The sequence below is a fragment of the Anguilla anguilla genome, chromosome 12 (assembly GCF_013347855.1).
Source record: "Anguilla anguilla isolate fAngAng1 chromosome 12, fAngAng1.pri, whole genome shotgun sequence".
Taxonomy (NCBI): Eukaryota; Metazoa; Chordata; class Actinopteri; order Anguilliformes; family Anguillidae; genus Anguilla; species Anguilla anguilla.
This window is the reverse complement of record NC_049212.1, coordinates 649658-912500: the sequence shown is the minus strand read 5'-3', so window position 1 is coordinate 912500 and position 262843 is coordinate 649658. Positions and strand designations below refer to the sequence as shown.

At 44.2% G+C, this 262843-nt stretch overlaps 4 protein-coding genes across 15 annotated transcripts in view; 1 reads left to right on the top strand and 3 right to left on the bottom strand.

Annotated features, from left to right (window-relative positions):
* The window catches only part of LOC118210191 (RIMS-binding protein 2-like), a 43105-nt gene extending 1146 nt beyond the window's left edge, over positions 1 to 41959 (top strand). The window contains exons 2-26 of one of the 6 annotated variants that reach the window (XM_035386162.1): positions 2198 to 2280; positions 2795 to 2887; positions 3465 to 3584; positions 3970 to 4074; positions 4749 to 4799; positions 5509 to 5529; positions 8348 to 8489; positions 8798 to 8976; positions 13157 to 13221; positions 13324 to 13433; positions 13818 to 14627; positions 16056 to 16207; positions 16806 to 17162; positions 22632 to 22760; positions 25069 to 25203; positions 32359 to 33981; positions 34371 to 34449; positions 35537 to 35703; positions 37002 to 37170; positions 38188 to 38291; positions 38977 to 39048; positions 39144 to 39281; positions 40284 to 40324; positions 40426 to 40492; positions 40748 to 41959. In XM_035386162.1, the coding sequence (XP_035242053.1) occupies positions 3973 to 4074; positions 4749 to 4799; positions 5509 to 5529; positions 8348 to 8489; positions 8798 to 8976; positions 13157 to 13221; positions 13324 to 13433; positions 13818 to 14627; positions 16056 to 16207; positions 16806 to 17162; positions 22632 to 22760; positions 25069 to 25203; positions 32359 to 33981; positions 34371 to 34449; positions 35537 to 35703; positions 37002 to 37170; positions 38188 to 38291; positions 38977 to 39048; positions 39144 to 39281; positions 40284 to 40322 (4644 nt within the window). In that variant the 5' untranslated portion in view covers positions 2198 to 2280; positions 2795 to 2887; positions 3465 to 3584; positions 3970 to 3972 and the 3' untranslated portion in view covers positions 40323 to 40324; positions 40426 to 40492; positions 40748 to 41959. Of the gene's footprint in view, positions 1 to 2197; positions 2281 to 2794; positions 2888 to 3464; positions 3585 to 3969; positions 4075 to 4748; positions 4800 to 5508; positions 5530 to 8347; positions 8490 to 8797; positions 8977 to 13156; positions 13222 to 13323; positions 13434 to 13817; positions 14628 to 16055; positions 16208 to 16805; positions 17163 to 22403; positions 22761 to 25068; positions 25204 to 32358; positions 33982 to 34370; positions 34450 to 35536; positions 35704 to 37001; positions 37171 to 38187; positions 38292 to 38976; positions 39049 to 39143; positions 39282 to 40283; positions 40325 to 40425; positions 40493 to 40747 lie in introns of all 6 variants that reach the window. The other 5 variants (XM_035386161.1, XM_035386159.1, XM_035386160.1 and 2 more) reach the window with 5 other exon arrangements.
* Positions 41960 to 81841: 39882 nt separating this feature from the next.
* LOC118209594 (mediator of RNA polymerase II transcription subunit 13-like) lies at positions 81842 to 167666 on the bottom strand. 3 transcript variants are annotated; one of them, XM_035385044.1, is made up of 30 exons: positions 167008 to 167666; positions 157535 to 157769; positions 154696 to 154864; positions 137005 to 137150; positions 135854 to 136051; positions 132068 to 132262; positions 130771 to 130930; positions 129956 to 130066; positions 127068 to 127718; positions 125354 to 125576; positions 121375 to 121396; positions 120661 to 120782; positions 118225 to 118306; positions 116107 to 116315; positions 113533 to 113732; positions 111435 to 112306; positions 109501 to 109668; positions 107546 to 107769; positions 107031 to 107220; positions 106485 to 106806; positions 105721 to 105937; positions 103611 to 103802; positions 103117 to 103340; positions 99483 to 99625; positions 91627 to 91785; positions 91014 to 91199; positions 90591 to 90742; positions 86349 to 86513; positions 83858 to 83958; positions 81842 to 83638 (listed from the first exon to the last, which is right to left on the bottom strand). In XM_035385044.1, exons 1-30 carry the CDS (start codon positions 167071 to 167073, stop codon positions 83506 to 83508), a joined length of 6237 nt encoding a protein of 2078 aa, XP_035240935.1. In that variant the 5' UTR covers positions 167074 to 167666; the 3' UTR covers positions 81842 to 83505. The 3 variants fall into 3 exon arrangements, with proteins under 3 accessions (XP_035240935.1, XP_035240936.1, XP_035240937.1); XM_035385045.1 differs by having other exon boundaries at positions 109501 to 109665; XM_035385046.1 differs by lacking the exons at positions 81842 to 83638; positions 83858 to 83958; positions 86349 to 86513; ... (1 more) ...; positions 91014 to 91199; positions 91627 to 91785 and adding an exon at positions 91934 to 95626.
* Positions 167667 to 176576: 8910 nt separating this feature from the next.
* Positions 176577 to 225980, bottom strand: LOC118209631. 3 transcript variants are annotated; one of them, XM_035385152.1, is made up of 26 exons: positions 225713 to 225980; positions 224676 to 224810; positions 223066 to 223212; positions 222535 to 222634; positions 215884 to 215996; positions 215305 to 215431; positions 214186 to 214405; positions 213562 to 213685; positions 211337 to 211505; positions 210348 to 210526; positions 209226 to 209369; positions 208571 to 208732; positions 207571 to 207686; positions 207426 to 207466; positions 202377 to 202458; positions 201575 to 201728; positions 200998 to 201268; positions 200641 to 200819; positions 195756 to 195921; positions 195239 to 195400; positions 192969 to 193129; positions 186763 to 186929; positions 185187 to 185244; positions 183882 to 184034; positions 182592 to 182792; positions 176577 to 177187 (listed from the first exon to the last, which is right to left on the bottom strand). In XM_035385152.1, the coding sequence occupies exons 2-26, from the start codon at positions 224793 to 224795 to the stop codon at positions 177149 to 177151; spliced, it is 3555 nt and encodes a 1184-aa protein (XP_035241043.1). In that variant the 5' UTR covers positions 224796 to 224810; positions 225713 to 225980; the 3' UTR covers positions 176577 to 177148. The 3 variants fall into 3 exon arrangements, with proteins under 3 accessions (XP_035241043.1, XP_035241045.1, XP_035241044.1); XM_035385154.1 differs by having other exon boundaries at positions 201064 to 201268; XM_035385153.1 differs by having other exon boundaries at positions 224676 to 224803.
* A 1326-nt stretch (positions 225981 to 227306) lies between these two features.
* Positions 227307 to 247863, bottom strand: LOC118209632 (ribosomal protein S6 kinase beta-1). 3 transcript variants are annotated; one of them, XM_035385156.1, is made up of 16 exons: positions 247484 to 247863; positions 243762 to 243805; positions 243210 to 243330; positions 243040 to 243108; positions 240247 to 240394; positions 239586 to 239643; positions 238919 to 239019; positions 238385 to 238475; positions 238058 to 238148; positions 236801 to 236908; positions 235396 to 235458; positions 234844 to 234921; positions 233591 to 233698; positions 233224 to 233336; positions 230874 to 231152; positions 227307 to 230734 (listed from the first exon to the last, which is right to left on the bottom strand). In XM_035385156.1, the coding sequence occupies exons 1-15, from the start codon at positions 247550 to 247552 to the stop codon at positions 230912 to 230914; spliced, it is 1503 nt and encodes a 500-aa protein (XP_035241047.1). In that variant the 5' UTR covers positions 247553 to 247863; the 3' UTR covers positions 227307 to 230734; positions 230874 to 230911. The 3 variants fall into 3 exon arrangements, with proteins under 3 accessions (XP_035241047.1, XP_035241046.1, XP_035241048.1); XM_035385155.1 differs by having other exon boundaries at positions 227307 to 231152; XM_035385157.1 differs by lacking the exons at positions 227307 to 230734; positions 233224 to 233336 and having other exon boundaries at positions 231010 to 231152; positions 247484 to 247862.
* Positions 247864 to 262843: the final 14980 nt, after the last annotated feature.

Sequence of the window (262843 nt, the reverse complement as noted above, 5' to 3'; positions counted from 1 at the left end):
CATAGTTATTTATATTCACACTTCTTTAAACTCCTCTCCATTCGATGCGCAGTCCCCCATGAAGACTTTGCTGGCCAGAATCACTTTTCCTTCACACCCTCAATTTGTTTATCTTTTCAAGGCATTTACCTGGGCTTGTACAAATAGAACTTTTGTTACAGTTTTTGGATGTCAAACAAACAAATTCAAACACATGACACGTGCAGTCCTCATGCATGACGTGCCCATTGCCCTGGCCAATAGGGTACTATTTCATCTCTCACACACAGATTACTGTTTGCTGAGATTTGAGTATGAGTGTCTGGCTTTATGAAAATCCTCAGAAACACCCTTAGGCTGCCTTTGAGGACTTCCTGTTTCCTGTTTTCAGCTCAATTAGCACTGTCGTGAGAAGCATAGCGGCTCATTTTAACTGGTCACATGCTTGTAGTTTACTGTCATTTCAGTACTAAGTCTCACTCACCATAAAAAATGACTTCTCACAACTGGGCTTCAGGACTGGAGAAGCATGGAAGGTACACTGATGTTTCCCTTAGTCTCGGTGGAGAAGTAATGGCCAAAGCTAGCTGTGGTCCCCATACCGGGGCTTTCCTCCAGAGCAATCTCCAGTGATGACCAGTCATTTAGGGTCCTGTCTGTTAGCTGGCATCTGGCACTCTACAGGAACAGTAGAAACACAACATACCGAAGGAACCTGTCAGCAAAGGCCTCTCCCTGAGGAGACATCTTCAGATCTTTACTTTGCATCTCTGTCAGAGGTTTCATACGCAGTGCAAAATGAACTGGATTACATTTGGTTTCATATAAAAATCAAACAAACTTCAGTTTCAGTGTTCATTCAGTGTGTGCTGCAGTGTGTCAGTGTTCATTCAGTGTGCACTGCATTGTGGCAGTTTCAGTGTTCATTCAGTGTGTGCTGCATTGTGGCAGTTTCTGTGTTCATTCAGTGTGCACTGCATTGTGGCAGTTTCAGTGTTCATTCAGTGTGTGCTGCAGTGTGGCAGTTTCAGTGTTCATTCAGTGTGCGCTGCAGTGTGGCAGTTTCAGTGTTCATTCAGTGTGTGCTGCATTGTGGCAGTTTCAGTGTTTATTCAGTGTGTACAGCATTGTGTCAGTGTTCATTCAGTGTGTGCTGCATTGTGGCAGTTTCAGTGTTCATTCAGTGTGTGCTGCAGTGTGGCAGTTTCAGTGTTCATTCAGTGTGTGCTGCATTGTGGCAGTTTCAGTGTTCATTCGGTGTGTGCTGCAGTGTGTCAGTTTCAGTGTTCACTCAGTGTGTGCTGCATTGTGGCAGTATTCATTCAGTGTGTGCTGCATTGTGGCAGTTTCAGTGTTCATTCAGTATGTGCTGCATTGTGTGAGTTTCAGTGTTCATTCAGTGTGTGCTGCATTGTGGCAGTTTCAGTGTTCATTCAGTGTGTGCTGCATGGTGTCAGTGTTCATTCAGTGTGTGCTGCAGTGTGTCAGTTTCAATGTTCATTCAGCGTGTGCTGCATTGTGGCAGTTTCAGTGTTCATTCAGTGTGTGCTGCATTGTGTGAGTTTCAGTGTTCATTCAGTGTGTGCTGCTGTGTGGCAGTTTCATTCAGTGTGTGCTGCATTGTGTCAGTTTCAGTGTTCATGCAGTGTGTGCTGCATTGTGGCAGTTTCAGTGTTCATTCAGTGTGTGCTGCATTGTGGCAGTTTCAGTGTTTATTCAGTGTGTGCTGCATGGAGTCAGTTTCAGTGTTCATTCAGTATGTGCTGCATTGTGGCAGTTTCAGTGTTCATTCAGTGTGTACAGCATTGTGTCAGTGTTCATTCAGTGTGTGCTGCATGGAGTCAGTGTTCATTCAGTGTGTGCTGCAGTGTGGCAGTGGGCTGCATATAGCTGCTGAATGGTGCTGCATGGATGATTGGTTAAAATACAAAATCAGTAACATAATGTATGCTCTTCATTTAATGTATTAGCCTGTAAATAGGTTTACATTGCATTGATTTATTTTCTTTTTAATTTGTAGAGAAGGTGCAGCACAATAACTTTGGGCTGCTGTCTTTGAGAAATGAGAATACTCAATAAGCTATTCATGTTCCTGTTAGGGAAAGCATACTCACATTGCATGTAATAGATAGGTAAAGTCACAGTATTATATTCATAAAAAGTGAAAAGTGAAATTCTCATTGTGTACTGTTATGCTAACGCCAAATGTTTTTTCCAGGACAGTGAGCTGGCAAGAGGAAAGATAATGTTAAAGCCTGGAGACTGACATAAGGAAAGGACAGAAGGGATGTCTTGGGTTTGGTAATATGTCCCCTACTGCGCCATGAATTACCCAGCAGTCACAACCACTTACACAATTCACACACTCCGCTCACTGTCTTGGTGTGAAAGGTAGCAGTGCTGTTGTACATGGCGCAACACAAAGTATTCTGTGATAAATCAATACTGAAAGTGTGTAAAATAAAATTGACCTGTTTGAATGTCCATTGGTATCCCAGTATTCAGATCCCTCAAGCTGAGGGTTTATTTGAGACCTGGTGGCTGATTGAGGGTGAATGGCGAAGCTTGGTTTGTGACGGACAGGTGGGCCAGCTGGTGGCTGATTGAGGGTGAATGGCGAAGCTTGGTTTGTGACAGACAGGTGAGGCAGCTGGTGGCTGATTGAGGGTGAATGGCGAAGCTTGGTTTGTGACAGACAGGTGAGCCAGCTGGTGGCTGATTGAGGGTGAATGGCTAAGCTTGGTTTGTGACGGACAGATGAGCCAGCTGGTGGCTGATTGAGGGTGAATGGCTAAGCTTGGTTTGTGACGGACAGGTGAGCCAGCTGCAGGATGAGGCCGGAGAAGATGAGCGAATAGAAGAGGCGAAGGAGGACTACCTGGGGCAGGAGGAGCAGGGACTCCAGCAGGTGAATCTCTGATGGAGGTTTACAACAGTGAGAGTGTAGAGCTACTCATTCCCAACCCCTACAAGTTCCTCTCACTCCCTTATCCCTGAAAAAAGCAATAATAATAATAATAATAATTATAATAAATATAGCCGCAAGCAGCGATTCCTGGGTTCAAGCCAACTCGGACCGTTAGAAGGTGAAAGCTGCGATGTGCAATAAGAACTAGTCAGAATCAGAGTAATTGTAATAGTCAAGTCCATTCATACATACAAGGAATTTGACTTGACACTGTATGTTCATTCTCAATGAATGAATGTAAAGGTTTACTTGCACAACAAACTAACAGTAGCATAGGACCATCATCATCATGTCATGCAAGAACTATAAGAACTAGTCATCACATCATACAAGAACTAAATAAATAAATGACGGTTTGATTGTGTCTGCATGAACTATTTAATGATAGGTATTGGGTTTGGGAAAAGAAACACTGAAAGAAACCACGTAATGTGATGCCTGTAAGCCTGGTCTGAATGTGCGGACATGTCTCCATGTTTGCTTTGCTGTGGACTGAACACGCCCCTTTCTCCTCTAGGCCCAGGTTGACCATGTGGAGCTGAGAGTAGATCTACAGGCACTGACTCAGCACAATTCAGCTCTCAAAGAGGACCAGAGACTCCACGCCAAGCTGGAGAACTTAGAGCAGGTCCTCAAGGTAGGGAAGGACCTCCTGAAACCAGATTCGTCAAAATGCCTATATCCCTATAGTTCCTGTATAGTAAGCGATATATTTCCACATAAAATATGTTCTCTCATTCTTTTGATGCTCATCATATAGTTTACACTGGCATGGGCACACCCTGGTTCAGATTGCACCTTTTATTTGATGTGTCTTTCTAGAAGGGTCCTTTTAGAAAGAAAGTAGGGTCTATGTACTGAGCTTGTTAATCTGAGGCTGGCTGTGACGGCCAGTGCGCTGGGCGCTGAGCTCACGGACTCTGTGTCCTTGGCTTTGTCCTTGGCCCACAGCATATGCGAGAGGTCACAGAGAGAGATGAGCTCACAGACTCTGTGTCCTTGGCTTTGTCCTTGGCCCACAGCATATGCGAGAGGTCACAGAGAGAAGGCAGCAGCTGGAGCAGGAGCATGAGCAGGCGTTGGCTATCCTCACCTTCAAACAAAATGAGGTCAAACGATTACAGAGGGTGAGTGTCATGGCTACACCTGCTCCGCCGCAAACATAACGAAGCCGACACCCGCCAGCACCCCCCCCCCCCCACCCGTCGAGAATATCCAACACACCCCCCCCCACCCCCCGTCGAGAACATCCAACACCCCCCCCCCACCCCCCGTCGACAACATCGGGTGACACCAACGGTCGACCGCACTGGGTGTCACCAACCCTAGTGACGCCACTGATACTGTATCAGCAAAATTTACAGCTGAATCTAGTCCCATCCCCCAATTCCCATAGAGATCCATTCAAATGCAAAGAGTTTTTGTATCGCTTGTAGAACAACCTAAAAATAAGATATCAAGACGCTGATGATGTTGACAGGTCACACATCAGGAAGTCATGACATGCGAATGATATGCAACCAAATACAAAACATGACTCTTTTATTTGACATTATGTTAATTTATCCACTGTATAAGTGAATTTCCCTGTTTCTAGCTTTTCCTCAAACAGTTCACTGCAGCAAAAGTAAACGAGCAAATGGTGGCACAGGAGGTCTCAGGAGTGCATTTGTTTAATTCAAATTTTCTGACCAATGATTTGTTGTTAAGACCATTAACAACATTATTTTGCCATTTTGGGCTTGGCCCATTTTTTTTTTGCCCAGGAGTATAGTAGCTAATATACTTTTTTCAATAACAGGCTCAATTTGCTGCTAAGAAAGAACAAGAGGGGGTTGTTCAGATGCTGGAGGTGAGTATCATCAGTTTATCTTAGTTTGTCTTATGAAGAATGGCGGAAGTGTCCATATGATATGTAACTGGAGGTAACCATTGAGATTCTGGATATTCTCTTTTCGCTGGTGATGTATTTGCCATTTTGGCATACCTGCTGTTCAAATCTGTTGTTTCAATTCTTGACAAATCTTGCGACGACAGTAGTTTATTTATTTATTTATTTGTTTGTTTGTTCATTGTTTGCCGTAATGACTCCCACGGGAACACTATACATCATCATTCTCATTTGTTTTACAACCTGGTTTGCCTAAGTCTGGGGTGCACAACAACGGCCAACGTCTGCTCATAATTATTCAGTTAGCTCAATCATATCTTTATCTGACATTTGTGTAATCACCAGGTGTAGCCACAGACTGCAAGTACATCCTGAAGGTTTTACTGTGCTCCAGTACAGGATTGAACCTGCATAGTTTATAGAGCTGTCAGAAAACTAGAACTCGGGTAATTGGTTGGAACAAAGCCAGAACAAAGCCAGCACACAGACTTACCCTCCTGGACTGGATTCTGCACCCCTGGACTAAATGATCTGAGAGATCTTTCATGAGATTTTTCACGGTTCAGCTGTCATTAATCGGTCTGCACGTGTTTTTAAGCAAGCGTGTTTTTTTAGGTTAATAACCTTTGTTTTCCAATCTTATGTTTTTTTTTTTCTTCCTGCAAACCAGAGTACACTGGACTGCATGCAGGTATCATTAACACACAGCATCCACACATCATTTGTGCTCCTGATCCCTCCTTGTAGATGTTTAATCCTTTGCTTTAAAGTACCGCTGTATGCAGGCATGGCTGTACCAAAATAGCAAGGCTGCAGCTGAATGAAGGTGGAAAAACCTAAAAGTAAAGCGGTTTCACTGGAAATACACTGATCCTATAGCTTCAACTGCTTTAGCTGTCCACAGCAGAGTTTAAATAGGTTGCTTAGGTTGTTAGAGAGCAAGCCAAAATTGCCTTGTTGTGAACCTTTCCACTGAAAGCCTGGATGAGCTCCTGTAGGTTAATGGGATACACTGGCACTGTGACCTCGCGTGGAGAAGCAGCGAGAGCTCCCTCCCCGTGCACGTTGCATAACCGGTTTCATGATTATGGTATTTGTTTTTAGTAATCCTTTGTGTTGACACTGGAGCCCTTCATCTGCTGGTGCTTTCACCAGAGCAGGTGATTAAAGGAGGCCAGCAGCGAAGCAGTGTCCTGCTGCTTTAAGGACCTATAGGCTGGACCGTGCTCGTAGTGACGAGGGCTCAGAGCGATTGTTTCATGGCCATGCAATATGAGGGGGGGTTAGACGCCTGACGCAGGGGGCTTTCCTGGAAAGGGGGGCTGCTGGGCTGGCTCATGCTGTTTGGTGGGCTGGCCATTTCCTCCCTTAGTACAGGGGCGTGGTCACATTCAGTAAACACACTCGCGCTCATGGAACAGAGCATGGGCCTGATGCTGCATTTAGTTTTTTTCCCCAGAGGTGATTTTGTAGAGTGAGCCTCTCGCTGATGGAAGTGGATTAAGGCCTGCTGGCACATTACCCTCTGCCCTTACCCCTGATTACCCTCTGCCCCGCCCCTGATTACCCACTGCCCCCACCCCTGATTACCCACTTCCCCGCCCCTGATTACCCACTGCCCCGCCCCTGATTACCCACTGCCCCCGCCCCTGACTACCCACTACCCCGCCCCTGACTACCCACTGCCCCACCCCTGATAACCCTCTGCCCCCACCCCTGATTACCCACTGCTCCGCCCCTGATTACCCACTGCCCCCACCCCTGATTACCCACTGCCCCCACCCCTGATTACCCACTGCCCCGCCCCTGATTACCCACTACCCCGCCCCTGACTACCCACTGCCCCACCCCTGATAACCCTCTGCCCCCACCCCTGATTACCCACTGCTCCGCCCCTGATTACCCACTGCCCCCACCCCTGATTACCCACTGCCCCCGCCCCTGATTACCCACTGCCCCCGCCCCTGATTACCCACTACCCCGCCCCTGATTACCCACTGCCCCCGCCCCTGATTACCCACTGCCCCCGCCCCTGATTACCCACTGCCCCACCCCTGATTACCCACTACCCCGCCCCTGATTACCCACTGCCCCACCTCTGATTACCCACTGCCCCGCCCCTGATTACCCACCTGCCCTGCCCCTGATAACCCACTGCCCCCGCCCCGATTACCCACTGCCCCTCCCCTGATTACCCACTGCCCCGCCCCTGACTACTCACTCCCCCACCCCTGATTACCCACTGCCCCGCCCCTGATTACCCACCTGCCCCACCCCTGATTACCCACTGCCCCACCCCTGATTACCCACTGCCCCCACTCCTGATTACCCACTGCCCCGCCCCTGATTACCCACAGCCCCACCCCTGATTACCCACTGCCCCGCCCCTGATTGCCCACTGCCCCGACCCTGATTACCCACTGCCCCACCCCTGATTACCCACTGCCCCACCCCTGACGTAGTTAATGAGCACCTCTCCTTCCTCCCAGAGCGTCAAAGCCACCTCCCAGAGCAGCGGCTGTGACTGTCAGCCAGAGCTGTGATCAGCCTGAGAGAGCAGGGGATGGGGGGGGGGAGGGGGAGTCACCCACCTGAGAGAGCAGGGAACAGGCGGGGGGGCAGTCATCCACCTGAGAGGGCAGGGGACGGGTGGGGGAGTCACCCACCCCTAAGAGAGAGTGGACGGGTGGGGGGGGAGGGAGTCACCCACCCTTAAGAGAGAGGGGACGGGTGGGGGGGGAGGGAGTCACCCACCTCTAAGAGAGTAGGGGGGGAATCACCCGCACTAGCGCTAATCTGCTCTGCTCTGTTCAAACCTGCTGTACACAGAAGGGCAGGTTTGAGAATCAACGTCTGATTTTTGTTGATAGACAGAGCACCTTTACTCCTTTTGCTCTCTTTTTTTTGGACTGTCGAGGGGGTGGGTCGCGTAGCTGATTATGACCTAAAAGGAACATTTTGAGTTTATGAGCCTAAATCATGTAGATAATATATGTGGCCTGCATAAGCAGTTTACACTCCATCAGGACATAAAAAAGGAAGTGAAATTTGTGCATCGCTTGCAGATTGCAACTGAAGTTTATTTTATCTCAAATGTGAATTTTTAATTGAAATGAGTGTCATAACCCCACCATATTGATCTGAGGCAAGCATTCAATAATTAGACTTTACAATGCTGAGGGGGGTTTTACGTAACTGGCTCAAGCCAAGCCAAGCTTAGTGCTCCTGTAGTGCCTGTTACCCTTCTCTTTTCCCTTTCCCGTTACCTTTCCCTTTCTCCGCTAGTCCTTCCCCTACGCACAATGACTATGCATTTTCATCATTTTGTAGCGTGGGCTGAATTATATATTTAATACTCCTGCAGTCTTTTTTGCCTAACACTGCAGTGTACTGGGGACAAGAATTTAGGGATTGTTGTGTAAGGGAATGGGAAAGAGATGCATGTAAATTCACATTTACAGTAAGATCATTGAAGTCAGGCACTGAAGTTCCCAACCCCTTGTCTCCAGGCAACAGTCCTGGAGCTGGAGGAGAAGTGCAGGAGCCAGAGCCAGCAGTTTTCCCTGCTGTCCCACGAGCTGGAGCGCTTCCGTCTGCAGACGGGAGATGTACCCGATGCGGAATTCTATCAGTTGATCAACGGAGTCAGAGGTGGGCGGTACAGCCGTGTCTGACTGACCCCTGTGTCTGACTGACCCCTCTATCTGACTGACCCCTCTGTCTGACTGACCCCCGTGTCTGACTGACTCCTCTGTCTGACTGACCCCTCTGTCTGACTGACCCCTCTGTCTGACTGACCCCTCTATCTGACTGACCCCTGTGTCTGACCCCTCTGTCTGACTGACTCCTCTGTCTGACTGACCCCTCTGTCTGACTGACTCCTCTGTCTGACTGACCCCTCTGTCTGACTGACCTCTGTGTCTGACCCCAGTGTCTGACTGACTCCTGTCCTCCTGCAGAGCCAGAGTTCACTTCTCATGTATCAAGGCCAGTGAGGCCGTCATGGCCGCCAGCTCATCAGCGCCGGGTGCTGCCACCTATCAGCTCAAAACCAGGACCCACAGCCGCCTATAGGCACCTCCCCCCAACGCCGGGGCCCCTCCCACTCCACACGCACAAATCCCCAACATCCTGTCAGGTGAGTTCCTACTCCACACGCACAAATCCCCAACATCCTGTCAGGCGGGTTCCTACTCCACACACACAAATCCCCAACATCCTGTCAGGTGAGTTTCTACTCCACACGCACAAATCCTCAACATCCTGTCAGGTAAGTTCCTACTCCACACGCACAAATCCTCAACATCCTGTCAGGTAAGTTCCTACTCCACACACAAATCCTGTACATCCTATCAGGTGGCTTCCTACTCCACACGCACAAATCCCCATCATCCTATCAGGTGAGATCCTACACCACACACAAATCCCCAACATCCTGTTAGGTGGGTTCCTACTCCACACGCACAAATCCCCAACATCCTGTCAGGTAAGTTCCTACTCCACACACAAATCCCGTACATCCTATCAGGTGGCTTCCTACTCCACACGCACAAATCCCCATCATCCTATCAGGTGAGATCCTACACCACACACAAATCCCCAACATCCGGTCAGGTGGGTTCCTACTCCACACGCACAAATCCCCAACATCCGGTCAGGTGGGTTCCTACTCCACACGCACAAATCCCCAACATCCGGTCAGGTGGGTTCCTACTCCACACGCACAAATCCCCAACATCCTGTCAGGTGAGTTCCTATTCCACACACCCAAATCCCCAACATATCAGGTGAATTCCCCCTGTCCTCCTTCCTGGACAGTGTGGATTGTAGCGTCACTCAATTTTCGCACTATTTGTTTTTTCCCTTTCTACGTGTAAAAAATCAAAGTGTGAGTATCAGTTCAAAGTCCCAGTGAGCACAACAGCAAGTGAACCAACAGGGTGTGTATTGAACCAAACAATTGCAAACTAACTGTTATTTAGCCCCAAGAGTAGGTATGAGCACTTATTCATAAAAATGCAGAAACTGGATAACGTTTTTGCACTTCTATGGGTTTATTACTGTTAACACATTAGACAGACACATCTCATAACTGATAACCAATATTGTAACTAAATCTTTCTGTTGCTTAGATGCAGTTGCAAATTTTTTACATTTCTGGGTATGTGAAAAACTGGATGTTATTTTTTGCTCGTGGACTGTAAACCACAGTCAGACGTACATCTTTAAATTTTTTGTATTCAGCTGTATTTCTCACACTTGTGCATAAGGTACATTACAGAGTGCTGGAATTATGGGAGATTTTTGAAGGCACAGTTCTTCTGGTGTTATCTGGATTTTCTGCTGTCTCATTCTACAGATAAAGCAGAAATATGGGTTTTTCCCAGAATGCCATCTGTCTGGAGGTTTCCAATGGGAAAGGGCTGAGTTCCTCACCCCTGTGGAAGTTTGATAAAGCTCAGATTTACAGATTACCTACTGACTGCAGTGAATTATTTGGGGTGTCAAAGGTCTGAGTGATCCTTAAAAGGTTCCTCAGTCACCATAAACAGATACCTTGGGACTTCTTGCTTATTCATTTGTAAGGCCCGTCCTGGATCGTGGCCTTATTGTGGCAGAAGAGCTTGCAAGGTTTTACGATGCCCGGAGCTATGTCGTTGGGGGTTCTATATGTCCCCCAGTAGGGTCTCCCAAGGTGAACAGGTCTGGGGTGAGGACTCAGACGAACATGATCCAATCAACCACTACGTATGGTAAACAAATACAAAGCTAAGTTTACCCAGCCTGGGATAGGGTTAACGGGACCCATCCTTGGAGTCAGGCCTGGGGGTAGTGTCCGCAGGCGAGCACCTGGTGGGCGGGCAGCCCACGTATCTCAGCTTGGCCCAGCCCGAAAAGACTATGTGGGACAACCTTGTGGGCCCACCACATGCAAGGCTCAGGGTAGGGGTCGGGTGCAATGCCAATCAAGCAGAGGGCAAGAACAGGGTAGATCCGTGCGGCATCTGTCCAGACAACAGAAACTGATTCTTGGCATGTGGAACATTACCTCTCTGCTGAGGAAGGAGCCGAAGCTGGTGTGTGAGGTTGAGAAATACCAACGAGATATAGTTGGGCTCACCTCTACACAGTGTTAGCTCTCGAACCAAACTCCTGGATAGGGGGTGGTCTCTCTCCTACTCGGGAGTTGTTCAGAGTGAGAGGCGCCTGGCAGGAGTGGGGATACTCATAAGTACCTGGCTGGTGGCCGCTCAGTTGGAGTTTACGCAGTGACTGCGTGTGATAGAGAGTAAAAGTTTGACTGTTATTTGCACTTATGCACCTAATAGCAGTTCAGAGTATTCAGCCTTCTTGGAGAAGGTGGGTGGGGTGCTGGAAAAGGCCCCACTTACTGACTCTATTGTTCTACTGGGAGACTTCAATGCTCACGTTGGCAATGACTGGGAAACTTAGAGGGGCATGATTGGGAGGAACGGCCTCTTTGATCTGTGTTATTGGACTTCTGGGCTAGTCATAGTTTGTCCATAAAGAACACCATGTTCGAACACAAGGATGTTCATAAGTGTACATGGTACCAGAACACCTTGGATCAAAGGTCGATGATCAACTTTGTAGTTGTTTCATCAGACCTGCAACCAGTTCTGGACACTCGGATGAATAGAGGAGCAGAGCTGTCAACTGATCACCATCTGGTGGTGAGTTGGATCAGATGGCAGGGGAAGCTGCCAGACAGACCAGGTAGGCCCAAACATGTAGTGAGGGTCTGCTGGGAATGCCTGGCAGAAGAGTCCATCCAGAATGATTTCAACTGTCACCTCCGAGAGAGCTTTTCCCATATCCTGGAGGAGGTTGGGGACATGGAGTCTGAATGGACTCTGTTTAAAACCTCTATTGTGGAAGTGGCTGCTAGAGGTTGCGGTCACAAGCTGGTTGGTGTTATCCTGGCGGCAACCCAAGGATCCGTTGGTGGACTCCAGCGGTGAGGGAGGCAGTCAAGCTGAAGAAAGAGGCATTCTGGACCTGGCTAGCACTAGGAAACTCTGATTCAGCAGACAGGTACCAGCAGACGAAAACTCACTGTTCACTCACGGGTCACTGTTGCGTGCCATTCGGGCCCTGTATACTCCGAGTGAAAGCTGTGTTTGCATTCTCGGCATTAAGTCAAGCTCGTTCAAAGTGGGTGTCAGACTCCACCAAGGGTGCGCTTTGTCTCCCCTCCTGTTCATGATATTCATGGACAGGATTTCAAGGCGTAGCCGAGGTATGGAGTGTGTCCAGTTTGGGGACAATGGAATAGCATCTCTGCTTTTTGCAGATGATGTCGTTCTCTTAGCCTCATCATGCTGTGACCTTCGATGCCCACTAGAGCGGTTTGCAGCTGAGTGTGATGCGGTCGGGATGAAGCATCAGCACCTCCAAGTCCGTGGTCATGGTCCCCTCCTGGAAAAAGATGGTTTACCCTCTTCAAGTAAGGGAGGAGCAACTGCCCCAGGTGGAGGAGTTCTAGTATCTTGGGATTCGGAGATTGACGGCCGTCTAGGTGCAGCGGTTGCAGTAATGCAGGCATTGTATCGGACGTGAAGTGGTGAAGAAGGAACTGAGCCAAAAGGCAAAGCTCTCGATTTACTAGTCAATGTTCGTCCCTACTCTCACCTATGATCACATGCTATGGGTAGTGACTGAAAGAGTGAGATCGCGAATACAAGAAGCCGAAATGGGGTTTCTCTGTAGGGTGGCAGGGCTTACTCTCATTGATAGGGTGAGGAGCTCAGCTATCCGGGAGTAGAACTGCTGCTCCTCCACATTGAAAGGAGTCAGTTGATGTGGTTTGGGCATCTGGTGAGGATGCCTCCTGGGCGCCTTCCTCTGGAGGCATTCTGGGCTCGGCCACTGGGGAGGAGACCTAGGGGCAGACCTAGGACACACTGGAAGGATTATATCCAAAGGCTGGCCTGGGATCGCTTAGGTGTCCATCCGGATGAGTTGGCGGAAGTCGCTAGGGAGAGGGACGTCTGTGCTGCTCTGCTTGCCCCTTTACCCTGACTTGGACTAAGCAGTTAGAGAATGGATGGATGGTATATTTACAATACCATGGCATTAGCCCATTCTTATCTGTTCTAAGTCAGCTAATGACTGAGTAAGAAAGCATTTTATATCGTAAAAATGGAGCAAAGGCAACAGCTCACATCAAGGACGATGACATAACAGATTTTAGCCATTTTAATTAATCTATTCTGTTAGTCCTGTGTCATTTGCTCGGTGGAGGACTTGTTTGTGCATTTCTCTGGAACAATGTGCATTGTTCGGTTGTGTTCCAGGTTGTGGCTGCCAGAGAAGGTGGAACAGCAGCTGGAAAACCGAAAGTCTTCATTGTCAGACACAGGTAGCTGAGCCACCCGGCTCATTGTGACTGCTCTCTGGTGATCAGCCCGTCCGAACCTCCGGCTGGTCCCGCTGACCAGCCATTTTCCCTTGATTTCTGCAGCTATGATCCATACAACGGCCCCAACCACAGCCCAGAGGTAGAGCTTCCTCTCAGAGCTGGAGAGTACATCTGTGTCTATGGAGACATAGATGAGGATGGCTTCTATGAAGGTTATTATTATTATTATTATTATTATTATTATTATTATTATTATTATTAGTAGTAGTATTAGTGGTAGTAGTAGTAGTAGTAGTAGTAGTAGTAGTTGTAGTAATAGTAATAATAGTAGTAGTAATCGTAGTAATAGTAGTGGCAGTAATAGTAGTTGTTCTAATCCACATAGACTTACAGGGTTATCAAGGCGTAATAGATAAGGGTATAGTATATCATAAGATTCAGCAACGGCATAGGCACAGAATAAGTACCACACAGTTGTAGTGAAGCCTAAAATGGCAGTGGATGTGTATGTGTAAAGTCATATGTGGCATAGGAGACTCGGGCACCAGCCCAGCCCGTAATGTGATCTCCGCCATCTTGTCCTCTCCTTCCCGTAGGTGAGCTGATGGACGGAAGGCGGGGGCTGGTCCCGTCCAACTTTGTGGAGCTGGTTTCCATCGAGGACATAACAGGCCTTCCTCAGTCATCGGTCAGCGACTTCTCATACAACCGCCTGCAGCTCCACCCTGAAAGCCTGGAGAGGAGCGACCCTCCCCGCCCTGAGGAGGGCGTCCCGGGCAGGACCCAGGGCCTGATGACTAACGGCTTTGACACGGACGCGGAGGAGCTGGCCGTGGATTCAGTGCCTTACCCGCGGAGGCTGAGCCTGATCAAGCAGCTGGCCAAGAGCATCATCATCGGCTGGGACCCGCCGCTGGTGCCCGCCGGCTGGGGCAACGTGTGGAGCTACAACGTGTTCGTGGACGAGGAGCTGCGGCTGAACGTACCCTTCGGCGCACAGACCAAGGCCGTGCTGGAGCGCATGGACGTCAACCTGAAGGCCTACCGGGTGTCGCTGCAGAGCGTGACGGAGAGAGGCAGCTCGGACAGCCTGCGCTGCACCTTCCTGGTGGGGCGGGATGTCTGCATGGCCCCCACCCAGCTGCGGGCCGAGCACGTCGCTGCCACCTCCGCCCACCTCACCTGGTTGCCCAGCAACAGCAGCTACACGCACACGGTGTCTCTGAATGACGGAGAGCGCTGGCTGGTCAAGCCGGGGGGCTACTCCTTGTTGCTCAGCGACCTGAGGCCCCGGCAGCTCTACAGGGCCACGGTGGAAGCCAGGTCACACTGCACTCCCTGGGAACTCTCTCTGTACGGCCGACAGCACAGGAGTGCGGCTGTGACATTCAGCACCCTGGCATCAGGTGAGCGCCCCCCCCCCCCCCCCCCCCCCCCCCGGTTCGGAGTCCACACTACACCAGGAGTAAGCATGAGCACGATGCCACATTATTACATTTCCTTAATATCCCATGAACATATGCATTTTATTTCCAGAAAATTATATTCTTGTCCGTTCCCCCTCTGTCGAATCTTGTGACATGATGCTGTTTTCCTCCATGTTTTAAACAGATTGTTTTGTATTTAAAAATAGAAAATATAAATTTATATAAATATAAATGAAATGACTGCATGTACATAGAGATATTCAGCACAATGACAATGGATGCCTGGAGCTGTGAGGGACATTATGATCTTAGCTACGTTGACATAACGCCACTGCGTAGGGCTGTTTTGCTCAGTCTCAGATACCTATTTTGTCTTTGTGCAGAGGCATTCCCTGTGCCCCAGTGATAATACATAAACTGCACGGTGCACCCTATCCTGTAATGTTAACCAACCATGTAACCAGAAGCCCAGCTTGTGTGTGTGTTCATTTCTGCATACAGCTCACCAAACAGATTGTTCCATTCCTCTGAATAAAATAACCCTCATCTGCAGACTCTGGGGCACTCACAGACGGCCACGCTGACTCAGATATGCACTCACAGGGGGCCACTCTCACTCAGAGATGCACTCACAGGGGCCCACGCTCAGGGGGCCACGCTCACTCAGATATGCACTCACAGGGGCCCACACTCAGGGGGCCACTCTCACTCAGAGATGCACTCACAGGGGCCCACGCTCACTCAGATATGCACTCACAAGGGGCCACTCTCACTCAGAGATGCACTCACAGGGGCCCACGCTCAGGGGGCCACGCTCACTCAGATATGCACTCACAGGGGCCCATGCTCAGGGGGCCACTCTCACTCAGAGATGCACTCACAGGGGCCCACACTCACTCAGAGATGCACTCACAAGGGGCCACGCTGACTCAGAGATGCACTCACAGGGGCCCACGCTCAGGGGGCCACGCTCACTCAGATATGCACTCACAGGGGGCCACGCTGACTCAGATATGCACTCACAGGGGGCCACGCTCAGGGGGCCACTCTCACTCAGAGATGCATTCACAGGGGCCCACGCTCACTCAGAGGTGCACTCACAGGGGGCCACTCTCACTCAGAGATGCGCTCACAGGGGGCCACGCCTACTCAGAGATGCACTCACAGGGGCCCACGCTCAGGGGACCATGCTCACTCAGATATGCACTCACAGCGGGCCACTCTCACTCAGAGATGCACTCACAGGGGGCCACGCCGACTCAGATATGCACTCACAGGGGCCCACGCTCAGGGGACCATGCTCACTCAGATATGCACTCACAGGGGCCCACGCTCAGGGGACCATGCTCACTCAGAGATGTGTTCTTATAAAGGCTGAACTGAGGTCCTCTCCTCTTCTGTCCAAAGGGCTTCCTTCCCCCCCGCTGGAGGTGCAGCTGGAGGCGGGGCCAAGCCCTGGCATTGCCCTGGTCAGCTGGATGCCCGTCGCTGCGGATGCCGCTGGCACATCAAACGGCGTCCCCGTGACCGGCTACACCATCTACGCAGACAAGAAGAAAGTAAGGAACAGTCTCTGCTTCTCCTCTCACATTAAAAATATTATTAGATGGTTACTGTGGGGAAAATGTAATTATGTAAGTTACTTGATTAGACAAATAATATCCCTTTGAAACTTTAATGTACAAATAAGCTTTTCTTTTCACCAGTTTAAGAATAATGGGTTCTGTCCTAGTTCATCTATACTATTTATTCATTGTGCACTGTACTGTAGGATACAATGGATGGAATGTACTGTCAACTGATTTCTCCTCAGTGAATGTGCTGCCTCAGTGAATGCGCTCAGTGAATCTTTTGTATGACAGAGTACTTGCAATTGCAATAACACCGCCTTTCAAAATAACATCTTCATTACCACAGAGAAACTTGATATCTCTGTAACACACCTTGAATGGATGGATTCATTTCCATTTTTTTCAATGATGTGGTGCCCTTCTCTGGTTCAGCAATGGCAGGCCATGACTGTTGTGGTGATTTGTTTTTCCCAAGGTCAGGCTCTCACAGTGGTGGTCTGTTTTTCCCAAGGTCAGGCATTGACAGTGGTGGTCTGTTTTTACCAAGGTCAGGTTCTGACAGTGGTGGTGGTCTTTTTCCCCCAAGGTCCTGGAGGTGTCTTCACCCACAGCTGGCAGTGCGCTGATGGGCCCCGCTCAGATCCAAACGCTGCAGACTGCCCGAGAGCTGACAGTGCGGACCATGTCGCCTCAGGGGGAGTCCCCCGACTCAGTGCCTGTCCCAGTCCTGCCCAACCTCACGGCCATCACGGCGGGAGAGACTCTCGCTCGCCCGGGCAGAGCCACCGTCCCGGCCATAAGCCCGCCCCTGGATCTCTCTGCTGCCAAAATGTCCACACTGCTCCACAGCCCAGCAGCAGACGCCCAGGCCCCCCTCCGCGGGGTACCCAGCAGTGCTTACAAAGCTAGATCTACAGATCGTGCCAGTGCTCTGTCACCGCAGGTAAAGAGTCTTTGCTCTGCAAGTGCGAGTGTGTAAATATGGCTAATGTGGGAGTGTGAGTGTGTAAATATGTCTAATGTGGGAGTGTGAGTGTGTAAATATGTCTAATGTGGGAGTGTGAGTGTGTAAATGTGTCTCTTTGCTGTGGGAGTGTGAGCATATAAATGTGTCAGTTTGCTATGGGAGTGTGAGTGTGTAAATGTGGGAGTGTGAGTGTGTAAATGTGTCTCTTTGCTGTGGGAGTGTGAGTGTGTAAATGTGTATCTTTGTTGTGGGAGTGTGATTGTGTAATTATGGGAGTGTGAATGTGTAAATATGTCTCTTTGTTGTGGGAGTATGAGAGTGTAAATGTGTATGTTTGCTGTGGGAGTGTGAGTGTGTAAATGTGTCTCTTAGCTGTGGGAGAGTGAGTGTGTAAATGTGTCTAATGTGGGAGTGTGAGTGTATAAATGTGTCTCTTAGCTGTGGGAGAGTGAGTGTGTAAATGTGTCTAATGTGGGAGTGTGAGTGTATAAATGTGTCTCTTAGCTGTGGGAGAGTGAGTGTGTAAATGTGTCTAATGTGGGAGTGTGAGTGTATAAATGTGTCTCAGCTATGGGAGAGTGAGTGTGTAAATGTGTCTAATGTGGGAGTGTGAGTGTTTAAATGTGTCTAATGTGGGAGTGTGAGTGTGTAAATGTGTCTAATGCGAGAGTGTGAGTGTATAAATGTGTCTAATGTGGGAGTGTGAGTGTGTAAATGTGTGTAATGTGAGAGTGTGAGTGTGTAAATGTGTCTAATAGCTGTGGGAGAGTGAGTGTGTAAATGTGTCTAATGTGGGAGTGTGAGTGTTTAAATGTGTCTAATGTGGGAGTGTGAGTGTATAAATGTGTCTAATGTGGGAGTGTGAGTGTATAAATGTGTCTAATGTGAGAGTGTGTGTGTAAATGTGTCTCTTAGCTGTGGGGGTGTGAGTGTGTAAATATGTCTAACGTGGGAGTGTGAGTGTATAAACGTGTCTAATGTGGGAGTGTGAGTGTTTAAATGTGTCTCTTAGCTGTGGAAGTGTGAGTGTGTAAATGTGTCTCTTAGCTGTGTGAGTGTGTAAATGTGCCTCTTTGCTGTGGGAGTGTGGGTGTGTAAATTTGTCACTGTTGTGGGAGCGTGAGTGTGTAAATGTGTATCTTTGCTGTGGGAGTGTGGGTGTGTAAATTTGTCACTGTTGTGGTAGTGTAAGTGTGTAAATGTGTACACTTACGCATTCATACTGTACTCTCTGTGCAGCAAATTCTTAAAAAAACCATGTGCAGTGACTTGTTTATTTCTTGTAATAATAAGACTTCCTGTTTTCAACATGTGGGTTTGCCTTGCAGAGAAATGCTTGGGAAGGAAGCCCTTATTAGCAATTGGATTTAATCGTTGGTTTGATGGTTAGGTATTAAGAGACAACAGATTGTTGCTTGTTTTAAGTGAGAATACAGCACTTTTCAGAAAGGTAATGTGGACGCTTGTGGCAGTTTCCACTGGCAGAAGACACTGCTCAGCTATGAAAGTGTGGCTGAATAACAAGAGTGAAAGTACAGAATCTGAAATGAATACTGGGAGTACCCTGCTCGGATTTCAGCTGTTACCCCAGACCTAGTCTGACTGAGCTTGAGGTCTTATGGGAAGGCTGGCACAGTTTCATTGCAGTTTCCACTGCCACATGTAGGGTGCACGTAAGGCCAACGTTTCACTCTCTAAGCTGTTGAAAGCCACCACCTGACACAGTGCACAGCTGTCGACTCTAACTGGCAGCAGTCAATCACTGCTGCATATTCAAATTAATTGATTGATTGTCACACTTCCTTGAAAAACAAAGCTATTTTTCATACAATTCAACTGTTCGCAAATGCAATTTGACGAGTTCTTATACTAAGATGTAACAAACACATTTCCATAGCATTATAATGTTGGAGGAGATTCATGTTTTTTTTTAAATTTTTTTTATTTTTTTATTAAGTAAGCAAAAACAAACAAAACAAAAGGGCAAAGGAGGTCACAAAGTCATATAATAAAATTACATAATCAAACCAGAACAAAACAGTAGGGAGGACAAAAAAAAAAAAAAAAGCAAGAGGGAAGTGATAGATTAGAGAATGCTGGGAGGGGTCTGAATGAGTGTATGTTTGTTGGGTGAAGGTGTGTGATGCCTGTGTGTGTGCAAGTGTATGTCAGATTTTAAATTTGGTAGGGATTGTGGTGTAGGTATAATGGCGGATATGTGTATGTGAGTGACGGGGAGCATGTTTATTGTGGATGGTGGACAGTCAAAAAGGGGTGATGAGTGAAGTCAGTGCGGGAATTAAGAATGCAGGGTATTAATGAATGGATTCCAGATTATGTCACAGTCAGCGGTTTGTTTTTTTAATGGAGGCAGATAATTTTTCCATTGATATGTATTTGATTAGTAGATTTTTCCAAAGTGCAATATTGATTTTTTTCCTTGATTTCCAGTTCATGAGGATAGTTTTCTTGGCGATGATTAGGGTTATGGGGAGTATTCTACTGGATGTGTTGTTTAGGTTGATGTTGGATGTGTCTCCTAGTAAGCAGAGTGGAGGGGATAGTGGGATGTGGCAGCCTAAAAGAAGAGAGAGGTTGTCAGTGATGTCCCGCCAGAATTGTTTGATTGGTGTGCACTCCCATGTGACATGCATATAGCCGTCTGTGATGTTCTGTGTGCAGTGCGGACAAATTTCAGAATCTATAAAGCCCATTTTAAACATCCTTTTCCCTGTGTAATGTACTCTATGAATAATCTTGTATTGTATGAGTTGTATGTTTGTGTTGGTGGATATAGAGAAGATATTTTTGCAGATTTGAGTCCAGAAGTCGGCACCTGGGATGATCTGTAGGTCTTGTTCCCATTTATTTGAAGGGATGGATATTGTGGAGATCCACATGTTGAAAGTTCCCCAGTCATTCAGTGGTGAATGGCAGTTAAAATCTCCCTGGCGTTTTGGGACAATAGATGAAGAGTATTATGGGTAAACACAGTTTGCCTTCAACATATAGGTGCACTTTTACATTCATTTAAAATCAGTGTCTGGTTGTGGCACACAGTCGGCAAATCAAGGAATGGATTTGGGAGGAAAGCAACCTTCCAAATGCGCTTGTTTGTTGTGTAGTTCCTGACAAGTTCAGAACCGCTCTGAGTGTTCTGTGGGATATTGTGCCAGTTCTTTGGACTAAACCTGGCTGCCTACCTTCTACCTGTGCTATGCCTCTGCAGATCATTAAAATGTATGCACTACAGCTAAATTTACTTCACAAATAAACATGTCTCAGGACTGTCAGAACAACTTATAGAAGTGACTTCTTAGTTGTTTTTTATCTTCTTGATGTTTTTAAAGATATGTTTATTTTGTACATGGGAGCAACATTCTGACTGGGATCTTCTTCGGTTTCATGCATGATTGTGACAAAAGCATTTCTGAGCTGCAGCAGCACAAAGTCACTGTTAAAATGAAGAGCTATTAGGATTAGCACAAACTCAGCCAGTGCTAATTTTAAGCCTGGCTAAATGGGACATGTAAATACAAGACACTGGTGCTGTAAATGCCCTGCACTAATGCCTTCACAAAGAATATTACAGTTAGCTTGTCATGTGACAATAAAGTTATTATTTACCTACAGGTTCTAAAACAAGATTGTTTAGTCTTACACAAAACCAAACAGAAATTAAATTTGAAATTAAACATCTGCAATAATATTTTTAATGTGTCCACTGTAACTTAATGAATTATCATAGAAAAATGTGTTACTTATATAGCTTATGGTGATGCCCACAGTGACCGGTTGTCTGATGTGAATAGATTCTGTTTTGCAATAAGTCTAAAATGACTTGCTGAAGTCAGCGAAAGAACTGGCTACTGCAAATATGACTTGGGCTTGTTAAAATCCAGAGACGGAACAAAAGAAAAGTAGTCCAGAAAATAAATGGCAAAAAGCTCGTTTGAAAAGCAGTAGGGCACAGGGACTGCCGAGTGTAATTCTGTCTGTTTCACTGCCTGTGAATGGGGTGCGGTCCTCACTCCTGAGACTCTGGGGGTCTTTCTGACAAAAAATAACAATGAAATCTTCCTCGCAGAGGCGAAATGTACAGATCATTCAATCTCAACCAAGATGTACAGCTTTTCTGGGGAAATAACATGAGTGGATTGTCCTTGCCATGTACGCACATAAGTGGATATACCTTGCCATGTACGCACATGAGTGGACGTTCCTTGCCATGTACGCACATGAGTGGATGTACCTTGCCATGTATGCACATGAGTGGATGTACCTTGCCATGTACGCACATGAGTGGATGTACCTTGCCATGTACGCACATGAGTGGACGTTCCTTGCCATGTACGCACATGAGTGGATGTACCTTGCCATGTACGCACATGAGTGGATGTACCTTGCCATGTACGCACATGAGTGGACGTTCCTTGCCATGTACGCACATAAGTGGATATACCTTGCCATGTATGCACATGAGTGGACGTTCCTTGCCATGTACGCACATGAGTGGATGTACCTTGCCATGTATGCACATGAGTGGATGTACCTTGCCATGTACGCACATGAGTGGATGTACCTTGCCATGTACCCCCATGAGTTGACGTTCCTTGCCATGTACGCACATGAGTGGACGTTCCTTGCCATGTACGCACATGAGTGGATGTACCTTGCCATGTATGCACTTGAGTGGATGTACCTTGCCATGTACGCACATGAGTGGACATTCCTTGCCATGTACGCACATGAGTGGATGTACCTTGCCATGTACGCACATGAGTGGATGTACCTTGCCATGTACGCACATGAGTGGACGTTCCTTGCCATGTACGCACATAAGTGGATATACCTTGCCATGTACGCACATGAGCGGACGTTCCTTGCCATGTACGCACATGAGTGGATGTACCTTGCCATGTATGCACATGAGTGGATGTACCTTGCCATGTACGCACATGAGTGGACGTTCCTTGCCATGTACGCACATGAGTGGATGTACCTTGCCATGTACGCACATGAGTGGACATTCCTTTCCATGTACGCACATGAGTGGATGTACCTTGCCATGTACACACATGAGTGGACGCTCCTTGCCATGTACCCCCATGAGTTGACGTTCCTTGCCATGTACGCACATGAGTGGATGTACCTTGCCATGTGCCCCCGTGAGTGACCCACACTTCCAGCATTGCCTGCATTTCTCTGTTGCTGCAGGTCGGCTTGGCCTCCTCCTCCATCGCTGTTCAGACGTTAGAGGCAGCCACAGGGCTGGGGATGAGGGTTCCCACCATCTCTGTCTCCGAGTTTCTGGAACACATAGACTCTGGGGCTGAGCCCCACCCTCCCACAGGCCCCGCCCCCCTGTCTCCTCAGGAGGTGGGTCCTAAGTCAAACCCGCAGGACCCTGCAGACACCCACCCCCAAATTCCCATCTGTCCCCAGCTCTCACCCCTGGAGCCCGGGACAGAGGACGGGAGTTCCAGGCGGAGCACCTGGGCGAGGTCTGCGGACGAGTCTGCAGGCCAGCCCGAGCTCACTCCCCGGGAGCCCCGCCCCCTGAAGACACCGCAGGTTTGCTGCCTCTGATGTCATCACTTAACTGCCTGGTGCTAATCCCCACGGGATCCTAGGCAGCCTCAGCTCAATCAGGTCATCGCTGCTGGTGGGAAAACCCAGGCAGCTTTGCTAAGAGCAAAGAGCAAAAAGCTTTGCTTTAGCACACCGCTAAATGCTGAGTGATGAGCTTTTGCACATATGCTTCAGTCAGACTCAGACCCACTCCTTCTTATATGAGTCACATCCTGCCTCAAAATCGTGAGAGCAGACGTCCTGAAAATAAGGGGGCGGGGCAGGGGCCCCGCCCCCTTATGCGACACAAGCGAACTTGTGCGACACAAGCGAACTGAAGCGTAGTTTTCCGCTTCTATTCTATTTTTCTGCTTGCCGCGCGTCATGATGACCTGTTTATTCACAGAAATATGCTCTAAAATGCTAGGTATACATGCTCTGATTTATATTTCATCCTTATATTAGGCTATTGGGGGTGTGTCCCTAGTTCCCTACCATATATGTTATAAGCAGCTAAAAAATACAAGCCTTTTCGTTTTTGTATTGTCCTTGCAGGGAAAAAAAACAAACAAAAAAAGGAACTTTGGAAAATGCAAACTTAGTTTCGCTATGTTATTTTGCGGAGGGGGTGGGGTAAATTTGAAAATACACCATAGAAAGACGTAGCCTATTGAATGATGTAGAAGTGAATGCACCGAGCAGCGGTTTGTTAGCTCGAGTGTTGGAAGGTAGTTTTTAACCAACCATTGCTCAGCCTATTTGACTTCTCCAGTGTCTTCGTTCGCCGTGCTTTCAAAAAGGGCTTGTTAATAAAAATCAGATAATCCACAGAGCTTTAAAAAATCTGATTTAGTGGTCTTGCCGATGAAAGTGCACATATTTTACAAATGAAGTTGTAAGCAAGCCTTTATTGCACTTGTACTTCAAAGCGTCTAGTGTTCATGGCGTTGTGGTGTTCATATCCCTTAAAGTCTAAACTGTTACGCTATCTTTTTGATGATGAACTGATTTTACTAAATCTGATCATATAAATGTTTTGATGTGAATAACGACACGGGAATTCCCAATGGTTGATTATGGATTATTTATTATTATTATTATTATTATTATGATCATTACATATTCTTCATAAAGTTGGCACGCTTGTTAACCAAGCAAATAAATTAATATAGTTTGAGATTGATTATTTTGTAGGCTACGTTGCGATTTAAGCTTATGGTAATTCTTTAAAGCGTTTACTTTAATCACGTATTTACATGAGTTAACAAAATATTACCAAATTAACAAACTGAAAAAGGTCTCTCACCAAGTATTCACTTAACCCACTTAAAAGGGTGAGATTAGCAGGCCCAGGACGTCTTGCTTGGTAGCTAGCTTTCCTGGAATATTGGAACAATGTAAGCGAGTAGAGAACGTGTGTTCAGCTAAAAGCTTTTCTGTTTCATTTTCAGGTAAGACCGTATGAACCAAAAATGTTGTATAGTTTTAGTATGCGTACAAATTCCTGTTGACTTTTGCATGCTTGTATGCAAGAATGTTGTAAGATAATGTTGGCTAAAACGGTTAGAAATTGAACTACCTTGTGTGCTAGCCGCAGGCTAGGGTTCGTTACCTACGTTACAGTGGGTTTTTCACGAATCATCTTATAATGCTTATTTCTGCATTGAATTAACAGGGCTTAATTACTTTTAATGACATTAATTATTTCTGTCACAGAAAAACAGTGTGATACACAACAGTACTGTAACATGCTTGGTAGCAAGCTTCACTGGGGTGCTAGCAAGCTAAGTGAGCTGAAAACGAGTGTCTGCTTATGTGGTCAGCTAAAAGTTTTTGTTTTCTTTGCAGTGGAAAAAGAACTGCTTGTTTTCATTAAAATATGTGGCACCAGAAGACTTGTGTCGTCATTCTGCAAGATGCAACATATGCATGTCACCCATAGCCTACCTTTATATGAATTATTATTATTACTTACTCATTACAAACACAGTGCAAAAAGAAACGATATCTCATGGAAAACACGTTTTCAACATACAAAAATGCCAAGTTACTCACACATACAAAGCGCTGTCTATAAGTCATTCATTCAAACTGCCAAAATGCCAAAATCTAGGCCTGCCATTAAAATAATTGATATCAAAATTTCTAGGCTATCTTGCCGCACAGAAATTAAACAAGCTGTATTCCAAAGCAATGCTACCCAATGTTTCCCATGTTTTGCAGTAACAGATGATTTAAATGAGCACCACTTTGTTGGTTATCATTGATCTGATGTGATTTTTACAGCATATTTCTCAATTCATCTGGATAGGAGACCCAACATGGCCGCTGTCTGAGTAGGGCTGGGGTGAGCTCTGACATGTCCAACCTCCTGGAAAAGGATGAGGGCCTCTGCTCTGACATGCTAGGAGAGGAGTCTCATGAAAGTACCAGAGAAGATGACAAGGTAGGCACACTGGTAGATTGAAAGAAAATGCATATCCGCACACTGGATTACAGCTCCCAATACTTTATTGACTAAAAAAGCAAAGCAACATTTCAACCCAACACGGTCTTCATCAGGTAAATGACGACCCTGTTGGGTTGAAATGTTGCTTTGCTTTTTTAGTCAATAAAGTATTGGGAGCTGTAATCCAGTGTGCGGATATCCATTTATTTTCAATCTTCACATGTACTTTTATCCTGCACCTGGCCAAATACTGGTTGGACTGGTTGCACACAACTACTCTACTGTGGTAGGCACACTGTCCGGGTGAGCACACTGCCCTGGTGAGCATGCTCTGTCCTGGTGAGAACACTACCCTGGTGAGCACACTGGGCTGGTGAGAACACTGCCCTGGTGAGCATGCTCTGTCCTGGTGAACACGCTCTGCCCTGGTGAGCACACTGGGCTGGTGAGCACACTACCCTGGTGAGTACACTGGGCTGGTGGGCACGCTGCCCTGGTGAGCACACTGCTCTGGTGAGCACACTGGACAGGTGAGCACGCTGCTCTGGTGAGCACACTGAACTGGTGAGCACACTGGACTGGTGAGCATGCTGCCCTGATGAGCACACCTCTGGTGAGCACACTGCCCTGGTGAGCACACTGGGCTGGTGAGCACACTGCCCTGGTGAGCACACTGGGCTGGTGAGCACACTGCTCTGGTGAGCACACTGGACTGGTGAGCACACTGCTCTGGTGAGCACACTGGACTGGTGAGCACCCTGCTCTGGTGAGCACACTGGACTGGTGAGCATGCTGCCCTGATGAGCACACCTCTCTGGTGAGCACACTGCCCTGGTGAGCACACTGGGCTGGTGAGCACACTGCCCTGGTGAGCACGCTGCCCTGGTGAGCATGCTGGACTGGTGAGCACACTGCCCTGGTGAGCACACTGGGCTGGTGAGCACAATGCCCTGGTGAGCACACTGGGCTGGTGAGCACACTGCCCTGGTGAGCATGCTGGACTGGTGAGCACACTGCCCTGGTGAGCACACTGGGCTGGTGAGAACACTGCCCTGGTGAGCACGCTGCCCTGGTGAGCATGCTGGACTGGTGTGCAAAATATTTCTGTAGACTTCAGAATTCATTGTTCTACTTCTGTCTGCAGTCACATCATCGATGAAGACAAGTGAGCCCGTTCCACTGGTAGGCCATACAGGCCCAATCCATAACACCCCCTCCACCATGTTTCACGGATGAGGTGGTATGCTTTGGATTATGGGCCTTTTTTTCTCCATACTTTCCTCTTTCCATCACTCTGGTAAATGTTAATCTTCGTCTCATCTGTCCACAAGAGTTTGTTCCAGAACTCTTGGGGCTCTTTCAGGTGCTTTTTAGCAAACTGTAATCTTGCTTTTCTGTTCTTCAGTCTTATCAGTGGTTTGCATCTTGTAGTGTACCCTCTGTAGTCCTGCTGGTGAAGTCTTCTACGTATGGTAGACTTTGACATATCTACAGCTGCATCCAGGAGAGTGTTTTTGATCTGTTGGGCTGTTGTCAGGGGGGTTTTCTTCACCATAGAGGGTATTCTCCGGTCATCCACTACAGTGGTCTTCCTCGGTCTCCTGGGTCTTTTGACATAATTGAGTTCACCAGTTGTTTTTTCTTGTTAATGATGAACCAAACTGTTGACTTGGGCATGCCCAGGTTTTTTGCAATGTTCCTGATTGATTGATTTTCATTTCTGAGCTTTATGACGGCCAGCGTAATGTGCATCGACACTGCTGTCTTCCTCATATTGTCACACCCCAACAATAATCTCCAAAGGCAATTGCAAAGTCTAGAATCAAGACTAGACATCAACAGCTCTCTTCTCCATTCACTAATGACACAAATGAATACACCTGCCTAACGAAACACATCTGTGAAGCCAATTCGACAAATACTTGTAGTAGTTTAAAATGGGGGGACCATGTAAGGTGCTGTCATTTCTAAACGGTTCATCCGATATGGATGAAAATACCCTCTAATTAAAGCTGCCAGTCTGCACTTCAACCTCATTGTCATTGTATCCTTTCAGACTCAAAGTGCTAGAGTACAGAACCAAAATAACAAAAAAATTGTCACTGTCCAATGAATTATGGTGCTCACTGTAGTTGTTGTGGTGTCCTATGCCATCTGTGTATTATTTTCAGTTGAATGAACCTATTGCCCATTTCCTTGTACATTCTATTAATGTTATTCAAACATGACTTCCAATCCTCAGGAGATATGTCCATAGCCAGGTCTCCTGCCCAGTGTTTTTTGACCTTGAGCAAGGGGTCACATAATTGTTCCTGTAAGAGGGCTTTTCTAACCATTTAGACAAGACACTTTGATTTGGACATATTTCCAAAATTGATTACGTGGTAATTTATTTTTATCTACCATTTGGTTGAAGCTTAGGAAATGTTTAGTGTGGCTATCAAATAAATGCAAAATATAGGTAATCCCAGCTTTTCGCCATAGCGTCCAATTAACTGTTTTGTCTCCAATTAAAATTTGCTTATTATTCCATAAAGGTGCTTGAGGGGATTTGAAAAAGTCCCAACGTCCGGCTCTATGCAGTTTGTACCACATTGATTTAGTGTTAGTGATAATAGGATGATCCTTCTGTTGTAGCAACTTTGAGCCAAATAGCTCAAACCAGGGAGATAGCCCACCACTAACTTAAGTCTCTATCTGGAACTAGCTTGGTTTATCTCTTGCTTCGCTACTTGGTAACCATGTTATCAGATACTTTATATTAATAGCCCAGTAGTACCAGTATAAAATTGTTAAGAGAAAATCCCCCTTTCTTTGTCTGAGCTTGTAATTTCTTTATTCCTAAACGGTGCTGTGAGTTGCCCCAAAGAAAATCTAAAATAAGGGTATCAAGATGTCTGAAGTAGGAGTCGGGAATATTCAGAGGAAGGTGGGATAGTATGTGATAAATCACAGGTGCAGCCATCATTTTAACGGAGTGTATTTTCGCCCAAAGCGGAAGATGGATTTTGGTCCACGTGCCACAATCAGATTTCATTTTCTGAGGTAGTGGATTGATATTTTCTCAGGCCATATCTTTGTAATCAGGAGTTATTTGAATACCCAGGTATTTGATACCTTTCGAAGACCAACAAAATTTCCACCAATGAAACAGGGTAGATGGGCAATAGCCAGACATAGGCATAGGCTCTGATTTATCCCAGTTAATATGATATCCAGATAATAGTGTGAATTCCTCAATACAGTTTAGTAAGGTGGGTATAGATTTTTCTGGTTGCATTAGGAGTAGTAACATATCATCCACGTACAGTGAAAGTTTGTGATGACTGCTGCCCACTGTGATCCCATGTATATCTGTATTATTCCTCAGCCTCTGTGCTAAGGGCTCTAAGGCAAACCCAGGCTTAAGGGACAGCCTTGTCTTGTGGATCTGTGTAATTGGAATGGATCAGATATGAGACCATTTGTTGTAATATTAATATTATTGACCTAATATTGTCAGAGTTATAGTGATTTGCGATAAAGCCTGTTTGATCCACGTGGATTGTGCTTCCAATAACTTTTGACAAACGGTTTGCAAAGACCTTTGCTAGGATCTTTTGATCGCAGTTAAGTTGAGAAATAGGTCGATAGCCACCAGGATCTAAGGCACGTTCCCTTTTTTGTGAATGAACGATATAACTGAGGTGTGCATGGATTGTGGCAAAGTGCTAGCTTTAAATGCATCGTTATAAACCTCAAGCAACAAAGGACTTATAATATCTTCAAATGCTGTGTAAAAATCGGCAGGAAGTCCATCTAGCTCGGGGGATTTGTTTAGTGGCATGCTTTTGTAGGGGACATGCCGCTACTTCTCATAGTGGGGTACCAAACTGTAGAAGATATACATTAATATCCTTACAGGTGGCACCAGCATGTAATAATCAGTCTCATAATAATTATACAAACTATAAATTAGCAATTCAAATTAATAATTAAATTAATTATTATTAAAATTACACATTATAGTCAATCTTAACCAAATCATAATATCATTCAGCTAATACTAAATTAATATAAATGATTTAGCTAAGGGGTGAAGGTATTCATTAAGTTCTTTGGATTAGCAGCGGCTGACTCAATTCAACACAAGGGTAATATAAATACAGACAACCGTGTAAATATAATAAAGTTTATTAAACACAATGTACCGAAAAGGCAAAGTACAATTCTCTACGATGATGTATAACAAATTATGAGTGGGTGTGTGTGTAGGTGTTGCGTGTGTGTATGTGTGCATGAGTATGTGAGTGAGGAATGTTGGATGTTCTCCTAGCTGGGGGTTGGGTACAGTGGACACGTGTTCACAGAGAACAAAGGAACAAGATGGAGTATGAACGGAGGGGTTTTTGAATCTAGACAAAGCTAGAGAAAAGCAATGGCACACGAAGCATACCAAACAGACAAGTTATAAAGGATATATGAATATCGGTGTATGTTTATAGAGATCAACATGCCGTGTTATGACCGGTTAGTAATTAGAATAGATCACATGCAAGATATGTTCTGTGCGTGACATATATTAAAACTAACGCAGTGCAGTGGATGGCTTATTAGAGCCAACCGAACAAACAGTATGTTTATGTTAATCATTAAACACAACAACTGTCACAGTTACATGCATCCAATCATAAATGTGGCTAAATTCAGTCCATCACTAATTATACTAAGCCCAGAGTTACGGCCTTACTTGAGTGTCCTTTTCTTTGGGTTGGTTGTTAGAAAAATGTTTCCTGGTTTCCAGTGCGAAGTCTGAGGAGGTTGTGGTGGAAAGGGGAAGCTGGTCACCCTTTCTGTTCCAAAACACGCAACCGGATTCTCCGCTAGTCACTTGCTTCTTGGGACTCGCTCTGCAGGATGCGTCGGTCATGCGTGGCTCTCCTGGTTCTTCAACCCCCTCTAAAAATAGCGCTTCGTAGCGCTTCGTTCCGCCAGCAGCCACCGAGGATATTCGGGCCTGGCTCCATTGCAGGCCTTGCGAACTGTTCCTGGCCTGTGGACTCAGGCGGGAGGGAGACGGGAGAAGGGTGGCGAGTCCAGGGAGAGGACAATGGAAATGAGAGCGGAATGGGAAGGAGAAGAAAGGAGAGAAAAAGAGAAAAGAGAGAATAGAACAACGGCAACCTCCGTTTTCATAGAAGGCTGCGCGTTTTGAATTTACAGTGAGCCAATACTGTTGCAGAAGAGGTGCGGAAGGGGGCGTGGTTACGTGAGGCACTCTGAGGTAGACATATGGGCTTTGTAGTTTATGTCTTTTGTAGGCATGGTACCTACACTTTTCACACCTACGCCTGAGAGATCTCCTCTATTTTTAATGGTGCCCCTAAGAAGTCTCGGTCTCTGTCAGAAAGTTGTGGAAGATTAAGATCAGAAAAAAACTGTAAAACTTTTGTTTATCTAAGTCACCCTGTGATGAATAAAGAATGTTATAGAATGACCTAAATCTATCATTTAAAAACGAGTAGCCTAATCTCTTCTATCCGGGTGCATCAATCTCCAGATGTCTTTTAGACCCAAATCAGAGGCTAACTGTCTAATGGCAACAGCTGATCTACTCTCTGTATTGCATCTAGGCAGAGATCTATCAAGATCCTGATCTAATATTTGATTAAAATCGCCACCTAATATTATCTGAATATTCCCTAGTTCCAAGAGAAGTTGTGATAGGCCAAAAATTATAAATTACGTGCATAAATATTACAGAGAACCACTGGTGTGTCGAGTAATTCCCCATGTACTATTACATAGCAGCCGTCTGAGTCGGTTAACACTTCTGTTTCATTAAAGTTAATTGTCTTATTAATCAAAATGGAGTTCCTTTTGCCAGTTCCTGGGCTTGAAAAAACCTTCCCCATCCAAGAGCTCCTCAGCTTTAAGGATTCCTTCTTATTTAGATGTAAGGATATTATATAAATGTGTTTCCTGAACAAAGGCTATGTCGACTTTATATGACTTTAAATATGTCAAAATGTTCTTTTTTTCACAACATTGTTAAGTGCCTTAAGGTTCCAATTGGCCATTTTTAGGTCAGTTATATTGCCCATGGAATAGCAAAGTGGTTGTATATTGTGTATGTATTATGTATATATATATGATCCAGTGTGGTGGTGAACAGGTCTTACAAATAAAGAAACCTGAGACATAAGAGAACAAATTATGTACAGACCCAGCCAAGTTCCGAGGGCTGGGACATGAGAACAGACTCGTAGACTCACTAAAACTGGAGAACCTGGAATGGTCACCCAAACTCGACTTTCCATCATCCCACCATTTACATTTATAGTACCCCCAATCTGCTGTATTAGGTGGGGGGTAATAAAACTTAAATGTGGTTCTGTCGACCTCTACTGGATGGCAGCTATGATAGCGACAGGATTTATCTAAGAAAAATCTGACTATCTGCTTCGATCAGTAAGTAAAATAAACAAAATAAAATCAATCAATCAATCAAATTTTATTTGTATAGCATATTTTACAGCAGTTGTCACAATACGCTTTACAGACAACCCTGGCCTAAACCCCCACAGGAGCAAGCCTAAGGCAACAGTGGCAAGGAAAAACTTCCTGTGGCAGAAAAATCCAAGAAACCTTGGAAGGAACCAGGCTCGAAGGGAAAATGAGCTTAATGTACTCATTTTCCCTTCGATATCTTCCACAGTCACCCTGATTTCTTTTGTGTCATGTTCAATATTCTGCGTGGACACGCAAATTGATCTTATCTCTGAGGCAAGAAAACTGAGTGTGGGCTCTCCGGCGGTCTCACATGGTGCAGCTGGTGCATTTTCTAGTGGCCTATTATCGAAGCGTCCATTTTTCTGTTAGCTTTAGCCGGTTGCGTCGGTGGTGAATCTTTGAGGTGCTCAGATTTCCTGGTTTCTCGATTAGGCATTGGTATTTTGATTCCGAAGAGATAAGATATTATTGTTGTTTTCCATTGTATCTTGTGCAGAAAGACGGGTATTTATCGATGATTTTATTTTCTTGTGTCGGGTTTCACGGAGCAGCTTTGTACACCGCCATCTCCGTCGAGAGCCCACGTGACCTCCCACCCAATGTCTTAATTTCTTAATCATTGAACTGAAATCTATTCTCCTTCTTCCATTGTGCCCGCAGACAGAGCCATGGGAGACAGACAGTGATGAGGAGGTTCTGGCCAGGATACTGAGGGCTCAGGTGCCTGTCACCAAGGAGCTCTCCAGCATTCCCGAGGTGACAGAGGAGGAGGACAGCTGCCAGGAAACTGATGAGCGAGAGCGATGGAAATCTCCCCAAATCTCCCCCAGGCACCAAGTGCCTGAGCAGGACAAGCCTGCAGCCACAAGCAGCCCAGTGCCCTGCCCCACAATCCCAAAGAGTTATACATATTGCTCCACAATCTCGAACAGTCCAACACACTGCTCAACAGTCTCGAACAGTCCAACACACTGCTCAACAATCCCAAACAGTCCAGCACCCTGCTTTACAATCCTAAACAGTCCAGCACCCTGCTCCACAATCCTAAACAGTCCAGCACCCTGCTCCACAATCCTAAACAGTCCAGCACCCTGCTCCACAATCCTAAACAGTCCAGCACACTGCTCCACAATAGCGAACAGCCCTACTCATCGACCCAAGAGTCCCAATGACCCCATCTATCGCTTACCAATTCTGGATAGCACTGCACACTGCTCCACAATGGCAAGCAACCCTACTCATCAGTCCAAGACAAGTGATGACCCCATCTACCACTCATCAATTCCGGTTAAGTCCGCACACTGTTCCACAAAGGTGAACAGCCCCACCCATCAATCAAAGAGTCCGGATAGCCCTGTCTACCATTCCACAATTCTAGATGACCTTACCCACAGCCCCGCCCATCGCTCCAAAGTTTCATTTAGCTCCTCCTACTCCATAATTCCAGATGGCCCAACACAACATTCTGCCCCTATGACTCAAGAGATAAATATTTGTGCCCCTGCCAGCGACAGCCATTTTAACACCAAACACAAGTGCTCAGAGGATCCTAATCCCCACCAGCATGTCACCAGGGACCCGAGCAGAGGAAGCCCACATGAGGCCCATGATCTCAGCGGGTACATGACCATCCCTCAACCCAAGAGCAAGCCACGCCACAGGGTGCACTACTCCGACGTCGTGGACACCATCACCTATCAGAGAGAGGAGTATGACTCGGACAGCAGCGTCTACGTCTCCGGCAAGGAGGCCCGGAGGCCGCGGCAGAGGGGTCACAAGCCCCCGCACCAGAGGGGCCATCCCGAGAGCAGAGGGGACCCACTGAGGAGGGAGGCCCTTCTGCGCAGTCAGAGGGCCTCTGCTAAACTGCCGCTGGGCCACTACCTCGGCGGCAAGACAGTAGTGAGGACCAGGGCCCCGGTGACCTCGGGGCTCGAGATCGACGTGGAGTACGGGACAGAGGACGATGAGGGCCTCCCTTATGACCCCGCTGGCGTGGTGGTGGAGCAGATGAGCTCAGAGTGGTGGGTGGAAGGTGGGAGCCCCAATGTTTTTGAGGCTCTCCAGCCCAAAATACAACCCAGGGCCTTGCCTTTTAAGACAGAGGCAGCTAATCTCCCGCCTAGCCACAGCAGCAGAGGGGTTGGCCCTGGGACAGAGGGGAGGGGTCAAACTGGAGTGGGGGATTTAGGAGTTTGCAGACTGGACTACCTCACCCCTTCACCACGTGCCAAAATTTATTGGAAGGAGAGGAGCTACAGCACTGACCGTGGAAGCACAAGGGTGCGTTCTTTCAGTTTCAAGGATCCGTACAGTGCTAACTCTGTCAGTGACACGGCACACTGTTCTATATGCAAGATAATGTACAGGGCTCTGGGTCATTAAAAGGTACTTTAATGCTAAATGTACTCCTGACTGGGGGAAATGAAGCCTGTTGTCAATAGGCTGAATGGCCTGTATTCTACCACTTTTACAGCCATGCTTGGAGTCAGCCAGATTTAAGATTTGGTCTGTCTCATTCTCTCCTCTGCCAGTGCTCATGTTTGCATCAGAATTAGAAAGTATCCATTTTATAAAGATAATGTACTGTTATATCATACGTGATATAAATGTATATGAAGCCTATGTTCTAAGCCCCTCATCACTCTTCTAAACTACTTCTCCTTCTTCAGGAGATCCTCAGCCACCGAGGCCCACAACTGACCAGCAAACCAGGAAAGACAGCCCGAGCGGAAGCAAGGCAGCTCAAAGGTCAGGCTGTTAATTCCACCACTCTTCTCGCTGTTGTCTTAATCCCCTCTTGGCAGGTTACAGTAAGATTACCACCCTGTTGGCCTAGCTTCAGATGAGAGCAGGAAGTCTTTAATAATCCCAAATTAAACCCAATGTGGATTGACATGCGAGGTGGTAGAGTTGCCCAGATTAACCATGAATCCACGTTAAGCAGAGGGGAAAGTGTGTCTCTTCAGTCTATACACACTGCAAACAAGTATTTACAAGTGTTTTAGTCTTGTAATGAGACTTAAAAACTTATTTTTTCTCTGAAGTATAAAATATTAGCTTGTTTTAAGATGTTTGCTTGACAGTTGAAATTGTCTTACCACATCTGCAAATGTTGAAATGAGTCAAACTGTCTCACCTCATTGGCAATTATTTTGTCTTATTTAGCAAAACAGTAACAAATAAGATTTTAAGTCTAAATTTTAAGATTGTAAGGCTAAAATACTTGTTAAGATTGACTTACTTTGTAGTTTTTGCAGTGCATTGTATGGGCTCTGCTTTTGAGGCTTGTTCCTCATTAGGAACAAGCCTTAGTTTATCACTTTAGCTTACATAAGCCTCTCTCAAACAAAGATTAAGCAAGAAATTGGAAACTGTCAAATGGATGGAAAGTATAGCTCCCAGTTGGAAATAGTCCTCACCTTCTCCTTGATAGTAGCTTCTTATTTGTTTTTGTTTTTTTGAGAAGCATAACAAGCAGGATGTAATTACCTGACCTCCCCATGAATGTTTTAATGAAAGAAGTGTACATTGTTTTGCTTTGAATGATGCTTTGCGCACTACTGTGTCTGTCATGGCCATGGTTCTGCAGCCGTGGTAACAGGAGGCCATGTTTCAGATGCAGTATAAGCGCTTCCTCAGGCCGACGGGGGATTAGGCTTCGGGGAGCTTAGCCTAATTACCCCTCATGACGAAACCCCGTGGGGTAAGGCCACATGCTCCGTGATTGGCCCCTTTAAGGCGGGGGCAGGGGCAGGGGGCAGAGCAGCCCCGGAGCCTTCAGGTAGGGAGAGCACCATGGACTGGGTGTTTGAGCTGGACGTGTACCTGTATGCAGACGGAGTGAGGCTGGCCAGCCCCGAGCGTGTGGACCCCGAGGGCCCGGCGTGCGAGGGCCAGGCGCGCCTCTTCGTGGCGCTGTTCTCGTATGACCCCGCCCTCATGTCTCCCAATCCCGACACGGCTGAGGAGGAGCTGCCATTCAAGGAGGGGCAAATTATTAAGGTACTGAGGGCTTGATCCGCACAGGTATGGCAGGGGTTTGGTCTGCACAGGTATGGCAGGGGTTTGGTCTGCACAGGTATGGCAGGGACTTGATCTGCACAGGTATGGCAGGGGTTTGGTCTGCACAGGTATGGCAGGGGTTTGATCTGCACAGGTATGGCAGGGGTTTGGTCTGCACAGGTTTGGCAGGGGTTTGGTCTGCACAGGTATGGCAGGGACTTGATCTGCACAGGTATGGCAGGGGCTTGATCTGCACAGGTATGGCAGGGGCTTGATCTGCACAGGTATGGCAGGGGCTTGATCTGCACAGGTATGGCAGGGCTTTGGTCTGCACAGGTATGGCAGGGCTTTGGTCGGCACAGGTATGGCAGGGGGTGGGATGGTTACCTACAGTAAGACAATGTGCATTAATTATGGTTTAGTATTCAGTCTTCAGATATATAATAATATATATAATATATAAATACTTATAATATATCTTAAACTCTGGTGTAGTTCACATATGGCTGTGGTAAGAAATATTTTAAAATCTGATATTTAAAAATCATGAAAATAAAAAAGAAATCATGATAATCATGATATTGCAGAAAGGCTTTCTTCCCACAATTGAAAAGTTGTTTTCTAAAGAGGAACGATCAGATGTTATTTTTCAACAAGACAATGCTCCTGCCCACACTGTAAAGACCACCAAAAAGTGGCTTGAGAACAAGTCCATCAGGCTCATGTTTTGGCCTGGTCAGAGTCCAGATTTGAACCCTATAAGATAATATTTGGTCTCACATTAAACACAAACTAACCGAGAAACATTTTTCAACTACTCATCAACTGTTTGAAGCTATCAACATTGAATGGAACAGCATTGACTCTTCTTTTTGTAAAAAGCTGTCCGCAGGTTTACCCACAAGGCTTAAACATTTAAAGAAATCAAAGGGAAAAGCTATCCCATACTAACTTACTTTATCTGTTTGTTTAATTCTTGCTAATTTCCTGACCAATGATTTGTTGTTAAGACCATTAAAAGCTTAATATTTTGGCATTTTGGGCTTGGCCCATTTTTTGGCCCAGGAGTGTAATTAGAGGTGAATGGAAAAAAACGTCCCCGGTGTGTAAAGACATTAAGGGTGCGTTTTTTAATACACCATCAATTTCTAAAACAATTTCACACACATAATTGCTTTCTGCATTTTTATAGAACTGAGCAGAAGAGAGAAAAACAGTCTATTTGTGGATAAATATCAAAACCCCGGAATGAGAAACATGAGACTATGTTTCCGCTGTGTGCGTCCATGTGCGTCTAGGTGTATGGCGATAAAGACCAAGATGGCTTCTACAGCGGGGAGTCAGCTGGGTGCTTCGGCTACGTGCCGGGCAATATGGTGTCAGAGATCCAGGTGGAGGATGAGATGGCCAGGGCTCAGCTCCTTCAGAAGGGCTTCCTCTCTCCGGAACCTTCCGTCGATGATAAAGGTACAGTCCTGCCCATTTCCCAATTAATGTGCTGCACTGCAGACGGTCTAACAGCAGGAACGTGTGTCATTGGGAGAAAAGGTGTACATACTGGGGCTCTCTGGCTGGTTCCTGGTAGCATCAGTGTGGGTTTTATGACGTCTCACTCTATGATTTCTGCTCCAGTGCCGTCTATGGTAAGGCCGCATGTCAGATGTTAATAAGAGGAGCAATACCCACAGCCAGGCCAACTAAATCTGTGATAGTTATCTTCTTGATATACAATGAGCTCCATAATGTCTGGGACAAAGGCATATTTTTCCTTGATTCAGCGCTCCACAATTTTGGATTTGCAATCCAATGATGCACATGTGGTTAAAATGTAGATTTGGTGAGAATTCTTGGTCATCAACTATAGAGGTCTTCCTTGGCCTACCAGGCCCTCTGCAATTACTGATCTAACCAGTGCTCTGTTTCTGCTTTATGATGTTCCAAACAGTTTCTTTTGGAAAGCCTAAGGTTAGGCCTATGTCTCTGACAGTTTTTTAAAATCATATTTCTCAGCCTCATAATGGCTTCCTTGACTTTCATTGGCACAACTCCTTATGTGGAGAAATGCCAACAGACTCCAATTCCTTTGGCAACCAAACCCTAGAGTCAAGACTGAATACTGAAAGCTCTTTTACTCTTGCAGTAAAGAAGCAATGGAACACACCTGACTAATCAGAAACACCGATGAAGCCAGCTGTCCCAAACAGTATGGGGCCCTGAAATGGGGGAGGGGGGGCTGGGTATAAAAAGTGCTGTTATTTCTACATGGTGGAACCAAAATGTATTAAAATATCCCTCAATAAAAGCTGAGAATCTGCACTTTAATCACATTTTGTTTGATTACAAATCTAATATTATGGAGTACAGAATCAAGGGAAGGAAAAGCATGGCTTTGTCCCAAACATTACGGTGCTAATAGAAATTTTGAGGGCCGGTATGGCACATGGTCTCAGTTTGTGAAGGGCTTAATTACATGTTGCCTTTCAGATCCCAGCAAGCTAGCCAACCAGCCTCAGGAACCGCTCCCCCGCAGGATGGTGGCCATCTTTGATTATGACCCCCTAGAGAGTTCCCCCAATACAGACACTGAGGTGACTGACACACAGCCGCTCACACCATGTACAGCGCCTGCGTAAAATAAAAATGGACCCATTTTGTTTTGCTTTGAAATGTGCTGGAGGAAGTGCCAGTACTTGCAGTACATCGACCTAGCCTTCGGTCAAAGACCACTAGCTGACGTGAGCACAGTACCACCTTCTGTCAACTCTTCTCTAAAATATTTTTCATAAGTTCTATCTTATAGGTAGCGGTTCATTTCCTTTAATGCAATAATTCAGAAGACTAGGAAGCAACTAGGAAGCAATTGTTTGTTGTCACAGTGGCTAATGCTAAATGGTTTCTGCAACCAAGATTTTTGACTCAGTTTCTCAACTGAACTACACTAGCCAGCATGCAAATGCTCAGGCTCATAATTTCTATGAATTCATTTGTCTGACAATGAAAAAATCGAAGCGGAGCAATCACAAATAAATGTGCAGATGTTTTATATATGCAAATGTGAAGCTACTAAGTCATCATACCAGAATTGACGTAACATACAACAGCAGTGCTAAATACAAGTCAGCTTAATTGCAAATGTAACATCTCTTAAAACTTTGCTGTACGTAGCTCTGGATAAGAGCATCTGCCAAATGCCTGTAATGCAATGTAATGTAAATCTAAAAATAATACACAATGCTAATGCTAATATGCAGTCTCTTTGGTCTGTCCTCACAGGCTGAGCTGTGCTTCAGTGCTGGGGATGTGATAGACGTGTTCGGTGACATGGACGAGGATGGCTTCTTTCATGTGAGTGTCCAGCCATGTACCCCTGAAACGAAGCAAGGAACTAACAGATGTGAAAATTTGGGCCTGATGATGAATGTGTATATTTTTTAATCAAGGGACATCTTAATGGGCGTGAAGGCCTGGTGCCATCCAACTTCCTGCAAGCCCTTCCTTTGCCTGAAGCCCAGGCGATGGGGGGGCTGGAAAGGCCCCAACATCAACCAGAGATGCCCAAGCTCAAGCCACACCCCCAGGTCAGCTACCATAGAACTCTCTAACCACCTGAGCGGCTTTATGTAAAACAGCTTTTTATAAAACTCAGTTTATACCATTTAGTATATTTTAACTATGCCTTTAAATGCAATGCTTCCATGCTACAGGTGAAGCCTGTGGTGAAAGTGAAAGTAAACACTGATATTGTCAGGACTGGCGAGGGAATGGACCCAAATGCAGAGTAAAAACCCAAGAACTCCAAAAGGAAAATTCACACAGATTTCAATTACAAAAATTTGCAGGCAAAAAAAACAGAAAACAGAAAATCCAAAAATCACAAGAAGCCAAACAGGCAGGATAGAAACAGACGGACAAAAACAGCCATGGGGAAATACAGGCAAACTCTCAGGCAAAAAAACACAGAGGCAGGAACACAGGCAGACACTCAGTGAGAACCACACGCGGAAACACAAGGAACCAGCACCCAAATCAGGGAAACAGAGAACTTAAATAGACAGGACACTAATGAGACACAGGAGGGCACAATGCACAATCAGACCACAGAGCGGGAAGGGAAAACGAGACATAGCCAAAAAACAATAATTTAATAATTGAAAACAATAATACAATTAAACAGGGAAAAGGAACAGAACTACAAACTGAAGTGCCGCCATCTGGCGGCCCAAAAAAGGAAACGCAGGCAGACACAGAACCATGACAGATATGTCCTACATGCATACATGAACATGCAATCAGTTTTATGATAATAGCAGTTATTTTGAGCAATCCCAACTGGGTAGAATTTATTCAAAAACTCCCTTCATTGCTTCCTGTATCACAAAATGCAGCAGAAGTACGAGCATTATTTTAGTTTTGCATTGTACTGTATTGTATTGTATTGCACTGTATTACTCAGCTAGCTTTGGCTATATTTAGTCAGGCATCTTTATGCAGGTGGTTGGCAGATGCAGTGATGTCTCCTTTCTGTATTTAACACTGCTGTTTGTGGTTGCTCCCTTTTGTTTTTCCTGGATGTATTTCAGAGACAAAGAAGGAAAAGTGTATTTGCATTCAACCCATAAATGTAAGTATTTGTATGTGGATGCTGGAAAGAATAACATCTCCAGTTGTTTCCTATGCATTCCTATGCAACCACTTGACAGAAACATTGTCTTTGTCTCACAGAACATTTGAGGGAAGAAATTCATCAAAATTTTCAAATGACCCAATTCCCAATTCTTTTACCATCAAGGTAAAGTTTAGTATGGTAGATATCTTTCCATCATAAATTTTGCACATTTTCTCATCCCATTCAGTTCATGGTATATTTTCTTCTGTGCAGCTGCAAGATTTTAAATAGTCTTCTATGTTGCACATCCCATCTCAGCCTGGCACAGTAACTATCATAGCTGCATGACAGGAAGCATGCCGGTGCCACGCTGTAGCAGTGCGTTACTGTGCGCTAACGGCTGGCTTCAGATGCTCATTGCTTGCGTGTGTTTCGCAGATGACAGTGCCCGTGAAGGAGGAGCAGGCTGAGAGCCTGCAGGATAAGAGCAGAAGAGGCCTGTCTCTCAGATGAAGGCCCGTGCCCTCACCCCTCCCCGTCTCTGTCTCCATGGGCACTCTCACACCTCTAAAGCTTCTCCCCCCAGTGGATCCATGCTGAGATCCATGCTCCATTGCCCTGTCAGACAATGAGGATCTATGGGTTCTCTGCTGCAGGACACAGGCTTTAATGTATGCTAGCACTGATGCTAGTACCCCCTTTAGCTACACAGAACCACCGAGTGCTCAGAAATCTAAACACTTTCAACAAAAAGAGTGAGGTTACAATTTCACTGTGCTGTCACTGTGTGTGTGTGTGTGAGAGAGAGAGAGAGTGAGAAAGAGATTTTTTGTGTTGACTGGAGACAATGGGTGGCTGAAGACTGAGGTCAGGACGAGCATTCCTGATTGTTGATGTGGACAAACTTGCCCAGAATAGAAATATAGCCTCCGGGGATGAAGGAGCTGCTTCAGATCATTTCAGTTTGGATTTGGTCATGGCCTTCAGCGTGCACTACTACCCAAATCCTCTGTATTGTCCATAAACAGCATGGATATTTAAATTTTAATCAGAATGTACCTGTCAGATCTGGCCCTCATGTATGTCTTCTGCACTTCTGTTAAAGTCAGACAGTTTGTAGTTGTTCTAGTACTTATACTAGTACACAGTTCCATGCAGATTTTGTAATTAGCCTTACATGACCGCAGTTAGTCTTAAATGTTTTGCCATACACTTGTTTTAATTGCATGTATTAAGTTATCCAAATGCTGCCTTGTTTATTTTTTATTTTTAGCCATTCATTACAGTAACAGGCATGTTGTTTATTTTAGTTAGGTTGGGTAAGGAAATGTAGCCAATTCTCAAGCACTTGTGTTAACACAAACAATACATGTACACTATAGTATCTGTGGCTGTTTTTTATCATGGTCACATGTATTCAAATGTCGGGAAGCTGTGTTATTGTCAGCCATATTCTTTTAAAGTTGAATTTCTTCCATGCTGTACATATTTGGGCCTGTTTTGGAAACTCATTGTAATTATTCCTCTTTTCAAATGTATTATGTTGTTTGTTTTATTGAATAGGAACACGTGAATGAGAAATAGCTGGGGAATCTTAAGATCAGACATTTCAATAAGAAAATAACTTTTTACAGGAATAAAGTATATTTTCACATAAGATCTCAGTGCTGCTCTTTGTTTCTCACTGCAGACTCTTTTTACTCATGGCAGTCACTCAACACAGACACAACAATACCAATAGAATATTTATATTTAATTTTTATAGAATAATAAGTAATGAATTACATTATATTCTGTAAAAAAAAAAGGTATATACTGCACGTGTACATTTTTGCAACAGTATAGGTTATTTACTTTTTTCATTTTAAAAATATTTATTGTTGCTTCTCTTAAAATTATCTTGATAAATTGAGATTAACTGAAAGGAATCTTGCTAAATGAAGTACCTTGAGTTGATTTGATTCATTTGTTTTAGACATAAGGCCTGGCCCTTTCCCTCCTCATCATTTCATGGAAGAAATTAAAGTTGAATATATAATTTTATTGCAAAGCATTTCTCCCAGACTAAAGTTAATCAAATTTCAAAAGTTTCAATAAATTCATTTCTGCATGTTTATTATATTTCAGTCATGTTTACTGTACAGTATATAAACAAAACAGGAACCATTGACACCCAGAAAATGCACACATAAATGAAAGACATGAAGTTAAAAATGAAAATATCACACATGAAGACATAAAGGTGATGTACAGCCCCGCTTGTCCTTTTTGTTTGTCAGTAGCACACAGCTTGTGCGCTACAGAGCGAAACGTGCTCTACAGAGAGAAACCTGTCAGTCGCACACAGCTTGTGCACTACAGAGAGAAACCTGTCAGTCACACACAGCTTGTGCACTACAGAGAGAATCCTGTCAGTCACACACAGCTTGTGCGCTGCAGAGAGAAACGTGCACTACAGAGAGAAACCTGTCAGTCACACACAGCTTGTGCACTACAGAGAGAAACCTGTCAGTCACACACAGCTCGTGCACTACAGAGAGAAACCTGTCAGTCACACACAGCTTGTGCACTACAGAGAGAAACGTGCACTACAGAGAGAAACCTGTCAGTCACACACAGCTTGTGCACTACAGAGAGAAACCTGTCAGTCACACACAGCTTGTGCACTACAGAGAGAAATGTGTCAGTCACACACAGCTTGTGCACTTCAAGAGAAATGTGCACTACAAAGAGAAACCTATCAGTCACACACAGTTTGTTCACTATAGAGAGAAATGTGTCAGTCACACACAGCTTGTGCACTACAGTGAGAAATCTGTTAGTCACACACAGCTTGTGCACTACAGAGAGAAAGGTGCACTACAAAGAGAAACCTGTCAGTCACATACAGCTTGTGCACTACAGAGAGAAACCTGTCAGTCACACACCGCTCGTGCACTACAGAGAGAAATGTGCACTACAGAGAGAAACACAGTGAACTGTATGGAGAATGGGGTGCTCCTCCATCGTCTCATCGTGCCGCTGGGTTTTTTACTGTAGCCAACAGTACACTCATCCATAAAGTAGGAAACACTACACTGTGCAGTGGAGCTTAGCAGTGCTTGCTACTTTATGGATGACTGCACTGTACCTCTGACAACGGGTCATCTTTTCCCTGCTGGGGTCCATTTCTCCTGTCTTCTGTGCTGCTCCTCAACAGACAGTGTCTCCCCTCCCCCAACACAGCTGCATGCTTGCCCTGCCTCATGAGCTAAAACATCACAGGCCAAAATCTTACACTTATAAAATCTGTTATAAACATTTTAAAGGTTTCATTGCACACAAGTATGAACACCTTTCTTTGAACCTAAATCCAAACCTTTTCTTAAAAAGCAGGTTTTTCGGCATTACAAAACTTAAAAAAAAAATTCATATGAATATTCTGTGGCTTTATTATGGCCTATTTGCTCAATTGTTTTATTATTAAATGCAAAGGCCTTCTGTGGTTTATACCTGTGGTCTCATCTCCTCATAAACCAGATGAGACATCAGATAAACCACATAATTATAGCTCTCTTATGTTCATTTTCATACCTGTTTGAACAAATCTTATTATATACTTTCAGCAGGCTTTATTCAATGCAGGCTTAAATAAAACTGACCACTATACTGACCATCTACAAATAGCTTTAAAAATATACTCTCCATAATGACTTGATGAAAAAACAGCCAATATATTCCTTTCCACACAGCAAAGTGACTGAAAGCTAGGTAAATTATGATCATTTATATTCTAGGAGAAAAATAGAATAAAAATGTTGATTAAAACAGGCCTTTTAAAGGGTTACAAATAGATCTATGCATTTTTACCAGGTTTCAAAAGAAGTACATAAAACATTGAGTGCACTGAGAAATTGCATTTACCTTTAACATTATTTATGTTTTCAGTTGATAATAATTAATACATTAATTTTAATGATATCAGTTTAGTTGTTCTGCAGTGTCGAAGAAAACAGTATTACAACTAAACTGGATATCATTAAAATTAATAGCTGCTTATCTAATTAATTGCTTCCATTTTTGTAATAAATAGATAAACAGCTCTTACTTTCTAGCAATGTATTTCAAGCTCATTCAGTTTATATATTTTTTTATTAATGGGACCTTTGTCCAAGGGTCTTACCAGCATCCTCCCCTCACTTCCAGAAAAAATAGGTCACAGATAGAGAAGTGGCGCTTTTTAACGCCGACCTGCCCACGTGGTGCTTAACCACCGGAAGAGGTCTAACAGTCACAAGCTCGCTCTCTCTCTCTCTCTCTCTCTCTCTCTCTCGCTCTCAAATTCAAATTCAAATTGCTCTTTTGGCAGGAAATACATACGTACATATTGCCAAAGCATCACAAATCAATTCAAAATACATATTTACAGTGGAATACTAATAACAGTGAACATTATATAAAAAACAGAACAATAACAATATTAATGTTCAATAGGCACAAGCATTTAAAGAAAAAAATAAAAATAAAAAATAAAAAAACAACTAAATAATAACAATAAAATAAAGTAAAATATAATAAATAAATAAATAAATAAAATTATGTAGGATGGTCACTCAGTGTGCCTCAGGTTATGGCAAGCTGAGACATATTGAGCCGCAATTGGGGCTGTTGGTTGTTGGTCCTTGTCCTAAAAGGACTGCACATTTTTCATTCTTTGATAAAGAATGGAAGCTTTTTTTATAATTTCTGAAAATTTGTGGTAATATATGTTTCTTATATTTGCATATTCTGCTTTTGAGACCCTAGGCAACAGCTTCAGAGGCTCTGCAACTAACCAGTTCACATCGGTGCAATTTTGTCCGCAACATTCTAAAACCGTTTCGTCTTGTTGTGAATCGTTGATCTTAACTGGCCTTAACGTTACCGTTATTTACATTGCCATCAAGTTCATCAATATATAAGTCGGGGTATAGGTGGAGCAGAGCCGGGTCTGATTTCTGTGTAAAGATGTCAAGCCGGAGAAAACTAAATAAAATAATACGGCAGTATGGATTAGCATTGTTATTATTTTATTACGCTTCCTATTACTATGTTCCTTCAGCCTTGATGCCCTATTTTGATGAAATCTCCTTTGTTTTTGTTTTATTCTTCTTATTCTGATTGCTAATTTAACACCCAGCTCAGCTTTATTCTCGAACAGTTTAGCTAGCAAAACCAGAAACAAGGCAGCTGTTTCAAAAATATCACACAACAATCATTCACGATGATGATGCACGAAATACATAATTGCACGAGCCCCAGCGAATCCCGCAAATTCTTCTCTGCAGTGTAAAGACGTTCATACCGAGCAAAATGTGGATAAAGAACGTTTGTGGAAATTGATCATAACTAATTCTACCCCAGGTCTACTACAGCATTTTAACCTGGCTCGGCAGTGTAAAGACAGCTTAAGTTAGCCTAACATTAGACAATGAATGAGTATGTACATAACGTTACTTGTATAACAACCCTTTTTTATTCAGTAAATAATAAGTGTAATAGTTGGCGTGGTCCAGGTGCCAACTGACTGACGTCACACAGGCGACACTGGTTGGATCCGGTTGGATCTATGGGAAGTGAGGTCCAAAAACACACCTGCAATTACCGCTTCTCGCCATTGGTACCGCCAAAGGGAACGAAACTGAAATCTTCGAGATTGTAGCTTTAAAGATAAGATTTTGTCTCTGATCACCAAGTACAATACCGCAAAGATTAGTGGACTGGCGTCCTCCTCCGACTACTCGCACCCTTTTTACAAAACAAACAAAAAGCCCTTCCATCTGGCATTTCTGCCATCTTTAAAGTGCCGCTGCCACGACTCGCATGCTGATCGGTGGTTTACCGCCAATCACCTTCGTGGGAGCAGACACACCTCCGGCACACCTTCCACTCAGACTCCGGGAGAGGCTAAACGTAGTCAGCAGCTGCACCACTCCTCTTGTGGTACACTAACACCGCCTATTGAGATGTACGTTGCCCCATTTCTCACTCGTTACAGTAGTGCCAGAGTGTTCAGGTACGGCTGACGGCAGCTGTGTGTCAGTGTCAGGGGGAAGGACTGTTTTTGGGGGGGAGAGCAGTGTGTGTCTGTGTCTGTGGAGCAGGTGTGGGTTGGGCAGGGGGTTGCAGCGTGTCCCCGGAGCTGCTCCCTCAGGTCCTGCAGCTCTCTGGAGAAGGCCCTCTCCCTGTGCAGCGCGTCTTCCTTTACTTTGGCCAGCTGAGCTCTCAGGGCCTGGTTGTCTTGCCGCAGCTCAGCCATCTCTGCACTCAGCTCCTTAATGGCAAGGCGGCATTCACTCCGCATCTGGGTGACATCATCTCTCAGGAGCTGGACTGAGCTGGTTTCAGACAGCCTGGACAGGGTGTGCTCTCTGAATTCAACAAATTCCAACTCCAGCAAGGCTAGGCTTTCTGCGATGTGTTGAGAGTGGGGACTGAGTGTGGGGGGGGGGGGGGGGGGGGGGAGACAGAGACTGGCAGGCTGTCTGCGGGGTTTGAGGGCTCAGTGTCTTCCTCTTTATCTTCTTCCTCACTGTCAATTGCTGTGGCCTTCTCACTCTCTACCTTTCTTTTTAGCTCTAAAAATGTTTCCTCAAAGGAGTGGAAGCTGGCTTCACTCCCTTGGATGAGTACAGTGCCATTGTTATATATATTTACAGTCATTGTAGGGCTGTCAAGGTCTGCATCCTCGTGGATGGTGATTTGGCTGCCATGACAAATTCCTCTTCTTTTAATGAAGGGATAGGTCTTACATAGGACTGCTTTCCACACATGGTTACATTGTGTGTGGAAGATTCGGTTGGTTTTAACATTTATGTCTTTAAGTTTGGTCATGTCTGTGTACAGGCACTCAGGATTGTCACTCAGTAGAGTGAGTTTATAACTCTTCCTGGCCTGGGCACCCTTGAGTTCCGCTCGGTAAATAATCTCCATGGTAACCATACAAATGTAACAATGCTTATAATTCTAATCAAAACCAACAGTCAATTGTCAACTGAAAACTTAACTGTCAATCGTACTGTAAACTGTAATTTTTGATCAAAAATGTTGATCAAAACTTATTAATTAATTATAAATATTGCACTGCAATAAAATTATATAAAATTATCTTTTACATAAATGTACTGTCCCTACCTTTTGTCCTTGTGCGTCTTTATAGTGTTTTTATCCCTATTTGGCTTGCCTTTTTTCTCCTTCATATATTATTATTATTCTATTTATTATTTTTGGTTGTTTCCTTTTTGTTTTTATATATCTGTTTTCTTGTTTACAGTCCTTTTCTTTTTCCTATCTTTGCCTTTCTTTTCCTTGTCTTTTCCTTGTCCTCTTGTTGTTCTTTGCCTTTTTGTTTGGTTATTGTGATTTTGTTCCTTAAATCTGCTTTTTTTTTATTTTTAAAAGTTGTATTCCTTTCAAATAAGTTTTTATTTTTGGTTGAAATGCAGTTCAATTACAGTTTTTAACTTGTGTTATATTAGATTTGTGTTATATAAGCATTTTTCTTTACTTAGGATTAAAAAATGTTAAAAATGTTTTTGTTCAGCACGAGCACATAAATGCTGCTGCCATCATGCTGCTCTGCTCCGGAATCTCCCTCTCTCTCTCTGTCTCTCAAATTCAAATTCAAATTTCAAATTCAAATGATTTATTGGCATGACATATTTAAAAATACATATTGCCAAAGCGTAGTGATAACAAAAATCAACCACAGTAAGAATATATAATTAAAAAGATAAAAGAAAACAAGCAGCAACAACAATAACAGCATAAATGACAGTAACATAATATTTATTATCTATTAAATTAACTAAATTACATTTTTTTTTTTAAGTATTAAGTATTAAAAGTATTTTCTCAATAAGAGTATTTTATATATACTCATACATATGCATACACACATGTGCATATATATATATATATATATATATATATATATATATGCACACATACACACACACGCACACATATATATACATACACATATACACATATATATATATATATACACACATATACGTACATACATACATACACACAAACACACACATATATACATATACACACATATACACATACATATATATACACACACATATGCATATATACACACACACATACATATGTTTGTTTGATGCTCACCCACTGTCCCTCAGGCTGTGACAGCAAAAACGTATTTAGCTGTGAGTGAGGCTGTTAGTCCTTCTCCTAATAGGACTCGCAGCTTTTGATCATTTGTTAAGGAGGGAAATTTGTTTTGGAATTTTGAATTTTGGATCTTATTAAAATATGTTTCCCTTATCTGTGAATATTTTTCACAATATAGCAGGAAGTGCATCTCTGTCTCTACCTCTCCTACGTTCTTCTTTGGGTAGCCATGTTTTTTTGTGCCTTCCTTTTTCAATTGCTACGGTGTGGTCACTGAGCCTGTACTTGGTCAGGATTTGTCTCTGCTGGGCGAAAATGCCTTGTTGATGGCAGAGGTCAGAGGAGAATGGCCAGACTGGTTTGAACTGATAGAAAGGCAACAGTAACTCAAATAACCACTCGTTACAACCGAGGTATGCAGAAGAGCATCTCTGAACGCACAACATGTCGAACCTTGAAGCAGATGGGCTACAGCAGCAGAAGACCACACCGGGTGCCACTCCTGTCACCTCATGAAGTGGTGTGAGTATTTGGTCTGTGTAGGAATTCATTTATCTATGAATTTTTTATCAGTGTAAATATAAATATAGTTAAGATCAAAATGATCAGCTCCCTGTCTGAAATTGAACAAAACCATTAACTTTTCCAAGGCCATCAACAGTACCAAAAGAGTTGAGAGTAATCACTTATAAATGAATAAAGACAAAAACTCCAAGAAGTTTCTTGAAAATATTTCAAAAATATACTGAGTTGTAACAAGACATTACAGAAATGACAAGGTGAAAATTATTTGGCCCTCTGACAATTAATGGGCAGTATTGTTACCTTTGTCACGCACAACTGATAGAAAGCTCATACTGTAGTACCTAACTAGGTTGATACAAGTCTCTTGACGGATCTTAGTCCATTCATCCATGGCAAACTGCTCCAGCTCATCCAGATTTGAACCTTAACCTTGAGCTCCTGCCACAAATTCTCAATGGGATAGAGATCCAGGCTTTGAGATGGCTACTCCATCACCTTGATTTTGGTGTCCTTCAAACATTTCTGGACCAAATTGGATGTACGCTTAGGGTCATTACCTTGCCGAAAGACCCAGTGGCGACCTAAACCCAGGGTGGCAGCAGATTTACACACATTGTCCTTCAAAATCTGGACAGAATATTCATTCTTCATGATCCCTTTTGCCCAAAAAGGTTCCCTGTGCCAGAGGCAGCAAAACAGTCGCGAGCATAATGTTCCCTCTGCTGCGTTTAACTGTGGGAACCGCATTTTAGGGTTGAAGGCTTCTCCCGTCATTCACCAAACAAACCATGTCCCCAAAAATTGACTTCACGGGGACCCAGGGATTTATTGAGCAGAAGCTGATTGAGCCAATTAAGTCAACAAGATCAGGTGTGGCTTGAAAGCTAAAAATATTTTGACCATTTTTCTTGAAAAATTCAGATGGGATAATAATTTTGACAGCCCCAAATTTAAATGTTATATAGTAATCTACAAGATTCAAACAAATGACAAAATATACCAAATGTAGGCCTTCACATTGATTAAAGTGTCTCACTGTGAAGACACGAATGGTGTTAACATTGGACAGGATTTTCAGAAAATGTTCTGTTTCTGGGGAGGGGGAGAATTCTGACCTTAATTGTATTAAAGCACCAGTATCGTACTTGTTTTGGTGAAGCCCCAGACATCATCATCATCATCATCCTTCTTCTTCTTCTTCTTCTTCTCCTCCTCCCCCTCCTCCTCCAGAGCAGTTAGGGGTTAGGTGTCTTGCTCAGGGACACTTCGACACACCCAGGGTGGGGATCGAACCGGCAACCCTCCGACTGCCAGACAACCGCTCTTACCTCCTGAGCTATGCCCCCGCCCCCCCCCCGTTAGGGTTAGGCTTGTCTCTGGGTTAGGGTTAGGGTTAGGCTTGTCTTAGGGTTAGGGTTAGGCTTGTCCTAGGGTTAGGGTTAGGGTTAGGCTTGTCTTAGGGTTAGGGTTAGGGTTAGGCTTGTCTTAGGGTTAGGGTTAGGGTTAGGCTTGTCTTAGGGTTAGGGTTAGGGTTAGGCTTGTCTTAGGGTTAGGGTTAGGGTTAGGCTTGTCTTAGGGTTAGGGTTAGGGTTAGGGTTGTCTTAGGGTTAGGGTTAGGGTTAGGCTTGCCTTAGGGTTAGGGTTAGGCTTGTCTTAGGGTTAGCGTTAGGGTTAGGCTTGTCTTAGGGTTAGGGCTAGGGTAAGGGTTAGGGTTAGGCTTGCCTTAGGGTTAGGGTTAGGGTTAGGCTTGCCTTAGGGTTAGGGTTAGGGTTAGGCTTGTCTTAGGGTAAGGGTTAGGGTTAGGCTTGTCTTACACTGCTGTTTTAAACCTCCTCACAGCAGCACAAATGTCCTGTGTTACCCACAGCAGAAACTATGTGGCATCATGAAGTGAGATATGCCCCTCGTTGTCTAGACAACCCAAACCTCAGAGTCACGCTAAGCGAGAAGAGAAGGAAGTGGGGGGGACATAGGCAGAGTGTGAAACAGACAAGAACAAGAAGAACAAAATGTACTTTTCGGCTTGTTTTTTTTTTTTGCCAAATGCACGAGCTTCCTGAATCCCCCCAACCACCCCCCCCCCCCCCCCAAGAATGAATATATTTGCTATTGTGTTGTATTTATGTATTTCTGTCTTTAAAGTCTTAGTCCAAGTATTGATTTAGTGGTTCCACAGTCAGAAAAGGGTTTCACTCACTTTCATTTTCCCATCAAACAAAACAAACATCAACTTTCACAGACTTCAATAGTGACACGAGCAGTACAGTGAGACGTCCAGAGTTAATGAAGAAACCAAGTGTGTCTGCAGGCTCTTTGTCCTAATGAAATATGCCAGGACTTGAACATGTAACGTCTCAGTTATAGAGCTCAGCCAGTGCAGATATCAGTGCCCTTACTGACTGAGCCACTTAGTGAGCCTGAAACCGAATCTGAGACCAGAGGCTTGTTGGTTCAGTTCTCCATTTATAGGCGATGAATTGTTGTAGTAAGAAGCTTGCATGAGTAGTTGCTGTATGTGGGGGAGTTTGTGTGATCTCTGACACAGGGTCTATATTATGTGCATTTATCTCTCATAACTATATCTACACACATGCATTTTACACCCCAATCTCCCTTCTTACACACACATACAAAACTACAGCATTGGAAACAGACATCAAAATGTAACCTAAATTATACTTTATAAGTTCAATATATTCAGATGTCCATATTTTCATGTTCTTAAAATGGTTTTATATTAGCCAAATGCAATTTTTTAACATTGTATTTGTGGTTTTGTCAGTTTCACATTTCTTTACAGCATTTGTTAGACTTGTAATGATGCCTTGCATTGATATGGCACTTTTCTCGTTCTCAAAGCACAGTACAGTAATGAGAAAAAAAAACTCTCCTCAACCACCACCAATGTGTAGGACCCACCTAGGTGATGCACGGCAGCCATTTTGCACCAGAATGCCCACCACACATCAGCTGAGGTGGAGAGTGCGAGGATGGGATGATTCTTCTGACAGGTGGCACTACCCTGGCAGCAAACACGGATGGGTGTGGAACAGTGGCACAGTGAATCATGTCCAAAGTGAAGCCTGCCAGAAGATTTGAAATTACAAGAAAAAGGACGTTTTTGCAGCTCAAGCAGCCTTGGCAGTGAGTGTGTCTTTCACAGAAACATGATACTGGCGCTCTAAAAAGATGCTTTGCGTTTGCGGAGCCTTGGTACTGATAGATTAAGCCCTGGTTTACAACTGGCCCTAAAGTATGTCTCTGTGAATGTGTAAGCACCCTAAAGACTTTTTATTACCTGCTCTGATTGAAGCACAAAACTATTTCCTTAAGTAGACCGGGAAGCATTGTGTCCATTTTGCATCAACTGTAAACTTATCAAACCACCAAAACCATTTACAACAGTTTATATAGCCATGCAAGGTCATTCCTTTACCATAAAAGGGAAAAAATACTATTGTATTTCGCTTAGCTTGCTGTAGCCTTCATTTAGCTGCCAAGTATGCTAATATTCTGAATAAACTGCAATATATTTTGATAACTACTTTTTCTTAAGATGTAAAATATATGCAAAAGATTTATGGGAGGGTGCAAACTATTTATTCATGATTGATGTGAAGAAGAGTAGTCTAGAGATTCAGGAGTTTTTTGTTTTTTAAACAGTACAGCGTACAGTATAGTGCATGTAATCGTTCTCTGAATATACTTGCATAATGTAAAGCTATGCAAGATGTGAAGACAGGACATTTGGAGGTCTTCATGACTGCTTGGTCCTTGCGCATAAACGAGAATACTTGGGCAGACAATAAATAAATGTAAAACAACTTTGAGCGTGACAATGACTAAAGTTTATTTCTATTGCTTTGCACTGTTTTGGTTGACTGCAATTGACTGATTTATTTTAGCAGAGCCTTCAGAATGTTCAAGCAGTTAGTTTTGATTTTGCTTTTGCTTATTAACTGAGGATGTAATTAATGTTTTCAGTTTTAATAGATGTGGAAGTTCTGTACTGTGGAGATAATCATTGCCTTGAATGACACTTGATGAATTATCATTGGTTGATCAGGAGGGTGTGTCTATGGGTGTGGGTATTTAAACCTTGAATGAACACTTTGTAAATAAGCACACTGAAGAAGGCACTGTGCCGAAATGCGTCTGTGCTGAGACGTTCTGACAAAAATAAAATCAGATTATGCAAAGTGCGGCCCTTTTCTTTCAACTTCATTGATTTACACTTTTTGGTCCAGCACTCTGAAAGTTTCAAACAAATTTTGGGAGTGAAGCCCATTCTCTGTTTTTGCATTAATTGAACAAACTGACCTAACACAATGACAGGAGGGAACATATATAGCGGCTTGGCCAAACCAAATAACAAACAAGGGGTAAACAAGATGGACACCATCTACAACTAAATAAAAAGCAAAACTAACTAAACCCAAATCCTCCCCATGACATGGCAGCACATGGTTTGGCCCAATGAGCTGGCTCCAGTATTTAAGAGTCCACAGCCATCAGCCGCACCTTTTGCTCCACCAGGAAGGGACCACCCCCAACAACCACGGTAACTCAAAGACAAAGAAACAAATGATTAATATAACAGAAAATTGCCTGTGTAACCCTACAGTGTTAAAATGTGTGCACTTCATATAAAACAATGTAAGGTTAAAAGCAAATAAACAGATTCCAAATCAAACGAACTGTGTGATGTTAATTGTTTGGGTGCGGTTGACTGCAAATGAAATGAACCTGTGTTCTAATGAGGTGAGAGAGTGTGAATGGGAGTAATATTACCATGTGTGGCTGTGGCCATCACAGTGTGCATGAGGGTATGTGTGCGTGTGTGTGCATGTGTGCATGTGAGGGTGTGTGTGTGTGTGTGGGGGGGGGGGTTAAGCATGAGACAGAAGAGTCTTGCCTTGTTTTACTTCAGTTTGTGGTTGCCAGTTTGAAATGGTGACTCATTTTAGAGAATCACCTTAAACCCTCAACAAAACAAAGCCTCTTGCACTTTTCATAGTGGGGGAGAAAGAGCCTGGTAGTAAAGCCCAGCTATATCATGATCTGGAATGGCTTTTTAAAACATTCTGCCGGATTCTCAGAATAGCGCAATCAAACTAATCTGCTGTTTTCTTCTAATTTTTTCTACTTGCAAATTTAATTTGGATGAACACGTTCTTTATTGCTTTGAGTCAGAGAATGAGCGAAACACTGATATCACTTTGAGTCACTATTCGTGCTTCTGAGAAAAGAGCAGGAACTAAAAAATCTTTCAGCTGCTCTTCCTCATACTCCTCATCTCCACCCTATCACATTCTGACATGTGACCCAGGAAGTGAGACAGCTCTTCATGTAGAAAGAAACTGGGGTGTTTCAATGATTTTGTCTTGAGTCACAATTTGGTGGAGATGATTATGATAGACAGCATGTCTGCATCATATTCTGTACAAAAGCATTTTACAGACTCCTCTAACAGTGACTTCACTGCAGATGTCTACCCAACAAGAACTTAAGAATAGATTTACAGACTTGTGGCTCTTGGCTGCCTCTGTGTGGTCTTCAATGAGAACCTCCCTTCACTGTGGGGATACTATAAGCCTCGCGAGCCAGTCTCTTTTTTCACTTTGTTCAACAGAGCCTGGCCGATGCCTTGATGTTCTAGGCACAAACGAAGGATGCAACCTTCCCAGGAGAGGTTGCATTTTCCCAACCAATCAGAGTGCAGAGGGGCGGCGCTCCAAATGTGGTGATGATTTTGGCCAGGTGTGGTCTGAAACGTGCACCGATAAAACATTACCGGAGGCAAACTTTTCCACAGACCTGCATCAGTTCGCCACTATTTGGGGAAAATGGCTAACGTTAACGTCAGAGCACCGACCACACCATCAAAGTTTATCACCGAGATATACAGAGTCTGCGGTTCGAGTTTTGACAATAAAATAAACAAACACTATTTATCAGTGATAAATTTATTTAATTCCTTTTTGGTTCAACAATTCCACTTGCTCCTCCATTATTGATTGTAACGGGCAAACAATGAATTGCATCTTCTGGCCATTTTTCTGGGTATTTATTTGATAGCAGATTGCATACTGTACGCCACGCTTGAAAAATTAAACTCTTGCCAAATCCTGTAGGCAAGCAACTGAGGACATCTCTGTTCAATAACAGTGTATCCAAACATACGCGTTGAAGGTCCTTCAACAAAGTCACGCCATGTATTTGGCAAGTCTGTGATAGCTTTGTCCGTTTCACTGGTGTGTTTCAGTCAGGACTTAGATTGCAGCACACACAGAACAGAGGGAGTGTCGTGGGGGGGGAGGGGGAACCGGCACACTGAGACAGACAGTTCGATTAACCAATAGGGAAGCTGCCGCTGGCTCCCAGCAGCAGGGGTTTCTCCCTTTTGCCCCAGAAAGTACATGCGTTCGTCCAGACTAGGATATTATTGTCTCATAACAAACAAATAAATAATATGAACCTTCCACAAATACAATGAGCTTCAGAAATATTTTTCTTAACTTACAAACAAAATAACGGTTCACAAATAAAATAAAAATAATTGGTTCACAAATGTTTTGCACTCGTATACAAATCTCTCCTGGAAAATTATGATTGCGCATTCATCGCCTGGGGCTGGTCGAATTGCTTGCTTTCATTCGTTGATTTTTTTAAAACAATCTCCACAGCAAGATGTGCAAATAAATCCACAAATTGTTTTGTTTTCACTGAGTATAGTCCACCCAATCAGATTACCTGTCAGATGGTAGGTAAACAATTACCTACCATCACCTGCGGAAAATTATATGCCATAAAGCTGGCTAAAATCTGTTTATGGGGCATTTCATGTATGAGTACTACTTAATAGAGTATGATCAGAGGAACTGGAAAAATAAATGAATTAAGATGTAATGACTGAACACTAACTATTGGTACGGATGCAGCCAAACGAGAAATACCCCCAGTTAACACTTTTGTGGTGAAAAAAAAGCATTTAGGGGAAATAAATGATAATAGATTGTTGAGGAACTCCACTTCCCACAATACCCTGCTCAGATTAGATCATTCCTATTACTACAGCTCACCTGTATTCTTTGCGCGGTTTGGAGAATTGCCTCAGGTTGTAAACAGGAGCAGGGAAACGTTCGCTTGGTTGAGAGCCTCGGCAAAATAGCATGCAGACCTCTTCCTCCATAGTTTGGTGTGCGCTGGAGCTTGCCATTGAGCCATAACACGGTCTTCTGTCGCATGCTGCAGCAAGGGTTTCTATGAAACTCTCGCTGGTTAAGAGATTATTTTCTATTTCTCTAGCTCTTTGGGCCATTCCCTGTGAAATTTGGTGCCCCTACTTGAAAGGTCCTAATACCAAGAAAATAAGGACCCCTTAATGAAGTCCAAATTATTGCCTCATTCAAATTTTAATTATTTAACGTTTTTGTTTGCTTATCCTTGATTGTACTGTCAAATTTTACTGATGCTAATGTTAAACTTGTTTTGCTCAGTAGCCCATGAAGAAAAAAAGAAGATTGCTGCACATTGCTTTGTAAAGAAGATAATCAGGCATATCTTGTGATATGCCTGATTATAAACTGAGTTATTTATATATTCAGAATTGTAATTTATATATTCAGGAAATGAATTTATATATTCGGCAATTGAATTTATATATTCAGGAATTGTATTTATATATTCAGAATTGAATTTATATATTCAGAATTGTAATTTATATATTCGGGAATAGTATTTATATATTCAGAATTGTAATTTATATATTCAGAATTGTAATTTATATAATTGGGAATTGAATTTATATATTCAGAATTGAATTTATACATTCGGGAATTGAATTTATATATTCAGAATTTAATTTATATATTCGGCAATTGAATTTATATAATCAGGAATTGTAATTTAGATATTCAGAATTGAATTTATATATTCAGAATTGAATTTATATATTCAGAATTGTAATTTATATATTCAGAGTTGCGTTTATATATTCAGGAATTGTATTTATATATTCAGAATTGTAATTTATATATTCGGGAATTGAATTTATATATTCAGAATTAAATTTATATATTCGGGAATTGAATTTATATATTCAGAATTGAATTTATATATTCGGCAATTTACTGTATATATTCAGGAATTGTATTTATATATTCAGAATTGTAATTTATATATTCAGAATTGTAATTTATATATTCGGGAATTGTATTTATATATTCAGAATTGTAATTTATATATTCAGAGTTTCATTTATATATTCAGAATTGTAATTTATATATTCGGAAATTGTATTTATATATTCAGAATTGTAATTTATATATTCAGAGTTCCATTTATATATTCTTAATATAAACTTCTCAAAAAAGAATTTATAGCCCTTGTCTAGTTTGGACCGCTTAACGTTCACTGGCAATGCTTCGACAATGCGGATAACATCGGACATAGTGGCAGAGCTATTAGGGACTGTGAGAACACATGTCGCTGTTTAGGCTCAATTTTTCACTGTCAGAAATGGACTTGCGTCCGTAGCAATGGTAACCGGAAACAAAGTATCCCTACATCTGGTTTTGGTCGCCATCTTGTGAAATAGGCCTATTGTGTTCTGGCCTGTGTCATTTCAAACCCACTTTGAAATACCTCTTGTCATTCCTACTGTCATCATTTTACTAATAAGTATCATATGTGGTACCTTATCAAATGCTTTTAAAAATATAAGTATATAATATCATAAGCCTTGTTATGGTCAGAACACTTGGTAGCTTTTTCCAAAAGGTTTGTCATACATGACCTTCTCTTGCCAAAGCCATAATGGCTAGCCCTTAGGATGTTGTTATTTTCAAGAAACAATTAAAACATGTCTGTAATGATTGATTCCAGTATTATACATTTGATGCAAGTTGAACTGACAGGCCTGAAGGTTCCTGTATATATTGGTATAAGGCTCCTTCTTTATTCCTGTGCACCTGACATCCTCCTTCACTTTCATTTTCCTACTACAATATTGAAAGAAACGTTTAAGATTACTTTTTGCATCTTGGGTAATTTGCCTTTCAAAGAACCTCTTTTAGCTTCCGGTATTTCTTCTTTAACCTTCTTTAAGTTTTTTTTCTTAAACTCCTCCGTATGGCTTTGTTCATTCACTGGGGAGCCTGCTTATTCAACTTACTCTTCCTTACCTTTGGAATAAATTTACATTGTGCCTCATGAATACCCCCTTTGCCCCACTTTTCATTCACAGTTTTGCAATCAAGAAGTTGCACCCAGTCTATATTACTTAAATTCGCTTGCATCTTGTTAAAATTGGCTCACACAAAATTTTAAATTCTAAGAGTAGGTCCTATTAATTTGCCAAAATATATCAAAACTAACTGCATTACCTCTATGCTGCAGATTCAGATTATATAGCACCAGATTCAGAACTGATTTCCCTCTTGTAGGCTGACTTACATACTGTGCCAGAAAAGGTCAACATGCATGTCCCTGGCCAAAAACCTTGAGTAAAAAATGTGTGACCATATTTTATGTTAGTTCTGGCAGGCCACGAGAGTCAAGCCGCTCCGGCTGAATCAGCTGATGCTCAGCTGAGTGATGTTCGCCTATCACAGTACATTCACTTAACAAGGCGGTCTACTTAAACAGCCTCCCTCTACTCATTCGGCTGCTCCTCCTGCATGCAAGCTTGCTGCACATTGCTTTGTAAATCGGCGCTTCTTCCTGCAATCCAGCTACGGCACGCTGCCAGTCTAAACCACGTCTGCTCGCTACATGCTCGCTGCTAACCTGAGCTCACAGTCTACGCACTATGAGGAAGTCTTGCTATTTATTTGCATTGCTCCTTACCTCTAAGATCTATAGCTGCAGCATGCAGGCGATCCATTTGTGGCCATCCACGAAAAGCGTTGTTTTAAGCGACAATGTACTGATATTGAGGATACAGATGCGCTGTCTTCACTGCTACCTGGCCAGGGAGCTTCATTCAAGGAGCGCTGCTTTTGCAGCAGCCTCCGCCCCTCCATGGAGAATGCCATGTTCAAGCCTGGAAGCTGCTGCCACGTCCATAGGCCATCTGCTAGCTGAATATTATAGTCGGGTAATGTCATCAACCTTATTAAAATTCTGCTGAGCTCTGAGTCTAGCGGTAAACGCATGTGTTGAATATACACTGTGTTACCAACTATTTTCTATGGAAAGTAGCTAAGGCCTCTTCTAAAACGAAGTCGCTAAATTGGCAACACCGAATATACATATTTGATTGCGGGGACGTCTCGTAGAGGGGCTGGTTTCACGAATATCCCAAGTCTTCCGCTAAAAGTGGAAACGTTCCAACATATGCTGGGCACAGTTAATGGCATGCTTATTGGTGAGTTTCTCACCATCAGAGTCAATGCTAGATGCTCTCGCTGCTAAAGTATCCCTGGCTTGAATACTTTCGGCTACCTTCTGGAATGCAGTAGAATCGGGTCGTAGGCTACATCCCCTAGTCGATCAGAGTGGAGTTTCCAATCAATCGTTTTTATGCGAATTTGGGATTTGTGCACGTAAACCTAACGCCGGGCACCCACCGCACGCGTAGTGTAAGCGGCGCGTAAGCAGCGCGACGAAGCAGCACTGTGCGGCGCGTAGCGTGTCTACACTGGTTCCGTTTGTGTCGCGCAAAGGCTTGCTTAAAGCTCTATATTCCTAGTAGCTCTCGCAGTCTGCAGTGGGATTACATTGTGTATTTCACGTTTGTTCACGACTGTTGATAATGGGTAAGTGAATACTTGGTGAGAGACCTTTTTCAGTCTGGTAATATGGTAATATTTTTAACAGATGTAAATACGTGAACACTTTAAAGAATTACCATAAGCTTAAATTGCAACATAGCCTACATAATAATCAATCTCAAATTGCATTCATTTATTTGCTTGGTTAACAAGCCTGCAAACTTTATGAAGAATATGTAACGATCATAATAATAATAATAATAATAATAATAATAATAATAATAATAATAATAATAATAATAAATAATCCATAATCAACCATTGGGAATTCCCGTGTCGTCTTGTTGTCAAAAACATTTATGTGATCATATTTAGTAAAATCAGTTAATCGCCAAAAAGATTTCGTAACAGTTTAAACTTGAAGGGATATGAACAACCCAACGTCATGAACACCGGAAGCTTTGAAGTAATCTTTGCTTACAACTTCATTTATAAAATAGGTGCATTTTCATCGGCAGGACCACAAAATCTGCACTGTGGATTATCTGATTTTATTAACAAGCCCTTTATGAAAGCACGGCGAACGAAGACATCGGAAAAGTCAAATAGGCTGAGCAATGGTTGGTTAAAAACTACCTTCCAACACTCGAGCTAACAAACCGCTGCTCGGTGCATTCACTTCTACATCATTCAATAGGCTACGTCTTTCTGTGGTGTATTTTCAAATTTACCTTGCCCCCTCCGCAAAATAAGATAGCGAAACTAAGTTTGCCTTTTTCCCAGGTTCCAGTTTTAATTTTTTTTTCCTGCCAGGATAATAGAAAAATGAAAAGGCTTGTATTTTTTAGCTGCTTATAAAATATCTGGTGTTTATCTGGTTTTATCTTTCTCCACTACTGCAAGAGGGAACTAGGGACACACCCCCAGTAATATAAGGATTAAATATAAATCAGAGCATGTATACCTAGCATTTTAGAGCATATTTCTGTGTATAAACAGGCCATCGTGATGCGCGACAAGCCGAAAAAAATAGAACAGAAGCAAAAAACTACGCTTCAGTTCGCTTGTGTCGCGCAAGCTTCGCAGCCGGTTCGCGACGCATTCGCATCTGGTGGAGACGACGTTGCCCGCTGCCGTTGTAACAGTACTTCAACTACGCTTCAGTTACGCGCGTAATACGCGCATAGTGCGCTCGTGGTCGATACGCGTGCGGTGGGTGCCCGGCTTAAGCGGAAATGTCTGAATTGGGAAACGCCAAAGTTCTCACACTTGGCTGAGATGGAAAAGTAGGCGTATCGATAAAGAAAACTTTGTTGATTGTGAACGGCTAATGGATTATGGGCAGTCGCTACTACGCACCTACTAGATAGCCCCCATGCCTCACACAGGCCTAGGCTATAGTTTGTGCTTGTGTAGGCTAATGGCCTACTTCCTGGTGTAGAGAGGATTGGACTCCGAGATGGCCAGTTAAGGGCGGCAGGTCGTGTTGCAAAGAGCAGAGATGCAGAGTTGCCTAAGTTGTTCAAAGCTGCACTCTAACCTATCGGCAAGTAGGCTATAGCATACGTTGTAAAATGCAAACCAGCTTTCGGCTTTCGACTTCATAACCAGATAAAGTTTTCCTCCACTGATTCACGATTTGCGTTTAAAAAGCCGGTTCCCTATCGGGACCCAATCATCACGACACCAAAAATGAAAACATTCAATTCATATTGGTATTAAATCTGCGAGGATACAATTTGGTTGGCTATTTTTGTTGACTCGTCCAACTAGTTCTCTCAATATCGTGCTGTTTGCAAGACATGAATGGGTGCGTTTAGTGGTGTGTCGTTCGCGAACGATTCGTTCAAAGGAACGACTCTTTTGGGTGAACGAAGTGTACTGAATCACTTCGTGAAACGATTCGTTCGCGAACGTTACATGCCAGCCAGATGCCTCCGTTCTGCTACCTCAGGACGCCTAGCACCTCCCCCTCTTCACACCTGCACTTCCAGAACCTCCTGTCTGTTCTGGCCCCACGATGGTGGAATGACCTCCCTGTGGAGGTCAGAACAGCTGAGACACTGACCCATTTCAAACGACGACGGAAGACTCACCTCTTCAGGCTGCACCTCTCCCCATCCCTCCCTACCCCCCTGTAAACGACTGTAAGCTTAGGGTTGTAACTAGGCAGCTGTTTCGTAGGTGACTTAGGTGCATTAACTGTCTTAACTACTGCTTGTATTTTTTCCATAGACTGCGTTGTTGCCGCTCTCGTTGTTTAGTGTTAATCAGTTTAACCTTCAGGGTCCAAGTTGAACTATGCGGTTGTTCCCTGCACTTGGACCGGTACTTCTCTCTAGGGGTTTCGTCATACTTGTTCCTGGTTATGGTTATACACTTTGTTGTACGTCGCTCTGGATAAGAGCATCTGCCAAATGCCTGTAATGTAATGTAATGTAATGAATTGGTCGTTCACTGACTGACTATCGTTCGCAGTTCAGTTCACTGAACGTACTACGCCCGCCCCGAATCGTTCGCGAACGACAGTATACTTGCCCGAATCGTTCGTGAACGACACAACAGTAGCTACTTTTGCCCGAATCGTTCGCGAACGACACAGCAGTAAAGTACACTTCCCGAATTGTTCGCGAACAACACAACAATAGTTTGTTCCTCTTGCTGTAGCGAATGAGGAGGCTCTGGTGAGGAAAGTGGGTACGGTATGGAAATGTGGATAATAAATGGATAATAATTGAACTTCACTGTCAAGTGTGCTGTTGATTTTCAACGAAATAACAAGCCCTTTTTAAAAAACGTCTCAAAGTAGGCTAGGCAAGGCTACTATTTAGCCTGTATCTACTTAGCCAACGTAGCCTATATCAGCAATTTCTCTTTCAAGCAGCCGTTAAATTCATGGTAAAGAAATCAGCATCTAGGGCTAAAACAACACATTTTGGGAAATTTAGTAAAATAAAATGGCCATATCAAACACATTCTTTCAAAACTAAATTCTTTAGAATAAAATCGAAACGAAAACAAAATTTTATTAAAAATAGTGAAAGAAAGTGCTTGGTTCTTGGCTGTTAAATATTCTGTGGGAAAATGCCCTGTCTATAGCCTACTTTTTAAACTGGAAAACTACATTCAATTAAAATAAAATAACATGCTAATATATGAACCGTGGTTCGCCTGTTTTCATTTTCGGTAGGCTACTAACCGTCCGCTGTTTTCGGTACACTGGGTTTTTTCACACCCCTAATCTTTATCCAACTAAATTCTCAGCTCACTGGCTTATCCTTCACGAACGACCGTTCTCAGTTCACTCGTCAACAAAATTATGAATAGCATTAAAAGATGTGAATTACAGCAATAAATATGAATGACAACTAAATATACGTCAGCAGAATATACGCATGGCAACGAATATATGAATAGCAGAACACAATATGAATAGCAGAGCAAAAAATGGAAAAAACTGAAAAATAATACCAATCAAGTACAAAATAATTGTTCATAGTCTTCAGGCAGTGCAATAAGAAAAAAAAAAAGAAATACGAGTTTTGACAATAAAATAAACAAACGCTATTTATCAGTGATAAATTTATTTAATTCCTTTTTGGTTCAACAATTCCACTTGCTCCTCCATTATTGATTGTAACGGGCAAACAATGAATTGCATCTTCTAGCCATTTTTCTGGGTATTTATTTGATAGCAGATTGCATACTGTACGCCACGCTTGAAAAATTAAACTCTTGCCAAATCCTGTAGGCAAGCAACTGAGGACATCTCTGTTCAATAACAGTGTATCCAAACATACGCGTTGAAGGTCCTTCAACAAAGTCACGCCATGTATTTGGCAAGTCTGTGATATCTTTGTCCGTTTCACTGGTGTGTTTCAGTCAGGACTTAGATTGCAGCACACACAGAACAGAGGGAGTGTCGTTGGGGGGGAGGGGGAACCGGCACACTGAGACAGACAATTCGATTAACCAATAGGGAAGCTGCCACTGGCTCCCAGCAGCAGGGGTTTCTCCCTTTTGCCCCAGAAAGTACATGCGTTCGTCCAGACTAGGATATTATTGTCTCATAACAAACAAATAAATAATATGAACCTTCCACAAATACAATGAGCTTCAGAAATATTTTTCTTAACTTACAAACAAAATAACGGTTCACAAATAAAATAAAAATAATTGGTTCACAAATGTTTTGCACTCGTATACAAATCTCTCCTGGAAAATTATGATTGCGCATTCATCGCCTGGGGCTGGTCGAATTGCTTGCTTTCATTCGTTGATTTTTTTAAAACAATCTCCACAGCAAGATGTGCAAATAAATCCACAAATTGTTTTGTTTTCACTGAGTATAGTCCACCCAATCAGATTACCTGTCAGATGGTAGGTAAACAATTACCTACCATCACCTGCGGAAAATTATATGCCATAAAGCTGGCTAAAATCTGTTTATGGGGCATTTCATGTATGAGTACTACTTAATAGAGTATGATCAGAGGAACTGGAAAAATAAATGAATTAAGATGTAATGACTGAACACTAACCATTGGTACGGATGCAGCCAAACGAGAAATACCCCCAGTTAACACTTTTGTGGTGAAAAAAAAGCATTTAGGGGAAGTAAATGATAATAGATTGTTGAGGAACTCCACTTCCCACAATACCCTGCTCAGATTAGATCATTCCTATTACTACAGCTCACCTGTACTCTTTGCGTGGTTTGGAGAATTGCCTCAGGTTGTAAACAGGAGCAGGGAAACGTTCGCTTGGTTGAGAGCCTCGGCAAAATAGCATGCAGACCTCTTCCTCCATAGTTTGGTGTGCGCTGGAGCTTGCCATTGAGCCATAACACGGTCTTCTGTCGCATGCTGCAGCAAGGGTTTCTATGAAACTCTCGCTGGTTAAGAGATTATTTTCTATTTCTCTAGCTCTTTGGGCCATTCCCTGTGAAATTTGGTGCCCCTACTTGAAAGGTCCTAATACCAAGAAAATAAGGACCCCTTAATGAAGTCCAAATTATTGCCTCATTCAAATTTTAATTATTTAACGTTTTTGTTTGCTTATCCTTGATTGTACTGTCAAATTTTACTGATGCTAATGTTAAACTTGTTTTGCTCAGTAGCCCATGAAGAAAAAAAGAAGATTGCTGCACATTGCTTTGTAAAGAAGATAATCAGGCATATCTTGTGATATGCCTGATTATAAACTGAGTTATTTATATATTCAGAATTGTAATTTATATATTCAGGAATTGTATTTATATATTCAGAATTGAATTTATATATTCAGAATTGTAATTTATATATTCGGGAATAGTATTTATATATTCAGAATTGTAATTTATATATTCAGAATTGTAATTTATATATTTGGGAATTGAATTTATATATTCAGAATTGAATTTATACATTCGGGAATTGAATTTATATATTCAGAATTGAATTTATATATTCGGCAATTGAATTTATATAATCAGGAATTGTAATTTATATATTCAGAATTGAATTTATATATTCAGAATTGAATTTATATATTCGGGAATTGTATTTATATATTCAGAATTGTAATTTATATATTCAGAGTTGCGTTTATATATTCAGGAATTGTATTTATATATTCAGAATTGTAATTTATATATTCGGGAATTGAATTTATATATTCAGAATTTAATTTATATATTCGGCAATTTAATTTATATATTCAGGAATTATATTTATATATTCAGAATTGTAATTTATATATTCAGAATTGTAATTTATATATTCGGGAATTGTATTTATATATTCAGAATTGTAATTTATATATTCAGAGTTTCATTTATATATTCAGAATTGTAATTTATATATTCGGAAATTGTATTTATATATTCAGAATTGTAATTTATATATTCAGAGTTCCATTTATATATTCTTAATATAAACTTCTCAAAAAAGAATTTATAGCCCTTGTATAGTTTGGACCGTTTAACGTTCACTAGCAATGCTTCGACAATGCGGATAACATCGGACATAGTGGCAGAGCTATTAGGGACTGTGAGAACACATGTCGCTGTTTAGGCTCAATTTTTCACTGTCAGAAATGGACTTGCGTCCGTAGCAATGGTAACCGGAAACAAAGTATCCCTACATCTGGTTTTGGTCGCCATCTTGTGAAATAGGCCTATTGTGTTCTGGCCTGTGTCATTTCAAACCCACTTTGAAATACCTCTTGTCATTCCTACTGTCATCATTTTACTAATAAGTATCATATGTGGTACCTTATCAAATGCTTTTAAAAATATAAGTATATAATATCATAAGCCTTGTTATGGTCAGAACACTTGGTAGCTTTTTCAAAAAGGTTTGTCATACATGACCTTCTCTTGCCAAAGCCATAATGGCTAGCCCTTAGGATGTTGTTATTTTCAAGAAACAATTAAAACTTGTCTGTAATGATTGATTCCAGTATTATACATTTGATGCAAGTTGAACTGACAGGCCTGAAGGTTCCTGTATATATTGGTATAAGGCTCCTTCTTTATTCCTGTGCACCTGACATCCTCCTTCACTTTCATTTTCCTACTACAATATTGAAAGAAACGTTTAAGATTACTTTTTGCATCTTGGGTAATTTGCCTTTCAAAGAACCTCTTTTAGCTTCCGGTATTTCTTCTTTAACCTTCTTTAAGTTTTTTTTTCTTAAACTCCTCCATATGGCTTTGTTCATTCACTGGGGAGCCTGCTTATTCAACTTACTCTTCCTTACCTTTGGAATAAATTTACATTGTGCCTCATGAATACCCCCTTTGCCCCACTTTTCATTCACAGTTTTGCAATCAAGAAGTTGCACCCAGTCTATATTACTTAAATTCGCTTGCATCTTGTTAAAATTGGCTCACACAAAATTTTAAATTCTAAGAGTAGGTCCTATTAATTTGCCAAAATATATCAAAACTAACTGCATTACCTCTATGCTGCAGATTCAGATTATATAGCACCAGATTCAGAACTGATTTCCCTCTTGTAGGCTGACTTACATACTGTGCCAGAAAAGGTCAACATGCATGTCCCTGGCCAAAAACCTTGAGTAAAAAATGTGTGACCATATTTTATGTTAGTTCTGGCAGGCCACGAGAGTCAAGCCGCTCCGGCTGAATCAGCTGATGCTCAGCTGAGTGATGTTCGCCTATCACAGTACATTCACTTAACAGGGCGGTCTACTTAAACAGCCTCCCTCTACTCATTCGGCTGCTCCTCCTGCATGCAAGCTTGCTGCACATTGCTTTGTAAATCGGCGCTTCTTCCTGCAATCCAGCTACGGCACGCTGCCAGTCTAAACCACGTCTGCTCGCTACATGCTCGCTGCTAACCTGAGCTCACAGTCTACGCACTATGAGGAAGTCTTGCTATTTATTTGCATTGCTCCTTACCTCTAAGATCTATAGCTGCAGCATGCAGGCGATCCATTTGTGGCCAGCCACGAAAAGCGTTGTTTTAAGCGACAATGTACTGATATTGAGGATACAGATGCGCTGTCTTCACTGCTACCTGGCCAGGGAGCTTCATTCAAGGAGCGCTGCTTTTGCAGCAGCCTCCGCCCCTCCATGGAGAATGCCATGTTCAAGCCTGGAAGCTGCTGCCACGTCCATAGGCCATCTGCTAGTCTAGCGGTAAACGCATGTGTTGAATATACACTGTGTTACCAACTATTTTCTATGGAAAGTAGCTAAGGCCTCTTCTAAAACTAAGTCGCTAAATTGGCAACACCGAATATACATATTTGATTGCGGGGACGTCTCGTAGAGGGGCTGGTTTCACGAATATCCCAAGTCTTTCGCTAAAAGTGGAAACGTTCCAACATATGCTGGGCACAGTTAATGGCATGCTTATTGGTGAGTTTCTCACCATCAGAGTCAATGCTAGATGCTCTCGCTGCTAAAGAATCCCTGGCTTGAATACTTTCGGCTACCTTCTGGAATGCAGTAGAATCGGGTCGTAGGCTACATCCCCTAGTCGATCAGAGTGGAGTTTCCAATCAATCGTTTTTATGCGAATTTGGGATTTGTGCACGTAAACCTAACGCCGGGCACCCACCGCACGCGTAGCGTAAGCGGCGCGTAAGCAGCACGACGAAGCAGCACTGTGCGGCGCGTAGCGTGTCTACACTGGTTCCGTTTGTGTCGCGCAAAGGCTTGCTTAAAGCTCTATATTCCTAGTAGCTCTCGCAGTCTGCAGTGGGATTACATCGTGTATTTCACGTTTGTTCACGACTGTTGATAATGGGTAAGTGAATACTTGGTGAGAGACCTTTTTCAGTCTGGTAATATGGTAATATTTTTAACAGATGTAAATACGTGAACACTTTAAAGAATTACCATAAGCTTAAATCGCAACATAGCCTACATAATAATCAATCTCAAATTGCATTCATTTATTTGCTTGGTTAACAAGCCTGCCAACTTTATGAAGTATATGTAATGATCATAATAATAATAATAATAATAATAATAATAATAATAATAATAATAATAATAATAAATAATCCATAATCACCCATTGGGAATTCCCGTGTCGTCTTGTTGTCAAAAACATTTATGTGATCATATTTAGTAAAATCAGTTAATCGCCAAAAAGATTTCGTAACAGTTTAAACTTGAAGGGATATGAACAACCCAACGTCATGAACACCGGAAGCTTTGAAGTAAGCTTTGCTTACAACTTCATTTATAAAATAGGTGCATTTTCATCGGCAGGACCACAAAATCTGCACTGTGGATTATCTGATTTTATTAACAAGCCCTTTATGAAAGCACGGCGAACAAAGACATCGGAAAAGTCAAATAGGCTGAGCAATGGTTGGTTAAAAACTACCTTCCAACACTCGAGCTAACAAACCGCTGCTCGGTGCATTCACTTCTACATCATTCAATAGGCTACGTCTTTCTGTGGTGTATTTTCAAATTTACCTTGCCCCCTCCGCAAAATAAGATAGCGAAACTAAGTTTGCCTTTTTCCCAGGTTCCAGTTTTAATTTTTTTTTCCTGCCAGGATAATAGAAAAACGAAAAGGCTTGTATTTTTTAGCTGCTTATAAAATATCTGGTGTTTATCTGGTTTTATCTTTCTCCACTACTGCAAGAGGGAACTAGGGACACACCCCCAGTAATATAAGGATTAAATATAAATCAGAGCATGTATACCTAGCATTTTAGAGCATATTTCTGTGTATAAACAGGCCATTGTGATGCGCGACAAGCCGAAAAAAATAGAACAGAAGCAAAAAACTACGCTTCAGTTCGCTTGTGTCGCGTAAGCTTCGCAGCCGGTTCGCGACGCATTCGCATCTGGTGGAGACGACGTTGCCCGCTGCCGTTGTAACAGTACTTCAACTACGCTTCAGTTACGCGCGTAATACGCGCATAGTGCGCTCGTGGTCGATACGCGTGCGGTGGGTGCCCGGCTTAAGCGGAAATGTCTGAATTGGGAAACGCCAAAGTTCTCACACTTGGCTGAGATGGAAAAGTAGGCGTATCGATAAAGAAAACTTTGTTGATTGTGAACGGCTAATGGATTATGGGCAGTCGCTACTACGCACCTACTAGATAGCCCCCATGCCTCACACAGGCCTAGGCTATAGTTTGTGCTTGTGTAGGCTAATGGCCTACTTCCTGGTGTAGAGAGGATTGGACTCCGAGATGGCCAGTTAAGGGCGGCAGGTCGTGTTGCAAAGAGCAGAGATGCAGAGTTGCCTAAGTTGTTCAAAGCTGCACTCTAACCTATCGGCAAGTAGGCTATAGCATACGTTGTAAAATGCAAACCAGCTTTCGGCTTTCGACTTCATAACCAGATAAAGTTTTCCTCCACTGATTCACGATTTGCGTTTAAAAAGCCGGTTCCCTATCGGGACCCAATCATCACGACACCAAAAATGAAAACATTCAATTCATATTGGTATTAAATCTGCGAGGATACAATTTGGTTGGCTATTTTTGTTGACTCGTCCAACTAGTTCTCTCAATATCGTGCTGTTTGCAAGACATGAATGGGTGCGTTTAGTGGTGTGTCGTTCGCGAACGATTCGTTCAAAGGAACGACTCTTTTGGGTGAACGAAGTGTACTGAATCACTTCGTGAAACGATTCGTTCGCGAATGTTACATGCCAGCCAGATGCCTCCGTTCTGCTACCTCAGGACGCCTAGCACCTCCCCCTCTTCGCACCTGCACTTCCAGAACACGTCTCCTGTCTGTTCTGGCCCCACGATGGTGGAATGACCTCCCTGTGGAGGTCAGAACAGCTGAGACACTGACCCATTTCAAACGACGACTGAAGACTCACCTCTTCAGGCTGCACCTCTCCCCATCCCTCCCTACCCCCCTGTAAACGACTGTAAGCTTAGGGTTGTAACTAGGCAGCTGTTTCGTAGGTGACTTAGGTGCATTAACTGTCTTAACTACTGCTTGTATTTTTTCCATAGACTGCGTTGTTGCCGCTCTCGTTGTTTAGTGTTAATCAGTTTAACCTTCAGGGTCCAAGTTGAACTATGCGGTTGTTCCCTGCACTTGGACCGGTACTTCTCTCTAGGGGTTTCGTCATACTTGTTCCTGGTTATGGTTATACACTTTGTTGTACGTCGCTCTGGATAAGAGCATCTGCCAAATGCCTGTAATGTAATGTAATGTAATGTAATGAATTGGTCGTTCACTGACTGACTATCGTTCGCAGTTCAGTTCACTGAACGTACTACGCCCGCCCCGAATCGTTCGCGAACGACAGTATACTTGCCCGAATCGTTCGTGAACGACACAACAGTAGCTACTTTTGCCCGAATCGTTCGCGAACGACACAGCAGTACAGTACACTTCCCGAATCGTTCGCGAACAACACAACAATAGTTCGTTCCTCTTGCTGTAGCGAATGAGGAGGCTCTGGTGAGGAAAGTGGGTACGGTATGGAAATGTGGTTAATAAATGGATAATAATTGAACTTCACTGTCAAGTGTGCTGTTGATTTTCAACGAAATAACAAGCCTTTTTTAAAAAACGTCTCAAAGTAGGCTAGGCAAGGCTACTATTTAGCCTGTATCTACTTAGCCAACGTAGCCTATATCAGCAATTTCTCTTTCAAGCAGCCGTTAAATTCATGGTAAAGAAATCAGCATCTAGGGCTAAAACAACACATTTTGGGAAATTTAGTAAAATAAAATGGCCATATCAAACACATTCTTTCAAAACTAGAATAAAAATTCTTTAGAATAAAATCGAAACGAAAACAAAATTTTATTAAAAATAGTGAAAGAAAGTGCTTGGTTCTTGGCTGTTAAATATTCTGTGGGAAAATGCCCTGTCTATAGCCTACTTTTTAAACTGGAAAACTACATTCAATTAAAATAAAATAACATGCTAATATATGAACCGTGGTTCGCCTGTTTTCATTTTCGGTAGGCTACTAACCGTCCGCTGTTTTCGGTACACTGGGTTTTTTCACACCCCTAATCTTTATCCAACTAAATTCTCAGCTCACTGGCTTATCCTTCACGAACGACCGTTCTCAGTTCACTCGTCAACAAAATTATGAATAGCATTAAAAGATGTGAATTACAGCAATAAATATGAATGACAACTAAATATACGTCAGCAGAATATACGCATGGCAACGAATATATGAATAGCAGAACACAATATGAATAGCAGAGCAAAAAATGGAAAAAACTGAAAAATAATACCAATCAAGTACAAAATAATTGTTCATAGTCTTCAGGCAGTGCAAAAAGAAAAAAAAAAGAAATTCGAGTTTTGACAATAAAATAAACAAACGCTATTTATCAGTGATAAATTTATTTAATTCCTTTTTGGTTCAACAATTCCACTTGCTCCTCCATTATTGATTGTAACGGGCAAACAATGAATTGCATCTTCTAGCCATTTTTCTGGGTATTTATTTGATAGCAGATTGCATACTGTACGCCACGCTTGAAAAATTAAACTCTTGCCAAATCCTGTAGGCAAGCAACTGAGGACATCTCTGTTCAATAACAGTGTATCCAAACATACGCGTTGAAGGTCCTTCAACAAAGTCACGCCATGTATTTGGCAAGTCTGTGATAGCTTTGTCCGTTTCACTGGTGTGTTTCAGTCAGGACTTAGATTGAAGCACACACAGAACAGAGGGAGTGTCGTTGGGGGGGAGGGGGAACCGGTACACTGAGACAGACAATTCGATTAACCAATAGGGAAGCTGCCGCTGGCTCCCAGCAGCAGGGGTTTCTCCCTTTTGCCCCAGAAAGTACATGCGTTCGTCCAGACTAGGATATTATTGTCTCATAACAAACAAATAAATAATATGAACCTTCCACAAATACAATGAGCTTCAGAAATATTTTTCTTAACTTACAAACAAAATAACGGTTCACAAATAAAATAAAAATAATTGGTTCACAAATGTTTTGCACTCGTATACAAATCTCTCCTGGAAAATTATGATTGCGCATTCATCGCCTGGGGCTGGTCGAATTGCTTGCTTTCATTCGTTGATTTTTTTAAAACAATCTCCACAGCAAGATGTGCAAATAAATCCACAAATTGTTTTGTTTTCACTGAGTATAGTCCACCCAATCAGATTACCTGTCAGATGGTAGGTAAACAATTACCTACCATCACCTGCGGAAAATTATATGCCATAAAGCTGGCTAAAATCTGTTTATGGGGCATTTCATGTATGAGTACTACTTAATAGAGTATGATCAGAGGAACTGGAAAAATAAATGAATTAAGATGTAATGACTGAACACTAACCATTGGTACGGATGCAGCCAAACGAGAAATACCCCCAGTTAACACTTTTGTGGTGAAAAAAAAGCATTTAGGGGAAGTAAATGATAATAGATTGTTGAGGAACTCCACTTCCCACAATACCCTGCTCAGATTAGATCATTCCTATTACTACAGCTCACCTGTACTCTTTGCGTGGTTTGGAGAATTGCCTCAGGTTGTAAACAGGAGCAGGGAAACGTTCGCTTGGTTGAGAGCCTCGGCAAAATAGCATGCAGACCTCTTCCTCCATAGTTTGGTGTGCGCTGGAGCTTGCCATTGAGCCATAACACGGTCTTCTGTCGCATGCTGCAGCAAGGGTTTCTATGAAACTCTCGCTGGTTAAGAGATTATTTTCTATTTCTCTAGCTCTTTGGGCCATTCCCTGTGAAATTTGGTGCCCCTACTTGAAAGGTCCTAATACCAAGAAAATAAGGACCCCTTAATGAAGTCCGAATTATTGCCTCATTCAAATTTTAATTATTTAACGTTTTTGTTTGCTTATCCTTGATTGTACTGTCAAATTTTACTGATGCTAATGTTAAACTTGTTTTGCTCAGTAGCCCATGAAGAAAAAAAGAAGATTGCTGCACATTGCTTTGTAAAGAAGATAATCAGGCATATCTTGTGATATGCCTGATTATAAACCGAGTTATTTATATGTACAGAATTGTAATTTATATATTCGGGAATTGAATTTATATATTCGGCAATTGAATTTATATATTCAGGAAATGTATTTATATATTCGGAATTGAATTTATATATTCGGGAATTTAATTTACATATTCAGAATTATATTTATATATTCAGAATTGAATTTATATATTCAGAATTGTAATTTATATATTCGGGAATTGAATTTATATATTCAGAACAGTATTTATATATTCGGGAATTGTATTTATATATTCAGAATTGTAATTTATATAATCGGGAATTGTATTTATATAATCAGAATTGTCATTTATATATTCAGAATTGTAATTTATATATTCGGGAATTGTATTTATATATTCAGAATTGTAATTTATATATTCGGGAATAGTATTTATATATTCAGAATTGTAATTTATATATTCAGAGTTGCGTTTATATATTCAGAATTGTAATTTATATATTCGGGAATTGTATTTATATATTCAGAATTGTAATTTATATATTCAGAGTTGCATTTATATATTCTTAATATAAACTTCTCAAAAAAGAATTTATAGCCCTTGTCTAGTTTGGACCGCTTAACGTTCACTGGCAATGCTTCGACAATGCGGATAACATCGGACATAGTGGCAGAGCTATTAGGGACTGTGAGAACACATGTCGCTGTTTAGGCTCAATTTTTCGCTGTCAGAAATGGACTTGCGTCTGTAGCAATGGTAACCGGAAACAAAGTATCCCTACATTCATTTTTGGTCGCCATCTTGTGAAATAGGCCTATTGTGTTCTGGCCTGTGTCATTTCAAACCCACTTTGAAATGCCTCTTGTCATTCCTACTGTCATCATTTTACTAATAAGTGTCATATGTGGTACCTTATCAAATGCTTTTAAAAATATAAGTATATAATATCATAAGCCTTGTTATGGTCAGAACACTTGGTAGCTTTTTCCAAAAGGTTTGTCATACATGACCTTCTCTTGCCAAAGCCATAATGGCTAGCCCTTAGGATGTTGTTATTTTCAAGAAACAATTAAAACTTGTCTGTAATGATTGATTCCAGTATTATACATTTGATGCAAGTTAAACTGACAGGCCTGAAGGTTCCTGTATATATTGGTATAAGGCTCCTTCTTTATTCCTGTGCACCTGACATCCTCCTTCACTTTCATTTTCCTACTACAATATTGAAAGAAACGTTTAAGATTACTTTTTGCATCTTGGGTAATTTGCCTTTCAAAGAACCTCTTTTAGCTTCCGGTATTTCTTCTTTAACCTTCTTTAAGTTTTTTTTCTTAAACTCCTCCGTATGGCTTTGTTCATTCACTGGGGAGCCTGCTTATTCAACTTACTCTTCCTTACCTTTGGAATAAATTTACATTGTGCCTCATGAATACCCCCTTTGCCCCACTTTTCATTCACAGTTTTGCAATCAAGAAGTTGCACCCAGTCTATATTACTTAAATTCGCTTGCATCTTGTTAAAATTGGCTCACACAAAATTTTAAATTCTAAGAGTAGGTCCTATTAATTTGCCAAAATATATCAAAACTAACTGCAGAATGAGCACTTGTCCCAAGTGGCTCCATTACCTCTATGCTGCAGATTCAGATTATATAGCACCAGATTCAGAACTGATTTCCCTCTTGTAGGCTGACTTACATACTGTGCCAAAAAAGGTCAACATGCATGTCCCTGGCCAAAAACCTTGAGTAAAAAATGTGTGGCCATATTTTATGTTAGTTCTGGCAGGCCACGAGAGTCAAGCCGCTCCGGCTGAATCAGCCGATGCTCAGCTGAGTGATGTTCGCCTATCACAGTACATTCCCTCTACGCATTCGGCTGCTCCTCCTGCATGCAAGCTTGCTGCACATTGCTTTGTAAATCGGCGCTTCTTCCTGCAATCCAGCTACGGCACGCTGCCAGTCTAAACCACGTCTGCTCGCTACATGCTCGCTGCTAACCTGAGCTCACAGTCTACGCACTATGAGGAAGTCTTGCTATTTATTTGCATTGCTCCTTAGCTCTAAGCTCTATAGCTGCAGCATGCAGGCGATCCATTTGTGGCCAGCCACGAAAAGCGTTGTTTTAAGCGACAATGTACTGATATTGAGGATACAGATGCGCTGTCTTCACTGCTACCTGGCCAGGGAGCTTCATTCAAGGAGCGCTGCTTTTGCAGCAGCCGCCGCCCCTCCATGGAGAATGCCATGTTCAAGCCTGGAAGCTGCTGCCACGTCCATAGGCCATCTGCTAGCTGAATATTATAGTCGGGTAATGTCATCAACCTTATTAAAATTCTGCTGAGCTCTGAGTCTAGCGGTAAACGCATGTGTTGAATATACACTGTGTTACCAACTATTTTCTATGGAAAGTAGCTAAGGCCTCTTCTAAAACTAAGTCGCTAAATTGGCAACACCGAATATACATATTTGATTGCGGGGACGTCTCGTAGAGGGGCTGGTTTCACGAATATCCCAAGTCTTTCGCTAAAAGTGGAAACGTTCCAACATATGCTGGGCACAGTTAATGGCATGCTTATTGGTGAGTTTCTCACCATCAGAGTCAATGCTAGATGCTCTCGCTGCTAAAGAATCCCTGGCTTGAATACTTTCGGCTACCTTCTGGAATGCAGTAGAATCGGGTCGTAGGCTACATCCCCTAGTCGATCAGAGTGGAGTTTCCAATCAATCGTTTTTATGCGAATTTGGGATTTGTGCACGTAAACCTAACGCCGGGCACCCACCGCACGCGTAGCGTAAGCGGCGCGTAAGCAGCACGACGAAGCAGCACTGTGCGGCGCGTAGCGTGTCTACACTGGTTCCGTTTGTGTCGCGCAAAGGCTTGCTTAAAGCTCTATATTCCTAGTAGCTCTCGCAGTCTGCAGTGGGATTACATCGTGTATTTCACGTTTGTTCACGACTGTTGATAATGGGTAAGTGAATACTTGGTGAGAGGCCTTTTTCAGTCTGGTAATATGGTAATATTTTTAACAGATGTAAATACGTGAACACTTTAAAGAATTACCATAAGCTTAAATCGCAACATAGCCTACATAATAATCAATCTCAAATTGCATTCATTTATTTGCTTGGTTAACAAGCCTGCCAACTTTATGAAGTATATGTAATGATCATAATAATAATAATAATAATAATAATAATAATAATAATAATAATAAATAATCCATAATCACCCATTGGGAATTCCCGTGTCGTCTTGTTGTCAAAAACATTTATGTGATCATATTTAGTAAAATCAGTTAATCGCCAAAAAGATTTCGTAACAGTTTAAACTTGAAGGGATATGAACAACCCAACGTCATGAACACCGGAAGCTTTGAAGTAAGCTTTGCTTACAACTTCATTTATAAAATAGGTGCATTTTCATCGGCAGGACCACAAAATCTGCACTGTGGATTATCTGATTTTATTAACAAGCCCTTTATGAAAGCACGGCGAACAAAGACATCGGAAAAGTCAAATAGGCTGAGCAATGGTTGGTTAAAAACTACCTTCCAACACTCGAGCTAACAAACCGCTGCTCGGTGCATTCACTTCTACATCATTCAATAGGCTACGTCTTTCTGTGGTGTATTTTCAAATTTACCTTGCCCCCTCCGCAAAATAAGATAGCGAAACTAAGTTTGCCTTTTTCCCAGGTTCCAGTTTTAATTTTTTTTTCCTGCCAGGATAATAGAAAAACGAAAAGGCTTGTATTTTTTAGCTGCTTATAAAATATCTGGTGTTTATCTGGTTTTATCTTTCTCCACTACTGCAAGAGGGAACTAGGGACACACCCCCAGTAATATAAGGATTAAATATAAATCAGAGCATGTATACCTAGCATTTTAGAGCATATTTCTGTGTATAAACAGGCCATTGTGATGCGCGACAAGCCGAAAAAAATAGAACAGAAGCAAAAAACTACGCTTCAGTTCGCTTGTGTCGCGTAAGCTTCGCAGCCGGTTCGCGACGCATTCGCATCTGGTGGAGACGACGTTGCCCGCTGCCGTTGTAACAGTACTTCAACTACGCTTCAGTTACGCGCGTAATACGCGCATAGTGCGCTCGTGGTCGATACGCGTGCGGTGGGTGCCCGGCTTAAGCGGAAATGTCTGAATTGGGAAACGCCAAAGTTCTCACACTTGGCTGAGATGGAAAAGTAGGCGTATCGATAAAGAAAACTTTGTTGATTGTGAACGGCTAATGGATTATGGGCAGTCGCTACTACGCACCTACTAGATAGCCCCCATGCCTCACACAGGCCTAGGCTATAGTTTGTGCTTGTGTAGGCTAATGGCCTACTTCCTGGTGTAGAGAGGATTGGACTCCGAGATGGCCAGTTAAGGGCGGCAGGTCGTGTTGCAAAGAGCAGAGATGCAGAGTTGCCTAAGTTGTTCAAAGCTGCACTCTAACCTATCGGCAAGTAGGCTATAGCATACGTTGTAAAATGCAAACCAGCTTTCGGCTTTCGACTTCATAACCAGATAAAGTTTTCCTCCACTGATTCACGATTTGCGTTTAAAAAGCCGGTTCCCTATCGGGACCCAATCATCACGACACCAAAAATGAAAACATTCAATTCATATTGGTATTAAATCTGCGAGGATACAATTTGGTTGGCTATTTTTGTTGACTCGTCCAACTAGTTCTCTCAATATCGTGCTGTTTGCAAGACATGAATGGGTGCGTTTAGTGGTGTGTCGTTCGCGAACGATTCGTTCAAAGGAACGACTCTTTTGGGTGAACGAAGTGTACTGAATCACTTCGTGAAACGATTCGTTCGCGAATGTTACATGCCAGCCAGATGCCTCCGTTCTGCTACCTCAGGACGCCTAGCACCTCCCCCTCTTCGCACCTGCACTTCCAGAACACGTCTCCTGTCTGTTCTGGCCCCACGATGGTGGAATGACCTCCCTGTGGAGGTCAGAACAGCTGAGACACTGACCCATTTCAAACGACGACTGAAGACTCACCTCTTCAGGCTGCACCTCTCCCCATCCCTCCCTACCCCCCTGTAAACGACTGTAAGCTTAGGGTTGTAACTAGGCAGCTGTTTCGTAGGTGACTTAGGTGCATTAACTGTCTTAACTACTGCTTGTATTTTTTCCATAGACTGCGTTGTTGCCGCTCTCGTTGTTTAGTGTTAATCAGTTTAACCTTCAGGGTCCAAGTTGAACTATGCGGTTGTTCCCTGCACTTGGACCGGTACTTCTCTCTAGGGGTTTCGTCATACTTGTTCCTGGTTATGGTTATACACTTTGTTGTACGTCGCTCTGGATAAGAGCATCTGCCAAATGCCTGTAATGTAATGTAATGTAATGTAATGAATTGGTCGTTCACTGACTGACTATCGTTCGCAGTTCAGTTCACTGAACGTACTACGCCCGCCCCGAATCGTTCGCGAACGACAGTATACTTGCCCGAATCGTTCGTGAACGACACAACAGTAGCTACTTTTGCCCGAATCGTTCGCGAACGACACAGCAGTACAGTACACTTCCCGAATCGTTCGCGAACAACACAACAATAGTTCGTTCCTCTTGCTGTAGCGAATGAGGAGGCTCTGGTGAGGAAAGTGGGTACGGTATGGAAATGTGGTTAATAAATGGATAATAATTGAACTTCACTGTCAAGTGTGCTGTTGATTTTCAACGAAATAACAAGCCTTTTTTAAAAAACGTCTCAAAGTAGGCTAGGCAAGGCTACTATTTAGCCTGTATCTACTTAGCCAACGTAGCCTATATCAGCAATTTCTCTTTCAAGCAGCCGTTAAATTCATGGTAAAGAAATCAGCATCTAGGGCTAAAACAACACATTTTGGGAAATTTAGTAAAATAAAATGGCCATATCAAACACATTCTTTCAAAACTAAATTGTTTAGAATAAAATCGAAACGAAAACAAAATTTTATTAAAAATAGTGAAAGAAAGTGCTTGGTTCTTGGCTGTTAAATATTCTGTGGGAAAATGCCCTGTCTATAGCCTACTTTTTAAACTGGAAAACTACATTCAATTAAAATAAAATAACATGCTAATATATGAACCGTGGTTCGCCTGTTTTCATTTTCGGTAGGCTACTAACCGTCCGCTGTTTTCGGTACACTGGGTTTTTTCACACCCCTAATCTTTATCCAACTAAATTCTCAGCTCACTGGCTTATCCTTCACGAACAACCGTTCTCAGTTCACTAGTCAACAAAATTATGAATAGCATTAAAAGATGTGAATTACAGCAATAAATATGAATGACAACTAAATATAAGTCAGCAGAATATACGCATGGCAATGAATATATGAATAGCAGAACACAATGTGAATAGCAGAGAAAAAAATGGAAAAAACTGAAAAATAATACCAATCAAGTACAAAATAATTGTTCATAGTCTTCAGGCAGTGCAAAAAGAAAAAAAAAAGAAAAACCATGATTAGGGAGGTGTGACCACACAGCGCACACACACACACTTCCATTGACAGTTGTCAATCTGCGAACCATCATCATAGTTTGTCTCTCCAGTTGACCTAACTGGACCGGGCTATGCATCATCTTCAAACGTATCCTTTTGGCAGGACTCGCTAACGATAGCGCAACGGTAGGTTAGCCTCGTTGTGACGCCTAATGGGCAGAAGCAGTAATATGTTCATTGCAGAATGCGTTTCCCCCCACTTTTTAAAAGATGCATAGACTCATCAGCCTCATATAACTCCGTTCACAAACTGGTCTCTCTTTTAAGGCAAGGGTTTCAACCCCTAAGTACCCACTGTTGGAAACTGCATTTCCACCTCAAGCTTTTAAATCTGAGAAAATGAAGGAACTCGTGTCATTATTGCATACTAGCACCGTTTTCCATCCTCTCCTCCATGACCCGGTACCTGTGGTGGCGCCCCCATGCGAGCCCTGAGCAGATTTTCTCGCTCCTTTACCGTGGGACTCACAACACTGCATACTGTAGATCTCTCCCTGCTCTATCAATCCTGGTTCCATTTATGAGCTTGTTATCAGACCCTTGATGGGCTGCATCAGGTGTGGCAGATAACCAAATAATGACCAATCTTTTAAGAAAAAAAACATCCCAGAAGATATTTTTGAAAATTTTGTACACCCAGACTGTAAATTTCAGCAGGTGGCCATCCCTGCATGATGAGGCTGTGGGCCTTCCAGATCCTTCTTTCTTTATCCCCCAGCTGGTCACGTCCTCTTCGGGGATGGGGCATATCCCTGCCTTCAGCATCCCGTGGCTGTCATCGCGCTGTATCGACAGCCTACAGCTGCTAAGAATATTTATTAAATCAAAGGTTCTCAATGCACGCACACACACTAAATAACATAACATTACTAAACAACGTAACTAAATATCGTTTCTACATCATTATGTATACCACCCAGACGCGTTGAGGCCCAGTTCAACTACCATCATGTCAAGGTGAGGTGCGTGATGGAGCGCACATTTGGGATGCTCAAAACCCGCTGGAGGGTTCTGGAGATCCATGCTCTGTTGTGGTTGCTGCCTGCTGCATCCCCCACAACCTGTCTGTCCATGAACGACATCTTGGAGGAGGAAGACCAACCACAGCATGAGGGAGAAGAGGAGGATGAGGGCGGCGAGGATGGGCAGTTGTCGTCTGGCAACAACCTCCGGGCTAGACTGGCAGCACAACTGTCTGCTCCAGTAGAGCTACCAGCAGTTCTGCAGGACCATAGAAAATTTGTGGACTGAACTGAAAAAGTGTCCGAGCAAGGAGGCCCACAAACCTGACTGAGTTACACCAGTTCTGTCAGGAAGAAATTCCGGTAAAATATCGAGAAGCTTGTGGAAGGCCACCCCAAGCGTTTGATTCAAGTTAAGCAATTAAAAGGCAATGCCACCTAATACTAACTAAGTGTTTAGGGAACACATTGGCCAAAAGTCCCCTGAAAGTTCAATAATCTTCTACTTGGGTACAAAGTACCTTTTACAAGCAAAAAAGTAGGCCTACAAATGAATTCCGTATTGCTGGCTAGAGGGTACACTTACATCCCAATAGGGTTGATCAATGAACAAGCGCAACTCATGCCCTCAAAAATATTTAGATTTAATTTATTCCATCTCTATAAACTATTGATGTTTGGGCCATATTGTAAGGTCTTCATCAGAATGCGTAAAACTCTGAAAGGGGACAGACTCGACATCATTAAGTTTAAATGGAGGCAGATGAACTTAATCTGCGGAGAAGGATGGGCTGAATCCTGGCCCCAACAATGACACATAATGTACCAATAAGGTACCACCCAAGTGCTTGGCACCTTTTCATACTTTACCGCACCCTGACCAGCCACACGGGCTAGCCACCAACGCAACCCCAACACCAGCACTAACCCAGCTGAAAATGCACCACTGCTGTTGCCAATTCATACATTTCCTTTTCTAGTGGCCACATGCTTTTCAGAAAGAAAAGAAAAAGGGTAATGCCCAGAAATGTCCTGAACACTTTAGAGTGACAAAACAGGGATACAGCCTGCCAGTGCATTATACTAATGACTGTGCATGGCTGTTTTACATTTTCAGGGCGAAAATCCGACATGGTATGCCCTTAATTTAGACTGGCCTCCAAAATATTCTTAGAACGACAGAAATTCCTTGAGCTGGCGCTTGAAATACGCCAGATTCTCACGAGATAATGTCTAAGCCACTCCCCAAAAACCAACACAGACAAACTGAATCCACACACTTTATTCCTAAAACTGTAGCTGTACCACCCCTAGTGGCACACCACACATATTTTATATATTATAATTTATACATATATGCGCAATGTGTGTACACACATTTTATACATATACATATATGACAAAGTTGGGAAAAAAGCAAGTATGCATCCAATTTTAAAACCCATCAATGGCCAACATACTGTAAAAACACTGATTATTAATGAGCCCAGAATTTGTACTAGTTTAGATTGTGCCAAAAAAAAGCACATTTATCTATCAGCACCTTTAAGAGCACTACACACTAAAAGGTCTGACCTTCTTACTTTGAAATGACTGAAACCGGAATTGTAAAGAAGCTCCTTGAAGGCAGTTGTGGGTGGGACCAATTATGACACGTCAACTGGATAGGACAGAGAGGACTGTCACTCAAAACAGCCTTGCACCATTAAACCTGCATTGCTTTGCACTTTGAAGCGGCGAATGCCAACATTACTGATTGCAAGAATGTTAACATTAATATAACAAAAAACTATTATTTTTATTTTTAGACAAAAAATATGAATTAGAATAATAAATTAATGAATGTATCTGTGCCACTGATGGTTTGAAAACTGCAAAAATCCAAGCCTACATCAGTGGTTCCCAGCCCTGCTCCCAGAGAGCCACAAGGTCTGCAGGTTTTTTTTTGTTAAGTTATTAATTTATAGATTAAAAACAGTTGATTACACAGTAACCTCAACTTTCCTGCATCTTAAATAGCTGATTTCACTATGACTCTTCAGGACCAGAGCTAAGGATTCATGTGTTTGTGTGTGTGTGAGCGTTTATTATAAATATATACACATTTACACTTTGTTTTGTGTCTAAATGAGTGGTATAAAATACTATATGACACTGCAGCTCTTATTAAACACAGTGATATTCATTGCTGTACAAGTCCTCTGCAGACACAGCTGAGCTGTCCCCTGGCTCCGCCCCAAACGGCACAGCCATTAAATGCACCTATCCCATCTGTACATCAGCACTATACAAAAAATAATGCTCTAAAAGCAGCCTATGGCAAATTCATATTACGTTTTTGTGTTTCTTTTCAGATTCAGTTTAAAGATGATTTCATATATATATATATACACACACATATATATATATATATATATATATATATATATTTAAACAATCTTTTAAGCAGAAAGGCAATGCAAACCTTCCAAAGTATATATATTTATGCATTTAAGAAATAAGACAAATTATACATTTAAAAACTTAGAATAAATAAGATGCAGGCATTTAATTTGGACACAATTTCATACCGGAAGAAAGAAATCAGCCTTTTTTAAAAAATATATATATATAAACAAAGACAGATTCAGATTCTGAGCGTGCGGTCTCTTTCGGTACTTCACACGGATGCTTGACCCGGACTCAGGGGTCAGGGGTCAGGGGTCAGCTCCGACTGGCTTCACTCCTCCGTTCCATCGTGTGTGACATTCTAGAACGTTCCAGCCCGTTCTGGAGCCCTCCCCGGCAGATCCGGGACAGAAGGAGGCAGTGCTGCCAGTGAGCGCTGGCTCTGCTGGCTGTGGGGAGCCCTGAAGTTCAGTGCTGTGCATATCTGAGTCGCGCTCCACTTCCTCCTCCAGGCTACGGCGCAGCCCTGCTTCCTGTCTGCTACAGCATGTTCATGATGAAGTTGTGCATCTGAGTCAGCACCACAAAGTGGACGGGCAGGCAGGAGCGCCGGTCCTGTGTGGCAGGGTCGCAGGTCAGCCAGGAGAGGGCGTTGTACTGCTCCAGCACAAATCTGGAAGGGGGACCACAAGGCTTCCTCAATCAGACAATACCACACCCTACACCAACCCCTACACTCAACCGTGAACCATTCAGAAAACAATTACACAACACTGGCAATGAAAAACAAAGAAGAATAAAAATAAAACCACTTCAATTTTGGTCAGAAGGGAGAGGAAAAAGTGAAATGCTGCAGCCAATCAGACGGCCACATTTGACAGGACACAGGTACCTGAGCACGTCTGAGGTGTGGTTGGAGTCCAGGGGGTGGGAGTGTTTACTGTGCAGGAGCTCGTCCGATTGCACGGTGGACACGTGCAGGTGTAGAGAGGCCTGGAGAGAGAGAGAGAGAGAGAGAGAGGGAGGGAGGGAGGGAGAGGGAGGGAAGGACAGACAGATTGAGATAAAGAGAGAGGGAGAGAGTGAGGGAGGGACACAGAGAGAAAGAGAGAGAGAGACAGTGAGAGACAGAGAAAGAGGGAGAGAGGGAGGAACAGAGAGAGAGCGGGAGAGAGGGAGGGACAGAGCGAGAGAGAGAGAGGGAGTGACCGAGAGAGAGAGCTCATCACACCGTTTTCCTCCCCAGGAAAGCTCCAGCTTCTGTGTAAAGGTGAATCAGGGGCTCTCCCCCGGAGGAGAAGGCTCGGCGAGGGTGTGTAAGTGTGAGGTTGTGTAAGGGTGAGGGTGTGTGAGGGTGTGTAAGGGTGTGTAAGGGTGAGTGTGTAAAGGTGATGTTGTGTAAGGGTGAGTGTGTAAAGGTGAGGTTGTGTAAGGGTGAGGGTGTGTAAGTGTGAGGTTGTGTAAGGGTGAGGGTGTGTAAGTGTGAGGTTGTGTAAGGGTGAGTGTGTAAAGGTGAGGTTGTGTAAGGGTGAGGGTGTGTGAGGGTGTGTAAGTGTGAGGTTGTGTAAGGGTGAGGGTGTGTAAGTGTGAGGTTGTGTAAGGGTGAGTGTGTAAAGGTGAGTGTGTGTAAGGGTGAGGGTGTGTAAGTGTGAGGTTGTGTAAGGGTGAGTGTGTGTAAGGGTGAGTGTGTAAAGGTGAGGGTGTGTAAGGGTAAGGGTGAGGGTGTGTAAGTGTGAGGTGGTGTAAGGGTAAGGCTGTGTAATGGTGAGTGTGTGTAAGTGTGAGGTTGTGTAAGGGTGTGTAAAGGTGAGTGTGTGTAAGTGTGAGGTTGTGTAAGGGTGAGGGTGTGTAAGTGTGAGGTTGTGTAAGGGTGAGTGTGTGTAAGGGTGAGCGTGTAAAGGTGAGGTTGTGTAAGGGTGAGGGTGTGTAAGTGTGAGGTTGTGTAAGGGTGAGTGTGTGTAAAGGTGAGTGTGTGTAAGGGTGAGGGTGTGTAAGTGTGAGGTTGTGTAAGGGTGAGTGTGTGTAAGGGTGAGTGTGTAAAGGTGAGGCTGTGTAAGGGTGAGGGTGTGTAAGGGTAAGGCTGTGTAATGGTGAGTGTGTGTAAGTGTGAGGTTGTGTAAGGGTGTGTAAAGGTGAGTGTGTGTAAGTGTGAGGTTGTGTAAGGGTGAGGTGTGTAAGTGTGAGGCTGTGTAAGGGTGTGTAAGGGTGAGTGTTTAAAGGTGAGGTTGTGTAAAGATGAGGGTGTGTAAGTGTGAGGTTGTGTAAGGGTGAGGGTGTGTGAGGGTGAGGGTATGTAAGTGTGATGTTGTGTAAGGGTGTGTAAAGGTGAGGTTGTGTAAGGGTGAGGGTGTGTAAGTGTGAGGTTGTGTAATGGTGAGTGTGTGTAAGTGTGAGTGTGTAAAGGTGAGGTTGTGTAAAGATGAGGGTGTAAGGGTAAGGCTGTGTAAGTGTGAGGGTGTGTAAGTGTGAGTGTGAGGTTGTGTAAGGGTGTGTAAGGGTGAGTGTGTAAAGGTGAGGTTGTGTAAGGGTGAGTGTGTAAAGGTGAGGTTGTGTAAGGGTGAGGTGTGTAAGTGTGAGGCTGTGTAAGGGTGTGTAAGGGTGAGTGTTTAAAGGTGAGGTTGTGTAAAGATGAGGGTGTGTAAGTGTGAGGTTGTGTAAGGGTGAGGGTGTGTGAGGGTGAGGGTATGTAAGTGTGATGTTGTGTAAGGGTGTGTAAAGGTGAGGTTGTGTAAGGGTGAGGGTGTGTAAGTGTGAGGTTGTGTAATGGTGAGTGTGTGTAAGTGTGAGGTTGTGTAAGGGTGTGTAATGGTGAGTGTGTGTAAGTGTGAGGTTGTGTAAGGGTGAGGGTGTGTGAGGGTGAGTGTGTAAAGGTGAGGTTGTGTAAAGATGAGGGTGTGTAAGGGTAAGGCTGTGTAAGTGTGAGGGTGTGTAAGTGTGAGTGTGAGGTTGTGTAAGGGTGTGTAAGGGTGAGTGTGTAAAGGTGAGGTTGTGTAAGGGTGAGTGTGTAAAGGTGAGGTTGTGTAAGGGTGAGGTGTGTAAGTGTGAGGCTGTGTAAGGGTGTGTAAGGGTGAGTGTTTAAAGGTGAGGTTGTGTAAAGATGAGGGTGTGTAAGTGTGAGGTTGTGTAAGGGTGAGGGTGTGTGAGGGTGAGGGTATGTAAGTGTGATGTTGTGTAAGGGTGTGTAAAGGTGAGGTTGTGTAAGGGTGAGGGTGTGTAAGTGTGAGGTTGTGTAATGGTGAGTGTGTGTAAGTGTGAGGTTGTGTAAGGGTGTGTAATGGTGAGTGTGTGTAAGTGTGAGGTTGTGTAAGGGTGAGGGTGTGTGAGGGTGAGTGTGTAAAGGTGAGGTTGTGTAAGGGTGAGGGTGTGTGAGGGTGAGAACGTACCTTCAGGAAGAGTGGGCACTGATTCCGCGCCTGTGGACAGGCTGACCAAAACCAGTCTGGCAACGGCCCAGCTTTAGCCGTAGAAACGAAGTAGCCCAGAGCCATGGGCTGCTGCAGCAGGTTGGGCGCTTCCTCGTGAGACTCCATCCGATCCGTACTCTGGCCCTGGAGGAGGGTGGAGAAGGGTGGAGAGGGGTGGAGGAGGGTGGAGAGGGATGGACAAGCGTGGAGAAAGGTGGAGAGGGATGGAGGAGGGTGCAGAAGGGTAGAGAGGGGTGGAGGAGAGTGGAGAGGGGTGGAGGAGGGTGGAGAAGGGTGCAGAAGGGTGGAGGAGGGTAGAGAGGGATGAAGAAGGGTGGGGAGGGATGGAGGAGGGTGGACAAGGGTGGAGGAGAAACACCATGAAATGGGCCCTTCACATGCATCACTGCAAACGTTTATCAAAAGATACATCAAAACCACTTAGTCAGATTTTATGCGCAAGTAAAACACAATCTGAACAAAAACAAATTTTCACCGTATAAAAAGGCCAAGTTACTCACACACACAAAGCACTATCTATAAGCGATTAATTCAAGCTTGCAAAATCAGCAGGTTCATACATTCATTGAAATGTCTTCTTCCACGAGGCGATTTTGTTATTTGACACTTAGATGTGACAAAGTTTGAATGACCACATTGTCTTCAGATGGTAAGATCAAAAAACACAGGGCCAAGTTATTTGAAACAATTTAGGAAACACTGGGTAGCATTGCTTTGGAATACAGCTTGTTTAATTTGTGTAAGGTAAGATAGCCAATATTGTTTCTTGTAAATTAGCCTAATTTTGATACCAATACTATTAATGGCAGGCCCAGAGTTTGCAAGCTTAAATTAATGACTTATAGATAGTGCTTTGTATGTGTGAGTAAGTTTTGTATATTGAAAACATGTTTTTTTTCAGATATAATGTTTTTGTACTGTTTGTTATAGGTAAGTAATTATAGTAATGCATATAAATGTAGGCTATGTGAGAGACATGCAGACACACAAATACATGCAAACACATTCTAGCTAAAAGAAAATCAGGCATGGATTCTGTCAATTTTCCTTTACCATGAATGACAAACAAAGGAAAGTGTTTGTCATATTTTTAAATGGAAGGGTTTTTAATGGGGTAGTGTGTAGCCTACACGACAAAGCTACTAAAACTTGGTATTGCATGGCTAACTAACTAGGCTGTGTGTAGAGGATCTATAGGGCTAGCTAACATTAATTTAGAAATGTGGCATTGCAGGATAGATGCAGTCAGTAGCCTAGTTAGAAAGTAGGTAACCTGTAGAAATGGCACAGCATAGAATTTGACCATTGTCACTTGAATACAACCCCTGGAAAAAATTATGGAATCACCACACTTGGAGGATGTCCACCCAGCTTTTTTACTTCATAGCAAATGAACAAATCACAGATATGACACAAAACTATTTTTGTTTAATAGCTGAACATTCTGGCTTCGTGAAACATACCTCAAACAAATTAAATAATTAAAAAAACATTTTTTTTATCTTTATATTTGAGGTTCAATTCACAGAAGTTATTTCAAGTGCTTAAGTACATCAAATTAAATCATTTAAATTAATGGCACATTTTTTCCAGATCAAGTAGAGGAAAGAATTATGGAATCACCTTGTAATTTGCATTTCTAAAACAAATACCGGCACCGGTCTAAAAATGCAAATTAGTCTGCAGTTAAAAGAGAGTGCTTACAGACCTTAATGAGCTGTTGGACTTGGCTAATTGAAAGGAAACATGGCCCCAACAAGAGGGTTGCCCATTGAAACAATGGAAAGGATTATAAAATTCCGTCAAGAAGGAAATCCAACACAGAGTGTGGCAAAAGATATTGGTTGTTCCCAGTCAGCTGTGTCTATGACTTGGTGCAAGTTTAAACAAAATGGGAAGGTTATAAAATGAAAACATACGGGTAGACCAAGGAAGACATCAAAGCGTCAGGATAGAAAACTCAAAGCAATATGCCTTCAAAATAGAAACCGCACAACAAAACAAATGAAAAACAAATGGGCGGAAACAGGAGTCAATGTTTGTGAGAGAACTGTAAGAAATCGGCTGAATGAAATGGGATTTACATATAGAAAACGAAACCAGCCAAACGAAAACCAGCACTAACACCTAAACAGAAGAAAACAAGGTTACAGAGGGCTAAAGAGAAGCAATCGTGGAGTGTGGCTGATTGGATGGAAGTGATATTCAGTGATGAATCACAAATTTGCATTGGCCAAGGAGATGATGCTGGAACCTTTGTCTGGTGCCGTTCTAATGAAACATATAAAGTTGACTGCCTGAAGAAAACAATCAAATTTCCCCACTCATTCATGATATGGGGTTGCATGTCAGGTAAAGGACCAGGGGAGATGGCAATCATTACCTCAAACGTCAATGCACAGGTGTACACTGAAATTTTGGACACTTTTCTCATTCCATCAATTGAAAATAGCTTTGGTGGTCATGAAGTCATTTTTCCAGATGATAATGCATCTTGCCACAGAGAAAAGAGTGTTAAAGCTTTTCTTCAGGAAAGGCATATCACCTCAATTACATGGCCAGCAAACAGTCCAGATCTCAATCCGATTGAAAATTTATGGTGGAAATTTAAAAAATTTGTCCATGACAAGGCTCCATCTTGCAAACCTGATCTGTCAACCGCCATTTGAGAAAGTTTGAAACAGCCTGATGGAGAATATTGTTTTTAATTAGTGAAGTCCATGCCTCAAATTCAAGCTGTCATAAAAGCCCGAGGAGGAGCAACAAAGTATTAATTGTGATTTTTTTTTGTTGATGATTCCATAATTTTTTCCTCAACATTGCATTCCATAATTTTTTTCCTCTACTTGATCTGGATAAAAACGTGCCATTAATTAAAATAATTTAATTTGTTTGAGGTATGTTTCACAAAGCCAGAATGTTCAGCTATTAAAAATTGTTTCGTGTCATATCTGTGATTTGTTAATTTGCTATGAAGTAAAAAAAAAAAAAAAAGCTGGGTTAACATCCTCTAAGTCTGGTGATTCCAAAATTTCTGCCAGGGGTTGTAAAATCGATATACCTGCCATGAAGAAGTCATTATCTTTTGCCGGCCATTAACATTACCTACTGGACCGAATCGCAGCGCAGCTTTAGGGGATTCATTTTGGGGCCATCTGTATGTTATACACTCTGTCGGCTGACTCGTTAGCAAGGTAGCTAACGTTAAACGTTAAAGCAAAACTGCATAAAGTGTGCGTGTGTTTTATTTGGATTTCAGAAATATAAATGTTTCCCGCAGTTGAAAAAGCAATAGTTTCAATTTCTGGGGAATTATTACACAGCAAGCAAGCAAGCGTAACAAGTTAAAAACATGCCAAGGGGGGGGTTTGAACCCTAGCCTGTCCGTCGTCCAAGGGCTCCATCAGCAACCGAGCTACCCAGTGAGCTACTAGTGAAGTAGCTGCAGGGCCGCATGCATTTCTATACACGTCCATTTTGTGTGCATCTGATGTTTTTATTGGCTGATATTGCTAAATGTCCAATGGGGAGATTTATTCTTTGTGGGCTTGGAGAAATTGTGATGATGTAATCGGCAGGAAAAAGAAAAAGTAAAAAACGCAAAATCCCTTAAGTTTGGTGCTTTATTGTGTGGACGTGTGAAGTTCTGTCTGTTGACATGAGGTCAGAATGTACAGAAGCTAATGTTTTAAGGGCTGAGAGTTTGTGGTAATTGTGGTTATTTTTGAAGGGAACCCTGAAAGGTGGCAAAGTCTCAGTGCTGTATAGGTATGGGGCATGCTGCCCCGCCAGGCCGTAACTTGGCGGGATGGGGTACCTGCCATCCCAAATGGTTATTATAAGGGGGCATAAACAGAAAAGCTGGCCTGAAAAATGCATTTATCAATCTGCCCTCTTCTAGGTTTGGATATCATCTCCGTCTATTCAAAGCAAATCAATTTTAATTATATTGCGCTTTTCACAGAAAACTGTCACAAAGACGCTTTACAGCTTAACAGAGGGAAAACTGGGTAAAACACAAAAAGCAAGCAGTGAGGTATAAAAAAAAAATCTCCCTGATGAACGTCTATCTTCAAGAGATTGGCGCTTAATGATATAAAAAGTGGGAAAATCCCAGCGCTGCAAAAGAAGCAGACGGGTCCGGGGGGAGAGGAGCGTGCGGAGCACGCGGGGTCAGGGCGGGGTCAGGGCGGGGCCCACCTTGCTGCCATCTCCACCGTGATGGTAGTGTGAGCCTGGAGAGTGCCCGGGGGACGCGGTTGGCGAGTTTGGCAGGATGTTGATGATGTCAGGGTCCAGGTCGTTCTCGTACTCCTCCAGCAGTTCGAAGATGCCCATCCCGTCCGTGCCATCTGGGGGCAAAGGGAAAAGAGGACTGAACTAGGGTCCCACACGTTCTCCAGAGAAGCCCCATCCTGAGGGGACAATTCAATTCAGTTCCATTTTATTTATATAGTGCTTTTTACAGAGTGACCTCTCCACCCTGCGGAGTGAAAGCTCTCTGAAAACGTCCCGTTCACAGACACACGTTTGCTCATAGCACTTGTACGGGCTTTCAGCTCTGGGGCAAAACGGTTGCCGTGCAACAGCCAGGGAGGCGGGGCGCGTCGGCGGCGCTCGTACCGTTGATGTGGTTGAAGGTGATGTCGATGTTCTCGCTGGTGTAGTTGGAGCTGTTGACCTGAACGGCGGCGGAGGTGGGGAACACCAGGATGTGCGTGCAAGACGTGTCCTGCGGCGTGCTCAGCTGCGACGTCTGCATGTTGAGCGTGGTGCTGCGGCCGAACACCGAGCCCGTGGACACCGAGTCTGCGCAGCCGCGGAAAAGAGCGGGAAAAATCAGCCAGGTGTCCGGACCGCTGCGGCCCCTCCCACAAATAAGCAGTATGGGTTCACAGTGTGTGTGTGGATGGGGTCACAGTGCGTGTGTGGATGGGGTCAGTGTTTGTGTGGATGGGGTCACAGTGTGTGTGTGGATGGGGTCACAGTGTTTGTGTGGATGGGGTCACAGTGTGTGTGTGGATGGGGTCACAGTGTTTGTGTGGATGGGGTCACAGTGTGTGTGTGGATGGGGTCACAGTGCGTGTGTGGATGGGGTCAGTGTTTGTGTGGATGGGGTCACAGTTTGTGTGGATGGGGTCACAGTGTGTGTGTGGATGGGGTCACAGTGTGTGCTGTGCTGGCCTGTCTCACTTCACCTGGCTAAGTGGGGCTCTGAGACATAAATACACAGTACCTGGCATGATGACAAAGGAGCCCTGTGGCTCCATGGCAACCAGGCAGGTGCTGAGGATGCTGGGAGTGTCGGCGGCAGAGATGGCGCACGTTTTGCACATCTCCTTCAGACGCTTGCTGAGGGACTGGAGACTCCGCCTGCTGAGCAGAACACTCCAGTCTGGAGAGAGAGAGAGAGAGGGGGGGGGGAGAGGGAGACAGAGAGAGAGAGAGGGGGGGGAGAGGGGGATGGAGAGAGAGAGAGAGGGAGAGAGAGATGTTTATATGATAAATGTATATATGTTTGTACGTTTACATGTGTGTATAGATGTGTATGCATGTGCAGTATGTGTGCATATATACGCATATAGAATCATATTGTTTAAAAGGTTAGTTTTGTTTTGTAAACATCTGTAAATATTGAAATACTCTTTATTCCTCATTTTTAAATGACACACACACACCTTCAGCAAAAAACCACATCTATTATTGTAAAAGTTCTAACATGAACTCCATGCGCATCTCAAGCTGGAATATCCAAGGCCTACATTCTTCTGTGTTAGAAGAGTAGGACCTCAGAGTTCTTAAATACAATCAAAGTCCTAGACATTATTATTTTGCAGGAAACTTGGTGTAGAGGAGAAGGGCACACTGGTTGTCCCTCTGGGTACACAGAGCTGGTGGTTCCCTCCACTAAATTCCCAGGAGTAACCCAGGGCAGAGACTCTGGTGGCATACTGATTTGGCTTAAGGCAGAGCTTCAGAAGCACATAGAATTAATTAAAAAAACTAAAATCATTTATGGCTCAAGATTAAAAAAGAAATTATTTCTAACATGCAAAATGTTTTCCTTTGCGCAATATATATATCTCCCCCATAGAATCCCCGTACTTCAAAGAGGACATCTTTCTCAACATTGAGAGAGAGATCAACTATTTCCAGGCCCAGGGGAATGTGTTGATCTAAATGCAAGAACTGGTGAGGAACCTGACTTTATCAATAGTCAGGGAAATAATGACATATTTGGGAATAACCATTTTGATCTTCCTTTTCATTCACACAGGAATAATTATGACAAACAAACAAATACAAATGGAAGGCAGCTCCTTTGTCATAACCTGGGTCTGTACATTGTCAACAGTAGGTTCAGAGGGGACTGTCTAGGAAGACTGACTTACTCTTCACCTCTTGGCATCAGCACCGTAGACTATACGATTACAGATCTGGACCCATCATCTTTCAGAGCATTCACAGTCAAACCACTAACACCTCTGCCAGATCACAGCCATATTACTGTGTATCTCAAAAGGACAGAAACGTCCAACACAGAAACACTTCCCAGGAAGCTGTACAACATTGAAAAATCCTACAGATGGGCCCTAAACAGCAAAGAAAAATACCAGAAAGCAACTGGCAGCCAATTGACTCAATCCCTCTTAGACAACCTTTTGGAAAACACATACACTCACAATAAAGAAGCTGTAAACATGGCAGTGAATAATCTAAATATTTGGCATCAATGTCCAACCTGAAATCTTCCAATAGAAAAACCAAAAAACCAAACCATGAAAAATGGTTTGATTCAGACTGCCATGACATGAAAAAAAAACTCAAAAAAATATCAAACCAAAAACACAGACAACCAGAAAATGAGGAATTACATCTTGCTTATTGTCAGGTACTAACACAATACAAAAACACACTCAGAATCAAGAAAGAACAGTACATTAAGAATAAACTCAGCATCACTGAAGAATCAATTGATTCTAACAGTTTCTGGGACAACTGGAACAGATTACACAAAAAGGACCATGATGAATTGTCCATTCAAAATGGAGACATTTGGCAAAACCACTTTGAAAATTTATACCAGAAAAAGACACTAAGCCCAGAGCAAAAGCAAATATGTGAAGAATTGGAAAAGCTTGAACGAACTATAAAAGATTACCAAAACCCTATAGATTCCCCAATAACTGAAAAAGAGCTATTTGAAAAACTGAAGGACCTACAACCCAGAAAAGCCCACAGTGCAGATGGCATCCTAAACAACAGGCTAAAACATACCGATCATAAATTGAAATTGGCTATCCTAAAACTGTACAACTTGGTTCAGTTACTTCCCTGATGTCTGGAACAAAGGACCCATAACGCCCATATATAAAACTGGAGACAAATCTGACCCAAATAATTACAGAGTCATGTGTGAACAGTAATCTGGGGAAGGTATTCTGTATTATAATAAACAAAAGACTTATAAACTTCCTTATGGAGCACAATGTCTTGAGTAAAAGCCAAATTGGATTCTTACCAAATTATAGAACATCGGATCATATTTTCACCCCACATACCCTAATTGACAAATATGTTCACCAAAACAAAAGCAAAATTTTTGCCTGCTTTATATATTTCCAGAAAGCTTTTGATTCTATTTGGCATGATGGTCTATTCCTAAAACTTATTGAAAGTGGTGTCGGGGGATAACATATGATGTAATTAAATCAATGCATACAAACAACAAATGTGCAGTTAAAATTGGAAATAAACAAACTAAATATTTTTCCCAGGGGCGTGGCAAGGTGCAGGGCTCTTATATCTCACCAACTCTTTTTAATATTTATATAAATGGATTGGCAACACTATTTGAAAAATCTACAGCACCTGGCCTCGCCCTATATGACTCCAAAGTTAAGTTCCTTCTCTATGCAGATGACCTTGTTCTGCTCTCACCAACAGAAGAGGGTCTACAGCAAAACCTGGATCTGCTAGAGTCATTTTGTCAGACCTGGGCCCTGACAATAAACCCCACAAAAACTAAAGTTCTTTCATTCCAACACAGATCCAGACATCAGGGACCCAAAATAATTATCACATTAGGAATAACTAAAATTGAACAAACTACAAATTACACATACTTAGGATTAAAAATCAGTTCTACAGGAAGCTTTCATTTGGCTGTGAATTAACTTAGAGAACGCAAAAAGGGCTTTCTATGCCATTAAAAAGTCAATTCAAATAGAAATTCCAATTGGCATTTGGCAAAAAAAGTTCAAATCAGTAATTGACCCAATTGCACTTCATGGCAGTGAGGTGTGGGGTCCACTCACACAACACACATTTACAAAATGGGACAAACATCCAATTGAGACCCTGCATGCCGAGTTCTGTAAAAGTATCCTATGGGTTCAGAGGAAAACCACAAATAATGCATGCAGGGCAGAATTAGGCCAATATCCACTACTAATTAATATTCAGAAAAGAGCCATCAAATTTTGGAAACATTTAAAAATGAGTGACCCCCACTGCTATCATTACAAAGCCCTGAAATGCCAAGAGGTGAATATAAAGAAGAGTCCCCTCAGTCAACTGGTCCTGGGACTCACTGAATCAAATCCTAACACCACTAATAATAGTCAGTCCCAGGACAGTGACATCCTCCTAGCTAAGAGAATTTGACCAAACACAATTATAATGAAACAAAAAGAAAAATATTTGACCTATTGGAAAGAAATGACAAAAACTCAAAATAAACTTAATTTCTATTTGGCCCTACACCATGGCTGACTACTTGACCATGGTGACAGATAGCAAACAGAGAATAATCTTGCCAATGTACAGATTCAGTGAGCACAGCCTGGCCATTGAAAAAGGCCGACACAGGCAGACATGGCTGTCCAGAGAGGACAGACTGTGCTCCCACTGCAGTCAAGGAGTGGTGAAGACAGAGCTACACTTCCTCACAACATGTGGAAAATACCTGGACAAAATTTCTAACAGAAATTCACGAAAATATGCCCTGAATTTGAAACATTAAATGGCCACCAAAAGCTCCCCTATTAACACAAAAAATGCATAAGACTAGCGGCAAATTACATCACAGCTTGCCATAAACAAAGGGACAACCAGTGAGCCTATTTGGGTAAGCCTATATGTCTGTAAACTGTATGTCCATGTATATGTCCATGTGTTCAATGGTGTATGTTCTTTATATGTTCTTTTCTATGCTTTGGCATCATAAGTTGTATCTTGTCATGCCAATAAAGCATTTTGAATTGAATTGAGAGAGAGGGGGAGAGAGAGAGAGAGAGAGAGAGAGGGAGGGGGGGAGAGAGAGAGGGAGAGGGGGAGGGAGAGAGAGAGAGGGGGGGAGAGGGAGAGAGAGAGAAGGGGAGGGAGAGAGAGAAAGAGAGAGGGAGAGAGGGAGAGAGATTATTATATGGTATAGAGATGATTTGTCAACCCAATTAGAACTAATTAAAAAGGCAATAACACACATCTGGCTAAAATTAAATAAAAATATTATCAAATGTGATAATGCCTTATATATGTGCGGCCTAAATTCCCCCCTTTGGAGTCACCTTACTACAATGAAAACTTTCTTGAAAATCTCCATAAAGAGATCACACATTACCAGGCCCAGGGTAATGTCCTATTGATCGGAGATTTGAATGCCAGAACAGGATCTTAGCCTGACGCAGCAGATTCTACTGGCAGTAGTCATATCTTCAGACAGTCCTCTCTATACTTCACCCCTACCATTATCGATGGGCAGGACAGTGAAGTCAAATTCAAAAGTGTAATCAGTTCACCTGGAACTACTAACATCATTAACACTTTTCTCTCAACAGAGTTTCAACAAAACCAATTAGGCATAAATATGGCTGTAACAAAAATGTATAATATATATCATAAATCAGCCAATAAAGCAGGTCTTACTAAAAACAGCTCTGCATCCAAACAGAGACTGAAAAAAGAAGAGTGGTTTGATGAGGACTGCAGAAATATCAGGAAAGAATTAAGGCTGCAATCCAATCAATACAGTCAGCCACTCAACACAGAAATGCGACAAAATTATGTTGAAAAACTAAGAGAGTACAAAAAGAAAAGGATACATTATAATGAAAAACTACAAGAAATTGAAGACTCCATTGATCAAAATCAGTTCTGGAAAAAATGGAACAAATTGAGCAAAAAAAAAACAATGGAGAATTTGGCCATACAGAATTGCAACATTTGGAAAAAATCTTTTTGAAAAACTTCACTGAATAATCTAAATTATGAGCATAAACAAATCCAAGAAAAGTTGCAAATCCTTGAAGCAACAATCAAAAACTCCTGATATCAGAACCCTCTAGATTACAAAGTTACAATGAAAGAATTATAAAACAAAATTAAAAAGCTAAAAACCTGGAAAAGCATGTGGACCTGACAGCATCAGGACAGAGATGCTTAAACACAGCACCCCTGAGCTGAGACAGGCCCTGCTCAAATTGTTCAATCTTGTTCTCCAAGCTGGCTGCTTTCCTGATATCTGGAATCAGGGGCATATTTTCCCCATAGAGTGGAGACAAATTTGACCCTAATAACTACTGAGGCATCTGTGTGGGCATCAATCTGGGGAAGATTTTCTGCAGCATTATCAATGCCAGAAAGCTAGCCTTTCATATCAAACACAATGTCTTGAGCAAAGGACAAATTGGCTTTCTACCAAACCACGCACAACTGAACATGTTTACACCCTACCCACCCTAATTAATCAACATATACACCAAAAAAGCAAAGGTCAAATTTCTGCATGCTTTATCAATTTTGAAAAGGCTTTTGAATCTATTTGGCAACAAGGATTATATTACAAAATTCTCCAAAGTGGTGTAGGGGGTAAAGTACATGATAGGGTTGGGTCGGTTTCCGGTTTTGCCGGTCCGGTGTACGAACTTAAACCGGTTTGATTTTACGTGAACCGACTGAACCGCCATTTTTCATTATGAGATGTTCTGGCAAATTAATAAGTAGCCTACATCGGCAACCTGTGCCGACGGCGCTAAATACAACTTGTATTGCATTAGTAATATGACAACGTGATTAACATAATATTATGTCTGTTTATAAACGGAGCCACTAGTGTCTGAGTGCAAGCAAAAAAAAAAAAGATTGCCGAGGCCGGCAACGAGGAGATGAAATTTAATTATACAACGGCTTGGCTGAATACTCGATTCTGATTGGTCCAAGCGTGGGCATTATTTCTCAGTAAAGGGACACCTCGGCCTTTTAACAGTTATGTGCTACAAAATCCAGCATTCTGAAGCAGTTTAAACAGCAACATTATTCTTTCGCTTTTGAACTGTTGTTACATCCCCTCCCTTTTTCAATGTCCAATTTCACAACTGATGGAAACGTTGAATCACATTTCTAGCTACTGTTGCTAGCTTTCCAAATCGGAATCGTCCCTTATTTGGACAGTAGAATAGGCGTTCCGCATTTAACTAATTTTCATTCTCCCTCAGAACAAGGGCTACAGCAACATTTGGATTTGCTAGAGCAATACTATCAGCACTGACAATAAACTTTAAAAAATCTAAAATAATGATATTCCAAAAGAAACCCAGATCTCAGGAAACCAGACATGTGTTCATTCTAGGAAACACTGCACTAGAGCACTCCCTGTTCTATGACTACCTGGGGCTCAAAATAAGTGCCTCAGGAAACTTTGGTCTGGCAGTGAATACACTAAAAGAAAAAGCCTGCAGAGCCTTTCATGCAATTAGAAGAAAAATAGACATACCAATTAGAATTTGGCTTAAAATCTTTGACAGTGTAATCCAACCAATTGCCTTATATGGAAGTGAAGTATGGGGTCCACTCAGTTATCACTACTACACTAGGTTGGACAAGCATCCTATAGAGGCCTTGCATGCAGAATTTTGCAGAGCAAAAAAAAAATTGCAGAGCACTCACCAATGCATGCAGGGCAGAATCAGGCAGATACCCATTGATAATTAACAGTAAAAAAGAGCACTTAAATTTTGGATGCACCTCAAATCAAGTCCCCAAGACACAATGCAATTTCATTCACTGAAAACCCAAGATCTGAAACCCAAAAAGAGTCCTCTCAGTCAGCTGGTCATGAGACTCACTAACCAACTAAAACCTGACCAAACTCAGACCAGCACTGCTTTACAATCAGAAATTAGAGTAAACCAAATAATTAAACAAACGAAAGATGCCTATCTGGAACATTGGACTAATCAAACCAAAACACAAAACAAACTTCATTGCTATTTGGCCCTAAATCAAGAATACAATTTGGCCGAGTATCTCTTCCCTGTCAGAGATACAAAGCAGAGACGAACCCTGACCAAATACAGGCTCAGTGACCATACCTTAGCAACTGAAAAAGGAAGGCACAAAAAAACATGGCTACCCAAAGAAGAACGTATATGCGGTCACTGAAAGACAGGAGAGGTAGAGACAGAGATGCACTTCCTGCTATATTGTGAAAAATATTCACAAATAAGAAAAACACATTTTAATAAGACTCAAAATTCCAAAACAAATTTCTCTCTGTCACAAATGAACAAAAGCTGCGAGTCCTATTAGGAGAAGGACCAACAGCCTCACTCGCTAAGTTAGTTAAGCTAAGTATGTGTTTTCCTGTCACAACCTGAGGGACAGTGGGTAAACATCTAACAAACATAAATATATATATATGTACAATAATAATAATTTTATTGAGAACATACTTTAAAAAAATTGATAGAGCATAATATAGAAAATAGTATAGTAGAGTTACAGTATTTAGTAGTTAATAGATAAATGTTATGTTACTGTCATTTATGCCGTTATTGTTTGCTGCTTTAAATTTTTTAACTTTTTTTTATTTTATATATTCTTACTATGGTTGATTCTTGTCATCACTACACTTTGGCAATATGTATTTTTAAATATGCCATGCCAATAAAGCAGAGAGAGAGAGGGGCAGAGAGAGGGAGAGAGAGAGAGAGGGGCAGAGAGAGTGTTACACAGAGAGCATGCCTCTCCCTCTCCCTATATCACCCTAATTTACACACCGAGCAGGGAGACCCAAACACCTTGAATCCTTACCTCTCAACTCTCCATGGCCCATCCTACCCAGACGGCCAATCACCACCCTCCAGGGCAGTGATGTCATCTGCACCAGCCCCAGACACCATTCCCACAGCTTCTGAAGGCCCAGCCTCCTGGCAGAGCCCTTTTTCCTCCGGGCCCTGCAGGAGCAAGCACAGTCACCGTCACCAGGGAGACAGACTCCGCCCAGCTGACGAGAGTGAGGCAGACTGGAACTGTTACCATCTCCAGTAGGATTACTACACAGATAAAGATAATCCATAACACAAATGCCAGGATCTACATGCCATACAGTACACTCCACATTCCAAATGCCCGTTATTGCCCCTTGAGAAGTAAGGGACAGAGATTGTGCTGTGACTTATACAATACAGGCTTCATAAGAGGGAACTGATTAATCAGACTGCTGATTAACAAGCACATAAAGGTAAATCTGTACAGCAATCAGCCATTGCCAAAAACAAATCTAAAAAGCAACTGCTAAGCAACGAGGCACGACACTGAAATTCAAGTGAAAAGTCAAGTGAACATTATTGCCTGAAGATGCGTGATGATCAATCTTGCGTCTCATTCCTGCAAGGAAGCCTTCAAGGAAGCATTCAAAATTTTGGCAAAATGAATGCTTTTCAAGAGCACTGACTCATGGACCCAGCGTTAACTTGCACCTCTACTTCCTGTTCTTGAAATAATGCTTTAAATCTTTTCCATTTAAGCCAATTTTGAGCGGGCCAAAACCATCCATGTTCACAGCACACTCAGCACCCTGCTTAGCCCATTTCAGCCACTGCTTCCGTGTCCCATGGAGCTTCCACATATCCGCTCAAAGAGCTTCTCCAGTGGTGGAACGAATACTCTCTTCAGACGCAGTCATGACTAACTCTAACACTACTCCTCCACAGGGTTATGATGCTGGTCTTATATCACTCGTACCTTGATCTTCTCACACTTTCATGTTACACTTGTATCTTCATTTAGCACTGTTGCGTTGCACTTCCATCATCTTGGTGTTGTAGTGTTTCATGATTTCTCTGGTAATCATGCCTCACTTCTAGCTTGACTTGCCGTAACTTACTGACTCATGCTTACTGTGTCATCTAAACCTGATATTCATGGTCATGGAGACAGCTGAGGCCAGAAGTTTACATACACCTAGGCTACGGACCTAAGATTTCCTGTGTTAAATTCGGACTGAAATTGCTTCGCTTATATTTTCTACTACCCTTGGTGGTAAAATAGGCAGTGTCAGCTGTATTACCAAATTATTTAAAATTTATAATTTTTTTGTTTTGAATTATAGATTTTGGGGTTTTAAAAATCACTGCGCCACCTACTGTGCTTTTTTCCACATTTTTTAAATTGTCGCTTCTTGATGTCAGGATGTCAGTCTCATTTGAATGCAGCCTATCACAGCGTGTATTTGCTTATGATTGACATTGAGGGCTAGGCTGCATTTGCCACTGTCAAGTCTGGGAAACATGGCACCTTGGAAGCGGCATTGCTGTGTTGAAGGATGCACAAATACTGACTCACTACACGCAATCCCGAAGGACACATGTAGAATTTTTATCAGGTTCATTAGTGTCAAACAACACAAGAGTCTGCAGTATATACTTTACACCAGACGACTTGTTGAATTGGGCGCAGAAACAGTGGATTTTGCAAAGAACTGCGACTGAACCCTGGAGCAGTCCCCACAAATCGATCAAGCACAGTACAGAGCAGTACGGAGGATAACCACAAAGTAAGTTTCTTATATTATTATATTTAGATGTATATTACTGAGTGTATGAATTACCTTCGCCTGGTTTACAAGGAGGATAGCTAACAGCTACATTTGCTAACGTTAGCTGGCATAGCTGAAAAGCAATCTTAGCATCAACATAATTGTCACACGAAATATAAAGCAACAATTCAGGAAAGCCGAATATTATTTATTTGGCTAGCTACGGAGATTTGTTATATTATGCAATATGACAACTCAAAAAAAAAAACCATTTTAAAACAATTTAAAAACAATTTTGCAATGGTATAGAATTTAAATAATGATACAGCATAATGACTTTATGTCAATTAGGGTATCTACTTCATTTCCATAAGAGGTTATTTCAAAATAATAGCTAAGAGACAGATTTATTTCAGCTTTTATGTACTATATCAGATTTTCAGTGGGTCAAAAGTGGTGGCATTGCCTTTTAATTGCTTAACTTGAATCAAACGCTTGGGGTAGCCTTCCACAAGCTTCTCACAATACTTTGCCGGAAGTTTTGCCCATTCCTCCTGACAGAACTGGTGTAACTCAGTCAGGTTTGTGGGCCTCCTTGATCAGATATGCTTTTTCAGTTCAGTCCACAAACTTTCTATGGTATTCAGGTCAGGGCTTTGTGATGGCTACTCCAATACTTTCACTTTGTTGTCTTTAAGCAATTTTGTTACTACTTTGCTCATTGTCCTGCTGGAAGACCCAGTTGCGGCCAAGTTTTAACTTTCTATCTGATGTCTTGAGGTGAGAGTATTTCTAGATAATCCTCCTTCCTCATGATGCCATCTATTTTCTCAAGTGTACCAGTCCCTTTTCCAGCAAAACACCCCTACAACATGATGCTGTCACCCCCATGCTTCACAGTTGGGATGGTGTTCTTCGGATTAAAAGCCTCACCCTTTTTCCTCCATACATACCGCTGATCATTATGGCCAAACAGTTGAATTTCTGTTTCATCTGACCAGAGACCACTCCTCCAAAAAGTTAGGTCTTCATCCTGGTGATCACCTGCAAACTTCATTCTGGCTTTTTTAAGCTGGTCTTGGAGTAGGGGCTTCTTCTTTACGCGACAGCCTTTCAGGCCATGGCGATGTAGGATTCTCTAAATGGTGGTACCTGATGCCTCCAACTCCTTCACCAGTTCCTTTGTAGTTGTCTTGGGGTTCAGTTGAACCTTTCAGACCAAAGTTCATTCAGCCCTAGAGTTAATTTGTGCCTCCCTCCTGAACAATGTAGCGTCTGTGTGGTCCCAAGATTTTTATATTTTCATAAAATTGTTTGTACAGATGCTTGTGGTACCTTTAGTTGTTTGGAAATTGCTCCTAAGGAGGAACCGGACTTGTGGAGGTCCACAAGTCTTGCCTGAGATGCCTGGATTTTCCCATGGTATCAAGGGCAAAAAGGCAGTGGCTCTAAAGGTAGGCCCTTAAATACAGACAGTCAACTTGCTGTATGTAAAGTTTTGACCCACTGAAATTCTGATATAGTGAATTAAAGCTGAAATAAATCTGTCTCTAATCGATTGTTTTAAAATTACCTCTGATGTGAACAAAGTAGGTGCCTTAACTGATTTGCCAAAAGAAATGTATGGTAACATGAAATGTGCAGAGTTGTGAAAAACTGAGTTTGAATATCTTTAGCCTAGGTATATGTAAACTTGGCCTCAACTTTAACTGATACTGATACTTAATGAGTATTGTACCTTATCAGACCTGTGTTCTGCAGTAGATTCAATGATCTTTGGTATGCACTTATTCTACGTTGCTTTGGATAAAAGCGTCTGGCAAATGAATGCAATTAAACATAATGCAATGCATCCTGGGAAGTGCACCAGTCTTTCTGATGTACTGACTGGTTGATTGGGGCACAAACCTGTTGGGCACGTCGATGCTGATGATGCAGGTCTCCAGGAGCTCTCCGTACAGGTCGGTGCAGGTGGCCAGGAGCCACCGCTGGTCGTGGGACAGGCAGTAGCCCACGAAGAGCACGTTGTACTTCTGGGAGGCCTCGCCGAAGGTCTCGCCCAGCTCCGTCTGCTTGTCCTTGACGGGCGCCAGGATGAAGGGCGGCGTGTAGAGGCGCAGACTCTCGGGCCTCTGAAAGAGAGCGGGGCTCAGGGTCAGAGGGGAAACCCCACGCGCGCTGCCCCCGGGGCCCGCACACCTTCGCCCAGTCGCCAGTTCGGCAGAAACCAGAATCAAAACCCGGGACCCAGGGAGAAGGGACGGTCATCCGGCCCACAACGCAGAAAACAAGGCTCCAAAAACAGCACTCCACAATGTACTGCCTCCTTCTGCAACCAAGGGCAAGGCAGGTTTAACAGCTCATAATCCAGACCTACAGCAGGGTTCGGGCCGTCTGCCTACCTCTGGACTCCGGAGGGCGCTGTCGAGCGCCAGGCCTGGGCCGAAGCCCGTCAGCGTTTTGACGTTGGTGGAGGTGGGCAGAGGCCGTCGGCACTGGGAGAAGACGGAGAAGGCCAGGGACTTGAGGTGCTGGGCGTAGACGTGGCGTTCCTCGCTCCGCACGGGCTGCAGCAGATACTGGCACGGAATTATCTAGCAGAGGCACACGGAAACCAATCAAACGTCTGGTACAGCCAACGCTCAAAACTGGGGCTGCCCAATCCGGTTCCGGGGGGACCTACGTTCGCCTTCAGCCCTAAAGCGCCTGACAGACAGAAAGCATCGACGACGCGCGTCGAGTGAGGCCACTTGCTCACATCGAAGGCGGGAGAACTTGAAGCGTCAGATTAGCTTTTTCCTTCTCATCGATGGCGGGGTGCCATATACACGGTGTATTTTGGTGGTCTGTGCCCCGCGTCGACACAACGAAAATAGAGCCGAGCTCCGAAAGGTTTTGACGTGCCAACTTGACGCCTCCAGTTAGTTTGTCAACAGCCGTTGAAAGCAATGGGTGCGTTTGCTGACGCGAGCGTCTGACGCTTTGTATCTGTCAGGCCCTTCACGAAGCACACCCCATTCAACAGCTCAAGTTTTCTTTGAGCTGCTAATGAGTAGAATCAGGTGTGCTAAATTAGGGTTGAAATGAAAACCTACAGGAAAGTGGAACACCAGGAACAGGGTTGGGCAGCCAAGCACACAGCGCCCCCTATCTGCCCCCTATCTGCAAACATACACCCCCTACCTGTACACACAGCCCCCTACCTGCACATACACCCCCTACCTGCACACACACACAGCCCCCTACCTGCACACACACCCCCTACCTGCACACACACACCCCCTACCTGCACACACACACAGCCCCCTACCTGCACACACCCCCCTACCTGCACACACACAGCCCCTACCTGCACGCACACACACCCCCTACCTGCACACACAGCCCCTACCTGCACGCACACACACCCCCTACCTGCACACACAGCCCCCTACCTGCACACACACAGCCCCTACCTGCACACACAGCCCCCTACCTGCACACACACAGCCCCTACCTGCACGCACACACACCCCCTACCTGCACACACAGCCCCCTACCTGCACACACACACAGCCCCCTACCTGCACACACACCCCCTACCTGCACACACACACACCCCCTACCTCCACACACACACACCCCCTACCTGCACACACACACACCCCCTACCGGCACACACACACCCCTACCTGCACACACACACCCCTACCTGCACACACAGCCCCCTACCTGCCCACACACCCCCTACCTGCACACACACACCCCTACCTGCACACACACACCCCTACCTGCACACACACACCCCTACCCTGCACACACACCCCTACCTGCACACACACACCCCTACCTGCACACACACACCCCTACCTGCACACACACACCCCTACCTGCACACACACACCCCTACCCTGCACACACACCCCTACCTGCACACACACACCCCTACCTGCACACACACACCCCCTACCTGCACACACACACCCCCTACCTGCACACACACACCCCTACCTGCACACACACACCCCTACCTGCACACACACCCCCTACCTGCACACACACCCCTACCTGCACACACACACACACACACACACACACACACACACACACACACACACACACACATACACACATACACACACACACACACACATACACACACACACACACACATACACACACACACACACACACACACACGCACACACACCCCCTACCTGCACACACACCCCCTACCTGCACACACACACCCCTACCTGCACACACAGCCCCCTACCTGCACACACACACACACACACACACACACACACACACACACCCCTACCTGCACACACACACACACACACACACCCCTACCTGCACACACACACCCCTACCTGCACACACACACACACACACACACACACACACCCCTACCTGCACACACACACCCCTACCTGCACACACACACCCCTACCTGCACACACACACACACACACACACAGCCCCTACCTGCACGCACACACACCCCTACCTGCACACACACACCCCTACCTGCACACACACGGCGTTCCTGATGTGCGGGGGCAGAAACTGCAGCATCTCCACGTAGCAGCGCAGTAGGCCTAGCGTCCACACGCTGGAGGCCCCTGCGCCCTCTGCCTCCTCGTAGGAGAAGGGGTCCACCAGGTACAGCACGATGGCGGGGGGGTAGGCCACGGCGTGGGAGTCGCCGTCCGTGGGCACGCCCACCTTCTCTCGCTCCATCGTGCTGGGGAGGACCGAACATTTGAGAATCGCAAAAAACATCCCGGACTCCAGTTCATTCCACTACACAACCTAGGGCCGTGTCCAAAACAGTGCACTTGCCTACTATCGTGTATATAAGTTGAGTGCACTACATGAGAAAGTTGTTAAGTATGCATAATTTTCTCTAAATTTTGTGCACTCCATATCCCCGGGTGATATACTTGTACCATCTAATACCAAAGCACTCATTCGGTGTATTCCAGAGTGCACGTTTCACGAAGTAAACCACGCTTTTCAGGAGGTGCCTCAGAGGAAAGAGGCCGAGCCATGTCTGGGTCGCATAAATAAAGCGGAAGAGGCAGGGCCTTTTGTATTACAAGGGTGGGACTTCTTATCATACTTCTGCACTATCGCTGGAAAATAATGATATTTTTTTGCATACCGCCATTATGTACTAAAAATGCGCACTGAACCTTGGGCAGTGTGTTTCCTACACACTTTGAGTGCGGCAGTGAGGAGGCCTTGGACAGGAGTGTTTACTGTGAGTGTAGTAGGGGGTGCGGGCGTACCTCTCAGGAGGTTCCGTGGGCGCCGGGGCCTGCCCGGGCGGGCCACTCTGGGCACTGCTGCCCGCGCTTCCGTACGGAGCGAAGGAGCCGCCCGCGGGGGGCAGGGAGGACGAGGGAGGGCCGCTGCCGTTGGCCAGCGGGGCGGCGACGCTGCCGTCGGCGCTTACTGAATGGGCGGAGCCTCCAGAGGTCGCAGTGCACTGCGACCCCGCCGAGGAGGCGGAGCTTGGCGGCTGCGCGGATGGCGACTGGCTGGAGGCGGTGGAGGGGTTGGACTGACTGAGCAAAGAGCTGTCCAATGACTGTGTAGCAAGGTACGGGGCTGCAAGGCGGAAGAGAAAGAGGATTTACGCTACCAAGCCGCTTCTTACCAGCTTCCCTCTATTTCAAAAACAGCTAACAAAACACAGTAAACAGACAATGAAGTTCCAGTAACGATGGACAACGAGGTACACAAAACGCACGACTGAGTGAATGAAAGGCCTGCCTTCCTGGACCTCAGTAAGAAGAAAGAGCTTCATAAATGCAGCGAGCAGTCGGACTCACCCAGGTGGTGGCGGAGGACTTGGGCGTAGAGCTTGAGCTTGGCCAGGGCGTCGCTGCCGTCGTCGGCCGCCCTCAGGAGCCAGTCGCTCACGGGCTGCTGGGCCAGCTGGCTGGCCATGGCGCAGCCCACCCGCACAATGCCGTCCGCGTGCGCCTTGGAGATGGGCCGGTGCTGGCCCAGCCGACAAGCCTGCGTGGGCACAGCGGGGAGAGACAGTGCAGTCACATGACCCCTCAACAGCAAACAGACCAAGCGCTCGCTTTGCTCTTCACAAGCACAGCTAGGTGCCTAACTCGCCAGACACCTCATACACACAGAGACAGAAGCACAGGGAGTCTGTGCTCACCTCATACACACACAGACAGAAGCACAGGGAGTCTGTGCTCACCTCATACACACACAGACAGAAGCACAGGGAGCCTGTGCTCACCTCATACACACAGAGACAGAAGCACAGGGAGCCTGTGCTCACCTCATACACACACAGGCAGAAGCACGGGGAGCCTGTGCTCACCTCATACATGGCGGCCAGGTCCCTGAAGAAGGTCTTGGCGCCGTTGAGCAGGGCTTCGTTCTCGGGGCACACCACCAGGTACCCCACGTCCCGCTGGGAGCCAAAGGGCTCCAGCAGGAGCTTCTCCCAGTAGGGCAGGCCGAAGGGGGAGAGCACCACAAAGTCGTACTCGTACCCCACCAGGAAGGTGGGGATGGGCAGGGGCTCCGGCGACTCATCCGTGCCTGGGGGGGAGGGATCGAGTGTGGAAGGGGAGTGGGGGGGGGGGGAATCGAGGGGGGGAGGAGAGCAGAGAGGGAGGGATCGAGGGGGGGAGGGAGGGATCGAGGGGGGAGGGGAGCAGAGAGGGAGGGGGGAGGGATCGAGGGGGGAGGGGAGCAGAGAGGGAGGGGGGGAGGGAAGAAGAGAGGGAGGGAGAGGGAGGGAGTGAGGAGGGAGGGGAGTGGGGAGGGGAAGTAGCGTGGGGTAAACAGGACGCGAGTTGGGTTCAATTTGGAAGCTATATAAAGTGTTAAAAAGTCCAGATTTTTACCATTAAAATCACTGGCACTGCTACTGTTGAGATTTTAAAAAATTATAGTCATGGTTTGACAATGACATCAATAATAGTCCAGTTTAACAAGTAATCTGCTTTTTAAAGCAGTGTTTAACAACGACCTTTATGTTATATAGCCATAACAGGCTTTTATAACACTGAGGTGAAGAAACAATCAAATCAAGCTTCAAACAAAGAAAAAATGTTTTCCACCACCCCTTATCTTCATTATGAACTACTGTATGCTATGAACTCCCAATGACATAAACACTACAGAATGTAAAGCTTACATGTTTTGTGGTTTTTTTCTCCCCTCTTTGTTGAGGCCCCACTTGAATGTTTGATTTGCATTAGCTTGGATAAATAAATGAAAAACTCTAAAATCTGCCCCAGGTGAAATGCATCTTCAGCTTCATGCTCTTATTCAAACGTCCCCAAGTTGTATGTGTTGGAGCCACATTTCATTTAAGTTTATTATGTTTTTATTAGACTGAAATAGATTAAAATATGTTTATTTAATAATTACATATGTCAGCAGCTCTAAAGGCAGGCCCTTAAATACAGCCACAGGTACCAATGAACTCCCAATGAACTCCTAATTATGACAACTGACCAATCAGAAGCTTCTACATCAATTTATGGAATCTTCCAGACTGTTTAAAGAGACAGTCAACTTGGTGTAAGTAAACTTTTGACCCACTGGAATTCTGATATAGTGAATTACAGCTGAAATAAATCAGCCTCTAGTGGATTGTTTTAAAATTACCACTGATGTGAACAAAGAAGATACCCTAACTGACCTTCCAAAAGAAATGCATGGTAACATGAAATATGAGTTGTGAAAAACTGAGTTTGAATATCTTGAGGCCTAAAGTTTTAGATACTCCTAGGCTAAACTGTACATACCTAAAGCCTTGAGTAATTTCACAGCAAACGTACAATTTTCATGAATCGAGGTACTGCAATATAAAATGAATTAAGAAAGCCAATTTGCAGTGCAAACCAGACTAATCAAAGCCCAGTTTATCTCCATCACCCTGCTGGGAACACAAACTGCTGAAAGCTCAGCCTGGACTCCCAGCTCTGGCTGAAGACGAGTTATGTACTGGAAACTCTCCAGAAAGGTGTATTTCAGCAAGTAGGTTATGTGAAGGAACCTCTTTAGAAGGGTCTGTTTCAAGAAAGAAATTTCTTTGATTGGAAATCTCATGAAGGGTTTCGCTTAGGAAAGAAGGTTCTGTGATGACACCTCTGTAGAAGGGTCTCTTTAAGGAAAGAAGGTTCTGGGATGGGACCTCTGTAAAAGGGTCTCTCTCTCAGGAAAGAAGGTTCTGCAATGGGACCTCTGTAAAACGGTCTCTCTCAGGAAAGAAGGTTCTGCAATGGGACCACTTTAGGAGGGTGTCTCTCTGCTACGTACCGTAGGAGCCCCTTCCTGCCATCTTATGGAACTGCTGCCAGGTGAGGGGTCCCTGCACGCCCCACGAGCGCACCGTCCTCTTCTTCTGGATGGCATCCTGCAGAACCGGCTGCAAGGAGAGCAGCATGCGCAGGACGTCCTGAGAGAAGAGCGTGCTCATGTCCACTGCTGAGGAGGAGAAAGAAGCGGAGGGAAGAGGAGAGGAGAGGGAGAAGAGGGGAGAGTGGGAGGAGAGGAGGGGAGAGGAGAGGAGAGGGAGAAGAGGGGAGAGTAGGAGGAGAGGAGAGCTGCATTTTAGTGCATAACCTGTGATCAACAGGCAGACCGCACCAACAGCCACAATCAGCATGGACTGCTCCCGCTAACAAAGCTGATCCTACCATGGATGCTGGACAACCCAATCCAACCCAACACAACACAACCCAACCCAACCCACACCAACACGGACCACAGTACCAACCCAACCCACACCAACACGAACCACAGCACCAACACAACCCACATCAACACAGACCACACCACTAACTCAACCCACATCAACACGGACAACAGCACCAACACAACACACATCAACACAGACCACAGCACCAACACAACCCACATCAACACGGACCACAGCACCAACACAACCCACACCAACACAGACCACAGCACCAACACAACCCATATCAACACGGACCACAGCATCAACACAACACACATCAACACAAACCACAGCACCAACTCAACCCACATCAACACAACACACATCATACGGAAAACAGCATCAACTCAACCCTCATCAACATGGACCACAGCACTAAAACAACACACATCGACACAACCAACATCAACACGGACCACAGCACCAACACAACCCACATCAACACGGACCACAGCATCAACACAACCCACATCAACACGGACCACAGCACCAACACAACCCACACCAACACAGACCACAGCACCAACACAACCCATATCAACACGGACCACAGCACCAACACAACCCACATCAACACGGACCACAGCATCAACACAAAACACATCAACACGGACCACAGCATCAACTCAACCCTCATCAACATGGACCACAGCACTAAAACAACACACATCGACACAACCCACATCAACACGGACCACAGCACCAACACAACCCACATCGACACAGACCACAGCATCAACACAACCCACATCAACACGGACCACAGCACCAACACAACACACATCAACACCGGCCACAGCATCAACACCACCCACGTCAACACGGACCACCACAGCACCAACACAACCCACACCAACACGGACCACAGCACCAACACAACCCACGTCAACACGGACCACAGCATCAACACAACCCACATCAACACGGACCACCACAGCACCAACACAACCCACATCAACATGGACAACAGCACCAACACAACACACATCAACACAGACCACAGCACCAACACAACCCACATCAACACGGACCACAGCACCAACACAACCCACATCAACATGGACCACTCTTACTAAAGATGATGACGAGCAGCCAACACTTCCATGGGTTGCTCTTACCCAACAAGACTAACAGCGCAAAGTGCTTGAGCAGCAGTAAGTACAGGAAATGATCATTCAAACTCAAGATTCAACAACAATGCAAGAAGCACCAGAATAAGCTCAGGACTAAAAGTAAGTATCAACCTCTGAGTGACCTTTGGTGGAATATACACAACCAGATTAGATTAGAATAGATTAGAAAGCTTTAATATCCTCAGAGAGGCAATTTGTTTTGCAGCGTCCATTACATAAAATCACAACAATCACAATAGTAAAAAAAAATAAACCATTTGTCTTCAAAACTGCACTGTGCCAAATAAGTACATCTATCTGAGTGGAACTGTAACGCATAAGCAGGGGTGAAAATGGGTTAAACACACATCGGCACGGCACGAGAGCGCTCATCTCACCACTGCTCGTGGCCCAGGGGTGCAGCCCGCTGCTGCGCACCAGCAGCTCGTCCACCTTGCCCCCGGACATGTTGTCCATGAACTGGCGCCCGTGCTCCAGGGCCAGGTAGCAGTCGCTGTGGCGGTCCCTCTCCTCCAGGCGCGCGCAGGGCGGGGCCGGCGCGGGGGCCGGGGGCTCCAGGCCCCACGCGGGGGGGAAGGGGCTGGTGCACTGGTCCTGCAGCAGGAGGACCAGCTCGTGGGGGACGCCGGCCCGGTGGAGCGCGGCCTGCCGCCGGGCCTCGAAGCGCCTCTCCGCCTCCCGGCCCGCGTCCGAGCCCCGCCCCACCACGTCCAGCTCGTCCTCCAGGAAGAGGCCCGAGCCGTTGCCGTAGCGGCGGTTGACCACGGCGCTGAAGCCGCAGGTGCAGGAGTACTGCGTCTCGCCGCTGGGGTCGCTGACGTAGACGCCCACGTCGGCGCCCTTGATGTTCATGTTGCAGACGCACACGCAGCAGCTGTCGAAGCTGCAGTCCCTGAACAGGTTCAGGACCGACTCGGACAGGATGAGGTTGACGTACAGGCTGTGCGCCTCCGGGACGGGGGCCACGGTCGCCGGCTCCACCGAGTCCAGGGGCCGGCAGGTGGAGGGGGTGGAGGCGGGCGAGTACAGGTCCGAGTTCTCGTGCTTCACGGAGCCCTGCGCGCTGGAGGGGCCCCGGGGCGTGCGCGGGGTCCGCGGGGTGGGCGCAGAGAAGCGGGGCGTGGCCGGGGAGGGCAGGATGCCCGGCCCGCTGTTGCTGGAGGGGGCGCTGTTGCACATGAAGGGGGTGTGGGTCTGAGGGGTGTACGTGTAGTCCTGATCCATCACACTGCCCACACTCGGGATGTTACTGTGACATGGAGAGGGAGAGAGAGAGGGGGAGGGAGGGAGGGAGAGGGAGAGAGAGAGGGGGAGAGAGGAAGGGAGGGAAGGAGGTACAGGGAGAGAGAGAGGGAGAGAGAGGCCGGGAGGAAGGGAGCCAGGAAAAGGGGAGAGAGTGAGGGAGAGGGAGAGGGAGGCAGGGAGGGAGATAGGAAAAGGGGAGAGAGGGAGAGAGAGAAAGGGAGACAGGAAAGGAGAGAGAGGGATGCAGAGGGAGGAAGGGAGAGTTGTTAAGCATCTGAAAGGCCTCAGCAGAGAGCTGGTCTGGCTGCAGCCTTTGGCCCTTTGGCCCTTTGGCCCTTTGGCCCTGGTGCTGTAGCTGTTAGTGCAGTCAGCAGCTCCTTTAGTGCCCCAGGTCTCTGATCCAGAAAGGGCCGGTGTGGGTGCAGGCTTCTGTCTCAACCAAGCAGTAGCACACCTGATTCTGCTAATCAACCACTAGAGTCTTAGCTGAGAACCTCAATTAGCAGAATCAGGTGTGTTACTGCTTGGTTGAGACAAAAGCCTGCACCCACACCGGCCCTTTCTGGATAAGACTGGGGACCCCTGCCTTTACCCCAACACAATGCAGGCCCATACACACACAAACACACCTGCGCACAGGCACACACACTCAAACACACACACACACACACACACACACACACACACACACACACCTACGCACAGGCACACACACTCAAACACACACACACACACACACACACACAAACACACCTGCGCACAGGCAAACACACTCAAACACGCGTACACACACACATACACACACAAACATACCTACGCACAGGCACACACACTCAAACACACACACACACATACACACACACACACACCTACGCACAGGCACACACACTCAAACACACACACACACACACACACACACACACACACACACACACCTGCGCGCAGGCACACACACTCGAACACGCGTACACACACACATACATAATCCATACACACACAAACATACCTGCACGCAGGCACACACATTCGAACACGCGTACACACACATACGAACACACATACACACACAAACATACCTGCACGCAGGCACACACACTCGAACACGCGTACACACACACATACACACACAAACACACCTGCGCACAGGCACACACACTCAAACACACCTGCACGCAGGCACACACACTCGAACACGCGTACACACACACATACACCTGGCGCGGGGCGTACCTGTCCTTGCTGAGGAAGTGGAACGGGGGCAGGGGGTGCAGCAGCTCCAGCTTGCCCAGGGTCCAGCTGGGCTGGTACCGGCACTCTTTGGGCAGCTTGATGGGGGGCAGGCACTGGCTGGGCAGCATCTTCAGGGGGGCGAACCTGGAGCAGCCCACCAGCGCCTGGCACGTCTCCAGCTTGTACACGAACGACAGGTCCTGGGAGGGGCATGGCAGCGGGTCAGTTACCGCGGCAACGGAACGCCGCGCCACCAGCACTTCACGCTTTTGTACTTTCTTGGATTTCGGAATTCTGAATACTCTCCCTTCATGTTAAAAGATAAATGAAATGTCTCCAAACACAACCCCTTTACAGCTCCAGAATAATTTAGCTCTAGATGCAGTCAATAATTTTAGATCTCGCACTATAAAATGTCAATTACTTTCAAAATAAGAAAAATACCTTCTGTGTAACATCTATCGCTGCACCTGTTTGCTGTGCATAATTACACTGTTTTTCAACTACACTGTTCTGTGAAGTGTACCTTCCATTTTCAAACTTTCAATTCAGACAACCCCCCATGCAAATGAACATTTATTAAAAGAGAACACAAAGTCCAAATTATCATGACCAAGGCAAATAACCACACTGCCATGTCATGTTTTGGTGGTGATTTACCATTGGCTGTAGAGATTTAACAGACTTTACCTGTGTTGGCAGAGGAATCTGAACTGCAGTTCTCTGGTGACCTGCTTTTCGATATTATCTATTCTGATTATAAAACCCTTTTATCAACTGTTGTGACTTATACTGCAGTTATTGAATGTTACAACTGCATTAGTTAATCATTACAAATACGGATAAGGCCAATTGCTTGCTAGATATGAGAGGTGGCACGATTATTAATGCAAATGGCCTTTTCCACTGCTTTTACACTGAACATAATTAGACGGCACAAGCCACACAGCTACGGTGTGGTTTTAATTAAAAAACAATGTCTTCCTAAATCTCACAGTTTTTAGGATTGTCACTACACAGAAGCCCACACATCATGACTGCACAGGGTTTCAGTGGGTGTGCTCAGAAGCCCACACAGCATGACTGCACAGGGTTTCTGTGACTGTGCTCAGAAGCTCACACAGCATGACTGCACAGGGTTTCAGTGGCTGTGCTCAGAAGCCCACACATCATGACTGCACAGGGTTTCAGTGACTGTGCTCAGAAGCTCACACAGCATGGCTGCACAGGGTTTCGGTGACTGTGCTCAGAAGCTCACACAGCATGGTTGCACAGGGTTTCTGTGACTGTGCTCAAAAGCCCACACAGCATGACTGCACAGGGTTTCTGTGACTGTGCTCAGAAGCTCACACAGCATGACTGCACAGGGTTTCAGTGGCTGTGCTCAGAAGCCCACACAGCATGACTGCACAGGGTTTCTGTGACTGTGCTCAGAAGCTCACACAGCATGACTGCACAGGGTTTCTGTGACTGTGCTCAGAAGCCCACACAGCATGACTGCACAGGGTTTCAGTGGCTGTGCTCAGAAGCCCACACAGCATGACTGCACATGGTTTCAGTGGCTGTGCTCAGAAGCCCACACAGCATGACTGCACAGGGTTTCTGTGACTGTGCTCAGAAGCCCACACAGCATGACTGCACAGGGTTTCAGTGGCTGTGCTCAGAAGCCCACACAGCATGACTGCACAGGGTTTCAGTGGCTGTGCTCAGAAGCCCACACAGCATGACTGCACAGGGTTTCAGTGGCTGCGCTCAGAAGCCCACACAGCATGGCTGCACAGGGTTTCAGTGGCTGTGCTCAGAAGCCCACACAGCATGACTGCACAGGGTTCCAGTGGCTGTGCTCAGAAGCCCACACAGCATGACTGCACAGGGTTTCAGTGGCTGTGCTCGGGGCTCTAACGTCCAGCTCAGGGGGCTAACGGGGCCAGTTTGTGCCAGACAGGAGGAGAAGGCCTGAGCTTCAGCCAAACAGGATCTGCTCAGAAATGCTCATTAAAGCCGCAAAATCGCAACCTTCCATTTCTGAACTGAAGCGTGAGTTTGCCGTCGTCCCATGGCGATTGCTGATTGCGCGTGAAATTCAATTTCGCCCGATCGTTTGGCCATTTCCACTGCTTTTGCCAGTTTTTACCAGCAGGAGGCTTCAACACAGCACACTGCTCGACTTCTAATAAAACCTGGACCGGCTCAAACTCTGGGGTGCACAACAAGGGCCGATCCGTTTCAGGATTTTGTGCCAGCTTCTGCTCTTAATCACATAATTATCTCAATCATGTTCTGACCTAACATTTATTTAACCACCGACTACAGCCAGAGACTGCAAGTGTATCTTACTTTTTTTACTGTGCTCAAGAACAGGAGTGAACCACAATAGTTTATAAACTGGTCAGAAAACTAAACCTAAGCTAACTGGACGGAACAAAAACAAGCTCACAGCCTGGCCCTTCAGGATCGGAGTTGTGCAGCCCTGCTCAAACTGCTCTGCTTTCTACGTACCATACCGTACTCCTCTCTCCCTGGCCATACCTTGATTTTGGAGAGTTTGGGGCTTGGGGCCCTCCCTGACCGTACCTTGATTTCGGAGGGCCTGGGGCTGCAGTAGCCCTCCTCCACCTCGATCCTGAAGTGCCCGGCCAGGGACAGGCCGTCCAGCAGCGTGGTGCCGGGGCCCACGTCCAGCACGCTGCCCTCCTTGCTGCTCGCGTTCATCGGGGAGAAGCCCATCATGTGCTGCTCCAGCGAGGGCGGCGTGGGGAACATCTGGTGGAGGTCCGCCGAGCCTGCAGGGGGCGCAGCGAGGGAGAGAAAACGTCCAATCAGAGCGGCTGCACACTGCGTTTAGCCTTTAGAGATGCACTGTTGTGCTAATGTAGCTGCTCCTTTCACTCTCTCTGACGAGTAGACCTCTCTCTGAGGAGCAGACCTCTCTCTCAGGAGCAGACCTCTCTCTGAGGAGCAGACCTCTCCCCGAGAGAACAAACCTCTCTCTGACAAGCAGACCTCTCTCTGAAAGAGCAGACCTCTCTCTGAGGAGCAGACCTCTCTCTGAGGAGCAGACCTCTCTCTGAGAGAACAGACCTCTCTCTGACAAGCAGACCTCTCTCTGAAAGAGCAGACCTCTCTCTGAGGAGCAGACCTCTCTCTGACGAGGAGACCTCTCTCTCAGGAGCAGACCTCTCTCTGAGGAGCAGACCTCTCTCTGAGGGAACAGACCTCTCTCTGAGGGAACAGACCTCTCTCTGAGGAGCAGACCTCTCCCTGAGGAACAGACCTCTCTCTCAGGAGCAGACCTCTCTCTCAGGAGCAGACCTCTCTCTCAGGAGCAGACCTCTCTGAAATAGCAGACCTCTCTCTGAAATAGCAGACCTCTCTCTGAAATAGCAGACCTCTCTCTGAAAGAGCAGACCTCTCTCTGAAAGAGCAGACCTCTCTCTGAGGAGCAGACCTCTCTCTCAGGAGCAGACCTCTCTGAAATAGCAGACCTCTCTCTGAAAGAGCAGACCTCTCTCTCAGGAGCAGACCTCTCTCTAAAAGAGCAGACTGTGGTTCTTCATTTCTAAAGGGGGTTCAGAAAAGCAATACATTTAAATGTCACCAAAACAATTGTGCAGTTTTGGGCCACACTTATTTGTTTTAAACGTAAAAAAAGCAAATAAAAAAAATGCCAAGGCTGGTCAAAATTCCTTAATCAGAGTTGGTGACAAAGTACCCTATGGTCAAATTTAAGAGAAGCCACATTCTCAGTTGAAGAAGCATATTCACATAAACACATGCACACACAAAGACAGGAGAATTTACTTCTGATCCCCATCTGCCATTTTCAAAACACTGCATCTGTTAACCACCAACTGCCAGTTCTGCTTCCCGTGGTTGATCCAGCAGAAGGGGAGGGAAATCCACCTACATTCCACCAGGGGGCCCTCCACCAAGACACTAAGATACATCACAACTACAGGAATACAGCAGCTAGTACAAGCCAAGCTAATTTAGCACTTCTTCTGAAGTACAAGACCCAAACTACTGCATACACCACTGAAAGCAAAACGTATGCTATTACAAAATCAAGCAAAACTGCTTCTTAATCATTATTTTAATGTGGTGATCATTCCTCCTTAGTGCACTGTCAATTCTACACTGGCCAGAGGAGTGACAATGTCTGATATGAACTGCTCAAGCATGATTCGGCAGGGGAAGTTATTTGGGATAAAGGGGGGGTGTTACTGAGGAAAGTGTGAAGGAGATGGACACAGTGAGAAGCACAGGGAGGTCTTACTGAGGAAAGTGTGAAGGAGACGGACACAGTGAGAAGCACAGGGGGGTCTTACTGAGGAAAGTGTGAAGGAGACAGACACAGTGAGAAGCACAGGGAGGTCTTACTGAGGAAAGTGTGAAGGAGACAGACACAGTGAGAAGCACAGGGAGGTCTTACTGAGGAAAGTGTGAAGGAGACGGACACAGTGAGAAGCACAGGGAGGTCTTACTGAGGAAAGTGTGAAGGAGACAGACACAGTGAGAAGCACAGGGAGGTCTTACTGAGGAAAGTGTGAAGGAGACAGACACAGTGAGAAGCACAGGGAGGTCTTACTGAGGAAAGTGTGAAGGAGACGGACACAGTGAGAAGCACAGGGAGGTCTTACTGAGGAAAGTGTGAAGGAGATGGACACAGTGAGAAAGGCGGGGGGGTCTTACTGATGCAGGACAGCGGATCCAGCTTCGCTTCCTTACTGCACAGCTTCTCCTCAGCTCCGCTGACCGCGCGTCTGGACCCAGGCTGGGGGAACACAAACATAAACAGATAACGTTCATTTCACTTATTTTAAAAAGAAAAAAAACACATACACTTACCATACAGATACATGTGTGTCTTCTCGTATCACAGTTTCCTCCCTTCCAATTAAAGTAAGCACTATTAAATTATCAGTTGACTGAACATCCTGAACACCCATCAGTCACTGTGCATTCTTGGAACAAGATGTCCCTGGAACGCTCACTTCCAGGCTATGCAAATCCATTTCAACTGGTCCTGCGGGAGCTCGTGCAGAAATGATTTTTCCAGCAGCTCAGACACCAAAAGATGAGACAGGACTGGAGTAGATCACGCCCAGTGGAGCACGCGTGTGAAACACAGAAGGCTGGATTATTCACGTCCTCAGGGCTAACACTGTGTGAATGGATCTTTCCTGCCCTTTCACAACAAGTGCATTGCTTTGAGATAACCGGCTTGCCAGCGGCCGTGACAAGTTGTTAGCAGTATGTTGGCTCAGAAGAGTGACTGCTGACCAAACCAGAAAACCAGTATGCAGAGCTTTAACACTGACATTTATTCCAAGGAGCACACGTGCTCCTAAGCTGAAAAATTCAGGAGCACACTAGTGCATCCCAATTAGTAGATGTGCTCCAAAAGCAATTTCCCTGCGAGCACACAACAATTTTGCTTGTACAATGGGAGCGCTACAGACGCCAGGTCTGTGCTTTCAGTCACACATCGCGGCAGCCAGCTCAGCGACCTCCTCTCACAAAACCGCTTCTGTCTCACTCCACACGGCACACGGACCATTCTCACTGCTTACACGGGAAAGGCATGGCCCAAGGGGGAGGGTTCACCGCTGCCTGCAGACAGACTGAGTGAATGAGGTCCTGATACAGACGGACGTCCCGTTTGAGTGAATGAGGTCCTGATACAGACGGACGTCCCGTTTGAGTGAATGAGGTCCTGATACAGACGGACGTCCCGATACAGACAGACGTCCTGTTTGAGTGAACGAGGTCCTGATACAGACGGACGTCCCGATACAGACAGACGTCCTGTTTGAGTGAACGAGGTCCTGATACAGACAGACGTCCCGTTTGAGTGAACGAGGTCCTGATACAGACAGACGTCCCGTTTGAGTGAATGAGGTCCTGATACAGACAGACGTCCCGTTTGAGTGAATGAGGTCCTGATACAGACAGACGTCCCGTTTGAGTGAATGAGGTCCTGAAACAGACAGACGTCCCGATACAGACAGACGTCCCGTTTGAGTGAATGAGGTCCTGATACAGACAGACGTCCCGTTTGAGTGAATGAGGTCCTGATACAGACAGACGTCCCGTTTGAGTGAATGAGGTCCTGAAACAGACAGACGTCCCGATACAGACGGACGTCCTGTTTGAGTGAATGAGGTCCTGATACAGACAGACGTCCTGTTTGAGTAATACAATCCTGACACAGTTTAACTAGTCTATCCCCAATACAGGGCAACTCCTTACAGTTTAACTAGTCTATCTCCAATACAGGGCAACTCCTTACAGTTTAACTAGTCTATCTCCAATACAGGGCAACCCCTTACAGTTTAACTAGTCTATCCCCAATACAGGGCAACCCCTTACAGTTTAACTAGTCTATCTCCAATACAGCGCAACCCCTTACAGTTTAACTAGTCTATCTCCAATACAGCGCAATCCCTTACAGTTTAACTAGTCTATCCCCAATACAGGGCAACTCCTTACAGTTTAACTAGTTTATCTCCAATACAGGGCAACCCCTTACAGTTTAACTAGTCTATCCCCAATACAGGGCAACTACTTACAGTTTAACTAGTCTATCTCCAATACAGGGCAACTCCTTACAGTTTAACTAGTCTATCTCCAATACAGGGCAACCCCTTACAGTTTAACTAGTCTATCCCCAATACAGGGCAACCCCTTTATCTCACTGCGGCATGCATCTAATCCTGGAATATTTGCTCCGGTTTAACGGAGGCCTGGGCCTGGCCTGGGTTAACCAGTATGGGTTCCTACCGGTTCCTTCCGACCACTCGGCTCCACTACAAAAAAAGCTGAAGAGGCAGTTCAGCCGCTTGAGAGCCGCAGTTTAAATGTGTTTCGTCCCGGTCGCTGGGACGTTTGCAATCTGCCGTCCGTCCCTGTCCAAACGAGGCCACTACAGCTTCAACTCTGGTTCTGTTACTGGGGTATTCATTATGGTTTAATCGTGGTCTCTGTCCACAGGGTTCACTGTAGTTCTGTTGCTGGGGTATTCATTACGGTTTAATCATGGTCTCTGTCCAGCTGGTTCACTATGGTTCTATTACTGGGGTATTAATTACGGTTTAACCGTGGTCTCTGTCCAGCGGGTTTACTGACCGTCAGCTCGTCCTCGTCTGAGTTGAAGAGGTTGTCCAGGTCCTTGAAGGAGACAGCCAGGTCGTTCTCATGCATGAGGCTGCCGGAGGTGTTGAGGTTGTTGGCCGTCGAATTCTGGGTGTCTGGGAAGGGCGTGGAGGAACACAGACAAACGTCACAAACACCCTCAGTAAACCACCAATCACAATGCTCACTAATACACTAAGAGCAACAACACATTTATCACAATGCTCATTAATATGCTAACAGCAGTAACACACCAATCACAATGCTCATTAATATGCTACCAGAAAAAAGACACCAATCACAATGCTCACTAATATGCTAACAGCAATAACACACCAAACGCTCACTAACCATGAATATTCTAATGGGGGAAAATAATTTTCTAAATTAATTTTAAAATCCTAATCAGTCATTATTATCAACATCACAAAGTACCTTTAAGCAATTTATTGTATATATATATATATATACATATTACAAAAAAAAACATCTGGATATTTACTCAAATGGCTCTTGAGCTCCTCAGTGCCGCCACACTGTTCACACTAATCAGTGATTAAAGGGACTGTGACGGCAGAGCCAGGTCTGCGCGCTCTAACTGCAGCACAGGACAGGACCTGAGCGCCTACACAGGGCCCACCGTCAGCCCAACTGTGGGCTGCCCAGGACTCTAAGCCATAATGGGTGAAGAGAGAAAGGCATCCTCACCATCTGAGCAGCTGTCATCCCCCTGGAAAACAAACCAAACAGGCGGTTAGGTTTCATTCCTACGGACTGCATGCAGGAGGCAGTTCCAGGTACTCCCGCCTACACGGACTCCAAATGTATGCTAATGACACACACAGCTCAGGCAGAACTCGGGGGGCTGGGGGGACACAGCTCAGGCAGAACTCGGGGGGCTGTAGGGACACAGCTCAGGCAGAACTCGGGGGGCTGGGGGGACACAGCTCAGGCAGAACTCGGGGGGGCTGTGGGGGGACACAGCTCAGGCAGAACTCTGGGGGCTGCGGGGACACAGCTCAGGCAGAACTCTGGGGGGCTGTGGGGGGACACAGCTCAGGCAGAACTCGGGGGGCTGTGGGGGGACACAGCTCAGGCAGAACTCGGGGGGCTGTGGGGGGACACAGCTCAGGCAGAACTCTGGGGGGCTGGGGGGACACAGCTCAGGCAGAACTCGGGGGGCTGTGGGGGGGACACAGCTCAGGCAGAACTCGGGGGGCTGTGGGGGGACACAGCTCAGGCAGAACTCCGGGGGCTGGGGGGGGACACAGCGCAGGCAGAACTCAGGGGGCTGTGGGGGGACACAGCTCAGGCAGAACTCGGGGGGCTGGGGGGGGACACAGCTCAGGCAGAACTTGGGGGGCTGTGGGGGGACACAGCTCAGGCAGAACTCCGGGGGCTGGGGGGGGACACAGCGCAGGCAGAACTCAGGGGGCTGTGGGGGGACACAGCTCAGGCAGAACTCGGGGGGCTGTGGGGGGACACAGCTCAGGCAGAACTTGGGGGGCTGTGGGGGGGACACAGCTCAGGCTGAACTCGGGGGGCCCACTGGCGCGTCCACGGCTGCTGAGAGGGAGCGCTAACTCTGAACTCAACACTGCAGTCTCTCAACGCGCTTTCCCCTTTCGCCGTGAATTTCTGCGCACGCGCATACTTCCCCAGCACGGAACATTCCCACATCGTCAAACTGTTTACGGTTATTAAAGCAGAAAATCAGAGGAAAACTGCCGCTGGGAATCTGATGCCACTGGGAATCTGATGCCACTGCAAACACAAGTTCCTTTTTAAAAGTATTGAGAGATTATTCAAGGCAAGCAGATTCCTACAGACGCACACTGAAGGGCCTGGAGCAGTCAGTGTGGGTCAGATGTCTGAGACAGCCCATAGGCTTTGCTGCGGCAGGTCTTTTCTCCTGTGTTTAGCTTACAGAAGAATAATTTCCCTTCCGGCACATCACAGAAGAGCACTTCAGCTGATGCCATTACAGGAAATCTGATTTTATCTGACCCCAGATAAAATCAGGGTAATAGAACATCAGTATTTCTCAGGGATGGTGTGGATCAGGGCTGGTTTTAGCCTGCTATATTAGGGTGGGCTGGTAGAAGTAATAGGTGTGCAACTTGGGCGCAGTGGCATCACTAGGGTTGGTGTCACCCAGTGCTCGACCGGCGGGGGGGGGGGGCTGTCGACGGGGGTGCTGGCAGGTGTGGCCGTGAGGGATTGCATGTTATGCATTCAAATGACAAAGCGCTTCTCGTCACATTAATACCGCTAATTAAATCAACCGGCAGTACACTGCATCAGAGAAACTAGCTGTTTCAACCCGTCGCTGCACAAAAAATTTATAGACAGTCATTTTGGTGTCACCCGTTACGGTAGTCTTATCCAAACTCAAACTCAAATGGACTGCTGATGGAAATTCGCGAGTAGCTAAATCTGGTGCAAAGCATCTCCTCTCCTCTCTCTAAGATCACTGTTTTTGGCTGGACCGCAACAGCGGGGCCAGCCCTACAAACGCGAATGTGTGTGACTGAGTGACCGAGTGATGAAGTTACACCATTGGTCGGCCGAGTTACGAAGTTACACCATTGGTCGGCCAGATCATGTGCGTTAGGTCCAGCCATATACTAGGTTTCCTAGCCTTGTTGTACATGATCCCTGACAAAAATAAGGGTAATAAACAAAAACATAACTAAAGTTAAACTAACATTTACAACACTAATTTGTTCCAATCCATACTCAAGTTAGAGCAGGTTATGCCTTTGAGTGTGATTTTTCACGAGCAGTGTGTGCGCTTTTACTTGCTTTGCCTTGCCCTGCGCGTGTGCAATCTGAGCCATCAGAGTTCATAGTTGTCATGGCAACACCCCCCCCCCTCGGCACGCTCGACGGGTCCACTTCTGAGCTCTGCGTGTCTGTGCCTGAACACGACGAGAAGAGGGGGTGGGCAGTGGGCGACTTTGGAGGCGGGCTGTAGGCTGCCCACCCAATCAGAAGTTAGAAACGGTACTGGTATTTTCTGCGCTTATTTCCTATGGCTGAACAAAAAAAAAATGTATTATTTTTCTCTTAACTTTTGATTGGGCGGGCAAAGACACACGTTTGGGTGGGCTGAGCCCACCCCTGCCCATAGCCATCGCCGGCCGTGGTGTGGATGTGAGTAGAACGCATAGTGCAACTCCGCAGAAGGCACATCAGGCTCAAAGGATGTAATCAGCTTCCGTTAGAAACTCTGCTCTACAGAAGCTCGCAATGAGGGGGGAAAAGCATGTCTCCACAAGCGACTGTGCAGATCCCTTCCACGACAGCAATCCAGCCATCAGCACGGGCAAGCAGAGCAGCTGAAAGCAGCCATCAGCAGAGAAAGCCTGGCGGGAGCTCGCTGGTCAGTTAGGATTACATCACATCACCGTCACGGCCTGTTTCCCACATTCACTGCCGGTCGAGAGGTGTGAGAGTAACCCAGTTTCACATTCCCACACCGTCCTCCGTTTCCACATTAAACATTCTCCGAAGGTAAGGTAAAACTGAAACTGCAGCATCCCCTCATACAAAACTCATTTATCTGATCACATTATGCATATTAACATGCTCCTTTAATGGAAGTCAAACCTGATGAACATGATACTGAAAGAACTACAATTACAGTTAATTACCAAAACTGATGAGCATGATACTGAGAGAACTACAACTACAGTTAATTACCAAAACTGATAAACATGCTAGTGAGAGAACTTCCATTACTTTTAAGTACATACGATTGCAGTTTCATTGTTTAGGGAGAAGAACAGAAAGCTGGTCCTGACCCCATCGGACTAAAACCCAAACGCTGACAGTGGCACTGGGAACGGTAAACAGTCCCCAGCCTGAGCCTTCATTAGGGCTCATGCTGTGGATAAACAGCTCAGAGGAAACCAGGCCGTTCCGTAGGGATGCGTGTGCCCCGCCCCTCGCCTAGCGACACCCGCGCTGGAGCAAGTGTAACCAGGAACACCCTGCGTGCTGAGGGGGGTTCACTATTGGGCAGCTGGTTTAAAGAGTGTGCTGAGGGACCCAGGGTGGGTTCACTATTGGGCAGCTGGTTTAAAGAGTGTGCTGAGGGACCCAGGGTGGGGGGGGGGGGGTTCACTATTGGGCAGCTGGTTTAAAGAGTGTGCTGAGGGACCCAGGGTGGGTTCACTATTGGGCAGCTGGTTTAAAGAGTGTGCTGAGGGACCCAGGGTGGGTTCACTATTGGGCAGCTGGTTTAAAGAGTGTGCTGAGGGACCCAGGGTGGGTTCACTATTGGGCAGCTGGTTTAAAGAGTGTGCTGAGGGACCCAGGGTGGGTGCACTATTGGGCAGCTGGTTTAAAGAGCGTGCTGAAGGACCCGGGGTAGGGGGGGGGGTCACTATTGAGCAGCTGGTTTAAAGAGCGTGCTGAGGGACCCGGGGTGGGGGGTTCACTATTGGGCAGCTGGTTTAAAGAGCGTGCTGTTAAATTCACACTCCACAGCTCAACAACAACTCTGCAAACTGGAGGCCTAACTAAAATGGGACGTACAGCCCCATAACCATTTGAAACGTAATTTGAGCTGTGAAACAGGACTGCTGGGAAGTGCACACCGCACAGGGAGAGGAGGCGAAAAGGCGCATATTTAAGAAAACGAGCCAATGGGCACAGCTCACAGCGTCCGGGCTCCACCCACCTTGTGCTTTTTGCCCGCCTCCCAGTCCCCGCCCTGCTTGTCCTTCTTGTCTCGGAAGGTGAACTCCACGTCGCCGTCCACGAAGGCGTAGGGGTCGGACTCCGGCTGGCGGCCGCCGGCGGCGTCGGAGAAGGCGGCCGACAGGTAGAGGTTCCTGCGCTGGGCGTACATCCGCACCCGCTCCTCAGACACCTTCAGAGGCTTCCGGACGGTGGACATCACCCTGAGACGGAGAGAGCGCAAGCGTCTCAGGCCACTCCCCCGTTCAAAAGCATCCCCGCGATGAAGCAGCCAGGGAAGCGGCTTCATTTCTGCTTCAGAACCGCAGCACAAAACTGGCTGCTGAGTAAATCACGCATTCAATTCTGTCAATCAATAAAACATGTAAAAGTATTACGACTGAACGAATGTGTCTAAAATAAAAACATAGTAAATAAAGCCACTGTTTACAGAAATAAATGACTGTTTACAGCATGTTGTTTTAAGCATTCAAGGTTCCTGACTTTTTTCCTGTATGACCACAGCCACTGTCCAAGCGTCCAGACCATGTGTGTTTAGTGTGAGTCTATAAACACAGAGTTCCTCTGGCTGATGTACCTGGCCCAGAGCACACACTCGGTCACATGACCGCAGATTAGTGGCCACTCACAGCACACTCGGTCACATGACCGCAGATCAGTGGCCACTCACAGCGCACTCGGTCACATGACCGCAGATCAGTGGCCACTCACAGCACACTCGGTCACATGACCGCAGATCAGTGGCCACTCACAGCACACTCAGTCACATGACCGCAGATCAGTGGCCACTCACAGCACACTCGGTCACATGACCGCAGATCAGTGGCCACTCACAGCACACTCGGTCACATGACCGCAGATCAGTGGCCACTCACAGCACACTCGGTCACATGACCGCAGATCAGTGGCCACTCACAGCACACTCGGTCACATGGCCGCAGATCAGTGGCCACTCACAGCACACTCGGTCACATGACCGCAGATCAGTGGCCACTCACAGCACACTCGCTCACATGACCGCAGATTAGTGGCCACTCACAGCACACTCGGTCACATGACCGCAGATCAGTGGCCACTCACAGCACACTCGGTCACATGGCTAGCTGCTAGAGGATTAGATTCCGCTAGAATGACCCAGGAGCTCCCTGAAATCGCAGTCTCACATGGGCATGCTATTAATAGCCTGTGTATGACTGGCTGCTGTTCCCCTGTCCTTTTCGGAGTTAGGGAAAATTCTCACCCCCAAAACCCCTCGGGTTCTCCCTCGGAAAACACACCCCGTTGTGTTAATACAAGAGGTGCGAAGTCCAGGTTCAGAACGTTCACAGGCGGAAGAAATGCATAATAGGACTTTTACTTTCTGACTCCAAGACTCTCCCCTTCCGGTCAATACAAAGCCTAATTAAATGTGGATGTAAACGTGTCTCTCCTGTGTGTCTGGGCTGGCATGGGACGTGGTACTCACTGTCTCACTGGAGAATGGGACGGGTACTCACTGGAGGACAGGACGGGGTACTCACTGTCTCACTGGAGAATGGGACGGGTACTCACTGGAGGACGGGAGGGGTACTCACTGTCTCACTGGAGAATGGGACGGGTACTCACTGGAGGACGGGAGGGGTACTCACTCAGTGACGGAGGGGTACTCACTCAGTGACGGAGGGGTACTCACTCAGTGACGGAGGGGTACTCACTCAGTGACGGACAGCACGCTGTCCTGGCTCCCCGGCCCGGCGCTCGGGTCGTCCCGCAGCAGGGGCGTGGGAAGGTGGCCGTCTTTGCGCCGCGGCAGGCTGAAGAACCTCCAGGGGGCGCAGGCGGCGTCCTCGGGGTTAGCGGCGAGCCCCGCGTACACGGAGGGCCCCGGGGACTCGGGGTAGGGCAGGATCAAGGGCTGAGAAAGAGGGTCCAGGCCCGGGTCCTCGGGGCCCCTGTGGGGGGCGGGGCAGGGCTCGGAGGAGGCGGTCTGGTAGAAGTGCTGGCCGCGGGGGGCGGCGGCGCTCTTGGCAGGCTCCGCCCCCTCGTCGCCGCGCTCGCAGGGGTGGGGACTGAGCGGGGGCGGCTGGGGCGAGCCAGGCGTTTGGGGAGGGGGGTTCTTGGTGGTGGGGAAGCGGGCGTGGTCCTGTGCCCGGAGGCCCATCTGGGGCGGGCTGGTCTCGGGCTCCAGGGACACGTCCTCACACAGGGGGCTGCGGTGGTGGAACGCCGTCTGCGGCCTCTTGGCCAGCTTCTCGCCCTTCTCCGGCTTCTCCGCCATCTTGTGCTTTGGAACCGAAGGGGGGAGCGCGCCCGTAGACTGGGGGTGCCCTGGGGTACTGCCCGACCGCTGTTTCAGGGCCTTGTGCCTGGAAAAATGACATCCAGCCACACTTCATCAGTACTGAACACCTACTGTTACTATGACAAGCCTAGATGGGCTGAAAGACCTATTCTTATCAAGACTCTTACTGTGTGTTATCAGGGCACGGAACCATAAACAGGCAGTGCACGCAATAATAAACAGGCAGTGCACAGAATCATAAACAGGCAGTGCACAGAATCATAAACAGGCAGTGCACGGAACCATAAGGAGGCAGTGCACAGAATCATAAACAGGCAGTGCACAGAATCATAAACAGGCAGTGCAGAGAAGCATAAACAGGCAGTGCACGGAACCATAAACAGGCAGTGCACAGAACCATAAACAGGCAGTGCACGGAACCATAAACAGGCAGTGCACAGAATCATAAACAGGCAGTGCACGCAATCATAAACAGGCAGTGCACAGAACCATAAACAGGCAGTGCACGCAATCATAAACAGGCAGTGCACAGAATCATAAACAGGCAGTGCACGCAATCATAAACAGGCAGTGCACAGAACCATAAACAGGCAGTGCACGGAACCATAACCAGGCAGTGCACAGAACCATAAACAGGCAGTGCACGGAACCATAACCAGGCAGTGCACAGAATCATAAATAGGCAGTGCACGGAACCATAAACAGGCAGTGCACAGAATCATAAACAGGCAATGCACAGAACCATAAACAGGCAGTGCACAGAATCATAAACAGGCAGTGCACAGAACCATAAACAGGCAGTGCACAGAACCATAAACAGGCAGTGCACAGAATCATAAACAGGCAGTGCACAGAACCATAACCAGGCAGTGCACAGGATCATAAATAGGCAGTGCACGGAACCATAAACAGGCAGTGCACAGAATCATAAACAGGCAGTGCACGGAACCATAACGTTTTGGGGAGGGAAGGAAAGATGCTTACAATGCAGCGCACGCTGACATTTGGTCTGACTGACACCTCAGGCTCACTGTGAACACTCGCCATGCCTTCAATTCAACAAAACAGGCTCACCAGCAACAAAGCCTGTTTCAGAACTGCTGTACATTAACATCTGTCAGACACTGGTGCAGAGGTATCTTACTGCAGAGCTCCAGACTAACTTTTTACATTGGCTGCACTGGTGCGCCTTATTTTTTTCCCCCCACCCTATACTTTAGTATAGGTTTCACAACTAACGAGATTAAGTATCTTGTTATTTGTGAAACCTATACTAAAGTATAACTTCACAAGATGCTCCACCTTCCTCATTTTAATGCAGGCGGCAGGCTGCTCTTCTGATATTTCCCCACGTAGCCTAAAATTACGACTTTATTCTTGTAATATTATGACTTTTTTTCTCTCGTAAAATGACAACTTTATTCTCATATTATTACTTTTTTCTTGTAAAATTACAACTTTATTCTCGTAATATTATGACTTTATTCTAGAAATCTCCAAAAAAATTTTCCCTCAACGTGGCCCTGATACTTCATCGTAACACACAGAGACAGACCTGCTAAATGTCAGGCGCACCGGTGCGACCAATGAAAAAGTTTAGTCGCACTTGACAGATTTTTGGTCGCATGTGCGACCAAAATGGTCGTACTCCGGAGCCTTATACTGGTTGTCTCCTGATCATTTCTGCGTCATTTTTCACTATTTTGTTTTATTCATTTGCATAATACCAGGGTCCACAATACCAATACTCCTGAGTCTCTGATCGATGGGTGAGGTAGCTTATCACTATGGTTACGGGCCTTTTAGCAAGCCGGTGACCAAAGCGAGCCGCAGGAAGTGTGCGGGTGTGAGTCCGCTCATCACCTCCCCGAGCCTGACGTAGAGTCCGCTCATCACCACCCTGAGCCTGACGGGGAGCAGAGTCCGCTCATCAGCCCCCTGAGCCTGACGGGGAGCAGAGTCCGCTCATCAGCCCCCTGAGCCTGACGGGGAGCAGAGTCTGCTCATCACCTCCCTGCGCCTGACGTAGAGTCCGCTCATCACCACCCTGAGCCTGACGGGGAGCAGAGTCTGCTCATCACCTCCCTGCGCCTGACGGGGGGAAGGCACCAGACACGGGAAAGAAACGCAGCGGCTCTGAGGAACGCAGCACGGTCCCACAGTACCTCATCATCTCCGCCCTTCCTGTCATTCACAACCCTGCAAAACCCCATAACCTGTCTGGTGGAATGTTCTGGTCTAAGTAGATGAGCTGTGTATCATTCAGTAAGAACTGGGGGGGGGGGGGGGGGGGGGGCTGACCTTGAGCAGTTGCAGTTTGACCTCCGGGCAGGCTCCACAAAGTCCCAGCAACCCACTCTGCCCGGCACCGCCTCCTCACAGCTTCCGTTAGCAACCGCTACATATTTCCTCCTGGCAACCAAACACAGCTCTATCAAGCAGCCCCAAAGGGAGCGTTTACACACACAACAATGGCCACACAGTAGCATCCTGTACAGAAACAGACCAGGCGCATTAATCTGTAAGAGCAGGATATTTATCTGACAGAAACAGGGCTAATGACCTGTGCAAAAGTGTAATTATCTCACAGAAACAGGGTTAATGACCTGTGCAAATGTGTAATTATCTCACAGAAACAGGGTTAATGACCTGTGCAAATGTGTAATTATCTCACAGAAACAGGGCTAATGACCTGTGCAAAAGTATAATTATCTGACAGAAACAGGGTTAATGACCTGTGCAAATGTGTAATTATCTGACAGAAACAGGGTTAATGACCTGTGCAAATGTGTAATTATCTCACAGAAACAGGGCTAATGACCTGTGCAAAAGTATAATTATCTCACAGGAACAGGGTTAATGACCTGTGCAAAAGTGTAATTATCTCACAGAAATAGGGTTAATGACATGTGCAAATGTGTAATTTAGGGCTAGGGTCAGGATTAGGGTCAGGGTCAGGGTCAGGATTAGGGTCAGGATTAGGGTCAGGGTTAGGGTCAGGGTTAGGGTCAGGGTTAGGATTAGGGTTAGGGTCAGGGTCAGGATTCGGGTCAGGGTTAGGGGTCTGGATTAGGATTAGGGTCAGGGTTATTATTATGAAGCAGAGAAGTACACACTTGTTCTGGGCTCTGTTGAGGCTGCACTCCTGCCACACCCTCTCCACTGCCTGGCAGGCCAGTCTGCGGGGGACCCTGTCGCCATGGTGACCGGTGGTGTCCGTGCTGAAGCTGTCCGTCATGGAGGAGATCTTCATCCACTTCTGCGTGCACTGAGAGTCTGCGGCCAACAGGGGGAGTTACCACACCTCATTTCTGCCACCACAGCGCCCTCCTATGCAGCCTACCTCAACCCTTAACACAAGACGAGTATCTATCAGACTGCCACGGACAATACAGCTCTGCTGTGCAACTCTGCTGTCCAACACTAATAAAATAAACAGTAACACTGTACCTGAGCCCTTCCATGGTATAATAGATGATGTCAGTTTAGGTGAAATGACGTAAAACTCTCATCACTTTTAATGATAAATGTTATGACAGTCAAAGCTAATCATTTGAGAGTGAAACGACTCATTACAGTACCCTAAAGGACGCAGGTACTAAGGCTGGATTCACACCAGATCAGCTTGCCGCAGGGTTGTGCGGCAAAAACGGCAGTCTTCCCACTCTTTTGAATGGGGGTAGTGCGTTTAGGCTGCGGCAGTGGTTGACCGCATGGGGTGCCGGAAAAAAACGCAGTGGCCTGCGGCAAGAAAGTTGAACCAGAATCAACTTTTGCCAGAACACAACCCGACGTCACGCTGCAGTGGCCAATCACGTAAGTTGTTTAAATTACCATGTAGCAGTCCGCTGTTTACCGAGCAACTCTCAGATGAATTACTAACGCGATTCATTTCCTAAGATTTGATTTTATAATCATCATCGTGATTTGACAGTACCGGGTAATGGGAAGAGTACCGGAACAATAATTACTTGCTAAATATCAATTCCAAACGTCGGAATTAAGCTGTATAAAAGATTAGCTATTTAGCAGTTCTTGCATGTTAGTTTATTGTACTTAGCACTATGGAGTTCATGGACCAAACAATGATACACTCTCAGTTGTGTCCTCGCTTGGTTTATTTTGTGTACCCAGCTTCGACGTCTGCGTCTGGCTGGCAGTCTACTAACGATAGCAAGAAGCTATCTTCGGTTTGCGTTTTTGTCCATTTTTTTTTTGAGATAGCGGACAGGAAATGGGGGGGGGGGTTAAAGTTCACAACACGACGTCACACAAATGGGCCATGTAGTGACACGCCCACACCACCGCACAACCCTGTGGCAAGGTGCCGCATTGTCCGCTTTGGTGTGAATGCAGCCTAATGCCTGGCTTTGTATCTGCAGATGCGGCAGAAATGGGTCACTGTGGGCTTACCTGTCTGGGACTCCTCAGGTGAAGTGGGCGGAGTCAGAGTGATGGACGAGATGGCTGGGTCTCGATGGGAGGTGTGCAGCTGCTGGCTGTTGGGGTAGACTGGCGTGCAGTGGGAGGGGCCCAGGGGGGTGATGGGCAGGAGATCTGACTGCGGGACGAGCACCAGGCAGGACGGGTACACCATGCGCACGCCCGCTGCAGATACACACACAGACACACACCCAGCAGCTTCAGGGTCTGAACCAATCACACGCTTCAGTGTCTCCAATACATTCTGGTTTACTTCTGCACATTATACCCCATTATTTTATATGCACATTATACCCCAATACTTTATATGCACATCATACCCCATTACTTTATATGCACATTACACCCCATTATTTTATATGCACATTATATCCCATTATTTAATATGCACATTATATCCAATTATTTTATATGCACATTATATCCCATTACTTTATATGCAAATTATACCCCATTATTTTATATGCACATTATACCCCAATATTTTATTTACACATTATACCCCATTATTTTATATGCACATTATTCTAATGCAATAATACACTTTCCAGTCATGTCATCTTTTAATTCCGTAAAAGCACTTCCAACAAACTTTCAACTTTGCATAAAGACGTTATTATAATAATAATCATAATAAAATAATAAAGACAACAACAACAGCAGTATTTTCTGTACATCGGCACAGTGGAGTAGCTCCAGCACAGATCCCTTTGAGGCGCAGATCCAGTCAGTAATGCCTGGCACAGGCATGTACGCAGGGCCTTGCCGGGACCCATCACAGAGAATCACTATTTTAGTAGCTTAATAAATAAATTACCTCCAATCATTATTTCCTGAAGACCAGCCAGGTACTCTGGCAAAATAAACTGAGCAGGACTCAGGTGCTGTCCTTATGCGGTTAGAGAGTGGATCAATGTTCCAGCACAGCGGTTTGAGGTATCATTTAGTTTTTCTGTGCCATTGAAAAGTCCGTTAAGGAATCACATCAACTACATCACGATCCGTGACCATTAAAAGTTAATGGCTAATTAGCTGAGCCAGCTACCCATAATCAATAGGTTTCACTCTGAACATTTGAGTGCAGTAGCGTAGTTAGTGGGCCGGCTTCCTGCAAGCCCACTCTTGGTATCTTTCATATTTCTTATTATCTGCACTTTCCACCCAATTTTTCTAGCTCAAAAGGCTGCTTCTTACTTTCCGTGTTCCGCGTCCGCAGCCAGCTGGGATTGTACCGGTGGCGCGGACACACACCCGGTTCCATTCATACTACAATTGAGTCGCATCAGTCTACACTCCGTTCCAGTTCCATTACCACAGAGTGAATGCGATAAGAAAATTTCCGGTTACGCTGACCGATAAAACGCTATTCCAAAAGCAAAATTAGACATGCTATACATCGTTAGAAAGCTTATACCCTCACCTACTGAACAAATGAATTGTCAATCAAGACAGACTGTACTAAAAAGGGTGACAACACCGTAAACAACAGGTGTGGTATTACGCACAGCTATTTTGGAAGGTACCCAGGCATCACAAATGTGCGTGTATTTCACAAAGACAAGACAATATATGACCACTCAGTCTCAAAAGGGACATCTCTACGCGTAAAACCAATAGGAAGGTTGTATATTTATTCCATATTTAGTCCCAGATATTGACTGTAGAATGACATGGTATCATTTTTTTAAACTTTGTCTCGTTTATTTCGTTATTCAGTGAGCAGCGTTTTCACAGCTGTATTGGCATATCTTAGGGCTATTGTCGGGTTTATCTTGTTGCTATGACGGAATGCGATTTTTTAGTGGTGAAAGAATATTTTTATGAATGCCAAGATAGACGATATAAATGTGGGTAACGGCGGATCTCCTCGCACAAAAAAGCATCCATTAAATTTAATCTGGAGCATGCGCAGTCGGCGCGCTTGCTATGCATACAGTCTGCGCGGTCACAAATTTTGGGCTGCGCGCGGACGTCCGTATAGGGGTCCGCGCGGACCCTCGCGGACATTTACGTCACGCGGACCAAAGCGGACCCTCGCAGACACGCGGACGCGGAAAGTATGAAGCAGCCTTAACTAGTCCTACAGTTTTTGCACTATATTCAACATTCAAACCAAAATGACTGGCTAGTCCCAGACATTGTTGCTTGTATTCAGATTTTTTAAATATTCAAAACATTTTGAAATATTCAACTTTTTTTGTGGTCACCCCATAGAGGCTCATGCAGGTACGTTTCGTGGAACGCTGTAGGATGCATGCGCAGGTGGCCACGGTCTATGAGTGCTAAACTCAATCTGTGTAGTGCTAATCTGTGTAGTGCTAAACTCAATCTGTGTAGTGCTAATCTCAATCTGTGTAGTGCTAAACTCAATCTGTGTAGTGCTAATCTCAATCTGTGAAGTGCTAAACTCAATCTGTGTAGTGCTAATCTCAATCTGTGTAGTGCTAAACTCAATCTGTGTAGTGCTAAACTCAATCTGTGAAGTGCTAATCTCAATCTGTGTAGTGCTAAACTCAATCTGTGAAGTGCTAATCTCAATCTGTGTAGAGCTAAACCCAATCCGTGTAGTGCTAAACTAATCTGTGAAGAGCTAATCTCAATCTGTGAAGTGCTAAACTAATCTGTGAAGTGCTAATCTCAATCTATGAAGTGCTAATCTCAATCTATGAAGTGCTAAACTCAATCTGTGTAGTGCTAATCTCAATCTGTGAAGAGCTAATCTCAATCTATGAAGTGCTAAACTAATCTGTGAAGTGCTAATCTCAATCTATGAAGTGCTAATCTCAATCTATGAAGTGCTAAACTCAATCTGTGTAGTGCTAATCTCAATCTGTGAAGAGCTAATCTCAATCTATGAAGTGCTAAACTAATCTGTGAAGTGCTAAACTCAATCTGTGTAGTGCTAATCTCAATCTGTGAAGAGCTAATCTCAATCTATGAAGTGCTAAACTCAATCTGTGAAGTGCTAAACTCAATCTGTGAAGTGCTAAACTCAATCTGTGTAGTGCTAATCTCAATCTGTGTAGTGCTAAACTCAATCTGTGTAGTGCTAATCTCAATCTGTGTAGTGCTAATCTCAATCTGTGTAGTGCTAATCTCAATCTGTGTAGTGCTAAACTCAATCTTTGTAGTGCTAATCTCAATCTGTGTAGTGCTAAACTAATCTGTGAAGTGCTAATCTCAATCTGTGTAGAGCTAATCCAATCTATGAAGTGCTAATCTCAATCTGTGTAGTGCTAATCTCAATCTGTGTAGTGCTAAACTCAATCTGTGTAGTGCTAATCTCAATCTGTGTAGAGCTAATCCAATCTATGAAGTGCTAATCTCAATCTGTGTAGTGCTAATCTCAATCTGTGTAGTGCTAATCTCAATCTGTGAAGTGCTAAACTCAATCTGTGTAGTGCTAATCTCAATCTGTGTAGTGCTAAACTCAATCTGTGTAGTGCTAATCTCAATCTGTGAAGTGCTAAACTCAATCTGTGTAGTGCTAATCTCAATCTGTGAAGTGCTAAACTCAATCTGTGTAGTGCTAAACTCAATCTGTGAAAGATCTTCACCTCCGATCTGAGAAGCAACTGCTACAATTATCAGTGTGCCCTTTTGGACCTCTCCAGGAGAGATAGAAGGCTAACATTAAGCACATAGAGGTTTAGGCTAAAGGATGACAAAGTGTATTTTACAGATGCGGAAAAGTAAGTGAGAAATGGGGAGTGGCTTCAAAGCCAAAAACGGCTGTTTTTTTTCACAACATCTTACCGACGAGGACCTCCACTGCAGCCAGGGAGTCGTCCTCCCAGTCACAGTCATCCATCTTGTCCTCAGGGCTGTCCCTGGCACTGGGGTTGATGGGGTAGAACTGCTTCCACTCCTCTATCAGCTTTTGCGTGGGGCGGTCAGACATCTTGAAGGACTGGCCCGTCATGGTGCCGTTGAGGCCGAACGGGCTAAGGATCACTGTGGTGAGAGCAACCAGACGCAAGCATGATCAGTGAACACCACCGCAAGCTTACAACAGACTCACTTACCCCGCTTATAAGACTCACTTATCCCGGTTATAACAGACTCACTGATCTCGTTTACAGGTGTGTTTCTGATGTGTGCAGGTGTGTTTCTGATGTACTCAGTGTGCAGGTGTGTTTCTGATGTACTCAGTGTGCAGGTGTGATTCTGATGTACTCAGTGTGCAGGTGTGTTTCTGATGTACTCAGTGTGCAGGTGTGATTCTGATGTACTCAGTGTGCAGGTGTGTTTCTGATGTACTCAGTGTGCAGGTGTGTTTCTGATGTACTCAGTTTCTGATGTACTCAGCGTGCAGGTGTGTTTCTGATGTACTCGGTGTGCAGGTGTGTTTCGGATGTACTCAGTGTGCAGGTGTGATTCTGATGTACTCAGTGTGCAGGTGTGATTATGATGTACTCAGTGTGCAGGTGTGTTTCTGATGTGTGCAGGTGTGTTTCTGATGTACTCAGTGTGCAGGTGTGATTCTGATGTGCTCAGTGTGCAGGTGTGATTCTGATGTACTAGGTGCAGGTGTGTTTCTGATGTACTCAGTGTGCAGGTGTGATTCTGATGTACTCAGTGTGCAGGTGTGATTCTGATGTGTGCAGGTGTGTTTATGATGTACTCAGTGTGCAGGTGTGATTCGGATGTACTCAGTGTGCAGGTGTGTTTCTGATGTACTCAGTGTGCAGGTGTGATTCTGATGTACTCAGTGTGCAGGTGTGATTCTGATGTGTGCAGGTGTGTTTCTGATGTACTCGGTGCAGGTGTGATTCTGATGTGCTCAGTGTGCAGGTGTGATTCTGATGTGCTCAGTGTGCGGGTGTGATTCTGATGTGCTCAGTGTGCGGGTGTGATTCTGATGTGCTCAGTGTGCAGGTGTGATTCTGATGTACGGAGTGGCTCACCTTGGAAGGGGCTGCTGGACTGCTGGGCCGTGCCCAGGTGCTGCTGGCTCAGCCGGTGGACAGGCTGGTGCTGGCTGATCTCCACGCTGGTGCACACGTTGCTGTCGCCGTGCAGGAAGAAGGTGAAGGAGCAGGACAGATGCTCACTGCGGGGACAAGGAGGGGCAGAGAGAAGGGGGGAGGGGCAGAGAGAAGGGGACAGGGTCAGTTGGTGAAGATCTTTAAGGCTAGGGGTTAAACACACTGCCGATCAAACCAGGTGCACAAAAAATGTTTCCGAAAATGAAAACACAGTTCAGACTCAAAGGTGTTGAAATTCAGGAGGGACAGCCGCTCTCGTCCACAGCAGCATACTTAATGGAGCAGTCTCTGCAAACTCTACTGACCTATTACACTAGCTTTACCATCTTTTAGTCAAGACAAAAAGGACTTAACATTTATTTTAGTCAATGAAAAGAACCAATTATTTTAGTCACATTTTAGTCCTAACTATTTTTTTGCTGCATTTAATTCCATACCTCCAGTAAATGTCATGACTATAAAATACTTTATAACTTCCTCAGTGTGTTTGTGACAATACATCAGCTGGGACAGTGCATGTCCCTTTGTGCTCTGCTTCACACGTGCATACAGCAATGTCCAGCTGCAGTGGGAACACTTCTTTGCTGAAGACAATGAAAGCAATTAGTTTTATTCAAAAACGCATAGCTCCTATGTTGATGAATCATTGTTAGTTAAATAAATATTGGTAACTTGACAATGTAATTGAATGAATTTGTTTGGGCATAAAAGTTTATTTGGCCAGAAGCCATTACAGCTATAGAACCTGTGTCAACTGCATGTGTGTGATCTGCCAAGATTAGTCTCCAAGTGTCTGTGTGGAGAACAAAGAGTACATGTATCCAGTTTTAAAGAATGTTGATAAAACATGCACAATTTTGTGATGCGAACAAAAATAATTTTATTACTCGCCAACAGGCAGCTGAGGAGAACTGATGACAGCCTACCAGATGTTCAGCATTATGTGAATATAATGAGCTTGTATGATTTTAATAATGCCAACATTCCACCGATGCTGATGCAATTTTATTAATTGCTTTACTTTTACTTTATTTTTAAATTGCAATTAAAAATATTAGCATTGCTACACCTGCATAGGCTTACGCACCATATGCCACCAGTTAAACTGAACTCTGCGACCAGCCAACTTCTTTTCTTTTTTCAGCGCTAAAGAAAGTAAAGTGACTTTCAAATGACAGACTCCCACCTGCCCAAGTCACAAAACTGTGTGTCTGGGGTCAAAGTTCAGGCTCCTTTACAGAACCTTTTGTGTTTTGTTGGTTTGATGCTGCAATCGTTGTCACTTCCGTGTTTTCCAATCCGCTCTCCACTAGCATGAAGTGTCAACAAACAAGCACTTGGAAGCCGCAGTGAGTATACTGTAGGTATACACCACAGTTCAGTGGTACACACACGTCTGTATGCGGAGGTGAGTATACTGTAGGTATACTCCACAGTTCAGTGGTACACACACAGGTCTGTATGCAGAGGTGAGTATACTGAAGGTATACACCACAGTTCAGTGGTACACACAGGTCTGTATGCGGAGGTGAGTATACTGTAGGTATACACCACAGTTCAGTGGTACACACACACGTCTGTATGCGGAGGTGAGTATACTGTAGGTATACCACAGTTCAGTGGTACACACACGTCTGTATGCGGAGGTGAGTATACTGTAGGTATACACCACAGTTCAGTGGTACACACAGGTCTGTATGCAGTGAGTATACTGTAGGTATACACCACAGTTCAGTGGTACACACACGTCTGTATGCGGTGAGTATAGTGTAGGTATACCACAGTTCAGTGGTACACACACGTCTGTATGCGGAGGTGAGTATACTGTAGGTATACATCACAGTTCAGTGGTACACACACGTCTGTACGCGGAGGTGAGTATACTGTAGGTATACCACAGTTCAGTGGTACACACAGGTCTGTATGCAGTGAGTATACTGTAGGTATACCCCAGTTCAGTGGTACACACACGTCTGTATGCGGAGGTGAGTATACTGTAGGTATACCCCAGTTCAGTGGTACACACAGGTCTGTATGCGGAGGTGAGTTTACTGAAGGTATACACCACAGCTCAGTGGTACACACAGGTCTGTATGCGGTGAGTATACTGTAGGTATACACCACAGTTCAGTGGAACACAGACGTCTGTATGCGGAGGTGAGTATACTGTAGGTATAGACCACAGTTCAGTGGTACACACACGTCTGTATGCGGTGAGTATAGTGTAGGTATACCACAGTTCAGTGGTACACACACGTCTGTATGCGGAGGTGAGTATACTGTAGGTATACCACAGTTCAGTGGTACACACAGGTCTGTATGCAGAGGTGAGTATACTGAAAGTATACACCACAGTTCAGTGGTACACACACGTCTTTATGCGGAGGTGAGTATACTGTAGGTATACCACAGTTCAGTGGTACACACAGGTCTGTATGCAGAGGTGAGTATACTGTAGGTATACCACAGTTCAGTGGTACACACAGGTCTGTATGCGGAGGTGAGTATACTGTAGGTATACACCACAGTTCAGTGGTACACACAGGTCTGTATGCAGAGGTGAGTTTACTGAAGGTATACACCACAGTTCAGTGGTACACACAGGTCTGTATGCGGTGAGTATACTGTAGGTATACACCACAGTTCAGTGGAAAAATGTCCTCGATTTCTCAACCCCCATTTGTCAAATTAAGACAAACTAATGGTGACTAACTGAGCTACATCATTTGTTGAAGCATTTGTTTCTGTTGATGGAGGGAACACTGGTGTAGCTTTTAACAGGGTTACAGAGCGTATAGTACGCCTACAATTATTATCTTCATTGCCGTTCCTTATTTTTATTCCAGGCTTGTAATTGTATTTCCATATTATATTATTGTATAGTCGTGCGCAAAAATGACGTGTAAAACAGCCGTCGCTTTTTCATAGGTCAGTGGGCTAATTTGCCTAATCTTCGTGGGTCTTTAGACCGCGGTGGAAACGCAGACAGCAATGGGCTGAAGGAACCTTTTAGTTCCTTGAAAGGTAGCTCCTGGGACTAAAAGTTCCGGGTACTTTTGGTGGAAATGCGGCTCATGATGTGAGCTGGAGGCAGTGTAACCCTGCTTCACTGAGGGGACCCCTGGGGTGGGGGGTGCGGCTTTAAAAAAACTCCCACAGGTTAGAGATGGGCATGGCCTAAGACCAGACTATTCTCTACAGACACACTTCAGAGCTTAGTGACAGAACAGCTCTGGTTCCCAACTCTTCTCCACGGTGCCAGGCCACTGTAACGAAGGGCTGGAGAAGAGCATTCATCTGAGGGGGTCACAAGGCTTTCCCCCCAAACTGCAGAGCCAGGGGCCTGCTGAGCGAGAGAGAGACAAACGCACCAGTCTCATAATGACAAGCAGACTGCACGGAATCATTCCAGTAAGCATCTAAATGGGATAGCAGGCACAACATCCGCTAAGTTAGGACTTGGTGGAGCGGCATGCCCCATACATGCACAGCACTGAGAGTGTGGCACTTTCCAGGGACTCTCAGCCCTCAAAATATTAACTTCAGTACCTTGTGACCCCATGAAAACAGACAGAATCCACTAACAACGTCCACACAATAAAGCCCCAGACTTATTTTGCGCTGCTTTGTGTTTTTCCGCCTCTTTCCTGACCATTTTGTTATCAAAAATGCTCCAGTCCCACGGTCAATAATACTCTCTATTTGAGATTTAGCTAGGCTACATCTGCCAATAACAACATCTGATCAAAGTGGTCTGATCAAAGTGGTCAATTGCAGGATACATGGATACACATGCCAAACTGCACGTGATGCCCTTTCAGCCAATAGAATAAGTTAACAACTTTGTAGTCGCCATCTTTGTTTTGCATGGAAGCTAACTTCCTTGCTAACTAACAACTGGCAAAAAATGTAAACCATTGCTTTTACAGCTGAATAGGCTGTGTTCAAAATGAAAAGACTAAAATTTCTGAAATGCATTCTCTATCATTTCACATGCAAACCCCACATAAAATGTAAAATAGATCTAGTTGACTTAATCTAATTATTATCAAAGATATAAATTATCAATTAAACCACTGATAGGCAGAGCAACCTGTTTGATCAACCTTTATCAAAATGGACAGCTCGCAACCAGATTAAAATGAAGAAATGTATTAAATCGCACCAAATATTCACATCTAATCTAAAACTATCTTAAAAGAATAACAAATGTTGGAGACATGGGAAGACCAAAATTAAAAAACACACACAGACACAAGTAAGGTCAGGCTTCAGAAGAGGAGCCCAGCAGAGTCACTGAGAGGCCCAGAGAATCAAACATACTCCTGTTTAGTCCATCATTGTCCCTGTACCTCAGTACTGACAACACTCTTCCACCAGTCAGGGGTGTGAGTACCCCAACACTGACAATGCTCTTCCACCAGTCAGGGGTGTGAGTACCTCAGTACTGACAATGCTCTTCCACAGTCAGGGGTGTGAGTACCCCAACACTGACAATGTTCTTCCACCAGCCAGGGGTATGAGTACCTCAGTACTGACAATGCTCTTCCACCAGCCAGGGGTGTGAGTACTCCAGTACTGACAACTCTCTTCCACCAACCAGGGGTGTGAGTACCTCAGTACTGACAATGCTCTTCCACCATCCAGGGGTGTGAGTACTCCAGTACTGACACTGCTCTACCACCAGTCAGGGGTGTGAGTACCTCAGTACTGACAATGTACTTCCACCAGCCAGGGTGTGAGTACCTCAGTACTGACAACGTTCTTCCAGTCAGGGGTGTGAATACCTCAGTACTGACAACGCTCTTCCACAGTAAGGGGTGTGAGTACCTCAGTACTGACAACGCTCTTCCAGTCAGGGGTGCGAGTACCTCAGTACTGACAATGCTCTTCCACAGTCAGGGGTGTGAGTACCTCAGTACTGACAATGTTCTTCCACCAGTCAGGGGTGTGAGCACCTCAGTACTGACAATGCTCTTCCACAATCAGGGGTGTGAGTACCTCAGTACTGAAAACTCTCTTACACAGCCAGGGGTGTGTGTAGCTCAGTACCAGGTGGTAATTTGACAATAAAATTCAAACAAATGTGACCATTCTCTCCTGGTTCTTGGAACACCCTTTAACCCCTCCCACCTCTTTCCCAACCCCGCCCACTCACTGCACACAGTGCGCCACTCAAAAAGGAGGGAGGGATGGATTGTGGGTGCAGACCTGCGGTGTTATTGTGCTACACAGCCAGAGTTACACATGCTGGAACAAGCAGGGCGCTAGTAAAGGCTAAAGCAGACAGGCTGCGAGCTGCCGCCCACACGCAGAACAGCACTGCCACCTACAGGCGGGGTCATGCACACACCTCACAGCACTTCTTCACACAATAAAAAAAAATCAAAAACAAACAAACAAAACCCAGTCACAGCAGTGAAATGGGCCCATATTTGCAAATGGGCTTTCCAAATTGGGCTGAGAAAACAGACTGATAAAAATTTTTTTAATTATTATTATTATAAAATCAGATGAATGCAATTCATTTAAAAAATGTTAAATTCAATTTACTAAAAAAATAATTAAATGAAATTTTTAAAAAAAATAATTATTAATAAATGAATAAATATCTATTTATTCTCAACAATCATTGCCTATTATTCCTGTTATTATTTTACATTACTATTTAAAGCGGAAAATGCCGGACGCAGTTACTGGCGAAGGCTGGTACTAAGCCCAGGACAGAGAAAGTGCAGGAGTGTGGAGCCATCCTTGCTTATCAGAAAAGGCTGCAGTGCCTGCAGGATTCACTTTACCTGCTCATCTGCGTCCCTAACAAGGTGACTCCAGCCCACCGTGCCATCCGAGCAGAGAACAGCGCAGCCATTTTAATGTGTAATTAACCCTAACCCTAACCCTAACGGCGCGTATGATGCCCCCAGCCCACCTCTTCCTTAAGCCGGCTGCTTAAATTAGCCAGAGGAACAGGGCTTCCCTGCCCTCCTCTGACTGGCTCCTCCCCGTCAGCTGGGCCACAGTTATGCTGATGTCACAGTGCCGGCACATTCACAGCTCCACAAACACCCTCGTGCGTGCTTTCATGCACGTCTCTAACACACGTGCACGGAGCACACAGGCAGAACACGCTCTCACACCCACCCTCGCTCACGCTCACGCACCCGCACCCGCACCCGCACAAAGCAGACCAGGGCCCCCGGGAACCCCTCCGCTCGAGGACACGTCAAACGAAAGGCCCGTTTATCAGGTGACACTGCGCTATTCTACGGAGTGTGAAGAACTCAGGACAGCTTATCATACAAAGAATCAACACTTCTTCATTTCCTCAGGATGAACCGAGCAGGCCCCATACCACAGACAGGATTCACTCCAAAATACTCTATTCAAGAGGAAGTGTGTGTGTGTGTGTGTGTGGTGGGGGGGGGGGGGGTGGTATCCATCACGCCTGAAAATGATTCATCGTTTTAGTGTGGGGGAGGGAAACATTCTTGAAATATTCTTTAGGGATGGTACCCGTTTTTCAAACAGCAACAGTAATCCCAAAGTGAACTAATCAGCGGTGCACAGACTGGAGCCACACTCTCGCTGGAGCTCACATTTCCCCCAGTCGCTCAGCCAAACCACGGGCAGAGCACGCCAAATAAGCCACCAAACCCCCCAGCTAGGAACATCAGCACTCCTTTTGGGCGAGCAGAGGAGAGCGCCGAGTATCCTGTCCCTCAGACAGTACCGAGGTGATGCAGCTCAACCCTTTCTGAATTACGTCAGCCAGCCCCCAGCCTCCTGCCCCTTCCTATTAGAAGCTCCTAATTAGCCTGTGGAGTGGCAAGACTGTCGCTTCATGACATCACCTGAGAAGCTCTAATACACCTTGAGCAATGGGACCTAAACGACAGTGTGACAAAGAACAGACAGGGGAAACTGCAGTCTTTTTAAAATTAAACACTCAATTAAGTGCACAGCCAAAGCAGCTGGAATCAGCATGGATTTCGCTCCTTTCATAATCTCAAGATTTCCGTACTGCTGTGGCACGCCCTGGCAGGGGCAAAGAGAGACCCCTTTCCGCCACGGGACGTCTCTGGTTCTGCTGTATCTAAAGAGGGCCAGCTGCTACCAGACAGGAGGGAGAAGGAGAGCCAGTGGTCTTTACACAACCCAGATTGATTTTCTCACCAGGGCCAACACTGCTGTGCCTGTCTGTCTGCCTTACTCCCCGTCTGCCTTTTACTGACCGTCTGCCTTTTACTGACTGTCTGCTTTTTACTGACCGTCTGCCTTTTACTGACAGTCTGCTTCCTACTGACAGTCTGCCTTTTACTGACAGTCTGCCTTTTACGGACCGTCTGCTTTTTACTGACCGTCTGCCTTTTACTGACCATCTGCTTTTTACTGACCGTCTGCCTTTTACTGACCGTCTGCCTTCTACTGACAGTCTGCCTTTTACGGACCGTCTGCTTTTTACTCACCGTCTGCCTTTTACTGACCGTCTGCCTTTTACGGTCTGCCTTCTACTGACATCTGCCTTTTACTGACCGTCTGCCTTCTACTGACCGTCTGCTTTTTACTGACCGTCTACCTTCTACCGACCATCTGCATTTCATCCAGTTACCTTGCCCGAGCACCATCTTGTTAAAAATCCTGGGTACAACTTTGTAGCTGCGTAACACTAAGTTGCAGACCTAATCTTTTGATTCAGTATCATCCCCCCGACAATATTTTGCAAGGGCACCGTCGCTGCATCCTGGGCTTAGCGCCGCCCAAGACGATTGTGATTGGTTTAAAGAAATACAAACAAGCCAGAGCGTTTGTTTCCTCTATAGCGGAATGATAATGGGTTGAGCCAGACCTTTCTCCAGCGCTGGCACAGCGCTGAAACGAAGTGTGGAGGTCTGGCTATGCGAGACTATTGTGACCCTAACCAGACAGAGATCTGTGCACCTTTCACTGAGTTTGAATCAGTCCCTAGAGCATGTCAGAAGAGAGCTGTGGTTTTAAAGCAGAGCTACACTATACCTGAACCAAGGCCGGCGTAGATCTCACTGGGTCAAATTCCTATCACCCTAAAGAGGCCTGGATGACAGATGACTGACAGACAATCCCAGGCTGTCAATCTTCATTAAGTGCATTTTCAAAAAGAGAAGGCCACGCAATTAAATCATCTGAGTGAGATCATCGCATCTCATTCCTATAGTAACTGCTACAAGACATTTTCTACACTGCTGAAGTCCGTTCAACACTAAGGGGCTTGTAAATACAGGGCAATGCAATTATGCGGCTTGGTGCCACAGGTCACAGCTTGTACTCAATGTAGTAATTGCCGTGAAAATGAGATGGTTCCCCGTAAAATGCCTAGAATACGACCAGAAAATAGAAGTTTCATGTGAAAGCAGCGACAATGAAAGAACACACAGGCTTGGCCTACAGTTCTATTGTTCAGCCTGCAGATGAGGCAGCCCAAGCCTGCTAAGAATATGCAACTTTGGGCTCGTTTTTTTCACCCGAAAAAATCTGAACTGTGGTTTGTCGGGCTTGTTTTACAACCTGGGAATCTGTTTTTAAGTGCAACACGCAACCCCGTTTTCCCCACACTCAGGGGTACTCTTGCTTAGTGGCACTAGCCAACTTGTAAATACAGCTCTCCGGTATTCTGCCCGGATTGGAATTGCTCTTCCACTAGCTTTGGGATGTTCTGCCTCCTGAAATCTGGCAACACAGAGATACGGTCAATGCTCCAGTGCTCCTGCTCCACACTGAGCTAGCAGAGCCCCTCTGTGTCCCTGCAGTCCCCTGTGTGGAGCAACGCTCATCTGCTCTAATGCTCCAGGGCGGGATTCTCCTCAGCAGGCCAGACGAGCTGACGCAGATCCACAGCCGACAGGAACAGCACCGCAGAACTGTTCACTGGACAGCGCGCACTGCCCGGTGCCATGGAGATGAGCTTCCGGAAGAGTCCAGCTGATCATCGCTGGGGGAGGGGTTCGGGCGACCCCACCCACCACCCACCAGATTGAATACTGGCACAGACAAATGCTATTAAGTATAACATACACCCATATGTAATGTTTACATCATGCACATGCATGGTAGAGAAAATGGATTTCTGAAGAGCCTGATATGTTTGAGTTTATAAGCATAAGACTGATTAAGAAAGAGAAGGGAGCCATGTCCCTCACACTGAAAGCAAGTGGGCGGCTGTGCATTTGCTACAGCACACTGCAGGACACAAGTCCCATTATCTCAGTCCTGCATAATCCAATGCCTACCACTCAGCTCTTCTCCAGGGGGCCTGATCCAGGAGGGCTACATACCAAAAGGTGACGTGAAAACACTGCAGACCACTGATTGGTCAGAGCGACGCGTTTCATGCGGTGTCGCTAATGACGACCAGCTACATTGACGGGGGTACTATCTGCAGTGGAAAACAAAGTATCTGGTACCAAAAGTGAGTAGAGTCGAGTCCAGTTGAGCCGGTGCCATGTGGTGGAACAGCGGCTTCAACCACAAGGCCCAGTCACCCCTACGGCAACACTCCCCTTCCTCTAAACCATAAGGCCCAATCACCCCTACCGCAACACTCCCCTTCCTCCAAACCACAAGGCCCAGTCACCCCTACGGCAACACTCCCCTTCCTCTAAACCACAAGGCCCAGTCACCCCTACTGCAACACTCCCCTTCCTCCAAACCACAAGGCCCAGTCACCCCTACCACAACACTCCCCTTCCTCTAAACCACAAGGCCCAATCACCCCTACAGCAACACTCCCCTTCCTCCAAACCACAAGGCCCAGTCACCCCTACGGCAACACTCCCCTTCCTCTAAACCACAAGGCCCAGTCACCCCTACAGCAACACTCCCCTTCCCCTAAACCACAAGGCCCAGTAACCCCTACCACAACACTCCCCTTCCTCTAAACCACAAGGCCCAATCACCCCTACCGCAACACTCCCCTTCCTCTAAACCACAAGGCCCAGTCACCCCTACCGCAACACTCCCCTTCCTCTAAACCACAAGGCCCAGTCACCCCTACCGCAACACTCCCCTTCCTCTAAACCACAAGGCCCAATCACCCCTACCACAACACTCCCCTTCCTCTAAACCCAGTTAAATGGTGTCCTTCAAAATGGCATTAACTCATTTAAATCAAAACACACACAATACTCTAATGGACGTGCGCATCTTTCAAAGGCCTGTTGAGCCGTTCAGAAAAGCTAAACTGAAGCAGCTAGGGCCCAGAATCACACTGAGACTGCGCAACTGGTGTGAGATGATGCAAGGTGTGTAAAGCATGATGAATGAAGGGTGGAGGTGTCCAGAGGCCCCCCCAGTTCCTCTCCTGAGGACACGGCAACGACTCTGCAGTGGAACACAAACAGAGCTGAGAGAGGACAGTCTGTCGCCATAGCGACAGCACCAGTGTTCCATTCACAGCAGGCAGACTGATCACTTGGTGACAGCCGCACGAAACGCATAGCACAAAAAACTAATTAATACAGAGGCCAGTTTTCTCTGGGATTTCTCATTTTCTTACCCATTAGGCCCAACATCCCATATGCACTAACACAAACATCAGTGTATCTATCTACTGATGGCAGTAAAGACCTTATGAACTCCCCCATGTAGATATTTGGCAGACAGAGCAATGAGAGAGCCATGGTTAGATTTACCTGCTGCAGATCACTGATCACAGAGAGGAGTACTCAAACAGCGGGCCAGTCAAAGGACTGCACTCAGCAAACAGGCCTACGGCATTCCCTCACATCAAAGATCCTCCCGCAACACCAAATGGATTTATTTTCACACAAGTGCCGCATTATTTCACTGCAGAACAATGCAGAAACGTTACAAAATGATGACAAAGCAAACTGGTTAAATAAGAGGCCGTGGCAACATCAGACCCTACAGACATGGGGGGAACTACACTTATGTACTAACAGGAACTACACTTATGTACTGACAGGAACTACACTTATGTACTGACAGGCAGCACACTTATGTACTGACAGGAACTACACTTATGTACTGACAGGCAGCACACTTATGTACTGACAGGAACTACACTTACATACTGACAGGAACTACACTTATGTACTGACAGGCAGCACACTTATATACTGACAGGAACTACACTTATGTACTGACAGGAACTACACTTACATACTGACAGGCAGCACACATATACTGACAGGCAGCACACTTATGTACTGACAGGCAGCACACTTATGTACTGACAGGAACTACACTTTTGTACTGACAGGAGCTACACTTATGTACTAACAGGAACTACACTTATGTACTGACGGGCACCACACTTATGTACTGACAGGAACTACACTTACGTACTGACAGGAACTACACATACGTACTGACAGGAACTACACTTATGTACTGACAGGAACTACACTTATGTACTGACAGGCAGCACACTTATGTACTGACAGGAACTACACTTATGTACTGACAGGCAGCACACTTATGTACTGACAGGAACTACACTTACATACTGACAGGAACTACACTTATGTACTGACAGGCAGCACACTTATATACTGACAGGAACTACACTTATGTACTGACAGGAACTACACTTACATACTGACAGGCAGCACACATACTGACAGGCAGCACACTTATGTACTGACAGGCAGCACACTTATGTACTGACAGGAACTACACTTTTGTACTGACAGGAGCTACACTTATGTACTAACAGGAACTACACTTATGTACTGACGGGCACCACACTTATGTACTGACAGGAACTACACTTACGTACTGACAGGAACTACACATACGTACTGACAGGAACTACACTTATGTACTGACAGGCAGCACACTTATGTACTGACAGGAACTACACTTATGTACTGACAGGCAGAACACTTATGTACTGACAGGAACTACACTTACATACTGACAGGAACTACACTTATGTACTGACAGGCAGCACACTTATATACTGACAGGAACTACACTTATGTACTGACAGGAACTACACTTACATACTGACAGGCAGCACACATATACTGACAGGCAGCACACTTATGTACTGACAGGCAGCACACTTATGTACTGACAGGAGCTACACTTATGTACTAACAGGAACTACACTTATGTACTGACGGGCACCACACTTATGTACTGACAGGAACTACACTTACGTACTGACAGGAACTACACATACGTACTGACAGGAACTACACTTATGTACTGACAGGAACTACACTTATGTACAGGCACACATAAGGCCCTATAGGGAGTGAACTTCATATAAGAACAGCACCCTTAAGCTGCTGAATGGACAGCACTTTTACCAACAGGCACTACACTAAATCATCGGCTGGCTGCAGTTAACCTCTTAGCGCATTGCCCCTAGTGGTGGGCACGCCCGCGTGCCTAAATTACTAAACTCAAACATTCGGTGCTACTGCAACCAAAGTGTGAGATGAAAACAGAAACGCGTTGTTTCCGTTTCATTAGTAGACGATACATGACAACTATGCCGAAAACGGAGTTTCGCAGCCCCACCATTGTCGCTCCCGTCGTTCATTTAACACACACCCCCTCCCTGTAGTCTCATCTAAAAAACACCCCCCACCCTTGACATAATGGACAATATTGTCTATCTTGGCATTCATAAAAATATTATTTCACCACTAAAAAATCGTATTCCGTCACAGCAACAAGATAAACCCGACAATAGCCCTAAGATATGCCTATACAGCAGTGAAAACGCTGCTCACTGAATAACGAAATAAACGAGAAAAAGTTTTTAAAAATGATACCATGTCATTCTACAGTCAATATCTGGGACTAAATATTGAATAAATATAAAACCTTACTGTTGGTTTTACGTGTAGAGATGTCCCTTTTGAGACTGCGTGGTCATATATTGTCTTGGACAATCCGTTTGGGAAATATAGGCGCATCTGTGACGCCTGGGTATCTTCCAAAATAGCTGTGCGTAACACCACACCTGTTGTTTACGGCGTCGTCGCCCTTTTTAGTACAGTCTGACTAGATTTACAATTCATTTATTCGGTAGGCGAGAGTATAAGCTTTCTAACGATGTATAACATGTCTAATTCTGCTTTCGGTATAGCGTTTTATAGGTCAGCGTAACAGAAAATATTCTTAGCATAGCATTCACTTACGCAATCACACTCTGTTACGATGCACCTAACGAAACATGTTCAAGGATATTTCGTAATTTCTTGGAAAATACTATTATTATTGAGGACTTCTGAACATAGCTAAGCCATATGTTTGCTGATAGACCTAGCTGACATCGTTTTCTGGAGCAAAACAGAAGCGAATAGAACAATATAATTGATACTGTCTCTCTGTCTCTATCTACTGAACATAGAGGAGATTTCACCATTGCTATGTAAGTATTATCGTTCAAAATATTTCGGTTATATACGTTCTTTTTGAAATTGAGTATTTTTAAATAGGTTAGTGGTGTTATATAATGTAAATATTTCACACTGTAATGTAAGCGTTAGACGGAAGTGTAATAGTTTTTGTGAAGCATGCAACAGTGATGACGTCAGAGCTGGAACATTGCCAAAACGTGGTGGACGGGTGAAAATTGTTTTCATGTTGTCTCATCCCCATACAATAAAACATACGAGAGTACAGAGTATAGAAATACACACGAGTTAATTATTACACATTTAGGTACTGTACCGCAATGTTTTTGCATTATTTTTTAAATCTGATAGCAATGTTTCATCTTAAACCCTCATAAGGGGCTCATTTATATGCTTTATAATGGACAAAAAACATTTTATTCAATTTTGGAGAGATTTTGGATATGTTTCTGGACACCTAGCTATTTTAGACCACTGTACTGACTGAAAGCTTGTAATTCCCATTTGAAAATTATGCAACAGTGATTTTCTTGAGTCAAAACAGTTGATTTGTAGTGAAATACATGGATATGTTATGATTTACAGCAATGCATAATTTAGACATTTTGGATAGATTTGGAGATGCTGGGTACACTGCTTAGTTTTTGCTTCATACATCTATAGTAGTTCTACATATCCACCCTTAGATTTTATGAACTTGTGGTCAAGAAGTTTTTGACCTAGCACATGTATAGTTTAACCTCCTGCATATATTCAATCTCGCAGTATTTCATTGCGAACTTAAAAAGTGCAAATTTATTTTGGATTTTTTGTCAAAACAATTGCATTTGTGGCACTTTATTTCTTCCAAAATTATGAATATAAACTAATCTGTGTTAGTATTGTAAATTGTACAAATGTCTTGCTTCATTTAAGCCATTTTTCAAGTCTCTGTGGTGTTCACGTCTGGAGTTATAAAGCTTTAAATAGGGTACCCCCTAAATGGGCAAGGATTGGCAAAATTTGGCTTGTGCCTTAAGAGGTTAAGGACCTGCGGGTATTTCTGTACTGCAATATCTACAGGTAAAGGGCTGGTACAGGTAAGGGCTGGTACAAGCAAGGGGAGGAACAGGCAAGGAGAGGAACAGGAAAAGGGCTGGTACAGGTAAAGGCTGGTACAGGTAAAGGCTGGTACAGGTAAAGGGCTGGTACAGGTAAAGGCTGGTACAGGTAAAGGCTGGTACAGGTAAAGGGCTGGTACAGGTAAAGGCTGGTACAGGTAAAGGCTGGTACAGGTAAAGGACTGGTACAGGTAAGGGCTGGTACAGCACGGCCTCTCCGTCATCTGAACACAAATTTAGAATTAGAAGCCACACAAACAGGAATCAGGCCGAAAGCCAACCTCCTGCTGTCACACTGCTCGCACACCATTCACTAGCTTACACATCAACGTGTCTGCTCCATTACAGTTCAGACAGAAAACTTCGTTTGTACTTTTATTATGCAAGGCTTCCTGTGGTGCTTCAAGCTCTACTATGAAGCACAACACACTCATTCTACCACATCATCAGAATGTGAGGTCACTCAGATTTTACTAAGTGTGAGTAGAGTGCTGTCCCACAAGTGGCTTATACCTATACCAGAGTTTTCCACAGAACGCACCCCAGACCAGATTCAGCCCAGTAACATCTAAAAACATAAACACAAAACCCCCATCAAACTCTGGGACATCTGTTGTAAAAACAGCACATTGACGGAGGTCAAACACACCTTAGCATCTGGCTTTTAAAACCAATCAGCAATTCAACATTTTTAAAATAGCAATCTAATTAATCTAGCCCCTGACCATTTATTTTGGAACTTCAGAAAATCAACAATTCTTCACAAATGAAATATCTAACCCTCCCTGTTCAATTCCACCACCCAGACAAATTCCAATAAGACATTTATAAGAACATAAAGCATTAGAGATCCAAATTATCTTAAACTACCCCTTCCAAGTTGATTTGGGCAGTCATTTAATTCTTTGACACCAAAAAAAAGGCTGAATGAGCCCATTTTAATTTTCTTACAAGCAACAGCTAGTTGCACTCATGCTGGCTTAACCTCTTAAGGCACAAGCCAAATTTTGCCAATCCTTGCCCATTTAGGGGGTACCCTATTTAAAGCTTTATAACTCCAGACGTGAACACCACAGAGACTTGAAAAATGGCTTAAATGAAGCAAGACATTTGTACAATTTACAATACTAACACAGATTAGTTTATATTCATAATTTTGGAAGAAATAAAGTGCCACAAATGCAATTGTTTTGACAAAAAATCCAAAATAAATTTGCACTTTTTAAGTTCGCAATGAAATACTGCGAGATTGAATATATGCAGGAGGTTAAACTATACATGTGCTAGGTCAAAAACTTCTTGACCACAAGTTCATAAAATCTAAGGGTGGATATGTAGAACTACTATAGATGTATGAAGCAAAAACTAAGCAGTGTACCCAGCATCTCCAAATCTATCCAAAATGTCTAAATTATGCATTGCTGTAAATCATAACATATCCATGTATTTCACTACAAATCAACTGTTTTGACTCAAGAAAATCACTGTTGCATAATTTTCAAATGGGAATTACAAGCTTTCAGTCAGTACAGTGGTCTAAAATAGCTAGGTGTCCAGAAACATATCCAAAATCTCTCCAAAATTGAATAAAATGTTTTTTGTCCATTATAAAGCATATAAATGAGCCCCTTATGAGGGTTTAAGATGAAACATTGCTATCAGATTAAAAAAATAATGCAAAAACATTGTCACACAATGCGGTACAGTACCTAAATGTGTAATAATTAACTCGTGTGTATTTCTATACTCTGTACTCTCGTATGTTTTATTGTATGGGGATGAGACAACATGAAAACAATTTTCACCCGTCCACCACGTTTTGGCAATGTTCCAGCTCTGACGTCATCACTGTTGGACGCTTCACAAAAACTATTACACTTCCGTCTAACGCTTACATTACAGTGTGAAATATTTACATTATATAACACCACTAACCTATTTAAAAATACTCAATTTCAAAAAGAACGTATATAACCGAAATATTTTGAACGATAATACTTACATAGCAATGGTGAAATCTCCTCTATGTTCAGTAGATAGAGACAGAGAGACAGTATCAATTATATTGTTCTATTCGCTTCTGTTTTGCTCCAGAAAACGATGTCAGCTAGGTCTATCAGCAAACATATGGCTTAGCTATGTTCAGAAGTCCTCAATAATAATAGTATTTTCCAAGAAATTACGAAATATCCTTGAACATGTTTCGTTAGGTGCATCGTATTTGTCTGCTAACAGTGTGATTGCGTAAGTGAATGCTATGCTAAGAATATTTTCTGTTACGCTGACCTATAAAACGCTATTCCGAAAGCAGAATTAGACATGTTATATATCGTTAGAAAGCTTATACTCTCGCCTACCGAATAAATGAATTGTAAATCTAGTCAGACTGTACTAAAAAGGGCGACGACGCCGTAAACAACAGGTGTGGTGTTACGCACAGCTATTTTGGAAGATACCCAGGCGTCACAGATGCGCCTATATTTCCCAAACGGATTGTCCAAGACAATATATGACCACGCAGTCTCAAAAGGGACATCTATACACGTAAAACCAACAGTAAGGTTTTATATTTATTCAATATTTAGTCCCAGATATTGACTGTAGAATGACATGGTATCATTTTTAAAAACTTTTTCTCGTTTATTTCGTTATTCAGTGAGCAGCGTTTTCAGTGCTGTATAGGCATATCTTAGGGCTATTGTGGGGTTTATCTTGTTGCTGTGACGGAATACGATTTTTTAGTGGTGAAAGAATATTTTTATGAATGCCAAGATAGACAATATTGTTCATTATGTCAAGGGTGGGGGGTGTTTTTTAGATGAGACTGCAGGGAGGGGGTGTGTGTTAAATGAACGACGGGAGCGGCAATGGTGGGGCTGCGAAACTCCGTTTTCGGCATAGTTGTCATGTATCGTCTACTAATGAAACGGAAACAACGCGTTTCTGTTTTCATCTCACACTTTGGTTGCAGTAGCACCGAATGTTTGAGTTTAGTAATTTATGCACGCGGGCGTGCCCACCACTAGGGGCTGTGCGCTAAGAGGTTAAACATCCATATCACACCAATAGCAACTCCGTAAGTAAATGAAGAATATGAAGGTGGCTCTGCCCTCAGGTGCATCTGCAGAGGGGGCCTTTACCTCTTGTTGACGGGCTTCTCGTCCTTGTCGTAGGGCCGGACGAACCACTTCCCGATGCGGGCGAATCCGCGGCTCATGAGGCAGCGCTCCAGCAGGTTGTGTATGGCCTTAAAGAGCAGTGTGCGGCACTCGTACGTCAGGCCGCCCTCCCACACGCCGTCATCTTCCCCTGCCAAAAACAAGGGGGCCCAGGTCAGATCCATGGGGAACACCACAACAGCTCACCGGCATCTTTCAATTTCATGGCACTCTTCGGGAACACACACAGACCATGGAGGCTGTCAAACAATTTACTTAGTATTATTTTTGGTTACACTGGGCTAGTGGCGCTCACCAGTGCCCTGGGCTAGCAGCGCTCACCAGTGCCCAGGGCCAGCAGCGCTCACCAGTGCCCTGGGCTAGTGGTGCTCACCAGTGCCCTAGGGCAGCAGCGCTCACCAGTGCCCTGGGCCAGCAGCGCTCACCAGTGCCCTGGGCTAGTGACGCTCACCAGTGCCCTGGCTAAAGGCTGAGAAAGTGAACTGAAGTACATAGCTACGAGCAGTAAAGAGCATGCCTGCACCCATCGCTGAAGACATCACGCTAACAGAGCAGTTGCGTGGTTACATCAAGTAACAGGAGCACAGGCTTACCATGTCTCATTGCTGGATTTGTCAGAGGAGGAACTTGCACATTTCAGGAAGTGCTTTTACTCAGGAGTTACAAAGCTCACACTTATATAAACATACAAGTTATAAAATTAAACAAAACAGAACAAAAACACTCATTCAGGGCTCTACGTTAACGTTTTTCTAAGGAGCACACATGCTCCTAAGTTGAAAATTTTAGAAGCCCACTAATGCATACCAATTAGTAAATGTGCTCCTAAATTATTTTTCCAGGTAGCAAACTTTTCAGGAGCAAATAATCCAAAATGGGAGCACTGTACAGCCCTGAAAGTAAAGCAAGTTCTACAAACTGATGCAACACAGTCGCACATAGTGACACTGATCACAGGTTCTGAGATAGAAGGCTCAAACTAACGGAACCTTTCGCAAACCAAAGTTGGTTAATGAAAATCCAACAACCATAGTGCCAATGATCACAAATGGAGAGAGCTTGCTGAATAAACCAGCAGGCAGGGATTAGCAGCCTGGTAGCATGGCTTCCTGTGGTTTTATAGGTCTACAAAACAGACGTTTGCCTGCAACACTTTATTTATAATAGCATTGTTTCCAACCCTGAAAAGCAACTTGGCAGTACTGTAGTATAATGTTAAGGAGCTGGTCTTGTAAACATAAAAGCTGCAGGTTTGATTCCCGGTTAGGACAATGCCGTTGTACCCTTCAGCAAGGTACTTGACCAGCACAGCTTCAGTATATATCCAGCTGTATAAGCGGATGCAGTGTGGTTACAAAAAAATAGTTGTGTAAGTCGCTCTGGATAAGTGTGTCTGCTAAAGCCTGTAATATAATGTAACTCTTTCCATTCCTGGGTAAGTCCAAACGGGCTCTGAGTGGCTAACAGACCAGAAATTACAATGACCGAGAGAAAAACTGCACTGGGCTCCAATGGAAAGCACCGGCAGAGAAATGGGCATGTGAGAGAATTCTAAATTAAACTCAAATGTAGCCACTGGCGCATGCAAAAGTATAAATGACGCTCTCAGGCTCTAACGCTCTCAGGCCCCAACGCTCTCAGACCCCAACGCACTCAGGCCCCAACGCTCTCAGGCCCCAACGCTCTCAGGCCCCAACGCTCTCAGGCCCCAACGCTCTCAGGCCCCAACGCTCTCAGACTCTAATGCTCTCAGACCTTAACGCTCTCAGGCCCTAATGCTCTCAGGCCCCAACGCTCTCAGGCTCTAACGCTCTCAGGCCCCAACACTCTCAGGCCCTAATGCTCTCAGGCCCCAACACTCTCAGACTCTAACGCTCTGAGAATCACAGTGTCTGACACGGCAGGTCTGAGAATCACAGTGTCTGACACGGCAGGTCTGAGAATCACAGTGTCTGACACGGCAGGTCTGAGAATCACAGTGTCTGACACGGCAGGTCTGAGAATCACAGTGTCTGACACAGCAGGTCTGAGAATCACAGTGTCTCACACAGCAGGTCTGAGAATCACAGTGTCTGACACGGCAGGTCTGAGAATCACAGTCTGAGAATCACAGTGTCTGACACAGCAGGTCTGAGAATCACAGTGTCCATACGGCAGGAAAAGGCCTGCCCATGTGAGCGATGACAGAAGCGCAGCGGACGGACTCAGCGGCTGCAGGAAGCGCCAGCCCATCAGCATAGTTTACCTGCCATGACAGATCAACCGTATTATATATATATAATCATCACACCACATTTCTTACACTACTTTATTGACTTACTTTCTAAGATTATTCAGTTCACCTGCTTTCTAAGACTAATACCAATCTAAACACAGTTTGCCTGCTTTCCAAAAACTAACAGCCATACAGATTCATTTAGCTTGCATTCAAAGATTAAAATCCAAGGAAATTCAATCTTCCGGCTTTCCAACAGTGATCTTTATCCAGTTCACATGCATTCTCCCAGTTTTTTTAAATGAGCAAACTGCTTTCTTAGAACTTCAGACTTTAGCAAGAATTTTGCAGCCAAGTTCCTATTGTAAATAAACTGAATAAAAGTAATAAACTTGTTTAGCCAGGTGCATTTCAGTTCAGTGACGGCATATAAAGTTAAGCAGTGATCAGAAGGGGAAGGATTAGGGTTGCAAATTTTAGAAATATTACGGAGAAAGTTTCAGAAAGTTTCCAGGAAATTTAAGAGAATTTCTCTTAAATTTTCCGACCCGTTGCAACCGTTGGAAGGCTTATGGGGGCCCTTACCTATGAGCTCGTGGTGGATGAGCTCGGCGAAGTTGGGCTCGTCCCCCCACCAGAAGAGCCAGAGCTCGCGCCGGCCCGGCGTCTGGTGCCGCCGCCACACGCTCAGCACGTCCGACTTGAGGCAGCGGCTGAAGCTGCAGAGGATGGGGTCCTCCTCCGTCACCGGGAACAGGATGGGGGCCGAGGAGGGGCCCTGCCACACGAAGCGCTTCCATTTTATCCCCGTCAGGTCAGCCTGCGCGAGACGAGGCAGAGAATCCATTAAGCCTTTCAGCTTTCGGATCACAGACATGCGATTAGAATGTTCTGAACTGAACATTCTAGTGCTGATGTCACAGTCACTGCCGGCAACGGTAACTGACGGCAACAAAGTTCTGAGAAAACATCCCAACAACCTACTCTCCAAAGGGTCAAGGAAGGAAGGTGGGTGAGTGAGACAAGTGGGGGTACAAGGCGAAAAACTTAATACAGATGAAATAACAAAATACAGGTGCAGGAGAGCGAGAGATGGTGAGATGCAGGTAAGTGTGTGTGTGTGCGTGTGTCTGTGTGTGACAGCAAAACTGTGAGCACAAGTGAGTGATCTGGAGAGAGTGAGAGTATGGGTAAGCACGTGTGAGAGATAATAAAAGAGAATGACGGAGTAAACAAAAGCCAGCTCTGCTTTTAACAGCAAGTAAACACCTGTCCAATAGCGCTCCACGGCAGAGCTATTTTTAGCTCAACGTAACTTCCGGTGACACTCAATGACCGGAAGTCAGACAACAAAGCAGTCGCATTAGTACACACGTCTATGGAGAAGGCGCCAGAATCGGTAACGTTACAAGCTTTCAGTAAGAAATTTTGTAAGAAATCATGGTTTATATTAAACATTGCTGTTATGCAACATGCAATAGCGACAGTCGGTACACAGACAGACTGTTTATGGCGGGTGCAGGATTTATAAACTTCCCTAAACCCAAGACGCAACTGGAGAAGTGTCAGCATTGGATTAGGGCTTGTGGCCATCCAAAAGTGCAACTGAGTGCGGAAAAGGTGAATAAAAGCACGTTCATTTGCACAAAACATTTTGTTGGAGACAATGGACCAACGGATGATCACCCTGATCTCATCCCTGCAAGATATTAAATCGAACAGGCACAATCTGAAATATACAGCCTAAATGGTAAATACACTGCATTTATATAGCGCTTTACAATTGATGCCTCTCATTCACCAGAGCAGTTAGGGGTTTGATTGCTGTTTAGTACGAAAACCGAAAGATTGACAGTTGTCAGTCACTCTCCCTCAACCAGCGCCAACTGGTGAGCAGAAAATTGGTGGGGTGCAAAACTTTCCTTTAAACTAATCATTGATCTCAACCTGTTTTTATTCATTTTACTTTATTATCAAGTGTGCCAACAATCGGACTAATCAAATGGCAAGTAGCCTAACACACAGCATCTTCAAACCGCATTAGGGGGATTAAATCATAAATTCAATTTATCCATTAAAAATCTGTTTTAATCAACAAGTAGTCTACACTTAACAAACAAGATACACCAGTCTGTTATCTACTGTGTTAGCTTTCAGAATAACCAGCAAAAACAAAACCTGCACTTCAAGACTGTTTTAGACTGTAGATGCGTGCAAGTGCATGGATCCGCAAATAATGTTGATTAAATATGTGCACAATTTTGTACTGCAAATGAAAATAAATGTAGGCTATAAGGCCTAGGCTACTCGCTAAAACTGCCTATTTGGGGAGAGCTGGCTATATATGATAGTATTGAGTAGCCGATTTTGTGGATTAATTGTATTGATACTCAAGGAAAATCAGGGGAAGTTTCTGCCACTGCTTAGTGATTAAAACAGATTTTTCTAAATCGCATTTATCATTTAATCTCCCTAACACAATGCGAAGAAGCTATTGATTAACTCATATTTCTTTCCACGGCACTTTAACCATTGTTTCAGTCATACAACACTATGGAACTCAACCTCAGCAGTAAATTGTGCCCCTGGTACCTTATCGGGTGTTAAAATCACTGGATTTATATTAGCATTTAGGTTGGAAGTTGGTAGTACAGCCATTATTTCTGCGTTCCAGACACATCGGGAACTGGAAAATTCCCAGTTCCAACTAGGAAAATTGCACTGGAACGCACTTCCAACTCGGAAATTCCAAGTTGGGAACTGGGGAACATTTGTAAGCCCTGAGATTACGACATACCGTCATTTGACGTCACATCCAACATGGCTGCCTACAAAGTCAATGGTAAATAAAATAACTGCAGCATGTTTTGAAGCTTTTGAGCACCGTTTTAAGTTGCTTTTCTGGTGGTGGCTGGCGAAATATGGCTGTTGTTGTAGTTCCAATGTAGCAACCAGTTAGCAACTTGCTTTTTTAAAAGCACATAACAGCTTCAAAATTCACCCATGGCGGAAGAAACTGCCAGGTTGGCCTACAAAAATACGTCATCTACGAAGTAACCACTGGAACGCTCCGAGCTCGTAAATCCGACCTCCCAAGTCGGAGCTACGAGTTTCCGAGCTCACCTGGAACGCAGCATATGACAACAGGCGCTAAGCCAAAATGCACATTTCCGCGTCTGACCTCCGTTCCGCTAGCAGTAATATGAGGTCACCAGTGACGCCGCCGCCGCGGAGCGCTACACACTGCTTGCAGAGCAGCCGTTAATCATCTTAGGGAATTCATGAATACACAAAGCATAACCCGACCAACAAAGACCTTTCGACCTAAAAAAAAAAAAAAGAGGCTCTGTCACAACTTCAGCACAAGCTTCACACACACAACTTGCCAAAAGAATATGCAAAAAATGACATTCTCTCTAAAACAGCTGGTTACATTTTTATGATGTGGCAATGCCACATGGCATGCATGAAAAATCCCTTTGCCTTGAGCCCAGTACCTCTGAGGTGCTTAACTGGCACAGTCAACAGCCGTATGCTGTAAACAGTAAGCTGTCACCGTCCAGTGGTTTACATAAGGCGCAAGCCGTAGCCGTGGAAACAAGTTTCCAATATGGCAGCAGCCACAGCACCACTTGGCGCACGCAGAAACTCTGCATGATTCCACCTGCACAACCTCAAGTACCAGCTGAACAGACCTGCCCGGCCAAGAGACTGTAAACAACCAGGAGCCCGAGTGCAGTGAAGGCATCCTCCCAAAAATTAAAAAAAATTCTAAACGGTCCTTAAGAAAACACTAGCTGCGGCAGAAACGCTCGGACAGTTAAAACAGATTCATCACTGGGCCCGTCTCAGCTGCAAGACTACATTTCCACAGGATTGCAAAACAAGCCACAAATCATTGTCTTTATTCTGCAATACACCATATCCATGTGCGCACATTACAATACAAATAGTCCTGAATGTGCCAGTAAAGGCAATACATTCATGAATGCAATTATTATTATCAAAAGACAGTTGTAAATAGGGCTGAAACAACTAATCGATGACATCGACAAAACTGACAATAAAAATTTGTTGGCAACAAATTCTTTATCAAATAGTTGGATCGACTTTTTTTAAAGTTCAGTAGGGTGTGTTCCAAATGGTACAGCTGTCCTACTTACAGTGTAATAGACCAAATCGTGCCGGTCTGGAATGGAAACGCATTTGAAAGATGGGGAGACGGAGGTGGCAGCTCTACTGGTGGAAACTCATGCGCGACCCAAATCTCACAAAATAAGGGAGCACTTCACATTGAAGAATTCAGAAAGATGAACTTGCAGCATGAAAGCACAACAGTGATGCGTGAGCACCTGAAGAGAAAGCACGTAGGAGTTCTAACTGAAGGTGAAGCGGGCTAAGCACAATAAGTAGATGCAAAATCCTTGTCAAAAGAAATAAGCTAGTCATCAACTGCTTTTCAACAAGCTCCGTTTACCACAAATTAAAGGTTTAGCTTCAGTGCTTGTTTACCGTCTTAACGGCACATTACAGTGACCGCTAACTAATACATTCCCTGTCTTCTACGGACTGCCCCTCCCTACTGATGCAGCATGCCTTTAATGGCAAACTGTCTGAATATTTATATATCGCATCAGTAACTTTTCCCATTTATTCTTCTTAGTGCATCCCCACTGTCCATTTACTGTAGTAGTGATGGAGTGACAGTGATCAGTATTTGGCCTTTAAACATCAGTAACAGTTAACTACAACAGTTAACTTAACCTTGGTCATTAATGGGTACCACAGTGTATGCAGGTTTTCATTCCAGCCACCATAGAGGGTATGCACATGACGTCACAGTAGGTGGAAGTCACTGCGGTTACACCCACTGAGTGGCAGAAAGACTACTGAGTGGCAGTGTTAGCGTTCAGCTTGAATGCTGCGAAAACAAAAAAAAACACATCTAAAATGGGAAAGAGCTGTTGTGCGATTGACTGTACAACTAGATTCAACAAGAAATCTTTTTTACAGACTGCCGAAAGCTAAAGAAAAGAGAAGCAAATGGATCGCTGCAATTCGCAGAAACAACTGAAACCCAGGCACCAAAACGTGGATTTGTGGTTGTCATTTTGTGTCAGGTATGTTGGATTTTTGGGTAAAATCATACCTTAAGTTATGTAGGCTACTGTATTGACTACTCATTAATTAAATATTTAGCATCTTACATTTATATTCTGTGTAACTGTAAAGTTTTTGTCAGCATTTATTAAAAAACATCCATGATGATGAGCCTTGTGTTCTACAAAAAAAGGGGGATGGTTAGATAATAATTTATGCTTGGCTAGCTAATACTAAGGTATGATTTTACCCAGAAATCCAACATGCCTGACACAAAATAACAACCGCAAATCCACGTTTCGGGGCCTGGATTCGAGTTGTTTCTGCGAATTACAGCGATGCATCGCTTCTCTTTTCTTTAGCTTTCAGCAGTCTGTAAAAAGATAGCTCCAATTTCTTGTTGAATGTCCATGGACCACTGGTTCTTCGGTAAGTTGTAAGAATCACTGTCGAGTCCATCTGCCTTTAATATAAGCAGATAATCGTTTGTTTTACTCCCGGTTTTGCAGTTTTCTCTACTTAAAGGCAGCCATGTCGCAGGATGTTTTGCCACTCAGTCCCGACTGAGGGGGCGTATTCCGGTGGGAAAGTGACGTCAATGCATACCCTCTATTGTATTCTCAAAATTTTAACAAGTTGTTAACTTTTCTTGCGTAGGGGCTCTTCATGTTTAGAGGGATTATTTGCCCTCTTAAGCCACATTATGTCAGAAATAGCTATGCATGCCACAAAGAATAAAAGTCCCATATCCACACTGCAGTATATTGCAAACAATTTACATAAGAGAAAGATTTTAACTGATCAAATTAAAGAGTTTAAATCAACAGGCTCCTAATTGGTGAAAGCATGGACACATGGCCACTAAGAACTAATCATTTGTAGATAATGAAGAATTAAAAAGACAAAGCAAATGATAACAAGCCAAACCTTCAATGTACTAATACGTATTAAGAAAAAAAATTTGAGCCAGCCTTAGTTCAGAGCATGTGGACATGCTACCATGTCTTCATTGCAATACTGTGGCACTACTCATAGTCCAGCAATGGCCTCTTGATGAAACCATTTGATGTGTTGAAGCCATTCAATGTATCAAAGCCTGTTGACATCTTATGTCTTACATGCTGCTATATGCACTTTATTAAAACCTTCATTATTATGCAGATGCTTTATAGCATACATTTGCATGTTTTTGTCTCATAACTTTCATCTTCTGAGTTGTTGAATATTCTTTTTTTTTTATACTCCCAGAAACAAAAGTAAACATTCTGTGAAACAACTAATCGATTAATCAAAAAAATAATCACCAGATTAATCGATTATAAATATTGTTGTTAATTGCAGCCCTAGTTGTAAATAATATTTGCAGGTGCAAGAATTTCTGACAGAAAATCACTTAAATGCCATACTGAAAAATATGCGAGTCTCTATTTATTAGACATACGCTTTGCAGCTCAGATAAAGAATCTGAAATCTGAAGACAGCCCACATCTGAGAGCAGACTGCAGTGACTAGCCTATGTAAAACACCGGGTCTATAGTATACACACATCACACCTTGGTACAACACCACACTAAAATAACCATACCATGCCAGCAAACCAAAATGAGCTGATGATGGTGGCAGATTCTGAACAAAACCACAGCTCCAGCACCTACAGGGAACCTCACTTCAGCCAATCAGAGGCAATGATCCTCCACTGGATAAAAAAACTATTAAACTGGCATTGAGACAGTTTACACCAGCAGTGAGTGAACAGTAACCCGGAGCCCAACAGTCCTGCAAACGCTGTGTCCAACAAAAGGAGCAGGGTAGGAGGACACGCTATAAAGAGCAAAAAGAGGATCTCCACAGGCTCATTACACCCCTCTTAACCATGGTCAGCTCTCGCACCTGAACCAGAACCACCTTTCAACCCTTCCGTTTGTCATGGAGTCACCTGGAACCTGCCAGCAACACCTGCGCAGGAGATTCCAGAGTGCGTACAGAAGCCTGGTAATCACGCAGCCGGTGTTCCAACCACAAACAGCGTTTTTCTCTCTAAAGATTTGACACAACAGATCTGACGAACGGACTCCAGTTTCTAATTATGCACTCAAGTGTGAAAAAAGAATCTACAATTCTTTCTGTGCACAGGTCTAAATCAAATAAAACACTAAAAAGCACAGGCTGAATCAGTGTTATTAGAAACGTATTAGAAACTGACCCGAGACAACTTAAAATCATCTTTCACAATTTTACAATTAGACAAAACAAACAGAAATGGGAAACCTATTCCCTAACCCACCAACCATTCTCTCGAATAAACAGCAAATGCAAGGTTTTTGGCCTTGAAATTGCTGTATGTGAAACACAAGATGACAGTCCTTTTTTCCCCACTGCCAGTTTAAAGCTTATGAATTCCACGCTCATTTCAAAAGCACTGCGTTCAAATACATCTTCCTTGCCTTGCCTAGTCATGTTAGCAGAAGGCATCGCACTTTCTTAGACTACAGACCAGAAATAGCATGTTTGGGATCTTAAGGCTCGTGCACAGCGTGGCAAAACCACAGACGTTTCAGTTTCCGGGCTTCATTTACTCCTGCACTTACAGCGCTGATGTTAGTACACTCCAGCCTCACAGGTTGCTTCACGGCTGTTTACGCGCACAGAAACATTTCCCGCATCTAGACTCCCCCTACACTCTCTGGCCTTACACTGTACACTGTTTTCAAATTATATTAGTCGCATCCACCGCTTCAAATGCAAGCAGTTTACGGGAAACTACCACGAGTATGCGCATGGCCAGTCTGTCAAAGTTGTTTGCACCTCATTTCAACGTATAATCATGTATATAGTTGTAATGCATGCCAGCTGCGCTCTTTCCCATTATTTTTCCATTACCGTACAGAAGCCAGAAATGCTCATCTTTACAGAGTAAACATTCCAAACAACTACTGTGGGAAAATACGCTAATCTTTTCTTTACAATATCCATGGAGCGTATTCTCTTTTCAACGGACTTTCAGTTAAAGCAAACTACCCCGTAAAAACAAACTATCAATAATAATGTAAATGTCTGGGGAAACATTGTGAAGTACTGTACATACAACCTATCGTCCCGAATTATTTGGTGAGTTTGACCGGAACAATTGAGACATAATAAATGGACAAGATAAACCAACTTGACGTGACAGTAGTGACACCCGCAGTCACATTTCCTAAAACTGTATCTCCTATTTCGCTCCACCTTTGAGCATTCCCTATAGTCCTGTGGTTATCACTATCATCCGTCTTTTCGTTTCAGACCAACATTGGTTTACTAATTTAAGATAAAATGCACCAATATATGCGTGAAGCAGCTTTATAAAGCAACTAGCCCCAGAGGTGAGTAAACAGTCCTGCCATGCAGGGGCCAGAAAGATAGGCTTCCTTACACACCGTTTTTGGTTTAGTGAACAACTTCTTGCGCAACAGTTGTAGCCATACATAAACAAAGATAGCCTTAGCACAGCCGACCGCCAACATCTAGCTGTTCCTGAAATTAACCCACTGTACACATATTCGGACACGAATGGCACCAAAACAAAATGCATTTTCAGTTCTTCGTTTGCTAGATTAGTATATATGCATAATGATACATTAAGTGTGTAGCCAACTTAGCGTGAATACAATTTTCTCTAACGTCAGCTAAATATTAACTGCAACGATGAGAGACTTCTCGATCCATTTGTCTCCAATACATAGACTAATATTATGTCAGTATTTTGCAGGGAAACACTAAAAATAAAACGAGTATCGGACAGAACTGTCCAGTCCCGGCTAGCAAATTCGGCTAAATTCGGACTACTCCACCGAACAAGGAAGCTGTGCTGTAGCGCTAGCAGATCAACTTTCTTGGCTCGTTAGCCTTAGACCGTATAACATAGGCAACCATCTGACCGACTAATTACTGGCCTCGCTTAATTTGGTAACTAACGTTAAGTTACCTACCAGTACCGACTGCTGGTTTACGTTAGCTTACCTGGAACATTTAGTAAACTAACGTTACTAGCAAACTTGCTGGTGTAAGCAAAACGGTTGTCGTCAGATAATCAAAATGGTCAAATCATAAAAAATGACAATGCAGCGAATACGCCTGCTGAACGTCCATCCAGAGCTGTCCGCAATGCTATGCCAGCCAGCACCGTTAGCCCACTAAAGTCAGCAGGCAACAACTCGTTTTCCAAAATTAGATCATGCTAACTAGGTTCCCAACCAGCGAACTAGCTAGCTAGCTATCGCCTTACTAAATGAAATTAGGGCCAAGAAAGTTCAACTTACATAATCACAGCTATACAATGTGTCATTAGTTTAGCCAGCATTGATTCAATTTGTGGCATTGTTGAATCCCAACAGTGAGTTCGAATCCTTTTTACTTTCAAATGTAGTTAGCTAGCCTAGTCTAACCAAACTCTAGCTAACGTTAATAACAGATGGCCAACTAATATTCCAAAACTTGGCAGACCTAAATTACAGTAACAGCCACCTACGTTTCTCACCAAGTGAGGAAAAAACTTCAGCCCTAGCTGACATTAGCTACTTGGCTAGTGTCGAGAAAATCTTGCTTGATCAGCATGTCAACAAGACTCTTGAAAGCTTCAATATCACTCGAACTGCTAATAGCACAACTAGCTACAAATCAAGTACACACAGTAAACTATAAACAGCTGGCTAGATGGCCAACTAGCTAGTGCGAAGTATGAACCAAGCAACGTTCCTTACTAAGTAGACGACTATTGTCTTTTGTATTACATTACTGTATTATTCAGCCTCCTGACCAAGCCAATGAAAACAAAAGAAATTTTGAATCAAATGTCTAATGTTCGGATTGCAACACAACAGGCCAGAACCTGCGCTCGTTTAGCCGAAAAGCTACATAGCATTGGCTAGTTAAAAATGGCTTCTTTAACGTTAGTTTTAGCTAGAAGCTAAATGTCTTACCAGGCAGAAAAGGTTGGAATGGCAGTCCTCCAGGCTGGCCCCGTTTGGTACAAAGCAAGAACTCATACTTTCAATGTGTGAACGAACGATCCATCATTCCAGTTCCCAATAAAGTAAGAATAATTATAAGCAGTAATATTCTATGGTGGAATAAACTGATGAAAAAGTCTACACAATCCAATCGGTTGGGGAATGTAAGCTAGCTAAGCAAGCAAGCAAGCCAGCTAGCTAGCCAGCTAGCTATAAAGCTAGCCAGTTCAACACCCCCTAGATTTTCTCGTTCTCTTCAGCAAATATTTCAGCTGAGAGAAAATGAAAAACACCACAACCTCCGCATCGCAAAACTATCCAAACGTGTCGATAAGTTAAAATCTGAAAGAAGCGAGAACGCTCTTAAAACAAAAAGGAAAGCAAAGAAACAACTATCCCCCTCCTCTTTGCTTAAAATACCCTCTGGCTTTAAAAAATGTACTCCTATTCCTCTATCGTCGCCAAGCAAGAAATAATTTTTAAAACATATCTTTAAAAATCTACCTAAAACAATAGTATGACTATATTTCCCAGGTCAGTTTGACCATTGCTATTGAGACACTGTTCCTGCTGGTTCCAATTGAATTCATGGATTCCTTTCTTTAATGGCGGCCACAGGGACAACTCTGTCTCCCAGACCCTATTGGTTCATTCGTGGTCATGAGGGGCGTAATAATACTGTAACTGATGGCTATTGCCGCCAGAGCAAGTGGCGCTACTGAGCATCCAGGCCACAGTGAAAACTTACCAGCTTCAGCAAACTGTGCTCCACCTAGCGCCATAACCTAAGAAATGTAGACGTTTTTAGACACAGCCTGACTACACAGTAACAGCCTGCTTATTAGAATATTAAATAAATATTAGTTTTGTTAAAAAGGCAACATTCCGTTCCAAAGAAAGATTAAGAAGATGGCCAGACTATGCATGTCTGACTGGGAATTGGACTCGGACACAAAATAATAAATGGCACGGAACCTTAAATGACCCCAGTTGGTGTGCTTCATCCAGACGTGAAAGATTAGATCTCTTACAGTGCAGCGTAATCGTTACACCTAGGTATTAGTTTTTCTACAAAATCCACAGGGACAGGCTCCCCCTGCCCCCCCCCCCCCCCCACCCGCACCCCACCAATCTTCATCGTCATCAAAATCGTATTATTATTATTAGTAGTAGTAGTAGTAGTAGTAGTAGTAGTAGTAGTAGTAGTAGTTGTTGTTGTTGTTGTTGTTGTTGTAATAGTAGGTGTATTAGTATAGCACGAATACCCTTGCAAGGTGCACCCACGTAATTAAATACCCATGAAATTTAAGACGATAATGAAAATAAGACTGAAATCATACACAGGCACCTAGGCCTACTTAAGGAACTGTCTGTCTAGAATGTGTTACGTTTAAATGCCCATGCTTTTTCAAGCAAATGAAATTCGATGTTTTAATAAATGTAACTGAACGTAACAACACAAAATGAGCACTGTACAAAAAGCGTGTGTATGTGTGCGTGTGTATGCGCGTGCGTGTGTGCGTTTATCACATTCAAAGGTATAGTCACACATACCATTAATTACAACAATATTTACGACAGAAAAATTCTAAAATATTACAGACATAATGTGATTACAGTGATACATAAAATGCTTTTATATTATATTGAGGATGTGACAGAAATAGTATATGCTAAATATTTCACGAGGGATTGATCGGTTCAGCTTACATTTGATGATGACTCGATGGAATTAATTATTAAAGTTTTGCTGTAACTGGTTTAGCAGAATACCTAACTGGATTTGCCTGGCAGCCACAGTCCATTTGCCAAATTATTCCGGCTAATTACAGTTAAGCAGCAATTTCAATCTCTCATCAGCGTGTACACACACCGCCCACTTTTTAACAAATCCAGTTTATCCAGTTTCAGAAACTGGGCGCACGACCTTAGACAAGAGTAGACGCATGCATCCTATCCGTTAAGGAGGCATTTCATGAGAAACTTTATATCAATCAATAAAAATTGAACACTCATGAAACCGTTTTGGTTGCTCATGTTAAAACTGCATTGTAAATATAAGGGCTGTGGGAGAGTGAAGATTAGTGGGACACAGTTCAAAACCAAGCTCTTGTTTAGAAATGTTAAGATGCATTCATCATCTACCATGCTTTCGGTAGGAATTAAATAGGGTTGTTATGAAATAGGAGCCTGTTGACACCTCAGTCTTTAATTTGATCAGTTAAAAAATTTGCATGTCAAGATCACATTGCTGTTTTTCTGCACGTAATGTGGCTTAAGAGGGCAAATAATCCCTCTAAATTCTGGGATTGCAATTGTGGTTGGAATTTAAACCAACATACACAGGTGGCTTCAGGTCCAAGACTGGCAATCATTGCGCTAGAGGACAAGTCAAATGCAGCTTCTCCATTCTAACTAATTTTAGTTCATTATTAATGGGCTTGCTTCTGCATGTGCAGGTGGTCACTCACTCACTCATGGACATTTAGTAGGACGCACTTCCAATGGCCTGAGATTTTTAAGCACAGCTTTATCACCTACCGTTACTTTAGTTAACCCTAACATGTTAGCGTTTCGCCTACTTTAGTTAACCTAGTTAGCGCGTACGGATACTATTCTGCACGCATGAGTAGGAGCTACGGACACACAGCTACAACCCGTGTACGGATGCTATCCTGCACGCATGAGTAGGAGCTACGGACACACAGCTACTACTACCGGTACAGATGTATGGACACACGGACGCTACAACCACCGATACAGATGTATAGACACACAGAGGACAACAAATAACGTTACAGGGGTGAGGACATGCCATAGCTAGCTAGCTATATAGTTAGCCAAGTTCTACTCCTGACACTTTTAGGATATGACTAATCCCTGGAACATAATCGCTACTTGCTGATCCCTGGCTGTATGTAACGCTACGGTGCGACCTGGGTCTGGACGGTTTTGTGCTTCTTCTGAGCTATGCACCCTCATTGAAATGCATTGAGGCTTGAGGACAGTGCCAGTTGGAATTTGAAGCAAGCCCACACAATTCCTTCAGGAATTGTAACTTTTCCAGTTTATTTTTATTTTTTTAAAGCATCAGTTTAGCATCTGTGCTGACAGTGTTGCCCAATGTGGAGGGGACCTCGAATTAAGCCTAAGTGTTAGTTTGATTGTGAATGATTGCAGGCTCGTTTCTTCTCCCTGTGGCGTGTTCTTCTGAGGCTGTGGCTCGGGCTGAGAATCGGCCAGACTGATCCTGTTCTCTTCGTGTGAAACACTTGCTGCGCTTTGAGTGGAGAGACCTTTACCAAGATTCAGCCTGGGAGACAATGGCCATAAATAATTCCTTTCAACCATTTGATGGTGGCACAGGAGAGCTGACAGCAGGAACTCTGTGGCAAGCCTGCAGGAGAGCTGACAGGCTGGCTGAATCACCCCGTGCTCCTGTTTAGGAGTTACATTAGTTTATCTCAGGCTCTGGTACCCCCTGCAGAACCCAAGAGATCTAATATTGAATTTAAAATGGAACTGCATAGAATGCATTTTGTGGATGGTAAACCAATGTACTAATGCAACAACATCAGGCAATGGAAATTCTGGAAATAAAGCAGAATGGGCTTTGGGTGTTTGTTTGCTTCTGATTGGACATAGCTCAGGAGGTAAGAGCGGTCGTCTGGCAGTCAGAGGGGTGCCAGTTAAATCCCGTGTTGAAGTGTCCCTGAGCAAGACACCTAACCCCTAATTGCTCCCAACGAGCTGATTGGTACCTTGCATGGCAGCCGTTCACCGTTGGTGTGTGAGTGTGTGTGAATGGGTGAATGAGAGGCATCAATTGTAAAGTGCTTTGGATAAAAGCGCTATATGAATGCAGTCATTTTATTCATTTGATTGGACAGGAGCTGCTTTTCTGAGTAGAAACTGTGGATGAGGCCTCAGTTGCATTTCCCTCATGAAAAATTAACTTGACACATTTTCCCTGCTGCAGTTTTGTCATGGGGTACTGCTGGAAACAGATTTAATGTTTTTTAGTTTTTATATTTTTATTATTACTTTTTTCATGATAAACTCTCTAACAATCAAGAACAGTGTAGGTTCATGATATGAGAGTACCATCCATGAAACAAAGTATAACAAAGATTTTTTAAATAATAGATGTAAAGTAAAGATATAGGTGACAAAAAGCATTTTGTGCGGAATGGCTGGTGGCCATTAGTTGCATTCTATGGACGATGTTCGAGTTCTGAAATAATCCAAAGGCATACCTGAAAAATATGACTATGAGAGCAAAAACTACGTTTTCTTTTACATTTATAGCAAGCAACAGCACCTTGCACAGTTAATGGCACACTTGGAGGTTTTAAAAAATAAATATTGGTAATGAGCCGTGTTCCATTAAATATGGAAAATTATCGATTACATGAATATAGTTCCCCATATAAAGAGGTTGTTTATTCAGTAATTATTTTCTCCCAAAAAGATGACACCCATTCAATCCCCCATTTTCATTAAATTGTGCACCCTCCCTTTACAAGGATAACACTCATCTATATTGCCAAATAAGAAAGCAGATAAACCGGAGCCACAAAATACCCTTCAGTTTTGGGTGAACCTCTAAACCTGACAAAATGGCTAGGGAGTCGGGTGCATCCAAATGAAATCAGTACATCTCACAGTGATGTGCCCCAGTCTAGAAATGAATTCTAACCACATCATTGTGTGCGTATAACTGCCACAGCAACCTGAATTTGCCACAGAACTGCCAAGTGATGGAGGGATCCAGTCAACAAGATGTTTCCAACCTCATCTCACAATAGAGACTCCCTCTGGTCAAGGACTCTGGTCTGCCTGCTTCAGCTGTGTAACTTGGGAAGTCATGTACTGCACAGCATAGCTGGGAGAAGGGGGGTTAGCAATACAACCCCCCCCCCCCCCCCAGTGCACCTCATATGAGCCCCTGGGAAGGTGACATTCATTAATATCACACATAAGAGGGAAATTGTTCTCTCACATCTTTGAAATGTTTAATGTTACACAATGACACATCGCTGACCAGTCATTATCATTATCCAGTCTAGACCGCCATTGCTCAAATAATATTATATTCAATATTTCACAAAAAGCTATTTAAAAATAGATATCCTGAATGTTCCGGTGAGCCTAGTGATTCTAGTGAATCTGAATGTGTTATCGTCAACCTCCAAGAACACTATCCTGAAATCACAATAAAATAATTCACTCTAGAAATTTCCACACCAAAACATATTATTATTGAATACACACCAAAATATGCACAAAGTAAATATGCAAAGATATAATTATTGGTTGAAGTGATCTTCAAAAGTGATGGGTTTCTACACCTTCAAGTGCTTTTGTTTGGTATTTTTCTAACAGTTATCCACTAATAGTTCATCATACTGTATTCTGTTTTCATAGGAAAATAATTGAGCAGAATTGTTCAAGATTAGTGTGTTTTCTTAAATTGGACAAGGTACTGCCCAATACTTTGAAAAGTGTCTGAACTCTGAATTGTCTCAAGTTGGAATTCAAATGCCTATCTGCTTTTTCTTACTGAAAAACATCCAGGGGCTGCTCTACACAGGCAGGTATGATGCAAAGGCACATAAGAGGCCCAGCTGTGTTTCCTTTGAGTGCTTTGGTGCATGAGAGGAGGCAGACTTCACTGCTGCTTACAAATGGACTCATAATACCCATAGAGCAGAGACCCACTCAGAAAAGGCAGGCTCTTAAATAGTCAGCTCAAAATTCCTCGCCTTAATTTATATTGTCACAGCAGGGTAGCAAGAGATGCATTTTCTGTCAGAGAACATGAAAAGGACATAAAACCTGAGCCATACAGCCTTCTGCTTACAAGGTACTATAGCACTGAGGCAAAGGTGCAGCTGAAACTATTTCCACTTTCCCATAATCCACCATAATAAAAGGCTGTATACTGCACACTGATGTGGGGAGTATCCAACTGAGGGAAGAACTTTGACACCGTCAGGATTCAGTCCAGGACCAAGCTACAGTCAGTATTGACACAGTCAGGATTCAGTCCAGGACCAAGCCACAGTCAGTACAGACACCGTCAAGGGTTCAGTCCAGGACCAAGTTATAGTCAGGATTCAGTCCAGGACCACGCTACAGTCAGTACTGAGTCAATCAAGATTCAGTCCAGGACAAAGCTACAGTCAGGATTCAGTCCAGCACCAAGCTACAGTCAGTACTGACACAGTCAGGATTCAGTCCAGGACCAAGCTACAGTCAGTACTGACACAGTAAGGATTCAGTCCAGGACCAAGCCACAGTCAGGATTCAGTCCAGGACCAAGCTACAGTCAGTACTGATACAGACATGATTCAGTCAGGGACCAAGACACAGTCAGTAATGACACAGTAAAGATTCAGTACAGGATGAAGCTACAGTCAGGATTCAGTCCAGGACCAAGCTATAGTCAGTACTGGAACAGTCAGGAATCAGTCCAGGATCAAGCTGCAGTCAGCAGGTACTGAAGGGAAAACAGCAGGTACTGAGGGGGAAACAGCAGGTACTGAGAGGGAAACAGCAGGTACTGAGAGGAAACATCAGGTACTGAGAGGGAAACAGCAGGTACTGAGGAGGAAACAGCAGGTACTGAGGGAAACAGCAGGTACTGAGGGGAACAGCAGGTACTGAGAAGGAAACAGCAGGTACTGAAAGGGAAACAGCAGGTACTGAGGGGGAAACAGCAGGTACTGAGAGGGAAACAGCAGGTACTGAGAGGGAAACAGCAGGTACTGAGAGGGGAACAGCAGGTACTGAGGAGGAAACAGCAGGTACTGAGGGGAAACAGCAGGTACTGAGGGGAAACAGCAGGTACTGAGAGAAACAGCAGGTACTGAGGGAAACAGCAGGTACTGAGAGGAAACTGTTGTTTGTGTGACTCAGAATATCCAGCGCTGGGCTGACCAGAGTGTGTAGCAGTCAATCTGCCTGCAGTCTGAGCATCCCTCACCACTGAAATCAATATGGAAGCATTCCTCAGAACAGCATCACGAATGTAGTCTTAAGCATGCTTAAAGTTACAATCTCGAAGATTTCCGTTTCGTTCTCTTTGGCGGTACCAATGGCGAGAAGCAGTAATTGCAGGTGTGTTTTTGGACCTTACTTCCCATAGATCCAAACGGATCCAACCTGTGTGACGTCAGTCAGTTGGCACCTGGGCCACACCAACTAAACACTTACTATTTACTGAATTAAAAATGGTTGTTATAAAAGTAACATTATGTACATACTCATTCATTGTCTAACATTAGGCTAACTTAAGCTGTCTTTACACTGCCGAGAAGGTTAAAATGCTGTAGCAGACCTGGGGTAGAATTAGTGATGATCAATTTCTGCAAACGTTCTTTATCCACCTTTTGCCCGGTATGAACATCTTTACACTGCAGAGAAGAATTCGCGGGATTCGCTGTGGCTCGTGCAATTATGTATCTCATGCACAATAAACAGTCTTTTTCGTGAATGATTGTTGTGTGATATTTTTGAAACAACAGCCTTGCAAAATGTTACCCCTGGTGTTTCAGGTTTTGCCTTTTTCAAGGCTGAAGGAACATATGAGGAAGCATAATAAAATAATAACAACGCTAATCCATACTGCCGTATTCTTTCATTTAGTTTTCTCCAGCTTGACATCTTTACACAGAAATCAGACCGGCTCTGCTCCACCTATACTCTGGCTTTATTACGATCATTATAATATATTGATGAACTTGATGGCAATGTAAATAACGATAGGCCACGTTAAGAACGTTGAGGCCAGTTCGGATCAATGATTCGCAACGAAACGAAACGGTTTAAGAAAATTGCAGCGGTGTGAACTGGTTAGTTGCAGAGCGTCTGAAGCCGTTGACTGGGGTCTCAAAAGACCCACCTTGTCAAATCGCCAAGTGCAGTTTAAGAACGTTTACAATCAGACGTCTTGGAATTTTGCAAGTTGCATTCAGTCTCGTTGCAAATTATTGATCTGAACTGGCCTTCAGTTAGCTACATTGCAAAGTTTCAACAAGGTAGCATTGCATTTGAGAGACGGTTTGCGAGGTCGGTACCGGTTGGTAGCGTTAGCTAGCGTTTTTTCTAATTGTGACATTAGATTGTGTTAATTACATTAGCTAGCTAGCTAACGCAACGTTACCCGATATGAGAGATGGATACTGTGCACAACGTTGTCTAAACTAATAAATAGCTATGTAATTTAGTAACGTTACATTGTCATCAAATGTAACACGAAATCTACTCTACTCTCTACTCTACTCTACTCTGAGGAGTCCTCTCATGTTACACAAAAACTTTTTATGGTTCCATAACCCGCCGACACCAGAAAAAACAGTACGCTGCTTACACACAAGTGAGTTGAAGAGCAAGCCTGTTGTGTTAGCTCCGCCTACCGTCTCTGGCGGACCAACCACTGATGGGTGATGGAAAACGCATGACTAACTATGCGCCGCTTGTGATTTTTTCCCGGGAATGTCGCCACAGACACCCAGTTCTTTAATCATAAATAATAATAATAATAATAATAATAATAAAAATATAAATTAATATAATAATAGGCTCAATCACTATTGTGTTACCTAATTCAGAGATAGATAGTGACTTAACAGACATTTATTTTAATGAAAATCTTCGAGATTATTACTTTAACTTTGAAAGTGATGTCAAATTGTACATATACCTTTGACTGGGAAAATTTATTACATTATGTGGCCTATGTAGCCTTTTTTAAGCAGGCTGCCCTCACTGCATAGTTATTAACCTTGATATAATTTTATGGAGTTTTTTTTTTTAATTCCATGAGTAGTTCATGTATTTCCAGGATGAAAAAAACAGGTGAATTCTTTAACCATTTCATTTTAGTGCAGTGTTTTGTGACTGCACTTTAGTGCAAACACTGCACTAAAATGGTAAATGGACTGCATTTATATAGCGCTTTTATCCAAAGCGCTTTACAATTGATGCCTCTCATTCCCCAGAGCAGTTGGGGGTTAGGTGCCTTGCTCAAGGACACTTTGACATGCCCAGGGCGGGGTTTGAACCGGCAACCCTCCAACTGCCAGACAATCAGTCTTACCTCCTGAGCTATGTCGCCCCCATAGCTCATATAAAATTATTTAAAAATATTTTAGTAAATTTTATTGAGTTAGGTTCTGCTGCACTGAGCACGGTTGTCTAACCGTGCTGAAAATATAGTTCTGGGAACAGTTTGTAATCGTTCCGCGCCAAATCGTTTCCAGGTGGAAACACCATTGGAACTGTTCCTCTCCGTGCTCAGAACCGTTCGGCCCTACGGTGGAAAAGGGGCTATAGATCCCTCTAAGCCCCAGGAACAGAGGGGCAATGACACTGGAGAGGCTATGACTCACCTGTTTCCATGGTTTCCAATTTTGTTTAACTTTATAGCTGTGCAAAGAACAGACCTTTGGCCAAAGCATCTGAAAAATACATGATGTCGCGTTGCCGTCTATAACCAGGCCAAAGTCTTTAAGACACTATTTCATTAAACAGGATGAATGGAAATATTGTATTTATTACATTAGACATGTTAACATGGGCATACAGGGATAGTAGGTGGGTTACCTTTTTTACGGAATTGAAAAATCACCACAAGCCTCAAACAGCATTGTTTGGTAATATAACACCCAGGTAATGCACACGTATAAGCAACATTCACCTATAAGTCGCATGTGTCGCTCTTTTCTCAGACAACATTCTGTTCTCCCAAAAAGCCGTTTCTACCGAACATGATGACATCACTGAGCAGAACCTATGACTCACCATGCAGTAAGACACCCACTGGCTTCAGAGGAACGCAGCACAAACCAACTGCAGCTACTACTGCCACCAGTGTTTAAACACCCTCTCTCCCCAAAGGCTGCTGTAGAGCACATTCATTCTTTAAAAACCCACCCTTTGGTTTAAATGCAAAAAAATCACTCAAAATAATTTCTGGAATTTCTAGAAATCAGCATAACAAACTGATCAACTACCATTCTTCTGCCATGGGATCAATTCAGCTGATTGTTTGTGCTGATAAATGAAACGCACATATTTCTGCTTGAGTTCATGGCCCTTGCCTACTTCAGAGAGGTCCACAGCCTGCATCCATCAGTGAGGTGTCCTGGAGAGACACAAGAGTCAGCATCAGCATGATGGAAAGGGCTCAGCACTGAGTGTCTGTGCTGGCAGACACAGCTGAACCTCCACACTTCTTTCAGTGAACATGCAGATTTCAGTGCTAAGCAGTGAAACATTTGTTTGATTTGTTTATCTGTATTGACCTTGTTATATTTATATCACCAGACTGTAAGCAATATTATTTGGATTTTGTTTGAAGTGTGCTTCAAGATCATTTCAATACAACACAGAAGGATAGAGTAGGGTATATTCAGTCAGTGAACATTTGGTAAGGAAACATCCACAAGTATTTTTTATGATTCTCTTTGTGCTGAATAAAGATGTGCGTATGTTTTTATGATGGACAATTTCCTTTCAAATTTCAAGAGTGATTTCAAGAGAGCGAACTTATTTTGACCTCATGAATGTGATGTCCTGCTCAGCACAAAGATGTGAATGTGTAATTTTCAGATCATAGTACAATGGGCTTCATCCCCATAAGAGTGATAGTGTTAGCAGTATACTCTAATGTATATCACCCAGGCACAGGAGCAATACACCCTAATGTATATCACCCAGGCACAGGAGCAATATACCCTAATGTATATCACCCAGGCACAGGAGCAATACACCCTAATGTATATCACCCAGACACAGGAGCAATATACCCTAATGTATATCACCCAGGCACAGGAGAAATATACCCTAATGTATATCACCCAGGCACAGGAGCAATACACCCTAATGTATATCACCCAGACACAGGAGCAATATACCCTAATGTATATCACTCAGGCACAGGAGCAATACACGCTAATGTATATCACTCAGGCACAGGAGCAATATACCCTAATGTATATCACCCAGGCACAGGAGCAATATACCCTAATGTATATCACCCAGGCACAGGAGCAATATACCCTAATGTATATCACCCAGGCACAGGAGCAATATACCCTAATGTATATCACCAAAACCATGGACATTAATATGGAGTTGAAATAATATCAATACTTGTATTTTGTGAAAGATGAGTATAAATGTCAATGCCCCATGTCTCCCCTACTCTACACACATGATCCCTGTTTTATTACCCCTTTCATTTCTACACTGCACAAGCTCACAGGAAGTGAAGTCAGTGCTGTCGCTCAGAAGGTACTTAGCAGGGTTTTTCTTGATGTGATGCTTAATTGATGGCACAAGTCTCTGTGGTTCCTACAGAATATCTACAGAAGGACTCCCTTTAAACCTCTGTAATTTAGTTTTCTCCGGCTTGACTTCTTTACACAGAAATCAGACCCGGCTCTGCTCCACCTATACCCTGTGGTAATGTTCTGTGTAAAGATGGATTTATTCTGATCATTATAATATATTGATGAACTTGATGGCAATGTAAATAACGGTAACGTTAAGGCTAGTTCAGATCAATGATTCGCAAAGAGATGAATCGGTTTTAGAATGTTGCAGAGAAAATTGCAGTGGTGTGAACTGGTTAGTTGCAGAGCCTCTGAAGCCGTTGCCTAGGGTCTCAAAAGACCCACCTTATCAAATCGCCAAGTGAAGTTTTAGAACATTTACAATCAGACGTCTTGGAATTTTGCAAGTTGCATCCAGTCTCGTTGCGAATCACTGAGCTGAACTGGCCTTTAGTTAGCTACATTGCAAAGTTGCAACAAGGTAGCCTTGCATTCGAGAGATGGTTTGCGAGGTCGGTACCGGTGTTTTTTCTAATTGTTAGCTGACATTAGATTGTGTTAATTACATTAGCTAGCTAGCTGGCTAACCCAACGTTACCTGATATGAGAGATGGATACTGTGCGCTACGTTGTCTAAACTAATGACATGACATTTATTGACATGGTCCAGTAGCTAGCGTTAGCTGTGCAAATAGCTATGCAATTTAGTAACGTTACATTGTCATCAAATGTAATACGAAATCTACATCAACAAATAATATGACCTCTCATGTTACACAAAAACTTATTAGGGTTCCATAACCCCCCCACCTTTAACGCCAGCAGACACCGGAAAAAACAGTATGCCGCTTATACACAAGTGAGTTGAAGAGCAAGCCTGTTGCGTTAGCTCCGCCTGCCCTCTCTGGCGGACCAACCACTGATGGGTGATGGAAAACGCGTCACTAACTGTGCGTCACTTGTGATTTTTTCCCGGGAATGTCGCCACAGACACCCAGTTCTTTAGTCATAAATTATTATAATAATAATAATATAAATTAATATAATAATAGGCTCAATCACCATTGCGTTACCTAATTCAGCGATAGATAGTGATTTAACAGACATTCATTGTAATTAAAATCTTTGAGATTATTACTTTAAGGTTTGAGAAGGATCTGATACCCTCACAACCAACTCTGCAGCCTGATGGATTCTGGATCAATACATGAGCAGCCTGCCCTTTAGAGGGAGTCAAACAGCTCTGAGTTTCACTATGAGATACTGTGGATGCTAAAGCTCACAGGATACAAACATGCTGCTTCGAGTGCCGCTCTTTAAAAAATATGAATATAAAATACTGAAATGATGACAGATGATAAATGTTCCTTTCACTCATAACTCAGATGATTAAGTGATCTGTACACTGGCCTGCTGTGGTTATCTAACTGTGATTATTGCTATTATAGTGGTTTATGAATTATTGGATTATACTAACCTTAAGTGCAGTCTGCAGTATACTACTAATAGATAAAATGTAGAGACATGTTCCAGAGAAATTCTCAGCCAGGCTGCCTTTTAAAAAAAACAACACTGGTGATATTTATAACTACAAATTTAACATGACATTCAAAAGGTCATTGATTTCATATCAAATTCATATCAACACCTACCCGATGTCAGATATGTATTTTTCAGATTATCACCCTTGAGAAACAGACAATATAATCTGTATGACCATTGGAATGTGGGGTGTCCTGGAAAGTTTAACTTCTGAAGGTTTTACAGCTTTATTGCCCTCTGGAAAAAATTCAAACAGAGAACCCGTATGGTTATATGCCGCACAAAGAATGCTCCTTGTGATCTGATATTTAAATGCAATCACTGGAATCGCTGAGGGAAATCTTAATGTCTATATAAATACTGGTTGTTGAGTTATGATAGTTGAAATCTCAATTTTTAGAGTTAGTTTCAGTTAAAAGCAGAAAGCAACGTGGTACGATTTGGTTTGGTTACATGGAAAATATTTTGCCTGAAGGTGGAGATTGCAACTGGAGAAATTATTTGTCACATCTCTTGCTGTCAGAAGCAGCTGAAAACTTGTTTCTTTGATACCTGAGCTGGATTACCTGTGAACATCATCATGATCTTTTTATAAAGGGTTTAAAACCAGGAATTTTACGATAATTATATCATAGGGCCTCATTCACCAATATTACGTTTTTTCTTAAATTTGTTCTTGAGAAAGGTCCTAAAAAAAGTCTACGTCAGATTCATGACGTGTTCTTAAACCGCAGAATTGTTCGCACCCGTGTTCTTATAATGATGAATGACATTGTCCTCGTAAGATCAAAGCGTGTGCCAGTTGTTCCTAATTAGCATAGGTAAACGCCCCGCCAATCCCCATGAAAGGGCATGAGACTGCAGGGCCGTGTGCACACACAGAAATTGAAAAGAAAAGTGTTCTCCTCTTCAACATGTCGATGTGTTTAAAAAGTGTTACCTAAGTGCTTAGTTTGTATTCAAAATTTGAACATTTGCTTTTGCAGTATGGACCAAACATTGCATAATTGAAACCCCCAAAAATAAAAGGTCACTATGATGGTTTGATTTATATGATTTATTTACAGATGAACTCCCGCTGAGGCAATCACCCTCTGAGGCGGAACCTGGCACCTTAATGCTAAAGCACATTAAAATAATGAAAATAATAATTAAAAAATATTAGAAATGATGAAAATATTATTGTAATTTAAATCCTATAATATTATACAACTGTAGAATTGAATTAAATGCAATTACCAATTATTTTCCACAAACATGTCAGCACTCAAATGTGTGTAAGTGTGCTCTTGAGTGTGCATAGATTCTGTTCTTACCTAAGAACAAATCCCAAATAAGTAAACATTGGTGAATGTCAGAATCTTTGTGAAAACTGCATAAGTGGGTTTTAAGAAAAAAATTCTTCTTAAGAACGGTTGGTGAATGAGGCCCATAGTGCTTAGGCCTGCTTTCAAAAACATAAGGTCACTTTGATACTAAATTTATTGTTGGATAAGTGAGGGGTTTTAACTGTTGATATGCTTGTGTTCGGTATTCAGAGTGCCGGACGTCAAATGAGGATGTTAACTGGTTAAGTTAACCTCTGAATTCAGAAATTAAACATATTTCATATAATCCTCTCTTCCCCGACATCTAACTGGCACGAGGTGAATATACAAATATGGTCGAGCAGCTGAAAATGCTGGTGCATAAGGCTAAACGAATGAAAGATGGACTCTGATTACCACTTTAAATGAACTGTTTATCAGGAGGCTCGTCCTGCCAAGAGAGCGTTCTAGTCTTATGGATGGGCCCCATGGTCTGGTATGAAATTCAGACCACACCAGCAGCAGCTTCGTAAGGTGGGCCACGATTACCAGCAACTGTAACCAGACTGAGAACAAGCACAGTAAAGGGATAACCATTTTCCACACAGGACAAAACCATACTAACTCCCTATCACACTCAGCATTCGGCCATACGATGAGAGGAGAAGGAGAAGAGTGTACAATGGTCAACAAGTTGCTGGTAAATGTAAAAATCCTTTTTGGTGGTTAACCAACAGTAGAGACAGTGAATGATAATCAGATGTCTGCCTCACAGTGCATTTCCTTTATTTGTGGATTATCCATCATTTATGAATGATTTCTTGAATGGCTGGTGACCACACATGCTATTTGCTTCTGCATATCCTAAAGAGGCTCACGTTGCACGTGTGATTTTGGACTGAGTCCATGGTTTGCCCTGTGAGGACACTGCTAGAATCCTACCTCCATACAGCAAAGATTGTCAAGTGGAAAAAAGAAAAACACACAAACTGGGTGTCAATGTTTCTTTCATTTTGCATTTCCTTTTGGGATGTTAAACACCTGTGGAAAGGATTGCCTTGCAGTGCTACTTTAGTTTGCAATAGCAATAGTAATTGTTGGTTTTTTGGCTAACATTATACTTATTGAATATAACTGGCTCTTCTGTGCCTTTTTGGAGATATCAGACTTTAGAAAAACAGGCATGTTCTCCACATGTGTAAATGGCTCTGGATTACAGCGCTCAGTATTGACAATGTAATGCGTAAAGAGGGTACTGTGGTGACAGACAGGGGACACCACGATCTATAAAGCAATTCAAATGCACGTCATACGCAGGGCAATAATGGTGTGAAGGGCGCAGCAGAGCGGACTCAGCCCCTACCATGAGAGAGCAGAAGGAGGAGCCCATGGCCTCCTCGTAGAAGGACTCCTCTCTCTGGTACTCTGCACCTCCCCGTCCCTTCCTCCTGATCTTACGACTCAGAGACTGCAGGACCAACTGGGACATCTCCGGTCCTGACCTGCTGGACTGAGTCTTCAGGAATTTCTTCTTTTTGTCCACAGGCAGAAGGCTATCCAGCACCTGTTAAAGAGAGAGAGAGAGTGTGTGTGTGTGCGTGCGTGCATGTGTGTGTGTGAGTGCGCGTGTGTGCATTGTGTGGGGGACGGACGGACGGACGGGGGGGGGAGTGGATAGAATGGTATATTTGCTTTCTTTCTGCAAACATTGATTTTCCTAAGTGCCTATCTGCCAAAAGTCATTAATGAATGACCTGGTGCCTAATTGCTGTTGTAACTCAATACTGAGATGAAAGGCGCATGCACACATTCCATTCCTCTTTAGTTTTATGTATTTGCTTGTCTTCCACATTGGAAAAATAAATGTTCTATAAGTTTGGCTGTCTTGATAAAAAAACATTTTTGGTTTTCAGCTATCAATTCATATCACTTAATATAAAGCTTAAATTGAGCTTTTTAATATTCAGAGATTGTTAAAAAATAAGCCTTTGAAACTGAAGCACTGATAAAACACTGCATGTACTGAGTACCCAATAAGTAAAAGGCCTGTACTAAACAGACGTATCAATCCTCTACAGGGACAAAGCAGACGCGTCCTCTGGTGATGCATGCCCTTATAGACCATCCCAGGTGACAAAGCACAAAGCAATTTTGGCAAACTAGTTCTAATGTTTCCCATGAGTGCCTGCTTTGCTTGCCTTATTGACACATTGCCTCAAAAACCTTTTGCTTCCTGGAGAGGAGAAGCTAAATGGTAGCTAAAATCCAGCACTCCATGCCCTTTAGAGTTAAAAATAAATAAAAGAAACACATGGAGGAAACATGATCTTTATAACAAAATAATAAGCATTGACCCATATCTACAGGAACAACAGCTTCTCCACAAGCCCCGTGAGAAATAAAGGACTGGAAGGTCAGTGAGAGGCGGCCCCTGACTACTACCCCCTGACTACTACCCCCTGGCTACTACCCCCTGACTACTACCCCCGGTTACTACCCCCTGACTACTACCCTCTGATTACTACCCCCTGACTACTACCCTCTGGCTACTACACCCTGGCTACTACACCCTGACTACTACCCCCTGGCTACTACCCCAGTCTCTCGCTACGGGGCTGCTGGTGTGTCGGCATGGATACTGGGCTGTGCTTACAGGCAGATCGGGACGTTCATCGTCAAGATAATGCCCATCCCAGACCTGTACTGCCACGCTCGCAGCGCCTTTCAAAAGCTTCACGGTCCGGCTCTTTAAGTGTCCCGCTGTGGCCTCTTCCACCGGACAGGAACTCACAGACCCCAGAAACCCCTGAGGAGGACACAATCAAATGGAAGGCAAAAACTCAGAAGACACCATTAAACAGTGGGCTTCAATGTGTTTGCGGCAGACAGAGTTTATAGCGAAGGAACAGCTGTTCTAGCGTAATTTACACAATTGTTCTGGCTTATTGTTCAATGTGCTTTTCTGAAATCTATTATGTAGACAAAATGCCAAAAAAGACTCCTCACTGCCAAGAGGAAAGAGGCGATAATGGATAACCAGCGTCCTTTCGTTTGTAATTACAAACACCATGAGTGCTTCTGGCTCCCATACAATGTTGGGAAGCACACCAGACAATATCACTTTTAACTTTACAAGCCTCAGCCTCTGAGCCAGCATGGGACTGTGTTTACAGCACAGGGTGTGGACACAGGACAAGGCCTTACAGGCCAAGGCTCTGAGCCAGCATGGGACTGTGTTTACAGCACAGGGTGTGGACACAGGACAAGGCCTTACAAGCCTCAGCCTCTGAGCCAGCATGGGACTGTGTTTACAGCACAGGGTGTGGACACAGGACAAGGCCTTACAAGCCTCAGCCTCTGAGCCAGCATGGGACTGTGCACAGGGTGTTGACACAGGTGTGAGCAATAAGCAAGTGTGAGGAATAGTCCATCTAATTCTGTCTGTTTCTAGATGTGTAATGTGTTGCAAAAACCTAAATTGAAAGTTAAAAATCTAACTAGAAATACAGCCTCGTGGTTGTATGCCTCCGCCAACTAGTAGCTAGTGCTCTGTTTGACTGTTTGGATATAAAATGTCATCACTTCATCATTTTATCCTATTAGAAATTTGTGTGAAACTTTGTCATAATTTGCGTATGAATTCTAGAGTTATGGCCAAAAACGTGTTTTCTGAGGTCACAGTGACCTTGATCTTTGACCACCAAAATCTAATCAGTTCATCCTCGAGTCCAAGAGGACGTTTGTGCCAAATTTGGAGAAATTCCCTCAAGGCGTTCCTGAGATATCGCGTTCACGAGAATTAGGACGGAAAGACGGATGGGCAACCCGAAAATATACGGCTGTGCCGCCATGGAGGCATAAAAATGAGAGGGAGAGAAACTGAACTTGTGCTTTATATATTCCGGTTTACATTCTCTCTGTCAGTTACCACCGCCATGAGAGGACAGAACGCTCTTACCTTGCCTGGGGAGCCCTGGAACAATGGTGCATAATGAGTCCTACTGCTCGCGTAAGGCCTGCAAAGCACACACAGCAGGAATTACACCCAAACAAACAGCAGCAATTACACCCAAACACATAACAGAAAATACACCCAAACACATAGCAGCAAATACACCCAAACACACAGCAGCAATTACACCCAAACACACAGCAGCAATTACACCCTAACACACAGCAGCAATTACACCCAAACACACAGCAGCAATTACACCCAAACACATAACAGCAAATACACTCAAACACACAGCAGCAATTACACCCAGCACAATATCCAGCAATTACACCCAAACACACAGCAGCAATTACACCAAAACATACAGCAGCAATTACACCCAAACACACAGCAGCAATTACACCCAAACATACAGCAGCAATTACACACAGCACAATATCAAGCAAACACACCCAAACACACAGCAGCAATTACACTCAAACACACAGCAGCAAATACACCAAAACACGCAGCAGCAATTACACACAGCACAATATCAAGCAAACACACCCAAACACACAGCAGCAATTACACCCAAACACACAGCAGCAAATACACTCAAACATACAGCAGCAATTACACACAGCACAATATCAAGCAAACACACCCAAACACACAGCAGCAATTACACCCAAACACACAGCAGCAAATACACTCAAACACACAGCAGCAATTACACCAAAACACGCAGCAGCAATTACACCCAAACATACAGCAGCAATTACACACAGCACAATATCAAGCAAACACACCCAAACACACAGCAGCAATTACACCCAAACACACAGCAGTAATACACCCAAACACATAGCAGCAAATACACCCAGCGCAATATTAAGCAATTACACCCAGCACAATATCAGGCAAGTGACCATTAACTAATATTACTCAATGCTGGTTGAACAGAGCAGGTAAATGTCCTCTTTTCAAGCTTAACCATATAATGCTGTTTATTCAACCCAGGCACATCCTAACAACCTGAACGACCAATATATCCCAAAGAATATATAATTGGATTGCACTTTACAAAAATTGTGTATTCATAATGACTTCATAGATTCTGTGTGATACCTTAATTATAACAGTATTTCATATTTATACATTTTCTACAAGGTTAGGTGCATGAAATTCGACTGTGGCTGACCAAGTAATGTTTCCTTATTTTAGCTGAGAAAAATATTTTGTTTTATTTCACCTTCATGAAGTTTGATATGTACGGAAGAGGATTAGGGTCACGTGAAAGATTTTTTTGAGTTCTGACTTTAAATTCAGAATTCTGAGATTAAAGTCAGAATTCTGAGAATAAAGTCAGAATTCTGAGTTTAAAGTCAGAACTCAAAAAAAAATTGCACGTGGCCCTAATCCTCTTCCGTAGATATGACACCATTCAATCTGAAATATACAGTGCAATAGTCTCATGTAGAAACTGTAACAGTGCATTTTGTCACACCAAACAACAACCTCACCACACAAATATGATTGTTTACTTTGGTGAAAAAGTGAAAGAAAAACTAAAAAAAGACAGAAACTTCAGCCTCACCCTTCGAACAGTGGAATGACAGTCCATGCAAGCTGAGACAGCCGGCCCCTGGTTTGAGCAGATACTGTGCCACACCCCTGGCCACTGGGGTCAGGCCGGTACACTGCGTCCAGTGCAAACAGCCTGACCAGCAGGACCGTATGGGGGTCGAGATACGGGTGCAGGACCTGGAGCAGGGTCGGTAGGTCATTAACTAGAGTGTGCTCACTGAAAGCTCATGCAAACACACAAACAGTAATGTGCCAGATTTGCTAAGCTAAAGAAATAGTCACAGTGCATAACATTTGCTATATCGCAGCTCAGTTATAGTTTCAGATACCAATTTACCAAGACTTGTTCTATTTATGCAATCAAATAAATTCAACACCCTCATTTGTAATTTTGTCGTAGGAGACACCCATACAAAGGGACAGAAACAATATGAGATGCATTCTCATGTAGATTACAAGGCCCTATGAAATGGATATGGACCAGCCAGGCAAAGGTGGTGAGGGAACCACAAGAAAAAGAAAACTTCACAGATCAGGAAATATAGGCGAATGTCAACAAGGTACAGCTTCACTATGCCGTATTATAGCATAGGAATACAACATCAATGGAGGATACAAAATACATTCACATACAGAATAAATTAATTTTGTGAAGGATGTAAATAAATGATGGCATTTTGTTTGGCAGAGTACTAAAAGAAAAATTTTAAGAGGGCAAAAGACACAGGTGGTGGTGCAACTAAGGAAAGAATATTAACATTGGCAGAACTATAGGTGAAAAATCCCTGCACAACCAGCAAGTTGTGGTGGTGAAAGGAATGGACACGAATGCACTTGTGTTGAGAGACTGTATGTAAAACTGAATTCACAATTCATTACATACCCTACTGAACATGTAGGCAGAACAATTATTTAAATTGTTGAAATCCAGAACAGCGTTTTTATACTAACTGCTAGCTGATGACATCAAGAAGTCTAGCGTCCTTTCAATAAAACAAATATAATTTCATTTTATATCGGGAATTAAATGAGAAGTGACTAGTAGAAACATGTGTGAAATATATTTTAAGTCCTGTCACCTTTCCAGAGTGTTATGCATCGGAGGATGCATTTGTTTTGAATCTCCACACCATGTAGCCCACAAGGGAACCTGATTTGACTGCTGAGGATGTGCGTACAGTCTGACACCCATTTCAAACATCCTGTACATGAGCTATAGGCTATATCAGTGCTATATCAGCATCCTGTGTGTGAGCTATAGGCCATACCAGCATCCTGTGTGTGAGCTATAGGCTATATCAGTGATATATCAGCATCCTGTGTGTGAGCTATAGGCTATATCAGCATCATGTGTGTGAGCTATAGGCCATACCAGCATCCTGTGTGTGAGCTATAGGCCATACCAGCATCCTGTGTGTGAGCTATAGGCTATATCAGTGCTATATCAGCATCCTGTGTGTGAGCTATAGGCTATATCAGCATCCTGTGTGTGAGCTATAGGCTATATCAGCCTCATGTGTGTGAGCTATAGGCTATATCAGTGCTATATTAGCATCCTGTGTGTGAGCCATACGCTATATCAGCATCCTGTGTGTGAGCTATAGGCCATACCAGCATCCTGTGTGTGAGCTATAGGCTATATCAGCATCCTGTGTGTGAGCTATAGGCTATATCAGTGCTATATTAGCATCTTGTGTGTGAGCCATACGCTATATCAGCATCCTGTGTGTGAGCTATAGGCCATACCAGCATCATGTGTGTGAGCTATAGACTATATCAGTGCTATATCAGCATCCTGTGTGTGAGCTATAGGCCATACCAGCATCATGTGTGTGAGCTATAGACTATATCAGTGCTATATCAGCATCCTGTGTGTGAGCTATAGGCCATACCAGCATCATGTGTGTGAGCTATAGACTATATCAGTGCTATATCAGCATCCTGTGTGTGAGCTATAGGCCATACCAGCATCATGTGTGTGAGCTATAGACTATATCAATGCTATATCAGCATCCTGTGTGTGAGCTATAGGCTATATCAGCATCATGTGTGTGAGCTATAGGCTATATCAGCATCCTGTGTGTGAGCTATAGGCTATATCAATGCTATATCAGCATCCTGTACATGAGCCATAGGCATAAGGCTATATCAGCAGAAATTACAGGAGTTCTAAAAATTTTAATTCAAAGAGGGGACTTGCAATTAATGCATGCTTTAGAAATTGGACAGAATACTTAATTGACTATACTTAATACTTAATTTACATAATCTCCACCTTGTTTTAGCGTGTTCACTCCAGATATACATATGCATGAACACATTTAACTATGCAACTAAAGGAGAGTCACAGAGTGATGTAATCCCCACAAATTACATCCCAATAGCATCTTAATTTGACCCATTGCGACCGTTTAGTAAATACGATGTAGATACTGCAACCTTGAAGCAGCTGCTTTTTCAGTGCAGTCTTTCAGTAAATCTGGCCCAAAACATTTTACATTTTAAGAAGTAGATTGCACTCTTACTGCAACATGTGGGTAATAACAGTGGTGTGTAGATCAAAATATTTCTTATTTATCAAAACACCTAAATAAAGGTTAATTACACTTCTATACTCCACTATTGGATTTGCTGCCACAAGTTAGGAATTCAGTAATAGCTTAAAGTGTAAATAGTCAGTTATTATGCAATGACATTTATACAGTTGGATATAAAAAGGTTGCAAACACATTACCACTTTTTCTACCCATATGTTTGGATCTAAACATTAACCTTTAGCATTTGTATTACAAAACACTGGGCCTCATTCACCAATATCTTCCTAAGTTTTTTCTTAAATTTGTTAAGAAAGATCCTAAGAAAAGTCTACGTCAGATTCACGACGTGTTCTTAAACTGCAGAATTGTTCGCACGTGTTCTTAAAATGATGAACCCCATTGTCCTCGTAAGTGTAAAGCGCATGTCAGTTGTTCCTAATTAGCATAGGTAAATGCCCCGCCAATCCCCATGAAAGGGCATGAGGCTGCAGGGCCGTGTGCACACAGAAATCGAAAAGAAAAGTTGAGAGTGAACGAAGTCAATAATGCCCAAATGAAAATCTAAAGACGGTGGAGCATCGGACTCCAAACGTAAGATAAACGTCAGTAGTTCTGAAGTGGAGATCTTACTGTGGGAAGTGAACAGCAAAAGACCTGTCACATTTAGTAGCGTCAGTAGTGGATATAAAATAACACAAAAAAAGATGCATGGGATGCTATTACTCGTTCAGTGAACGCTGTATCCGAAGAAGGGCGCACAACTGATGAAGTAAAAAAAATGGTTTGATGTCAAATCTGAGACAAAAAAAAAAATGCTGGTGGGCGCGGGCGCAAGGAATTGCGTGTCATGCATTCAAACGACAATGGCTGTGTTAACAAACACCGTCTCACACACACACACACCACTGTCCTGGCAAACACCGTCTCACACACACACACACACCACTGTCCTGGCAAACACCGTCTCACACACACACACACCACTGTCCTGGCAAACACCGTCTCACACACACACCACTGTCATGGCAAACACCATCTCACACACACACCACTGTCATGGCAAACACCGTCTCACACACACACACACCACTGTCCTGGCAAACACCGTCTCACACACACACACACCACTGTCCTGGCAAACACCGTCTCACACACACACCACTGTCATGGCAAACACCATCTCACACACACACCACTGTCATGGCAAACACCGTCTCACACACACACCACTGTCCTGGCAAACACCGTCTCACACACACACCACTGTCCTGGCAAACACCATCTCACACACACACCACTGTCATGGCAAACACCGTCTCACACACACACACACCACTGTCCTGGCAAACACCATCTCACACACACACACCACTGTCCTGGCAAACACCATCTCACACACACACCGCTGTCCTGGCAAACACCATCTCACACACACACCACTGTCATGGCAAACACCGTCTCACACACACACCACTGTCCTGGCAAACACCGTCTCACACACACACACACACCACTGTCCTGGCAAACACCATCTCACATACACACACACACACACACCACTGTCGTGGCAAACACCGTCTCACACACACACACACCACTGTCCTGGCAAACACCGTCTCACACACACACACACACACACCACTGTCCTGGCAAACACCGTCTCACACACACACACCACTGTCCTGGCAAACACCATCTCACACACACACCACTGTCCTGGCAAACACCATCTCACACACACACCACTGTCCTGGCAAACACCGTCTCACACACACACACCACTGTCCTGGCAAACACCATCTCACACACACACCGCTGTCCTGGCAAACACCATCTCACACACACACCACTGTCATGGCAAACACCGTCTCACACACACACCACTGTCCTGGCAAACACCATCTCACACACACACCACTGTCCTGGCAAACACCATCTCACACACACACCACTGTCATGGCAAACACCGTCTCACACACACACCACTGTCCTGGCAAACACCATCTCTCACACACACACACCACTGTCCTGGCAAACACCATCTCACACACACATCACTGTCCTGGCAAACACCATCTCACACACACACCACTGTCCTGGCAAACACCATCTCACACACACACCACTGTCCTGGCAAACACCATCTCACACACACATCACTGTCCTGGCAAACACCATCTCACACACACACACACACACACACACACCACTGTCCTGGCAAACACCATCTCTCACACACACACACACACACACCACTGTCCTGGCAAACACCGTCTCACACACACACACACACCACTGACCTGGCAAACACCGTCTCACACAGACACACACACCACTGACCTGGCAAACACCGTCTCACACACACACACACACACCACTGACCTGGCAAACACCGTCTCACACACACACACACAGATCTCCAGGGTTGGGCAGCCCTGACATAAAGCCATCCAGATCCCTTAACCGTAGGATACATCGCAAGTAAGTACAGTTTTCAGCTACTTTCACTTTTGGATGCAACAAATTTTATCATTTGAAAACATTGACAGTATGTGAACTTTCAACATGTGTTAAAAAATAAAGAAACTAACAGCTTTGTGTGGTCAGTGCAGTGAAATTGTTGCAGCACATTCTTCAGGTTTACAGTTCATGCATTTCTGTGATGTGTGCTATATGGCAGTACTTCAGATTCATATGCAGGTATAATTGTACTTCACAGCCTGTGCGATATGCCATCAGTGAAATGATGCGCTGGTGGACCTTTCATGTAAATCAGTCACCCCACGGAATGTGCGGAATGTCATCTACTGAGTGCATGTAGCTGGGCTATTCTCTTTTTTATGCACTCCTCATTTCGTCCTCTGCGCCAGTGTTTGGACCCATTGGTGGGTCATGAGAGGCTATAGTAAGTTATGAGATGAATGTGCAAAACATGGCGTACTAAAATGATGAAACAAAAACAACATGCTGCCCAGGATACAGAAATAAAAGTACAACATGATTCATATCTGAAGAGAAGTTAAGTCACGCATAACTAATTACTAAAGGAGTGCACTCTATACATATACAGTGAGCTCCACAAAATATTTTGTCTTGATGTGTTTGTGTTTGGTCTGTGTTTGGTCTTTTAATAACAGCACTTTTATACATAGCCCTGGCATTAGAGGCCGCCATAATGTTTGGGACAAATGACGTTGGGCGTTTCTGATTGGTCAGTCGTGTTCACTTGCTTCCTTAGTGCAATTATAAGGGAGGTTTCAGTATCTAGCCTAGATTCTAGGCTTTTGATTGCCTTTCATAAGTATTGGGACAGTGACACAATTTTTGTTGTTTTGGCTCTGTACTCCCGCACATTGGATTTCAAATGAAACAATGAATATGAAGTTGAAGTGCAAACTGACAGCTTTAACTTGTGGGTATTTACATCCATATCAGCTGAACCTTGTGGGAATTTCACCCATTTTTTATACATGTTCGCCCCATTTCGGGGGATTAAATATAAAAATATCAACTTCCAAGCCCAGACCTGGTTGTGGAAGATGACTCATTGCAATCCAAGGGTTACGTCTGGAACATGAAACAGCGGGAGATGATCCTAACCGCCTGCCCGCCGTGTCCTGTAAAAATACACCCCGTAGAAACGGTTTCATGGCTCTACCACGCCGGTCCCAAAACTCACGGAGGATTGGTCGGTCCACCGAGGGGCTCGCTGAAGACTGCTGAAGTCATGGCGACGAGTGAGGAAGCTCTCCTCCCCACCCCAGCCCTGGGGACGTTCCGGGACCTGGAGGGTGCCTGATCCTTTCAGGACCTTGCTGAATGCATTCACATACAGGCCACCTGCCCCAAAACAAGGCACCCACCACACAAACAGGCCTGAGAACGGCTTCAAGGGCAACCAACGCGGCAGTCCCAAAACCAGAACACTTAAAATAGCAGACCAAGTCAGGATTGTAAAGGGTTATATACTTTTCCACAGTGTTTAGTTTTTCGAATGCATTATTAAATCAATGGGTCATTGCCGCTACTAAATTTCATTTACTACAGTTATATAGACACTTGGGTTTGTATATATGAATTACTGGTCTTCTTTCCTGTTTTCATACAATGAATGAACATCTTTTCTCTGACAGGAAGTAAAAGTGATTTCATTTACATCAGTTGAAAGGAGTCATCTTCTGAGCCCTAAATCAAGCAGGCCTCAAAATGTTACTGTGCAGAACGCTCTAAGGAGACAATGCACAATATTGCACACTGGAGCATATGTCTTGTTAAGTACGGGAATATGTGTTGTGGTGAAAAACAGCTGAAAATGAGGAGGGGGGAAGATGAACATCATGCAGTTTAATGTGAAAGTGAAACACCCGTTTATTCTCTCAGCGGCTGGAGGGCAAAGCCTGGCGGAACGAGCCGGAAGGTCTCAGAGGAAGGCGTGGATGCCGGCTCCTGATGAGTAAGCATGTTCTTAAACACGCACGAGGAGGGCATGCATCTCACAGCTAAATAGATGTGTGTGAGTGTGAATGAGTGTGTGAGTGTGTGTGTGTGTGTGAGTGTGAGAGTGTGTGTGTGAGTGTGTGTGAGTGTGAGAGTGTGTGTGTGTGAGTGTGAGAGTGTGTGCATGTGAGTGTGTGTGTGTACGTGCGTGCGTGGGTGCATGCGTGCATGCGTGTGAGTGTGTGTGTGTGAGTGTGTGTGTGCATGGGTGCGTGCGTGCGTGTGAGTGTGTGTGTGTGCGTGTGAATGTGTGTGTGTGTGTGCGTGCGTGCGAGTGTGTGTGTGTGAGTGTGCGTGCATGCGTGTGAGTGTATGTGTGCGAGTGTGTGTGTGTGTGTGTGAGTGTGTGTGCGTGCGTGTGAGTGTGTGTGTGTGTGTGTGTGTGTGTATGTAAGTGTGTGTGTGAGTTTGAGTGTGCATGTGTGCGGGTGCGTGCGTGCACGTGTGCGTGTGAGTGTGTGTGAGTTTGAGTGTGCATGCGTGCGGGTGCGTGCGTGCGAGTGTGCGTGTGAGTGTGCGTGTGTGAGTGTGTGTGTGTGCGTGCGTGTGCATGCGTGTGAGTGTGTGTGTGTGTGTGAGTGTGAATGTGTGTGTGCGTGTGTGCGTGCAAGTGTGCGTGTGAGTGTGTGTGTGTGTGAGTTTGAGTGTGCGTGCGTGAGTGCGCATGTGTGTGCGTGCGTGCGTGTGAGAGTGTGTGTGTGTGCATGTGTGTGTGAGTGTGCATGTGCGTGTGTGTGTGTGTGTGTATGTGTGTGTGCGCGTGCGTGCGAGTGTGTGTGTGTGTGTGTGAGTGTGTGTGTGTGTGTGTGTGTGAGGCCTTTAGCTCTCGCTCCCTGGAGGATGGGGCAGTGTAATATTGCATTTGGGCTGTCACCCCTGCCAGCTCGCATGCACCCCTCCATCATAACCCCCACCCCAGTCTGCGCACAGTTAATCACTTCCCATTTAAACCATCACCACAGCAGTCGTCACTTCTTAAAACCTTAGTTAAAACCTCACAAGGCATGCTGGCAGATATTTTTAGAATATAGAAGAATAACACGCATTCACAGGTGTAATTACATCATTAGCTTGTATAAATATCTATTCTGCAAGAGTCTAATCACTATTACTATACTTGTCTTTAAGAAGAAATGATGTTATCCCATTTGCGTAAGGAGATATTATTTGTAGCATGACAGATATTGATGGTTTAAATGCATTCGAATCAATTTCATTTAGGAAATTTTATTACAGTGTTCCAGGCTACATCCACTACAGAATAAATAAACCACCATAGTAATTGTAGTTAAGCTTCATTTAATGTTAATATTTCTCACACACGGACACACACATGCATGCACACACACGCACACACAAGCAAAGCATGCACATGCACGCACGTGCACACATGCACATACGAACGCATGCGCACATATGCAAACACACACACACACACACAGATTTCCGTACCGGGGAGCCCGAAGGCCTGTGTGACTCGGACGCGGACTCCAGCCTGCTGTCGATAGCGCACCATCCGCAGCACGGGCAGGTGGGCTGGGGACGGATGGGATAGCATCCCCTCGCTAGCACCAAGCCTGTGCTCCAACCATGCTGGGGCCTGCTCAGGAGAAACTACGGAGACACGGAGGGGACATGGTGAGAATGCCCACAGCCATGCTGCTCTGGGCTTCCTAGCTACTGAACGCTGGGCTCATGCATCACAGGTGTGCAGGTGTGGCAGCTTCAGCTGCTGTAGTACTGAATAAGAGATACCCACTTAAACTGCTTAGCAGCAAAACGAAGGGGTGATGTTGATTTAACTATAATTGCCTGCAGTAAGTAGAAGAATGCTGTATATTTGGTGACAGCGGTTTTTCTAATCAATAAAAAAGGACATGATTGTGTTGAGGGTGAAGGGGGGTGCGCAAAATTGGCAAAATGTTCTTTCAGCACTTCAGTTGAGTGTTATACACGAAACCCAATTCACCATCAGCCCCCTCCTTCTCCGCCTGTTCCTTCACCATCTCCTGCACAGTCTCAGGGAAGCTTCTGTCCCTTCGGAACGAGGAGATTATTTCCAGTTCGGATCTGTTAGGTTTGGCACGGTCAGTGAAATAAAATCCGCTCCGGTAGTCCGGAGCTGGCACAAACTCCTGTGGAGACAGGCAGTTCCAGAGCAGAGAGAAAGAGTGAGAATTCTGCTTTACTTCTGTCATTAAGTCTGCTTATGTCATTTGAAACACAAAAAACACAACTTTAAGGATTTTATGAAACAGTAAAAACAATGATATCATTGTGAGAGAAAACATGAAAGATCTGCCAATGAAAAGCACAATGCAGCGTGTTTAAAAACCCAATTAAATTAAAAGTGCACTATTCATTTTTTACATTTAGGGGAATAAACTTAAAATTAAAAATATAGAATCTTAGGCTGCATTTGTAAATTTAAGGTGATTATCCTTTGAGGTGATTGTCACACGCCAAGCATGACAACACGAAGAGGGAGATGCGGCAGTGCCGGGGAACTGTCTGTCGCATGGAGAGAGAGAGCGCACCCCCACAAACATGAAATAAATTAACACAGTTATGATTTTCGTTTCATTTTATTTTGAGCGCTAAAAAGAAAGGAATCCTCAGCTGGGATGCTGGAGGAGCTGGACCTGGCCGGGAAGGCGGGTCAGCTACAGAGCAGGGAACTGAAAAGCCGCAGTTCTGATTTACTTTATTTTGTCTGTTATTTTAGCTTGATGTTTTAGTTTATTGTTTACGCCCGGAACCCGTGAGGGGGAAGGGTGAAGAGGGCCGTTTATTTAATTTCATGTTTGTGTGTGTGCGCACTGTTTCTCAGTGCGACAGACAACGGTGCTGCCCGGTACTGCCTCCTCTCGCTCCCCGGGGTGTTGGCAATAAAGGAAAACCACTGTTTACTGTCCTGCTCATGGCACTTCTCTACCGCTTGAAGAACTCATCTATCCCACAACACTTTATCAGTGTTGTGCTAACAGGTGTGTGGGTGTGTTTGAGTCCTTACGGGTGTGTGTGGTAAGAGTCAAAACAGGACGGTGGTGCTGGGTGTGTTTGAGTCATTACGGGTGTGTGTGGTAAGAGTAGGAACAGGATGGTGGTGCTGGGTGTGTCTGAGTCCTTACGGGTGTGTGGGGTAAGAGTCAAAACAGGACGGTGGTGCTGGGTGTGTCTGAGTCCTTACGGGTGTGTGGGGTAAGAGTAGGAACAGGGCGATGGTGCTGGGTGTGTCTGAGTCCTTACGGGTGTGTGGGGTAAGAGTCGGAACAGGACGGTGGTGCTGGGTGTGTTTGAGTACTTACGGGTGTGTGTGGTAAGAGTCGGAACAGGACGGTGGTGCTGGGTGTGTGGGGTAACAGTCGGAACAGGACGGTGGTGCTGGGTGTGTTTGAGTCCTTTCGGGTGTGTGGGGTAACAGTCGGAACAGGACGGTGGTGCTGGGTGTGTGGGGTAACAGTCGGAACAGGACGGTGGTGCTGGGTGTGTTTGAGTCCTTACGGGTGTGTGTGGTAAGAGTCGGAACCGGACGGTGGTGCTGGGTGTGTTTGAGTTCTTACGGGTGTGTGTGGTAAGAGTCGGAACAGGACGGTGGTGCTGGGTGTGTTTGAGTCCTTACGGGTGTGTGTGGTAAGAGTCAGGACAGGATGGTGGTGCTGGGTGTGTTTGAGTCCTTACGGGTGTGTGTGGTAAGAGTCGGAACAGGACGGTGGTGCTGGGTGTGTGTGGTAAGAGTCAGAACAGGACGGTGGTGCTGGGTGTGTTTGAGTCCTTACGGGTGTGTGTGGTAAGAGTCGGAACAGGACGGTGGTGCTGGGTGTGTTTGAGTCCTTACGGGTGTGTGTGGTAACAGTCAGAACAGGACAGTAGTGCTGGGTGTGTTTGAGTCCTTACGGGTGTGTGTGGTAAGAGTCGGAACAGGACGGTGGTGCTGGGTGTGTTTGAGTCCTTACGGGTGTGTGTGGTAACAGTCGGAACAGGACGGTGGTGCTGGGTGTGTGGGGTAACAGTCGGAACAGGACGGTGGTGCAGGGTGTGTTTCAGTCCTTACGGTGTGTGTGGTAAGAGTCGGAACAGGACGGTGGTGCTGGGTGTGTTTGAGTCCTTACGGGTGTGTGTGGTAACAGTCGGAACAGGACGGTAGTGCTGGGTGTGTTTGAGTCCTTACGGGTGTGTGGGGTAACAGTCGGAACAGGACGGTGGTGCTGGGTGTATTTGAGTCCTTACGAGTGTGTGGGGTAACAGTCGGAACAGGACAGTGGTGTTGGGTGTGTGTGGTAAGAGTCGGAACAGGACGGTGGTGCTGGGTGTGTTTGAGTCCTTACGGGTGTGTGTGGTAACAGTCGAAACAGGACAGTAGTGCTGGGTGTGTTTCAGTCCTTACGGGTGTGTGGGGTAACAGTCGGAACAGGACGGTGGTGCTGGGTGTGTGTGGTAAGAGTCGTAACAGGACGGTGGTGCTGGGTGTGTTTGAGTCCTTACGGGTGTGTGTGGTAACAGTCGAAACAGGACGGTGGTGCTGGGTGTGTTTGAGTCCTTACGGGTGTGTGTGGTAAGAGTCAGAACAGGACGGTGGTGCTGGGTGTGTTTGAGTCCTTACGGGTGTGTGTGGTAACTGTCAGAACAGGACGGTGGTGCTGGGTGTGTTTGAGTCCTTACGGGTGTGTGGGGTAACAGTCGGAACAGGACGGTGGTGCTGGGTGTGTTTGAGTCCTTACAGGTGTGTGGGGTAACAGTCGGAACAGGACGGTGGTGCTGGGTGTGTTTGAGTCCTTACGGGTGTGTGGGGTAACAGTCGGAACAGGACGGTGGTGCTGGGTGTGTTTGAGTCCTTACGGGTGTGTGGGGTAACAGTCGGAACAGGACGGTGGTGCTGGGTGTGTTTGAGTCCTTACTGGTGTGTGGGGTAACAGTCGGAACAGGACGGTGGTGCTGGGTGTGTTTGAGTCCTTACGGGTGTGTGGGGTAACAGTCGGAACAGGACGGTGGTGCTGGGTGTGTGTGGCAACAGTCGGAACAGGACAGTGGTGCTGGGTGTGTTTGAGTCCTTACGGGTGTGTGGGGTAACAGTCGGAACAGGACGGTGGTGCTGGGTGTGTTTGAGTCCTTACGGGTGTGTGGGGTAACAGTCGGAACAGGACGGTGGTGCTGGGTGTGTGTGGCAACAGTCGGAACAGGACAGTGGTGCTGGGTGTGTTTGAGTCCTTACGGGTGTGTGGTAAAAGTCGGAACAGGACGGTGGTGCTGGGTGTGTTTGAGTCCTTACGGGTGTGTGGTAAAAGTCGGAACAGGACGGTGGTGCTGGGTGTGTTTGAGTCCTTACGGGTGTGTGGGGTAACAGTCGGAAGAGGACGGTGGTGCTGGGTGTGTTTGAGCCCTTACGGGTGTGTGTGGTAACAGTCGGAACAGGACGGTGGTGCTGGGTGTGTTTGAGTCCTTACGGGTGTGTGTGGTAAGAGTCGGAACAGGACGGTGGTGCTGGGTGTGTTTGAGTCCTTACGGGTGTGTGGGGTAACAGTCGGAACAGGACGGTGGTGCTGGGTGTGTGTGGTAAGAGTCGGAACAGGACGGTGGTGCTGGGTGTGTTTGAGTCCTTACGGGTGTGTGTGGTAACAGTCGGAACAGGACGGTGGTGCTGGGTGTGTGTGGTAAGAGTCGGAACAGGACGGTGGTGCTGGGTGTGTTTGAGTCCTTACGGGTGTGTGGGGTAACAGTCGGAACAGGACGGTGGTGCTGGGTGTGTTTGAGTCCTTACGGGTGTGTGTGGTAACAGTCGGAACAGGACGGTGGTGCTGGGTGTGTTTGAGTCCTTACGGGTGTGTGGGGTAACAGTCGGAACAGGACGGTGGTGCTGGGTGTGTTTGAGTCCTTACTGGTGTGTGGGGTAACAGTCGGAACAGGACGGTGGTGCTGGGTGTGTTTGAGTCCTTACGGGTGTGTGGGGTAACAGTCGGAACAGGACGGTGGTGCTGGGTGTGTGTGGCAACAGTCGGAACAGGACAGTGGTGCTGGGTGTGTTTGAGTCCTTACGGGTGTGTGGGGTAACAGTCGGAACAGGACGGTGGTGCTGGGTGTGTTTGAGTCCTTACGGGTGTGTGGGGTAACAGTCGGAACAGGACGGTGGTGCTGGGTGTGTGTGGCAACAGTCGGAACAGGACAGTGGTGCTGGGTGTGTTTGAGTCCTTACGGGTGTGTGGTAAAAGTCGGAACAGGACGGTGGTGCTGGGTGTGTTTGAGTCCTTACGGGTGTGTGGTAAAAGTCGGAACAGGACGGTGGTGCTGGGTGTGTTTGAGTCCTTACGGGTGTGTGGGGTAACAGTCGGAAGAGGACGGTGGTGCTGGGTGTGTTTGAGCCCTTACGGGTGTGTGTGGTAACAGTCGGAACAGGACGGTGGTGCTGGGTGTGTTTGAGTCCTTACGGGTGTGTGTGGTAAGAGTCGGAACAGGACGGTGGTGCTGGGTGTGTTTGAGTCCTTACGGGTGTGTGGGGTAACAGTCGGAACAGGACGGTGGTGCTGGGTGTGTGTGGTAAGAGTCGGAACAGGACGGTGGTGCTGGGTGTGTTTGAGTCCTTACGGGTGTGTGTGGTAACAGTCGGAACAGGACGGTGGTGCTGGGTGTGTGTGGTAAGAGTCGGAACAGGACGGTGGTGCTGGGTGTGTTTGAGTCCTTACGGGTGTGTGGGGTAACAGTCGGAACAGGACGGTGGTGCTGGGTGTGTTTGAGTCCTTACGGGTGTGTGTGGTAACAGTCGGAACAGGACGGTGGTGCTGGGTGTGTTTGAGTCCTTACGGGTGTGTGGGGTAACAGTCGGAACAGGACGGTGGTGCTGGGTGTGTTTGAGTCCTTACGGGTGTGTGGGGTAACAGTCGGGACAGGACGGTGGTGCTGGGAACCGCAGGCTGATGCTGGAGAGCGGACTCGGTGAGCAGGGCCTCCTCCTTCAGTGGCACCCCTGGGCGCAGCGGGCACTGGTGCCCTCCAGCGGTCAGCCTGCCCTCGTCATCAAACACCCGCATGATGCAGCTTCCTGAAGGGAAGACCCAACGATGGGGGACAGGGGAACTGGCTATGCTCTTTACCAATGAGACTGGGCAGTGGAGGGCTATCCAGGATCTTTGGTGTACGTTTTCCAAATATATTGATGGTAATTGCATACTAAGGGGTTTTCTTAATCATTTTTTTCTGTATGTGGAGAGATATTCTACCTGGAAACAGAAAATAAATTTTCGCAGCACTGACGGGTATCGTCTGAACAGATGTTTTAGGCCAACCTATCAAAAGCAGCTCTCCAGTGTCAACACAGACGGTTTGCACTTGCAACAGCAGCAGCATGTTGGGGTCAAAGGTCATCTGGCTGCTTGGATTCACGGTCAGGTGAAAGTGGAACTGTGGGCTCCTGGCTGGAGAGCTGAGGTCTGGGAGAGCCACGATGTCAGGCAGGTCCTCAAACGCTGAGCGCAGGAACCGGCCTATCACCTGCAAGTGGTCCACACCGACAGAACCAGGATAAACACACAAACCATCACTGATGGGGACTTTATAACAGCACTTTCCAGTGAATAAGGCATAAACCTGGCCCCATAAACCTGGCCTAACTTCTAACATTTGTCCAGTTTAATTTTGGCAGTTGCTGAACTCGCCAATTTGTTCCGGAAGAAATAAAAAAAACTGCACTTGCATTTAATTGTGAGACAAAGTTAACAACACGTATTGATTGAATTTAGCCCGACTGAAAATAGGCACTGGCTAAGTTCATGACTTAAACGTAGCAAAGAGGCCTACCTTTATAATGGTGGCATTGTCAGGGATGTAATGAACTGAGTCAATATATAGGTCAAAAGGCTGTTGGACAGTGGATTGGTGAGGAACAGAGAGTGAAGGATTGTGGGCGGTCCAGGGGGGATACAGAAATGAAGATTCTTCAGAAGACAGATTACTGTGAATCAGGAAGCAAATACACTTTTTCATTAATAAAATTAACAGAATCTACAGACCTCAACACCACTGCAGCTTTTCCATATTGGTAATTCAGAACAATCATGCAACCAGACTCACAAAATGAGAAAAGAAAAAACTGAAGCAGTTACTTTGGGTTTCATAAATCAGACGTTCAAACCCTAAGCATAAACTACTAAACATTTTTTTTTTTCATTTTGGTGTACACACACATTTTATTTTGGGTTTTAATACTGGAAATAAAAAAGCTCTAATGGGATAACTAATTCTCTCCCAAGGTCTTGACTACCAATGCAGTCTGATTTTAATGGAAATGAGCTGTACACAAGACATGCATTCAGTTTCTTTTATTTATCGTTAAAATTCACTTAATTGTTTAAAAGAACAATTACTATTGACTTATTTAGGATGACTAAATTAGTCTATACAATGACATGGCATGGATATTCACCAACATGGCTTTTTCCTGTTGTAGTTGCATGTTGACTTGGGAGTGAAAGTTCAGACCTGTTCTTTTTCATATTGTATCAAATAAAAATTGTGACCTCAAGCCCATTAAAAATAACATCAGGAATAGAAAAGAAAAATCAGAACTTTTAAAATTTTTTAAGTATTTATTTCCGCTCACCCCACAGTTTTTTCCAAGCTTGGGGCTTCTTTGGAAGGGTCAAAAACAGCAACCTGGATTTCAGACCCCAGCTGCAAGAGGCCTACGATGACATGATGACCCACAAACAGGATCTTCATAACCAGACAAATAAAAATGCTTACCATTGCATAACTAGCCATTTCTCACTAAAACATCCCTCCTGTCTCATATCTCTCACTAAAACATCCCTCCTGTCTCATATCTCTCACTAAAACACCCCTCCTGTCTCATATCTCTTACTAAAACATCCCTCCTGTCTCATATCTCACTAAAACATCCCTCCTGTCTCATATCTCTCACTAAAACATCCCTCCTGTCTCATATCTCTCACTAAAACACCCCTCCTGTCTCATATCTCTTACTAAAACATCCCTCCTGTTTCATATCTCACTAAAACATCCCTCCTGTTTCATTTCTCGCACTAAAACACCACTCCTGTCTCATATCTCTCACTAAAACATCCCTCCTGTCTCATATCTCTCACTAAAACATCCCTCCTGTTTCATATCTCTCACTAAAACATCCCTCCTGTCTCATATCTCACTAAAACATCCCTCCTGTTTCATATCTCTCACTAAAACATCCCTCCTGTCTCATATCTCTCACTAAAACATCCCTCCTGTCTCATATCTCTCACTAAAACATCCCTCCTGTTTCATATCTCTCACTAAAACATCCCTCATGTCTCATATCTCTCACTAAAACATCCCTCCTGTTTCATACCTCTCACTAAAACATCCCTCCTGTTTCATATCTCTCACTAAAACATCCCTCCTGTCTCATATCTCTCACTAAAACATCCCTCCTGTTTCATATCTCTTACTAAAACATCCCTCCTGTTTCATATCTCTCACTAAAACATCCCTCCTGTTTCATATCTCTTACTAAAACATCCCTCCTGTTTCATATCTCTCACTAAAACATCCCTCCTGTCTCATATCTCACTAAAACATCCCTCCTGTTTCATATCTCTCACTAAAACATCCCTCCTGTCTCATATCTCTCACTAAAACATCCCACCTGTCTCATATCTCTCACTAAAACATCCCTCCTGTTTCATATCTCTCACTAAAACATCCCTCCTGTCTCATATCTCTCACTAAAACATCCCTCCTGTCTCATATCTCTCACTAAAACATCCCTCCTGTTTCATATCTCTCACTAAAACATCCCTCCTGTCTCATATCTCTCACTAAAACATCCCTCCTGTTTCATATCTCTCACTAAAACATCCCTCCTGTCTCATATCTCACTAAAACATCCCTCCTGTTTCATATCTCTCACTAAAACATCCCTCCTGTCTCATATCTCTCACTAAAACATCCCTCCTGTCTCATATCTCTCACTAAAACATCCCTCCTGTCTCATATCTCACTAAAACATCCCTCCTGTTTCATATCTCTCACTAAAACATCCCTCCTGTCTCATATCTCTCACTAAAACATCCCTCCTGTCTCATATCTCTCACTAAAACATCCCTCCTGTCTCATATCTCTCACTAAAACATCCCTCCTGTTTCATACCTCTCACTAAAACATCCCTCCTGTTTCATATCTCTCACTAAAACATCCCTCCTGTCTCATATCTCTCACTAAAACATCCCTCCTGTTTCATATCTCTTACTAAAACATCCCTCCTGTTTCATATCTCTCACTAAAACATCCCTCCTGTTTCATATCTCTTACTAAAACATCCCTCCTGTTTCATATCTCTCACTAAAACATCCCTCCTGTCTCATATCTCACTAAAACATCCCTCCTGTTTCATATCTCTCACTAAAACATCCCTCCTGTCTCATATCTCTCACTAAAACATCCCACCTGTCTCATATCTCTCACTAAAACATCCCTCCTGTTTCATATCTCTCACTAAAACATCCCTCCTGTTTCATATCTCTCACTAAAACATCCCTCCTGTTTCATATCTCTCACTAAAACATATCTCCTGTCTCATATTTCTCACTAAAACATCTCTCCTGTTTCATATCTCTTACTAAAACATCCCTCCTGTTTCATATCTCTCACTAAAACATCCTTCCTGTTTCATATCTCTTACTAAAACATCCCTCCTGTTTCATATCTCTCACTAAAACATCCCTCCTGTTTCATTTCTCTCACTAAAACATCCCTCCTGTTTCATTTCTCTCACTAAAACATCACTCCTGTCTCATATCTCTCACTAAAACATCCCTCCTGTCTCATATCTCTCACTAAAACATCCCTCCTGTCTCATATCTCTCACTAAAACATCCCTCCTGTCTCATATCTCTCACTAAAACATCCCTCCTGTCTCATATCTCTCACTAAAACATCCCTCCTGTTTCATATCTCACTAAAACATCCCTCCTGTTTCACACCTCTCACTAAAACATCCCTCCTGTCTCATATCTCTTACTAAAACATCCCTCCTGTCTCATATCTCACTAAAACATCCCTCCTGTTTCATATCTCTCACTAAAACATCCCTCCTGTCTCATATCTCTCACTAAAACATCCCTCCTGTCTCATATCTCTCACTAAAACATCCCTCCTGTCTCATATCTCTTACTAAAACATCCCTCCTGTCTCATATCTCTCACTAAAACATCCCTCCTGTTTCATATCTCTCACTAAAACATCCCTCCTGTCTCATATCTCTCACTAAAACATCCCTCCTGTCTCATATCTCTCACTAAAACATCCCTCCTGTTTCATATCTCTCACTAAAACATCCCTCCTGTCTCATATCTCTCACTAAAACATCCCTCCTGTCTCATATCTCTCACTAAAACATCCCTCCTGTCTCATATCTCTCACTAAAACATCCCTCCTGTTTCATCTCTCACTAAAACATCCCTCCTGTCTCATATCTCACTAAAACATCCCTCCTGTTTCATATCTCTCACTAAAACATCACTCTTGTTTCATATCTCTCACTAAAACATCCCTCCTGTCTCATATCTCTCACTAAAACATCCCTCCTGTCTCATATCTCTCACTAAAACATCCCTCCTGTTTCATCTCTCACTAAAACATCCCTCCTGTCTCATATCTCACTAAAACATCCCTCCTGTCTCATATCTCTCACTAAAACACCCCTCCTGTCTCATATCTCTCACTAAAACATCCCTCCTGTCTCATATCTCTCACTAAAACATCCCTCCTGTCTCATATCTCACTAAAACATCCCTCCTGTCTCATATCTCACTAAAACATCCCTCCTGTTTCATATCTCTCACTAAAACATCCCTCCTGTTTCATATCTCTCACTAAAACATCCCTCCTGTCTCATATCTCTCACTAAAACATCCCTCCTGTCTCATATCTCTCACTAAAACATCCCTCCTGTTTCATATCTCTCACTAAAACATCCCTCCTGTCTCATATCTCTCACTAAAACACCCCTCCTGTTTCATATCTCACTAAAACATCCCTCCTGTCTCATATCTCTCACTAAAACATCCCTCCTGTCTCACATCTCTCACTAAAACATCCCTCCTGTCTCATATCTCTCACTAAAACATCCCTCCTGTTTCATATCTCTCACTAAAACATCCCTCCTGTCTCATATCTCTCACTAAAACATCCCTCCTGTTTCATATCTCTCACTAAAACATCCCTCCTGTCTCATATCTCACTAAAACATCCCTCCTGTTTCACATATCTCACTAAAACATCCCTCCTGTCTCATATCTCTCACTAAAACATCCCTCCTGTCTCATATCTCTCACTAAAACATCCCTCCTGTTTCACATCTCTCACTAAAACATCCCTCCTGTTTCATAAAGAAAGAGCAAAAAACATTTGGTGGGATTGCTTCATGGGAGGGACAGTGCGCTCAGTTTGAAAAAGATTTGGGAAAATGGCTGATCAAAGCCTTTCAGATTCTAGGCAGTGTGCTGTAGCTGTAAGAAAAGGCCAGCAGGCTGCCGAGATATATAGCCAGAAGTAGTGAGTATAAAGCCCAGGAAGTTGACTTATCCAGAGTTAGACTTATCTTACACATTTGTTAGACCACACTTGAAGTATTGTGTGAAGTTCTGGGGATTGTACTACAAGAAAGATATAGAGGCTCTGGAAAAATTTCAAAGAAGAGCGACAAAATTGATTCCTGGTATGAAAGATAAAAGCTATAAAGAAAGACTTAAAATGCTTAACCTCTTCAAGCTTAGTAAAATGTGACTTAGGGGTGATTTGACTGAGGCTTTTAAATTCATAAAGGGGATTAACAAAGTTAACTACAAAAGATTCTTCAGGTTGAGTTCTGTTAGTAGAACGAGAGGACATAAATGGAAATTAACGAAAGGTAAATTCCATACAGACATTAGGAAGCATTTTTTCCACGCAGAGAGTAGTCAACTGTGTGGAATAGCTTGCCAGGTCATGTAGTAGTTTAAATTTTAAAAAATTTTATCAAAGGTCACTGCTCTTAGCTGTTTGATTAATGGGTGACAACTCATTAATTGCAAAAAACAACCCGTGTGCATATATTGTACATATAGTGTGTGAAATAGCATAAATTAACATCACATAATCAATGTAGTATCAACTGCACTTGAATAAAGAGGTTTGGAATGAACAGCGTGAGTGATTGTGGAGAGGTGTATGCTTATTACAAAATAAATACAAAAAGTTGAAGGAAATTCTATGGTAAGATCCAACCACTTCATTACTCATTGGAGCCAGAGGAAAGGTTTGGCTAAAGAAGGCCATCACTGCTACTTGCTTTTCTGTGCGAGTCTGTGCCATTTACCCCTGGAGAGTGTGTGTTTTAAGGTCTGAGAACCACAAAAAGAAAGACCTTACTTTGCTTTCTTCAATTGTAAACTTTCAATCATCATAGTTCATCATAATCACCAGTCAAAATATGAAGGAAATGGGCAATAATTCTCCCATTCATGCTTTTAGATGAAAGGCCTTTTACTGAGATGAAGATGGCTTGATTAAACAGCAAAGTAAAATCACTGAAGGGAAAAACATTGGCAGAGATTGAAGGAAAAAAGCACAGTTCCAATGCAAGAGAAGCAGAGTCAATGAAAGGCCACAGTACCATGTAGTGCTGACTCCTGTGGAAAGGGTCCACAAAGAAACCTTAAACATAAATGACACACATGAGCTATTAGTGCACCTGCCCGGTCCTAGGTGAGAGGACAGAGGGACAGTGTAAGCAGGTGTTTCTCTCAGAGCTCTCTCACCTTGTGTCTGATCTGTTAAACCCTGGAATGTCGTCTGCCACACCCCCCTGCTGCAGGTGAATCCAAGCCCGCTGAATGTCAGCCGTGAGCAGGTGGCTGGCATGGACCAACAGCACCTGAACAGGAGGAACGTGCACGTGTCAGTACCAGAAGCACAGGCCCCTTCCATCTGGCCAAAGCAGGTTTGAGCTGTCCCAGAGGGCCAGGCTCCCAGCCCTGGCTTGTTCTGGCCCAGTCAGAATTTGATTCTGGACTGTCAGTACATAACAGCAGAGAAATCTCGTGCTTTCGCTGGATAAGCCACCCAAGAGCCACAAAATAGGCTAATTTCAGCTCTCTCATGCCCAAGCTATTTCGTGGCTGGAGGCCTTGTTTTCAGGAGGAGAAGAGATGTATTGGTGCCTCTCTCGTGCTCTGGGTAAATTCAGGGCTGGAGTGGGTGTTTTGAGTAGGGAGGGGAGAAGATGATTTAGATACCTCTCTCATGCCTGGGTAAATTCAGGGCTAGAGTGGGTGTTTTGAGTAGGGATCAGTGGGGGGAGGTGATTTAGATTCCTCTCTCATGCCTGGGTAAATTCAGGGCTGGAGTGGATGTTTTGTGTAGGGATGGGGGGGGAGATGATTTAGATACCTCTCTCATGCCTGGGTAATTTAGGGCTGGAGTAGGTGTTTTGTGTAGGGAGGGGAGAAGATGATTTAGATACCTCTCCCATGCCTGGGTAAATTCAGGGCTGGAGTGGGTGTTTTGAGTAGAGAGGGGGGAGATGATTTAGATACCTCTCCCATGCCTGGGTAAATTCAGGGCTAGAGTAGGTGTTTTGAGTAGGGAGGGGGGGAGATGATTTAGATACCTCTCTCATGCCTGGGTAAATTCAGGGCTATAGTGGGTGTTTTGAGTAGGGAGGGGGGGGAGATGATTTAGATTCCTCTCTCATGCCTGGGTAAATTCAGGGCTGGAGTGGGTGTTTTGTGTAGGGAGTGGAGAAGATGATTTAGATACCTCTCTCATGCCTGGGTAATCGCAGGCAGAAAGCAGATCCTTCCGGAGCAGCAGCAGCAGGGTGAGGCAGAAATCCTCCATCACTCTCCTGCTCCCATCCTGCATGAAGAGCTGATCCCAGACCAGCAGGACCGCAGGCAGGTCCAGCACACCCACCAAGCCCTGGAAGAGGACATTTCAACCTGACCATCTCCACATGGACCCACCAAGCCCTAGGAGAGGACATCTCAGCATGACCATCTCCACAGGGACCCACCAAACCCTGGAAGAGGACATCTCAGTGTGACCATCTCCACGGGGACCCACCAAACCCTGGGAGAGAACATCTCAGTGTGACCATCTCCACGGGGACCCACCAAGCCCTGGGAAAGGACATCTCAGTGTGACCATCTCCACGGGGACCCACCAAGCCCTGGGAAAGGACATCTTGCAATGCACTTTGTCTTTGTTTCATACACAGCTTTCATGAATTTTATGATGTAATGATAATATTTAATTTCACCTCCAACTATTGCAACAAAACGCGCACTGCTTGCTGACAGTTTTCTATGGTAAGGGTGCTACTCTGATTTTAAGACCAACACAGAGAGACTGGCCTCAGCTGAAGACTGAATTTACATGTACATTAAAAACCCATTTGAAATTGGTACTTTACCTCTCCAATCCATTTGCGAAGGAAGACTGCAGGATTCTCCAGGAGCTTCCTAGTGGCGGCCAGGTGTCCGTTGGATGTGCCGGTGATGCCCAGAGCTTCCAGAACCTTCTCCCTCTCTCGTGCCAGACACTCAATAGCATAATCCTGACACAAGCACACACAGACCTTAATTTCTTGCCAGTCCATATTTCACATAAAACATAGTGCACTTTCGTATTTCACATAAAACACTATTCTGCAGGACTTTCAAAGTACACAAAGGGATCTCCTAGTTTAACAGACCGTATAGCATGTATGTGATTGCGGTTATCAAGTTTAATGGATACATATTCAGTGAAGCTAAGTCAATACAATCCTGTAGGTTTAATAGGAGCATGCAGCCATTGAAACTGGGCTGTGTTCCAACAGCATGTGTCAGTGGTTTGCTGACCACGGCATTCACTATAAGTAAATAATAAAAACAGTTTGAAAAGTAAAATGTAGCATCCAGATTTATTTGTATGCAAATCTAAGCAAAAATGTTTCCTGAATCCACACGTACAATATATGGTACAATTACAAAACAGGAAGTGTCACAGAATTAATTTAAAACTAAAGCATACTGCACAGGAGACTGCACTGCACTAGAAACACACAGGAGACTGCACTAGAAACACACAGGAGACTGCACTAGAAACACACATTAGACTGCACTAGAAACACACATTAGACTGCACTAGAAACACACAGTAGACTGCACTAGAAACACAGGAGACTGCACTGCACTAGAAACACAGGAGACTGCACTAGAAACACACAGTAGACTGCACTAGAAACACACAGTAGACTGCACTAGAAACACAGGAGACTGCACTGCACTAGAAACACACAGTAGACTGCACTAGAAACACACAGTAGACTGCACTAGAAACACAGGAGACTGCACTGTACTATAAACACACAGGAGACTGCATTACACTAGAAACACACAGGAGACTGCACTGCACTAGAAACACACAGTAGACTGCACTGTACTATAAACACACAGTAGACTGCACTGTACTAGAAACACACAGTAGACTGCACTACACTAGAAACACACTGAGTTTTATACTGTGGCCATGGCCTGTGCAGTGAATGAACCTTGGGGTCCAGGAGTGTGTTGGTGGAGGCGCAGTGCTGTAAGTGAGTGTGGAGATTGGGGTCCTGCTCCTGCAGACGCCTCATCACAGACTCGCCCATGGCCAGGACCTCCTCTGCGCTCGGAAAAAGCCTCTGAGTCAGCAGGTGCAGGTACATGGACAGCTCGTAGCAGTGTTCGGCTGACCGGAACAAAGAAGCTCGCGGTTAAAGTGATTCTGTCCGCAGTGGAGAGTCACCCATTCCTCCCCCCGGTCTCTCGCTGAACTGTGGCTGCACACACCACACTTTTTTTCTCTTTGTGAGGGGATGGGAGGTGCAGTTTGTAACCTGCAGTTGTAACAGCAAGCAGCGCACTGCTTCAAAGTGTTTCAGTTTGTAGCCTCGGGGCGTACAAATGCAAGCTTCACCGACTGACTGTTTCAGCCGAAGCACCGTCACGACGGAGGCGGAGCCGCTGCATTAGAAATTTACCGGCTGAAATGGCTCCCTGCAGCTGTTCCTATGCGGCTGCATCATACCGCCTGAAATGGCTGCCTGCAGCTGTTCCTATGCGGCTGCATCATACCGCCTGAAATGGCTCCCTGCAGCTGTTCCTATGCGGCTGCATCATACCGCCTGAAATGGCTGCCTTCATCTGTTCCTATGTGGCTGCATCATACCGCCTGAAATGGCTGCCTGCAGCTGTTCCTATGCGGCTGCATCATACCGCCTGAAATGGCTGCCTGCAGCTGTTCCTATGCGGTTGCATCATACCGCCTGAAATGGCTGCCTGCAGCTGTTCCTATGCGGCTGCATCATACCGCCTGAAATGGCTGCCTTCAGCTGTTCCTATGGGATTTTAAAACCATTCCCCAGTTCGCTGCTGCAGACATTGGCAGAAGTTAAAATAAAAACACAAGGTCACACTGCGAGCCTGAAACATGTCCTTTTATGTTTTTCCTTTATGATGGGCTGTAAAGCACATGCTCTCCTGGGCTCAAGTACAGTACCTTTGGTGGCGGTCTGTTGAAATGCAATCTGGAGGGGAAACAGCCAGTGGACGAGGCAAGGCTGGTACACCCCACTGTGCACATATAGAATATTCAAGGCCTTACAGCTCTCACTGATCATCCGCTCACTAGTGGCAAAAGCCTGCATGCAAGGGGTTTGTTCATAGGCCTGAAAAAACATGAAAAAGCACAAGGTAAAGGTATTGAGCAGTGTCTGTTAATATGTGGTTAGCCCTGAGTCTGATTATTAATCAAATTATGATTCAAAGGTAACTTTCGTAAAATCCGAAGTGGTGGTTTCAGTATGATAGAAAGAGTGGCAGGGAGGCTGATCCTTTTAAAGCACTGGTCTGCAGCATTATGACAAATCCTACAGTCTCACTGCTCAGTTCTGCCGGTGCAGGATCCTACAGCTGGCACCCAGGAGCAGCAGCAGGGTTACTGTGTGGATCAGCTGGCAGAGTGCTCTAACACAGTTACTGTATGGATAAGTTGGCAGAGTGCTCTAACACAGTTACTGTATGGATAAGTTGGCAGAGTGCTCTAACACAGTTACTGTATGGATAAGTTGGCAGAGTGCTCTAACACAGTTACTGTATGGATAAGTTGGCAGAGTGCTCTAACACAGTTACTGTATGGATAAGTTGGCAGAGTGCTCTAACACAGTTACTGTATGGATAAGTTGGCAGAGTGCTCTAACACAGTTACTGTATGGATAAGTTGGCAGAGTGCTCTAACACAGTTACTGTGTGGATCAGCTGGCAGAGTCCTCTAACACAGCTATTGTGTGGATCAGCTGGCAGAATCCTCTAACACAGTTACTGTGTGGATCAGCTGGCAGAGTCCTCTCACACAGCTATTGTGTGGATCAGCTGGCAGAATCCTCTAACACAGTTACTGTGTGGATCAGTTGGCAGAGTGCTCTAACACAGTTACTGTGTGAATCAGCTGGCAGACTGCTCTAACACAGTTACAGTGTGGATCAGCCGGAAGAATTCTCTAACATAGTTACTGTGTGGATCAGTTCATATAGAATGACAATGTTCCATTAGAGCTACAAGAGCCAAATCTGCAGTCAGAGTGGGAGGCAAGCTCAGTGTGATTGGGTATAATATGCATTTAACCCTGAGAGGCTCCCTGTATCAACCCTTCAGAGACACTGGAATGGATGTACCGAATGCAGATCCACTCGCAAGACTTCATGTTCGCTAAGCATTACTGAAACACGGCTACAGCAGGAACACTGCAGTAACAGTGACTAACACAGGAACACTGCAGTAACAGTGACTAACACAGGAACACTGCAGTAACAGTGACTCACACAGAAACACTGCAGTAACAGTGACTGATGGTGGGAACACTGCAGTAACAGTGACTAACACAGAAACATTGCAGTAACAGAGACTAACACAGAAACACTGCAGTAACAGTGACTCACACAGAAACACTGCAATAACAGTGACTAACACAGGAACACTGCAGTAACAGTGACTAACACAGGAACACTGCAGTAACAGTGACTAACACAGAAACACTGCAGTAACAGTGACTCACACAGGAACACTGCAGTAACAGTGGCTAATGCAGGAACACTGCAGTAACAGTGACTCACACAGGAACACTGCAGTAACAGTGACTAACACAGGGACACTGCAGTAACAGTGACTCACACAGGAACACTGCAGTAACAGTGACTAACACAGGAACACTGCAGTAACAGTGACTAACACAGGAACACTGCAGTAACAGTGACTAACACAGGAACACTGCAGTAACAGTGACTAACACAGGAACACTGCAGTAACAGTGACTCACACAGGAACACTGCAGTAACAGTGACTAACACAGGAACACTGCAGTAACAGAGACTAACACAGGAACACGGCAGTAACAGTGACTAACACAGGAACACAGCAGTAACAGTGATTGATGGTGGGAACACTGCAGTAACAGTGACTCACACAGGAACACTGCAGTAACAGTGACTCACACAGGAACACTGCAGTAACAGTGACTAACACAGGGACACTGCCGTAACAGTGACTCATACAGGAACACAGCAGTAACAGTGGCTAACACAGGAACAATGCATAACAGTGACTAACATAGAAACACTGCAGTAACAGTGACTGATGGTGGGAACACTGCAGTAACTGTGACTTACACAGGGACACTGCAGTAACAGTGACTAATAGCACTCTCTGGGCATGCTCCGATGACCTCACCTCCACCACAGCATTCTCAATTAGGCCTGAGACAGGAGAGTGAGTGGCGCTTCTCAGTTTCAGAGTGGCCACTCTGCGCTCCACAGCCCGGCCAAACCGCTCCCTCTCCCTCCTCTCCAGGCTCCTGCAGAGCAAGCACACAAACGCTGAGGCACGCTGAGGCTCTGAGAGCCCCAGGATCAGATTCAGCTCAGCCATTTCCTCTGAGGATTGCAGACATTCTATTGGTTCGCACAAGTCAGAGATTGACAACAAATTGCAGGTTGACTCATTGTGGGGTACATAAAGCCATCTAACCAGTGAGTGAGTTCCAGTTCTTGTATGACTTGTGTTTAATTAGAGTCTAGTTGTATCCTAAAATACCACCAAAATAAACTGAAATAATCAAGCTGTAATGTCTGATTATCATTGCTAAGTCAATGTTACTAAGATTCTAACAATTGAACTCTCGTGGCATAAACCTTGCTGAAAATGGATAACTGACATGTTTTTACAGGGAATTACAATTTACAAGGTCATTCAGTCTGTGATTCATTTTAGTCTGAATCTCCAGCTTTCAGTTCAACTCCCAGAGGGTAATGGAGTGCAGAGTTCTACGGTACAGGATAATGTTATCATGCTCACCAGGTGGAGTCAGAACTGAACGGCTGTAACCTCAGCAGCTTCTCTAACCACACAGATCTGCGCAGGGAGACTGTCAGCATCCGGCCACCGAGCCTCTTGCACACTTCCTGCATTCGTCCAGGGTCAGAGGTCAGCACCATGGAGATGGCCCCTCCCAGCACCTCGCTCTCCACGCAGTGTAACAGCCGGGGTGTAGGGCTGGCACACTGCACCCCTGGCTCTGCAGTAACACACATTCACTTCCGCTCTCATGCTCCTGTCTTTCCTTGCTTCTGTCCAACACCTCCCCAATTTATACACAAACTTTCATATCTCGGTCATGCTCACCAAAATCACCAGGGAACCGTCCACACACCAGCCCAAGCTGAGTCTCTTCAGATGATACAGACATGCAACATACATAACGCTAACTCAGAAAAAACGCTCTCTCTTGAATCCAGCACCCTAACCCCCTTGCCAGGTCAATAAGAATCTCAGACGCACATTTGATGATGCTCTCATCCCCTCCTGGAACATTGCACATCATGAACTTAATCTCACACAATCTAATAAACCCCAAATTACTAATGAACCTAATAACCCCCAATTTTGTTCTGTGTAGCCCAAGCCCTACTGCTCCCTCCCTCGTTTCACACCTTTGCACTTCGCAGTCTGGTTAAGGCTACCCATCTCTTCCAAATAACTGCTCCTGGCTGACATCTTGTGCAAGGAACATTTCCACATGCTGCACAGAAACAGTACAATTCCAGCTGATGTAACTCCAGCTGATGTTACTCAATTTACGACAAGCTCACAGGGCCAAACTCAGACCGGAGCCTTAGTTCCGCTTAGCTCACTGTGAGAGTGAGAGACGGTCGAGGAAAATGTGCTTAAGTGTCGGTGTGAATTCGGTCCATAGTGACCACCTCCTCCCTCATCACAAACCATACAGAACGGAGGTGAGCGGGCTAAACATGATGAAAGGAGGAATCTTTTCCACCCTATTGTCAAGCAGTGCTGGACTTGACACTGTGTGTACACACACAATCTTCACCGTCTCTCTGTGTTTTTGTGCCACTGGTTCAGCAGCCCACTGGTGCACTGTGCAGACGGTATAGCGGTCAGTGTGTGAGGCGAGACCTGTATTACTGCTCCGACAGGCGGAACTCCGGCGCATGCTCAGGTGCAGGTATCTGCTCTCCACAGACTGGAGGCGTCTCCTCGCCCAGGCAGAGTCCACCTCCTCCACATCCAGCTCCTCCTGTTCCTGTGCAGAGGAGGGACCAGTGAGGCAACTCGTTCCCCTGCTGCCCTAGCCTGCGTCGCCCCACGCCCAGTGAGCCCCCTGTGGCAAGGCCGAGGCTCTGCAGGAAGCAGGACTGCCTTACCTGCCTCCCCACCCAGTGAGCCCCCTGTGGCAAGGCCGAGGTTTTGCAGGAAGCAGGGCTGCACTACCTGCCTCCCCACCCAGTGAGCCCCCTGTGGCAAGGCCAAGACTCTGCAGGAAGCAGGGCTGCCCTACCTGCCTCCCCACCCAGTGAGCCCCCTGTGATGACATCTGTTTGCGCTTCCGTGTGATCTGAATTACACCAGGCCTGTGGCCTCTGCGTGACACTTTGCATTACAAGTGGTGCATTTGTTTCAGCACAAATGTATACTGCATCCAGGGTGCTAGAGTTGCTTGTGTCCTATAAGCAAAGACGTAGAAAAGTGCATTACTTGATGCTTTCTCTCCTCCACAGCCAGCATGTGCTCCATCTCAAAAGCCACCAGGTTGTAGGTATCGCTGACAAAATCCATCATCTCTCGGCAGGCTGCAACATGGCTGCCATCTGGGAAGAGGACACACTCACTGCATGAGCCCGGAAAAAAGCGGAAATTACAATACATGAGTTACCCAGACAGAGGCCTTGAGCATGATATTACGACGGAACTAAAGTGGTCGGGAAAAAGGCAAGGATATCACACCATCTGCTGTGACTAACACCTGGTAGTATGGCCACTGTGGTAAAGCAAGTGATGCAAGGCAGGAGGGGCACGGTTAACAGCACTAGCAGTAATTTCAGCTCATATGTTGAGCTACAGGAGACATTGGTTATAACTATCGTAACACAGGAGACAGTGGTTATAACTATAGTAACACAGGAGACAGTGGCTATAAGTATAGTAACACAGGAGACAGTGGTTATAGTAACACAGGACACAGTGGTTATAAGTATAGTAACACAGGAGACAGTGGTTATAGTAACACAGGACACAGTGGCTATAAGTATAGTAACACAGGAGACAGTGGTTATAGTAACACAGGACACAGTGGTTATAAGTATAGTAACACAGGAGACAGTGGTTATAAGTATAGTAACACAGGAGACAGTGGTTATAGTAACACAGGACACAGTGGTTATAACTATAGTAACACAGGAGACAGTGGTTATAAGTATAGTAACACAGGAGACAGTGGTTATAGTAACACAGGACACAGTGGTTATAAGTATAGTAACACAGGAGACAGTGGTTATAGTAACACAGGAGACAGTGGTTATAACTATAGTAACACAGGAGACAGTGGTTATAACCATAGTAACACAGGAGACAGTGGTTATAACTATAGTAACACAGGAGACAGTGGTTATAAGTATAGTAACACAGGAGACAGTGGTTATAGTAACACAGGACACACTGGTTATAACTATAGTAAAACAGGAGACAGTGGTTATAAGTATAGTAACACAGGAGACAGTGGTTATAGTAACACAGGAGACAGTGGTTATAAGTATAGTAACACAGGACACAGTGGTTATAACTATAGTAACACAGGAGACAGTGGTTATAACTATAGTAACACAGGAGACAGTGGTTATAACTATAGTAACACAGGAGACAGTGGCTAGAAGTATAGTAACACAGGAGACAGTGGTTATAAGTATAGTAACACAGGAGACAGTGGTTATAAGTATAGTAACACAGGAGACAGTGGTTATAAATATAGTAACACAGGAGACAGTGGTTATAAGTATAGTAACACAGGAGACAGTGGTTATAACTATAGTAACACAGGAGACAGTGGCTATAACTATAGTAACACAGGGCACAGTGGTTATAACTATAGTAACACAGGAGACAGTGGTTATAAGTATAGTAACACAGGAGACAGTGGCTATAACTATAGCAACACAGGACACAGTGTTACTATATATATATATACACAAAATATGCAGTAGATACTACAAGAATTGTTTCTCCTGATTAATTTTCCTGTTGAACTCAATGGAAAAACCATTCAGGAGAAACAATGCTTGTAGTATCTACTGCATATCTGGCAGCAGCACAGTGGTTTGAGGCTCATTTGATACCTTGGACCCTTGATGACTTAAAGCCATTTAGCCAACAAATGTGTTCCATACTGTATCTACTGAATCTAGTCCCAACCCCAAATTCCCATAGAGATCTATTCAAATGCAAAGAGATTTTGTATCGCTTGTAGGACAACCTGACAATAAGATATCCAGACTCTGATGATGGTGATAGGTCACAGACATCAGGAAGTCATGGCATGCAAATGATATGCAACCAAATACAAAACATGACTCTTTTATTGGACATTATGTTAATTTGTCTAAAAACACTGAAATGGGGGACTACGTATAAAAAGTGCTGTAATTACTACATGATGAAACCAAAATATATTAGAATACCCTTTAATAAAAGCTCTGTGTCTGCACTTTGACCACATGTGAAATGTTTGATTACAAACAGAGAAAATTAAATATTAAATCAGAAAAAATAAGAAAAATGCAGGTGGTTTTAATGTTGTGGCTGATCGCTGTATATACTGTATATATATGTGTGTGTGTGTGTGTGTTTGTGTGTATATATATATATATATATATATATATATATATACACATACACACTCACCGGCCAATTCATTAGGTACTTGTTAGTACCGGGTGTAGTCTTCTGCTGCTGTAGCCCATCTGCTTCAAGTGTTGTGTGTTCAGAGATGCTCTTCTGCATACCTCGGTTGTAACGAGTGGTTATTTGAGTTATTGTTGCCTTTCTATCAGCTTGAACCAGTCTCCATTCTCCTCTGACCTCTGCCATCAACAAGGCATTTTTGCCCAGAGAACTGCCGCTCACTGGATATTTTTCTTTTTTGGACCATTCTCTGTAAACCCTAGAGATGGTTGTGCGTGAAAATGCCAGTAGATCAGCAGTTTCTGAAATACTCAAACCAGCCCGTCTGGCACCAACAACCATGCCACGTTCAAAGTCACTTAAATCACCTTTCTTCCCCACGTGATTGACTGATTAGATATTTGTGTTAACGAGCAGTTGAACAGGTGTACCTAATGAAGTGGCCATTGAGTGTGTATATATATATGTATATTTATATATAGCGTTGAGGCCAAAAGTTTACATACACCTAGGCTAAAGACATTCAAACTCAAATTTTCATAACTCCACACATTTCATGTTATCATACATTTCCTGTCTTAAGTCAATTAGGGTATCTACTTTATTTCCATAAGAGGTCATTTCAAAATAATAGCTAAGAGACATTTATTTCAGCTTTTATGTAGTATATCAAATTTTCAGAGGGTCAAAAGTTTACATACACTTTGTTAGCACTTGGCGGAATTTCCTTTTAATTGCTTAACTTGAATCAAATGCTTGGGGTAGCCTTCCACCAGTGTCTCAGAATACTTTGCTGGAATTTTTGCCCATCCCTCCTGACAGAACTGGTGTAACTCAATCAGGTTTGTGGGCCTCCTTGCTCAGACACACTTTTTCAGTTCAGTCCACAAATTTTCTATGGAATTCAGGTCAGGGCTTTGAGATGGCCTCTCCAATACTTTCACTTTGTTGCATTTAAGCCATTTTGTTAAAACTTTGGAGGTATGCTTAGGATCATTGTCCCACTGGAAGACTCACTTGTGACTCCTAGCTTTTAACTTCCTAGCTGATGTCTTGAGGTGTTGCTTCAGTATTTCTACATAATCCTCCTTCCTCATGATGCCATCCATTTTCTTAAGTGCACCAGACCCTTTTCCAGCAAAACACCCCTCAACATGATGCTGCCACCCCCATGCTTCACAGTTGGGATGGTGTTTTTTGGATTAAAACCCGTTTTCCTCCATACATAGCGCTGATCATTATGGCCAAACAGTTCAGTTTTTGTTTCATCTGACCAGAGAACACTCCTCCAAAAGACTAGGTCTTCATCCCGTGTGAGGGAGGGGGGAGTGTCGGAGGACCACACGTAACGGTACAGGGACTCAAAAAGCGTATCCCTGAGGTGATAAGCCACTGAGGAGGACGGGAAAAAATAAAACAGACTGACAGGAGTGAAAACTCGAACTCCCTGTCAAGCCTTAAAAAACGGCCAAACGAAAAACAAAAACACTTAGCACCGCTCAGGAACGAAAAATAGCTGGGATAGAAACCAGCGAAACCCAACGTAACTGAGTCGCAGCTCAGACCCGAAACAAAAAAGGAAAACTTGGGTCGAACACCGAGATACCCAAGAACCTAAGACGCAGCTTAGGAAAACGAAAAGGTGAAGCCCTAACGGTCTGCCGGCACGAAGCCCAGAAACACAGGCCAAAATACAAACCTTCTAAGGGGGAAACGCTTCTTGAGAAGCGAGAGAACAGGAGGTTTATTAAACAGGCTCTGAAATACCTTACAGGCTCAATGAGAACGTAAGTTGACACTGAAGCAAGGACTGAAAGCCAGACAGCGTCTTAAATAGCCTTGCCTGACGCAGGTGGCCGAAATCACGGCATAGGGAGGAATTGGAAACAGGTGCATCCAATAAGGTAATAATAAGGCCGGGAGGCCAAAAAACGGAACTGCACCCCAAACCCATGACATCCTGGTGATCACCTGCAAACTTCATTCTGGCTTTTTTATGCTGGTCTTGGAGTAGGGGCTTATTCCTTGCGTGACAGCCTTTCAGGCCATGGCGATGTAGGATTTAATTAATGGTGGATGTAGATACTTTGGTATCTGATGCCTCCAACTCTTTCACCAGTTCCTTTGTTGTTGCCTTGAGGTTCAGTTGGACAAAAGTTTGTTCAGCCCTGGGAGTTAATTTTTGGCTCCTTCCTGAACGATGCAGTGTCTGTGTGGTCCCAAAAGTTTTTATATTTGCATAAAATTGTTTGTACAGATGCTCGTGGTACCTTTCAGTTGACTGGAAATTGGTCCTAAGGAGTAACTGGACTTGTGGAGGTCCACATTTTTTTTTTCTGAGATCTTGGCTGAGTTGGTTGGATTTTCCCATGGTATCAAGGGCAAAAAGGCAGTGGCTCTAAAGGTAGGCCCTTAAATACAGCCACAGGTGCCAATTAACTCCCAATTAACTCCTAATTATGACAATTATGCCAGAACCAGAAGCTTCTAAAAAGTCATTACATCAATTTCTGGAATCTTCCAGACTGTTTAAAGAGACAGACAACTTGGTGAGTTGACCCACTGACATTCTGATATAGTGAATTAAAACTGAAATAAATCCGTCTCTAATCAATTGTTTTAAAATGACCTCTGATGTGAACAAAGTAGATGCCCTAATTGACTTGCCAATAGAAATGTATGGTAATATGAAATGTGCGGAGTTGTGAAAAACTGAGTTTGAATATCTTTAGCCTAGGTGATGTAAACTTAAAGTATGTATGTAAACTTCTGGCCTCAGCTGTAACTACTAAAGATCTATGAAGCAAAAAGTAAGTGGTGTATGCTGGTGTCCCCAAATCTATCCAAAATATCTTAATTGTGCATTTGAAAATCATAACATAATTACATATTTCACTACAAATCAACTGTTCTTACACATTTTTGAATCATTTCCAAGTGAGAATATTATCTTTTCATCAGTATAGGGGTCTACACTTAACTAAATATGTACTTATTCATACTTGCATGTTTTTCTGTACTCTACAGTAAGTAAACTTTTGTTTCAAGGGGATGGGACAACATGTTACTATTATACATTACAGGCATTTAGCAGATGCTCTTATCTAGAGCGACTTATACTGTTTTACATAACATTTACATTGCATCCATTTCTGGATATATACTGAAGTAGTGCTTATACAGTATATTACTGTGTAATGTTACAGTTGAATGCACAACACTGTGCTGAAGCAACCACGTGGAGCTCTCACTCTTTGTAATAAAATTCAAATGAACAATTTGTTAGAAAGCTTGTACTGTCCTCTACACAATAAGAGTTATCAATCAAATCAAAACGAACTGAAAGGAGTTACACTGGTGTAAAATGCAAGTGAGGCTGTGTGCATGGCCATTGTAAATACCTACCCCCGCTTTCTATTTCTGTGTTCATTTCTCAAACGGATTTACATGTAAAACTACTGTTAAGATTTAATATTTATTCCATATTTAGTTGCAGATATTGATAGTTGAAAGACATGGCGTAATTCCACAAATATCCCTTGTTTATTTTGCTATTCAGTAAGCAGTGTTTTCCATCACTGTATTGGTATACCTTCGGGTTATTGTTTGTTTTATCTTGTTAGTATGACGAAATACAAATTTTTGGTGGTGAAAAAATATCTTTATGAACTCCCATATGGACGCTGTTTAGTGTGTCATGCTTGGCAGGGGTATCGTTGCAGATGGGACTGCAGGGAGGATGTGGATGTTAACTGGATGACCTGGTGGCACACAGGAACTCTGTATTTAGCATCATTGTAGTGTATCATGTACTAATAAAGCTGAAAGACAGAATATGTTGTGTCCGCTCATAATTTGGTTGCAGGAGCAACGCTTGTCTGAGCAATCTCAGCACACTGGCATGCTGCCCACTAGGGGCCTTGCGTGGAGGGGTTAAAACACAGTTTACAAAACTGATACACAAAGTAAATTCACTAATATGAAGTCACCCTATAAAACTAACATAATGCTTTGAGGCCGCTAAGTTTCGAAAACAAAAGACAGATAAACTGATTACAAACTGTAAAAATCAAGAGCATATAAATATAATGAAAAGAAAGTCATAGGAGATCTGTATAATTATAAATAATTGTGCTTGTTTGTTTTTTTTTGTTTTTTTTTTCATAACAGCATTCCTTGATCTCAGTTCTCATTTGATGTGCACAGTAGTTGGTATGTTATGCCCATCTAGAGCGAACTACCCACACATACTACAAAATGCAATTCATCACAGGATTACTGTAGGCCATTGATAGCTGAATCATTCAATGATTTGAAATCATATCATTGAGAGCTATAAATATTGAGCAAAAGAAAAAGCTACCAGGCTGAGATTTCATGGTTCCAGTACAGAGTACTGGAAGCGCATAGCTCAGTTCCTGGTTACTGCATGCAGTGAAGATTGTACACTACCGGAACTCCACTGGCAACGGCTGCTCTCCATGGCTCTCTTGCAGAGGAAGACCAGCTTATGAATCTCTCCCTCCACAGATGCCCCCTCACCCTCAGGACACTTGAACGCAATGGCAGCAGTCACCAGAAAGACAAAAATAAAGAATGCTGCATAATCTGGCCTACAAATATTATTGGGTATTCCATATTGAGAGAACACAAACATAGGTGGAAAACTATTTGGGGGGAAAAGTTGCGAGAAGGTGGGCTTAACAGAATATTGAACTGTGGTAATTATTATTATTATTATTATTATTATTATTATTATTATTAATAACAATAATAATAATAATAACAACACCAACAACAACAACAACAACAATAAACCTAGATCCTATTTGAAAAATAACTCAAGAGATCATCACAGTCAAGTTTGAGAAGGCAGATATTTTATACGTGAAACACATATATACTGAGCACATAAATGATTTTTTGGTATAATGTATATGGCATTGATTTCTACATGTAAGCCCTGAGACTCTTTATACAAACCGAATGCCATGCCTGATTAGCAAATACAGGCAAGAAGGTCTGCAGGAAATGGCCTCCAAGAAGCTCCCATGAGCACTTGCTTTGGGGAGAGTCTCTCAGCTGTGTTTCGAGTTCATGAGCAAGAGCAGCTCCCAGCCTGTTATAAACCTAAATAAAAAAAGGGAGGAAGGATAACTTAGGCACTACCATCATGGCTTGGGAGAAAATATAGCTTTTCAGACAAATATCACTCTTCCTTGATCAAGTGAATTACAGGGCATACACACATCAATTGAAAATGTTCTTCAGCAATAAAAATTGAAACAAATACATTTTCAAACCATGAATGATTTGGTGACTTTGTATGTTAAATCGATATTTTAATAAAATAGACAGCCTGTAATAGCTTACTAATTTAAAACATAACATCATTGACTGAAAATGCAGACACAAATTGTTTTCAATTTTGTGTTGATATTAATTATGTTTATTATTTCTATCATGTACCTTTGATTTTGTTACACACACATGCGGTAACATTAGCTTGCAGAGGCTGTTACTGAAATCTTTGTTTTGTGGCTGTCTCACTTTTCTATGTACTAGCTGGAGTTGGGGAATAGGCTATCCAAAGAAAATATCCACTTACTTTATGCCATGGTTTAATATAAGATACTTACTTTATGCCATGGTTTAATATAAGATGCTTACTTTATGCCATAGTTTAAGATAAGATACTTACTTTATGCCATGATTTAATATAATATACTTACTTGATGCCATGGTTTAAGATAGTTACTTCATTCCATGGTTTAGGAAAAGATACTTACTTTAAGCTATGGTTTAAGAAAAGATACTTACTTTATGCCATGGATTGAGATAAGATACTTACTTTATGCCATGGTTTAAGATAAGATACTTTATGCCATGGTTTAGGAAAAGATACTTACTTTATGCCATGGTTTAAGATAAGATACTTTATGCCATGGTTTAAGATAAGATACTTACTTTATTCTATAGTTTATGATAAGATACTTACTTTATGCCATGGTTTATGATAAGATACTTACTTTATGCCATGGTTTAGGAAAAGATACTTTATGCCATGGTTTAAGATAAAATACTTACTTTATGCCATGGTTTAAGATAAGATACTTACATTATGCAATGATTTAAGATACTTTATTCCATGGTTTATGCCATGGTTTAAGATAAGATACTTACTTCATGCCATGGTTTAGGAAAAGATACTTACTTTATGCCATGGTTTAAGATAAGATACTTTCTTTATGCCATGATTTAAGATACTTACTTTATTCTATGGTTTATGATAAGATACTTACTTTATGCCATGGTTTATGATAAGATACTTTATGCCATGGTTTAGGAAAAGATACTTACTTTATGCCATGGTTTAAGATAAGATACTTACTTTATGCCATGGTTTGAGATAGGATACTTACTTTATGCCATGGTTTAAGATACTTACTTTATGCCATGGTTTAATATAAGATACATACTTTATGCCATGGTTTAAGATAAGATGCTTACTTTATGCCATGATTTAAGATAATTATTTTATGCCATGGTTTAATATACTTACTTTATGCCATGGTTTAAGATAAGATACATGCTTTATGCCATGGTTTGCCAGGCAGCAGAGTTTCCTCCAAGCAGGAGTCTAGCCAAGGCAGGTGGTATAATGGTCTCCCCGCCCCTGGTTTCCGCCAGATGCGTGGTGGACTTTTTGCCATTCCACATTCTATTTCCTGCAAGAAACCCCAAATGAGAAATTAAGGATGTTAGAACAGATATTAAATAAATCACAACAAACAATATTTTTTTCAGTTTGGGTTTATTGACAATTCTTCATGAATGTAAAAACAACTGAACTTAAATACTTTAAATATAACTGAACAACTGAACCTCAGTATTGTGAAGAACACAGCAAACAAGGGTAATGTTTTTTTCCCCATTCCGGATTACACTCCATCTTATTCCTGAGCATGTTTTATGTAGAGTATTATTTCACTTTGACAATCATACAAACATTTCTGCGGATTTTCCCATGTGCGTTGCTAGGTATTTTAACACGGCAGTGGGCCTATTGCATTTTTTACACTGCGTACCAGGCGGCAAGAATGAAAATATTCTGTGGGAGTTGAGGAGACAAAGACTGGGGACCAAAACAATGCATTACTTAAACTTAAAAAGCCAGCGGGCACCGTCTCTCAGTGAAACAAGGATTAAATAAGATTTTCCTTCAAGCACCGTTAGCAAAACCTATTAAGAGCGCGACATATAGGTTTAATTACAGCTCCAGAAAAAACAGCCCACAAATTCATATTATTTCACGTTATTCCATTTGTTGCCACGTACCGGCGAAGTCATCAGACACTCGCCATGGATAACTGGCTTCCACATTATGATACTCGTAAACAGGGTCAAAGGAGTGGGGAGTGGGGGGGCGACACCGGGCACATTTTCCCGGCGCCGGGAGGGTGTGCTGGTGGTGTGTGAACTGCTATTGTCCCGGTAATAATATAATGATATAATCCCCCCCCCCCCCACCCCTGCCCAGTTTTACGAATCACCGCGTTTAACTGAGCAACTACTAAAAACATATTTAATATGCAACTTATACGAAATGCATAACCTGAAAGTAACTTACCAGAGACAGTTATAAAAAAATATATTATGCCTGCTGCTCTTTCATGACGGAGTGAGTCTCCAGTGACTGTTCCTCTGTTAATGTTGACGACGTCATGGCAACCAAGTCTCGCAATATTTGGCTACGTCGTTAACCTTCCCATTTTTATAAAAACTAAAAATGAAAAAGCGTTTGTTGGAACTCACAAAAACCCTTGAAATCAACAGCAATGATTTGCTACAGTTTCTAACTTCTTAAGAACCAATTCTGTATTTGTCACTGGCTGATTATAATGAACGAATTCGGCAAATAAACTCCGTGCGTTACTAGACCTTCTCAGCTCACCGTTTGGACTGAGCAATCGCCGGCATTTAAGAGAAGAACGCACACAAGCGCACTATTTGTTGGTAATGAACTTTAATACTATTTAAAATTCTCTCAATTTACAATCATTTCGATTTAAAACAACTGCAGAGGCCAAAAGAACAAAATAAAAAAGACCACTGCCATTATTACCCTGTATTAACATGTGTTATTCCCTGCTATCTTGCTGCCCAAATATAATTTTCAAAATATAGGTTCTTTCACTTAAAAGCAACGAAAATAAACAACTCAAGTGTTAACTTTAAGATGAAATGTACATAATGTGGTACAAAAGGTAAGTCCATTTCCAAGTAAAGGTTTGTTGTGGTTAATGTGAGGTCGTGTTAAAACGGTCCTGCTTGCATCCTTAATAGTGGAATTGCGACTTTAAGACGTTAGTAGTAAATAAAAAAAAGCCAAAACAATATACACGGCATCACGACAGTAGGGCAGTTACCTTGGAGCATCGTAGAGAAAGGCTGCATCTTTGAACAAACGGGTATGAGCACTTCCGCCCAGTAATAACCACCACCACCAATAGTTTGCCTCAAGTCGGTATTCCCTTTGGTCATTTTTAAGCAATAGGAAATTAGAGGCTATTTAAGACATAATGCCCTGCTTTTCGTGGCTGCAGTCTGTCTTTTTACAGTATAAAAACAACCAAGGTATAAAACCTAAACGGTAGACACATTTGCTTTTAAAAAGATGTCATCACAAATATGCCGGAAGATTTTTAAACAAGGTAACATCTGGGAAATTCCTGTGATTTGTTTTCTTATTCTCTTTAGTGCAGATGGAAGATATTTAAGAAAAGAATTCTGAAACAAGACCAGGTTAAAACCTAGTATATGGCTGGACCTAACACACATGATCCGGCCAATGGTGTAACTTGATTACTCAGTCAGTCAGTCACAGACATTTTGCATTTGTAGGGCTGGTCCCGCTGTTGAGGTCCAGCCAAAAACATTTCGCCCTGCAGCTGCCGGTAAAAACAACAGCCGTCGGGTACATTGCATCACAACTGAAGTGTATGCTTAATACCCCGACATTTGCCCCCACCCCCCACCCCCATGGGCACTTAAAATATTCAAAGGTCACTGTTATGGATCAATTGAAGATAACAAGCATGAATAATGAAGTCTGGTCTTAATCAGGCAAAGTAAAGAAAAATACAGAAATGAAAACCAAAAACATTCAGCCAGGCCGTTTTACACAGGCACACAAGCCACAATATGCTTCCTGAGGCACCTCATATTTTTGTATCATTTTTATCAAGCATGTATACAATGTTCCATTACAGAATCAGACAATCCAATTTTACATGTTCCAAAAAATAAAGGTCTAAAGGATCCAAAATTGCAAGAGATTCATTTGTTAGCCTATGTAATGTCATGTATGTAGGTGAAAGACTGTACAATTTGGAAAAAAAAATTTAATACACCGGTTGATATTTTCTCTAATTTCTCAAGTTATTTCTCTGAAGTTATTTGGAATATATTTTCTACCTGAAGAACAAAAAATCGAACATCATACAAATGCTTCAATTTCAAGGAAATGAAATACTGCTATAGCTAAGCAAGTAATGTTCAGCTGTGCGAATACGGACAAATAATTTGCATAGTGTTCTGGACGCAGAAAGCAGAGAGCGCACTTGGAACATTATCTTTGCTGAAAGAAAATAAAAACCATGTGACTCAGTTACGAAGTATTACGTACAGTTTAAAGGCTGTGGTAATTATATAAGGTCACTGGTGTATTACACTCAGGTTCTCAGACTATTTTACCGGGAACCACAGCAAATTCAGAAGCAAATGTGCATTAGAGAGTAGTTCTGGTAAGTTAAATCCACAGCGTGCTTCCATCAGGAAAGAGTGGTGATGGAGTGAAGTGGTGGGGTGAAATCACTGCCGCCCTCCTAGGGCCTGTTCAGACTGGGACACTGGAAGCACTTCCTAAAGAATATATAATTATATTAGCATTGAATATATATATATATTTTTTTTTTTTTTTTTTTTTTTTTTTAAAGGTCTTGAAAATGGAAGTGATCAGATTTACAAATTTGAAGTAACTCTGAAATGTTGTAATGCACACAGGTAAATTTAACTCAGCAGCAGAGTCTTAATGTGAGGATGCCACTTGTTAATTTGGGCATTCATGGTCCAAGTCCTCTTTTCTTTGCTTCATTCCCACAACAAACTAATAAGTCTAATTCTGTCTAGGCACACTGCAAAGGGGCTGTGATGTTGTCGATGCGCTCTGGTGATAGAGTCAAGGTCGCCCAGCACAAGTCCAAACAGAAATACTGCCACTGTTGGCGGATCCATAGCACGGTTTCAAAATCAGGGGTCATTTCAGCTGAAGCCATGTTTGGCCATCCTCTCCAATGTGAAGTTCATTGTGAAATGCAAACTTTAAATGAACTTTGTTTAATTCAATAGTCCCCTATATTTTGGGAAAGCACACAGTCATTGTCAACTGCCAGAGTGTAAGCACTCAAAATGCAACGCGCATCCGCTGCTCTTCCCTGACCACACTTACTCACTTGTAAAACACTCGTATCTTTCAGCACTATACAGATTTTGCTAACATTTTTTATAGCATTTCATTTGCAAACATTTCTCATAACACAATATCCATATCAATTTTATTTACTCCAAAGCAATTTAGTCTCAATTTGAGGATTCCATTTAATAAATTAAAAAGCAGCCAAATGAATAATACCAGCAAACAAAAGAGATGTGGAAATGAAGCAAAATCACTCACAAAAGTCTAAGTACATAAAAAAAGAAAAAAGAACAGACCATTCACAAAATTAGCATACTGGTCAGGAAACCAACTTGTGTTCCATGTTTTAAGTACTAAGATCTTGCTAAAGAGGAATGCTTCCAAGTTTGTGCACAGACTTTCCAAAAGTACAGTGGGTGTTAAGAAACTCATCCACCATTTTAGCCTCTGTTATCATTTTTAATGGTAATGCTGGAATGTGTTTTGAGTATTGTGAAAGCAAATTCCAGTCCTTTCATTTCTTAATTTGCGATTAAGTTCCACTATGGCCCCATTCTTTGGCAAACAGCCACAAACATCCGCGTCCCGGTGGTGCTCAATGGCTCGACAAGCACAGAAAAACATAAATGTACAGGTTAATATGAGAAATACAAACAGCATTTGGTAGCAGCAGATAATATGAAAGGACTCCAAATAAAGTATTTATGGCAGGTTTAAGGATTTGGTTGAAGCTCTTCATAATTATGATTATTACTATTAATTATGTGATCATTACACAAATGAGACTTTTAAATAAAAGCTCCTAAGATCTCATTTGAACTCATCGGCAACTCCCATGAGTTTCAGTACTGTACTGTCCACAGTGCTGGAACTCGTTTACTAACTGATTAAAATGCCACTCCTTATTCGTCAGTGCCAAGTAGAGAAACACTGTAATAGTGACAATTAAACCTAATAAAGCACGAGTTAGCCTGCTAAAGGACATGAATAAACATGCTAAAGCATGAGTTAGCCTGCTAAAGGACATGAATAAACATGCTAAAGCACAAGTTAGCCTGCTAAAGGACATGAATAAACATGCTAAAGCATGAGTTTGCCTGCTAAAGGACATGAATAAACATGCTAAAGCATGAGTTAGCCTGCTAAAGGACATGAATAAACATGCTAAAGACCACAAACAGGATCCTTCAGATCCACTGTGGCTGAGCAGCAAAATCTATATTAAAACAAATCATTGAAATAGCAACTCATTAATGGCTGAATAAACAGGTTTTTAAAAATTGTCTGGAGGAGACATATAAGACATATGTAGATGGTCAGCTTGCTGGAAAGTGTAGGTTACCTGTCTGATGTTCTAAAGGAAGCACAGGCAGCGAAACGAGAAACAGCATTCTGCATTCCATGCTTTGTGCATATTTATGATTCTGAAATACGACGACAGAAATCTGATTAACTGTCTTTAGCATAGCAAGTGTTGAAAAACAAGCTGTGTGGAACAGCACCATGCAACTGAAAGACTTACTCAGATCAATTAGCTACTAGCCAGAGACACGGTTCTCATTTCAGGGAAGAGCACTGGTTTTTTTACATTATTCAAAATTCTGCATGACCTCTGCAAAGGGGTATATAAAACGGCCATGTTTTGTTTTTTACTCGTCTGCCACATATGAACTCATCTTAGCGCATCTGGGTGGCATTACCCCAGCAAAACACTCCAAGCAGGTTAAGACTTGTTAGGTCACCCATGAGTCCCAACTGATATTCTCTGCTAGCAGTTTAATGAGAAGTGATTAGTCATTTCATTCAACAGGAACAGTTCTGCATCCAGAGTAATACTGTCGTATTTTCAAGCATTCCACAGAAGCAATTCCCTAACAGGATTTGATCACCTGACAAAGAGCACCATGTTTTAGAGTCGGCATGGTTGAGCAAATTGTGTTAAATGATTTTTTTTATCACACAAGGAAACGTAAAGGAATCCAGAGCAGGTCCTCCCATGAATGCTGTCTGAGGCGAGGTGTCTGGAGCAGCCTGGCTGAGATTCAAGACCGCAGCGAGGGTCAGGGCAGCCAGGTTCTGGGGCTCAGAGAGGGTCAGAGCAGCGAGGTTCTGGGGCTCAGAGAGGGTCAGGGCAGCCAGGTTCTGGGGCTCAGAGAAGTGCAGTGAGCTCTGGAACTGGAGAACAAGGGGCAGTGTGGGCCAGAGGAGTCTGTGATGTGGTGAGTTAAGGAGGGGTGGGGTGGGGTGAGATGGGGTGAGATCAGGTGGGGTGGGGTGAAATGGCAGGGGAGGCATTAAATGTGAATAGTTTTACCCCAAAAGGGAAATGAAAAGGCGTGGCTTAGTTTAAGGTCATAGGTTCATCCGGAGGTGCTTGGGCCGTTTGGACATCATGGGGTACGCCTGCGTTTTAAAGGGTCCGGCACCGGGCTGCCTGATGGGCAGGGGGGCGGTGACCTCCGAGCTGGCCGTAACATCCGTCATCTCCGCGGGGGTCACCTCCATGGCCTGCTCCGCGGGGGGCTGAAGGGGCGGGGCTCTGGCCAGCGTAGGGCCGCGTGGCCAGCAATCCGCTCGCGCAAATTTACCTGGACTGAGGGGGAGGGAAGGGGGGGGGGGAGAGAGTGAGCCATGAAAACACAGAACCTCCCTGCTCTTACTGTAAACACAGGCCCAAACCTCCCTGCTCTTACTGTAAACACAGGTCCAAACCTCCCTGATCGTACTGTAAAGACAGGCCCAAACCTCCCTGCTCTTACTGTAAACACAGGCCCAAACCTCCCTGCTCTTACTGTAAACACAGGGCCAAACCTCCCTGCTCTTACTGTAAACACAGCCCAAACCTCCCTGCTCTTACTGTAAACACAGGCCCAAACCTCCCTGCTCTTACTGTAAACACAGGCCCAAACCTCCCTGCTCTCACTGTAAACACAGCCCAAACCTCCCTGCTCTTACTGTAAACACAGGTCAAACTTCCCTGCTCTCACTGTAAACACAGGCCCAAACCTCCCTGCTCTTACTGTAAACACAGGTCCAAACCTCCCTGATCGTACTGTAAACACAGGCCCAAACCTCCCTGCTCTCACTGTAAACACAGCCCAAACCTCCCTGCTCTTACTGTAAACACAGGTCAAACTTCCCTGCTCTCACTGTAAACACAGGTCAAACCTCCCTGCTCTTACTGTAAACACAGGCCCAAACCTCCCTGCTCTTACTGTAAACACAGGCCCAAACCTCCCTGCTCTTACTGTAAACACAGGCCCAAACCTCCCTGCTCTTACTGTAAACACAGCCCAAACCTCCCTGCTCTTACTGTAAACACAGGCCCAAACCTCCCTGCACTTACTGTAAACACAGGCCCAAACCTCCCTGCTCTCACTGTAAACACAGCCCAAACCTCCCTGCTCTTACTGTAAACACAGGTCAAACTTCCCTGCTCTCACTGTAAACACAGGCCCAAACCTCCCTGCTCTTACTGTAAACACAGGTCCAAACCTCCCTGATCGTACTGTAAACACAGGCCCAAACCTCCCTGCTCTCACTGTAAACACAGCCCAAACCTCCCTGCTCTTACTGTAAACACAGGTCAAACTTCCCTGCTCTCACTGTAAACACAGGTCAAACCTCCCTGCTCTTACTGTAAACACAGGCCCAAACCTCCCTGCTCTTACTGTAAACACAGGCCCAAACCTCCCTGCTCTTACTGTAAACACAGGCCCAAACCTCCCTGCTCTCACTGTAAACACAGGCCCAAACCTCCCTGCTCTCACTGTAAACACAGCCCAAACTTCCCTGCTCTCACTGTAAACACAGGTCAAACCTCCCTGCTCTTACTGTAAACACAGGCCCAAACCTCCCTGCTCTTACTGTAAACACAGGCCCAAACCTCCCTGCTCTCACTGTAAACACAGGCCCAAACCTCCCTGATCTTACTGTAAACACAGGTCCAAACCTCTCTGCTCTTACTGTAAACACAGGCCCAAACCTCCCTGCTCTTACTGTAAACACAGGCCCAAACCTCCCTGCTCTTACTGTAAACACAGGCCCAAACCTCCCTGCTCTCACTGTAAACACAGGCCCAAACCTCCCTGCTCTCACTGTAAACACAGCCCAAACCTCCCTGCTCTTACTGTAAACACAGGTCAAACCTCCCTGCTCTCACTGTAAACGCAGGTTCAAACCTCCCTGCTCCTACTGTAAACACAGGCCCAAACCTCCCTGCACTCACTGTAAACACAGGCCCAAACCTCCCTGATCTTACTGTAAACACAGGCCCAAACCTCCCTGCTCTTACTGTAAAGGAGCTTCTTAATGTGCCATTAGCTGCCAAATTAAATGATTAAGCGCTTTAGAGGCAATTATACCTCCACATGGGACTCAAAAACACTCCAAAACTGGAGTATTAAACATAGTTTCAAACATTTTTATTATAATTAACTGTAGACATACATTCCATACAAACAGAAATGCTTACGTAACATTGTTATCCATGAAACGGCAGTGCTTACTGCAGATAAGTTGTAAAATTATCCACAAAAACCAACCGCAATACTATAATTACAGTATGATTTTTTTCAGCAGTGTCAAAAATGTGTAGGGTATGGTTATTCTAAACATGATTTGGCATCTCTTCATGAGGATTAAACAGAATTTAAATAGACTACCTGATTGGTGTCCTTGGACTTCCCAAAAAACGTCTAGGTGACCAAATTTTTGGCTCAAACTGGAATTTCTCCTTAACATTTTCCAACACAGACGGAGCTACGTACGTAAAGCCCTGCAAACACACCCGGACAGGACGCAAATGATCAAACACGTTCAAAAAAAGAACAAAACCACAAGAAACAAATGTCAGAAAAATGGAAAAGTCCTTCTGTACACACCTTCTGTAGCAACAAAATTTAATTTTCAATTAAAACACAATAGTGCAAGTGTACATTTTCACAAAAAAAACTAAAAAGAGCCTACCGAATGGAATAATGTACAAATGAAGTATACTGCAGTGGGGACCAACACAGCGTGCTACCTCACCAGGAAGACTTGATTAGCACTTTCACTGAGGGTAGAGTCATCAGGACTGTCCACGGGGGTCTGGCTGGTGAATTTAGAGTCAAACTGGCTCACGTCTTCGGCGGATTGCTGGGAGGACAAGACGGAAAGAGCCATTCAGTGAGGCCCCTGACACCCATCGGTGGAGGAGAGGGTCACGGGTGTCGGACAAGCAAGGATTAATTAAGAATATGTTTCTTTTCTGAACCCAGCGGTTCCAACAGTCCTTGTTAAAATGTTCAGCGCTCTGAATACTGAACACAAGAGAAGTTGCCTGCCAGAACCCCTCACTTGACCTACATGTAAAATATATTTTATTAGATTTAATATAATAATCATGTTTAAAATTAGAATTATCAATTAAATCATCAAATTCTTTGATAGGTCAGTCTACAGAAAACTGGTGGAATCAACCAACAAGTCAAAACAAGCTGTATATCAGGTTTTCAGATTAAATAATTGAATTCAATAAGAAGCAGTCAATTATATTAATGAACATACATTCTTTATTGAATGCAGGCACGCTACTTCTAAATTACACAACAGAAGGCATACATAGCAAAACATCAAACAACTAACCTAGAAATACCAGAAAATAGAGAGAGAGACGGATAAGAGAGAGAAACAGAGAAATGGATCAGCCAGACCTTGCCAAAGTATCACCCACTTCCAGTATGAGCTCCACAGGATGAAAGGAAACAGCTACAAGCACACAACCAAGGAACCACCACCAAAATAAAAAGAGGGCCTTCAAGGCTCCGACACCAACACAACACAACACTTTTTTCCTGTGGCAATCTTAAATACCTTACCCAGCATGGCTTGAGGATGTTTGCCCTGATTGGGTGATGCTGAGTTAAGGTGTAGGATAGAAGGGAAGGGGGTTCAGACTAATTTATGACAAGGACTGGCCTACCTAAAGATTGCATTCAAACTTAAAGAGGACATGGGAAAGGGAAATGTTAGGCATGTAGCCATGCAGGGTCTCTGACCCCCGATATAGTGTCCTGTGTCTTCTGGTTTGTCTCTTCGGAGGGGGTGAGACCCATAGATTGTCTGCCTAGATTAGGGTATCAGTGGATTTTATATTGCCCCAATCACATTTGCTTTGATGCTTGTGACGGGGAGGCCAGGCCACATTCTTATTCACTGTTTCCCTCTCTAAGGCCAAAATCTAAATACTACATATCCTACACGGGTTTCAGGCCCAAGAAGTCACTGAAGGGTTTGCTTACCAGAAAGGGTTTGAATGGAGGTTCTACTTTCCGGGCGAGGAGATCCACCCAGTTAACGTGTCTGAAGAAGAGGTGGGTCTGAATGAGAGAAGAACAGTCCGTTAAACCGTTAAGTCCGTTAAACCAGGTTCACCCGCCAAAGAGGCAGACATACCGCCAGCTCCTGGGGGAGGACACAGCCAACCTGCGGGTCTCCTGAACACAGTTAGCAATGGTGCAGGCAGGATGCTATTCAGGACTGTTGGGCACATGACCTAGGGTCACTCTTAATACTCTTATCTCAGAGCCCAGTCTGTTCAGGGGGAGCATCTCAGCACACGCAGAACACCACTGCTGCAGCAGTGAAGTGCAATGCTTAGGGAACCTGCAACTTGGAGGCTGCAGGGTTGATTCTCAGGTGGGAATGCTGTTGTACCACTGATCAGAGTACTGACGCTGTACTGCTATAGATATATAGCTGTATACATGGATTTCATGTTCATTTAGGTTAGGTGCTCTGGATAAGGGAGAGGCAAATGCCTCAAACATGAAAGGAAATGACCTAATGCTCACCTGCACTTCAGAGGCGTCTCCTGGCCCCGCCCCCAGCCGAGATGAGGCGTTTCTTTTAAGCAGCTGAAAAAAACATAAATCTGCCAATGAGTGGGCTAGATTCAGTCGAAAGACAGGGGTGGCTGGCAAAGTAGCCAGGTGCTTCGGACACACCTCGCCAGAGGGCGGAACATTCCACGTACATGAACCAATAAGCACTCAGAGCAACACCCTGAGCTGACATCACCAAAGGGAGATCAAGGGGGTTTTAATGCAGCGTTCATTTCACTGTCTAATTCAAACAGAGGAGCATGGCTCATTTTCCCAAGGAGCTAAACTTGAGACAGCAGAGCAGCACCACCAGGAAACAAATGAAGATAAACAGAGAGCTGTAGTCCTCAAGATGCCAAGGTTATATTACTCAAATACTGGTGCAGAGGGAACTTTAGTGGTTCAGTGGAACCACTCAAAGGGGAGAAGAGGAAATGATGTCTCATGTGACATGCCACAGGGCGCATGCGTGTGTTAGCACCCCCTGCAGGGCAATCAATGCACTGCACTGCATGTAACTATGCAGGAAGAGACACCACCCGTGTGCAGACCTGGCTGAGCATCAGGAAGAGAAGTGACTAAATATACACTATATATATATATATATATATATATATATATATATATATATATATATACATATATATATATATATATATATACTATTTTATGCACTACATTTTATGAGAAAACAATGTATCTAATTAGCCAACGTATATCAGATGGCTGCTTGAAAGAGAAAGTGCTATTAGAACAAGTCACGGTAAAGAAATCAGCATTCAGGGCTAAAACAACCCATATTGGGAAATTTAGTCAAATAAAATGGCCATATCAAACACACTCTTTCAAACTAAACTGTTTAGAATAAAATCGAAAGGAAAGCATTTTTTTAAATAGGGAAAGAAAGTGCTTGGTTCTCTGGCTATTAAAAAGGCTGCTCTATGACAAGTTTTCAGGGAGGAGCTGCGACCTTCTAGCTGAAACAATGTCCCCGGCAGCCAAGAAAACTCGTTCGCTTGGAACTGAAGTGGCTGGAATAGATAGAAAAGCTTCTGCGAGTGGGACTAGCAGTGGGAACTTTCCGCTGTTGTCTCTCCACCATTGTAGCGGACTTTTGTCTAGAGGGAGAGCAGCTGCTTGCCCTGTACCGATTAACTTCTTCGTTGATTGCACTGTCGCTGGTCTTCCACTTGCACTATTATTCTGTGGGAAAATGGTGTCTATACTTCTTTAACTGGAAAACAAATTTCAATTAAAATAAAACAATGCGCTAATATATGAACCGCGGTTCGCCTGTTTTCATTTTTGGTACGAACAGTCAGCTGTTTTCGGTACACGGGACTTTTTCACACCCCTAGAGGAAACCGATACTTACCTTTTTTAGCAGGTCCCTGGCTTCCTGTGTGAGGTAGGGTGGGAGGTTCAATTTGCACTTTAAGATTTTATCAATGGTCTTCTTCCTGTTCTCTCCAGTGAACGGTGGCTAGGGAAAATACCAAAACCCAACACACACCGGAGGATTGAAAACCAATAAATCAGCACATTTTAAATCACAACTAATTCTGCTTCACTGCAGAATATTCCGTGTTTTGTAGTTTTTTAGGATCCATGTTCCAGAACAGGTCTTGCTAAAAGCTATTTGGAGGAGAAACCTGTTTTAAAAACCAGTGAACTGGATGGAACATAGTTAAAATTTTCATGCATGTAATTTTACATAAATGTACATATTTACTGCAGCTCATCAAAGGAGAAATGAAAGTGTCAAAGCAGTCAAATTATGACAAGCCAACAGGCAAAAAGGACAGACCTACGCTGGCACTGCACAGATAAGAGGCTGAGAGACTGGCACTGCACAGATAAGAGGCTCAGAGACCTACACTGGCACTGCACAGATAAGAGGCTGAGAGACCTACACTGGCACTGCACAGATAAGAGGCTGAGAGACCTACACTGGCACTGCACAGATAAGAGGCTCAGAGACCTACACTGGCACTGCACAGATAAGAGGGTGAGAGACCTACACTGGCACTGCACAGATAAGAGGCTGAGAGACTGGCACTGCACAGGTAAGAGGCTGAGAGACTGGCACTGCACAGATAAGAGGCTGAGAGACCTACACTGGCACTGCACAGATAAGAGGCTCAGAGACCTACACTGGCACTGCACAGATAAGAGGCTGAGAGACCTACACTGGCACTGCACAGATAAGAGGCTGAGAGACCTACACTGGCACTGCACAGATAAGAGGCTGAGAGACTGGCACTGCACAGATAAGAGGCTGAGAGACCTACACTGGCACTGCACGGATAAGAGGCTCAGAGACCTACACTGGCACTGCACAGATAAGAGGCTGAGAGACCTACACTGGCACTGCACAGATAAGAGGCTGAGAGACCTACACTGGCACTGCACAGATAAGAGGGTGAGAGACTGGCACTGCACAGATAAGAGGCTGAGAGACTGGCACTGCACAGATAAGAGGGTGAGAGCCTGGCACTGCACAGATAAGAGGCTGAGAGACCTACACTGGCACTGCACAGATAAGAGGGTGAGAGCCTGGCACTGCACAGATAAGAGGCTGAGTACTGTATGTGGCTGAGAGTGTGAAGGATCAGGAAGTGGGGGGACCTACAGCGCCCGTCAGCATGTCGTACATCAGGGCCCCCAGGCTCCACCAGTCCACGGCCCGGTTGTGTCCGCTCCTCATCAGGATTTCCGGGGCCCTGGTGACACATGCAGGTGAGAGCTGGGCACTCAGTTTCCTCACAAGCTTCTGCAGCGACACTCACACTGCACCCGCACATGTCTGGCCAGTAAGGAACAACGGGAAAAAGCAGGAAATGCACACCCTGATGGTATGTATACAATCTTGTGTTAAAGGAAAGAACTGGCCCATGTCAAGGCAGTGTGAACTGGGAAAAGCTGAAGGACCGCTCCTACCATCTTTGTCTGAACTTACATGTACTCTATGGTACCACAGAAAGTGTGAGTGACAGTGCCGTCGTGGATAGATTCTTTACACAGACCAAAGTCTGTCAGCTTCACGTGACCTGCCAATAAATAAATACTTTAAGCAAAAATAATTATGGTTCAGCCATATACATTTCCATGTGATGGATACCACTGAAAAAACACTTCTGCAGTATGCTATTTTAATGGAACTGTACAGTTATGTAGACCGCTAATCATCAATTATATGAGACGTTCAACAACACAAAGTGGATTTAATTGTCCGTTTCTACACCACTGCTGCGTTTTCAAAGTCTGCAGTTCAATACTACATTTGGCAGCGTAAGGAGTAACGCCCCGAGCGACTGAAAATTGTGAAAATGTTTGCAAAGCCATTTAACCTGGATTAATACTAACACAAAACCATGGCTGTACTGTCAGTGCAAATCTGGAACATTTGGCTTTAGAATCCTTCTGCACCAGGTGCTGGTGTAAATCAGTAATCACCACAGGCTGAAACACACCCCCAAGCAGACTGCCTCACCTTGGTGGTTGAGCATGATGTTCTCAGGTTTCAGGTCTCTGTAGATGATGCCGTTCTGATGCAGGTGGCCCAGGGCCATGGAGATCTCTGCTAGATAAAAGCTGCACATAAAAAGGGCCTTTAGGGATCTGCTGTCCCATCTCCATCAACCTGCTCCAGCAATATGGTGGGACGGCCTTCCAAATGTCCACATGCACGTTAGCACTCATGCATTTTTAATATACTAGCCACGTTTTTGTAAAACAAAGAAAACTTAACTCCTGACATTTACAGTACAGGTTTAGTCGAAGAGTCTCTACCCTCATGCCCACTTAGCTGACATTACAACAGGCTTTTAATGTCAGTCAGTCTAAAATGTCAGGACAGTTGGTTATCAAAGTGAACTGGAGAGGCATTCCTTGAAAACAGGACTGAGGTTTATATCAAGTTTTATTAAGTCTTATTACCATTACAATTTTTAAAATGGAAATGTTGAGTGCAAATCAAGTTCAATACTCTTACAGCTAAGAATTTTATGATCAACTATTGCCTGTAATGCAGATACAGTTTAATAACTATGGCCTGTAATGCAGATACAGTTTAATAACTATGGCCTGTAATGCAGATACAGTTTAATAACTATGGCCTGTAATGCAGATACAGTTTCCCTTCTCATCACCCCACTTACCAGGCTGTGTCCTCCATGAATATCCCTTCCCTTTCCAACTGCATAAATAGCTCTCCACCTGTGAGTGCCAAGACACAGTTACAATCTGGCCACCTCTCAACCCACTTAAAAACCATGAACCCAAACAAACTACAGGTGTTCATTAACTCTGACAAACACATGGTTAAAGTTTGGTGATGACAGCCATCTATACAAGTACAATTAGCTCCAAATTTAACCCCAATCCCTTTAGCTTAGTAATCACATCTTATGAAATACTGGACTGCTTAATTACATATTTGTTTATTCATTAACATTTTAAACATATGGTCATAACTCAATAAATTTCAAAATGTTAGCTGGTCATGAAATCCAGCAGTTGCACAATTTAGAATAACAATGACAGGTAAAGGCACACAAATTCAGCGAAAGTAAGTAAAGACAAAGATTGCCAGGGCATCATCGATATGCCTTTGCATGGTTATTTTATTACATTTTCATGTTAACAATCCAGCATAGTATGCATTTAAATATAAAGGGTGTCATTCTGAATCAAAAGATTTGAGGAAGGCAAAGTGCAGATGGATATTAAATTCAAGGCCCTTTATAACTGGTTCTGATTAGAGAAAAGCGGCTGCAGTTCATGGATAAAGAAAAAGGGGAGTAAAGGGGAGTTACTGACCGCTGAGGTACTCCAAGATGAGGTACAGCTTGCCGCCGGTCTGGAAGGCGTAGATGAGGTCCACGATGAATGGGTGCTTCACCTCCTCCAGGATGTTGCGCTCGGCCTTGGTGTGCGCTGTGTCCTTAGCGTTCCGCACGATCATGGCCTGCAGGGATGGCAGGGTTTAAAGCACAGCCACTACAGAAACCAGCACAGCCGCTACAGAAACCAGCACAGCCACTACACAAACCAGCACAGCCACTACACAAACCAGCACAGCCGCTACACAAACCAGCACAACCGCTACAAAAACCGGCACAGCCGCTACACAAACCAGCACAGCCGCTACACAAACCAGCACAGCCGCTACACAAACCAGCACAGCCGCTACACAAACCAGCGCTGCCACTACACAAACCAGCACAGCCGCTACAGAAACCAGCACAGCCATTACACAAAGCAGCACAGCCGCTACACAAACCAGCACAGCCGCTACACAAACCAGCACTGCCACTACACAAACCAGCACAGCCGCTACACAAACCAGCGCACAGCCATTACACAAACCAGCACAGCCACTACACAAACCAGCACAGCTGTTACACAAACCAGCACAGCCACTACACAAACCAGCACAGCCCCTACATAAACCAGCACAGCCGCTACACAAACCAGCACACAGCCACTACACAAACCAGCACAGCCGCTACACAAACCAGCACAGCCACTACACAAACCAGCGCACAGCCACTACAGAAACCAGCACAGCCATTACACAAAGCAGCACAGCCGCTACACAAACCAGCACAGCCACTACACAAACCAGCGCACAGCCACTACACAAACCAGCACAGCCACTACACAAAACAGCACAGCCACTACACAAACCAGCGCACAGCCACTACAGAAACCAGCACAGCCACTACACAAACCAGCACACAGCCACTACACAAACCAGCTCACAGCCACTACACAAACCAGCACAGCCACTACACAAAGCAGCACAGCCGCTACACAAACCAGCACACAGCCACTACACAAAGCAGCACAGCCGCTACACAAACCAGCGCACAGCCACTACACAAACCAGCACAGCCGCTACAGAAACCAGCCCATCAGCTGAGACACAGATCCCCTGTACGTTCGGGGTACAGGCTTAATAAAGGAATCTGTAGGTAAACATGGCTAAATAGACTGGATTGCTTGCCATTGTGCATTCTTACACTCAAACTCTCAAAAAATAAAAAGAAACCACTATTTTCTTTTGACAACCTGGGAAGTGCATGGACCTTCACACAATATTCAGCAGGGTACATGACGCACAAATGCATAAATACACAGCCATGTGTGACCTGTGCTTCAAGTGGCCATCTGTGACCTGTGCTTTAATCTGCTCTGTATGAAACACTCAAATGTAATTTACCGGTCACCAGAATTCCCATTTTTAAGACTTTCTGACATTGCAAAGGCCTTTTAAGGGTAAGCGTTAATATTTTAAGGGTTATGTCTTATGGCGCAATCACCAAATTGCAAAATGTGGCAGCAGACGAGGTGGACGGCAAGAGGGTGAGCGCCCGTTTCCAAAAACAATCAGCTCCAATTATTTTTGTCCGCTAATGCAGAGTTCACACTACACGATTGTAGTTCTGATTCCCCACTCGCCGACAGTTTTTAGAGATCGCCGACAAAAGCCCCAGACTGGAGGCAAATCGGCGTTCGCAAATCGCCACTTGATCGCTGTGTGAACTGAGAGACTCGCCGATGCATCGCAGACGCCCGAAAGATACCAAGCAGGCTAAATATCTGGACCTGTCGGGGCGTCCAAATCCTGTTGTGTGAAAAGTGTTGTGACTGGCAATGAGTGCGGCGATGAGCTACAGCCAATGAGCGCGCAAGACACAGGGTGAGGGGACACCGGGGGGAGGAGTCGTAACACCTGCAACACCCCAACATCAACAAGCATGGCTACATTATGGTTTTATTCATTTATTATTTATTTATGGCTTTATGTTATACATGGCTTTATTTAACTCCAACTCTCTCTGCAGGACAGACAATCCTTGCTGCCTGCGTATCCCAATCCATTCTCTCACCCGTATTATTTTCTTTTTCTTCCTTGTTTTTTAGCTGCAAATCAGCGCACAAACAACTTGGATCGCTCATTTCTTGAGGACATTGATTTATGAAAGAAGAAAATCCTGTCTTGCGAATAGTATCGCGTCATTTCCAGTACAGCGATCTGACGACTTTGAAAGTCATGTAGTGTGTGCTTGGCATTAGAACCACTGTGTCAATTCTCTTGGCAGAGAATTTCAGTCACCAATTACTGTTAAGTGTACAAGTCAGTTTCTCTGCTGCTAATATTTATAGACGGTAAATTACATAAAACTTGTTCATGAAAGGACATGTATCACTGCGTGAATTTCTGTGACTTTCCAGCATTAAAATATTCCAGGAATTTTCAGATTGTGTGAAATGTTCGTATCAGACAACAGCCGTATGGTCAAATAAATTACACTCACTTCCCTTCTGCACCATTTAAGATATAGACTTTCAGTGCGGCGCCTCACACTAAAATCTGAGTGCAGATACTAGCTGGTCAAGCATTTGCCAGTCAACTTGGTAATGGTCATCCAATTAATGCATACTAGTCCAACCACTCCCATTAAATCTATTTCAATCTCAATATAAATGAGGATGCTGGGGGATAATGATGAAGATCATTATTCTTGAAATATTCTGTTTTGTGTTCTGCGCTAAACAGAGCTTTATCAGACTGTACAGCAGTAAAAGTATGGTTAAGTACAGTACCTTCTTTAAGACCTTCATGGCAAAGATCTTCCCTGAAGCAGCACCAGCAACCTTACGAACCTGGAATACCTAACAAAGACATGAAAACCAGGACCAATGAGAAAGTTCTCCAAGCAAACAGGGCAGACAGGACGCTGGCACTTTCTCAGATGCAACAGTACACTCCTTACCTTCCCATAACCCCCTTTACCCAAAACCCGCAGCAGCTCAAAGCACTCGGGACGAAGCTTTTCTGTTCCCTTGTTTACGCTGTCTTCTGAGATCTCAAACTTCTCACAGCCATCCATATCACTGGGAAAACATACGTTCATAGAACATTCATTTCACGATTTAAATACATATCTGACATATTTCATTACAAAACATCCTAAACCATGTGCTTCTCATCAAAAGGCATAAGGACAACAACTCTCTGCACCATACTATTAAAAAAACAAACTCTTATCATATAAGATAATTTATCATTTTTGGGTAGAAAAGTATTAACCAAGGGATCTATGGGAATGATCTGTAAAATCTAAAACTAATTTACAAGTTGGCAGGCTGACTACTACGGCACTTCTTTATAATGAGCAAGAATAAAAATTATAAGAGTACCATCACATCAATAAATAAGTTCCTTGGAAGCTAACATAATGTTCCACATTCTGGCTGTGCAGAAAACTTGTGCATAGCTTGCGTTTGTTTGCCAATAAACCGTGAAAGGACAGTTGCGTACTTACAATTCAAAACCACTACACTGGTCCATGTACTCACTGATCTGAGCCTGAAACCAAAGCAAATATCCCACATTATTCACAAGGCTATTTCACAATTGCTTTTTATAACTCCTCAGAGAAATTTATTTGGGCTATATATATTTTAAAAGGGTCCACTGCCCATTACGGTCTATCTCAAACATTTTGTGCCATTAAGAAGTAGAACACCACAACATTAGACAATAAGATACATATAAAATACATCTAAAAACTGAATAAAACTAGGATTGTACAAGTGATTAATATACAATAGATTCATTTGTTGCCATTTATTCCCATTTTTACACCCTGTGCTTAAAGCAGGAAGTAGAATTATTAGGACCACCGATTCCGGTCAATTCTGTCCTTGAGTACAAAGCACAGCACACAATGCATGGGCACTTGGCAGAACAGGGATTTCCCCCGTGAAATAGGCTACATGCAGAAACAGCTCATCTCATGGCAGAGCCAGTATGAATATAATTATAATAATGGAAAGAAGCAGCTAAATCTACCAATATATCATATATTCAAATAAGCCTACAGAGGGGACATTGTGACCATTAACCAGGATTATTTGGTGCAATGAGTTTTCCAATTAATGTCCAGCTACAATATCTGCACTAAAATTGAGTCCCCCATGCTAATGAGACTTGCATTTCAATAATCAATTTTACTGATGACCAACAGTCCCATAGCTCTATGCACTGGATAATGGCAGGGAGAATTGTCTACCATATGTGATTACCCTGTCTGTGTGCTGCTGTCTGGGATTACCCTGTCTGTGTGCTGCTCTGTGGGATTACCCTGTCTGTGTGCTGCTCTGTGGGATTACCCTGTCTGTGTGCTGCTCTGTGGGATTACCCTGTCTGTGTGCTGCTCTGTGGGATTACCCTGTCTGTGTGCTGTCTGTGTGGTGCTGTGTGGGATTACCCTGTCTGTGTGCTGTCTGTGTGGTGCTGTGTGGGATTACCCTGTCTGTGTGCTGCTCTGTGGGATTACCCTGTATGTGTGCTGCTGTGTGGGATTACCCTGTCTGTGTGCTGCTGTGTGAGATTACCCTGTCTGGGTGCTGCTGTGTGGAATTACCCTGTCTGTGTGATGCTGTGTGGGATTACCCTGTCTGTCTGCTGCTGTGTGAGATTACCCTGTCTGTGTGCTGTTGTGTGGGATTACCCTGTCTGTGTGCTGCTCTGTGGGATTACCCTATTTGTGTGCTGCTGTGTGGGATTACCCTGTCTGTGCTGCTCTGTGTGGGATTACCCTGTCTGTGTGCTGCTGTGTGGGATAACCCTGTCTGTGTGCTGCTGTGTGGGATTACCCTGTCTGTGTGCTGTCTGTGCTGCTCTGTGCGGGATTACCCTGTCTGTGTGCTGCTGTGTGGGATTACCCTGTCTGTGTGCTGTCTGTGTGCTGCTCTGTGGGATTACCCTGTCTGTGAGCTGCTCTGTGGGATTACCCTGTCTGTGAGCTGCTCTGTGGGATTACCCTGTCTGTGTGATGCTCTGTGGGATTGCTGCTATTCTGAGATTTGGACCTTAACAGCCAAGAGAGATGTGTACTAAAAAAATGAGTTCAAAGTGAGATTTGCACACCCATAAACAAAATTCCAATCTTGAAATCCTTAAAACAAGAATCACACTGGTATGTACCTAGTTAGGCTAATACGATCACGTTAGTTTTTTTTGGCAGGATTGTTTTTGTCTGATTCTGATTAGGCAAATGTGATTTCAGTACTAGGTTGTACTTGGCAGGATTATTTGTTTGCTGAACAGGTTACCCTACAGGGTTGGAGTCCTGATCTATGTGGTCACTTCTGGCACTACGATCTTTACTTCACTCTAGTGTGTTTCTTTTGCACCTCTGCACCTTGAACTAATGCAATTGTTGTACATCGCTCTGGATAAGAGCATCTGCTAAATGCCTGTAATGTAATGTAATGGAATGTATGGCATGCACTGTTCTTAACAGCTTTACAGAGAATACACACAGCTGAGATCAGTTTTTAAAGTCATTCTTCCCAATCTATTGCTTTTAACTTTCCAAATGTGCAAGCACATTTATGATGTGACATGCTTTCAACATGTGAAAATATGTGCAGGTGTGTGTGAAAGACATTTCTCATGATTTGTGACTTCCATTATCCTCACAAAAATATGCAGAGGCTGATGGGTGCACAGAGTGATAAATCATTCATTTAAGATACTACAGGGTCAAAGGCTGTAGCAATAACACTGCAAAAAATATCCTGAAACCAATTGTATCACAGAAGCTTTTTTCCCTGTTCACCCAATCTGGAATGCAAAATGTTATTCAAAGGCCCGTTTCATCTCTGCAAGCACATGCTCTCTTCGCAACTTGCGGATTTCCATGTACTGTCAGGTATCACACCCAACCACAGCATGCCAGGGTACCATCTGAGTTCATGTGCACTGCTGTGGCAGGAGTACAAGGCTTGCGGATGCATAATACAGACACCTCTATCTCTGGGCAAAACTGGTCAGATTATGCCTCACACTGCAGTAGAGCTATAGACCAGAGATCTCACAAAAAACCAATGCCATAGCCTGATGCACCATTCTACAGCTCTTTAAGTACATGTACAATGCTTGTAGATTCAAAAGATAGTGCACCTCAGTTCAGTGCGCAATATGTGAAGCTCCTGCGTCAGCTAAATTGAACCCACGTCGAGGGAGTAGCTACACTGCCATGGCGGATAAAGAATGTTGTAGGTCGCAAATTAGTTATCGATAACATTCATTTGGACTTTATGGCAAGCTATGCTCTTAGTCTACTTTCATTTTAAATGCATTTAATGTATGGAGGTGTCAAAAATAGTTTGTATAGTAGTGTGCACTGTGTTCTCGCTAATTGATTTTACTTAATGTTCTCAACTTATTCTGCCCTTGGACTGGCTCTTTTGCTTAATTATGATAGCTAGCTAGCTAGTCAGCATGTTTAGCTACTGTAGTCCACCGGTTTTGTATGCATGTATTGTCCAACAAGGGTTGGGTTGTAAAAGCTCGAATGTTAATTATTATATCATCTTTAAACAGTTAATTTAGCAACATTAAGCTCTACAATTCAACAACAATTTGTTTCAAACATAAGCCCTGACACAGTCCACTACCGATCAAATTTCAGATAGGAAATGCAAGACCCCTGTGCACTAGCTAGCCAGCTGCTAAGTTTGCCAACAATAAATCACCTGTAGTAGCCTCTGACAATATACCGTATATAGTCATACGGTTAACGCATTATAACCAGCTCGCTACACATAGCTCAAGATACATAGACTAACTAACATTAGCTGCATAACAAGCATCGTGTTTGCTGCTACAGGTTGTTGTTGTTGTTGTTGTTGTTGTAGCAGCCAGCTAGCTACTATAGTAAGTTAAAGTGGCTAGTTTGCTAACGTTAGCTACTTATTGCCCAGTTTCGTTGAGATATCGCTGTACGTATTGGCTAGCTAACTCCTGGTACCAAGCACACAAACTAGTAGAGACTATTTTAGCTAGCTTGTGCTAACTTAAAGCTTCCCTCTAACTGATTAGGTATCCTTGACAACTACTGCCCTGATGTATATGAACGCCTATCCCTAACTCTTAGGCCGATAGTTTTTTATGGCATGCAACCCAGATGGGCCTCTACCACTCAGGAGAATTAACAAGCTAACGTTAACTAACGGTCACCATAAAGGTACTTACATCCTCCAGCTCATCGTCAGAGACGTTTTCCTCAGGCTGGTCCAAATCAATGTCAAACACCCCAGCCATTGCATCGGGTTTCTTGTTCAGTGTCAATTCGCTAGAATGGCTCTTGCAGCCTGCCTCATGGACATACACACAACGCCGCCATAACCGGTTGTACTACAAGCCATGTGCGCACGGCCACCAACCAAGCAAATTTCCAGCGGAAAAAAACAAAGCGACACAGAAAGTGCACTGATCATATTATAAAGTGGATTGCCAACTTCCCTCTCTTAGGGGTCGATCTCAAAGTGAAACACTCAACGGATCCCGCATTAGTACAGTTTCCATTCCAGGGCACACTTCCTAGTACAGTGTTCACGAATTGTCCAGCACCAATTTATGATCACAGTGTATAAGAATGATACGAACTCGACAGGGGACTCCCACAGTGATTTGTCCAAAAAGAGCTTTCGGGAAACACGCACTTTTCTACGCAACCGAGGTGGAAAGGCTCATTCTGGTCGCCACAGTGATGGGTAGGCAAAATAGAGTGGTATGCTATATGGGAAATCAGCTGATGGAATATAGAATTGTTCACATTAGAATTGAGACAAAACAGAGTGAATTTATTTTTTAAGCACAATAATCTAATTTGGAGTTGTACGGTTTTAATAAAAATCTATTTAAATCAAAACTATCATTGCTAAAGGCTGGTGGTTTGGATACTAATCCGTGTACTTTTTGGCTAATTGTTTTCTGTTTCAGGAACAGAAATAAAACTAGAAAGGTTACAATTCCTGAAGGGAATTGCTTCAAATTGCTTGTGGGCTTGCTTCAAAATTCAACTGGCACTGTCCTCAAGCCTCAATGCATTTCAATGAGGGCGCATAGCTCAGAAGAAGCACGAAACCGTCCAGACCCAGGGCGCACCGTAGCGTTACATATATAGCTAGGGATCAGCAAGTAGCGATTATGTTCCAGGGATTGGTCATATCCTAAAAGTGTCATGAGTAGAACTTGGCTAACTAGCTAGCTATCTATGGCATGTCATCACCTCTGTACCGTTATTTGTTGTCCTGCGTGTCCATACATCTGTAACGGTGGTTGTAGCTGTGTGTCTGTAGCTCCTACTCATTCGTGCAGGATAGAATACGTACGAGCTAACTAGGTTAACTAAAGTAGGTGAAACGCTAACACGTTAGTGCTAGCTAAAGTAACGTTAGGCGATAAAGCTGTGCTTAATTTCTTGCCGTTGGAAGTGCGTCCTACTAAGCGTCTGTGAGTGAGTGACCACCTGCGCATGCTTCCTACTAAAGCGTTTCACTAAATGTCCATGAATGACCCTCTATGAAGTGACCACAGAAATAGCTCACAAAAAGTTGAATATTTCAAAAAGTTTTAAATTAAAAAAAAAATAAATAAAATATATATATATATATATATATATATATTAAAAAAAAATCTAAATACAAGCAACAATGTCTGGAACTAGCCGGTCATTTTGGTGTACAAAGTTTGGATGTAGTGCAAAAACTGTCGGACTAGTTAGAGCTAGAAAAATTGGGCGGAAAGTGCAAATAATTTTTAAAAAATGAAAGATAGCAAGAGTGGGCTTGCCAAAGCAATCCCACTAAAAACAAGAAATAAATGGTTACTCCATATTCATTTTAAAAACAAAAATTTTAAAATGAGAATTAAATGGTTATTTGTGTTGCTGACTGATATCAGGCATTAAATCACATAAACTTGCTCTCGATTTTAAAGTTGATGATGTTATGTTCTGATTTCCGTTTTTGGCTGGACTGCAACAGCGGGGCCAGCCCTACAAACGCGAATGTCTGTGACTGACTGAGTGATGAAATTACACCATTGGTTGGCCGGAGAGGTCCAGCCATATAGGACTAGGTTTTGACCTGGTCTTGTTTCAAGGGAGAAGGGTCCAGTGGTTAGTTTTTGGTTACGTTGAGCACTGTGCCTCTGAATAAGTTTGTTCGCAGTGCCCCCAAGTGTTATAAATTCACAATGCAGCTAGGTGAAATTGTTTCTCGCTCTGAACAGATTTGTAACAAATAATTTGGTGGGCTTTGAGTTTAGGTCCTTATCTGTCATATTGAATACACAACTAAATGCAAAATGACAAAAACTGAAATTTAAAAAAGGTGCCGCAACACAAAAATACTTTTTAAAATTCTTTTTCTAAGAATGATGTTTTGGCCATCAAGTAGAACCTCACTAGAGCTGTACACATGTTTTAATGTTAAAACATGCACAGGTAATCACAACAAATTAATTACAACCACAAAGACAGAGGATAGGAGAGAACAGGATGCTGCTGGGCGAACTTATGCTGACAAGAACGAATACTCACAAAAACCCTGCAATTCATGTTGGTCTTTAATGTACATCTGAATATGAGATTGTCATTCAGAACGTAGTGTAGCCTTGTGTGAATTAATGAGTTGTCATAAGGTATTTCCCCAACACTTTCAATTATTTAAGCAGCTTTGATTTATTGAGAGAAATGAGACTCAACAGTCATCAGTTTCTCATAATTAGAATTCTGGTGTGAGAGAAAATTAATGCTTATAAGACCAAGAGCTAATTGCTAAAGATAAAGACAGCCTTTCCTCCAACCCACTGCCCAGTAGTGTGTTAAACTCCTGAGTGATGCAATACTGCCATATTCTGTACTGTATATCAGGGGTGTCCATTTCAACAATATGGCTGTAGGAACAGGGCATACTGAGATTACTGCTTTTTATCATATTCTGATGCTAAATATTTACTAGCATTGCATGAGAGATTGTATACAGTACATCCTGTACAGACATCATGTAAATAACACAGCTAAATCACAACATGTTTATTCTATTGTATCTGTATTTCTTCACACAGAGAGTAGTCATGTTATGTTATGTTATGTTTATTTTTCCCCAAAGTATGATTGAGTGCATTATGACATGTGGCAAAGTGATTTACGTTGTTCCTGCTCGCACAACGTCTACATGCTGAGATGAGTGTGCTGTCCTCGGTGCGTATTGTTCTCTGAGTGCATTGGACGCAGCATGCTGTTACCCCGATCAGCTGTGATCAGAGGTGTTTCGCGTACCTTCATCCTGACGAAAATATCACAGATGGCCCCTGTTTGTGTGTTTTCCTTATTGCTGAGGGCCACAGTGCATCCAGCATGAAGCTAAGGGAGTTGGCCTTATACCTTTGGGGTAGTAGCTTCAGTTCCCAGGTGGGGCACTGCTGTTGCACTCTTGAGCAACTGGGTATTTAACTCTGTTGCTTCAGTAAAATCTAGTTAAATATGGGTTATATGTAAAATTTCAATCTGAATATGAATGTCTGGGAAATGCGTAAAATGTCTTATGAAGTGCAAATACTTTTGTTCACTTCAGATTCCCCAGTTATAGTGTCTGAACTGTTCAGAACAAAGTAAGTATAAATTTTAAGGCGTATATAATCATGAAGTGCAGGATATTGTCACTAATTGCACACATACATCAAGAAATACACTCTAACAATATAAAAATGGAGGTTTCCATTGATGCTTCTTTGACAGACAAATCAAATCTGTTTTGGTTTGTCAATCTTTCTCCCACAGGCAACAAAAGTTTTACTGGCATCACTAAGTCTGTCATGGTCCTGTGTTTCTGTCTGCGTTTTCCCTGTTGGGCCGCCAGATGGCGGCACTTCTGTTTTGTGTCCTGCTCCCCCTGTGTTAATTGTATGATTGTTTCCAATTGTCCAATCATTGTTTTCAATTGTCTCGTTTTCCCTTCCCTCTCTGTGGCCTGATTGTTCATGGTGCCCTCCTGTGTCTCGTCAGTGTCTGTTCTATTTAAGTTTCCCCCTCCCTTGATTCAGGTGTTGGATCCTTGTGGTTATGTCAGATTGTTTGTGCGTAAGCCTCTGCCCCATGTGTTCCTGCCCATGTCTTGGTTTTCTAGTGTTTTTTTTTTTTTTTTGGAGTTTCTGCATTTCCTTTGTTCCTGTGTTCATGTCTTGGTTTTCTAGTGATTTTTGGAGTTTCTGCATTTCCTTTGTTCCTGTGTTTGTTTCCTACGTATGTTTGCGCCGACCGTATGTACCCTGTGTTTGTGACCTGTTTGTTTGACTTACTTGTACTGCCCTGCCTGTGTTTTTGAGTTCCTGTTGTTTCATTAGATATTTTTTGAGTTTGTGTTTTTGCCCTTTGTGGCCTTCTCTGTTCCCTACTTGTTTGCCTGTCGTGTTAGTAAAGTCTTTGTTAATTTTCCCTTTTGAATTTGTGTTTTTTTTCCCCTCTGCGTTTGGGTCCCCCCTACCCGTACCGTGACAAAGTCACAAAATCCTTGGTGTTTGTGTAGAATTGCCATATTCTTCAACCTTGATTTCAACCTAACTCACCCAATCAGAGCCCAACCATTGAAGAACAAAAAACCCCACCAAATCCACTAACTGATGTTATTTTTACAAAGCATTTGGTGGAGTTTTTGCCTACAATCTTTTTGTCTCGTATGATTAAAAAGAGAAATGATGATAGTTTCTCAAAGAATGGTATCAATGTGCTTTACAAAGCATTTCCTGTATTCCAGAAGCAGAGCTAGTGCTTACATTTTTCTCTTCCATGTCTAATTCTGTGGTGGATGACCCTGCTCCCTTCAAAACATTGAGAATTAAAGACAGCGGATCCTTGGTACTCATTGGAGTTCCCTCAGCTGTTTAGACACTGAAACCAACCATGGGCTAAAGCTATAATATACTCCGCTTCAGATTGGCTTCATTTTAGGGGGCTTAGAAACAGATGTACAGCATTGGTTAGAGAGATATGGAATTCAATTCATGTCAAAATTGATGGATGATTGATGAGATCAATCAATGGTCAATTAAAAATGAGAGGGTTTATCAAACTCCTCCCTCACGCTCTTTTGGGGTGTTGGTAATTTTTTTTATTTCATTTGACATTTTTTTGTTGTTTAATATTCAGTTCATGGGTTCATGGTTTTTGCATAGCACGTATATTGATTCGACTTATATTTTATTTTAATGGGAATGGTCATTTTTTAAAGCTTGAAAGCATTTGTGAGTGTAAATTGTTATTAAAGGGTGTGCTATTGGTGCTTTTTAAATGTGTTTAAAAAGGGAGTTTTGTGTACAAGTGCTTAAACAACTTAACAAAGATTTGAAATTCTAATAAATATTTTATTTTTATTTGCAACAGCATTTGACTCTAAATACATCAACAAATATAAATATTTTAAGGTTTAAGGTACGCATGTGTTAAAACAAGCAAAAATAGGTTACCATTGTATTTCAGTATACTCATCTAAAGTTGTTTAGTGCGTTCGTCATGCAGGCTATGAGTATACAGTATTGCATGCATTAGCATTAGAGTTTTGTGTAAAATAGATTTAAGCAAAGCGAACGTGTGTTAAATGTGTAAAACAACAGAAAATAGTCAAACGTTTCAAAATACAAGTTAGCATTGTCTATGAAGCAAAGCCTGAAAGATAAATCATGTAAGTTATCATGCCATGTGAAAATAATTTTCTTTTAAAAGTAAGATAGTTTTAAAGATAGGAACAAAACGCTTAGTCTATTCTCTGTGGAAAAAGGCTTCCTCTTCATACATGTGGTCGTAGTTTGAAAAGAATGGTTCTGAAGAGCTGTGTGTGTGTGTGTGTGCGCGCGTGCGCTGGAGCTCTGTGTGTGTGTGTGCTGGAGCTGTGTGTGCGCGCGCGCGCGTGTGTGTGTGTGTGTGTGCTGGAGCTCTGTGTGTGTGTGTGTGTGTGTGTGTGTGTGTGTGTACTGGAGCTGTGTGTGTGTGTGTGTGTGTGCTGGAGCTCTGTGTGTGTGTGTGTGTGTGTGTGTGTGTGTGTGTGCTGGAGCTCTGAGTGTGTGTGTGTGTGTGTGTGTGTCTGTGCTGGAGCTCAGTGTGTGTGTGTGCTGGAGCTGTGTGTGTGTGTGTGTGTGTGTGCTGGAGCTCAGTGTGTGTGTGTGCTGGAGCTGTGTGTGTGTGTGTGTGTGTGTGCTGGAGCTGTGTGTGTGTGTGTGTGTGTGCTGGAGCTGTGTGTGTGTGTGTGTGCTGGAGCTCTGTGTGTGAGTGTGTGTGTGTGTGTGTGTCTGTGCTGGAGCTCTGAGTGTGTGTGTGTGTGTATGTGCTGGAGCTGTGTGTGTGTGTGTGTGTGTGTGTGTGCTGGAGCTGTGTGTGTGTGCGTGTGTGTGTGCTGGAGCTCTTTGTGTGTGTGTGCTGGAGCTCTGAGTGTGTGTGTGTGTATGTGTGCTGGAGCTCTGTGTGTGTGTGCTGGAGCAGTGTGTGTGTGTGTGTGTGTGCTGGAGCTGTGTGTGTGTGTGTGTGTGTGTGCTGGAGCTGTGTGTGTGTGTGTGTGTGCTGGAGCTGTGTGTGTGTGTGTGTGTGCTGGAGCTCTGTGTGTGTGTGTGTGTGTGTGTGTGCTGGAGCTGTGTGTGTGTGTGTGTGTACTGGAGTTGTGTGTGTGTGTGTGTGTGTGTGTGTGTGTGCTGGAGCTCTGTGTGTGTGTGTGTGTGTGTGTGCTGGAGCTGTGTGTGTGTGTGTGTGTGTGAGTGTGTGTGTGTGCTGGAGCTCTGAGTGTGTGTGTGTGTGTGTGTGTACTGGAGCCGTGTGTGTGTGTGTGTGTGTGTGTGTGTGTGTGTGTGAGTGTGTGTTTGTGTGCTGGAGCTGTGTGTGTGTGTGTGTGTGTGTGGGTGTGCTGGAGCTCTGTGTGTGTGTGTGTGTATGTGCTGGAGCTGTGTGTGTGTGTGTGCTGGAGCTCTGTGTGTGTGTGTGTGTGTGCTGGAGCTGTGTGTGTGTGTGTGTGTGTTGGACCTCTGAGTGTGTGTGCTGGGGCTCTGTGTGTGTGTGTGTGTGTGTGTGAGTGTGTGTGTGTGTGCTGGAGCTGGAGCTGGAGCTGTGTGTGTGTGTGTGTGTGTGCTGGAGCTCTGTGTGTGTGTGTGTGTGTGTGTGCTGGAGCTCTGTTTGTGTGTGTGTGTGTGTGTGTGTGAGTGTGTGTGTGTGTTGGACCTCTGAGTGTGTGTGCTGGGGCTCTGAGTGTGTGTGTGTGTATGTGTGCTGGAGCTCTGTGTGTGTGTGCTGGAGCAGTGTGTGTGTGTGTGTGTGTGCTGGAGCTGTGTGTGTGTGTGTGTGTGTGTACTGGAGTTGTGTGTGTGTGTGTGTGTGTGTGTGTGTGCTGGAGCTCTGTGTGTGTGTGTGTGTGCTGGAGCTGTGTGTGTGTGTGTGTGCTGGAGCTGTGTGTGCGTGTGTGTGTGAGTGTGTGTGTGTGCTGGAGCTCTGAGTGTGTGTGTGTGTGTGTGTGTGTGTACTGGAGCCGTGTGTGTGTGTGTGTGTGTGTGTGTGTGTGTGAGTGTGTGTTTGTGTGCTGGAGCTGTGTGTGTGTGTGTGTGTGTGTGGGTGTGCTGGAGCTCTGTGTGTGTGTGTGTATGTGCTGGAGCTGTGTGTGTGTGTGTGCTGGAGCTCTGTGTGTGTGTGTGTGTGTCTGTGTGTGTGAGTGTGTGTGTGTGTTGGACCTCTGAGTGTGTGTGCTGGGGCTCTGTGTGTGTGTGTGTGTGTGTGTGAGTGTGTGTGTGTGTGCTGGAGCTGGAGCTGGAGCTGTGTGTGTGTGTGTGTGTGCTGGAGCTCTGTGTGTGTGTGTGTGTGTGTGTGCTGGAGCTCTGTTTGTGTGTGTGTGTGTGTGTGTGTGAGTGTGTGTGTGTGTTGGACCTCTGAGTGTGTGTGCTGGGGCTCTGAGTGTGTGTGTGTGTGTCTGTGCTGGAGCTCTGAGTGTGTGTGTGTGTGCTTGAGCTCTGTGTGTGTGTGTGTGTGTGTGTGTGTGTGCTGGAGCTGTGTGTGTGTGTGTGTGTGTGTGTGTGCTGGAGCTGTGTGTGTGTGTGTGTGTGTGTGCTGGAGCTGTGTGTGTGTGTGTGTGTGTGTGTGTGTGCTGGGGATCTGTGTGTGTGTGTGTGTGTGTGTGCTGGGGCTCTGTGTGTGTGTGTGTGTGTGTGCTGGAGCTCTGTGTGTGTGTGTGTGTGTGTGTGTGCTGGAGCTCTGTGTGTGTGTGTGTGTGTGTTGGAGCTCTGTGTGTGTGTGTGTGTGTGTGTGTGCTGGAGCTCTGTGTGTGTGTGTGTGTGTGTGTGTGTGTGCTGGAGCTGTGTGTGTGTGTGTGTGTGTGTGTGTGTGTGTGTGTGTTGGAGCTCTGTGTGTGTGTGTGTGTGTGTGTGTGTGCTGGAGCTGTGTGTGTGTGTGTGTGTGTGTGTGTGTGTGCTGGAGCTCCGGGTGCTGTTCTTTCAGTTTGTGTGCAAATGACCAGACACACTGGAGTCTGTGGTATCTGGGTGGAGCACATGCACAGAATTGACAACCAATAGAAAGCCAGTAGGTCTAAGATTCTTATTTGATTGGTCGCATGTGCACTGAGGGGAGGGTTTTCTCCAAGTTATGTTTCTGGGCGTGCATGGCATTTGCATGAAGCTGGGGCGTTTACACAATCCTAACAGAAACGGATATCAGCTCTGTGTGTACAAATTGTACAAAATGGGATTGAGTGTGTGTGTGTGTGTGTGTAGTCAAGGCAGTCAAGGGATCAGCCCCAGCATACCTCCACAAGATATTCAAACCCTACATGCCAGCCAGATCCCTCCGTTCTGCTACCTCAGGACGCCTAGCACCTCCCCCTTTTCGCACCTGCACTTCCAGAACACGTCTCCTGTCTGTTCTGGCCCCACGATGGTGGAATGACCTCCCTGTGGAGGTCAGAACAGCTGAGACTGTGACCCATTTCAAACGACGACTGAAGACCCACCTCTTCAGGCTGCACCTCTCCCCATCCCTCCCTTCCCCCCTGTAAATGACTAAACTTAGGGTTGTAACTAGGCAGCTGTTTCATAGGTGACTTAGGTGCAGTCTTAACGACTACTTGTATTTTTATTTTTATTTATTTATTTTTTTCCATAGATTGCGTTGTTGCCGTTCACGTTGTTAGTGTTAATCAGTTTAACCATCAGGGTCCAAGTTGAACTATGCGGTTGTTCCCTGCACTTGGACCGGTACTTCTCTCTAGGGGTTTCGTCATACTTGTTCCTGGTTATGGTTATACACTTTGTTGTACGTCGCTCTGGATAAGAGCGTCTGCCAAATGCCTGTAATGTAATAATGTAATGTAATGGATTCGCCTGCAAGCAGGCCTAGCATTGAAATTTCAACACCTACCTCTCCAGAAGTGGAGACTGTACTGCAGCATCCAAAGAAGCCATTTGCAGCCGTGTGTAGAGTCCATGCACGGTTACTACACCATGACTGGTGTCCAACTCTGCCGGTTTTTACACACTGTACATGTACACTGATTTTTCCGACTACCATAGAGTTGGAGATAGCTTGTACCCTTGCTGCGATCTGTACATACCAGCAGCAACATCATCATAATAAACATCATCAACATCCAAGCCACACTACATACCTATGAGCAAAAAACACATTGACAACATAACCATTGAACTGAAAACATATCAGAACCAGAACATTTTTCCAGATTTCTGCAATGGAAAAGTCATTACAAAGCCTCACTTCAGACCGATGAAACGCCATCATCAGGAGTAACAATGGAAAGGCCCGACCTTTATGTAGACCCACACAGACACATAGGCTTTTTCACAGCCCTCGCGGGGAATGGATTACCAAGCTGTCACAGTGGAAATGTTATGTATGGTGGCAGTCTTGGAGGTCTTTTTTGAGGCTCATTCTGAGTGGCGTTACCGCTACTGAAGAAAGGCTTGAACATAGCCGAATCACGTTTGGCCTCAGCTGCCGAGAACATAGCCAAGGACGTGTGACAAGTCGTTTGAGCGCGGACGGTCAGGAAGGGTCCGGGCTCATGGTGGTGGCACGATGCAAACAGAAAGCTCTCCAGGGGGAGGGCCCTAAGTAGATGTAATGGTAAAAAATGCAGGGTATCAAGCACTTGACGCACGGTTGGAAGGTGAAAGGTGAAAATGCTCACCAAGAAAAAGGTTAAGAGGAAAAGTGGTGTCACGCCCCTCTCTTGGGTTGTGTCACGCTCTTGGTTTGCTTGGGCGTGGTACCTGTCTTTTCTCTCTCAATCACAGGTGGAATGCTGGCAGGTGTGTGATTGGGCTGATTGGCTTCAGGTCTGGGCTCATGAAGCAATAAAGGAGGTGGCTGGTGCAGAGTTTCTCCCCCTTGGTCTCCAGCAGCTGTATTGTGTTGTTTTCAGTACATTTTACCATTGCACAGTCCACATTGCACTACACTTTACTTTAATAATGTTTATCCTGCATTGGCCAGGATATTTTTTTTAAAACACGGATATGCCTTTTGATTGCTCGGTAGGCTATATTGTGACTTCTATTTTCTTTGGCTTTAATGATTTCTGATTTTATTTCTGAAATTTTTGTCTCTGCCTTGTTTTATTTTCCTCATTTTCCTACTGTATTCACTGAGTAATCTTGTATCCTGTTTGTTGGTTTTATTTTGCTTTTATTCCTGTCCTCAAATATGAAGCATTTTACTTTGCGTGAGGAAACCGAGCTCAGTAGTGTCTACCCTCGTTAGGGCTCACTTTTCTCAGAGCTGGCAATGTGCACAACTATTAATTGCTGGAGGTAAATAGCCCAAATTCGCCTATTAAATCAGTAGTGCTCATATAGATAATCATGCAAGTGCCTTAAAGGATTGTGTCGGTCTCTAAAAACATATTCCCTTCGAAATGCTCTTCTTATAATGATGGCTCGTATATCAACAAGAACCTTGCATTCATTTCTGCTGTTGGTGAGTGTGTGTGACTTCACTGTGTGGCTTATAGGCTATGTTCATGTTATCCAGCTAATTTCAGCATATACCTGCAGTTTCGCAGGTTTGGGATTAAGGGTCAATTGCCCAATAACAAGGCATGCTAAATTGTTAAACTGAAAATCCTGAGTTTATTGCAAAATGTCAACAAACTAATTGGGTTAACTGCGTTAGGCACATATGTGAAACAGGGCCCAGGTGGTGGGCCTACACTACACTTTGCTTGAGCTAAAAAAATAATATCAAGTATTCCAACTGCACTGCACGTGCTGCTTCAGACACTGATTTTTTTACTGTAAATACTGTATGAATGGAGATTACTGTTTGGGTGCGGGGGATTCCAGAAACCTCTGGGTAAATATGCCCACAAGGCCTGCATGAGGAAGCAGCAGCCTCCAGAATAAATAAATAAGAATGCAATTTAGCCTCATCTGGAATTCATCAGAGCAGAAGTATAAAGAGAGTTTTGGTCAGATAGGATCTAGTGTCTGGAAAACGAATGAACATCATACCCCAGGGGTTCATGTCTGGGGAAGACCTGGCCTGATATGAAAATTAAAAATTTAAATTCAGATCTAAACTATTTGGTCATAATAAGTTTTTGTGTGTGTGCGCACATGTGCGCGTGCGTGCTTGTGTGTGTGTGTGTGTGCACGTGTGCGTGCATGTTCATGTGCATTTGTGGGCATGAGTGCATGTGCGCACGTGTTCATGTGCATTTATGTGTGTGTGTGTGTGTGTGTGTGTGTTCATGTGCATTTGTGGGCATACGTGTGTGTGTGTGCACGCGTGTGCGTGTTCATGTGCATTTGTGGGTGTGTGTGTGCACGCATGTGCGTGTTCATGTGCATTTGTGGGTGTGTGTGTGTGTGTGTGCACGCGTGTGCGTGTTCATGTGCATTTGTGGGTGTGTGTGTGTGCACGCATGTGCGTGTTCATGTGCATTTGTGGGTGTGTGTGTGTGTGTGTGTGTGTGCACGCGTGTGCGTGTTCATGTGCATTTGTGGGTGTGTGTGTGTGTGTGCACACGTGTGCGTGTTCATGTGCATTTGTGGGTGTGTGTGTGTGTGTGTGCACACGTGTGCGTGTTCATGTGCATTTGTGGGTGTGTGTGTGTGTGCACGCGTGTGCGTGTTCATGTGCATTTGTGGGTGTGTGTGTGTGCACGCATGTGCGTGTGCGTGTTCATGTGCATTTGTGGGTGGGTGTGGGTGTGTGTGTGTGCACGCGTGTGCGTGTTCATGTGCATTTGTGGGTGTGTGTGTGTGTGTGCACGCTTGTGCGTGTTCATGTGCATTTGTGTGTGTGTGTGTGTGTGTGTGTGTGTGTGTGTGTACGTGTGTGCGTGTTCATGTGCATTTGTGGGTGTGTGTGTGTGTGTGTGTGCACGCGTGTGCGTGTTCATGTGCATTTGTGGGTGTGTGTGTGTGTGGGTGTGTGTGTGTGTGCACGCGTGTGCGTGTTCATGTGCATTTGTGGGTGTGTGGGTGTGTGTGTTCATGTGCATTTGTGGGTGTGTGTGTGTCTGTATCTTCCTTACGAGACATTCATTATGGCGGAGAATTCTCATTTCTGTTTAAAGCCCGGAAGCCAGCAGCCTTTCTAGGGAAGAGGTCATGCCAGCACTTCAGTGGAACTGCCGAATGTCCTCTGGGGTGTTCAGCATTGCAGTGGGTCTGGATACAGGCTTCTGAATGGAGGGCATGCAGAACTTATAGGTGTGTGAGCTGCTTCAGAACACAGAATCAGACAGGACAAGCCATTTAACCCTTGTGCTGTCCTCAGGGTCAAAAATGATCCTTTTCCAAGTTTAGCAGCAGTGAAAAACCCATGAACTTTTCAAATTTTATTATTTTCCGGAGTGACCCTACCATAATAAAAGTGGAACATTGCCCTTTTTATATTAAAAAAATGGGGGAAAAAGAAGTGGTACGCCATCATCTTATGAGACTTTTTTAACCCTGCAGTTATGAAATCAGAAGTTATATTCAAAGTTAATCACCATACATCAATTACAGCAATTAATTAATTAAGTAAATTGTAATGTGTGTTTTTCAGTAAATACTAGACTGGAGAAATAGATTCTGCTCTGTGAAGCAGAACAACAATGAAAACAAACTCCATATCGGGTCTTAAAATTGAATTGTTTTGTTAAATGAAAGACAATCCAATAGAATAATGAATTGAAATCATACATTCATTATTGAATGTAAGCTCACTAATTATCATTTACAAAACAGAAGACATTAAACCAGATGTTAATTTGAAACACCAGTAAAGAGAGAGATATCGATAAGCTAGATCTTGCCAGAGTATTACCCTCTTCTAGTTTCATTTATGACAAGGACCGACTGTCATAAATGAAAAAAAAGCTGACATTTACTTATTAATTAAAGGGACCTTATGTTGTTGAACCAGGGCTAAGCATTATACTATTATTATTTAAATATTCATGACTTTTCCCTCTTTCTAACAAGACCAAACATGAATATGTTTGGTGAAACATGTGACATACTTACAGTCAGGTCAGACAAAGCAGACTAATATTTTGTGGACCATGGACAAGTCTGCCCTATCCAGTTATATTCTCTCTCTCTCTCTCTCTCTCTATCTCTCTCTCTCTCAATATACATATCTGACAACATGAAGACAGCACAAAAGTTAAGGCAAAATGTGAATTCCATCACACACATGCCAGTGCATCGGCTCTGGTAGCACTAGCTAGTAAGCAACTTGCCGTTCAGTTGTAGATAGAATACATCTTAGCGGCTGTAAGTGAATATGAATATGGTATAAAGGCTCAGCTCCCAGCTAATGCAATACTGTGGCATGCTTCAGCAAGGCACTTAACCCAAATTGCTTTGGTAAGGATTTATGTGCAAATAAGTGATAAGGGCATGTGCTGAACTGATAAATAATTGAAATTAAAGCTGCTTTGTCTTTGTGGTGTGGGGATGGCTGGTTTAAGCAGCCACACCTGCCCTGGGTCAAGCTAATTAGACCTGGCCAATTGGATAATTGGTTAAGAATTAGATAATTGGCCAGGCTAATTGGACCCGGGAACAGGAGTGGCTGCACCTGTGCGTAGTGAAGTAATCACTGCGCACAGGTTAAATCTGCCATCCCCACTCACACGGGGAGCTTCTCTGTCATGACAGTGTTTAAGATCTGCTCACTTGGCTTATCATCTTGCCAAACCCTCGGAAATAAACCTGGACTGTTGGAACATCATCTCCCCGTGTCTCTGTGCTGGAGGGCCCCAAGGAAAGCCACTTCGGTGGCCTGTGGCAGGTGTGTTTGCCACAGTCTTAAAAACAAATAGAACATCAGTTTCTGCAATTCAAAGTCACCAATAATAATGTGATTACAATCCACCTAAAAGATAAAAAAGCATACTGATGAACAGGCCATTCAGCCCATCTACTCTCTTCATTTATCCACAAAATACAGAGTACCCAGCACTTGCCAATTACCTACAAACTAAAAATTAGTCTTTCAAGCCTTTGGACCTTTCCAATAGATTTAGGGTGTCAGTGTAGTACTTAAAAAAGATACCCTTTAAGGAGTAGATACCACTGTGCATGGACGGCAATGCCATATTATTGTCAGTTTGCATAACTGGATATTTACAAAAGCAATTCAGAATAAGTAGCTTGCTAAAGGGCACCACAGCACTAATACCCGTGACTTGAACCAGCAACCCTTTGAGACAGTGTTTGTCCAACCTCAGTGTGAAATTGCCACATAAATAGTGAAGTTCTCTTGTTTTTCTTGTTCCTCTGTTGCAGCACTTTGACATAGGTTCATTGTTAAAAAAATCACTAACATTCACTGTATGACCAAAAGTATCTGGACACCCCTTAGTCTGGGGCTGTTTTTCATGGTTTGGACTACTCCCCGTAGTTCCAGTGAAGGCAAATCTACAATGCTAGAGAATACAATCACATTCTAGATTATTCTGTGCTTCCCCAGCAATTTGGGGAAGCCCCTTTCCTGTTTCAGCATGAAAATGGCCTTGGGCACACAGTGAAGTCCATATAGAAATGGTTTTGTCGAGGTATTGAGGGTACAGTACAAGAAGCTGTCAGTCATATCATAGGTCCTCCACCTTCTGCAGGAGAGCGCATGCGATTTTTTCCAAGTCAGGTCAACTCAGTAGAAGTGTCTCTGTGCTGCCTGCAGTCAGAACGCAGATATCCTGCTCCTGACATCCAGCAGACCCTGCTCTCCTTCCTGAACTGGCAAATATAAAACAGGCACACGCATCCAATGCTGCCCTGGCCAGAAAAAATTCACCAGTCTTTTCTGAATTTGATTAATTATATCATCAGTTGGATCCAAGACCAAAAGTCTATGCTACAACAATGAGGCAGCCAGGTTGTTCGAAACCAAGACCCATCCCCTGTAGGACAGCTGTGGTAATAGCCAATTCCATTTAAACAAATTGACAACCACCTTTTCCAGAGAGGCTTGATGGCAAGGCTGTATAATTACCCTGAGGGTGGGCGACCCTGCCTGATGCCTCTTAATTCAGGACCCAGGTGACTCAACACACCCCCCACCTTGAGGGA

Excerpts from the sequence above, each read along its gene's own strand:
- LOC118209594 (XM_035385044.1), bottom strand. The coding sequence starts at position 167,073 with ATGAGTTCTTGCTTTGTACCAAACGGGGCCAGCCTGGAGGACTGCCAT. Across the intron at positions 132,263-135,853 it reads TGCAGTGGAGGTCCTCGTCG|CGGGCGTGCGCATGGTGTAC; the intron begins GTAAGATGTTGT and ends GTGTATCTGCAG. Across the intron at positions 103,803-105,720 it reads GGAACGCCGTGTGTGTGCAG|ATAATTCCGTGCCAGTATCT; the intron begins GTAGGGGTGTGT and ends TGCCTCTGCTAG.
- LOC118209631 (XM_035385152.1), bottom strand. The coding sequence starts at position 224,795 with ATGGCAAAAAGTCCACCACGCATCTGGCGGAAACCAGGGGCGGGGAGA. Across the intron at positions 215,997-222,534 it reads CCGTTGCCAGTGGAGTTCCG|ATGGCAGCCATGTTGCAGCC; the intron begins GTAGTGTACAAT and ends TCCTCTTCCCAG. Across the intron at positions 195,401-195,755 it reads GGAGAAGGAGGGGGCTGATG|TTTCTCCTGAGCAGGCCCCA; the intron begins GTGAATTGGGTT and ends GTGTCTCCGTAG.
- LOC118209632 (XM_035385155.1), bottom strand. The coding sequence starts at position 247,552 with ATGGCTGGGGTGTTTGACATTGATTTGGACCAGCCTGAGGAAAACGTC. Across the intron at positions 239,644-240,246 it reads CATCTTGGAGTACCTCAGCG|GTGGAGAGCTATTTATGCAG; the intron begins GTCAGTAACTCC and ends TGGCACTCACAG. Across the intron at positions 233,337-233,590 it reads GTGCTAATCAAGTCTTCCTG|GGCTTTACGTACGTAGCTCC; the intron begins GTGAGGTAGCAC and ends GTGTGTTTGCAG.